This window comes from Trichosurus vulpecula, chromosome 8 (assembly GCF_011100635.1).
Source record: "Trichosurus vulpecula isolate mTriVul1 chromosome 8, mTriVul1.pri, whole genome shotgun sequence".
NCBI classification, from domain to species: Eukaryota; Metazoa; Chordata; class Mammalia; order Diprotodontia; family Phalangeridae; genus Trichosurus; species Trichosurus vulpecula.
In genome coordinates, this window is record NC_050580.1 from 48859639 (window position 1) to 49147996 (window position 288358).

The 288358-nt window shown below is 41.4% G+C and overlaps 3 protein-coding genes and 1 pseudogene across 6 annotated transcripts; 3 read left to right on the plus strand and 1 right to left on the minus strand.

Moving 5' to 3' along the window:
* Positions 1-13140: 13140 nt before the first annotated feature.
* REC114 (REC114 meiotic recombination protein) lies at positions 13141-110337 on the plus strand. Its single transcript, XM_036734946.1, has 6 exons — positions 13141-13284; positions 22793-22882; positions 91492-91575; positions 102300-102512; positions 105697-105777; positions 109568-110337. Exons 1-6 carry the CDS (start codon positions 13141-13143, stop codon positions 109730-109732), a joined length of 777 nt encoding a protein of 258 aa, XP_036590841.1. The 3' UTR covers positions 109733-110337.
* LOC118828351 lies at positions 26901-27270 on the plus strand (annotated as a pseudogene).
* Positions 110338-110343: 6 nt separating the features above from the next.
* Positions 110344-179176, minus strand: NPTN (neuroplastin). 4 transcript variants are annotated; one of them, XM_036734942.1, is made up of 9 exons: positions 179031-179176; positions 143833-144180; positions 138417-138588; positions 136003-136097; positions 123686-123819; positions 119057-119330; positions 112479-112488; positions 111462-111536; positions 110344-110912 (listed from the first exon to the last, which is right to left on the minus strand). In XM_036734942.1, the coding sequence occupies exons 1-8, from the start codon at positions 179119-179121 to the stop codon at positions 111476-111478; spliced, it is 1185 nt and encodes a 394-aa protein (XP_036590837.1). In that variant the 5' UTR covers positions 179122-179176; the 3' UTR covers positions 110344-110912; positions 111462-111475. The 4 variants fall into 4 exon arrangements, with proteins under 4 accessions (XP_036590837.1, XP_036590836.1, XP_036590839.1 ...); XM_036734941.1 differs by having other exon boundaries at positions 112479-112500; XM_036734944.1 differs by lacking the exon at positions 179031-179176 and adding an exon at positions 144534-144606 and having other exon boundaries at positions 110345-110912; positions 112479-112500.
* A 28976-nt stretch (positions 179177-208152) lies between these two features.
* Positions 208153-251143, plus strand: CD276 (CD276 molecule). Its single transcript, XM_036736966.1, has 8 exons — positions 208153-208538; positions 234102-234223; positions 236256-236606; positions 236974-237270; positions 240234-240368; positions 243527-243568; positions 246624-246659; positions 249135-251143. The coding sequence occupies exons 2-8, from the start codon at positions 234163-234165 to the stop codon at positions 249155-249157; spliced, it is 945 nt and encodes a 314-aa protein (XP_036592861.1). The 5' UTR covers positions 208153-208538; positions 234102-234162; the 3' UTR covers positions 249158-251143.
* Positions 251144-288358: the final 37215 nt, after the last annotated feature.

Below are 288358 nucleotides of genomic sequence, written 5' to 3' on the forward strand. Positions count from 1 at the left end.
TAAAGCATCCCCTTTTCTGTTTTCTGCATATTGAAATATTCATGTTTGTTATTTAAGTTCAGTCAGTTGACAAACATTTATTGAGTGCTTTCTATGTTCCAGATGCTGTGCTAAGTATTGGGGATGCAAAGTGGCAAAAGACTATCCCTGCCCTCAAGGAACCTACATTTTAATGAGGGAGATAAAAGCAAACAACTACATACAAACAAGACAGAGAAAAGATAGATCAGAGTTCATAAGAAAAACATGCTGTGGGATCTATGTCGAGTAGACCAGGCATAAAAGGACAGGTCATTTTCCTTCATTTCAAAGAGTGCATCACAGGTGATGTCTTGATTTGCTCACGAATTGGATTTAAGTGAGACAGTTGCACAAAGCCATCAGCCTCCCTGTCTCTTCCTGAGTCATTGAAGTCTTCCAAAGTCAAGCTAACTAGTGATTTTTCAGGATGCAGTGGATGACCATGGCATCTTCAGTATCTGACCAAGATCTAAGCTCTCCATGGTGCCCGCTTTAGTTGCCTTCATAGCCATTGGAACAAATTGTTCTCACCCATCCATTCCACCAGGGGAAGTCTTCACACTCCCTTAACTCACCAACAGATCTGAGGCTTGTTGGTTATCCTCAACCTGGTTTAGCCCATCTGCTGAGACAGTTTTACCAGGGTAGGTGGGGGTGCTGGTCGTGCTAGAGATTCTTAGAGCCAGCGGTGCGATTTGGGTGACAGATGGACAGCCAAGGTGGATGCGCAGTCCTCAAAAGATCTCAGGAATCCCTCTCACCAGAGGTGCTAGTTCTCCTGAACACCTCACAGACCCCAAAAGGACATAGAATGGTAAAAAGAGAGGGAGAAGATTCTAGGGGCCTTAGCATTGAGATTCTAAAGGATGGGTGGTTGTGGTTGTTGCCTTTCATTCTCGAAGAGGACTAAAATGATATCGCTATGCTAGAGTCAAGATTCAATGTGGCTGTGGTTGTGGCTGATCAGGCCAATAGGAGCTTGGAATGCTCTACCGCAGGTCGGGCACAAGTAGTCCATGTGAACATTTGGGATAAAGGATGGGTAAGGTGGAACTGAAGTCCAGGGTTGAGGAGCTCACTTTGGGACATAGAAAGAGAAGAATCTTTCTTACTGAGATTTTGCAAGGGGCAGAAGGTTTTTTTTAAGGCCCTTTTTTTGTCCTGGAGTCCTTGATGGTCAGTGGGTCTGTTATGTTGTATGGAAAATGTCTGGGAGTGGGGTGCTGCATCGATGCCTTCACACACACACACACACACACACACGCACACACACACACACACGCACACACACACACGCACACATACATTCAGTAAGTACTGGCCGAAGCCCTAGACCCCTACACCTATAACTGAGGCCTGAAGGAGCAGATTGGGGTGGGATTCGGCCAGAGCTGACTCACAACCTCTGCCCAGCCAGACAAGGTCATGGAGCCCAGGTGAGGGGCCATGGGGTTGGTTTCTGCCTCGGCCATTGACCAATTGCTTTGAGGTTCTGAATGTCTATTGTGTCAGCCACAAAATAAAAGTGTTGGATTAGATCACTTCTAAGGTCCCTTCCAACCCCAAATCTATGACCCTGTGGATCTTCTGATAAGCTAATTCCATTTGGGAGACTATGTGGGAGGTGAAGAAGGAGGCAGTCCACGAAGAGATGGCCTGGTCCCCATAGTTGGTGTGGAAGATTAGGGTTTGCAATCTGTTACCATGCCCTGCCTTCCATCTATTATAGGTCCATGGTGGGGAGGGGAAAGAAGGAAAGAGAATAAGCATTTATATAGTGCCTGCTGTGTACCAGGCACTATGCTAAGCAAGCACTTTACAAATATTGTCTCATTTGATCCTGACAACAACCCTGGGAGATAGGTGTTATTGTTATCTCCATCTTACAATTGAGGAAACTGAAGCAGATAGAGTTTAAGTGACCTGCCCAGGGACACACAGCTAGTAAGTGTCTGAGGGTAGATTTGAACTCAGATCTTCCTGATTCCAGGCCCAAGTGCTCCATCCGCTGCCCCAGGACCTTGCTGCTCAGTAGACTAACCCCTTTATCTAATAGATTAGAAAACTGAGACCCAGAGAGGTTAAGTGATTTGTCCAGTGTCACAGAGCTAGTAATCTGGGGTTTGAAGGTTTTGCCTCCCAATCCAAAATTCCTTCCACTATTCTGCTTTGTCTTGCCTGAAGTTTTTAGAAATAAATTTCCTTCTAAAACACCTAAGAGGCTGGTGTGCTGGTGAAGAGGGGAAGAGGAGAGGGAAAGAAGGAAACTCACCAACCAAGATGGTAGAGAAGCTAGGAGAAGCTGGGGTGGCAAAAACCCAGTAGATGATGCTAGCTGCATGGCTGGTGCAAATGTGACACACTGCCATAAGCTGAGGGGGCATTGGGGGAAAGTTGAATAGGAAACTGTGCATACACATGCATACGTGGGCACACGCACATACACGTGACACATGCAGTCCAACATACCTGTGCACGTGTATATCAAGAATGATGCAGTTACACACGTTCCTACAACATACACACATATGTCCAACATGCTTGTGCATGCGCACATGTGAGCAATGCAATTGTATAATTCACACATACACACATGTACACCCAACATGCCTGTGCATGTGAACAGCATGAGTGATGAAATGTACACATTCACACATGTACGGGTGCACATACCCACATACGTGCATACTCACATGTACACAAACGCATATGAACCCACGGGAGCCCTGACTTCAGGCCCAGATCTGAAGGAAGTTCAAAAAGCACAGAAAATGTCCTTCCTGAATAAAGCACTCATTCTACAGGGTGCTCCTAAAGTCTGGACACATAGGCAAAAATGCCTATTTTCAAGAAATGAAATGAATGAAATTTTCAACATTTTATTAAATTGGAATATTAACATAACATCTTCAATATGATTTCCATCGTTTGTGATGCAAAGGTTGATGCGCTTTGCAAGATTTACCTGAACTCGATGCAATAACACCACGTTTCCTATGTGTCCAGACTTTAGGAACACCCTGTATTGAGTGAGAATTGGCCTGGTGGGTTCATTTTCCACCAAGGAGAAAACAAATAATCAGGCGTGTTGGGAGACAGTGAAGATCTTGAGTGTTCCAGGCAAAGGGAGAATAATGAAGACCATGAGCGTCCTCCAGCTGCCTCCTGTGCCTGCTCGGAGTGATTACATTACACTGATTACATTAGAAATGACAAAATCCCTAGTACCCACCCCTTAACTGCTGTCCCACTGGGGTGTTCTGAAAACAGCCCTGTGGCCTCTGGGAGAAGAACCACCTTCAGTCTCAGTCACTGAAACCAACTGGAGAAATGCCTGCTGCAGGGTCTGAGAAGAAGGATGCGAAAAGATGAGAGCTGGTTTCCCCTAATTCCCAAAGACCTTCACTTCAGGATGAGGGCAGCAGAATCAGAAGGGACTGAGAACACATACCGAAAGCCCTGAAGGGCCTTCAAGATCAGCTGGTCCAATTCCCTCATTGTATACATGAGGACATTAAGGCCTAGAGAGGGGAAGTTGCTTCCCAAAGTCACACAGCAAGCTTATGACAATCCTGGGCCTAGATCTCCAGCTTCTCAGAATAGAACCTCCCAGAACCTAAAGCTTTCTCGTGTGTGTTTCTCATTGTTTAAAATCTATCATCTTTTCATGAGAATTTGGATCATCCGCATATTATTTCTGTGACTTTAAGATGGTGATTTCAGACTGTTTGTCTTGCAGACTTGACTTGAGCTTTGCAAATGCTGGTGGCACAGGATAATTTGCCTCAGAGGCATCTCTGACTGGGCAAGGAATTTGCAGGGGAAACACCTGCACTGAACCTCAGTGTCCTTGGGCAGATGACAGGTGCCGGACGCTGGGCTCCTTCTGCTCCTACAGTCTGCTCATGTGAAGTGTGTCTGACAGCAGCAGCCTGGGACCAAGAAGGCAAAAGCCACCGGGATTCAGGGCTGGCATCAGATGATGAGGAGGCAGCCATGCAAGGCATATGTTCCTTTCCTCCCTGCCACTGGCAGGGCCAAAAAAGGACATTTTAACCATGGAGGAAGCAGGACCAGACATGATCCTGCCTGCCACTCTAGACAACAGAGGTTTGGGGCTGAAAAAGACTTTAGTCTGACCCTCAAATTTAACAGATGAGGAAATAGAGGAAGTGAAAAGTAAAGCAATTTGCTGAAGTCCTCTGATTTTTTATCCTATTCTTTGTTGTTGTTCCGTCATTTCAGACTCTGTGACTCCATTTGGGGTTTTCTTGGCAGAGATACTGGAGTGGTTTAGCCATTTCCTTCTCCAGTTCATTTTACAGATCAGGAAACTGAAGCAAAGAGGGTTAAATGACTTGCCCAGGGTAACACAGCTAGGAAGTGCCTAAAGCCAGACTTTAACTCAGGCAGATGAGTCTTCCTGACTCCAGGCCCAGAGCCCTGTCCACTGTGTCACCTAGGTGCCTAGCACTCAACTCCAGATATGTGTGGCTGTCATCATTATTTCAGCAGTTTGAAAGAAAGCCTTGAGCTGAGCTGAGTGTGATGGGGTGATTCTAAAAAAACTGTACGGAGAGATAAAAAGGGAGTAAATATCTCATACAAATGAGGCATAAAAGGAAAAATTGATACAGAAGAAGCTAGCAGTGGGGAGGGCAGGTAGTGCTAGAACCTTCCTCTCATCAGGAATGGGTTAAAGAGGAGAGAGACAGAGAGAGAGAGAGAGAGAGAGAGAGACAGAGAGAGAGAGAGAGAGACAGAGAGACAGAGAGAGAGAGAGACAGAGACAGAGAGACAGAAAGAGACAGAGTCTTCTAAATTCTGAAATAACAGGGCAAGGGGATAGAGTAGGGAGAGAGGATAAGGGAGGGACTCTTGGTGGGGTAGGTAGGTTAAAGAATAGGAGGGCAAGGTAGCAGTTAGATGTAAAGCAGAGGAGTGAGGAGGGATAGGGTAAATAGAGTGGGAAGGATAGTGAGGAAAAATAGGAAGGAAGAAAATATACAGCAAGTAATTGTAGCTTAGAATATGAATGGGATTAATTTACCCACAAAATGGAAATGGATAGCAGATTAAAAATTTGAATTCAACAATATGTTGCTTTCAGGAAACATTACAAAAAAGAGAGATATACACAAATATAAAGTAGAGGATAGGAGTAGAATTTATTATATAAAAAAGCAGGGGTAGTAATCATGATCTCACATAAAGTTAAAATAGATTTAATCAAAAGAGAAAAATAGAGAAACTACACTATGTAGCAACAATATTATTCAATATTGTTTTAGATCATTTAAAATAACTAGACTATAAAATACCTGGGCATATACCTGCCAAAACAGACACAAGAACTACACGAACATAAACATAAACACTTTTTATACAAAAAACTCAGATCTAAATAATTGAAGTTTTATTGCTTATGGTAGGTAAAGCAACATAATTTTTAAATGACAATTTTACCTAACTAATCTATTTATTCTATGTCATTCCAATTAAACTACTAAAAATTATTTCACTGAGTTAGAAAGAATAATAACAAAGTTCATTTGGAAGAACAAAAGATCAGAAACCTCAAAGAAACCAGGCGAAAAAGATATAAAGAAAGTAGATTCAGCAGTATCAGATCTTGAAACTATATTATAAGGTGAGAGCCTTACTGAAGTATTAAAATGGATAATTTCGATTAGTTTAAATTAAAATTTTCTTGTATAAATAAAACCTACGTAGTCAAGAATAGAAGAGATGTGAAAAATTGGGGAAAAAAAACTTTCATAGAAAATCTCTCCGATAGGATGTGATTGGGTTGGAATATTGCTGTGGTGTAGGAAATGCTGAACTCTTTGATTTAGAAAAACTTGGAAAGACCAGGGTTTAAGAAAGAAGATGCTATCTACCTTCAGAGAGACAGAGGACAGGTGGAAATAAGCATAGTACAATCTTACATACACGTGCATGAGTGCATAGATGTATGTTTATAGATATCGATGTATATGTATATAGATTCAGGTTTAATTGTAGCCTTCTTTGGGGGGTAGAGGGAGGGAAAAAATAAAGTAAAAGTGCACAGTGGAGAACAAAAGAAAACCAACAACAAAGCAAAGAAAAGCTGGGCAGCTTTGAAAACAATAGGTGGTATTTACTATATAGGTTTTCTTGAAATGGAAGTTGATTGTTTTATATTGAATCCTCTCTTACGTTCCGCGGTGTGCATGGCAATTTTTTTTCTTTTTTCTTTGGTATGTACATTTAAAATGGATGAAAATTTACCCCCCAAAAAAGATGAGGCTCAAGGGCTCAAATGACTTACCTCTGATTTTACAGCTATAACATGTCAGAGGCAGGATTTGAACACAGATCTTCATGACTAAAAGTCTAATAATGCTTAAGGTCAAGAGACTGTGCTGCTTCTCAACACAGGACATTACACATAGTAATCTATTAGTGTTTGTTTAATGAATGAATAATCTTCATCTGTTTTTTCCTCTTGACACCATGCACTTTGTCTTTGCCTGTACATATTTCTCAAGTATTGTTATTGGTTTAATTAATATATTTGTTTGAAGTTGCTTCGGTCCTTTAATCTTGAGTCCTGAGTGCAGTGTTTGGAGCTCAGATTGTAAACACCTGAAGAACAGCAGCTGTTTCTAATTTCTCAAGACCTAGCATACAGCACCTTCTCTCTCTCTCTCTCTCTCTCTCTCTCTCTCTCTCTCTCTCTCTCTCTCTCTCTCTCTCTCTCTCTCTCTCTCTCCCTCTCCCTCTCTCCCTCTCCCTCCCTCCCTCTCCCTCTCTCCCTCTCCCTCTCCCTCTCTCTCTCTCTCCCTCCCTCCCTCCCTCCCTCTCCCTATCTCTCTCTCCCTCTCCCTCTCCCTCTCCCCCTCCCCCTCCCCCTCCCCTTCCCCCTCCCCCTCCCTCCCTCCCTCCTCTCTCTCTCTCTCTCTCTCTCTCTCTCTCTCTCTCTCTCTTCCTCCCTCCCTCTCTCCCTCTCTCTCTCTCCCCCTCCTTCCCTCTCTCTCTCTCCCTCCCTCTCCCCCTCCCTGTCTCTCCCTTCCCCCCTCTCTGTCTCTCCCTCCCTCCCCCTCCCTGTCTCTCCCTACCCCTCCCTCCCTCTCCCTCTACCTCCCTCTCCTTCTTCCTCTCCCTCTCCTCTCCCTATCTCTCTCTCCCTCTCCCTCTCTCTCACTCCCTCCCCCTCTCCCTCTCCTTCCTTTTCCCTCCCTCTCTCCCTCTCCCCCTCTCTTTCCTTCTCTCCCTTCCCTTCCCCTCTCTTTGCTACCTCCTTCTCCCTTTCCCTCTCCCTCTTCTCTCCCCTCTCTGTTTTTCTCTCTCCCCTTCCTCTCTCCTGCCTCTCTTCCCCTCCCTCTCCCCCTCCACCTCCTCCTCTCTCTCCTCTCTGTCTCTGTCTCTCACACTCACTTAACCTTTCCCAGCCTCAGTTTCCTCATCTGTAAAATGGAAGCAATAATACACCTATCTCCTGGTATTATTGTGAGGATCAAACAAGATAATGTTTGTAAAGCACTTACCAAATTTTAAAACACTATAGAAATGCCACCTATAATTATTGTTCTTATTATAATAAAAATAGCCTCTCCTTGACTCTTCCAACCAAAGTTACTGTCTCTCCTCTCTCTTCTCTTTCACTTAGTGAAAAAGTCTACTATAGCTGATACTTCTATTCCCTTGGGACTCTCTCCTCTACCTCTTGTAATCAGGCTCCTTATGTCCCCACCACTCTGCTGAAACCTTTATCAAAAGCCAACAATGATCTCATCACCAAATCAAAGCCTTTGCTCCCATCTCAGGTTCATTAACTTGGAGGCAGCTTTTGTCACCCTTGACCACTCTGTCTGGACACTCCTTTCTTCACCTTTGGCTTTAGTTAATCAGTAAGCATTTACTGGGCACCACTGTGTGCCAGGCACTGTCCTAAGTGGAGGAGACAAGATGTGAACAACTTCATACAAATAAGAAACATACTGGCTAAATTGGGGATAGCATCAGATAGAAGGCATCAAGGGGAGTCAGGAAAGGCTGAAGGTGCATACTCCTGGTTTTTCTACTTCTCTAAACATTCCTTCTCTGTCTTATTTAATGGACATAAAGGCATCTAGGTCTAATAGTGACTAAAGTGTTGAACTGGGAGCCAGGAATATCTAAGCTTCAGATTCTCATTTGTTGTTGCCTGAAGCATACCACTCAATTAACCTCTCTGTCTCTTCCTCTATAAGCTTTAACAAGAATCTAGAGGTTTATTTCTCTTTTTCATTCTAGACCTGTGATTGACTCAGTGTGAGAAATTCCTGGTGGGGGACCTCCCTCCACTGATACAGAATGACAACTACTATATTAATTTTTATTTTAGAATGTCACCTGAGGAGACGGAGACAAGTTGGCGGCTGGAAAGCAGGGACTAGTGTGAGCTCCTCGCCAAGTCCCTCCAAAAACCTATATAAAATGGCTCTGAACCAATTCTAGAACTGCAGAACCCACAAAATAGCAGAGGGAAGCAGGGCTCCAGCCCAGGACAGCCTGGATGGTCTCTGGGTGAGGTCTATCCCACACAGAGCCGGGAGCAGAGCGGAGCAGGGCAGAGCCCGCCATGGGCGGCATGGACCAACCAGACCAGGAGCTGGGCAGAGTGTGCCCTAGCACCCTGAATCAGTGAGCTGCAGCAGTTACCAGACTTCTCAACCCACAAACACCAAAGACAACAGAGAAGGTTAGTAGGAAAACCTGCGGGAGTGGAAGGAGTGCACTGTTCGGCTACCGGCCCGGGGGGCAGCGGAAGTGAGGCAGCTACAGAAGTACAGCTGCAGTTGCTTCCGGCCCCAGGCCCACCTGGTGGGAGGAATTAAGTGGCGGATCAGAGCAGGAGTGAAGAGCCTGCTGAAGATCTAAGTCCAGTCCGGGTTGGGGGTTCTTGGGGAAGGAGCAGTGCTGGTGTGGCAGAGCTGGTGCATCCCCCCAAGCTTGGAAAATAGAACTCTTCACTCTACAAGTGGTCATACCCTGCTGAAAAACTCAAGGGTCAAGTAAGTTGGCTGGGAACATGGCCAGGCAGTGAAAACGCACCCAGATTCAGTCTCAGACTCTGGAATCTTTCTTTAGTGACAAAGTTGACCAAAACATACAGCCAGAAGAAGTCAACAAAGTCAAAGAGCCTACAATAAAAGCCTCCAAGAAAAACATGAACTGGTCCCAGGACATGGAAGAGCTCAAAAAGGAGTTGGAAAAGCAAGTTAGAGAAGTAGAGGAAAAATTGGGAAGAGAAATGAGAAGGATGTGAGAAAACCATGAAAAACAAGTCAATGACTTGCTAAAGGAGACCCAAAAAAATACTGAAAAATATACCGAAGAAAACAATGCCTTAAAAAATAGACTAACTCAAATGGCAAAAGAGCTCCAAAAAGCCAATGAGGAGAAGAATGCCTTGAAAGCAGAATTAGCCAAATGGAAAAGGAGGTCCAAAAGACCACTGAAGAAAATACTACCTTAAAAATTAGATTGGAGCAAGTGGAAGCTAGTGACTTGATGAGAAATCAAGATATTATCAAACAGAACCAAAGGAATGAAAAAATGGAAGACAATGTGAAATATCTCATTGGAAAAACCACTGACCTAGAAAATAGATCCAGGAGAGATAATTTAAAAATTATGGGACTACCTGAAAGCCATGATCAAAAAAAGAGCCTAGATATCACCTTTCAAGAAATTATCAAGGAGAATTGTCCTGTTATTCTAGAGCCACAGGGCAAAATAGAAATTGAAAGAATCCACTGATCGCCTCCTCAAACAGATCCCAAAAAGAAATCTCCTAGGAATATTGTTGCCAAATTCCAGAGCTCCCAGATCAAGAAGAAAATACTGCAAGCAGCCAGAAAGAAACAATTTGAGTATTATGGAAACATAATCAGAATAATCCAAGATCTAGCAGCTTCTACACTAAGAGATCGAAGGGCTTGGAATACTATATTCCGGAGGTCAATGGAGCTAGGATTAAAACCAAGAATCACCTACCCAGCAAAACTGCGTATCATGCTCCATGGCAAAATATGGATTTTCAATAAAATAGAAGACTTTCAAGCTTTCTCAGTGAAAAGACCAGAGCTGAACAGAAAATTTGACTTTCAAACACAAGAATCAAGAGAAGCATGAAAAGGTAATCAAGAAAAAGAGCAAGAAAAAGAAATTGCAAGGGACTTACTAAAGCTGAACTGTTTTGTTTACATTCCTACATGGAAAGATGATGTGTGTGATTCATGAGACCTCAGTATTAGGGTAGCTGAAGGGAATATGCATATATGTGTGTGTGTGTGTGTGTGTGTGTGTGTGTGTGTCTGTGTCTGTGTGTCTGTGTTTATGTATATATGTGTATATGTGAGTGTGTATGTATGTATATATGTATGTGTATATATATAGACAGAGAGAGAGCGGGCGCAGGGTGAGTTGAAGATGAAGGGAAGATATCTAAAAGAAATAAAATCAAATTAAGGGATGAGAGAGGAATATATTGAGAGAGGGAGATAGGGAGAGATAGAATGGGGTAAATTATCTCGCATAAAAGTGGCAAGAAAAAGCAGTTCTGTAGGAAGAGAAGAGAAGGCAGGTGAGGGGGGAATGAGTGAATCTTGCTCTCATCAGATTTGACCTGAGGAGAGAATAACATATACACTCAATTGGGTATCTTATCCCACAGGAAAGAAGGAGGAAGAAGATAAAAAAAAGGGGGGGATGATAGAAGGGAGGGCAGATGGGGGTGGAGGTAATAAGAAACAAACACTTTCGAAAAGGGACAGGGTCAAGGGAGAAAATTCAATAAAGGGGGATAGGTTAGGAAGAAGCAAAATATAGTTAGTCTTTGACAACATGAGTATTGTGGAAGGGTTATACATAATGATACGCATGTAGCCTATGTTGAATTGCTTGACTTCTTAGGGAGGGTGGGAGGGAAGGGAAGAGGGGAGAGAATTTGGAACTCAAAGTTTTAAAAACAGATGTTCAAAAACAAAAAAAAAAGTTTTTGCATGCAACTAGAAAATAAAATACACAGGCAATGGAGCGGATGGCAGGGGAGTGGGGTGACAGAAGGGAAGGCTGACTGGGGAACAGGGCAACCAGAATATACGCCATGTTGCAGTGGGGGGGGAGGGTAGAAATGGGAAGAAAATTTGTAATTCAAACTCTTTTGAAAATCAATGCTAAAAACTAAATATATTAAATTTTTTAAAAAGAATGTTACCTGGAATACTAAGATGTAAATTGATTTTGCTCAGGATAGTACAGCCAGGATGTGGCAGAGGAACGACTTGAAGATAGATATTACAGAGGCCAAGATTTCCCTCTACCCACTGTTCTGTTTGCTTAGTACATTGAAATAAACTTTGTCTTTGTATGGAAATAGATACAGATGAAGGCTTCTTAAGGGAAGACCTTTTTTTTGGTTTTGCATACTATTAGTGTTCAATAAGTTTTTATCTTGAACAAAATACATGGAATTTTCGTTACTCTTTTTGCATCCCATTTTTTGATGGCTTTTCCATTTGTGTATAAAATGTATTTGTTGTTCTTTTAAATGAAAATTTCAGTGTGCAGGCCTGGATCCTTGCTTTTTGTCTGGTGCAGTTCATGTAAGTTTTTCCATCTTTCTGTGTTTCTCATTTTCACGATGTGATAATATTCCATTATATTGAGATATTTTATTTAACAATTCGCCAATACTTGGACATTTACCTTATTTCTAGTATTTTCTTAACTACAAATAAAGCTATTGATATTCTTGCATTCATACATCTCCCCCTCCCCATAAGTCCTTGGCAGGTTGATGAAGGAGATCACTGAGTCAAAGATTTGTAGCTTCATAGCTCTGACAACGAACAGTGCTAGACCTAGTCAGTTTGCCCAATTGCCTACTAAGCTGATGAGCTCTCTCTGAGCATACGACTCAATTAAAAGGAGGGGGTGATATTAAGATGAGCTTTCAAGGAAGCCTGATACTTTGACAAGAGAAAGGGGTAGAGGGAGGGTAAGGGACGCCCAGGATGTATCTGTGGTAGAAAGGGGGTAGTACAATTTGGGTGGAATTTGTGAAGCAGAGCAATGTGAGAATTGTATTATATTATTTATATTATATTTATTATATAATATTATATAGTTTATATTATATTTATTATATATTATATTAAATATTATGTATTTATATTATATTAATTATATTATATTAATACCCAATTAAGGAAATGGGCATAGCTACCCCGGTTATTTTTGTAGTTACTGGATTGTAAGGGCCACTGAGGGCAGTGTCTTATTTAATTCTCCATGTTCACACAGTTCACCCTTAGCAACTGTTGAAGCTTAAGCTCTTAGCCAAAAAATAAAAAATAAAAAATCTTCAAAGGCCCTTTCCAATTCTAAGGTTTGTTTCCCTGATTGACTAATGGATTGACTGATAGAATTGGGGAAGCCTCAAGCTAAGCCCTTCTTGGCAAGTTTCCCCCTAAACCAAGGTTTCTTATGTTTTGGGGGGTATGTGTTGAAGTAGCCTTAGAGCAGTCCAAGTCCCCCTCCTCCCTCAATAAACTTCGATGGCTCCCTATCACTTCCGGGATAAACTATAAACTCCTTTTTGAAATGCCAAGCCCTTCATCACCTAGTCCGCCCTCCCTTCCAGTCTGTTCACGCCTTCCTCCCCATGATATAACTTGGAGCTAGTAGAATACACGGCAAGTTATGGCCAAGGTCCATGCGTGGCGTGCTAATAGTTCCCGTTTATCCCGCCTACGGCTGGTTTGTACCCTTAGGCTGTCTCATCCATTACACGCTGTGCGCTGTGAGGGCAGGCACTGTCTTGCCCCTCCCGCCATCCCCCGCGCCCCGCTCTAAGCCTGCCACGTGGCGGGGACAGCCTGGAGGCCCTGGGCCACGTGCGGGCTTTCCCGGGGCCATCAGGCGGGTGCCCAGGATGCCGCCTTTCATTGGCCGCCGTCAGGCCGGGAGGTGGGGCCAGGAGGAGCTCGCTCCTGGATTGGCTAGCCGCAGATCCGCCCGGGGTCCGTCGCTGGGGTTCCGTGAAGACTAAGCGAGACTCTCGGCCAGCGACGACCACGCGCGGCTATGGCGCGGGCGGCCAAGGTTCCTCCCTGCGCCTCCGAGGAATGGCCCCTGAAGAGCTACGGCCGCTTCGTGCCCGCAAGCACCGACCGCTTCGGGGCCGCAGATGAGGCGCCGTCTAGCTCGGACCCCTCGGCATCTTGGAAGGTGAGGGGCTGGGGGAGGGGCGAGCCAAAGCGGCTCTATGAGGCAGGAAAAGGGTTCAGTGACCCTTGGCAATCACATAACTTCGGCCTCCTCCGATGCTAAGTAGCAGTGTTTACACCCGTTTCTCAGGGTTGTGAGGATAAAATGCGACCTTAAAATATAAATACAGAATAACGTATATACTAAATATATATTCACATAAATATATGTTTAGTCATTTAAGTCGTGTCTGAGTCTTCGTGTCTCCTTTTTGGGGGCTGTTTTCTTGGGAAGAGATGCTGGAGAAATGCTTTGCCATTTCCTTCTCCAGCTCATTTTACAGAAGAGGAAACTGAGGCAAACAGTGAAGTGACTTGCCCAGTGACAAGTGTCTGAGGCTGGATTTGAACTCAGAAAAATGAGTCTTCCTGACCCCACGGCCAGAATTTAACCCACTGCACCACCTAGCTCCCCAATGTTCATATAAATATACTTATAAAATATGGTAAAATATTTATCAAATGCATGTTAATATAAACCTACTTATTCAACATAAATGTGTTCACAACTATACATATGAATATGCTATTAAATATCCAACTGTTAAGACTGTAATAAAGATGACTGTATTTACATACATGATATTTAATACATTGATATAAATTTATAAGTATAAATGTACATAATAAACATATAAATGCTAGCTGTTATTATTAATTTCATTCTCTTTCATTCCCTCAGTGTATCCAGTCTGTAGCCAAGTCTTGTTGTTTCTACCTTCACATGACTTGTACCCTTTTGTCACACAGCCCCCATTTTGGTATAGACTCTTATCTCAAACCTGTACTACTTAAGTAGTCCTTTGTTGGGTCTCACTGCCTCAAGTCTCCCCCTCTCCTCTCCAACCTACCATCTGTTCAGATGCCAAAGCGACTTTCCTCAAACACAAGTCTGACCATATTGTGTTCCCCACTCAATAAACTCCAGTGACTTCCTTTTGCCTCTAACCTCAAATACAGAATTTCTATATTTGTTATTTAAAGCCCTTCACAACCTTGTCTTGACCTACCTTTTCAGTCTTCACTCCCTCCGTGTTACTGCTAATCCAGCTAGGCTTCTTGCGGTTCCTCCAACACAGTGCTCTATTGTGTCTTACCCTTTTCACTGGCTGTCCTGCCATGACTGGAATACTCTTCTTCTTCATCTCTGGCTTCTGGTTTCCCTTTCTTCTTTCAAGACTCAGCTGAAATCTCACCTTCAAAAGCCCTTTCCCAGCTACCACTAATCCTAGTTCCTTCCCCCTAAGATTGTCCTCCATCTACTCAGTATCTTATGTACAAAGTTGTTTGCATAGTTTCTGCTATTAGAATGTGAGCTCCTTCAAAGTAGTGACTGTTTTTTGCCTTTCTTTGTATTTCTAGCATTTAACACAGTGCCAGGTGGCTAGTAAGTGCTTAATAAGTACTTGTTGATTGACACTTTGGTGTGTATAAAAAGATATTTCTCTTTCTACATCTTTGAGTCTATTGTCTCTCTGTCAAGGGGTGGGTAATATAGTTCATCCTTGGTCATTGCTTTTATCAGAGTTCTTTCAGAATTGTTTTTCTTTATTATAATGTTATTGCAAAATTGTTCTTCAGGTTTTGCTCACTTCACTACATCCATTCATACTACTCTGGATTCTTTGAAATCATCTTATTCTTTATCTTAGTTATTTTTTCATTTAATTTTAAACTTCTTTTTGAAATTTTGAGTTGCAAATTCTCTCCATCCCTGCTCCTCCTCCCCCATGCATTGAGAAGGCAAGCAATATGGTACATGTAAGGTCATGCAAAAAATTTCTTTATTAGCTATGTTGCAAAAAAAAATAATAAAGTGAAAAACAATTTGCTTTGATCTTCACTCAGAGTTCATCAGTTTCTCTCTCAGGAGAGGGATAGTATTTTTCATTATGAGTCCATTGGAATCATCTTGTGTCATTGTCTTGATCAGAGTAGCTAAATCTTTCACAGTTGATTATCCTTACAATATTGCTGTTACTGTGTACCATGTTCTCCTGGTTCTGCTAACTTCACTTTGCATCACTTAATATAAGTCTTCCCAGGTTTTTCTGAAACCATCCCCTTTGTCATGTCCTATACCACAATTGTATTTCATCACAATCATATACCACAGCTTGTTCACCCATTCCCTTATTGATGGCCATCCCCTCAATTCCCAATTCTTTGCTACTACAAAAAGAGCTGCTATAAATAGTTTTGTACAAATAGGTTCTTTTCCCTTTTCTTTGATCTCTTTGGGATACAGACATTTAGTGCTATTACTCAGTGAAAGGGTATGCACAATTTTATAGCCCTTTGGGGATAGTTCCAAATTGTTCTCCAGAATCATTCTTGGACCTATTCACAACTCCACCAACAATGCATTAGTGTCCCAGTATTTCTACCTCTTCTCCAGCATTTGTCGTTGTCCTTTTCTGTCATGTTAGCCAATCTGGTAGGTGTGAGGTGGTAACCTCAGGGCTGTTCTAATTTGCAGGTTTCTAATCACAGTGATTTAGAATATTTTATATTATTATTAATAGTTTTGATTTCTTCTTCTGAAGACCCTTTGATCATTTATCAAATGGGGAATAATTTATTTTTATAAATTTGGCTATTTAAGATATTTGGATATTTAAGAAGCGAAGTCTTTATCAGAGAAACTTGCTGTAAAAATTCTTTACCGGTTTCCTTCTTTCTTTCTAATTTTGGCTGCATTGGTTTTTTATGTGCAAAATCTTTAATTTCATGTAGTAAAAATGATACACTTTATCTCCTCTGATCCTCTCTATCTCTTGTTTCATCATAAACTCTTCCCTTATCCTGAGATCTGATAGGTAAACCAGTCCATGCTCCCTTAATTTGTTTATGATATTGCCCTATATGTCTAAATCATGTACTTATTTTGATGCTGTATTGGTATATGGTGTGAGATACTCATCTCTGCCTAGTTTCTGCCGTACTGTTTTCTAGTAACTAGCTTTTGTCAAGTAGTGAGTTCTTGCCCCCAAAGCCTGGATTTTTGGTTTTCTCAAACACTAGATTAACATGGTCATTTATTAATGTTGTAATCTATTCCATTGATACACTACACTGTTTCTTAGCCAGTATCAGATTGTCTTGATGATTACCTCTTTGTTTGAATATAGTTTGACATCTGATACTGCTAGGCCACCTTCCTTCACATTTTAATTTTCACTAATTTTCATGATATTCTTGACCTTTTGTTCTTCCAGATGAATTTTTTCTAGCTCTATAAAATAATTTTTGGTAGTTTGATTAGTATGGCACTGAATAAATAAATTTATTAGGTAGAATTTCATTTTCATTACATTGGCTCAGCCTATCCCTGAGCATTTGACATTATTTGTTTAGATCTGTATTTTTGTGAAAAGTGTTCTGTAGTCGTGCTCATATAGTTTCTAGGTTTGTCTTGGCAGGTAGACCTCCAAGTATTTTATATTGTCTACAGTTATTTTAAGTGGAATTCCTTTTTCTGTTTCTTCTTGCTGGGTTTTGTTGGTAATAAAAGTGCTGATGATTTATGTGAGTTTATTTTATCTCCTGAAATTTTGCTAAAGTTGTTTATTGTTCCAACTAGTTTATTAGTTGATTCTCTAGGATTCTCTAAGTATATCATCTGCAAAGTTTGATAGTTTTGTTTCCTCATGGCTTATTCTTATTACTTCCATTTCTTTTTCTTGTCTTATTGCTATAACTAGCATTTCTAATACAATATTCAATAATAGTGGTGGTAATAGACATCCTTCCTGCACCCTGATGTTATTGTTACTGGGAAGTCTTCCAGTTTATCTCCATTGTAGATAATGTTTGCTCTTAGTTTTAGAGAGATACTACTCATCATCTTAAGAATAGCTCCATTTATTCCTATGCTTTCTAATGTTTTTAATAGGAAGGTTTTGAATTTTGTCAAAATCTTTTTCAGTATGGATATAATCATGATATTTTTGTTGCTTTTGTTATTGATATGATCAGTTATGCTTACAGTTTTCCTAATATTGAACCAGCCCTTTATTCTTGGAATAAATCCCACCTGGTCATAGTGTATGATCTTTGTGCTATATTGCTATAAACTCCTTACTAGTATTTTATTTAAGAGTTTTGCATCAATATCCATTAGGGAATTAGTGTATAGTGTTCTTTCTCAAACTACATTTGTGTCATAGAAGGAATTAGGGCTTTTTTTCAGTTTATGTAGTATCAGAATTAATTGTTCTTAAAATATTTTGTAGAATAGTCTTGTAAATTCTTCTGGTCCTAGGAATTTTTTTCTTAAGGAGCTCATTTATGGCTTGTCTAATTTCATTTTCTAAGGTAGGGTTATTTAAGTATTCCATTTCCTACTCTGTTAATCTAGGCAATTTATATTTTTGTAAATATTCATCCATTTCACTTAGATTGTCAGTTTTACTGGCATATAATTGGGCAAAGTAGCTCCTAATAATTTCATTAATTTCATCTTCAGTCATAGTACATTCACCCTTTTATTTTTGATACTGGTAATTTGGTTTTCCTTTATCTTTTTAAAAATTAAATTAACCAGTGGTTTATCTATTTTAGTTCCTCCCCCCCTCAAAAAAAAACAGCTCCTGATTTTATTTATTATTTCAGTGTCTTTTTACTTTCAGTCTTATTAATCCTTTGATAAGATTTCCATTTTGATGTTTGGTTATTTTAATTTGTTCTTTTTCTAATTGTTTTAGTTGCATGCCCAATTGATTGATCTGTTCTTTCTGTCTTTTATTGATGTGAGCATTTAGGGATACCTTTTCCCCTAAGTATTATTTTGGCTGCATCATACAAATTTTGATATGTTGTCTCATTGTTGTCATTATCTTTAATGAAATTACTGATTGTTACTATGATTTGGTTTTTGATCCACTCATTTTTTTAGGATTAGATTATTTAGTTTCCAATTAATTTTTAATCTATGCTTCCAAGACCCTTTATTAAATGTCAGTTTCATTGCATTATGGTCCCAAAAGGGTTCATTTACTATTCCTGCTTTTCTGCATTTGTTTATGCATTTTTAATGCCCTAATGTATGGTCAGTTTTGTGAAGGTGTCCTGTGCAGCTGAGAAAGTTACATTTTCTATTCTCATTCTGTTTTCTCCAGAGGTCTGTCATATCTTACTTTTGTAAAATTCTATTCATCTCCTTAACTTCCTTTAAGAATTTGGATGCTATGCCATTTGGTGCATCTATGTTTAGTACTGATATTACTTCATTGACCATGATATCTTTCATCAAAATGTGGTTTCCCCAATTTTCTCTTTTAATTAGTTTGCTAACTCTGCCTTTTTTTACTTTAGCTGGAGCATAATAGATTCTGCTACAACTCCTTATTTTAACTCTTCATGTATCCTTCTGTTTCAACTGTGTCTCTTGTAAACAACATATTGTTAGATTCTGAGTTCCAATCCATTCTGCTATCGGCTTCCTTTTTATGGTTGAGTTCATGCCATTCATATTTGTAGTTATAATTACTAACTGTGTATTTCCCTGTGTATATCCTTTTTTCTTTTGTTTATCCTTCTCTTTCTCTTTTTTCACCCTATCCCTTCTCAAAAGTCTGTTTTGCTTTTGTTCACTGGCTCCCTTAATTTACTCTCCCTCTTATCACTTCCCTCAACACACACTTTCTTTTAGCCCCTTCCATGAGGCAGCTAAGTGGTTCAGTGGATTGAGTACAGGGCCAGACAGTAAGACCCATCTTTTTGAGTTCAGGTCTGGCCTCAGACACTTTCTAGCTATGTGACTTTGGGCAAGTCACTTAACCTTGTATGCCTTAGTTTCCTCATCTATAAAATGAGCTGGAGAAGGAAATGGCAAACCACTCCAATATCTTTGCCGAGAAAATCCCAAATGGGAACATAAAGAGGCAGACATGACAGAAAAACAACTTAGCTCCTACTCTCCTATTGGTTAAAATAGATTTCTATCTCTGACTGAGTGTATATGCATTGTTCTTCCTTTGGACCAGCTCAGATGAGAGTGAGGTTCAAGTGCTCTCCCCCCACCCCATTTTTTCCTCCACTGTAAAAACTCTTCCTTGGGTGCCTCTTTTATGTGAAATGATTTCCCCCATTCTACCTCTCCCTTTCCCCCTTCTCCCAGTGCATCCCTCTTTCTCATCCTTCCATTTTTTTTAGATCATCCCAACAAATAATTGACTCAGATCCATGCCCTCTGTCTATGTAGACTCCTTCTTCTAACTACCCTAATAGTGATAAAGCTCTTAGGAGTTATATTTGTGTGTATGTATGTGCAGATAGATAGATAGATAGATAGATAGTTTCTTCCTGTATAGGAATGTAAACAGTTTAATCCTCTTGAGTCCCTTATGATTTCTTTTTCATGTTTACTTTTTCATACTTCTCATGAATTTTGTGTTTGAATGTTAGATTTTCTTTTTATCTCTTTTCTTTTTATCAGGAATGTTTGAAAGTCCTTTATTTCATTAAATATCCATTTTTCCTCTGAAGGATTATACTCAGTTTTGCTGGGTAGGTTGTAATCCTATCTCCTTTACCTCTTAGAATACCATATTCTAAGACCTCCATTCCTTTATTGTGGTTACTGCTAAATCTTGTGTGATCTTGCTCCACAGTATTTGAATGGTTTCTTTTTGGCTTGTTTCAGTATTTTCTCTTTAACCTGGAATCTCTAGAATTTCGCTATTATGTTCCTGGGAATTTTTGTTCTGGGATCTCTTTCAGGATTCTAGGTCTGTATCCCTAAGAGAGTAAAAAGACTCATGTATAAAAATATTTATAGCAGCTCTTTTTGTGGTAACAAAGAATTGGAAATTGAGGGGATGCCCATTAATTGGAGAATGGCTGGACATGTTATGGTGACAGAATACTTTTGTGCTATAAGAAATGAGGAAGGGATTATTTCAGAAAAACCTGGGAAGATTTATATGAACTGATGCAAAATGAAGTGAGCAAAACCAGAATAATATTCATACTGAAAAGACCACTTTGAAAGTCTCAGGAATTGATTGTCACAGTGACTAGACACAATTCCTAAGGACTAATGATGAAACATGCTACCTACATCCAGATAGGGAGGTGATGGTTTTGGAATCGAGATTAAGGGAGGAGTGTGTGTGTGTGTGTGTGTGTGTGTGTGTGCGTGTGTGTGTGTATGTATGTATTTGAACCTCATTAATGTGGGAACTTGTTTTGCTTGACTAAGCTCCAGGCATTTTTTCTGGCTGTCCACCATATCTGGAACACTCTCCCTCTCAGCTTTGATTGCTCATTTCCCTGTCTTCCTTTAAGTCCTAACTAAAATCTCACCTCCTATTGGAAGCCTTCCTTAATTCCTCTTAGTTTCAGTGCTTTCCCTTTTTTAATTATTTCCTATTTATCCATTATCTAACTTGCTTTGTATATGTTTGCATGTTGTCTCCCCCATTAGATTGTAAACTCCTTGAGGGCAGGGGCTGTCTTTTGCCTTTTTTGTCATCCCCAGTGCTTAGCATAGTACCTGGCACATAGTAAGAGCTTAATCAATGTTTATTCATTGATTTGTAATGGTTTTTGGTTTTCTTGCTTTTTCAAATGGGGTGGTGTGAGAGAAAGAATTTGTAGCTGAAAAAAATTGAATTAAAAAGAATGGTGGTTTGCTTAGAAAATCCTAGGGAACAAGTAAAGAAACAATTTAAGACAAAGCTTTCAGCAGAGTTGCAGGTTACATAGTAAACTCACAGAAATGAAGCATTTCTATGTAAAAATCCAAGAGGAAGCATTAAAAGAAAATGTCATTCAAAATAACTACAAAATGCACAAAATATTTGGGCTCAATTTACCACAGCATATGCTATACTTGAATAGATTCCATTATGAAATGCCTCTTAAAGAAATAAAGAATAACTTAAATAGCTGGAGGAATACTCAGTGTTCATGGCAGGCCTATGTCAATATAATAAAAATGATAATACTACCAAACTTAATTTACAGTTTTAATGCTATACTAATCAGACTATTAAAGGAGTATTTTGCAGGGCTTGATTAAATAATAAAATTCATTTGTAGGAACAAAAGATGTAGAATATCAAGGGAAAGAATGGAAAAAGTTAGGAATAAAAGGTAAATAGCACTTCCAGACCTTAAAGCTATATAATAAGCTAGCGATAGTAAAAATTATTTGGTATTTGTTTTTGAAAATAAAACATTTTTTAACAAAACAATAATAAAAGGAATAATTTTATAGTAAGAAAGTTAAAGATATTAATGGAACAGACTAAGATAGGAAGAAGTAGAAAATGGAACTTAACCTTGTATTTGATAAGCCTAAAACCATAAATTACTTGGGAAGGAAAGCGTTATTTGATAAGAACTACCAGGAAAATGGGAAAACAGCCTGGCAGAAATTAGACCATAAGTAACACTGTATTTTTAAAGATATTCAAACTGCATCATGACCTGCATATTAAAAATTTTACCATAAAAAAATTAGAAAACAAGCAGATCATACACTTCCCAGCTTTGGGGAGGAGGGATAAATTCTCAACTAGACAAGGCATAGAAGCACTCATAAATGATAAAATAGATAATTTTGATTATATGAAGTTGACAAATTTTTGCACAAACAAAATAACATCTAGGAAAAGAAAGCAAATAATAGATTGCAAAAAACATGATCTCATTTTTCTCATACACATTTGTTAATCAAAATACACAGAAAATGGAAACACAAACACACACGTATATATTTTTATGACCACAACCCATTTCTCAGTAGCTAAAAGTGATTAAAGGTTATGAGCAAACAATTCTCAAAAAGAATTGCAAAGTATTAACAACTAATTGCTCTCATAGCTTAACCTTCTCTACCATGCCCCAGAAATTCCATCATCCTATAAGCTCATGGCAGCTCTTGAATTCACAAATTAGAAGTACCCTTGACCCTTGTGGGCTCTTCTGCTTTAGTGTCTTCCACCAGAATCTCCATTTCAGGATGGTAGCCAGACCAAGTCAGGTCTCATTTCTTCTCTAAGCTGAACTCTGCACTTTCTCCACCATGCCTTTGCACTGTGTACCTTCAGTTTCCTTTTTATATGATGTCTTCCCCCATTAGAATGCAAGCAGCTTGAGGACAAGGCCTGTTTTTCTTGTTTTGCTCATTTTTTTCTCTTCCTCCTTTAAAAAAAGTTTTTATATGGATTATTCTCTTTAAGAGAGGGACAAAGAAAAATTTAGGGGGAAATCTAGGCAGTGTACAAACAAAAAGAAATCAATAAAAGTCTTTTTTAAAAAGAAAGTTTATTATTGAAAAAACTCTTAGACCTTTTTAGATGGTAAGAAAAGAATAAGGGCTCAGATATTTGAGAGTCTATGCTGTCTTGAAAAAAAGATAGCCATTCATGATCAGACACACACAAAGAAGGAAACAATGTGGACATTTTCCATTATACCAGCAATGGGCTATCCTTACATACCTTTTCTCTTTTTTGTAGGTATTTGATTCTAATGATCAATCTGGTTCTCTTGTTCTCACCATAGTTGTCTCAGGTCATTTCTTCATTTCCCAAGGACAGACCTTAATGGTAAGTTTGATATCAATGTCTTATAATAAATACATATACTTTTAAGCTCGCTTAGCTTTACATCAGTCTTGATTTTTATAATGTATGCAAAATGTTTCACAAAGTTGTAAAACACTCTCTAGATCAGTTCTGATAGTAATAGTTGTTATTATGGCACAGAAATATGGACCTGTCCTATGATTTTACTGATATGAAGAACTCCTTAGTATGGACACTGCATTTATTCATGCCAGGTTGGCATGTTCTCTACAACTCAGAGAATGGCACAGAACACTGAGAAGTGACTTACTCAGTATACTTAGCCAGTATGTGCTAGAGGCAAGACTTGAACCCAGAGTTTCTTGGTTCCAAATATGGCTCTTTGTCCATTATGCCTCAGTATTTCTCTATTATTATTGTTCTTAGTATTGTTGTAAAGTTCTTGTCATCTCATTTAATGGATTTCAGATAAGAGTCCTGGGACAAGTCATTACATTGCTCTTTTTTTTTCTTTTCTTTATTTAAAATTTATTTATTTAACATATTTAGTTTTCAGCATTGATTTTCACAAGAGTTTGAATTACAAATTTTCTCCCCATTTCTACCCTCCCTCCACTCCAAGATGGCATATATTCTCGTTGCCCTTTTCCGCAGTCAGCACTCCCTTCTGTCACCCCGCTCCCCTGCCATCCCCTTTTCCCTTCCTTTCTTGTAGGGCAAGATAAATTTCTACACCCCATTGCCTGTGTATCTTATTTTCTAGTTGCATAGAAAAACTTTTTTTTTGTTTTTGAACATCTGTTTTTAAAACTTTGAGTTCCAAATTCTCTCCCCTCTTCCGTTCCCACCCACCCTCCCTAAGAAGTCAAGCAGTTCAACATAGGCCACATGTGTATCATTATGTATAACCCTTCCACAATACTCATGTTGTGAAAGACTAACTATATTTTGCCCCTTCCCAACCCATCCCTCTTTATTGAATTTTCTCCCTTGACCCTGTCCCCTTTCCAAAGTGTTTGTTTTTTGATTACCTCCACCCCTATCTGTCCTCCCCTCCATCATCCCCCCTTTTTTTATCTTATTCCCTCTTCTTTCTGGTGGGGTAAGATGCCCAATTGAGTATGTATGGTAGTCCCTTCTCAGGCCAAATCTGATGAGAGCAAGGTTCACTCATTCCCCCCTCACCTGCCCTCTTCCCTCCTCCCACAGAACTGCTTCCTCTTGCCACCTTTATGCGAGATAATCCACCCCATTCTATCTCTCCCTATCTCCCTCTCTCAATATATTCCTCTCTCATCCCTTAATTTGATTTTATTTCTTTTAGATATCTTCCCTTCATCTTCAACTCACCTTGTGTCCTCTCTCTCTCTCTCCCTCTCTCTCTCTCTCTCTCTCTCTCTCTCTCTCTCTCTCTCTGTATATACACATACATATATACATACCTACACATTCACTTATACGTATATATATATATATATGTACATAAACATATATACATATATGCATATTCCCTTCAGCTACCCTAATACTGAGGTCTCATGAATCATACATGTCATCTTTCCATGTAGGAATGTAAACAAAACAGTTCATCTTTAGTAAGTCCCTTGCAATTTCTTTTTCTTGTTCTTTTTCTTGATTACCTTTTCATGCTTCTCTTGATTCTTGTGTTTGAAAGTCAAATTTTCTGTTCAGCTCTGGTCTTTTCAATGAGAAAGCTTCAAAGTCCTCTATTTTATTGAAATTCCATATTTTCCCTTAGAGCATGATACTCAGTTTTGCTGAGTAGGTGATTCTTGGTTTTAATCCTAGCTCCATTGACCTCCGGAATATCGTATTCCAAGCCCTTCGATCTCTTAATGTAGAAGCTGCCAGATCTTAGGTTATTCTGATTGTGTTTCCACAATACTCAAATTGTTTCTTTGTGGCTGCTTGCAGTATTTTCTCCTTGATCTGGGAGCTCTGGAATTTGGCAACAATATTCCTAGGAGATTTTTTTTGGGATCTGTTTGAGGAGGCGATCAATGGATTCTTTCAATTTCTATTTTGCCCTCTGGCTGTAGAATATCAGGGCAGTTCTCCTTGATAATTTCTTGAAAGATGATATCTAGGCTCTTTTTTCAATCATGGCTTTCAGGTAGTCCAATAATTTTTAAATTATCTCTCCTGTATCTGTTTTCTAGGTCAGTGGTTTTTCCAATGAGACATTTGACATTGTCTTCCATTTTTTCATTCCTTTGGTTCTGTTTTATAATATCTTGATTTCTCATCAAGTCACTAGCTTCCACTTGCTCCAATCTAATTTTTAAGGTAGTATTTTCTTCAGTGGTCTTTTGGACCTCCTTTTCCATTTGGCTAATTCTGCCTTTCAAGGCATTCTTCTCCTCTTTGGCTTTTTGGAGCTTTTTTACCATTTGAGTTAGTCTATTTTTTAAGATGTTGTTTTCTTCAGTATATTTTTCAGTATTTTTTTTGGGTCTCCTTAGCAACTCATTGACTTGTTTTTCATGGTTTTCTCGCATCCTTCTAATTTCTCTTCCCAATTTTTCCTCTACTTCTCTAACTTGCTTTTCCAAATCCTTTTTGAGCTCTTCCATGTCCTGAGACCAGTTCATGTTTTTCTTGGAGGCTTTTGTTGTAGGCTCTTTGACTTTGTTAACTTCTTCTGTCTGTATGTTTTGGTCTTCTTTGTCACAAAAAAAAAGAATCCACAGTCTGAGTCTGAATCTGAGTCTGTTTTCGCTTCCTGGCCATGTTCCCAGCCAAATAACTTGACCCTTGAGTTTTTCAGCGGTGTATTACTGCTTGTGAAGTTAAGAGAACTATGTTCTATGCTTGGGGGATGCGCCAGCTCTGCCACACCAGCACTGCTCCTTCCCCAAGAAGCCCCAACCAGGACTGGACTTAGATCTTCAGCAGGCTCTTCACTCCTGCTCTGATCTGCCACTTAATTCCTCCCACCAGGTGGGCCTGGGGCCGGAAGCAACTGCAGCTGTAGTTCTGTAGCTGCCCCACTTCCGCTGCCCCTGAGGTGGTAGCCGAACTGCAAACTCCTTCCACTCCCGCAGGATTTCCCACTAACCTTCTCTGTTGTCTTTGGTGTTTGTGGGTTGAGAAGTCTGGTAACTGCTGCAGCTCACTAATCCAGGGCGCTAGGGCACACTCCGCCCGACTCCTGGTCTAGTTGGTCCACACCGCTCGTGCTGGGCTCTGCTCTGCTCCGCTCTGCTCCCGGCTCTGTGTTGGATAGACCTCACCCAGAGACCATCCAGGCTGTCCTGGGCTGGAGCCCTGCTTCCCTCTGCTATTTTGTGGGTTCTGCAGTTCTAGAATTGGTTCAGAGCCATTTTTTATAGGTTTTTGGAGGGACTCGGCGGGGAGCTCATGCTAATCCCTGCTTTCCAGCCACCATCTTGGCTCCGCCCCCGAACATTGCTCATTTTTATATCTAATGTATGGGTAAAATAATTTTGCATTTGAATGAAAGGATTACTATTTAAGCACTTCTCCTCTAGGCTTCCCGAAATCATCTTTGCTAAAACTCCACTGGCAGACAGGATGATGGGGATATGCACCTCAGCTTGTTTCCATGCTCTCATTTCATTACAGGTTAGTTAGTTGGTGGAGTTCTGCAGGATATTTTTAGGCCTTAAATGTAGGGTGGGGATTTTTCCTTTGTCAATTCTTAGAAGGTAGTGAGCTTCTAAAATATAATTCTAGCCCCCAGATTATTTCTTGATGGGTATTTGGTAGTTACCACATTGTTGCAGTGTGCAGCGTTGTAATGCCTAGTTACCACTGCTTCCTTGTTTCATTTGCATGGACCATTATGTGTGGGTTTCTTAAGGATAACCCTTCTGTAATTTCTGGTAGCAGTAACCTGGTTCTACATTGCCATCATAAACTCCTTTTGCCATTGTCGGATGAAATGAGGTCTGCTTATTCCAGAAGTATTTGTGTAGATTTTCAACGTGTTTATCATGTTCTCTAAAGAATGCCTGTCGGCACTATGGAGATGTCCTCACCATTGCCACAGCCGGAGATGGAGCTGAACCAAGCAGAAGACCTTCATCTCAGACATGTAGAAAAAGATGTTTTGATTCCTAAGATTATGAGAGAGAAGGCCAGGGAGAGGTGCTCTGATCAAGTGCAAGGTCTCAGAAAAACTGAGAGGGAAAACAACCACCAGCCAATGGCTAGTCTTCACCAAATGCTGCAAAAACTCTGGCTTTCTTATGGTGGTAAAATGTCAGAAAGAAAATTCAGCATTAAAAGAATGCCTAATTACTAACTATGAAAAGCCAGATTTTTATGAAGAATGCAAAATGGAATATTAGAAGGAAACAGAAGAATTAAGAAAAACTAGAATTTGGTCTAAGAACAGGTTGCAGAATCTTCCTACCAACTTTTAGCAAAATAGTTAACTATGAATAATTTTTGCCATAATTCTGATGGCAAGAGCATGTGGCACAAAGAGCCTAATTATCTTTGGTTTTCCCTTTAATATCATGGAAATATTTTTGTTGTTCCAAATAAATATCTTTTATTAAATTTCTTAAAAAAAAAAGAACACCTGTCAATAGTCTTCCTCCTTTTCCGTGAAAAAGTGATAGTGGGGTGTGGCAGAGCCAAGAAACAATTTGAGTATTGTGGAAACACAGTTAGGATAACTGTTCTAGCAGCTTCTACATTAAGGGATCAAAGGGCTTGGAATATGATATTCTGGAGGTCAGTGGAGCTAGGATTAAAACCAAGAATCACCTACCCAGCAAAACTGAGTATCATGCTGCAAGGCAAAATATGGATTTTCAGTAAAATAGAGGACTTTCAAGCTTTCTCAGTGAAAAGACCAGAGCTGAATAGAAAATTTGACTTTCAAACACAAGAATCAAGAGAAGCATGAAAAGGTAAACGAGAAAGAGAAATCATAAGGGACTTACTAAAGTTGAACTGTTTTGTTTACATTCCTACATAGGAAGATGATGTGTATGATTCATGAGACCTCAGTATTTGGGTAGCTGACGGGAATATACATATACATACATACATACATATATATGTGTATATATATATATATATATATATATATATGGGGAGAGAGGGAGAGAGAGAGAGAGAGAGAGGGCACAGGGTGAGTTGAATATGAAGGGATGATATCAAAATAATAAAATCAAATTAAGGGATGAGAGAGAAATGTATTGAGTGAGGGAGAAAGGGAGAGAGAGAATGGGGTAAATTATCTCTCATAAAAGTGGCAAGAAAAGGCAGTTCTGTAGGAAGGGAAGAGGGGGCAGGTGAGCGGGAATGAGTGAATCTTGCTCTCATCGGATTTGACCTGAGGAGAGAATAACATACACATTCAATTGGGTGTCTTACCCCACAGGAGAGAAGGAGGAAGGAGATAAAAAAGGGGCAATGATAGAAAGGAGGGCAGATAGAGGGAGGAAGTAATCAAAAGCAAACACTTTTGAAAAGGGACAGGGTCATGGGACAAAATTGAATAAAGGGGGATAGGCTAGGAAAGAGCAAAATATAACTAGTCTTTCACAACATGAGTATTGTGGACGGGTTTTGCATAATGATACACATGTGTCCTATGTTGAATTGCTTGCCTTCTTAGGGAGGGTGGTTGGGGAGGGAAGAGGGGAGAGAATTTGGAACTCAAAGTTTTAAAAGTAGATGTTCAAAAAAAAGTTTTTGGATGCAACGAGGAAATAAGATATACAGGCAATGGGGCACAGAAATCTATCTTGCCCTACAAGAAAGTAAGGGAACAGGGGATGGGGGGGAGTGGGGTGACAGAAGGGAGTACTGAGTGCGGAATGGGGCGAAATGGGGAGAAAATTTGTAATTCAAACTCTTGTGAAAATCAGTGCTGAAAACTCAAAATATTAAATAAATAATTTTTTAAAAAGAAAAAAAAGAAAGGAAGTAGTCAAATGGGGAAAACATTTGTCAAAATTCTTGGATGAGGGTTTTGTATTCAAGATATATAAACAACCCTACAATTTTACATCATGCCCAGCAAACTGGCAAAGATGTCAAAAGAGGCATAGTAAAATGTTGGAGTTTTTGGAAGGTAGGCACACTGGTGCATTGTTGAGGGAGCTGTGAATCACTACAACCATTTTGCAAAGCACTCTGGAATTATGCAAATAAAATGACTGAAATGTCTATACCAGGAGTGGGGAACCTGGGGCCTCAAGGCTACATGTGGCCCTCTAGGCCCTCAAGTGCAGCCCCCTTGACTGAATCTAAACTTCACAGAACAAATCTCCTTAACAAAAGGATTTGTTCAGTAAAACTGGGATTCAGTCAAAAGCCCATGCCCAAGGACTGAGAAGGCCACATACGACCTCAAGGCTGCAGGTTCCCCACCCTTGGTCTATACTAGTTGACCCAGAGATACCATTACTAGGCATTCATGCTCCAAGGAGATAAATAATAAAAGTAGATGACCTTCAATTTTGGGCATGGCTTAACAAACTGTGGTATATTAATTTAATGGAATATTACTGTGCTCTAAGAAATGACAAATATAACGAATATGGACTATCAAGAACAGACGTAACAGGAAATGATGCAGAGTAATGTAAACACAGCCAAGAAAACAATATGCACCATATATTAAACTCAATTGAATACGACAATGTAAAGGACCACAACCAAAAAGATTCATAAGTGAATGCTGCAAAATTACAAAGGACAAGCATGATCTCAAAGGAAAAATATGAGAAGGTACCACTGCATAGGCAAGAGCTCCATGAATGTGGAACACTGCATAGATATTCAGATTTGTTTTCAATGTCTAATTGATTTTGCTGATTTTTCCCTTCCTCTTTTTCTTAAATATACATATATATATATACATATATATGCATATATATTCTCTGCTATATGTGATGTCTCTCTAGGAGCTTATAAAGGAATTATATTACGAGAAATTTTCTGCATTATAAAAACAAAATATATAAAAATTATTAGAAACAAAACAAAAATAATAATAATGAAAGGGACCTAGATGTAGCTGTATTCCTATGTTTTCTATAACAGTTGTTTTTTTTTAAAGATTCCTCATTGCTCTATCATAATTTAGCAATTTTAAGCATTTGGTAGACAACAACCAATCAGCAGTGACAACGGGGAAGGGGGTAGCATCACATATAAGAATAAAAGCCATTCCCCAATGGTCAAAGAATAAACAGTTTTGTTTTTCTTTTAAAAATTTTTTTATCCAATTCAGTTTTATTTAAAGTTTTGAATTCTCTCCCTCCTTCCTTTCTCCCTTTCCCCATTGAGAAGGCAAGAAAAACAAAACCCATCACAAATATGTTTAGTCATGTAAAAAAAAAGTTCCTGCATTAGCCGTGTCCAAAATAAAAATAAAAAAAAGAAAGTAAAAAAGTGCTTCAGTTTGCATTCTGAATATATCAACTCTCTGTCTGATGATGGATACCACGTTTCTTTGAGTCCTTTGGAAATACAGTTGGTCATTTTGATTAGAGTTCAGCACAACAGTATTCCATCACATTCACATGCCATAATTTGTTCAGCCATTACCCAACTGATAGGCAACCCCACAGTTTCCAACTCTTTGCTAACACAAAAAGAGTTGCTAAAAGTATTTGTGCACATATGGGTCCTCTTCCTCTTTCTTTGAACTGTTTGGGGAACAGACCTTGTAACAGCATTGCTGGCTCAAATGGTATACATAGTTTAATAGTCTTTGGTTCACAGTTCCGAATTAACAGGCAGTTTTCTAAGGAAAAAATCCAAGTTACTGAGAGTCATTTTAAAAATTCAAATCACTAGTAATTAGAGAAATGCAAATTAAAACTAATCAAGTTCTGCTTCATACCCTTTAGGATTGACAGCTGATAAAAATAGTAAAATCACCAATGTTGGAAGGGTTGTAGGAAACAGGTACATTCGTGTACTGCTAGTGAAGCTATGAATTGATCCAGCTATTCTGGAGAGTAATTTGGAACTACTGATGCTTCAACATTGATGTCTCAATGTATTTTTGAAACCATTTAGCTACAAAATAATTGGCACGAACCAGTATCATTTGGGAACTTCTGTGCCTTAACAAACATACGTAACATTAAGGAATAGTTCTTTCCAACCTTTTATGATATCACGGAAAACAGAAAATACCAACTGATTGATTCAGAATCCACTAACACAATATATTAACTAAGACATATAATTTATTCTGCACTGGTTAGACTAGATTAATTGAAATAAAAATGAATAAAGGATTGTAAAATATTCTTCTATTTAACAAAGAATAAGCTCATTTCTTCTTCCTTGAATATATTTCTACATCCTGCTCTCATCAATGACAACCATTTAAGTCAGAAAATCTCATTAGAACCTGCCACCTTACAATGTTCAAACTAATCTACCTAGTAGGTTAGTCTACTATTTTTTTGCCTGATTGTTGTGGCAGGAAGTAGTAAAAGCTCTTTCACTAAACATTCAAAATGAAAATTATAAATTTTATATTTGGTAGTTCCTTCAAAGACATAAGAAAAATAAAACTGATTTGCAAATAGTCTTAGACTGTGGATAAATTTGGATTGATTCTGGGAACAAAATAAGAAAACCAATTAAAGTCCTGGAGGACTACAGGATTTGTTACAATTACCTAGAAAGTATTTACATGGCAAATGGGGGCAGGAGAGGATATACTTCTACAAATACTTTGAGAATTTTTGCATGCTTTACCCACCTATAATAAAGTACATTAGAGATGATAAGAATTAAGTTTTTTTTTTAAATGCAATTTATTTATTTAACATATTTGGTTTTCAGCATTGATTTTCACAACAGTTTGAATTACAAATTTTCTCCCCATTTCTGCCCTCCCCCCCCACTCCAAGATGGCGTATATTCTGGTTGCCCTGTTCCCCAGTCAGCCCTCCCCTCTATCACCCCCCTCCCCCCCCCATGCCCTGTTTCCTTACTTTCTTGTAGGGCAAGATAGGTTTCTGTGCCCCATTGCCTATATATCTTATTTCCTCGTTGCATCCAAAAACTTTTTTTTGAATATCTGCTTTTAAACCTTTGAGTTCCAAATTCTCTCCCCTCTTCCCTCCCCAAACACCCTCCCTAAGAAGGCAAGCAATTCAACATAGGACACATGTGTATCATTATGCAAAACCCTTCCACAATACTCATGTTGTGAAAGACTAGTTATATTTTGCTCTTTCCTAGCCTATCCCCCTTTATTCAATTTTGTCCCATGACCCTGTCCCTTTTCAAAAGTGTTTGCTTTTGATTACTTCCTCCCTCTATCTGCCCTCCTTTCTATCATTGCCCCTTTTTTATCTCCTTCCTCCTTCTCTCCTGTGGGGTAAGACACCCAATTGAATGTGTATGTTATTCTCTCCTCAGGTCAAATCCGATGAGAGCAAGATTCACTCATTCCCGCTCACCTGCCCCCTCTTCCCTTCCTACAGAACTGCCTTTTCTTGCCACTTTTATGAGAGATAATTTACCCCATTCTCTCTCTCCCTTTCTCCCTCACTCAATACATTTCTCTCTCATCCCTTAATTTGATTTTATTATTTTGATATCATCCCTTCATATTCAACTCACCCTGTGCCCTCTCTCTCTCTCTCTCTCCCTCTCTCCCCATATATATATATATATATATATATATATATATATATATATATATATATATATATACACATATATATGTATGTATGTATGTATATGTATATTCCCGTCAGCTACCCAAATACTGAGGTCTCATGAATCATACACATCATCTTCCCATGTAGGAATGTAAACAAAACAGTTCAACTTTAGTAAGTCCCTTATGATTTCTCTTTCTCGTTTACCTTTTCATGCTTCTCTTGATTCTTGTGTTTGAAAGTCAAATTTTCTATTCAGCTCTGGTCTTTTCACTGAGAAAGCTTGAAAGTCCTCTATTTTACTGAAAATCCATATTTTGCCTTGCAGCATGATACTCAGTTTTGCTGGGTAGGTGATTCTTGGTTTTAATCCTAGCTCCACTGACCTCCAGAATATCATATTCCAAGCCCTTTGATCCCTTAATGTAGAAGCTGCTAGATCTTGTGTTATCCTGATTATGTTTCCACAATACTCAAATTGTTTCTTTCTGGCTGGTTGTAGTAGTTTCTCCTTCATCTGGGAGCTCTGGAATTTGGCAACAATATTCCTAGGAGTTTTCTTTTTGGGATCTTTTTCAGGAGGCAATTGGTAGTTTCTTTCAGTTTCTATTTTACCCTCTGGCTCTAGAATATCAGGGCAGTTCTCCTTGATAATTTCTTGAAAGATGATATCTAGGCTCTTTTTTTGATCATGGCTTTCAGGTAGTCCAGTAATTTTTAAACTGTCTTTCCTGGATCTATTTTCCAGGTCAGTGGTTTTTCCAATGAGATATTTCACATTGTCTTCCATTTTTTCATTCCTTTGGTTCTGTTTTATAATATCTTGATGTCTCATAAAGTCACTAGCTTCCACTTGCTCCAATCTAATGTTTAAGGTAGTATTTTCTTCTGTAGTCTTTTGGATCTCCTTTTCCATTTGGCTAATTCTGCCTTTCAAGGCATTCTTCTCCTCATTGGCTTTTTGAAGCTCTTTTGCCATTTGAGTTAGTCTTTTTTAAGGTGTTATTTCCTTCAGTATTTTTTTGGGTCTCCTTTAGCAAGTCATTGGCTTGTTTTTCATGGTTTTCTCACATCACTCTCATTTCTTTTCCCAATTTTTTCCTCTACTTCTCTAACTTGCTTTTCCAAATCTTTTTTGAGCTCTTCCATGGCCTGAGACCACTTCATGTTTTTCTTGGAGGCTTTTGTTGTAGGCTCTTTGATTTTGTTGACTTCTTCTGCCTGTATGTTTTGGTCTTCTTTGTCACCAAAGAAACATTCCAAAGTCTGAGTCTGAATCTGAGTCTGTTTTCGCTGCCTAGCCATGTTCCCAACCAACTACTTGAACCTTGAGTTTTTCACCAGGGTGTTACTGCTTGTAGAGTAGGCAGTACCTTGTCCCAAGTTTGAGGGGCTGTGCTGTTGTTTTCAGAGCTATTTCTACACAGCAAGCTCTGCCACACCAGTGCTCCTCTTCCCGCAAGAACCACCAAGCCAGACTGTGACTCAGTTCTCAGCAGGCCCTGTACTCCAGCTCTGATCCACCACTTAATTCCCCCCACCAGGTGGGCCTGGGGCCAGAAGCAACTGCAGTTGTAGTTCCTCAGAGCTGCACCACCTCTGCTGCTCCTGGGGCAGTGGCCAAACAGTGAACTCGTTTCACTCTGTCCCCACAGTTTTTCCCACTAACTTTCTCTGTTGTCTTTGGTGTTTGTGGGTTGAGAAGTCTGGTAACTGCCACAGCTCACTGATTCAGGGTGCTGGGGCCTGTTCCACCCAGCTCCCAGTCTGGGTGCAACTCATGCCGGGCTCTGCTCTGCTCCACTCCCAGATCCGTGGGATGGACCTTACCCAGCGACCATCCAGGCTGTCCTGGGCTGGAGCCCTGCTTCCCTCTGCTATTTTGTGGGTTCTGCAGTTCTAGAATTTGGTCAAAGCCATTTTTGTAGGTGTTTGGAGGGTCCTGGGGGAGAGCTTCAGGCACATCCCTCCTTTCCAGCAGCCGTCTTGGCTTCGCCCCCTGACTACTTCCTTTCTAAGCCTAGATGCATTAATTTTGTTTGTTCAAAATTTTTCAGTTTTGTGTGCTCAAAATCATCTGTTTTATCTTTTGTTTGGTTATATCTCCTGATTGCTATAATAGGTATCTCATGTGCTTCTTTCTCACTGTTTTATACTAAGATCTTCAAGATTAAGGTGATTTATCCATTTTAGATTTATTGTAGAATATTATTTGAGATGTTGGTCTCAACCTAATTTTTGGTCAGACTGTTTTCAGTTTTCCTAGCATTTTTATCAAATAGAGTCCATTCCTAAGTAGCTTACTTAGCTCTTTTTTTTTAAACAGAGTTATTGAGACCCATTGTTTCTGTTCTTGCTTATCCATTCCATTCAGTGATCTACTTTTTTTTAAACCAATATGAAATGGTTTTGATGGCTGCAGCTTCATGATATAGTTTGAGGTCTGGAAATGCTATTATTTACTCCCACTTGCCTTTATGCCTACAAGTTTTCATTATTTCCCTTGCTATTCTGGATCTTTTGTTTTTCTAAATGAATTTTGTTATTATTTCATCAAGTTTTGCAAAGTATCCCTTTGATAATATGATTGGTTATACTATTAAAACTATAAATTAACTTTGAAATTATTGTTATTTTTACTATATTAGGATGGCCTATCCTTGAGCCCTGACTATTCTTCCAGATGTTTAAGCTATTCTTTATTTCTTTAAGGAATACTTTACAACTGAATTTATACAATTGTTTTGTGGGTTTTAATTGATTGACCCCCAAATATTTTCTGTGTCTTAGAATATTTGGAATAGGATTTCACTTTCTATTATTGCCTCTTGGATGTTGTTGTTATAAGAAAAATTATATTGATTTTTGTAGGTTTCTTTTGTAGCTTACAATTTTTCTGAAACTATTGTTTCCATCAGTGTCTTTGTTGATTTCCTAGGATTTTCTAAGTAAATCTTTCTGTCTTCAGCAAATAGGGATAGTTTATGTTCTTGTAGCCTATCTTTACGCCATTATTTCTCTTGTCTTATATTTATTGCTAGTATTTCTAGAACTGTATTAAATAATAATGGGAAGATTGGTCATTTTTCTTTATTTATTAGGAAAACTTCTGGTGTATCTACATTGTATATGATGTTTGCTTTGGGATTCAGGTAGATCTTTTTATATTTAAACAAGACCTGCAATGCCTGTACTTTGTAGGGTTTATAGCATAAGTGACTGTGCTTTATCAAAGGCTTTTTCTGCATCTATTGATATAATCATATTGTTTTAGATGTTTTTGTTGTTGTGATTAATTATGTTCATTGTTTTTGCAATGTTGAATCATTCTTTTTTTTTTTGCAGGGGGAAGGCAGGGCAATTGTTGTTAAGTGACTTACCCAAGGTCACACAGCTAGTAAATGTGTCAAGTGTCTGAGGCCGCATTTGAACTCAAGTCCTCCTGACTCAGGGCCGGTGCTCTGTTCACTGTGCCACCTGGTTGCCCCATGTTGAATCATTCTTGCACTTGGTCATTATAATTTCTTGGATGACTTACTATAAGCTGACCATTTTATTTAAACTGTCTGAATCAGTATTCATTCATAAGGTTGGTTTATAGTTTTCTTTCTTTGCTTTTTCCTTATTTGGGTATTAGGACAATATTTGTCTCAAAAAATCTAGTACAATGCTTGCTTTATTAATTTTTTGAGAATAATTTGTGTAGTGTTGGTACTAATTCTTCCTTAACATTCATTGAGGTCAGGAGTTTTTCCTCCCCCTGCCTCCTTTGGTAATTCCTTTATACCTAATTTTATTTACTTTTCTGAGACTAGATTATTTAAAATTTCTGTTTGCTCTTCTGTTATATTGGACATTTTTCTCATTTTTGTTAACATGTAAATATGGCTAGTAAGTTCTGATAATTCTTTTTATACTGATTTTGTTGTTATTTCACTTAACTTATTTGTTATTTTGTTGATTTGATTTTCTGCTCTCATTTTTTAAAGTCAAGTTGGCTTTCAATTTTGTCAGTCTTGTTAATATTTTTTAATGTAGTCTGAGTGTTTTACCTTACCGAAATTAACATTCACATTAAAAAATATAACTTCAACACATTTATTGTTTATTATATAATCATTTATAGTCACTTTTTGGTTTTGCTTGTATATTTACATTCACTAATAAATGTTAAAAAAAATTTTAAACAAGAGAATTAGTGAGACAGAAAATAGAGGCCCAAATGTAAAGGGGATGAAGAAAGGCAAATGAAAATATAAGGTTTTTCAGATACTGAAATCAGTACACAATTTTTTACTACAGCATATATTTGTTCATTTATTTGTATTCCCCCTTTACTGGGGGAACAAGGAGTTTGATTTAACAGGAAAATTAATTACTTCCTTATATTTGGCTCCCACTGTCCAGTTGAGTAAGGTCTCAGTCTTGTGCATGTGCTTGCTCTTGCGCTCTCTTTCTCCCTCCCTCTCTCCCTCTCCCCTTCTCTCCCCTTTTCTCCTTCTCTCCTCCTTTCTCCTTCTCTCCCTCTCCCTTCCTTCTCTCCCCCACCGTCCCTCCCTTCCTTTCTCTCTCTCTCTCTTTTTCTCTCTCACTCTCTCCCTCTCCACCCTCCACTACAGGCATCCCTCTGGGCAATTACACAGTTGTAACACATATAATTACACACATTAATTACACAGAGAGTCTAAAGGACAGTCTTTTTTCTAAATTACTTGTGGAGTTTTGCTGCTACCTCAGATTTAAGTGAGCCAAAACTAACAATATGGTGCTTTCACCTAAAAGTGTTCTGTAACATTCCTCATCTGTAGCTCCTCCTTCCCACAGCCTCCCTTACTTGTGGTGCAATAGAATCTCATAGTTTTAAGAAACCTCAGAAGTCATCTAGTGGGACTGATTCCCAAAGAGAAATGTTCTCTACAACAGTGGTGGTCAAATAGAAAAGGGGCCACTAATTGTACATAAGGATCTCTGCCCACTACATATTGATTTAATTTTAAAATGTAATATTATCTGTATTTTATTGTATTTTTATGTTCATTCAGCTTCCAATTGAAAGATCTCAAGTGGTGAGATATCTAGTATCCCCTAAAGCATTGCCATTTTATATAGCTCTTATTGTAATTTGTTCCTTATTTCATGGATCAGGATTAAGAAAGAAATGAGGTTAAATACATTTAGAGTACACAAAAGCCTCACAGCCATATATTATGCAATTTCTTTTTTCGAAATCAATTATACATTTGAAATCATGTAAAACATATTTCCATATTAGCCACATTGCAAAAAAGGGAAAAAAGTAAAAAAAAAATTATACTTAAGTTGGCACTCAGAGTTAATTAGTTCCCTCTCTGAAGATGGATGATATTTTTCATCATAGGTCCTTTAGACTTTTCTTGGATCATTGTCTTGATAAGAGTAGCTAAGTTTTTCCCAGTTGGTCATCTTTACAATATTGCTCTTACTGTATGCAATGTTCTTCTGGTTCTGCTCACTTCACTTTGCATCAATTCACATAGATCTTCCCAGGTTTTTCTGAAACTATTCTGTTTGTCATTTTGAAAAGCACAATCATTTACCACAACTTGTTCAGCCATTCCCCAGTTGATGGGCACATCCCCTCAATTTCCAATTCTTTACCACCACAAAAAAAAAGCTGCTTTAAATATTTTTGTTCAAATAAGTCCTTTTTCCTTTTCTCTGATTTCTTTGGGGTAGACATATTATATTATTTCTGAGTCAAAGGGTATGCACAGTTTTATAGCTCTTTGGGCATAGTTAGTTCCCAATTGTTTGCCAGAATGATTGGACCAATTCACAATTCCACCAATAGTGCATTAGTGTCCCAATTTTTCCATCTCTCTTCCATACTTTGTTGTTTTCCTTTTCTGTCATGTTAGCCAATCTGATAGATGTGAGATGGTACCTCAGAGTTATTTTAATTTTCATTTCTCTGATAATTACTGATTTAGAGCATTTTTCCATATGACTATGGGTAGCTTTGATTTCTTTTTTGAATATCCTTTCACCACTGTTTCTCCAATAATTTGTTTAATTCTGTATTTTCCCTTTTGTTTATCTTTCTGTTAGATTTGTTCAAAAAGAGAGGGACATTAAGGTCTTCTACTATTACTGTCTTGCTGTCCATGTCTTTTTATATTTGAGCTGTTTTTTCCTTTATGAATTTAGATAAGACATTTAGAATGTAAAAGTTTAGAATTGACATTGGTTTATTGTCTATGGTTCCTTTCAGCATGTGTTTTCTTTGTTTATCTCTATCTTGTGAACTTTAGTTTTAGTTTTGTCTGATTAGCATGGTTTTAATTCTTGATTTTTTGGCTTCACCTCATGCATAGTAACTTTTATTCCAGATCCTCATTTATATCCGGTGCATGTATTTTGTTTCTAGGTGTGCCTCTTGTAAGCAACAAATTGTGGGTTTTGATTTCTTATCCAAACTGTCATTCTACTCCCTGCCCTTTTTTTGTCTCTGAGTGTTTTTTTTTTCTGAATTAGGATTTCTTTTGTTTCTCTATAAAGATAGTATTTTGTTTCTTAACTTATTTTTTCTTAATCTACTTTATGGCAGCCATATCCCCACAGGCTCTCTTCCCTTCAACTTCAAACTCATCCTCTTTCACTAGTTTTTGGGTTTCTAGAACTTAATTCTCTTTTCTTTCTTCCTTTTAATTAGCTAATATATTCATATTTTCTCTCTCTGTCTCTGTCTCTTCCTCCCTCTGTCTCTCTTTCCTCCCCCCCGCCTTTTTAATCTCAAGTAGTTATCTGAAATCTCTCTTGCTTTCCACTCCTTCACCATCTTTTGTTTGCCACTTTGTTTGCACCTTTTTCTTAAAGGAATTCCTTCCCCTCATTCTCTTCATTAATTTTCTTCCCTTTCTGTCTATTCTAAATTTTTATTTTTTTATTGTGGTCTTAATATTTATTTTTTCCCTCTTTAGTCTCTATATTCTTTGTGAAATTTAAGCTTCTAAAGTACCTATTTTGTATTCCCTCTTCTATACAGTTTTTATTATCTTGTAGATCTTGCTCCCTTCTCCCCTCACTTTTTTTCTGTTGCGCCTCATTCTCAGGTATAAATTCTTGCAGAAATTACAGAGGATAGATTTATTGTAGAAATTTCCCTGTGTCCCTGATCATGTGGTCCATTTCTAGCTCCTGTTCTCCAAATGATTATTTTCTTTCTCATTTACCATTAAATCTCCTTTATTGGGTCCATGCCCTATTGTCATTCTGGATGTCATTTCTCTCTTGGGATTCCCATCTCTTGAGGCAGGATGCTGTTTCTGGAGGCATCTGCTTTCTCAGAGGTAGTGGTGTTTCTGAGCACCATATTTCTTGCAAATTATACCCATTGGATGTCCCCATCTCTTCATCTGTCTCTTCCATGATGTAAAGGGATGGGACTCCTTCTAAATTGGGATTTTGCCCCCTTTTCATTCCCTCCCTTAGCCACCTCAACCTGATACTCTTCTTCCTGAGAAACCACAGGAATTATTTTGCCTTCATTATTTACTGGGGTAGAAAGCACATTCCTCTATATTTTCTTTCTCTCCTCTCCCTGTTTATGTGATCTCTCATTTTTAAGTGTAGTATCAGTAAAAACATTGATTTATCGGTAGGCACTCTCTTGTGAGGTTCCTTCAAGGATGTTTCAAGGATTTTTTCCATCACTTATTCTAAATAAAAGTTTCACTTTCATCTTTTTCTCCTTATTCACTTTTAAAGTGAAATCTTTTCATGGTCCCTCTGTTGTTATTTTGTATGGGTAGTGATGATGTTTTTTAACCCCATCAGTGTCTTTTTCTAATTATTTTTCTCCTCTTTTTTGGCAGTAATTTATTTCATTGCTTGCATTTCCTTTGGTAATTGTATTCATTTACCTTTCTTCTGTTTCTGTTGTTGGGGGTATTTGCAAGTTAAATAGGGTAGAGGGTGTTCAGAGAAAATTAGTACCTCTGGTGTTAGGGCTTGCTAAGACCTTTTCAGGGCTGCTCTTCCACCTTTGGTGTCCACCTGATTCACCTAATTTTTACTTGTGGCTTCAAGAAGCTGTAGCATTCTCAGTGACCACACTCTGGTAAACCGTTTTGGCAGACAGGCTAAACTAGGTTAAGGATAACTGACAGGCCTCAAGCCTATTGGCAAGTTAGGGAGCTGTCTATTCCAAGTATGTGAAGACTTACCCCAGCAAAATGGGAACAGTTTGTTTCAAAGGCCATGTTGTGGAGCACTTAGAACTTAGTCAGACATCAAAGATTCCAAGGTCATCTGTAGCATCCTGAGCCATTGCTAGCCGCCTTGACTTTTGTCTTGCCACTGGACTTCAGTGACCCTGGAGGAGAGAGTGAGACTGACAACTTCTCAAAACTCTGTCTCATTTAAATCCAATTTATATACAAATCAAAAGACATCACTTAAACCATTTTACTGCTTCTGTCTCAAAGTCCTGTGGTGACAGGCAAGTGACAAAGCAGCAGGTACGGATATACTGGGAGCTGTAGTCACAACCCTGCACACAGGGGGCCCAGGAGTTGTCATCTTCTTGGACTGAGGTGGGATTCAGCAGCCCCCGAGTAGTCACCAAACTGCTCACCACCTGGTGTGAAGAAAGGGCTAGAAAAGGTGCCTTAAAAATTGTCTGCTAAGATGGCGGCTGGAAAGTAGGGACTAGCATGAGCTCCCTGCCAAGTCCCTCCAAAAACCTATAAAAAATGGCTCTGAACCAATTCTAGAACTGCAGAACCCACAAAACAGCAGAGGGAAGCAGGGCTCCAGCCCAGGACAGCCTGGATGGTCTCTGGGTGAGGTCTGTCCCACACGGAGCTGGGAGCTGGGAGCAGAGTGGAGCGGAGCAGAGCCCAGCGACCTGGGAGCAGAGTGGAGCGGAGCAGAGCCCAGCGTGAGTAGCATGGACCAACCAGACCAGGAGCCAGGCGGAATGTGCCCTACCACCCTGAATCAGTGAGCTGCGGCAGTTACCAGACTTCTCAACCCACAAACACCAAAGACAGTGGAGAAGGTTAGTGGGAAAAGCTGCGGGAGTGGAAAGAGTTCGTTTGGCTTCCAGCCCCAGGGGCAGCGGAGGTGGGGCAGCTACAGCTGTTGTTGCTTCCGGCCCCAGGCCCACCTGGTGGGAGGAATTAAGTGGCGAATCAGAGGAGGAGTGCACAGCCTGCTGAAGATTTAAGTCCAGTCTGGGTTGGGGCTTCTTGGGGAAGGAGCAGTGCTGGTGTGGCAGAGCTGGTATATCCCCCCCAAATGTGGAACATAGAACTCTTTAGTCTACAAGCAGCCATACCCCACTGAAAAACTCAAGGGCCAAGTTAGTTGGTTGGGAATATGGCCAGGCAGCAAAAATGCACCCAGATTCAGTCTCAGACTTTGGATTCTTTCTTTGGTGACAAAGAAGACCAAAACATACAGACAGAAGAAGTTAACAAAGTCAAAGAGCCTACAACAGAAACCTCCAAGAAAAACATGAACTGGTCCCAGGCCATGGAAGAGCTCAAAAAGGATTTGGAAAAGCAAGTTAGAGAAGTAGAGGGAAAATTGGGAAGAGAAATGAGAAGGATGCGAGAAAACCATGAAAAACAAGTCAATGACTTGCTAAAGGAGACCCAAAAAAATACTGAAAAATACACTGAAGAAAACAACACCTTAAAAAATAGACTAACTCAAATGGCAAAAGAGATCCAAAAAGCCAATGAGGAGAAGAATGCCTTGAAAGGCAGAATTAGCCAAATGGAAAAGGAGGTCCAAAAGACCACTGAAGAAAATACTACCTTAAAAATTAGATTGGAGCAAGTGGAAGCTAGTGACTTGACGAGAAATCAAGATATTATCAAACAGAACCAAAGGAATGAAAAACTGGAAGACAATGTGAAATATCTCATTGGAAAAACCACTGACCTAGAAAATAGATCCAGGAGAGAGAATTTAAAAATTATGGGACTACCTGAAAGCCATGATCAAAAAAAGAGCCTAGATATCATCTTTCAAGAAATTATCAAGGAGAACTGCCCTGATATTCTAGAGCCACAGGGCAAAATAGAAATTGAAAGAATCCATTGATCGCCTCCTCAAATAGATCCCAAAAAGAAATCTCCTAGGAATATTGTCGCCAAACTCCAGAGCTCCCAGATCAAGGAGAAAATACTGCAAGCAGCCAGAAAGAAACAATTTGAGTATTGTGGAAACACAATCAGAATAACCCAAGATCTGGCAGCTTCTACATTGAGAGATCGAAGGGCTTGGAATACGATATTCTGGAGGTCAGTGGAGCTAGGATTAAAACCTAGAATCACCTACCCAGTAAAACTGAGTATCATGCTCCAAGGCAAAATATGGATTTTCAATAAAATAGAGGACTTTCAAGCTTTCTGAGTGAAAAGACCAGAGCTGAATAGAAAATTTGACTTTCAAACACAAGAATCAAGAGAAGCATGAAAAGGTAATCAAGAAAAAAGAACAAGAAAAAGAAATTGCAAGGGACTTACTAAAGTTGAACTGTTTTGTTTGCATTCCTACATGGAAAGATGACATGTATGATTCATGAGACCTCAGTATTAGGGTAGCTGAAGGGAATATGCATATATATATATATATATATATATATATATATATATATGTTTATGTGTATATATATAAGTGAATGTATATGTATGTATATATCTATGTGTGTGTGTATATATACATATACATACATATATATACGTATGGAGAGAGAGAGAGAGAGAGAGAGAGAGAGAGCGAGCGAGCACGAGAGGACACAGGACGAGTTGAAGATGAAGGGAAGATATCCAAAAGAAATAAAATCAAATTAAGGGATGAGAGAGGGAGATAGGGAAAGATAGAATGGGGTGGATTATCTCGCATAAAGGTGGCAAGAGGAAGCAGTTCTGTGGGAAGAGGGGAGAGGGCAGGTGGGGGGGAATGAGTGAACCTTGCTCTCATCAGATTTGGCCTGAGGAGGGAATACCATACATATCCAATTGGGGATCTTACCCCAAAGGAAAGAAGAGGGAAGAAGATAAAAAAAATAAAGGCGGGATGATGGAGGGGAGGGCAGATGGGGGTGGAGGTAATCAAAAACAAACACTTTGGAAAGGGGACAGGGTCAAGGGAGAAAATTCAATAAAGGTGGATGGGTTAGGAAGGAGCAAAATATAGTTAGTGTTTCACAACATGAGTATTGTGGAAGGGCTATACACATGTGGCCTATGTTGAATTGCTTGACTTCTTAGGGAGGGTGGGTGGGAAGGGAAGAGGGGAGAGAATTTAGAACTCAAAGTTTTAAAAACAGATGTTCAAAAACAAACAATAAAAACGTTTTTGCATGCAACTAGAAAATAAGATACACAGGCAATGGGGTGTAGAAATTTATCTTGCCCTACAAGAAAGGAAGGGAAAAGGGGATGGGAGGGGAGTGGAGTGACAGAGGGGAGGGCTGATGGGGGAACAGGGCAACCAGAATATACAACATCTTGGAGTGGGGGGGAGGGTAGAAATGGGGAGAAAATTTGTAATTCAAACTCTTGTGAAAATCAATGCTGAAAACTAAATATGTTAAATAAATTTAAATTAAAAAGAAAAAAAATTGTCTGCTTCACCTAACCCTGGCCTGCTTGCTACATGTGGCAGGGATCTCATCTTGAGGTTGAAACACACAAAAAAGTACAAAAACTTTTGCCAAGATGATTCCACTTACCATCAGTACATGGAATGTACACATTTTTATGGACAACACGAAATCCAGAATATCTGAAAGATCAACAGCTCTTATTTTGGGAGAACTCAGCAGGTATTACATCCAAATAGTAGCCCTGAGTGAAACAATTTTGGCAAATGAAGGCCATCTTACTGAAATTGTGGCTGGATGCACACAGTGCCCACAGTGGCCACAGTGAAAAAGAACGCCATGAAGTTGGCATAAGTTTTGCAATCAAAACTAATCTAGTCAACAAGCTTGTATACCTCCCAAAAGGAGTGAATAATGGACTCATGCAATTGCCACTTATAGGAAAGCTCCACACCACCATCATCAGTGTGTATGCTCCCACCATGACAAACCCTGATGAGGTCAAAGAAAAATTTAATGAATACTTGGAGACTGTCATCATCAGAGTGCTGAAAGAGAACAAGCTTATGAATAATTCTGGGTGACTTCAATGCCAGAGTAGACACAGACTATCAGATGTGGTGGGAAGTCCTTCGGAGGAATGGAGTAGGAACCCGACAGCAATGGTCACTTATCACTGAAGACTTGTGATTCTTATGACCTTCTCATCACCAACACTGTCTTCCATTTACCTAAAAATGATAAAACTTCATGGATGTATCCTCACAGCAAACATTGGCACTTTAATAGACTCCGTCGTTGTAAGGAGAAAAGCTAGATGGGATGTGAAAGTGACAAAGGTGATGTGTGGAGCAGAGTGCTGGCCTGTTCATAGACTTATCCTTTCCAAGCTAATATTCATATTCAGCAAGAACAGTGGCCTCAAGGCAAAAAGACGTAAGACTTAATGCCAACAGATTAGCATACTTCTCTGAGCTGGAACAGCTTGTCACTAACTTGGAGGAAAGCTGAGACAACACACAATTGGCAGCAGTGGAGCAGAAAAAGGAGTGTACAGCTTTAAGAGATTTGGTATACAGTATTGCATTTATTCATCTTGGCTGGAACACTCACAAACATCAAGGTTGGTTTGATGAAAATGATGGGGAAATTCAGAAACTGCTAAATTAAAAATGAGACCTCCACAGGTTTACCAGCAGGATAATTTGTCCATCTCCAAGAAGGAAACATTTAACTCCATTGAAAGTAAGTGCAGGCAAAGCTTAGAGAGATTCACGTTTCTTGGCTTAGTAAGAAGGCAGATGAAATTTAGTTTTACACTGAGAATAACAATCCAAAGTGCTTTTATGATGCCCTGAAGGTAATTTATTGGCCAAAGATGTAGGGTACATCTCAGCTGCTAAGTAATGATAGAGCCACTTTGATTGGTGAAAAAGACATGATCCTGGAGAGATGAGCTGAAGAGTTCCATAGTGTTCTCAATGGACTGTCATCAATCAAGACTGAAGACACATACTATATACTTCAGGTTGAAGTCAATCCTTCTCTAACCCAACTTCTAACTGAAGAAGAGGTTTTGAATTCCATTAGACTTCTCTCATGTGGCAGAGTACCTGTTGCTGATTCGCTTCTGGCTGAGATTTACAAGGCAGGGGGTCCACTTCTTATATGAAAGCTGATGGAAATTTTCCAGGGTATATGGCAGGAGGAGGTTATCCTCCATGAGTTCAAAGATGCTTCCATTTTCCCTCTCTATAAAGGAAAGGAAAATAGGTCATCCTGTGACAATCACAGGTGGTGGGGAGGGGAGGGGAGGGTCCTTTCTCTTAGTCATTGCTAGTAAGATTCTTGCCAAGTCCTCCTTAATAGGCTGATCCTTCATCTGGAAGATGGTTATCTGCCCAAGAGCCATTGTGGCTTCAGAAAGGGGCGAGGAAGGGTTGATCTGTTGTTTGCTGCTCAACAACTCCAGGAGAAATGCCATGAGTAGAACAGAGAGACCTCTATAGACATATACAACATTAGTCGATCTAAGCAAGGCCTTTGACCCTATTGGTTATGAGGGCTTGTGGAAAATTATGGCAAAATCTGGTTGCCTGGAGAAGTTAATAAATATCATATGCCATTTTCATGATGGCATGCTTACTTGGGTTCTGGATAATGGACAATGTCCTCGAGCTTTCCTAGTCACTAATGGAGTGAAGCAGGGTTGTGTGCTTACTCCTGTGCATTTTAGCATAATGTTTTCATGGATGTTGTCAGATACCTTTAATAGGGAGCAAAATGGCATCAAGATCAGCTACCACACTAATGGTAAATTATCTAACTTGAAAAGCCTATAGGCTGAGACTGAAGTGGAGGGAGAGTCGGTGTGGGACTTTGTTTGCAGATGATTGCATAGTCAGTGTAGACTCTGAAGCTGAGATGCAACAAAGTATGGATCAATTCTCTCCTGCTTATGCTAATTTTGACCTTACAATTAACACCAAGAAAACACAGGTTCTCCACCAGTCAGAACCACACCATCTATATGTGGAACCATAGCAAATGGTGAAATTTTGAATGCTATGTGGATAAGTTCACTTACCTTTGTAGTATACCTTCTAGTGACATACACATAAATGATGGGGTTGATGCACATATTGCCAGCGTTAGCTCTTTGTTTAGGAGACTCTGAAGGAAAGTATGGGAGAAAAGAGGCATTAGGCTGCCTACCTATGTTGGTAAGCAAAATGGGCTCTTAGCACTTAGTACAAGTGCCCTTGAAAAGTTTGGTTTGTTTCCCTTGAGTCATTCAGTGTATTTCATTGAGCCTTACTAGGTGGTAAGCCCCAGGCCCAAACCCCTATTAGATGTAAAACCTATGTGGGTGTGGACTGGCAACTAAGGTGGGGCCCAAGGTGGGGCTAACTCCAGGGAGGGCCTAGTTTACATGTCTGGGACAGCAGAGGCTTTTAGACCACGTGGGTTTAAGTCGCCTCTTTGTGACGATTCTCAGTCACGTGAGTGAGTCGCATGCATGACTCACCCCTGACCCTGAAAAAGATATAAAACCAGGGGTTGGCCTCTTCTTCTTTGGAGCTCTTACCCACAGCCGTGGTGGCATGTGTGACTCTGGGCCAGCCCTTGTTCTGAGTTCCCGGGCTGAACCTAGATGTTGGTAACTATGAATTGTATTGGGTCTGTCTGTTTGTAATTGGTTAAGGGCTCTCACTCGTGATGGTGCTGATGCAGAGACTCTGGGCAGCTGTAGCTGAGGAGCCCTCCAGCTTGTAACCTGGATGCTGAGACTTTGTTAAACTCTGGTACTATGTATTGGGATTTGAATCAGACAAGGTTTGTCTGTTCATGTTTGTACTTTGTATTTTGCTCTGAAGTGCAGTATGCTGGCTTTTTCCCCTGAACTAAGTGAATGATATTTGTGTGCTGAATTAAAGTAAGCTTGCCAACCCCTTAACCTTGCTTTCCTTAGTTAAGCAGGTCCAAAGAACCTGTGCTTTTGCATTGTGCTGGTAGCGTTCTTGTTGTTGGGCTTTCACCCCCACAACAGCTGCTAGTCGGATCGTTGAAACACTACCAAGGGTCTACAGAGGCATTATGCTCACCTCATTGTTCTAAGCCTATGAAACCTGAAAAGTATACCAGTGTGTTGCCAGGAAATTGAGTCATTTCCTTTAAATTGTTTTAGGAAGATTCTGAAAATCAGGTACTGGACACTGAGGTCCTTTCTTCAGCTAAATTGCCAAGTATTCAAACTTTCTTGCAGAGAGTTAAATTCTGAAGGGCTGGCCACAGTGGTCAAATGCCAAATGTACATTTGCCTCTAAAAGATTATTTTATGGAAAACTTACACAAGACAAGTGCTCACATGGAAGTCAGAAGAAGCAACACTTGGACACTCTGAAGGTCTCTCTGAAGCACTTTGGAATTGATTGTGAGACATGGGAGACCCTGGTACAGGACCTTCCAATATGATGTTCCCACATCAAGGAAGGTGTTGTACTCTTACAAGCAAAGCAAAATTGCAGTAGCTCAAAAGAAAGGTGAGCTATACAAATTTAGAGATATCTCCTCTCAATGTTCATATGGACTGCTTGTGCCCAACTTGTAGTAAATCCTTCTGAACTCATTTTGGTCTGATCAGCCACAGTTGGCCATGCTGTGCCTTGACTCCAACATAGCAATGTCATTTTGGTCCTCTTCAAGAATGAGGCACAACAACAAATCTGCTCACACCTTTTATTTTTTTGGTAGGAACATTTCAAATGCCTCTTTTCAAAATGTCTATCAATTCTCACTGTGGATTATGCTCAGGTTTGCAGGATATATCATTCTGAGTTGCATCTTGAGCTTCTTTGCTCTTTGGGACCCATTCTATTCCTTTATGTTTTATGGTACATAATATGGTACATAAGTCTTATGTAATTCAAATTTCTTTTTTCATTATATTTGAAGTTCTTTTTCTTGGTTGCTAGGCAAATGTGTTGTTTGTCACTGTAATTGTTAAATTTAACTACTGTGTGTCTTGGAATTTGCCACATGGGTTATTTTTTTTTTTTATTGTTGTTGTTGTGGGTGGGTGAGCTGTGGATTCTTTTGACTAGCACACTTTTTGCATTGAGAATTTCTGATTAGTTTTCTTGCATTGTGGTTTTCAGGTTTTTTGACCTGCTCTGTTCTTCTGGAAGAGTTATGTATGGTCTTTGTCTTTTCACATCCTGTCTGTGAGCTGAGTATGTTTTGCTTTTATAGAAATCAGGTGTTCTTTTAACATTATTGCTTTTTCCTTCTCCTCTGTGTATTTGTATTTTCTTTCGCTTTTACATATTTTTATTCCCAGTAAGCTATTGTCTTTTTTGTTCTTTGTAGAGACTTAGGACCATGGATTCAAATGTTTCTATTCTGCTACCTATTTCTGCTGTGCTGGTCATGAATATTCTCATTCTCTCTCTCTCTCTCTCTCTCTCTCTCTCTCTCTCTCTCTCCCCCCCCCCTCCCTCTCGCCCTCCCTCCCTCTCCCTCTCGCCCTCCCTCCCTCTCCCTCTCTCCTCTCTCCTCACTTTCCTTCCTCCCCTTTCTTCCCTTCCCTTTGGGAATACACAGGGTCTTCTGCCTCCTCAGGTGGTGGTTCACTTTCCTTGGGTCTTGCAATATTTATTGAGAGATGTTTGGATTCATTTAGATGTCTTGGAGGTCATCTTCCTTTCTGTCATTAATATCTTCCCTGTTGACTTATATGGCTCAAGATTTTTGACTGAGTTTTCTTCATCCTGAGGGCTTTGGTAATTTCAGATTTCTTCCCCTTTTATCCTCTTATTGCTCACTTTCTGACTCTTTCTTCTTTGATGAAAAATCCCTTGAGGGCTAGATTTCAAAACTTCTCATTCTCTTCCAACTTTGAAATGTTTAACCACCTCAGTCTCTGCACCAAGTGATTTTTCAAGAGAAAAAAATCTGAATGCTAGTCCCCTTTCCTTCAGGAGAAACAAAACAAGACAAAAAACTGTTTTTGTTGTCCTTAACTTTTGTAGCTTGTATCAGCTCATTCTGAACTATTTAAGCATTTCTGACATTATTTAACAAAACTATGCCATACACTCCCACTCCATGTCCTGACTGAGCCAATTTTCACTGGCTGCTATAACCTTCTCCTTTCTCATCTCTGTCTCCTGGCTTCCCTGTTTTCCTTCAAGTCTTAGTTAAAGTGTCACCTTCTACAGGAAATTTTTCTCAATCCCCCTTAATTTTAGTGACTACCCCCAATTCATCATGTAGATATAGTATTTATACTTAGTTGGTTACGTTTTGTTTCTCCCATTAGGCTATGAACACCTTGAGATCAGAAAGTGGTGCTTTGGTTTTGTTTGGTTGTGTTTCTTTGTTTTCCTGTTTCTTTTTGCCTTTCTTTGTATTCCCAGCACAATGCCTGGCACATAAGTGCTTAATAAGTGCTGGTTGACTGACTGTGGGTCCTCTGTTGCCTTGCTTACGTCCTCTGCACATCTTAAAAATCTGAGTTAGTTGGTGAGTTCCCTGTCCATCTGTATCTTTAGACAAATCTCATTTTTCATCTTCATTGGAATTATTTCCCTCTGTGACTTTAGAAGGTCATTGCTGAGCTTTTCCTATTCTTCCTTGGCTGATTTCCCCTGAAGCATTTTTTCTCTGTGGGGTCTTACTCATCTAAAACCACTGAAATATGGTTTTCCAAAATCAAGGATGCATGTCAGTATATTCATGTCAACATATTTTCTCCTTTTTCAAAAATTCTAGGAGAGAAAAGTCACTTCCTCCACGGTTCCTATCATTTCTACCCCAGCAACCAGTTCCTCTTTGATAGTGAGAATAAAAACTCAAATAGAATTTTTCCTTGTTGGTTCCTCCATTTTTTGAAAGATTCATCATTAAGGCAAGTCAAGAAGCTATTAGCTGCTCTGTTTTGGGCAGTGAGAAAGCTCAAGCAGCTATCTGAACAATTAAAGTCCCTCATTACTACAGTATCATGTCTCTTTGCCAAGTTTGTGATTTGTTTCCCAAGCTCCTCATCTGTTTCTTTTTTCTGTCCAAGTTTTTTACAGTCTTCTCCAGTTACAGACTCAATTCTATTCTTTCCTCTTTTGAACATCATTCAAATATTCCCCATAATTCTTCCTCACCTCCCCCCATTTCCTGTATTTCCTCATGCTATTATTGTTTTTCAATCTCGTTTCAGTCGTGTCTGACTCTTTGTGACTCCATTTAGGGTTTTCTTGTCAAAGATACTGGAAGCGGTGTGCTGTTTCCTTCTCCATCTCATTTTACAGATGAGGAAATTGAGGCAAACAGGGTTAAGTGACTTGCCCAGGGTCACACAGCTAGTAAGTGTCTCAGGCCAGATTTGAACTCAGGAAAATGAGTCTTCCTGACTCAGGCCTGACACTCTTATTTTACTATGCCACCCAGCTGTCCCTCACATGAGATTACCTCTTAATATACAATGTCAACCCCACTTTTCCCTGTGCTGTTTCTTTTGAATAAGGTATAAACCTCTAGGTCCAGAGTCTAAAGGTGAGTATCATCCCACTAAGCCTCGGTGGTACCTATGGAGTCTGATTGTACTTCTCCAGTCAGTACCTATAGTTCTTCTTGACTGCCATTTAAACTTTGGACATTTGTGTGTAGACATTTGAAGCCATGAGTTTTACTGTTGACTCTAATTGGATATTGTATCCTCTGAACTTCTGCTTATCTCAGTTACTGCTGTTTATAATATCCATTTTAGGAGAAAGTATAGATAGTCTTTTCCTTTCCCCATCCTTGTTATTTTGAAGCTGTTTTATTAGAATTACAAGACCAGGCTTTTTTGTGTGTCCTCCATATCCAACTAGGAGTCTCTCATCTCTTATTTGTAAGACATGGTCCAGAAATCTGACTCTCCTTCTCAGACACCTCCTTCTTATCTGTCTGATCATTCCTAAATTAATTTTATCTTCTGCATTATTTTCCTTCAGCAAACAACACTGAGGAAATTTGCCCCTGTGGTTTTTCAGTTTCTTGTCCAAAACTTCACAATTATTGACAATTATTTTTCTTTCCTTCTGGCAGTGTCATTTGTGCTCATGTGAATTACCAGAAATCAGTAATTGTCATCCATTTTGATGAGTTTTGTGAGGTTTTTTTCATGCCTTTGGATACAAGTCTCAGGAAGACAACAGACTTCTCCATTGTTGTCTCAGTGCCCTTGAGTAAATAATTACTAACTACTATTGTTCTCTTTTCCTCAGACTGTTCTTGGATAATCTTGTGCCTGAGGGTTTCTGTGCCTCTGCTGTGTCAATTCCTTGGAGAACAAGCAGTTTCTTGGTCCTCAGAGCATCTAGTTCTCTCCTTCATTCTTTTGGCTCCTCTACTGATTCTCCTGGAACCTTTCTTTTAAGAAATTGACCAAGGCCAGCAATGTATATGCCTTCATTCCTTTCCAAGCTCTGCTTCTGACTCCTCTATAGCTTCCTCACTCCTCTATAGCTTCCTTTTTATGTTACAAATAGAATGTAGACTGCTTGAGGGCATAGACTGTCTTCTTTCCTCTTTAGAAAGAGTCATAAATCTGTTTTTAAGCTGTAATTATATCGCTGTCCTCCCCCAGTCACCTTGAGAAGGGTTGAATATCCACCTCTACTACCTCATATCTTTTTTTTCTTTATTTTTTGCTCTCCTTGAAGCCTCAGTTCTGTTTCTTTAAGGAGTTTTTTAATTTTTTATCTTCATTTTTCTTGTCCCTTCACTGTTTCCTTCAGTAAGTAGATCAAACTATATTTGGAACACAAATAATAATCATTCACCTAGAGTTGAAATATAAATATTGCACATTTAATACTAGTCACTGCACAATTTCTCCTGCTTCTCATCATTACTTGGTATTTATACCTAACTCCTATGCATATGGCTAAAACTTTTGTGGCAATGATCACCTCTTAATGAGCTGAGAACTTCATTCACATTCTTGTCCTTTGTTTCACATCTCTACAGCCATAGCCATCTTCCCTTCAGCTTTGCACTAGCCTCCTATCCCCTTCACCATTTGGACCCATCCACTAGTGTAATCCATTTGCTTAACCCCGTGATTGTTTTACTTAATTTTTTCTCATTTCCTTTGTCTTGCCATCCATTTCCTTATCCTTCTTTTTTTCCCCTCTCCTTACCCTTCTTAAGTCTACTTCTTTAGGTTCTACTCCCTAATTCTCCTTGATCTTCCTTATCCTTGTTATATCTGTGGTTAATTTTGATTCTGCTTCTTTTTCAATCCAGAAGTAGATTCTGGACAAGTATTTGTTCCTGGAGATTGTTCTTCAAATTTTCCTCCATTTCTCCGAAATAAGAAATTTTCTTCTACCTAAATTCAAACTCTTTTCTATTTCATTAGTCCAAATCCCTCAACGTTACCTACATGATGTCCTACTGACTTTGCTTAAGTCTTCTTCTAATCTCCCACTCCTCTCAACATATTGTCCCAAAGAAGCAGAGAGTAGGAAATGTTACTTACATAGAGATGTTAATGGAACCCATGGAAGCTGATGAGGTCACCAAGTAAGAGAATGTATCAAAAAAAAAAAAGAAGAAAAAGAAGGGAGTGAAGGACAGAGCCTAGGATATACCTAGGCTAGTGAGAGTGACCCAACAAAGGATACTAAGGAGAGTCATACAGGAAAGGGGGTTAGGGAGGTGGAGGGGAGGGGAGGACAGGACAGTTATGTCATGTCATAAAAACCCTTTCAGGAGAGAGTCCTTACCAGTATCACTTCCTACTGAAAGGTGATTAGAATTGGCAGTTAAGACATCATTGGTGTCATTGGAGAATCAAGCCTCTCCTGGAGTGCTGTGTTTTTAGTCTTGGATACTGCACTTTAGGGAGAACATTGATAAACTGGAGAAAATCCAGAAAATGGCAAGAAGAATGGTGAAATGCCTCAAAATCATGCCATATGAAGATGAATTGAAGGATTTTGGAACATATAGTGTATAGAAGAGAAGATTTGGACAGAGTGGCATAATAGCTCTGTTCAGGTATCAGGTAGAGGAATTAGACTTTTTCTTTGTGGCTTCAGAAGATAAAACTAGAAGCCATGGGTAGAAATTACAGACAGGCAAAGTTAGATGTAAGAAAAGCCGTACAAAAAATTGAAACCATCAAAAAATGGAATAGGTTGTTTTGGTTGGTAGCAAGTTCCCCCTCAACAGGAGGTCTTCAAGCAAAGGCCAGATGACGATTTATCAGAAATGTTGTAGAAGGGTTTCTTTTTGAAGTATTGGTTGAACCAAATAGTTTCGGTAAGTTCCTTTACAACTTTGAGATTCTTCTATGACTCTCCCTTCCACCAATATTAAGCAATGTTTTTTTACATGTTGTGTGCAGTTATTTTTTTAAATGTATTTTATATTTTATTTTTCCTCAATTACATGTAAAAACAATTATAAGCATTCTTTTTTTTTTAAAACTTTGAGTTCTAAATTCTCTCCCTTCTTCCCTTTCCACATCCCTCATTGAGAAGGCAAGTAATTCTATTTTGGTTATACATGTGTAGTCATGTAAAATGTATTTCCGTATTAGTCCTATTGTGAAAGAAAACACAGATAAAAAATCAAGAAAATAGAGTAAAAAAAGAACGTTGCAATATGTATTCAGACACCATATGTTCTTACTCTAGAGATGGACAGCATTTTTCATCAGAAGTCCTTCAGAGTTGTCTTGAATCATTGTATTGCTGAGAATAGCTAAGTCACTCATAGCTGATCATCTTACAGTATTTCTGTTACTTTGTACACAGTACATTTAACTTTGCATCAGCCGATGCAAGTCTTTCTGGGTTTTTCTGAGAGCATCCTGCTCATCGTTTCTTATAACACAGCAGTATTCCATCACAATCACATAACACAACTTGTTCAGCCATTCCCCAGTTGATGGCCATCCTCCCAGTTTCCAACATCCTGTCACCAGAAGAGAGCTGCTATAAATATTCCTGTACATATAGGCCCTTTTCCCTTTTGTTTTTTCTCTTTTGTTTTTTATGTCTTTTTGGATACAGACCTAGTAGTAGCACTGCTAGGTCAAAAGGTATGCACAGTTTTATAGCCCTTTGGGCATAATATCAAATTGCTTAATAGAAGGGTTGAATCAGTTCAAAATTCCCACCAACAGTGCACTAATGTCTTATTTTTTTTCTTACATCCCCTCCAACATTTGTCATTTTCCTTTTCTGTCCTATTAGCCAATCTAATAGCTATGCAGTAGTTCTTCAGAATTATTTCAATTTACATTCCTCCAATCAATAGCGATTTAGAGCACCTTCTCATATGACTATAGATAGCTTTGATTACTTCATCTGAAAATTGTTCGTATTTCTTGATCATTTATCAATTGGGGAATGGCTCCTATTCTTATAACCTTGATTCAATTCTCTATATATTTGAAAAATGAGGCATTTATCAGAAAAACTTGCTTTAAATTTTTTTCCCAAACATTTATGACTGCTAAATGTATTTCCCTCTATCCTATTCCCCCTACTCTGTTTATTCTATTCTCTTTCTCCTTTTACCCTGTCCTTCCTCAAAAGTGTTTTGCTTTTGATTACTGCCTCCCCCACTCTGCCTTCTGTTCTATCACACATGCACACATACCTTCTCTTTTCTCCTTCTACTTTCCTGTAGGGTGAGATAGATTTCTATACCCAATTGAGTGTGTACATTATTCCCTCTGAGCCAATTCTGATAAGAGTAAGGTTCATTCACTCCCCTCCTCACTTCCCCCATCTTCCCCTCCACTGTAAAAGATAATTTACCCCATGCTACCCCTCCCTTCCCCTTTCTCCCAATGCATTCCTCTTTCTCACCCTTTAATTTTATTTTTTAGATATCCTTTCATATTCATCTCATATCTGTGCCCTCTGTCTATATATACTCCTAACTGCCCTAATAATGAGAAAGTTTTTATAAGTTACAAGTATCATCTTCCCATGTAGGAATGTAAGCAGTTTAACCTTATTAAGTCCCTTATGATATCCATTTCCTGTTTACCTTTTTATGCATCTCTTGAGTCTTGTATTTGAAAGTCAAATTTTTATTCAGTGCTGGTCTTTTCATCAAGAATGTTTAAAAGTCCTCTATATCAGGGCTGTCCAGCCTTAGGTTTTTATTGAAACAATAGACAATATATTTTGATTTGCCATTTTTAGTGAGAGCTCTGCAGTAGCTTGGCTTTGTTTACTAAAGCATTTATGTAAATTTCTATGCTTGTAGGTGGGCCATATAAATTGCACTGCAGGCCACATATGGCCCACGGGCTGCATTTTGGACAGCCCTGCTCTATAGAAGGATTATACTCATTTTTTTCTGGGTAAGTGTTTCTTGGTTGTAATCCTAACCCCTTTGCCCTCCTGAATATCATTTCCAAGTCCTCACATCCTTTAATGAGAAGCTGCTAAATGTTGTGTTATCCTGACTGTGGCTCCACAATACTTGAATTGTTTCTTTCTGGCTGCTTGTAATATTCTCTCCTTGATCTGGGAACTCTGGAATTTGGCTATAATATTCTTAGGAATTTTCATTTTGGGATCTCTTTCAGGAGGTGATCAGTGGATTCTTTCAATTTCTGTTTTACCCTCTGGGTTCTAGAATATCGTGGCAATTTTCCTTGATAATTTCTTGAAAGATATTGTTTAGGCTCTTTTTTTATCATGGCTTTCAGGTAGTCCAGTAATTTTTAAATTACCTCTCCTGGATCTATTTTCCAGGTCAGTTTTTTTCCCCCAGTGAGATATTTCATGTTGTCTTCTATTTTTTCATTCTTTTGATTTAGTTTTATTATGACTTGATTTCTCATAAAGTCATTAGCTTCCATTTCCTCAGTTCTTATTTTTAAGGAATTATTTTCTGCAGTGAGCTTTTATATCTCCTTTTTCATTTGGTCAACTCTACTTTTTAAGGAGTTTTTTTATTCAGTGAATTTTTGTGCCTTTTTGCTCCTTTGGCCAATTCTGCTTTTCAAGACATTCTTCTCATTGGCTTTCTGTACCTCTTTTACCATTTGGCCTATTCTGTTTTGTAAGGTGTTATTTTCTTCAGTTTTTTTGTGTGTGACTCCTTTATCATGCTATTGACTCTTTTTTCATGGTTTTCTTGCATCTCTCTCATTCTCTTTCCAATTTTTCCTCTCTCTCTGTTATTTGATTTTTAAAATCCTTTTTGATGTCTTCCATGGCCTGAGACCAATTCATATTTTTCTTGGAGGCTTTCGATGTAGGAGCTTTGACTTTGTTGTCTTCTTCTGAGTGTATGTTTTGATCTTCCTTGTTACCATAGTAACTTTGTATGGTCAGAAATTTTTTCTGTTGTTTGCTCATTTTTCTAGTCTATTTCTTGACTTTTATCAATGTTAAAGTAGGGCTCTGCTTCCAGAGTGGAGGGCACACTGTCCCAAGCTTCAGGGGTTTTGTGCAGTCGTTTTCAGAGATACTTCTAGGGACCTGTAAGTGTTCAGTTCTTTCAAGGTGGTATGGTTGAAGGGAAAATGCATTTACTGCTCTCCTGGCTTGTGCTGTGGTCTGTGAGTGACCACAAGTACCCTTTTTTGCTCTGGAACTGTGATACAGTGAAGGGGTAATGTTGTACCAGAAGCGAGACACACCACAGAGTATAAGTTTTAAATGAAGAATTTATTAGCCGGCGACCATTTAGGGGTTCCACCCAAATCAAAATGGCCCCCAGTTGGGGTGGAGGTGTGGCTTATGTAGAAAATACGGGGTACTGAGGTTAATTATCTCTTGGAATTTACAGGCCAGGTCACAGGGTGGGGGGAACAGGAACAAAGGTCCTGACTGATCAAAAGATTCTGACAGGTCAAGTGGGATAATCTTATTGACATTCCTTGGTGGAGTCACGGAGCCCCAGGGATATCTGCTAAACCAAAAGGGTCTGACAGGTTATCGTTCAGTGGGATGGTCCTATCTATTGACATTCCTTGGAGGAGTCACAGGGCCCAAGGGATATTTGCTAAATGCCAAAGAGATCTGAGTCCATTCTTTCTGGGGGTGTTTGTCAGTCTAGGGGTTTTGTAACTGATTTTTCTAGTACCACAGTAAGATTTAACCCCTCTTAGGTACAAACTGAGGCCTTGACTCAATTGCAAATTTGGCACAAGTCTTATCTCCTAAAGTAGAAAGCCCTGGGAACACAAGAACAGGGTTCCTCCCTGGGTCCTGGCCAAGATCCTGAGACGAATCTGCCAGGTTCCTGGAACTAGCTACTCCAAGGACGCGTGTTGCTCTTAGAGACTTTGAAGGGATTGGCCTCCTTTCAGGGCCTTGCATGTTTGCTGAAAAGACCTGGCATGATGCCTTCTTTGTTTCCAGCATTATTTATGCCATGAAATTCGGATCCCAAATTGGAATCTCACCCATGGCAGAGACGTCTGGCCTGGGACTTCCATGAGCGGGACCCTGACGGCTGTACCCCCGGGATTCCCCAGCTTGTGTGGTCAGGTGTTGGAGCTCCCCCGCATCGCTGATGACTGTAAATATGTTGATTTTAGTAGTAATTGCCTTGTTATTATTCTTAAGCCTCCCTCCCTGCTACTTTCCATTTCTGTCTTTCTTGCCTGTATTTTAATAATAAAAGAAAAAACCCCTTTCGGGCTTCTTGGAGTGCGGAGTGTTTTGTCTGGGCGAATCCGAACCTTTCCTGTACATTTGGATCCCTGCACCACTGTGGCTACAAGCTCTGGTGTTACTAGTGCTCCTCCTCACCCTAGGACTGCCCAGATCTGAGTATGGGCAAAACAACAGAGTCCTGCCCCTAGTGCCAAGACCCCTGTAATCTCTTTCTGATCAGTTATTTGACCTCCTTATCATCTGTGGGCTGAGAGCTCTAGAAACAGCTTCTGCCACTGCTGATTCAGTGGCTCCCAAGGTCTGCTTCTGGTTTGCTGGGGCTTGGTCTGTGCTGGCACGGCATGCACTGGTCTGTGTTTCTACTCTGTGACATATCTTTCCTGCCGACCTTCTAAGTCATCTTGGATTGGAAAAATATTTCACCTCATCCTTTTGTGGTTTCTGCTGTTGCAGAAGTTGTTTTATGGAATTATTTAAAGGTGTTTGGAGGGGTTTTGTGGAGAGCTCAGGAGAGTCATTGCCTTTTCTCTGCCATCTTGTCTCCTCTCCCAATGTGTTGTTTTAAAATTATATTTCCTAGTAATCAATCATGAAAAGGTTATTTATATCTCCTCCCCATAAATAGTTCTCCATATCTCAAGTCTTGCATAATACTCAAAAAAGAAGGCAAAATATTATTGTACAAGAGGTAGGATTTACCAAAATACGTTGTGAACTTCTAATGATAGTGATTTTTAAAAAAAATTGCTTAAAATTAAATAATTTTAAAACAGTCTAAAACATTTTATGATTAATTATAAAAATTGGTTCCAGATAAGAAGATAAAAAGAAAGGAAGATAAAATCTATACTAAGGAACTATTAAGGGATGAAGATAATATAAAGAATGGACTGGAACTCCAAAACATTGCAGCTTAAGGCCTCTGAACCTTCAGAATGTCTCAGGGCTCAAACTTGCTTGGGAAACTCACAATCTTCAACTTTACTAATATTACATATTATTTTCTTCCCACAAAGGCTGAGTAATAATTTATCAAGCATGTTGTAGAAGAGTTTCTTTTTGGGGTATAGGTTGGCATTTTAATATTTCCAGAGAGAATATCAAGTATCTAACTGTTTATATTCTGAACAAACTAATAATATTAACTCTTTATAAAGTGACTCATTTCTAAACAGACAGATTATAAATGCCCATGGCACACAAGAAAACTTATATATTCTGGATAGCATATGATCTCAATAAAAGCACATTCCCTAAGAAAATGAACTATATTCATGAACCGAATAAAGTATTCACTGCTTCAGTAATTGTGCTGCATCTTTACACCTGCTTTCCTGATTACCTGATGAACCATTTATACTACAGAATAGTATGTGCATCAATTAATCATTTTTGCTTTTGCTAAGTCAACAAGCTTTTGATTCTTCAAAACTTGAAGAGGATGAGAAAAGTAAGACTGAATCATAAAACACTCAGCTTCTGTTTGTGCCTTCTAAATGAAAATTTAGTGAACACTTTTACATGCCTACTGTGTGTAAAATGTATTGGGCACAAAGTGTTCGATTATACTAACTTGGGGGCTGTTTTGCCATGTGACTGACACATATTGAACTTATAGTCCAGCAGAACTCTCAGGTAGTTGTTGCACAGAGGCAGCCTGTAGAGACACAGCTGATTTTTCTCAACCCAGTTCTTTACATTTATTATAGTTAGACTTTACCCAGTTAGAATTGATCCATTTTTCTAGCCTGTCAGGATCCCTTTGGATTCTGTTTCTGTCCTTTCACGTGTTAGCTATTATGCTTCCCCACATCATGACATCCACAGATTGGCTAAAGTGCCATCTACAGCTGTCCAAGACAGCAGTAAAAATGCTGAACAGAGGCGGGCCAGTAGGGGCCTCCCTTGAGGTTGACATTGATCCACATAAGCAGTGCTCTTGAGGCTGTTCACTTGACTAGAAAAGCCATCTAAACCCATTAAATTGTACTATCATACATCCGTTATCTCTCCATCTTAAGCACAATGATATTTTGGAAGATTTTGTCAGACACCTTGCTAAAGGCCAGATAAGCTGTTCTCAGGGCATTCCAGTGCTTGACTAATCCAGTAACCTTGTCAAAAAAGGAAATGAAGTTAGTATGCATGATTTGTTCTTAATAAATTCTTGCTGACTCATAATGAGAGGGCCCTGTTTACTTTGTAAATTTTCATAAGTAGTCCCTTTAATAATCCATTCTAGAATTTTACTAAGAATAGACATTAGTCTCTGTGAGTTATAAGTTGAACAGTCAACCCATTATTATTTTCCTTTCCATTCAAAATAGTCATCCTGTTCTAGCTAAGACAGCAACATGATGGAATATAAAGGAACTCAGATCCCCCATAAACTCCAGTAAAACTTTAAAGACAGAATAATGATAAAACCAGTGACAATAATTAAAATGCCTCCATCCAGTCTAGTACAAGAAGACTTCCAGAACTCTGTGAATAAAAGCCTGGGTAGGTAGAAGATGGAGTCTCCATGCAGCCTAGAAACACAGCAGGAGACAGGGTGGGACCGGTACCCAGCACAACACCCAAGCAGTCTACATTGGAGCCCAGTAGGAGGACAGATCATTACTTAGAGCAGGGCCTAGGCAGTTCACTCTTGGGCTATGCTAAGATACAGGGTTAGAACACCAGACAAGCAGTGCAGTGCCTAGGCAGCCTGCACCTGAAACACAGCAAAGAGGCTGTAGTGCCCAGATATCACTAAAGCTACAACAATAGACATGGCCAGAGTACTGCCCAGGCAGTGTAGTGCCCAGGCAACAAGAGACTAGATCAGTGCCTCTAGGGCCCCAACCTAGCAAACAGGGAAACTGCACCTGAGCCATTGCAGGAGACAGTACTTGGTCAGCTCAGCCATGAGGCAGCTTATACCTGTACCACATCCAGGGCAGTTATCTGGGAAGGAAAGCACCAGGGGTCATGCGGGAGGTCTTCTATCAGTGTGGTTGAGACAAAGAAGGGGCCTATGACCTGAATTCAAACCACCAGGAAACCAAGCCAAAACCCATGGGTTCCTGCAGATGGTAGGCCTGGGTGTTAGCTACTGTATCCAAGACAAAGAATGGCCTGCTCACTCCAAGAGAATGGGAGGGAGTAGAATCAGTTCCCCCCCATCATACTCTCATTATCCCAGTGCTTCAGAAACCGCATCTTTCATCATTCAAAACCCATTCCCCATCTCCTACTTGTTGCTATTCTTTTTAACTCTCCCTCCCCTCATGTCTCACCCAAAATTACCCACTCCTTCCTCTGTATCCTCTGGAATGACTATTCCTTAGGCAACAAACTTGACTTCATTTTAAATAATTTCATTTCATCTTCTGGTGCTCATGGACACCTGGCTCACTCCTGATGACACAGCATTCCTGGAAGACCTTTCCGGCACTCGATGCACTTTCACTTACTCCTCACTACTCACTAGTTGAGATAAGGAGAATTGGAGTATTCCTGGCTCCTAATTTCCTCTTCCGATGTTCTCCCTCAGACACCATTACTCAGTAACTTCTCCTTTGAGGTTCTCTCAATTCATATTTGTCAGTGAAAATTCTAGTAACTGCTGTCTTCCAACCTCTAGGACCCTCTCCTTTTCTCAGTGGGTTAAGTGCCTGGCTTACAATCTTTATGTCCTCCTCAATTCTTGCTTTAATGTTAGAGGACCTACCTTAATATATGTATTGATGCTCCCTCAAACATACTAACCTCACAGTTTCTCACCTTACTCATTTCATGTGACATAGACACTTAATAAATGTTTATTGTGTTATTGATTGACTTAGGCAGCTAAATGGATCAGTGGATAGTGCTATGGTCCTAGAGTCAGGAAGACCTGAGTTCAAATGGGGCCTCAGGCACTTATTAGCAGTATGACCTTGGGCAAGTCACTTAACTTCTGTTTGTTTTATCCACTGGAGAAGGAAATGGCAAACCACTCCAGTATGTTTGCCAAGAAAACCCTGTGGATAGTACTGGTGTGATATGGTCCATGGGGTCATGAAGAGTCAGACACAACTGAATGACTGAACAAAAACAAAAAATTTAAAACCCCCAATCTAGAAGCTAAAGCAGGAGATAAGAGAAAGGCCAAACTACAAGAAATACTATGGCTTGAAAAAAAACCCAAGAGGCAAACCAAGAAGAAAGTAACTTCACAATAAGTCCAAGTAGAGCCTCAGAGAAAAAAATGAATTTGAAGATTGTATAAGTAACGGAGGAAATGAAGTAAGAGATGCAAAGTGTAATTTGTAAGTGAAATGGAAGCAATGGAGGAGAGGAGGTTACATTCCTATACCATAATTTCACTATGGGAAGAGCTGCTATGAATATGTTAATAATTTTAATAATAATAATTTTCTTTAATCTCTTTAGGACTGGTAGTAATAGTACCTGGTTATTGGGTAAGCACACTTTAGGGACTTTGGGGGCATCATTCCAAATCGCTTTTCAGCATGGCTGGCACAATTCATAGTTTCACCAACAGTGCATTAATATATGAAAAACCATGGTATATAAATATACTTGAATGTTAATTTGCTATAATAAATTACGAAAGGAACAGTTTCACAGAAACCTGGAAAAACCTGTAAGAACTGATGAAGAATGAAATGAGCAGAACCGGAAGAACAATTTATATAGTAACAAGAACATTGTAGAGACAAACAACTTTGGAATATTTAAGAATTCAACTTCATGAAATGACTAACTCTAATTCCAAAGGACCAGTGACGAAATATGCTATCCACTTCTCGACATAGAGGTAATAAATTTAAGATGCAGTATGAGACATACATTTTTGGTCATGGCTGCTATGGGAATTTGTTTTGCTTGGTTTTTGTTATAATGATTTTTTTCTTCCTCTTCCTCCCCCAGTTTTTATAAGCATTTATTAAGCACCCCCAGTTATGTCAGGCACTGCACTAAGTGCTTTACAAATATTATTTCATTTGATTCTCACAACAATCATAAGTGGTAGGTACTATTATCATCCCCATTTTACAGATGACACTAAGAGGTCAAATGACTTGCCCAGGGTCACACAGCAGTGAGTGTCTGAGGCTGGATTTGAACTCAGGTTTTACTGACTAGAGACTCAGTACTTTCTATTCACTGTACTACCTAGCAGCCTCTGATTTATAGAATGAGAGAAATGCTCACTAATTTAAAAAATAAAAGGTTAAGAACAAAAAATAAAAATGAGATGAATTGATAGATTAAAAGAGAATGTGGTTACCCAAGAAATTGACACTTTAAAAATTATAACTGACTAAGTAAGTAGAAAGCCGTGATTCCACAAGACAAAAAGAAATATTGCAACACAATAGAAATATTTTTAAAAAAATAGAAAAGAACAGTATGTAGGTACTTTCAAAAACAACTGATCTGGAAAACAGGTTTGGGAGAGATCACCTGAGAATTAGACTACCTGAAAACCATGTGACCCTGCCCAAAAGTTGGTATATTTCAAGAAATTACAGGTGAAAATTGCCTAGATCTATTAGAACTACAGGGCAGAGTGAAAATGAAAAGAAAGCCAACATGAAAACTCTTAAGATTTTCATAGCCAAAATATAGAACTTCCAGGTCAAAGAAACATACTGCAAGCAGTCTGAAAGAGTTCAGGTTACCAAGGAGCCATAGTCAGGATGCCACAAGACTTGACAGGTAAAGGGGCAGACAAAGCCCTTGGACTATGAGATATAAAAAGACAAAAAATAAAAACTTACAGTCAAGAATGACTTAGTATAATTTTAAAGGGGAAAGAGACTTTTATTAAAATAGGAGACTTTCAAGTATTCCAGAGCTATATAGAAGCTTTCAAATGTAAACACAGAATTCAAGAGAAAACTAGAAAGGAAAAAAATCATTTTGAGCATTCAGAACGGGCTATAGGATAATGAATTGTTTACACTTTTTTCTTATTTTAAAAATAAGTTTAGTTTTAACATAGATTTGTATCATTCCCACTGCCTCCCTCTCCCTTCAGCAACAACAGAAAAAAATGGAAAAAGAAACTTACCATAAACATGCATAATCCAAAAAAACAAATTCTACATTGGCCATACCTGAAAAATACATCTGTCCATTTTAAGTTTACCATTTCATTGGCAAGAGGTAAGTGGTGTGCTCAGTTTCAGTCTTTTTGTACTCATGTTTTATCCTTGCATTTTTAATGTAATTATACAAATTAAATTGTATAAATTGTTCTTCTAGTTCTCACTTTGCTCTGCATCATTTCATAGAAGTCTCAGTTTATTCTGAAACTCGTTTCATCATTTCTTATGGCATAATATATTTTTCATATACTATTATTTGTCTAGTCATTTTCCAATAGGATACTCCCTTATTTTCCAATTTTTGGCCACTATGAAAAGAGCTACTAAAATTTTTTTATAAATATAGATCCTTTTCCTCTTTCTTTGATCTCTTTGGGAAGATAGGCCTAGTAGTGGTTAATATTATTCATTGGTTTGTTCTTTTGTTATTGAAAGCATTTAGACATAGAACATTTCCCCCAAGGACTGCTTTAGTTGTATGCCAAAGGTTTTGGTCATTTTGTTGGATGAAATTTTCTATTGTTTCTATAATTTGTTCTTTGACTGACCAGTTAAGTTACGATATTTGGTCTCCAATTTTTATTTTTTAATGGCCTTTTAAAAATATAACATTTGTCACATTATGATCAGTAAAAACGTATCAGTTTGGTATTTTTGTTTTTCTACATCTTGGAGAGCTCTTTTTGCGTAATATATAGTCAGTTTATATAAAGGTGCCTAAGAGTATGTAAATACCTTTCAGGAATTTTTTTCTTGTTTATCTTTTGCTATCCTTTTCTTTCTTATCGTTCTTGTTTATCTTTTAGATTAGTCTGGTTCTGAAAAGGGTACATTAAGGTCTCTATTAAATTTTACTATAACTTCTTCCAATTTGATCAGTTTTTTCTTCAAGTATTTAGATGTTATTCTTATATATTAAGTATTGATATTGATTTATTATCTATGATACCTTTAAGGATAGTGTAATTTATTTGCTTATCTATTTTTGTCATGCCCATATTTATTGTAGTTTTATGTGAAATCATGCTGCTTTTTTTATTTCAGCTGAAGCTTCTGCGAATCTTTGTATTTCAAGTATGTTTCAGTAAACAACATATTATCAGATTCTGTTTTCTTTTTTTTAAAATTAGATTTTTTATTTTTAGTTTAAAACACTTAGTTTTACATGTTCTTGAGTTTCAAATTTTCTTCCCTTCCCTCCTTTCTGCCCTAACCCTCAAGACGGCATGTAGTCCGATATGGATTCTACATAAACCTATGCATTAAACTTATTTACATAATAGTCAGGTTGCAAAGAAGAATTATGACCAATGGAATGAATCATGAGAAAGAAGAAATAAAACCAAAAATAACAAAAACAAAAGAGAAAAAAAAAAGGAGAGCAAATACTTTGCCTCAATTTGCATTCAGACTCCATAGTTTTTTCTCTGGGTATAGATAGCTCTCTCCATCATGAGTCCTTTGGAGTTGTCTTTGAACCTTGTATTGCTGAAGAGTGAAGTCTATCAAGGTTAGTCATCACAGAATCCATATATTGGTGGTTGTGTATAAGGTTCTTCTAGTTCTGCTCTGCTCACTCAGCATTGTATTCTGTAGGTTTTTCCAGGTTATCATGAAATCTGTATCTTCCCCATTTCTTACAGCACAATAGTATTCCATTACATTCATATACCACAACTTGTTCAGCCATTCCCCAAATGATGGGCATCCCCTTGATTTCCAGTTCTTTGCTACTACAAAAAGAGCTGCTATAAATATTTTTGTACATACGGGTCCTTTTCCCACTTGTGTGATCTCTTTGGGATACAGCCCTGGAAGTGGTATTGCTGGGTCAAAGGGTATGAACATTTTTATAGCCCTTTGGGCATAGTTCCAAATTGCTCTCCAGAATGGCTGGATCAGTCCGCAACTCCACCAGCAATGTAACAGTGTTCCAATTTTCCCACATCCTCTCCAGCATTTATCATTTTCCTATTTTGTCATTTTAGCCAATCTGACAGGAGAGATGTGGTACCTAAGAGTTGTTTTGATGTACATTTTTCTAATGAATAGTGATTTAGAGCATTTTTTCATATACCTGCAGATATCTTTAATTTCTTCCTCTGAAAACTTCCTGTTCATATCCTTGGACCATTTTTCAATTGGGGAATGACTTGTATTCCTATAAATTTGGCTCAGTTCCCTGTATATTGTAGATATGAGGCCTTTATCAGAGACATTGGTTATAAAGATTTTCTCCCAATTTTCTGCTTCCCTCCTAATCTTTGTTGCATTGGCTTTGTTTATACAAAAACTTTTCAGTTTAGTATAGTCAAAATTATCCATTTTGCATCTTATAATGCTCTCTATCTCTTGTTGGGTCATGAATTCTTCCCTTTCCGATAAATCTGACAGGTAAACTATTCTTTGCTTTCCCAAATTGCTTATAGTATCAGCCTTTATTCCTAAATCATGCACCCATTTTGACTTTATTTTGGTATATGGTGTGAGATATGGGTCTATGCCCAGTTTCTGCCATGCTATTTTCCAATTATCCCAGAAGTTTTTATGAAATAATGAATTCTTAACCCAGAAGCTGGATTCTTTGGGTTTATCAAAGAGTAGATTACTATAGTCAGTGACTTTTGTGTCTTGTGTACCTAACCTATTCCACTGATCTACCACTCTGTTTCTTAGCCAGTACCAAGTAGTTGTGAGGACTGCTGCTATATAGTACAGTTTGATATCTGGTATGGCCAGGCCACCTTCCCTAGCATTTCTTTTCATTAATTCCCTTGATATTCTGGACTTTTTGTTCTTCTATATGAATTTTATTATTATTTTATCCAGCTCTGTAAAATAAGTTTTTGGTAGTTTGATTGGTATGGCAGTGAATAAGTAAATGAATTTAGGTAAAATTGTCATTTTTATTATATTAGCTCGACCTAACTGTGACAATTGATGTTATTCCATTTAATTAGATCTGACTTTATTTGTGTGAGAAGTGTTTCATAATTGTGTTCATATAGGCCCTGGGTTTGGCTTGGCAGGTAGACTTCCAAATATTTTTTTCTAATCCATTCTGCTTTTCATTTCTGTTCTGAGGATGTTCATCCTATTTACTTATGGGTTATGAATTACTAAATGTGTTCTTTCTGTGTGAGTTTTCCTTACTTTGCTCTTAATACCTCTTTAAAAGAGAGGGAGTTTGCCTGACAATTGTGATCTGTAAATGAAATGGCTTGTTTCAGCTCTTCTCTTTCCTTGCCCTGGTGCATAACCCCAGTTTTTACATTTTTTATTTCATTTTAATCCCCTCTTCATGTGCCTTTCTCCAAAATTCAAATGTTTTTCTTTTGATTGTTTATTAAATCTCTCCTGCCCTCTCTCTTAGACCCCTTTAAACCCCAGCCTCTTCTGTTTCCCTTTTGAGTTTAATGTATTTCTATACCGAAACTCTGTGTGTGTGTGTGTGTGTGTGTGTGTGTGTGTGTGTTGGGGGGCTAATTGTGTTCAGTATTCCTTTATCATTTTAGCTGAAAGTGAGCTTCATAGGATGTTTGGTGTCCCCACGCCCTTTCTCCATGATTATATACACTTCATCTTATGTATCTCTGTGATGTGAGGTATGAGAAGAACCAAGAGAAAATGTCACAAAAGCCCATAGAGGAAAGAGTGATCAGGAAGAAAGGTTAATCAGTAGTGTCTGATGGTATAAAGATGTCAAGAATGATGAATATTGAGAAAAGCCAATCAGATTTGGCAATTAGGACATCTTTGGTAACTTTGGAGAGAACAGCTTTAGTTGAGTGATGATATCAGAGGCCAGATTGCCAAGAGTTTAGAAAGGTGTGAGGTGAGGAAGTGAAATCACTAAATGACAGTCAACTAACTTAGGTTAAGTATCTATTATATGCCGAGTGTTGTGCTAAAGCCTGGGGATACCAAGAAAGACAAAAAGAAAAAAAAATTTTGTTCCTGCTTTCAAAGAGATAACATGCAACTACTAATGAATATACAGGATAGATTGTTGATAGTTTCAGAGGAACAGTACTGAGATCAAGGAGGACTGGGAGAGACTTCTTGTACAAGGTGGGACTTTACCTGAGACTTGAAAAAAGCCAGGGAAACTAAGAGGCAGAGATAAGTAGGTTTCATGTTCTAGGAATGGGGGAAAGCAGATGAACATGACCAGAGCTGGGAGGTGGTTTGTCTTGTGTGATGAATAGCAAGATGACCAGTGTCACTGGATTGCAGAGTATGGAAGGAGGAAGATGTGAAAAGTGTAAAAAGACTGGAAAGTAGGAAGGAGCCAGGTAAGGGTGTAGACATTTTGTCTGAGGAGTTGAGATCAGGTAACACAAATTGGTAACGAGCTCCATCAGTATGATATTATTACTTCTTCCAACACTGTTAAATAGCATACGAGTAGAAAGAGAAGTCAGATGAGAAAAGCAATTCATGTCCCTTTGAACTTTAAATCTTTTGGTCCTATGAACTCATTTCTATATCAGTCCACAAGCATTTATTATGTGTGTCTGCTATGTGCCAGGTACCGTGCTAGGTTCTGGGACTCACAAAGAATGAAAAAAATCTCTGATGTCAAGGTGTGTTAGAACACCACCACCACCAACAACAAAAGCCTACAGTGCTGTGTAACTGTAATAGCTAGGCAGAAATGAGAAAATATGCCTTTGTCTTTTCTTTGCAGAGGTCAGAGGACTAATGGTTTGGAAAATTATGTATTCTTCCAAGATTATATTGATATATAGGTAGTTTTACTGAACTGGTTTTTTCTTCTTTCTTTTTTCTTCTCGTTACAAGGAACGGTTCTCTGGTAGAAGGGCAGAGAGGGAAATATTCAGAAATATATTCAGAAATATTGTTATATAAAAACAGAAGATACAAATGGGATTTTTGTATATGTTAATACATTTTTATTTTTGTTAAATATTTCCCAGTTACATTAAAAAATTTTAACATTCGTTGAAAAAATGTTTAGCTTCGAATCTTCTCCCTCCTTTTCACTTCTCCTCACAATCCATTGAGAAAGCATGCAATATGATATTGATTATACATGTAAAACATATTTCTATGTTAGCCATGTTGCAAAATACACACACACACACACACACACACACACGCACGCACGCACGCACGCACGCAAGAAAAAATGAAAAAAGTATGCTTCAATCTATACTCAGTTTATTATTTCCTTCTTTGGAGGTGGATAGCATTTTTCATCATAGGTCTTTTGGAATTGTCTTAAATCATTGTCTTGATCAGAGTAGCTAAGTCTTTCACAGTTGATCATCCTTACAGTATTGCTATTACTATGTACGATGTTCTCTTGGCTCTGCTTATTTCACTTTGCATCAGTTCATGTAAGTCTTTCCAGGTTTTTCTGAGAGCATCCTGCTTATCATTTCTTATAGCACAATAATATTCCATCACAATGATCCAAACTTCGTTTAAAAATCTCCAATGAGTGAGATCCCATTACTTAGCGAAGCAACCCACTGCACTTCTAGATAGCTCTGAATAGTAGGAATTTTTTCTAACACCAAACCTAAATTTGCCTCTGTCTCTAATTTTTACCTCTGGCCAACTAAAAAGTAGTTTTTGCAACTGATCTTTTATAATATTTGTTTTCTGATAATAATCAATGGCAAAAACAAAAGAATAGGGTTCTCGGTAAATCATTTTTTTTTCCAGTTTTGCCTTGTCTTTTGGTTCTGCTTTTATTTCCCCTTCATATTGTCTGAACCTGTGGGCCAAACATAACAAATCTAATCTCTCTTCCACATCAGCCCTTCAGATACATGAAGATAACTAACACATCCTCTCCAAGTCTTCTCTTCCTCGGGCTAAACATCTCTAGTTCTTTCATCCAGTCTTCATATGACATGAATGTGAAACATTTCATCTTTTTTTTCTTGCTCTCCTCTGGACATTCTCCAGCTTATCCATGTCCTTCCTTCCTAGAATGTTACACACAAAACTAAACGCAGATGTGATCCAACTCAGGTAGAGTACAATGGGATTTTTACTTCCACCGCCCCCCCCCTTCTGTTTTGTGAAATCAGTTTTTTAACATATTGGGAAAACTTTACATTTGAAATTTCATCTTATTAAATTTGGCCCACTGTTCTATCATGTCAGGATCTTTTTGGATTCTTACTGTTATCCAGTACTTTAGCTACTCCTCTCAACTTCCATATTGTCTTCAAATTTGATAAGTGTCCCAATGCCTTTATCCAAGGCATTTGTTGATATAAACCAATTCTGAGCTAGGCTTCTGTTTATGTTAATTTTCCCATCATTGTCAATATTTTTTCTTAATATTTAGTAAATAACAGAAACTAAAGGCAAATCCATAACATTTCTGATTTGGCTAAAAGTTATATTCTTTAATTCTGACATTTTAAAAATCTTCAGTTTTTGATAATAAAAGATGATGAAAACTGAAAAACAGGATTCTCTGAATAAGGCTATTTTCTGCTTTGCCTTGTCTTTTGGTTGTTCTTTTAATGCCTCTTAGTATCATCTGAGCTATACTGAAATAGCAAAAGGTGGCATTATACACAGCTCAGCTGGTTCACTGCACCATGTTATAATTACGACTACTTGTGATATCTGAAAGTTAAAGTCTAAAAAAATGCCCATAGTGCTGTTAGAACATGGTTGGCAGTGCCACTAGAAGTGAATGCATAAGGCAGTACTATAATAATTTAGGAAGTAGACCAGAAATTGATCTTAAGTGTGAATAATGTTGATGTTGAAGTTTGTGTTGGGATCAGTTTAATTCAACTATGTGTATTTCTGTACTTTAAAAACATGAAATAAAATCCTGTGTAAGAATAAAGTACAATTACATTAGTGAATCTTCCATGTAAATTAATATGGACAAACAGGTTTTGTGAAACATATTCTTCATGCCAGAAAGCTATTGACTACAATCACATCAACTTTCTAGGCAAGAAAAGAATCAGCTAGGGAGTATGGTATCCCAGAGAGAAGAATATGCATGCTTATGGAATATTAGCAGGAAAAAAATATATACACATATATTAATATATGTACATAAATAGCCACTGATTATAATACCACACTTATCAGGGTGATAGCAGTCATTATCATTGATTTGTTCACATTTTGATGTTCTTAACAGTAGAAGTATTTTGTAGCTCAAATTTTGGTGTTCATACTTACTTTGAGCCATTATATAGGAATATAGTAGTAATTTTACATTCTGCATACCACTTTGGAATTCTCACAAGAGTATACACACAGACATGTGTGTATCAGTTTCAGTGGCTTGAGAGCATCCAATGAAAAATTGGGACTATGTTGAACATATTCCTGTATTTACCAACTTTTAAAAAACAAATATGAAGATAAAGTCATTCTGTACTCCTACAGGGGAATCTTGTAACTTTTATTCTTTTGAAATTTTTCTTAAAGTTATATCTTGTGAAATTCATTAAATTTTGAGTGAAATGTGGAAGCAATTGAGAGTGGGCCGTAGTGCTTCCTTGTTTGTTAATTTAAAAAATAAAAGTAAAACTCTGAGTTTAAGAAGCTAAGATTGCCAGTGGGAGTTTCACTATGTTGAAGTATATTTTATGAAGTATATATATGTGGAATATATTTTGTTGGTTTTGTTTTGTTTTTAATGAATTTTCATTGATGTCTTTTGTTTTTACGTCTTCTGGATTTTCCCAGTGTATCCCCTCTGCCTGACCCCAGAGAGACAAAGAATAAAAAAGAAGGGAAAAAATAGTTGAACAAAACTAATCAATACAACAAAAAGTTTCTTGTTATGTGCAGTTTTGGAAGTATATTTTTAAAAGTTATTTCCATTAGTGTTTTCTTCCTTGAAACAGATGAGAAAATATTAGTATAATAGAACCAAATTATTGAAAGAGGAAATGTACAGTTTTTGTACAAGAAATAAAGATATTTGTATAGTAGGTAATTAAGAAATTGGGATATATTACAGGAAATACATTAAGCGTTGTATTACTTAATTAACTTATAAAAGGAGGATGTTTTGTCTTAATTCTAGACTATACATGATAGATCTGTTGACCAGAAGGATAAATTTGCATCTGAATGTGATAGTAAAATCAACAGGAAGAACTGGCAATATGATTCTTTTAGTGTTTGAAGACATAGAGTAGGCCTAGGTGCTGCTGCTGCTTTTTCTGCCACTGATGGGTGGTGGGAGATTGGGCTCACCTAATTTTCAGACAAGTTCTGATGAAATGGTGCTAGATTGGGAATCTGAGGACCTGAGTTCTCATTGGTTCTTCTTACCAGCTATGTGATTTTGGAGAAGTTAGTGATTTTCTCTGAGCCCCAGTTTTCTCATATGTAAAGTGAAGGTATTGAATGAGATGATCTTTAAGGAGTGTTGAAATAAGGAGGAAGGGGAGATCCCTGGTAGATATTTTCTACTCTTTCTCTGTTGTGTTCTTTTACTCACAAATTCTTTAGGATTTAATGATGTAATCTTCAATTAAATTGTTTCTTCAAAAGCCCCTTGTTGAATATAATTTTATTTCAGCATTGTCAATTAAAGATGTTTTTAGTATTTCTGCTTTTCCGCTTGTTTCTGAGGTTTTTATGAAAATACATGATCAGTTTCTGTAGAGATGCCATGTCCAGCTGAGATGTAAATAAATTTCTTTCTAATCTCATTCATTAATTGCCAGAGATTTTAATTTTCTAATAATTCTAAATAATTTTTCTAAAATTCAGTTTAGGACCTTAATTCTTTTTTTGTTTACCTTTTTGTTAGATTTGTCTAGTTCTGAATGGGGGTACACTGAAGTCCCCCACTATAGTTTTACTATTTCAATTTACTATTACTATTTATTATTTCACCATATAATTCAATGAACTTTTTACTTCACTATTTAGATGCTATGCTGTTTTAGGACATCTATCTATATTTCTATTGATCTATGGTTCCTTTAGGCATAATGTTGTTTTCTCTTTTTATTGTGTCTATTTTTGCTGTTGTCTAAAAATCTTGACTGTTACCTTCTGTACCTGCATCACTTCAAACTGTTCACATCCATGTTTATGATCGTTAATTGTATATTTCTCTCCATCTCTCCTCTTTAACTTTTTTGTATCTTTTCCCTAAACTCCCTGCCATTTACAAAGAAAAAATGTTGAAAGCAAACGAGTTTGCTCAACAGTAGTGGTCTTTAATTGGCTCAATCTTTCTGCTCCATTGTGTCTTCTCCTTGTTTTTCCCCTTGTTCCACCCCTTGAAAACATTTTTTTAGTCTTTCCTTCATATTTGACCCTCTGCCATTGTAGTATATTTTGTTTATAACTATTCCCTCACCTAGCTTGCCCTAACTCCCCTAACTCTGTTCTTATATATTTCACCATTGAGTTTAATGTATTTCTACACTGTGGTTTTTGGGTATGAGTGTTGCTCTTCCTTTGTCCAGTTCAGATAAAAGTAAGGTTGATGGGATGCCTGTTCCCCGTCCCCCTTATTTTCTCCTTATAATTCTTCACATCATGCACCCCTGTTATGTGACATAACTTTATTTCTCCCTTTATTTCTCTGTTCTCAGTTTATTCCTCTTTCCCTCTCATTTCCTTCTCCTAAGACCATCAAATTAAACAGATAATCTCAGGACCCTCTGTCACATTCATCTTTATGAATCTTAAGATTCTGAAAGGATGCTTGTTTAGAATGTGAACAATTCCTCACCTCATCACCATGTACTCCTTTCTTATCGATTACATGTAATTTAACTTTCTGTCATTCTCTTGGATCCCAGATTGGTATCTCAGAGTTTCTACTCACTTCTGTCCTTTTCATCTGGAATTCTTGAAAGTACTATATTTCATTAAAGGGCCTTCCATTTTTCATTTGTAGTATTACATTTAATTTTGTGAAAAATCCATGGGGACTATTGAGTCACACTTTAGTTTTATGAATGATAATATAAGCCTCCGAAGCAGAACCCTAAAACCCAAACCCAGAGTTCATTTATATTTCCCTTGGAAGAATGAGCCATTGGAGAATGGTGCCACACTGAGTGTGTGAGCACAGGTTGAAGACACTAAATTTTGCCTCTGTTAAGTGAAGGGAAGATAAAATGAGTAAACACAATCACACGCCACAGTAATGCCCAGCTTTACATCTAAAATGCATGTTCTTTTCATCTTCACCTCTTAGAATCCTTGTCTTCCTTCCAGGCTGAGCCCCAGTGCCATATACTCCATAAAATCTTTCCCCAAACTTCCCAACACATTATATAATAGATTTAGAGCTAGAAGGAATTATCTAATCCTGCCCCCTCGTTTTACAAATGAAGAAACTGAAGTTCAAAGAGATTGGGGATTTTTTGTTTTGTTTTGTTTTTGCCCAAGACTAAACCCTTATTAATAAATGGTGGAGCCCAGATTAAAATAAACATCCTTGAAAGTAGTGGGCATGACATAGATAAACATCTCTGTGTTGGTAATCAAAATGGGCTCCTTAGCACTTAGTTCAACAAGTGCCCTTGAAGAGTTTGGCCTTTGTTTCCTTTGATTAATTCAGTGTCTTTGATTGAGTCTTACTAGGTGCTAAGCCCCAGGCCCAAACCCCTATTAGGTGTAAAACCTTAGTGGGTGTGGATTGGCAACTAAGGTGGGGCTAACTCCAGGGAGGGCCTAGTTTACATGTCTGGGAGAGCAGAGGCTTTTAGATTGGGTGGGTTTAAGTCCGCCTCTTTGTGACAATTCTAGGTCACGTGGGTGAGTTGCATGTGTGACTCACCCCTGACCCTGAAAAAGATATAAAAACCAGGAGTTGGCTGTCTGTTCTTTGGAGCTCTACCTGCAGCAGTGATGGCGCATGTGACTCTGGGCCAGCCCTTGTTCCGAGCTCCTGGGCTGAACCTAGATGTTGGTAACTATGAATTGTATTGGGTCTGTCTGTTGATATTTGTAATTTGTTTGTATTTTGTTCTGAAGTTGAGGGTGCTGGTTTTTTCCCCTGAACTAAGTGAATGCTGTCTGTATGCTGAATTAAAGTAAGCTTGTCAACCCCTGCAACCTTGCTTTCCTTATTAAAGCAGATCAAAAGAACCTGTGCTGTTGGCAGCTTTCTGGGTGCTGGCTGTGGGTGGATCTTACACCCCCACAGAAGCTGCTAGCCAGATTGTGGGAACAATCTCTCAAAGGATCCTGAAAAAATCAGGTAGCAGGAGAGCTAGGAGGGAGCAACGTTATTGAAAGTTTGTTGAGAAAAGAGTGGTCGGTATATTTCATTTAACCTTTGTGAGCATACTGGTCACAAGGTAGAAGTTATTTCATTACAGCAGTGCAAAAAGAGAACAACCCACATTGGGGTTATTGTGACTCTCAAGTACATTAAATCCTTAAATGATCACTTCTAAGTGTTTCAGTTTCAGCATCTTCATAGTGCCGTATACAGTGGATCAATTTGAAGGACTGTATTATGAAACTCCTAGAACGGTAGACATAGTCAAATAAGTTTCTAAAAATTCATTTCAAAAATCTTTTTTTTCTGTAGCTGCTTTCCTTCATTGGCATGAATACTTATTAATTGACAGTACTTATTGAAAGTTAAATAATATGGTAGAAATAGTGTGGTATAGTAGATAGACCTAGATTCTGTTCTCAGCTCTAACAGTAATTAGCTCTGAGAACTTGAACAAGTGACTTCATTTTACTAGGCATTAGCTTCCTCATTTGTAAGGTGAGGGGATTATACTAGGTAACCTCCAATGGTTCTTTCAATTCTAATTTGCTATAAATTTAGGGATTTTGTGATCTTTTTCTTTCCTTTTTCTCATAATTTCGTTATGATTTCCTGGAGCATTTCCTGGTTTCATATAGTCTTCCTCTACCCCACCTCCATCACTGTAATTTAAAGCTCACTAAAAGAAAATAAATCTGTGCTGTAGAACAGAGCCTCTTAACCATTTTTAGTGTAATAGACCCCTTTTCAGAATAATGTTTTTAAATGCTTAAAATAAAATATATAGGATTACAAAGGAAACAAATTTTGAAATAGTTATCAAAAAATTTTAAATAACAAATTCACGGAACCTAGAGAACTCTAGAGAACATGAGTCTAAAGTCCTTAAAACTGAGCCAGGATTAAGTTTTAGACTATGTCACCTGGTGCCCTTTTCCTTATCAATTGCAGTAAATAGAAAGTTCTTTTGGCACTTGGGGTTTAGGGATTGTATGGATTTGTCAAGTAGTTAGTCATCAAGTTATTTTTGCTACTTTCTTCTATGCTATTTTCCTCTGACTCAGGGTGTTTGTAGCAGGTGTGTGCATTTTTATTGTTGTCTTTGTAAAAGTAAAGTGCTATGTTTTCTTTAAAGCATCTGTTATGACATAAAAAGTATGTGACTAAAGCTAACTTACCTATCACCTTTCTAGTCAAGGGTATGGTGTAGCAATTCACAGGAAATGTTGTCCAGGGAATGGGACATGAATAATAATGCCCCTGGCCTCAGATGTAAGGAAGAAACTCAAGTATCATAGGTTTCACTGTGACTTGGTAGAATGTGATACATGCTTGGAATGTGACAGATATACCTTATTCTAAAGAAATTAGATAAAAGGAATAGTGGAGTAGCTTTTTCTATCAAGAATGTATATACCCATGTAGAAATCCAAGCACTTGGTCTTTAGGGTTCAGGGAAGACCAAGTGGAGTATTTTAGAATCAGTGGAGGAGTGACAGGAGCAATATTGTTGTGGGAATCAGTCTATTCAAGAGGAGGAAATGGCTGATGAGTTCTGGAATGATATACTAAAGCTGGCATATGAGGTGGGATCTAGCAGTCGTAGTACTGATTAGAAGCAGAGAACTGAGAAATTCTTCAACTTCCTTTCTGGTAATTTTATGGTGGGAGTGATGAGGGGAGCTGCTACTTATATTTGATTCTGAGTAATAAGGACAAATAGGCTGCCCAGATAAAACTGACAGGAACTGAAGGAATAAGTAACGATCACGTTAGAGTTCATGACAGATAATGAAGAAAGTCTAATAGGTATCTTCATTTTATGGAGAGCAGATTTCAGAGAATTTGGGGAAGGATAGGTGGAACCTCACAGCCTAAAATTTTATAAGTGAAGTAGCTTGAAGGTTGGATGGCTTGCTCCCCAGAACAAAATTGTGATAAAATAATTACACTGAAGAAAAACAAAGGAAGTTGTTTAAAGATATGAATGTGACTATGAAGAGAGGTTCTCAATTAACTCCAGTCTTAAAAAGACACGTAGAGGAGATGGAAGTCAAGAGTAAGGATGAATATAAAAGAATATCATGGCTAGATGAATGCTAAAGACAGCAAATAAGGGTTGGTTTGTTTTTTAAGCTATGTTGGTGACAAAAGGATGATCAAAAATGGGTAAGAGTGTAGCCTGAGATAGATGGGGTAACACTAATGGATGACAGAAAGAAAGTAGAGCTGTTCAATTCCTATTTTGCTTCTTTTTTTGTGAAGGTGAATGATCATCACACTAGGAGGTACAGAACCAAAATTGTTAGAAGGGAATTGAAACCTAAGCAACAGCCAGCAATAGCTTTTTTCAGTGAATTCAAGTCTCTGTACCTAGGTGACCTACATCTCAGCTTACTGGAAGGGAACTTTCAGGTGTGACTACTGAACTGCTATCCGAAATTGCTGAAAAAATCATGGGAAAGGGGGGAAATGATACAGGACTGGAGATAGGCAGATGTACTGATTATGTAACAGAGAAGGAAGGTAAGCTGTTGAGCTTAACTGAGTTCTGGCACAATTGTAGAATAGATTATTAAAGCAATGGTTTATCAGTGGAAAGTCAGCATTACTTAGAGCCAACTTGAATTTGTTAGACCAGATTGACCTAAGTTCCTTTTTTAATGGTCATAATAATTAACTCTCATATACAGAGCTTTAAGGTTTGTGAAGTGTTTTACTTATTTTATCTCGTTCAATCTTCTATGAGTTAGGTGCAATGATTATCTTCACTTTACAGATGCAGAAAGTGAGACTGAGAGAGTTTGTGGCTTGTCCAGTGCCTAAAGATAGCAAGTGTCTAAGTCAGGATTCAAATTAAGTTCTTCCTCACTCCAATTTGTGTATGTTGCCTAGCTTCCTTTTTACAGACTGATAGATTAGGTCAATTCCAGTATTTGAGTATTGGTCTTGGACTTAAAAGTCCTGGGTTCAGATGTCGGCTCTGTCACTCACTAGGTGTTATCATTGGCGAATCACTTAATTTTTTTGAGCCTCACTTTCCTCATCTGCAAAATGGTGATCGTGTTGGCAATCAAAATGGGCTCTTAGCACTCAGTTCAACCAAGTGCCCTTGAAGAGTTTGGCCTTTGTTTCCTTGATTAGATTGGGAGTCCTTGGTGACCTCCTTGCCTCAGGGGAGGGCCTAGTTTACATGGGTTTGAGTGGCATGTTTGGGACATCAGAGGCTTTTAGACCACATGGGTTTAAGTTGCCTTTTTGTGACGATTTTAGGTCACGTGGGTGAGTCGCATGTGTGACTCACCCTTGACCCTGAAAAAGATATAAAACCAGGGGTTGCCTTTCTCTTTCTTGGAGCTCTGAGCCACAGGAGGAGTGGTGCGTGACTCTGAGCCAGCTGTTGTCGAGCTCCCTGGCTCATGAACTCAGATGTTGATGCTTTTTGGTAACTGTGAATTGTGATTTGGTCTGTTCCTAATGTATCTTTGTATTTGTATTTGCTCTGAAGTTCAGGGTGCTGGCTTTTTCCCCTGAACTAAGTGAGTGATATTTGTATGCTGGATTAAATAAAATTGTTAACCCCTTAACATTGCTTTCCTTAGTAAGGCAGATCAAAAGAACCTATGTTGGCAGTGTTCTTGTTGTTGGGCTTGTATCAGTTTTTCACCTCCACAGCAGCTGCTAGCTGGATTGTTGAAAGAGTGATACATGTACTATTTATCTCATTGGGTAGTAGGTTGTAGTGAGGCTCAAATGAAATCATGTATGTTGTTCAGTCATTTCAGTCATGTCCAACTCTTCTTGATCCCATATAAGGTTTACTTGGCAAAGATCCTGCAGTGGTTTGTCATTTCCTTCTCCAACTCATTTTACAGTTGAGGAAACTGAGGCAAACAGGGTTAAGTGACTTGCCCAGAGTCACACAGCCAGTAAGTGTCTGGGGACAGATTTGAACTGGGGTCTTCCTGACTCCAGGCCTGACCCTCTATCCATTGAGCCACCTAGCTGTTCAATAATGCATGTGCAATGCCTTAAAAGCCTTAAAGTGCTAATTCTCTGTTTAGATAAGTCCTAGGGAGTTGTATGAGGCACTTACAGGTTAAGTGATTTGCTCCGGGTGACAGAGGCAAAATCTTCTTGACCTCAAGTCCACGACCCTGTTATCTTTGTCATGTATTAAATTACTAATAGCAATAGTAACAATATCAGATATCAGCAAATCTTTTGAAATATCTCACACAATTATAGATCTAGAGCTGGGAAGGTCCTTAGAGGCCAAGTCCCTTCCATTTGCAAACTGAAAACCAGAAGATTAAGTGGGCAGTGTAAAACTGTAAAAGATGGAAAGATGCGAGCTGTCAATCAGCTAGCATTTATTAAGCACCTGCTGAATAAATCTCCTACCAGGGATTCTGTTAAGTACTGAGGATACAAGAAAGGCAAAATACACTTCCTGTTCTCAAGCTATACAACATGCAAACTGTTTTCAAACTGGTTATGTACAGGCTAGATAATCAACAGAGGAAAGGCTAACTAACATTAAGAGGGCTCCAGAAAGACTTCTTGCAGAGGTAAGGCTTTAGTTGATACTTAAAGAATCCAGGGAAACCAGAAAGTAGAGGTGAGAGACTTCCAGACCTGGGGGACAGCCAATGAAAATAACTGGAGTCAGAAGATGGAGTATTTCGTGTGAAGAACAAAAGGGATATAAGTGTCATCAGATCTCAGAATACACTGTGGGGGTGGGGTGGGGTGGCATGTAAGCTGTGAGAAGACTGGAAAAGCAGGAAGGGGCCAGTCATGAAAGGCTTTGAACATCAAGCAAGATTTTATATTTGACCCTAGAGACAATAGGGAGCCACCAGAGTGAATTGAATAGGGATTGACACGGTCAAACTTGAGCTTTGGGAAGACCAGTTTGACAGTGGAGGATGGGCTCAGGCAGCCAGAGCACCAGGAGGCTTTTGCAGTAGTCTAGACTTGAAGCGATGAGACCCTGCACCAGAGGAGAAAAGGGGAATGGAGATGTTGTGAAGGGAGAGCCAACAGGACTTCCCAGCTGACTGGATGAGGTGGATATGGAGCGAGTGAGGAGTCCAGGGTGAATGGGAGGATGTTAATACTCTCCATAGTCATAGGTAAATTAGGAAGAAAAGAAGGTTTTGGAGGGAAGATGAGTTCTGTTTTGGATGTGTTGCATGTAGAATGTCTATAAGACATCCAGATTAGTGGTACAGAGAGAAGCTAGGACTGTACAAATCAATCTGAGTATCATCTGCATAGGGATTGGAGCTGAATCCATAGAAGCAGATGAGACCACCAAGTGAGGTAGTAAGATAAATATAGGGAGAAAAGAAGAGGACAAACCCTGAGGTGCAACTCAGTTAATGGCATGACCCAAATGAAGATCCGCAAGAAAGTCAGAATTTAAGCTTCTGGCAAATAAAAGTTGTTTTCTTCAGTGGCTCCTATGTGGCAGGTGCTTAACAAATTCTTGCTGATTGGTTGATTTGAAAGTGATCAAATGACTATACTCCATGAGTGCTATTAATGTCACCATAGAAAAGTATCTCTAGTGCAGTTTCACAGGGCTCTGTCTATGTATGGCCTGTTGTGTTCAACGTTTTTGTCAGGGATTTGGAAGAAGCTCTTGATACTATGCTTAACAAATTCACAGGTAACATGAACCTGATAATAGCTAATATGTGGAATAAAGGATCTAAAAAACGTCAAAAGTCTGGAATGTTGGGCTGATGAAATTTAGTAATGACATGTAAAATTTGACAAGTTAAAAAAAATGCAGAAGTGCAGGATTGTATACGTAATTAAGGAGGGCTTTTAGCACTTATTCAATGAAATGCCCTTGAAGAGTTTGGCCTTTATCTCCTTGATTAAATTCAGTAACTAAGGTGGGGCCCATGAAGGGAGGTCTGATTATATCCTCGCTCCCAAGTAGGCCCAAAACCCCTAGCTATTAGGTGCTAAATTGATGTGGGCGTGAAGCCCTCAGGGTCCTGGGGGGAGGTGCTGACTCCAGAGCCAATGGTAGGAGCTTAGGTTCTGGTCGCTCAGATGACGTTTGATGAGGGCTAGAAGAGTGCATAAAAGGGGAAGATGGAGCTATTTGTTTGGGGCTCTCACTCTTGGTGGTGTGCTGATGTGGAGACTCTGGTCAGCTGTAGTTAAGAGCTCTCCAGCTGAACTCATATGTTGATGCTTTTTGGTAACTATGAATTTTATTTGGTCTGTTTGTAATTTCTTTGTATTTGCTCTGATGTTCAGGGTGCTGGCTTTTTCCCCTGAACTAAGTGAGTAATATTTGTATGCTGGATTAAAGTAAGATTGTTAACCCCTTAACGTTGCTTTCCTTAGTAAAGCAGATCAAAAGAGCCTGGGCTTACAGCGTTCTGTGAGCTGGTTGTTGTTGGTTTTACACCACCACAGCAGCTGTTAGCCAGATTGTTGAAACAAGGATGGGAAGCAGTTGTGGCTGGAAAACAGTCTGTATCAAAAATACTTTTAGTGTATTGCAACAGTGTGACAGTGTTTAAAAAAATGCATTCTTAGACTGTATCAATGGAAGCATAGGTAACAGAAAGAGGGAGTTTATAATCCTGATGCACTTTTCCCTGTTAAGATCACATTAGGAATAGTGTGTTCATTTGAAGAAAATCATTGACAAACTAGAGATGTCCAAAGAATAATGACCAGTATGCTGAGGGAACTCTAAACCATATTATGTAACGATTTGGTTGAAGGAAGTAGGGATGTTTATCCTGGAGAAGAGAAGACTTAGGGAAGCCATGATAGCTGTCTTTAACTATTTGAAGATTTATTTTTTCAGGATTAGCTTTGTTTTGCTTGGTCCCAATGAGCCCATATGTGGAAACTGTCAGTTCATCAACTTCAGTCCATTTAAGGAAAGATGTTCTAACAGAGCTGTTAAAAAATGGAATGGACTGTAGTATGAGAATTTTCCATCATTTGAGTTCCTCAGTTCCTCAAACAGAAGCTGCTAACCCTCTGCCTAGGGATGTTACAGATGAGATTCCTGTTTAGGTATAGGTTGAAGGAGATGATCTTTCAGGCCCCTTTCAGCTCTGAGCTCTTTTGCATCTAGAGTTTTTTGTTTTTGTTTTGTTTTTGTTCAAAATGGCAGGTGAAATCAAAACTGTGAGCTAACTGGGATTGTGGGGGGGGGGGAGTAGATCAGTGGTATAATTAGAAAGTAGAGGAAGTTACAGCCGAGTTGGAAATATTTTATGTTGAGTTCCTTAAATAGAAACGTTGGGTCATTTACTGCCACCTTTCTGAGATTTCATCATTTTCCAGAATCAATAGCTGCTGTTATTTTACGTCTGTCTGTCTTATCTAAGTGACCATGTTGTTTCTTTCATTGCCTTTAGACATTTCTTCTTGGTTTTTCACTTTGGCCTTGTTTCAGATATTTATGAAAATAGGGGACAGTTAGATAATTAAGAATAGGGATATGAGATGAGTGTGGAATAATGGTTATAGGGCTGCCCTTGGAGACAGGAAGGCCTGGATTCAAGTCATCCTTCTAACACAAACTAGCTTTGTGCCTCTAGGCAAGTCAATTACTTAGTACTCTAGGCTTCTCTCTAAGAGTTTGTAATAGACAAGTTATTGATCACCTTCAGTGGGGGGAGTTTCCACATTTGCAGTTCTGGACATGGAGAAAGAAAATCACAGTTCTGAACCTCCAAGATCTCAATTCCCCTCTCCCCCCAAATCAAGGTAAGGGATATGGAAGACTGCAACTGAAATCCACAGACAACTCTCATAATCCACAGATAACTCTCATAATAGGAAGAAATTGAAATTAGAATAACATTTATCTTCCCCTTTACTGCTTACTTCTTGAAAAAAAAAACTCAATGTTCCTAATTCCCTTACACCTAATCTTTTTTTAGCCTCTTGGAATTAGGCTTACACCTTTACCACTCTATTGAAACTTCTTTTTCAAAGGTCACCAGTTACCTCCTAATGACTAAATCTAGTGTCTTGTTTTTTTAACACTGCAATTTTTAACACTTTTGGTCTGTCCCTACTCCTGATATTGTCCTTTGGCTTCAGGGATACCACTGTCTCCTAGTTATTCTTCTGCTTACTTGTTTAAGTCTGTCTTTCACTGGCTTCTCATTCACATCCTGGAATTCCCATTCCATAGAAAACAAACTCTTCTTACCCATTTCCTCTTTGTCTCACATTCTTTCCATTTCTTAGCCCTGGTCACAGCCTGGTTCCTCTCTGATGATGTTGCATCCCCATCTATCTTCTCTAGCACTGGCTATAATTTCTCTCACATGCCCCTATCCTTATCACACTAGTAGAGAGAGTTGGAATATTCCTTTCTCCACATTGGAACTTTCTGAATCTCTCTTTGTCTCCATTATTCCTGTTTTTGAAATCCATACAATGAAAATTTATCACTTAATCAAAATCACAGTAGCTATAGCATAACTATTCTCTCTTCTTCTGGAGGGAGTTCAGCATTTGGATCATCATCTTCCTCTCCTCCCATGGCTCCCCTGGAGCGCAGCAATTTGGGGCTGGCTATATTGATGCCAAACTTATGTAGATACCTGTTGATAGAACTCCAGAGCTCAGTAGGTCCGCTGGCCTCAGCCGCCACAGTAACTGGGATCATAAGCCTCATCACATGCCTGATGACAGTAAGTTTTCCCTCACTGGAGTCTTCAAGTAGAAACTGGATGACCATTTGTCAGAGATGTTGCAGATGGGATTTCTGCTTCCATAGGTTCAACAAGATGATCTCTAAGGTCCCTTTCAGCTCTGAGATTCTCTACATCTAGTTTTGTTTTTTGTTTGCATCCAAACCGGCAGGTGGTCAAACTTGTGAGATATCTGGGATTGCAGAGGGGATAGCCCAGTGGTATAGCTGGAAAGTTCCTAATCCTTTGTGACCTATCTGCTGCATAGCTGCCTCCTCCTCTTAGACAGTCTTTCCTCTTTGGGTTTTTGTGACTTTACTATGCTGTAGTTTGCTTTCTGTCTGTCCTCCCACACCTTCACAGTGTCCTTTGTTGTCTCTTCATCCACATCACATGCCTTAATTGTAGGTATTCCCCGAAACTCTCTCTTGAGTCCTCTTCTTCTCTTCCTGTGTACTCCAGCACTTCCCATGGGTTTAACCATCATTTCTGTGCATATTACTGCCCTAGACATTCTCCTAAGCTTTAGTCATATATCACTTATTGCCAATTATATATTTCAAACTGGATGTCATGGAGAAATCTTAAACTTAAAATCAAAAAATGAACTCATTATCCTAAACCCATAATATCTTAAAACCTTAAAACCTAAATTCTCCCGGGACTTCTGGGTCATGTGAGCAACAAACTGGAGGATATACTTTCTTGCCAACACCCACAACCTCTCAAACCTCTCCAAAACAGAAATTATGCATCAAAGATAAAGCAGCTTCAGCTTTCTCTGAGGTCTGGAACAGCCAAAATCCAGAAGGATGTTAAAAAAACAAACAACTTGAACTGATGCTCACTGATCCTGAGCACATTTAGCACTCTTCCACCTTCCATGCTAACAGCAGTGAGTCTGCAGAGGCTTACAATAAAACCTTGGTCACCCCTCCCTCTTTCCAGTGCCTGTGGAGACTCCAATTCCAAGCCAGTACAGCTAGTATGGCCAGACAACCCTGTAACACCAGTGCAGCAGCTTCCTAAATTGCTGGTGCTGGGCCAGACAACTGAGAAACCGAGGGAACATGATAGGTCACCAAGACAGGACACCATGTGTGTGCACGGGGAAGGGGGCAGGGCACAGGAGAGGGACTGATGAGAGGAAGAGCTCAGCATCCAGCTGGGGCCAGTTCTGTCCACCCAAAAGTCACTTGGAGCAGAGACCTAGACTGGTGAACTGTGAATTGCCTGGTCTGAGAGGAGGCTGAAATGCTTTGAGATCCAACCCCTAAGGAAACCACCATTATTAGAGGGGAAGGAGTCAGTCAGAAAAAGAATGAAATTACCAAAGATCACAGGAAGAAGAAAACCCAAATATCTTGAACATAAAGCAGAATAAGTCAAAAGGGAAAATATTAACAACAGAAGGAAATGATGCCCCTTTTAAATGTAGTAAATAAATAAGTAAAGGCATCTGTGAATTACTGCAAAACAAAACAACCCAACACTTAAAGAGTCAGGACCCTGTGGAACTTGAGGAGACCATAGAACACACTGTATCTGAGTGGTTTATAGAGAAATGAGAAGTATAGAGTGGAATTCATGGTTGCACAGCAAAAATATTGGGCAGAATAGAAAAACTAGAATATACAATGGCAAGTCTCTCCAAAAAAAATAAATAAAGCAATGTGCTTACCCCAGAAATACTGAAGTGGAGAGAAGGAAAAATCAATAACATTAAAAAATTATGCTCACTATATAAGTAAAACATACTCATCTTGAAGACAGGATGCATAGAGACAACCTAAGGATGATAGGTCACCCAAAAGAACGTGATAGAACAAAAACCCTCAACACCAAAATGCAGGAAATAATGGAAGAGAACTGTCCAGAACTTCTGAACATGAAAAATGAAATACCAATTGAAAGATTTCATAGATCATCTTGCCAGAAACAAACAAAACCCCAAGGCTGCAAACTCCAAGACACATAGTGGTTATATTCAGCATTCTATTTAGGAACATCAAGTTCTGCAAGTTATCAGGAGAAAGACCTTCAAATTAAAAAAAAAAAGGAAATTTGAATAATTCAATACTCTTCTGTACCAACCAGAAAATGTAGAAGGGAATGGAGTAATGTATAGATAGTTGTCACTTTACATAAGTTCTAATTACACAAATTCAACTTTACATAAAGGCTTCTGAAAGAAATGTGCATTCCAAAAAAACACCTATATTAACTTTACTGTACAGCACTGTGCTCACTCTCCACTCCTACCCCTCAGCTTGGTGCTCCATGGCCCAGGGTGATCTCTCATGCTTAACCATATGAAAAAAGATGGACATTCAGTAACAAAGAGGCATTGGAAAATTTTTAGAAAGAAAACTAGAAGTAGAGAGATTATTTGCGCCAAAATCAGAAATACAGGAGGAGTAAGTAAATGCAGCCTACGAGGACAGCAGCAGCAAAAGAGTGACAGCAGCAAGACTAGTAAGAGACTCCTTTCTATGTGTACAAGGAGAACATGTGAAAGCAGAAATCTGGTGGAAGTAACAGTGAAGTGGCAGGCCTGAGGAAAAGAACCTTTCAATATTCTGCCTCCAGGTGTATCAGTGAGTTTTTTTTCAGTTTGTTTTTGTGAGACTACATTACAACATGTTGTTTGTTCTTTGTTCTCAAAGAGGACCATGACATCAGGGAGGTGATGCCATGACATGCAGGTGAATTGGATATAAGTGAGGGCGGGCTGTGCAAAAGTGACCAGCCTCACTTTCACCTCTGGAGCCATCTGGGTCCAATGGAAAGATAATAGATCAGGATGACTGGAGATGGCCTTGGATGCTGTGCTGTCTTTAACAGATCTCAGTTTGACTGAGGCAGAGCCCATTCATTCAGTGTTTAAAGCTAGGTAAGAAATGAGGCAGAGAATGGCCTCTTTTACCTAGTCAAAAAAAATCAATCTAGGAAGGGAAGACCCCTCAGGGTTTCTGGATAAAACAGAAAAAAAAATGCTATTTACATTCAGTCTGAGCTAATTGGGGGCCCAAACAATGACCAAATAGGGCCTGGGACTTATTTTTGGTCAATCAATGAGAGCCAGAGTGAGTTGGGTTTAAGGAATGGTGCTTAAGAAAAAAAATCTAGCCCTACTTAAATCTCAAGATATCTTGTGAGGTTTCAAGTGATCAAAATTTGTATTCCTTAGGGTTAGGGCACCTGCAGGTAAGGGTATGTTACCCTATGTGGGTGAAGGGGAGGAGAAGGGAGGGCAAAGAAAAAAAGAAGGAAGGAGTTGTCACATTACAAAATGAGAGGGTGTATGAATGGGGAGAGAGAAGCAGGGGAACAGAGAGGAATGGTGATTTGATGAGGTCAGATGAAGGGCTACCAGTGAGAGGAAGGTGACCTCTGTGGTCCCAGAAAGAGAACAGTCTGCAGGGAGTGGGTGAAAAGAGGGGGAAGGAAAGAAGCTTTGCTTCAGTGATGGGAGGGAGTTCCACCAATGAAAACTCTTATGGGTGAAGACAGATGGTCTGTGAAGGGTGATGGGGACTTTTTGTTAAGTGTGATCTGGGGGATTTGATGCTTGAAAAGTCCACTCCTACCTTGGAGAGGGAGTTGGATTTCCTAGGGGCAACTGGAATCTGGGGGAATGGGAGGGCATGGATTCAGGGAAGAGATCATGAGGCAAATGTGGAACAAAAGATAACCAGGAGAGAGTATAGATCAGTGGTGGGCTGCATAATTAGGGACATTGGAAGGGGTGAGACCATAAGGCAGTGTCTTCTTGGACATCTGCAGTAATTGACATTGTTTTGAGAGTGAGGCACAGTGGGAAAAGGGAATCCATGGAACAAACTCTGCAAGGTAGTGGCAGAAATGGCCTAGTGGGGAAAACCTAGAATGGATGCTTTGGAAACTGTGATTGCTGGAGGAATACACTGAATAAAGGGAGATCAGATAATTATAGAGGTCATGAATCAGAGAATACAAGTCTAGAGTAGACAGAGGGTTGATAATGAAGAGAGCAGAGAATCCTTTTTGGAAAGGCGAAAGGGTGGAGAGGCGGGGGAATCTAAATATAACCAGATAAAAGTGAGAGAAATAAGCAAAACCCCAAGAGGAAAAGGATAACAAACAAGAAAAGGGAATAAGGGGTGAGAGGGAAGATAGCTAGTGGGAATAGGGTCACTTTAAAAAAGATTAAGGTAAAGTAACTGAAGAAACAGTACTGTGTTTACAGCAGAAGAGGAGGAAAATCATAATTTTAAAAAACCTAATATTACAGGCAGATGGAAAAAATATAAATCTGACTCTCATAACTTTAAATGTAAATGGATCCAATCCAGTAAAACAAAAACAAGTGATGGATTGGTAAGGGGAAAATATCCTACAATTTGTTGCTTATAAGAAACACATTTAAGAAACGAAGACATACACAAAATAAAACCAAGGGATAGGAAAAAAAATTTACTATGCTTCAAGTGAGTAAAAAAAACCCCAGGAGTTGCAATCATGCTGAGAAAACAAAAACATTCAAAAAATAAAAGGGATAAACAAGCTAACTACATTATGCTGAAAGGCACCATAGACAACAAACCAGTGTAGTGATAAACTTATATGATCCAAATGCCTTAGCATCCAAATTCACAAAAGAAACATTAGACGTAGACAAGAAACAGAAGACATCTTGCCATTTCTGTCTTCCTAACATCTCTTGAATCTGACCCTTCCCTCTACTCACACAGCTGCCACCTTTGTTCAGGCCCCATCACCTCACACCTTGATTATTGAACTAGCCTCCTCCTTGGTCTCCTTCTCTGACATTTCTCACAACTCCAATCAGTCCTACTTACTGTCGCCAAAGTCATTTCCTTGACTCCCCTCTCCAACCCGCTCCAGTGACTTACCCGTTATCTCTAGAATAAAATGTAAACTCCTAAGTTGAGCTTTTAAAGCCCTGTATGTTCTGACCTCAGCCCACCTTTCTAACTTCATTAGATCATCTCTTTCCTATCTTCTGTGCTCCAGCCACACTGGCCTTTTCTCTAAGCTTCTCCTATCTGTGCCTTTGTACCATCCATACCACACACCCAGAATATACTCCTTTCTTGCCTCTGTGCCCCTCTCCACTTTTCAGGACGCAGCTCACCTACCGCCTTCTAGACCAGGGCTTGGGGAACCTGCGGCTTTGAGGCCACATGTGGCCCTCTGGGTCCTCAAGTACGGCCCTTTCACTGAATCCAAACTTCACAGAACAAATCCCCTAAAAGAAAGCTTTCATGATCCTACCCCAGCCCCCAACTGCTTCCCTCCTGAATAGCCTTATATACAACTACATTATGAGTATAAATACATGCATATGTATGTATATATGCATGTATTTGTTATCTTTATATTTATGCTGTATGTACTTTTATATATAACTATCTCGTCCTTTTGAATGTAAGCTTATTTTATATAAGGATTGCTTCCTTCTTTGTGCTTGAATCCCCAGTGTTTGGCACATAGTAGGGGCTTAATACTTTGTTGATTGATTGACAAAAGAATCTTGGGCTAGATAGATCACAATTCTAACCCGTTACAGGAACTCCTCTATTTCAGTAGATTTGATCTGACTGAACACATAGCCAAAGGGACCAGTTTAAGTGATATCTATTTCTGCCTCCTACTGTGATAAAGGAGACCTTACTAAGAAAAAAATTTACCAAAAATTAGGAAGAGAAGCAAAACTTACCTATGAATTTGTAAACCACTTGCCAGCTAATTAGCTTCAAATTAACTTCATATTTTCAGATGATTTTTATCAGTTTCCATTAACTTACTAGATAGCGGTGAGGTATTTTCCCTCCAGACACATGGTCTAACACTGCCCCTATGGAATTTTCATGGAATTTTGCAGGTATTTTCTTGCCCCAATGAATTTTCTCCTGTGAATGTGCAAGATATGTCACAGTTGTTTTGAACTACAAATAACCTAATCTAGGTGCTTCCTTTTGTTTTACTACACTGATGAGGAGATTTTGAAAATAACCTGTAGTAAGTGCTCACAAAGGTTTTTGCCCCTTTTAAATTTTTAGCCACGATGTTGATTGATAAAATGCATGTTTTTTAAAATTGGCATTTTGTAGTTAAAACAACATTATACTCCTGGGTTGTTAGGTTAAAGGAAGAATTCTTTCAAGTGAAAGAAGATAAATTTTCTCCGGTTTTTCCCCCTTTCTTTTGGTATGACATTCATTTTCTTTTCTAACAGTAGTTAGGGGGAATCTCTTAATTCCCCCAGGAGGGTACTGTGGCCATGGTGGAATATCATGATGAGGTGGAAAGCCAATTTACATGCAGTATTTGTACACTGTCAGCTTATCAGATCCCTGGATTAGTTCTACCATATGCTAAATGGGTTTTGCCTTAATGTACTGCTTATCTAAAGAGATCCAATGACAACATAATTGGAACCTAAGAGCAAGCATAATCATTACATACACTGTTCTGTTTACTTTATTAATAAGCTGAAGAAAAAGTTTATTGCAACCTTTTGATGATTCAACTATCTCTCTCAAGGTTTGTATGCCCTCTGCTGCCCCCTTGGTTTATTTCATTTGTTTTTTTCCCAAAAATGCCAGGATGGGTGCTGAAGAATTCTGTGTGTCAAAAAGAAAATTACTTCCACTTTATTCTGCATAGAATCCTAGCATGCTCCTGGAAAGAGGGCTCACTGTATATTCATTGTTTTGGAAAGTAGCTGCACCCTGGTACTACATAAGTAAAGTATTTAAACTACTTTTATTTTTTATAGGTATAAAGTGGGATTCTGACAAACAAGAGATTTAGTGGAGTCCATGTTTTACATTAGGTTGTTCATTGATGACTGTAAAGTAAAAATGACAATTAACTTTGCTATTTTAAAATGGAATGTTATTGATTCTTTGGAAATGTGAAATAAATTAAGAAATGAATCAAAGAAGTATTTTGATCCTATAGGAAGAATTCTAGGACATTAAGGTTCATACAAACATATGTATATGTACATACACATACATGTGTATGCATTCATATTATGTATATACATGTACATGTGTGTGTGTCTTTAATAACATTGAGTAATTTTTACTATTGCATCATGAACAAATAAATAAATCCTACCCAGGAGGGCAGTGCCTGAGAAACAGCTCCCTTCATAAGACCTTCCTAGTTTTTTAGTTAATTTTGTCTAATTCTGTTTTGCTTTGTTTTGTTCCAGGAAGGATTTTCACTCATTGACAGCAAGAAGTGGCTGAAGATTGTAAGGCGGGTGGATTGTTTACTGTTTGGATCGACAATAAAGGCAAGTGTCTTGCAGGTAGTGCCAACAAGTGTGGCATGCCATTCTTTTCTGAATGGGTAGATTTTTTCCTTGTCATTTGTGAAATGTTGCCTCATAAATCTCTACATTTAATTTAGTTATTAGGATGTTTTAATCTTCATTCCATGGTTCACAAAACATCATGAAATAAGGAAATAAATGAAGGCATGCGTCCAGTTAGCATTGGGGACACTGCTTCCCTTTTAAAGTTAAGGCCTATAAAGGGCCTAAGTGTCTTTCTATTGACTTTCTTCAGGTCTTCCCTTGTCCTCTCATGCAAAAATACCAATGAGAGGAGTTGTTTCATTTTTGCTATTTGCTTAGTTTTTTCTTGCTATTGTATGCTAAAATGTATGCATAAAATGTATGTAGATGTATTTCATTTAGTTTTCTCTTATATATTTTTTTATTTTCTCTTTCACATTTTAAAAAAATTCCCTAGAGCACCGGCCCTGGAGTCAGGAGGACCTGAGTTTAAATTTGGCCTCAGACACTTGCTACATGTACTAGCTATGTGACCTTGGGCAAGTCACTTAACCCCAATTGCCCTGCCCCCCCCCAAAAAAATTCCCTTACCTGCTTCCCAGCTGTGCTAAATGTTACATATGGTTCTCAGCAAAGAATCATGCTGGTTAATCACTAGGATTGTGTACTTGAGGAAAGATCTGTAGAAAACAGTCTGTTAACTAACATTCAGTGAATAATATTTCAGCTGAAGTGAAAAGACACTAATTTTTAATAGAATCTTAAAATTGGAAGGGATCTGATTGAAAGTCACCTAACCAAGTAAAGCAGAGAACTGCGGGAAAATTATTTACAGCATATCTTCCAGATTTTTCTGAAAAACCATTCCCTTCCTCATTTCTTATAGCACAACAGTGTGCCCTCACAACCACATACTATAACCTGTCTAGTCTTTCCCCAGTTGATGGCCATCCCGTCAGTTTCTAGTTCTTTGCTGCCACAAAAAAAAGAGTTTCTGTAAATATGTTTGTATGTATGGGTCCTTTTCCTCTTCTTTGATCTCTTTGGGATGTGGACTTAGTTGTGGTATTACTAGATCAAAAGGTATGCACAATTTTATAGCCCTTTGGGCATAGTTCCAAATGGTTCTACAGAATGGTTGAATCAGTTCACAGCTCCACCAGCAGTGCATTGGTGTTCCAGTTTTCCTACATCCTCTCCAAGCATTTGTCATTTTCTTTTTCTGTCATCTTAGCCTGTTCAGTTGGTACCTCAGAGTTCTTAAATTTGCATTTCTCTTATCAGTAGAGATTTATAGCATTTTTCATATGACTATAGATAGCTTTGATTACTTCATTTGAAAACTGCCTGTTCATATCTTTTGACCATTTATCAGTTGGGGAAATGACTCTTATTTTTATAAATTTGGGTCACTTCCTTATATTTTCGAGAAATGAGTGTTCATTAGAGAATTTTGCTGTAAAAATTTTTCTTCCAGTTTTCTACTTTCTTGGGTAAGATGACTTTCAATTAGATCTCTTCCAGTTTTAAGATTCTATTAAAAATTAGTGTCTTTCATTTGAGCTGAAATATATCTACTGAATGAAATGTTAACAGACTTTTCCGCACATCTTTCCTAAAGTACACAGTCCTAATGATAGTCTTTACCCTTGAGGAGCTTACAATCTAATAAAGGAATATAACACACAAAAAGAAAGTGAAAGGGGGGAGGGCACCCCTGAGGGTACCCAGCACGTGGCATGATATTTGGTGGAATTACAAACAAGCAGAGCAGCAGATAGAAAAGTTAGCTGGAAAGTTCTGAGCCGTCTATAAAGGAAGGCCTTGGAGGAGGGGATGGTTCTGCCTTCTAGCCCTCCTGTCAGGGGGCAGAGAGGCCACTGAGGGTGCCCAGGTGTTGAGTGTCAAAGATGATATCACTTCCACAATGATGAGATTACTCGAAACGTTAGGTAGGGAGAGTCATCAGGCAGTTAAAAGTGCAGGTCTGGAGCTTGGGAGACACACATTGGGAAGGGAGATACAGCTTGAGGGTATCATCTACATGGAAGTCATGGTTAACGCTATGGCAGTGGACGGGGGAAGAGCACACAGAACAGAAATGAAGGGGGAGGGATCCGAACTTGTAGGGATAGGAGGAAGAAGAGCTGTTGAAGAGGAAGGACTGAGAGGTAAGTGGACAACTGAGGAAAGTGCAGTGTGCTGAAGGCCAAAGGAGTGGAGAGTCATGACAAGGGGGTGGTCAGTGAAGACCTTTGGGCACTTTCTGTAATATTTAAAGGAATATGTTTTTTTTTTCTAGATCTCTAGCACAGAGGCTTCACAAGGATTCTGGGTACTTGCTCCTCCTTACTCTGTAACCTAGCCATGTGGTTGTGTACCAAGGTTGTTACTAGGGAAGTCACTAGGCTCTCCATTTGTTATATTAGTTGGCTTGTCACACCTACCCCAGCTACTTCAGGTATAAGTCTCTTCTTGACTGTTGTCTAGGGTTTCCTCCAAAAAGGAGGGAAATTAATAAGAAAGGTACCTAATGTACAGACAAGAATTGAGTATGCAACAGATTCTTTATTTCCACACAGAAAATGGAATGCTTAGAACAAAAGAAGAATAGAACACATTTGCAAAATAATTAGAAGAGAATCTACTAATGTGTCACTACTAATACAGTCAGTTTGGATACTAATATTCAGGTCTTGTTGGGACATGAAACAATCTTTGCAAGGCTACAGACTAGCCATTTCATAATTTATCAACCTTTATCTTCTCTCTGGTGATCTTTATTTTTCCCTCAAAGCCTTTTCCCTGTTACTGTGGAAGGGCACCATCATCCTTCCAGTCACCTGTGCTCCCACCTAGGTGTCCTTCTTGACTCCTTATTCTTTTTCACCCCCCCCCCCATATCCAATCAGTTGCCAAGACCTAGCTTTGCACCATCTTTTACGTACACCCTCTTCTGTCCTCTGACAAGGCCACCACCTTGGTGTAGGCTCTTATCACGTTACACATGAGTATTGCTCTAACCTTCTGGTTATTCTCTCTGCCTCAAGACTCTTCACTCCAGTCTGTCCTCCATTAAGCTGTCACATTGATTTTCTTAAAGCACAGGTCTGACCATCTCACACATAATCCATTACACTTCATTCCCCATTCAATCAAGTCCAGTGGCTACCTATTACCTCCAGGATCAAATATAAAATCCTGTTTGGCATTTAAAGCCCTTAATAACCTGGCCTCCTCCTATCTTTCCAATCCTCTTATATGATACTATTCTCCTAATGACATTGGCCTCCCTGCTGTTCCTTCATGTCTCAACTCCCAGCATTTTCCCTGGATATCACCCGTAAATGGAATTCTCTTCATCATCTCTGCCTCCTGGCTTCCTTCACGTCTCCACTGACACATGGCTGGTGCTTGTTGACTCGGTGCCAACCCTGCCCATTGTACTGGCCCACTCCTGAAGCTGCTTAGATACTTACTTTTAGCCCCCTGTTCTAGGAGATTCTACAGATGCTCCTTTGCTGGTGGGAGATACAGCTGCTGTAAGCACAGACTTTCATGTTTTCACAAGGCCTCCTATCAAAGGAAGGCAGACACCAAAGAGAAGCGGCCCCATCCCAGATCCTAGCTTGTATAGGTAGGGCATGTGCTCACAGCTTCAGACCAGCTGTGAAGGGAATGGGGGAGGGGGATGACATTCCCTCCGCCATTCTCATATTTCAAAACCGGAAGGAAGATGGTGAGTTGGGGGTGGAGAGGAGTCATACATGGCTAGAAGCCCCCACCTCCTGCTTCTGCATGGTCACTAGGAATAGCATCTGAGCATGCTCCAGAAGGGAAGGGGGAGAAGGCTGCCAAAGGGTGACTGCTTCACTCCTTTCTTCATATGAATGCTTTTAATTTTCAGAAGCTCTGTTGCTGTTCATTTTCTGGGTAAGAAGCTCCCTGACTGCATTACTTCTGTTGCCTGTCTCTTACTTTAACAGACTCTTAAGTTCTTATCTTCTTATCTTATCTTAGTGCTGTCCTTTGACATCCTGTGATAGAAGTATTGTACGAATAGTAAATAATTCTGTTTTTTCTTAATGGACACGATTCATTTATTCAGTTGGTAACTTAAAGTTACTAAAACCTTGTATTGATATAATTAAAGCTATATTTGTTTCTGTGCTGAGACAGATCTGGTCATGTGTATGGAGTCCTGCTCAATTTTCAACTGTTCTTACTGCCTCTTCTTGCCTTTTTACTTCTAAAGACAAGGGAAATTTTGAAATCACTTCAGTTAAATCATTTTTTTAGCTTTGTCACTGGTGATTTCCATATTTGTGACATTTTCTGATTAGCAGAATTTGCTTCTTTTGTTAGTGGTCTTAACAGATTATAGAAGAAGCCTTTAAGGGTTTAGGTGATGAAATGTCAATCAGGTTTTTCTTTAGAACCTGTATTAATGTTTGTCCCCTCACTTCCATCACTGCTTTTGCATGGAGGCCAAATCTCACAGTATATGATACCCATACAATGTGACCAGATTTAATGAAGATGATGAATGTATAATAGTGAAAAAACTACCACTCATTGACACTCAGTGTCAATGCCAGCTCCAGTTCTTCCATCTATAAAATGAAGGGGTAGAACTAGATGGGCCCTTCTAGCTCTAAATTTATGATCCTATGAAAAAGAAATAAAATCCCAGGCAAAACCATAAATCCAAACTATTTACATTTTAGTAAAAGCAAAAAACCCATAACTTTAATGAAAACTTATTTGCTGTTTTCTGATCTTTTTCATCTGTTTACAAATTTTTGTTGCTATTTATCTTATATAGTTGGCAGTGTTTGTTTTTCTCTTTCTGCTTTCCTCACTACGCCTAATTTTTTTACAAGTCTTTCCATATTTCTTTGTTTTCTACACCTTTACCTTTTTATGGAGCAATAATATTCCATTACAGAGGAAAATACCTGAATAAATTATGGTACCAGTGAACTACACATAACAGTGTTTTATTTACTTGTTGTTTGTTGTTCAGTTGTTTTCAGTCATGTCTGACTCTTTGTGACCCCATTTGGGATTTTCGTGGCAAAATACTGGAGTGGTTTGCCATTTCCTTCTCAAGCTCATTTTACAGATGAGAAAACTGAGGCAAATAGGGTCAAGTGACTTGTCCAGGGTCACAAACTAGTAAGTGTCTTGAGGCCTGATTTGAACTCAGGAAGATGAGTCTTCCTGACTTCAGGCCTGGCACTCTATTCATTGAGCCATCTAATTACTTTCTGGCTTTCTGCTATTACAAATAAAGCTATGGTCAGGTTTGTACAGACATACTTTTTGATTTTCATCCCAAAGACATAGTTCTATAAGTAAAATCACTAGGTCAGAGCATATGGTTAGTTTTGATTGTAGGGAAGGGAATAAGCATTTTTAACGAACCTACAATGTACCAGGTACTGCGCTAAGCACCTTACAAATATGTTATTTGGTTCTCACAACAATCTTGTGAAGTAAGAGCTGTTGTTATCTCCATTTTACAGTTGTGGAAACTGAGGCAGACAGAGGTTAAGTGACTTGCTTAGGGTCACACAACTGGTAAGTGTCCGAGGCTGCATTTTACTCCAGGCCCAGCACTTCTATCTATCCACTGCCCCACATCTAGCTGCCTCATGAATGTACTGCCATCCCTTTTATTCCACTACTAATGGCTGTACTTAGGAATTTCATGTGGGGACAGGGTAGATGTCACTTTTCTCTTTTTTCACATTAGTCATGTTGTAAAGAAGACTTAGAACCAATGAGAGGAACCATGAAAAAGAAGAAACAAAATAGAGAGAGCAGATAGCATGATTTGATCCGCATTCAGATTCCATAGTTCTTTCTCTGGATGTGAACAGCATTTTCCACCATGAGTCTTTTGGAGGGAGTTATCTTAGATCCTTGCATTGCTGAGAAGAGGTAAGGGTATTAAAGTTAGTCATCACACAGTGTTGCTGTTACTATGTACAGTGTTCTCCTGGTTCTGCTCACTTCAGTCAGCATCAGTTCATGTAAGTCTTTCTATGTTTTTCTGAAGTCTGCTTGCTCATCATTTCTTACAGCACAACAGTATTCCAATACATTCATATACCACAACTTGTTCAGCCATTCCCCAGTTGGTGGACATCCCCTCAATTTCCAATTCTTGGCCACCACAAAAAGAGCTGCTATATTTTTGTACATGTGGGTACTTTTCCCACTTTTATGATACAGACTGAGAAATAGTATTTGTGGGTCAAAGGGTAAGTTTTATAGCCCTTTGGGCATAGTTCCAAATGGCTCTCCAGGATGGATGAATCAGTTCATAACTCCACCAACAATGCATTAGAGTGTTCCAATTTTCCCACATCTTCTCCAGCATTTATCATTTTCCTGTTTTGTCATGTTAGCCAATCTGACAGGAGAGATGTGGTACCCAAGAGTTGTTTTAATTTATATTTCTCTAATCAATACTGTTAAATTACTTTTTAAAATGGCAATGTGCTCTTCTGTCTAAGCAAATCACAGAAAATAAAAATCATGGATTGGGTGTGCATTTTTAAGCTTTTCATTTCCTGTAGAAAACAAGGAGGTTCTTTTGACTTTACATTTATGGTATTAAATTAAATCTTGTTAAGGTTTTCAACTTAACAATTCTTTCAGTTAACATTCTGGTAAATTTCCATTGTAATTCATGCCATCACAGAAGTGGTACACATCAATGATATCAGTGATAGAGATGTAACTCATTTTCAAGTTATTCCTTGTATATCTTGTTTTATCTTGGGTCTACACATCTTGAAATAGTGTTTCTGGCTTGAGATGATAGAAATTGGAGAGCCACATCACAAATCACTTTTTAAAAAATTTCACATACATAGTAGAGAGACTTGGGAAATATGACATCCTACACTGTCATTTTTAGTCACCTCTCTCTATACAATTCCAAGCTGTCAAAACTGATTAAAAAGTACATTTAGATTGATAAGTACTGTTCTACAGTGGCTTGCTATTGGCCTAGGATTTCACCTTCATTGTAAAAATAATTATGGCCCCTTCATTTTCAAATTTCCTATGAACTAAAATGAAATTTTTAAAAATATGGTTGTGTCTCAAAGAATGTATGAAATGTTGCAGAATCATAATAGGCATGGCTAACATGAAGGGATTTCATGTTTAGAATGAGTGGATTTTAAAATGGCCAAAAGATATGAACAGGCAGTTTTCAGACAAAGAAATTAAAGCTATCTATAGTCATATGAAAAAAAATGTTGTAAATTAGTATTGATTAGAGAAACGCAGATCAAAACAATTCTGAGGTATCATATCACACCTATCAGATTGGCTAACGTGACAAAATAGGAAAATTATGTTAGAGAAGATACGGGAAAATTGGAACACTCTAATGCATTCTTGGTGGAACTGTGAACTGATCCAACCATTCTGGAAAGAAATTTGGATGCTTGAAGGGCTATAAAACTGTGCATAGCCTTTGACCCAGCAATACCACTTCTAGGGCTGTATCCCAAAGAGATCATAAAAATGGGAAAAGGACCCACATGTACAAAAATATTTATAGTAGCTCTTTTTGTGGTGGCCAAGAATTGGAAATTGAGGGGATGCCCGTCGCCTGGGGAATGAGTGAACACGTTGTGGTATATGAATGTAATGGAATACTATTGTGCTATAAGAAATGGTGAGCAGGCAGATTTCAGAAAAACCTGGAAAGGCTTATATGAACTGATGCTGAGTGAAGTGAGCAGAACCAGGAGAACACTGTACACACTTAACAGCCACATTGTGTGATGACTAACTCTGATAGACTGAGCTCTTCTCAGCAACGCAAAGTTCTAAGACAACTCCAAAAGACTCATGATGGAAAATGCCATCCACGTCCAGAAAAATAACTATGGAGTCTGAATGTAGAGTGAATTATACTAACTGCTCTCTTTCTTTTCTTCTTTCTTATGGTTTCTCCCATTGGTTCTAATTCTTCTTTACAACATGACTAATGTGAAAATATGCTTAATATGAATGTATAACTTATATCAGATTGCACGCCATCTTAGAAAAGGGGGAAGGGAGGGAGGGGAGAAAATTTATAACTCAAAATCTTGTGGAAGTGAATGTTTAAAACTAAAAATTAAAAAAAATGAATGGATTTTAGATTTTTCTGACCCAAACTGGGAAAAGATGAATTCTTCACAAATAGGAAACTAGTCCTAAACTCTAACAAGGCAAAATCAGAGCTATAGGAAGTACCAAAATAAATATTGTATGAGTATGAATTGAATATTAAGCATTTTTAAAATAAAAGTTATTTTCCTTAGTGGCTTCTCAATTTTAGATTAGCCTTCTCCCAAATCTGGAGTTCTCCATAGTACAAATGTATTCCTCTAAGCTAAATGCTTTCCCTCAGCTTGACCTGACCTTTCCAGTTGGGCTTGTATGTAAAATTAAAAACAGCTTAAACACAGGAAACAGGGAGTATAGAGATGGGGAGAAATTTGTTTGTGGGAACTGATTCAGATTTTGTCAAATATGAGCCCAACATTTTCAATATGGTCAACTGTAAGCAACTGAAATATTGGTGTTTTGAACACACTGTAGAAGGGAGGCAACATAACATACTGGATAGAAGACTAGCCTTGGAGTCAAGAAGACAGGTGACACACACTGGGTTGGCCACCATGGCCAAGTCACTTCATCATTCAGTTGTCCAAGGCAACTCTCAGAAACTTTGCATTTCTACACTGGGAGTTCACTATACTTATGAAATCATAGGTGCAAACAAAAGGAAAAAATAGTGACATACTACACTAACTTTAACATCAGAACTCCTGGGCGTTGCATGTATACTTATGGTCACTCTTCTTAGAGATAACTTCTATGTAAACTATCTTTTGACTCCTTTCCTTTTTGAGTAATAGAATGTTACTTTTTTGTCACTGTTCAAGTCCCTTTTTCACTTTGTGATTAAATAAATGTCCCGCAGTTGCCATTTTTCTATGATCTTTAACATCTGTGCGTGCTCTTGCTGATTTTCTGAGTGCTATAATTGTCTCTGGGTTTGCTCCATCACAGGGTAGGTTAAGACTCCCCCTCACACGTGATTTGGTAGCTTGCCTTATTTAGAAGATAGACACTGTAGATTATTAGCACAGACTTCACTAGCATCACGGCCCCTTTTTATCACTTCTGCAAGGTAAAAGTAAAATGTTTAAAGTTGAGTGCACCATTGGGTGAGTTAATTGTCCTTTCTATCTGCCAGGTTTCATCCAGATGTCATAATGGCCTAAAGTTCTGCCTTTCTGAACACTGACATAGTGTGGTGTGCAAGCCTCTCAAACTCAGCACGTCTAAAACAACTCATTATCTATACCTCCAAATCTCCTCTCTCCCACACTTCTTGATTTCTGTAGAGGAAACCACCATCTCAGTTCCTCAGATTCACAACTTCATAATCCTTTAGCACCTCACTCTCCTTCAGTCTCCAAATCGAACCAGTTGGCAAATTTGGTCTGTTCTAACTCTACTGCATTTCTCACATCTGTCCCTTTGTCTTCACTTATATGGTCATCACCTCAATACTTTTCATCTGGACTGTTGCAAGCCTCTTCCTTGGTTTCCATTCCTCAAGGCTCTGCCCCCTCCAAACCATCCTCCACGAGGCTGCCAGAGTGACTTTCCTAGAGCACAGGTCTGATCACGTCCCTTCTCTATCAGTTCTCTCTTACGCTGTTGCAGAAATTTGGGTTCGAAGGGCCCTCTGGAGCCATAAATCCACACCCAAGAGGAATCTCCACTACTAGAGGTACTGAGTGACCTTCTTGCTTCCACATTGGCTTGGCGTTGAGAGCCCTCCACAGCCAGGCCTCAGTCAGCTTGTCCAGCTGTATTACACATTTCTCTCCTCTGTGGCTGCTACAGTCTAGACAAACCAGCCTTTGTGTGGTTCTTCACATCTAGGACTCCACTTCCCATCTTTTCACTGGGAGTCTCCCTTATCTTTGCAACCAATAAAACTCTGTAGGTAGAATCCCTTCAGATGAGGCCTTTGCTGCCCTTCCCAGCAGCACAGCTGGTGCCTCTTCTTTGACCCGCTAGTTTGTACTCATGTACTTTATACATAACTTTTTTGCCCAGTGTTCCCAAAGCTGCCCTTTAAGCTGGCATATTTGCACAAAGACTTCTGGGACACCTCGTAGTTTACATGCTGTGCCCCCCGCCACCCAAAAGAATATAAGTTTCTTGAGGGTAGATGACTTTTCATTTTGGTCTTTGTATCCTGAACATCATGTACTGGCACATAGTAGGCACTTAATAAGTATTTTTGATTCACTGATATGCAGAATGCATTATTCGTATTGACTTTTCCTCTTTTCTGGAATCAGAGGCCTTGGAAGCCAGTTTCCAAAGCAAATAAAAATACTTTCCTCTTTAAAGAAAAATTGTGGACCTGATTGAGCAGCACATGAATTGTTTGTAACATTTCAACTTCACCTGATGTCAGTGTGTAACATTGCCCAGCACAAAGTTACTTGATGATGGTGGCAGTAGCTATGGTCATAGAGTAGAAGATAGTTATGATTCTCCTGAAGCCTGCCACAGGTCTAAGAGTCCCTGATCTTTTCACAGGAGTATGATTCTCCTGCAGGTATAATTCTCTTTGACAGGCTGTCAATACTTTACCTTTTTTTTCCTCCTATATACAGGATAAGAGTCGCATTTTCCATGTACAGTTTGGAGGTGATTCTGAAGAGCAGGCCCTGGAAAACTGCTGCCGTTGTGTACAAAAGCTTGAACAGTACATAACAATCCAGGTTCCTGATGAGCTGAGCCAGGAGCTGCAGCCAGGCCCTCGCCAGCTAACAGCCACGGAAAGTCAAGTGAAGGACAGTGAGCAGAGTGGAATGCTGCATCATGGAGTAAGTGGGCTGCTGTTATGCTAAACACAGAGGAAGCACTGAGATAGAAAGCTTCCTAACATAAAGTCAAGTTAAATAGGCTCATGGGATCACAGACCTTTAGCTGGAACGGGGCTCTAAGACCATCCCATCCGACCCCCTCATTTTTAAGTTGAGGAAAATGAGGCCCAGGGAAGTAAGTGACATGTGTAGGACCACATAGATAGTAACTGGCAATGCTTCAGGGCCAATGCATGTTCCATGAGACGTCTACCTGATGTAATGGGCACAACGAAGAAAGGAATCAGAATCTCGGGCAGGGCCTATCTGATAAATAACTGAACACTCCCTCCCCAGAGGGCTGGCTGCTGTGACTTTCAGGATCCTAAGGGTAATAACCCTGTGGGTGGCTATCCTCCTGAAAACTAGCTCACAAGCTCCCACCAGTGTGCCATCCCTTAACAAGTCAGCCTGTAGATGCAGTTCTTTAGGGAATTAATTTGTTCAGACAGCAGAGCAATAGAGGTAGTGTGGTTCCGCTCAATATCAGAGAAACCCAGAGTCCTGTTGATGGAAGAATGGACACAAATGTAATGTCCAACAGTAGTGAGGCACACGTGGGAAACACAAGTGACTAAAGCACTGACAGCTTCTGAAATGCAGGGCTTCCGTCTCTCATCTCCTTTTGGAGGTCCTCACTACCTTTGTTGTAGGGCATGGTGTCTCTGATGGATGCATTGCTCTGCTCATTAGCCAACATCATACTCAGTGGTCTGTGTGATCTGACTGAGCCATGTGGTGGCTGTGCTGGCTTCTCCCTAGGTACCATGGCTCTTGGACAGGGCCAGCTGTTTACTGGTGCTAGCCAGTGCCAGGCATACTATACTGGTCCTAGACAGTGGCTAAGGGAGAAGGTGGCTTTTAAGCAGCTACAGCCTTCTGTTATGGTACTTTGGAGTGCCTTCTGCCGGGGAAGGCAATGACCCTTAGCTTAGGATCAACAGGTTCCCTCAGAGCTCTGCAGGCAGAAGAAGGGAGAAAACTTGCCTTCTCTAGTCAACAAATTCCTCCAGGCAAGCCTCAGAAAGCCATTCCATGTTGCTTTAGGGGGATCAGTTTAATTCAGTTTTACCTGCCATCCTCCTTTGCGAATGTTATGTAGCCAGTGGCTGGGGACATGGGCAGAGGATAGTCTGTACCCTGAAGGTGGGTAATTTACTCAAGCCTCTTGCCCTTTCTGGGCTGGGAAGTCAGTCTGCCTCTGTAGGCATTTGTCTTTTACCTCCTCCATACCCTCGGTGTTAGCTCTTGCAACACCTCCTCTTACAAAAGGTTTTTGAGCAGAAGTTGAGCACCAACAGATGTGTGCTTAAGAAGTACTGTTCTGACAGCAGCGTGAAGAATGGGTTGGAGGAGGGGGGAACCCTGTTCGAAGGTGCTAGGCTGGTTTGGGAAGGTGGCGACAGGGGCCAATGTTACAAAGGTGGCTGTGGAGATAGGAGCAGTGAGGGAGGAGGCAGAGACAGAATCTCAGGGTCCTGGAGAGGAGGGAAAATAAGGTCACTGAGGTGGAGACCTGAGGGTCTTCCCTTTACGCTGAGCGTGTCACAGACATATAGCTATTTGCATGTTGCCTCACCGTCAGAATGTGAGATCCTCCAGAACAGACTTGGCTTTTACCTTCCTTTGTAGCTCTTTCTCTTAGCACAGGGCCTCCTTGCTTTAGGAATGCTTCTTGAATCAAGTACCGTAGATTTCCGTGGTGAAGTCAGGAGGAATAGGTGTAGAGAAAAGGTCAGGAGTTTTGTTTTGGCCATGTTGACTTTGAGTAATGGGGACATCCTCCTAGAGGTGTTGTGCAGGCAGTTGGAGAAGCAGGCTTGGCTACAAGTGAGAGAAAGAGAGATTTGGGTTCCATCTGCATTGAGGTAGTAGCTGAAACCCTGGGAGTGAATGAAATTTCCAATAGAGAAAAAGAAGGCCAAAGTCAGAATGTTGTGGAAATCCACATTAATGAGGATAACACAGAAAAGAAGCAGTTAGAGAGATAGTAAGACCAAGTATGACATTTCTGAAACTGGTGGAGAGGGTATCAGATTGTAGAACTGGCTACGGGAAAAATCCATTGCATTTGGTGATGCCATGTTCCCTGGTGATAAGTGTCAGTAGAGTGGTGTGGGTGGCAACTCAAGTACAAGGGACTGAAGAGAAAATGGGGAGCAAGGAAGTTGAGACATCAGGCCTATTTTTTTTCCCCAAGAAATTTAGCAGTGAAGTGGGAAAGAGATGTGAGAAGCCAGAATGCAAAGGGTTTAGGGGCATAAAAAAAAGAAATGGAGAGAACTGGTATAGATGGCTTCTTCAGGGAGTCTGACCACAATGAGAGAGCTATAGGACAACAGCTGAAGTGCAGGTCTGCATGGGGGCAAGGAGTTTCTAGGACAAAGAGTTCCCTATATCATTGAAGCCACAGGTCTGCCTGCAACAACTACTCATTTTAAGATGGTAGAAAAGTAAAATAATGGTATCACAAATTCCTACTCCTCTTTCTTTTGTCTCTTTGGGATATAGGCTAAGATACTGTTGGGTCAGCAATTAAAGCAATATTGTAAATTGGTTTGTGAAAAACATGCTTATGAAGTGCACTATCTCTTAAAATTACAAGGGTCCTTGAGCAAAAAAAAGTAACCCCAAGCAAAATGTTACTTGTTTTTCATAGATTGAAGTCAAGTCATGCTGCTTCTGTCATCAGGGAACATTCCCTCGGGCCATGTCAGGCATAAACATCATACCATCCCTTTGTTTCCAGTAATTCTACTCCCTGCTCTTTTGATGAGTGTCTGACTCAGAGGTTGCATACAGATGTTCCTGGATGTTTGGTGGGCAGGGGAGTGAGTTTCAGTCTGTCAGGTATTAAGGCATATTAAATGGAGGTTGTGATCACCTGATACGAACTTCTGGTATTTAAAGGGTTTCTAAGAAGTAACATCTAGCTCAGTTAAACAGAGATCCACACTATCTGATTTTAAAGTTTCACTTTTGTAAATGGGTCTTAATATAATTAACACTATAATAGATTTTGCCTATATTTTGATATATTATCTTTCAGCATTTTGGACAATTGAAGATGTTCAAATAGCATTTTAAAGAACATTCCATCCTTATTCTAATTTCATTTTTTAATGTATATTCTGTTTTATTCTAGTTACATCTGAATTTAAAACCGCATTATGCATCTTCCTACACCTTTCCAGAAGGAAGGATAACAATGGTGCAACTAGCACAGGTAGAGCCAACTTTTGTGATCAATATTTGACAAGACTTAGTATTTTTTTTTTGCAAAAGCTGTGGTGCTTAATTTATATTTCACTTCTGAGCTTCCTGTATAGTGACACAGAAAAGTAAACTTGAAATGAGGAAGGAAGCTTAGAAATCAAAGGTTGAAGAGAATTGAGGGACCATTTTCTTTTATCCATGGTATAAGATTAGACAAGCTAGTACCTGGTATAGCAAAATTGTTTTCACAAGTAAATGAAAATAGGAAGAATGATTTGGTAGCAAGGGTCAGAAGCCTTTTAATATGTGAGATAAAGAATCAGCCACCACTTCCCCAGGTGGCTGAGGGGAATAGCCTCAATTTAATTTTGATAATGACTTTTGGAGCTATTTCAGAGAAAACACTGAAAACCAATTTGGGGGCAGAGGCAGATCAGCTAATGTTTTCAGATTAAAGGGCAAATCTTCATTGCTAAGTGGCCTTCATTCTCACCAGCTCAGTATGGAAAAAGAGGCGGGAAATGTGAGAGAATTCAGTCTTGGTGCAACAGACCTGCTTTCTCAACAGAGGCCTACCTGAAATGCTGCTTTGGTATGCTTTTTTTTCTCCTTGTAGTTTTGTTTTTCACTTGAGAAAATTTCTAGATTGTGGGTTCATTAATTCAGACATGAGCTTTTTGAACATTTAAAATAATAACAGCTTTCATTTTCAAAGCACTCAAATATCTATCCAAAATTTGGGGATTGAAATAATCCCATTTTTAATAAACTGGACTCCCGATAAGCAGAGATTAGATGACCTCTGAGTATAACTCCAGTGATAGAAAATTCACATCATCAAAGGAATTTCATTCATTCCATATGCTATATTCTTCACTTATTTCTACACTCAACAAATATTTTAAATAATGCCTTGGGCAGTTCCAGGGGAGGTGAATAGGGAAAGGAGGATTAGTTAAAAGGGGCCTTAAAAGTCACCTAGCCTAGCCTATTTTAGCGGCTTCTTAGAAGGACTAATTCAGCCTCTGCTTAAACATTGCTGGTAACAGGAATGTACTTTCCCATTGGAATGTAGTAGTTTCTGTTGGAGAGAGTGTGTGTGTATGTGTGGAGCTAGAGTGCCACAGGAAGAATGGATCTTCCTTAATTTGTACATTCTAGTCTTGACTCTACTATGCTAAGCAAGCACTTAGGGGTTCCATAAATAGTGCATGGATATTACTACCCTTGGACTACACACACAGGATGGAGAAAAAAAGAAATAGACAATAAAGGTATAAAAAGGAAAATTCCTCAGAAAATGTTGAGGTTTGCTGAAGTCTTGACCTAACATGGGTTTCTTGAACCAGCTTGAAAGCGCTTGACTTTGGCTATCAAGTTGATCCATCCTAACCCAGAGTATCTTTTTGTGTGTGTGCTCATGGATTATCTGGGGATATTCTAACCAAAATAAAACAGTCCTTTTGGTCAAGGAAGCAGGAGGATTCCCCCTCTTCTGGCCCTAAGTATGTCCTGGCCTCTGCCAGACTGGTTACCTTTGTTTATGAATGAATTCCTTCCGTGGAATTTGGGCATTAAAATTTAAGCAGAACTATGAACTTCCCCATCTTTACCAATGTCTTTTTATCATTTATTTCTGACTGAAATTCCAGAATGTTTTCCTTTTTCAACCTTCTCTACTACTATAATGAAAACATTCTTCTTCATCCAGTTCAAGTCTGCACCTCCCCAGCCCAAAGTGACCTCTTCTCAAGTCTGATGAATTCATGATTCATTTAGGCCAATACTCCTGTGGATGCAACTTTCCCACACCTTATCCAATCTCATTCATCCGTATTTTCCCAGAAATTCTCTGTAGAACAGCTCTCCACTTCATGTTCTTTTAGCCACCACTGGATTCCATTGGACTTCTCATTCATACTACTTGATGATTACCCCCTAAGTTATCAAAACAGTAACTTTGTGACAGGAGCATCAAGTGATAACACATCAAAATAAGAGGTGATATTTAAAGTTTGTAAAAGGTTCTAACAGTCTCATGTGGAGGTAGTAGGGGTAGGTACTACAGGATTTATTATCCTAATTTTCTGGATGAGAATGTTGAGGTTGAGAGGTTTGGGGACTTGGTGTCCAAGATAGGAAAACTTGTATCTCCAAGCCCAGTGGTCCATCCACTTTACCAAACAAACTGCATAAGCCGATGACAGAATCTGCTTATACAGTACTCTTTAGTAAATATTCTTTAAACATTTTATTGTCTGCATAAGCAAATGATGATTCCCAATTAGGTTACTGTGTACTTTCATATACATCACCAGTGGGTGCTATAAAAGGTTTAACCCTAGAGGTTCTTAACCTAGGGTCTAGAAACTTGAAAAAAAAATCTGGTAACCATATTTCAGTATAAAAGGTTTCTTTTATGATGACACGTATCTTATTTTATGACTTTAAAAAACATCATCCTGAGAAAGGGACCCCATTGGCTTTACCACACTGCCAATTATAAAAACAAAAAAAGGTTAAGGGCTCCCCCCACCAGTTTACTCTTTAATCCAGTGCTACTTTAGGTTTTCTTAACATACAAGGAAATTGTGTTGTGATGATAATTAACTATTATTTTAAATGAATATTTATTTGAAGTACAGTCAGTTCTGCTATAATGTGACATACGTGTTCCTAAAAGTCCCCTGCAAAATCATTCAGTAAAAACTGGGGTTAGTTAGCACGACACTCAAAAACATTGTCAGTGACACTTAAAAAAGAGAGGAACAGAATAAAAACAGTAGCACAGTTTTATACATGTAAAATGGTTAAGAAATACACAAATATTACAATGAATAGTGGCAGTGTCCATGGCCTCAGGCTGCTGTTCAATGCCCCAGCTCCCACAGGGCCTGGATTAGCAAAGTCAAGTCACTGCTGGAGAGAGGGTGGCCTTGGTGAGTAGAGATTCCTGGGGCCATGCTGGAAGATGGGATAAGGGGGTAGGGTTGGACCAGCCCTCCTCAACCCACAGCTCCTTCTGCACCAGAAGATACACAATCAGTATGGCACTTGACCTTGAAAAAAACCTGAAGTTTGTTTGTGGAAGTGGTGCAGTTTTCTGTGTTCTCTTGCTGTTTCTCATGGATGAAATAACTTAACAAGCAAACACAAAATTCACATTATGCTGAAATCGTTCCCTGTATACCAGTCATGTTAGAACAAATTAAAGAGTTTTCAGAACAAGCGTCAGAGCAGAACTGACTGTATACTTTTATAAATGGATATACTTTTTATGGCATTTAAACTCAGAATGTTACATAGTCTGTGGCTCAAAAAGTTCAAAGAACTACAACACTGGACTAGGTGGTTTCTAAGGTCCTTCCACTTTTAAGCTTTTTTTTCCTTACAGGTGAGGAAACTGAGGGCAGGGAAGTGAAGAACTTTACCCAAGGTCACGCTAGTAAATAGCAAAGTGAGGATTCAACCCAAATCTCCTGACACCATAGTCATATGTTATCCTTCAGCCTCTGAATGTGGCACAGGCACTTTAAGGTCATTCACTGTAGCCTCTTCTTGGCAAAACATTTGGCTCATTAATATGGAATACTTTTTAAAGGACAGATTATAGAATGTATTCCATAAAATGGATATGTGAAGCTTCAAATGGGAAGGCTCCCTTTTTCTGTTGCTAGTAGTCACCTCTGTTTAGTTCAGAGAACCCTCCATGCAGGTTACTCAAGAAAGGCGTGGGTTATGTAATGATTCACACCATTCACTTCATTGCCCAGTAAGCTTGCCGTGTCCTGTCTTTGCAGTCTATCCTGACCTCAGCAGAACTACCGCTCGCCTATGAGCAAACTGCATGGAATGCAGAAGAGTTAGGTCCCTTCCTGAAGTTGTGCCTTATGGATCAGAATTTCCCAGCCTTTGTTGAAGATGTAGAGAAAGTACTGAAGAAGCTGACAGGGTTGGAGAATTGATACTGTCTACATAAATAAATAGTTATCTTATTGATAAAATACTTTCTCCCAAAGTTAGTAGAATAAAGATTGTTGTTTCAGCATCTTTCTTTTATCAGTGTTTTATTTTTAAAAACATGTGAATCCACTTTTTTTTTAATACACCATTGCACTTCAACAAATACACAGAACACAAGTTCATGCATCGACAGCTCTGCACCGAATGAGAACCTCCTCAGGTTGTAATTCTACAATCAACTGTTAAATCAAGACAGGAAATTACAGTGTCCAACTGAAAAGTATAATTAGTTGCATAGAATATTACCATGCTATAACACTTTTAAGATCATTGAAAACAAAAAAGTAAATTATAAAAGTCTGCCTGAATTAAATGTACAAAGAATATGGTTCAACACATCAGTGCAAAAGGAATTTAAGAATTTACATGATTTAACAACAAAATCACTTAAAAAGCAATTACACACACATATATATATGCATATATATGTAGTATTTACTGCAATTCATCATAACTGCTCTTTAGACTGTCCCAGTATCTCATTAAAGTCTTAGGTTAAGCCCTTAAGATTATAAATTTCAGTTTATATTACTCCTCTTTAAGTACCCGAACAGTATAATTCTCTCATCTGACAACATACAATAAGGAATGAATATCAGCAGCTTAAAAAGGAATCAAGCGTTTACTGTATTTTGGTTTTCCCCACCCCCAAAAATATAAATATATATAATATATATATATATATATACTGTATATATTTTTAGGTTTGCTGTACTTTACAAAAATGTATCACTAGATGGCAGCAGTGCAATTTAGAGCTTTGCCAATGTAATAGCTGCATTAAGTAAAAGATGGCGCATGCATGAGCTGATCCTCACAGGACCTTTCTTACTTCTATTTAAATATTTTCACAAAGGAAAAAATGCAACATTCACAGCACATCAAGCCCCAAATAGTTTACACCTTCTATAGTGAAGCATTGTTTAAAATGTATCTGGCTAGGTCATCCTTATAGGAGAGGCTAAATAAGGCATGCTTTAGACAGTCGTATTGTTGCTCACTTGGAAAATCAGGAGAGAAAAAGAAAAAAAAAATCAAATACAGCTGGAGTTATGGAACCAAAGAGGTCCAGGCATAAAATTGAGCAGGTCATGTTGCCACCAGTCTCAGGAAACTAAAGCTCTGTGAAGAAACAAAGGATTTGACATTTTAAAAGGAGACTGCTCTAGTCATTGGGACCTTAGGAGGGAGGGCAGGGGGATACTGAACAAAACTCAGGGACAAACAACGTGCTCAGGGATGTGATGTGAAATTCTGATCTCCATGTGCTGAAGGAGAGAGAATTCTGGCACATCTGCTGTGAGATGCTGTGTGATCAGGGAGGACTTAGTGAACAAAGTCTGAGTTGGTGGCCTCCAGAAATAATCCAGCCCGAGAATGTCATTGATTTTATCCATTTTCAGTTCCTTGATAAGTGAGTAGTGCTGCAAAATGTTGGCTTTAAAACCTCAAATGTTAATTGGAATGATGCAAGCAAATATGGGACTCGACTCAGTTGTAAAATGTTCCTTCTCAATCACTAAGACAGAAAGGACAATCTGCAGTCCTAAAACTCTTTCAACTACATATCCCCACCATCTACCAAAGCAGCAGAACTTTTAGAACAAAGGTCAACAGATGTCAGTTCATTTGAATGTAACTTTGTAAATGTCTGAAGAAGGCCATACTTACATTGTAAGCAGTACTTAATTTGTGTTTCTCTGGCGCAAGTTTTTATCTTTGTGATTGTTGGTGGAGTTGGTTTTCCTTTGGAGGAAAAATTGCATCATGAGAGTTAAATTCAAAGTCAGTACAAATTTTTGAAAATTTTAAACACATGGAAATACAGGGAACCTTTCACTTACTGCCATCCCTGGTGTAGCAAGTTTTACTGCACAGAACGAATATATAAATGTTTTCTAAGGAATGCTTTTTGTAAGCTACTCTATTTCATTTAGCTGACCTTTTGACTCCCAAGTCAGCATACAGTCATCTTTCACTTTGATGTATTGTCAATTGTAAACTAATTCAAAGAGAATCTTTCTAATTGCGAAATTTTACAAGTGTTCTTAACATCCCCTTATAGAGAGTTAAAAACATTTTGGGGGTGGGGGGCAGGGAGAGGAGGATCTCCTGTCTAGTCTACCTTTTTCCCTTCCCCTACCTCCCAGGAACTTAATTCTCTGGCCATAAAACATCCCTTGAGTTCACAATTCCAGCAGCCTTTCTCCCTGAGGTCTACATTGGCAAGTCAGTTGAGCCGTATTATCACAATTCACTAATCAGCAGTCACATTATTTATTTCAGTCTAAAAATTAGAATCATAGACTTTTAAAGCTGGGGGTGGGGGGCGGGGAACCTTAGAGATCCAATGCCTTCCCTTCCTTTTAAAGATGAGACGGACTCAGAGTCACGAAATGATTTCCTTTCTTACCAATTTGAAATTTTGTAGTACATCAATTTTACCTAAAATGAATGGTGAGTACACTAAAATAGTTAAGCTTATCTTTTAAAAAAAATTAACCATATTGCATAGCCTGAGAATCAAAAGATCTGCCATCTGGCCAGTGTTTAATACACTACAGCATTCACTTCCCTCTTATTACCCCTGCTATTCCAATTCACCCCACTTTATTTCACTGCAAATCCAAAAGAATTCAATTCCATTCTATCAGATAATTACTAAGGCAATCAGGAGAAGGTACTTACATTGGCCCAGCTGGTTCATCATCTGCAGTAGGTATTTCGGTTCAAATTTCATTGGAAGATAAGGGAAGAAGAGAGACAATGGAGTTAGAGTTTGTAGAGAACTTTTACCTGGACCGAAAATTGCAAGTGGCAAACTCGTCTATCCATAGCATTTATTAAAAGGCCATTCCACTTGGTAGTGCAAAAGACTCATGGAGTTATTTTTCTGATTTCAAGTTTTTAATGGCTGGTATGTTGTTTCAATGATTTTAGTTAACACTTTGAATGCTTGTCATGAAAAACTGCAACTGTAGTGGACAGATAGCTGCAATATCATCATACTCATCTTGTCCCCAAGTTCCAGTGGTTCACTCTTAAATAGATGAGAAGACAAACCAACATTTCAGTTGTAAAATCCTGCTGTTTGTTTTCTTGAAATGACTGCAGTTTGGAGCCAGTCTTCCAATGTGGATGGACTTGTGTGTTTTACAAACAAATCTTTGCCTCCCCCAAGGGACAGTTCTTTTTCTCCATGTTTGCAATTATACAGGGCATCCTTAAAGTGGAGAATAAATAAGGTGGTAGACTAGGAAGCCAGAGCAGTGAAGTGTGACACTGGATAATAAATGCTGCCCTTGGCCAGCAGTGGGTAATGTGCACCTTCAAGAATGAGAGTCAAATGGGTGTCCTCCCTCTACTGAAAGGGCATGCTACAAAGAGAACCTGTGCTCTGCCTGCAGCCTGGCCAAAACCAGAGGTTTTTCAAAAAGAATTCAGTCATCTGAGTTTAGATGCCTTCTCACAAATTTACAAGATCCAATTAGCATTTGATAGAGTAACTTAGGTTGTTTTTGTTTTCTTGCTCCCACTAAGGGTGACCAAGGTGCTTCTAAGCAGGCAGGGATGTAAAGAAATCCACAAAGGGGAGGGAACATTTATACAAGCTTTTCTATTTGGATATTCCATTTACACATAGGTAAAATTAGATGGATTAAATCAAACAGAAACATTTGGCTTCACTCAAGTCAAACTCTCAGCAGGATTCCACAAGGGGGCTCAGTGCACATGAAGCAGGTATGGAAATTACAGTCTCAGTGTAGGCATCTGCATGAGCACACACCAGGAGGAATGTCTGTCGGAAGGAGACATTGCTCCACCTGTACCTTCGAGGCAACGGAGAGGCAAAGCTACCGCCAGCACACACAGTGACCGGAGCAAAAAAAGATTTCAAAAAATAAAGAACTGACCACAGACCAACAACTCAGCAGCCAAACAACAGGCTAGCGACACCCCCAGTGTCCACAGGAGTCCATCACTAGCAACATTACACTCACTGTCCAAAAACGGGAACAGAGAAAAAACTAGGACAACCAAGACATCCATGTGCTGTATATGCAGTGGGGATATACAGAGACACACTAAGTACTGAGACAGAAAGCACAGACTAAATCTTCCCCTCACGAACATCTCTCAATTCCCACCATCACGTCCAAGCCAAAAATGCTACATGCTAGAAACGAGGCACTGCTGAAACTTGTGAATGGAGAACAAGACACCAGTGAGTTAATTAATATCTCTTGTGAATGCTCTAGCAGGGCCGTCTAAAAACCCCAAATTCTGGCACAAGATCTTAGATTTAAGAACATCAGAACCCTGGCTACCAAACTTTAAAGAAAACAAGAAAGACAAAACAAAAACAAGATCATCTGGCTAATGTTTCAAAGCCCTAAGAGCTTCCCCTCGATATGACAAAGTGTGATTCTTGGTATAAGTTTAATGATGCCATTCTGTAGCTGAACAGGCTTCTAACGTGCAAAGGACTGCATGTAGGTAGGTGTTTTAGCAATGATGAAGCAGTGTGGGTGCCATGCCTGTGAGTGGGAGCAGTTGTTATTCATTCTAACTTCTAAACCTGATGAACTCCTCCCCTGCCTCCCCCAAAGTTCACTTGCACATTCTTTTCTAGAGGTTCAAAAGAACAAAGGAAAAAAGCATTGCATTTCTACCCTGCTGGTCTGAACCACTAACTGCAGCCAACATACCCACAGTACAGTACGGACAAAAAAGGGATTTAACCCCTAACGAGATATTCAGGGTAGAGGGGAAGAAAACAGAAATACAGTAGGGGTGGGGGGGAGGTACAGAAATTAAAAAAAAAAAAAAAGATTAAACAGCAAACTGAAATCCAAATTAGTTGTGAACGTGAATGAGGTAAACTTGAAGAAAAGTGTTAACATCATGAACTGTGCATCGTATAGACTGAAGCGGAGAGTAAACAAACTCCAAAGCATGCAGATCGCTCACTTACCACCATTTTTAAGGGTATGATGCAATTGAGGGGGGAAAAAAAAGAAGTCATAGTAACCGACAAATATCAACATCACCCCAAACCCTTGGGCTTATTTCTGACTGTTTTCTCACATTCACTATTACTTACAGCCACGGTCAGATGCAAGTACTGGGGAGGATGGAAACAATGTGTGTATTCTATTCTGCTTTGAGATGTCAAAGTGAAATCCTGGCTAGGACTGCCGAAAACTATGATTCATCCTGGATGTGCAGTCTTTCCAAATGAATGCACTAAGCCCTCACTTCTCCTGGATTTGCCTTGTAGTCTGAAGAAGGATCTGTAGGTGCCCGGTGAATCACATTTTACATTTTATATAACACAAGACTATCTTCAGGCAAACTGATTTTAAAGAAAAGTACTTAAGAGATCATTCTCCAGTCAGTATTTCTCAAACGTTACTATTAGATTTTAAAATGAGAGTTGTAGAAGCCCTTAGTACCTTTCCTCATTTAACTTGGATTTCTCTTCATGTTAGAGGAGGGATATTCCACCAAAGAATAACACGTTAATATATGTCTACATGATAAAACAGGGCAGTGGCTGCTTTAATTTCATCTGATCTCAGCTGGTTTCGACTTTTACCTTCAGTTATTTTCTTGTCTTTTGCTATGAGCTATTTTGTTACTGACCCACTTATTTTCTAGATAAATAAAACTGAATATACATTTTAGAGATCACTTAAAGAAAGCTTTTTGCTTTCAGGCCTTCTACAGAAATTCAGATGGCATATGATCTTTATGTTTAGAATGATAAATAGGCTTGGGAGTTAAAAGCATTTCTCAATATCAAAATGGTTCTAGAATCCTAAATATATCTGAACCAAATTAAAATTTGGAATAATCTGTTATAATCCCAAAGGGCCCTTTTTGTTGGCTTATAATTTTTTCCTTAACTCCTCCATCCTCCCAAGCCCAAGTCTCCCTTTGCTTCAACATCTTAGAAATCACTGAAATGGATGGAAGAACCCCATAACAGTTTCCAAGATGTACCCTTCCCATGGTGAGGGACTGAAAGCATCGTCCACTCTCAAAACTGTGATGTAATCCAGCAAGAACAGTTTAGAATCATATGTTCATGGCACAATGTGTGTCTGTATGGCCCCCAAATGAAATTATACCTCCTCCTGCTTCCCTAAGTATTTAACATCTAACCTTTTCTAGTTGTTCAAAACCAGATTCAGACAAGATGCTGTGAGACACATTCTTCATGCCCCACTGAGCCCTTATAAAATTTTCTCAGGGGCTAGAGAAGGGCAAAATTTCTAAATGGTGTGCTAACATACTAAGGTAATCCATTCCAAAGGAAACACATCACAGGGTCTAGGGATAACTTAATCTTTTCTGTATTAGAGGAGCCACTGAGAAAATGACCTCAGTATTTACTGACCCCCAGGGCATCACTTATGTGAGATTTTAAAGCAATTCTATTAAAAGTGGAACATTAGAAGAAAGATAATTATTCCACTCTGCTTTGGATAGTGCTATATACCAGCATTTGTTTTTCAAGCTAGAGGACAGGGATATCAAGAACTGGTGGGCTGAACAAGATGTGAATAATCAGTAAAGAGTTCACATGCCCAAAAAAAGCAGTGAGTCTGAAATGGAATGTAGGCATATCTTGGTAATAAAGCACCCATCTGGCAGAGAACAATCACGTCAGGTCTATAAAAAGATTTCTGTTCCCATAATGGTATCTAAGAAGCCAATACAGAACGAGAAGAAGGATGCCCCAAAGGTGCATGCTGATTGGCCTGGAAACTCAATCTTAAAGCAGGCATAATTAACTCCTTCCATCCATTCTGAAGATTAACCATTGGGGGATGGATGTGGGAGAGGAAATAATATCTGATGAATTTAGGAAGCTTATGAGGGGTTGAGGAGAGTGTATGAGGAGGGGAAAGGCACTGGAAAATGAAAAGAGAACCAGGGAAATGGCGTGAAGAGGACAAGAAATGTGCTTCTTTGAAGGGGTTGTCATAAAAGTTCATGAGGATTAGGAAGAGACTATGGGAGACGGTGAGAAGGAAATGATGGGGCAGGAATGTAAGAAGGGATGGCAAAACCTGTACCATGCTCCCTGGCAGAAGGGAGAAGGAAGGAAGGCCAGCATGTTGCCTTTGAGGAAACAGTGAGCAGCTTCCCTTCAGGTGCTCACACTTACCCCGCAGGCAGGTAGGGAGACAGACAGACTGCCCCTTTTAAGAAGGGCTTATTCATTTTAAACTAAATTACTCTTGACACGCCAGGGTTCTTCTGGGTAGCTGAGTGGGCTTCCTGGCCAGAGATGTCTCTCAGCAACAAGCTGGTCTCCAAAACTCTCGTCATTTGAGTTTGACAAATGAGTAGATCTTTAAAAAGGCGGTTGGCCTCCCTGGGAGTTGTCTACATTTTTCTAATGGCATCAAAACTCAACATTCCTCCAGTCTACTCGATTCTTTTCACAGGTCTGGCTATCAGTGCAAACAAGTCCTAGAATTAGGAAGAATCCTGTCATTGAGCTTGCTGCAAGGCAAGCGAGACTACAAAGCCTCATGGAGTGAGGTGCTTTGCCAAGGACACTTCAGTCCCTGCTGTTGTGACAAAAATATAGTCTCAAAACTTCGTTTTCGGCCTTTCAGCCTTCCTGGGAAAACTAGATGAGAGCTAGATTTAGCAGACTGACCACGCCCTTTTATTCAAGAGGAGGAATTACTCCCTGTCCTAACTGTCCCCAAACAGCCAATGGTAAAAGTGAGAGCAAATCCCAAGCTACTCTCCTTGTATCCTCGAGACTACACTGTGGCAGAAGAAAAATCTGAAGTCCGAGAGCGTTAGGGCTTCAGAGAAATGTACATCCAAACCTCTTCACCTCAGAAAGCAGCTGTGCCACTGGCCGAGCAGGAGAGAGGCTGAGATCCCAGAGGATTAGGTAGAGCAGGAGCTGTCACAAGTCACTAAGAGGCCTGAGCCGACGATGGCGACGGTGCCTTCCCTGCAAGTCTGTGCTCAGCTTATTATGAATGGACACCAGAGGGGAGGCTGCTGAGGCTCCAGCATACAGTGCTTACACTAAGAACCTGTTCAGCCTCTGACTTTCATTCTACTTAAGTAAAAATTTGGTGTGAGAAAGAAAAATTCATTCAGAATAATTTGCATCCAGACTTCACTATCTGATGTCCCATGAACAAAAGACCCTACAAGCATTTCTGGGTAATGCTCCTTCTGCAGAGGTATCAGAATGGTGTCTACAAACAGTCAAAGGCTCCAGCCTGGAGCAGTTCATTTAGTATTTTCAGCTATACTGAGAACCCCATAGCTGATGGGCTTAACACACACACATTTCAAACGACCTTCAAAATGGCTCACCTCAATGACCTAGTTTTCAGATACTTCAGAGCTGCACAGACCTTTGACTCTGGGTAGACCCTGAACCTTGGGAGTCATGCCCTATCCCCCAGTAGGCAAGAGGCCTTAGACAGCCACTGCAAGGGAAGGCACCACTGCCAGCTGAATTCTAAAGCTTTGCTGCCATCCCACTTGACATAAGGGAGAAGTCTGATGATCTGGGGAATGGCATAGGTAGGGAGAGGAAGGAGGTAAGAGGCCTTCATTATATAAATCTGAAGAGACAATTTTGCCTGAGGTTCACTCGTCCAAGTCATCTTCAAAACCTGGCTAGCTCAGTGGCAATACTGTGGGCCTTTGAAATTAGTGTGTCAGGTCTTCAGCAATCTCCATGCACTCTACTGCTGTTATCTAGGGGGTTGAAGATGGAAAATTCAAATAGCAAGTGATCACAAAGGAGGGGAGCCTTGAAAACACTTCAGAGTTTTCTGCCAAAGGCAATACAAAAATCACTTGGTTCTAATACTTCCTCAGTGAATAGTCAAACAGAGAAGAGAAGATGAATCCTGGCTCTGACAAGGTCTGGGTGGCCAAAGACTTTGGGGGTAGGTTCTAGACAAAGCTTAGGGTTTTCTCAGGTTCTCATCTGTCATACCAGTATTTATGAATGATGAGATAGAACAGAAAACCTAAAATAGGTGTCATTCTGCACAATGGGTGAGAAGTTCAGAATTTGTACGAGCTCAGAAACAAAGCTAGAGCTGGTATAATAACTAAGCAGTCAACATGGAAAAAGATACAGGATTACTTTTTCACTTGAGGGAAAACATTAGATCACAGCTTTCTTCCAGCGTAGATCCTGGGGTCCAATAAACCCTCCCAACTATTATAACCCAAGAACAGCTGGGTTCTGGAAATGCTCTTACCGTCTGGAACCTCATCCGGCCTCTTCCTCTTTTCATATATCACAATGATCACCACAAGAATGATAATTTCAGCCAAGATCCCCAGGAAGGGCCAGAGTGGGGCCAGGTGGCTCCGCACTCTCAGGACAGTGATGAAGGAGTCTGAGCCAATGGCATTGGTCGCATTACACTCATACTCTCCAGGATCTTCAGTAATTTGGAGGTTAATGATGTTCAGCTCAGTGTAGTTTTCCTTGTTGATGATGAAGAATCGGCCAGAGGCATTGAGTAAATCCTGTTCAGGGGCAGAAGAAGTGAGGGTAAACAAGGGTAAAGGTGGGTAAGCCAGTGCCCTGTTGCATTTGAAACATTTCAGTTTGCTCAGAAGGAGAGAACCTCAGGACCCAGGGCCCAAACTCTCTTCACATGATAAAAATGTGGCCAGGACGTGTCTCAAATGAGACTATGGAAAAGCTTAGTCCCAAACTGTAAAATGCTCCATGTCTAAGAGGAAACCATCAAGTTGAGCCTGATTAACAGCCTGAATGGGGGAGCCCTATCTGACCAGCAATCAGTGCCCAATGGCCAGTGGATCCAGGAACAACTTTATTCCTAGCTTCATCCACTTAATCCTTGATGTGTTCTGGTGAATCTTTGCAACCCAGATCTCTCTCAAGCAAATGCTAAGAGATCTAAGTCACAAGGTCCCTCCAACCAAATTCCCTCTTTCCTTTGCTCCAGTCTCTGAGAATGAGGTTACCCTTGATCTTTTCTCCACTGATTGTCTTCCCTCTCTCTAGAGCTACTGCCCCCCCCCCCTTCTGCCTATAAACCTACTTAGGTCTTCCGTATCTTTAAAAAAATAAAAAAGACTTCCATGACCTTGCTACTTCTCCCTCAGGTCAATGTCCTCTCTCTGCTTCATCCCCAAACTCCCAGGAACATGAATAGTCCCCATGGCTGCCTCCATGTTGGCACTGATCCTGAACTGCTTGTAGTCTGTCAACTATGCTCCCTGTGCAACTGAAAGCTCTCTCCAAGGCTACCAATAACCTGTGGACACCAAAGTCAATGACTCCCTTGAGACTCACCCTTCTCAACTCTTGTGAAATATCTGACACTCCTGCCCATTACACTTCCTCCTTGGTAAAGTCACAGATGGGATCACAAAGTAAGAGCTAGGTGGGACCTCAGGTCATCCAGTCAAAACCCCTTGCTTTTCAGATGAGGAAGCTCTAAGTGACTTTGTCAAGGTCACATGCGTAGGCAAGTGGCAGAGGTAGGATTCAAACCCAGGTCCTCTGACTCCAAATACCATGCTCCACCCACTGGATCCCTCCCTTTCATCAACTAACAAGAACAAGGAAATGCTAGACGCTGAGGAGACAAAGAGAAAAAATAGAACAATCCCTACTTGCAAAGAAGTTACACCCATCCCAAAGAGACAAACAAGTTCATTTGTAAGGAGATATCAAATAAACAGAAAGAGAGCAAATACAAATTAAAAAATACAAGATAGTTTGAGGGAGAAGATACTGGCAGTCGCGGGCATCAGTAAAGGCTTCATGTAAAAGGTGGTGACTGAGCTCAACCTTGGCATCCAGGAGGTGGTGGTGGTCAGGAGGGAAGGCATTCCAGACATCAGGGGATGATCAGGATAAAGGTACTTAGCTTTCATCCTGCAGTTGTTTCCTAGGTTTCTGACCCTTCTGCTCCCTCTTCTACTTCCTCCTACAGCTCCAAAGTATGGGCAACTTTTGTCTCTTTCTACTTCATTCACTCTCATTTCTTTAGTTCAGGTCGCTCCCACAATCAGTTTCTCATCTTCCTTCAGTTCTGCACTCCTAAATCCCAACTGTGCATCACAACCCGAACACCCCACCGCAGCTTCAAATTCGGCATTCCAGTCCCCTAACCTAAACCTTTTAGACTCTTATTTCCCTCAACCCCAACATTCAATCAGTTGCTAACTGCCGTCAAGCTTTCCTTCCCAATCTCTCCTTTCCACTCCCACCACACTAATTCAGGACCTCATTACCTATCACCTGAACTATAATGAGAAACCCTAACTGATCCCCCGTGCACCTGTCTTTCTCTCTCCAATCACCGCTGCCACAATAGTTACAGTTACTTGACTATCAATGCTCTGGAACCTCAGAGAAAACTGGAGGCAGAAGATATCACTCTTACTTTTCATAAAAAATGCAAAAGCGCCAACTGGCCTAAAAAATCTCTTCTCTTCTCCTTTCCCCTACTTGAGAATTTTTTGTCTGACTGATTCACACTTTCCATGGCAGCAGGGGAAGTAATTAAATGGTTTAAATGGGGGGTTCATTTTTAGCTATGTTGGGAACAAGGGGAGGATCAAAGAAAGGCTAGGACTTGCTTAACTTGGCTGATAATAACAGATGACAGGGAGAAAGCAGAACACTCAACTCTCAATTTTGCTTCTTGGTTCTTTTCCAAGAAACATGATCTTTGGACATGGAACGGTAGAACAAAAATGGCTGCAAAGAAGGAGCAAAGAAAGACAAGTGAGGAGATGGACAACATTTAGCTGTCTTCAGGAGGTCCAGTCATCAGATTCTGACGAGCCATACCCTGTGTATGCACTTTAAAAATGAGTGGATGTGATTTCTGAGCCAGTAAAGCTTGAAGAAGGGGAAACGCACTGCATGAAAGGTCAACAGTGACCCAGTTTCCAAAAACCAGTGAGCTTAACTCCATTTTCCGAGAAAATTGTAGAATATATTGAAGGTAATGGTTTGTAAGGGGAAGCAGCAATAACTAAAAACTAGCAATGACTTCGTTGAGAACCAAGGCAGGCCAGGCTGACCCCATTTCCTATTTGGACAAGAGAAACTGATGTGGCAGATTGGGAAAATGTAGATACATTAATATGACTTCAGCAAAGTTTTTGACAGTCTTGTGCCATCTTCATGGGCAAGATTTATATAGTGAAGAGGACCTGAAATTGATTGAAAGACTGGATCTACCAAGTCTAACCTTTACAAATGGACAAATCAAATTAGTAGGAGGTCTCTAAGGGATTAATTCAGGCTATTAAATATTCTTATCAATTACTCAGAAGCAAAAACTGTATGCCTGTCAAATCTGCAGCATGTTTTATGACAACTAGAACCCAATAAAGCCACAACAGGCTAGAATGATGGGGCCCAAATCAAACGAAATGTAATATGGATAAATATAAAGTCCTACACTTAGATTTAAAAAAACAACTTAACATACAGGATGAGGGAGTTTATATACGTCAACATGGCAGCCTGAAAGCCAAGGCTTAATTAACAGACACCTAATGAACTAGAATGAATAAATGGCTGGGTTTGCTCTGGTGTGGCCACATTTGGATTCCTGGATTCAGCTCTGTGCCCACATTGCATCTTAGAAAGACAGGTAGCTGTGTGTCCAGAAGAAGGAAACGAGGATGGCAAGACAGAAAACATGCTATAAAAGGATCTGCTGTATTTTTAGCTCCTCTATCTGGCATTCAAAGCTCTTCAAACCTGGCTCCAACCTACCTGTCCAACCTTGATATACATAAGAGCAGAGGTTCATGTATAGATTTCAGGGGACCCAAAAATGTAATGAGAAAAAAATTATATCTTTACTTTCACTAACCTCTAACTGAAATTCAACATTTCCTTCAATTAAAGTTTTTTTTAAAAATTATTTTGAGAAGTGATCCATGGATTCCACCAAACTGCCAAAGGGGTCCATGATACAAAAAAACATTTAGAAACACCTGCTATAAAGCATGGTCAGACTGGCCTTCTTGCTTCTCCTCACTCCTGACATTCCACTTGCCCTTTTGAAAGTCATCCCTCACACGTAAGGTGCCCTCCCTCCCTAACCACCACCTCTAAAAATCCTTAGCTTCCTTCGCAGCTCAGCTCAAATGCCACCTCCTCCAGGGCAATCTTCCCAATCTCCTGAAGCTGCGAGGGCCTCTGTGCCAGGCCCCAGGTCCTTACTTTGCATGTACTTGCAGACTGTCTCCCCCAACAGAAGGCAAACTACTTGAGGGCAGCGACTGCTTCATGTTTATCCCCAGCATTTATCCCCATAAACATTTAATAAATACCTGGTGACCGATTGACTTAACTTGGAGGAGAGACATCACAGCTGTTATGAAGTGTTTCAGAAGGGTTATCTTGGGATGGAAGGATTACACTGGTCCTGCCAGGCCACACAGGGTTGTTGCAAACAGGCAGACTTAGATTTGATGTCTGGAAAATTCTCCTAATGCTTAAGAGCTTTAGACTGGGCCTGCCCTAAGGTAATATGGAATCCTCCTCATTGAGATCTCCAAGAAGAGGCTGAATGACTACTTACTAGACTGTGAACTCCCTGAGGGCAGAGGCTGTCTTTTGCCTTTCTTTGTATTCCCCATGCTTAGCACAGTGTCTAGCACACAGTAGGCACTTAATAAATATTTACTGACTGACTACAGGTACACTGTAGAAGGGATTCTTAATCATGTTAGAATAGATAGACTTCTCTTAGATTCTGTGAATTGGGGGATAAGGAAATCAGCTACAGTTCGCACACAACTGTGTGTGTCTCCATACTGATAGATGACTGTACTAACATCCCAAGGCCAAGTATTGAGAACTTAACTCTACCACTCACCACAAACACGCCATTTTCCTTCTTTCGCCACACCCAGTCTGGGTAAGGGTATCCAACTGACTTGCAGTACATGAGGGCTTCTTGCCCTTCGTTCTTGTTCTCACTTCTTTTGTGGCCAGTGATCTCAGGCACAGCTGTAAGACAAAGATGTATTTAAGGGACATTGCTATGGGAGCCCCAGTTACGCACTAAGGCCTAACCTAATGGCTTGGAAGACTGCTTTCGATGTACTGAAGCCACCAGTTCACCGATGAAGAAGCTTGGAGAAGAGCATTCTAAGCATCCCACCAGAATTCAATGACCAGCCTCTTCCCCCAAGTCCCATCCCCAGGTAAGCCAGACAGATGCCACAATATGACATAAAATTTCCAGTCGTAGTACCCCAACCTGTTGGAAAAATATAAGGTAATACACAAAGTACATTTAACTTTCTAAAGTTTAGCTTTTTTGGAAAATAGGAAAATCATATTTTCCCAACATTCTCCCTCAAAAAATCTTTAAAAAAAAAACACACTTGCCAACTATATAAAAGATTGCTACAAATCACTAATAAGAAAAATGTAAATCAAAACTTAGTTTTCACCTCACACCAGCAAAATAGCAAAGATGACGATATATAGGAATGCTGAATGTGTGTGGTGGGGGAAGACAGGCATACTACACCAGTCAGTGGAACTGTGACTAGTTTAATCTTTCTGGAAAGTAATTTGGAATAATGTAGGGGGAAAAAGTGACTAAACTATGAATATCCTCAGACTCAAAGATTACACTGCTAGAGAGATCTTTGACCTCAAAGAGGTCAAAGCTAGAAAGGTCCACCATTTTCATACCACTTTCCCACCCCCAAAGGCCCCAAATTCCACCCCCCCCAAATATTTATAGTAGCATTTTCTGAAGTAGCAAAGTAGATGTCAATCAACTGGGAATAGCTAAAAAAAATTGTGGTTCATGAATAAGAGAAAAGAGGGAGCAGAAGGAGGGGAAGGAGACAGAGGTAGGAGGGAGGGGAGGGGAGGACAGAGCAAGTAAAAGGGAAGAGACAGGTGGAGGAAGGCTAAAGTGAAGACAAAGAAGCCCAGGACACTGAGGTGCAGAAGGGGTGGGGGATGGGGAGAAGAAAAAAGACCATTGACATTTTCCAAACACAAGTTGTAGCTCCCTAAATCACAGTCGAAATTTTTCAGCACTGAGGAGAGGAGGATAGATGGACTCTAGCTCATCCCACCAACTAGATTTTTTTGGGTCAGTACCTGGTTAGTCCTCAGATCTCCAACTGACTTTGGCCAGCTTGTCCTTTTAGGCCTTCTCTGTGCCTTGACTCCTTAAACAAATCCTTGGCTCACCCTCAGAACAAACATACCCAACACCAATCACAACCATGGAAACCTCATGATCCCAGATCCCCTGAGGCAGGAGTGGGGGTGGGGGCTGCAGAGGTGACCAGCTGCTCAACATTCTCAGTTCCAGCTTCTACCCATACTTACCAGTTCCTGGTCTTAGTCCTTCCCTCTTCACTTTCCACTGGAGCCTTTCTCCATTAAGAAAGCCAAGGCTAGCCCAGGAAAATGCCACATCAAAAACATTCTGACCACACCCAGCCCTGCCTACTCAGTGCCCCCCAGGTGTCAGACTTCCTTAGGGAGCTGTCTGTCACCCAAATTTATTAGTGCAGCCACCTAAACAGAGATTTAACTTAGATTTTGTTGACCATTGTAAAGGCTGACACTCAATGGCTTTCAGGGTAACTAAATGCCTTAACATTAAACCCACTGTGCTCTCTGACTGACCAGCACTGTGCCCCCTTATCCTACTTCTGGAGTCTTCCTTTGCTTCTCCATCTACTATGTGATATGAAAAAGGAGCTGCCACCTTTCAACTGTGTGCACACGTTTTTCAAAAGCTAGGTGAACTTACAGTTCCACCTTGACAAAGAAGTCTTTGCTACACAAGAAATACAGGTAAATGGCCAAGGCTTATTAGCCATATGCAGCGGATTCTCAGACCAAAAGGAAAAATTCCCAAGGACTCATGCCAATGCTACTAGTTACCACCCTAGAGAAAGGTGGCTATCCCTTAACCATGGCAGATCACCATGCGTGACCCAGGAACTCTGGCACCTAGAAGAATAAGTGCCCTGCCTCCTGGGGCAGGACACTCAAAAATTGGAGCTTTGGTGAAGACCTGGAGACTTTCATCATCAATGTGTCCAAAGAGTCATTTTGGGTGACTTTAACGCTAGTGTAGGCACAGACTACCAGATATGGCAGGGAGTCCTTGGGAGGAATGGAAGCAGAAATAGCAGCAGTCACTTTTGAAGACTTGTGATTCTCCTGATCTTATCACCAACACTGTCTTCCATTTTACCTAAATGCAATAAAACTTCGTGGATGAGCGCTCAAAGCAAACAGTGGCATTTAGTACACTATGTCATTGTAAAGAGAAGAGACAGACACGTTGTGAGAATGATAAAGACAATGTGTGGCACAGAGTGGTGGATTGATCACAGACTTTGGTAAAGCACACATTTTTGAACATTGTGCTAAAAGGAAGATATGCCAACACAGTCCTTATACTTAGAATGAGTCCTCAAGTGGTAGGGGACAATCAGAGTAGCAATAGGACTGCAAGGACAAAGACTAAGGCCAGAGAGGTCCAGAATCAAGAACAAATGATAGATACAAATGAATGAAAAAGTACTGATTATTTGCCAGTCCTGAATTATGGATGACACAAATTCAACAGCAAAGACGGTCCCTATCTTTTATCGTTATTATTTTAATATTCTTTTCTTCTTAAATTTTGAGTTCCCAATTCTCTCCCTCCCTCACTCTCTTCCCTCACCCATTCAGAAGGCAAACAATGTCAATTACACATGTGAAATCATGCAAAACATACTTCCATATTAGCCATATCATAAAGCAAAAAATGATAAAGCAGGGAAACTGTGCTTCAATTCATACTCGAGAGTTCATCTGTTCTCTCTCTTGAAGTGGAGAGCATATTTTCATTACGAGTCCTTTGAAACTGTCTTGGATTGTCTTGATCAGAGTAGCCAAGCCATCCACAGTGGATCATCATTACAACACAGCTCTTACTGTGTACAATGATCTCCCAATTCTTCTGACTTCACTTCGCATCAGTTCACATAAAGTCTTCCCAGGTTTTTTCTGAAATCATCCCCTTTGTCATTTCCCACAGCACAATAGTAGTCCATTACAATCATTATGCCACAACTTGTTCAGCCATTCCCCAATTGATGGGCCTCCCTTCAATTTCCAATTCTTGGCCACCACAAAAAGACTGTCCCCAAGGAGCTTTACATTCTAATGGAGGCAACAATACACTCTGGGGAAAGGGACTCTGGACTGGCAAGTTACAGGCATAGAGACTGGGGCCAAAGGAAAAGACAGTGACACACCCCAGGCAGGAACAATGGGAGGGGAGGAAAAAGTACATGTGTGGCTGTTCCAAGGCTGGTGGAGGAAGCAGCCAGAGAGAAGGGAGTGAAGGGAAGCCTGGCTGGAGCTTTCTTGATCCGGGTTCCTGTACAACCCAGTAATCAAATACATGCCATATGAAGAATCTGACCTTAATAAGGACCGCTGAAGTTTTATCTCCTTGTGTTGGGGCACATTGGTGGAGAAAGGATGGATGGAAGGAAAGTGAGAAGCAGAGGAAGGGAGTGGAGAGAGGCAAGTGGAAGAGGAGGGAGAAAGGAAAAGGAGAGAGAACAGAGAGAGGCAAGGAGAAAAACATGCTAACTTGTCTATAGTGAATGTTTTTGGATATGTTGCTTAGGTAGGTGTCTGTGATGCCAAGGTATAGTACCAGCAAGCACAGAGCACAAAAAGACAGAATCAACAGAGACAAAGTAAAGCAAGCCAGTTTTATGAAGAGGAAATACTATAATAAAGGTCAGAGACCAGATGGAAACTGGTCCATTGGGAATCCATGGAAGAAATGGGTCCACAACAGGTAAAATCCAGTGGGTTTTTGCAGGATTCTTATCTACATCAAGCAGAAGCAGGCATTGAGGAAAGGAAGTAGGGCTGAGTCCTTGGGGGGTGGGGAGTGGGAGAGAGGAGGGCAGGGAGAGCTTGGGAATTGGCTGCTAGTTGATATTCAAACTCCCTGCAGGGGGGAAAAGGAGCTTTTATTGAAGGCTTTACTTTGATAGGCCAACATCAGGAGATTTGAGCCACCCCAGGTAAAGTCTTTACACAGGGATTTTTAAGCTTTTTTTGTTTTGTGGATTCTCTTTGGCTATCTGGTAAAACTTAAAGACTCCTTCTCAGAATAATGTTTTTAAATGCATAAAATATATAGGATTACAATGAAACCAATGTTCAGTCATGTCTGACTCTTCATGAGCCTGTGGACCATAATGTCCATGGCGTTTTCTTGGCAAAGATACCAGAGTGGTTTGCCTTTTCCTTCTCCAATTTTATGCAGGCAGACATTAAATGACTTGTAAGTGTCTGAGGCCACATTTGAACTCAGGTCTTCCTGACCCCAGGCCCAAAGATCTATCTACTGAGCCATCTTGCTGCTTCATAATGAAATAAAGATGTAATTTTTTTCCTGAGTTCATAAATACCCTGAAATCTATCCATAGTCTCCTTCTCTGTGGATACCAGGCAGAGAACTCCTATGTTGTCCTTTTTTTTGGCTAGGGCAGAATTTTTAATTTATTTATTTATTTTGGTTTTGGTCCAGACCTATGCTTAAGAGGCTACACGCTGGAGGGAAAAACATTTTATCATCTCAACTCCATTTCTAGGCTTTTCTCTCCTCTGTATGGCTTCCTTCATTCTCCTCCTATGATCTCTACAGCACATAAAAGTCCTGGTAACTGACCCCCAAATTTCCACTGCTCCATTTTAGCCTCCCCCAAGAAAGCAAGCCCTAGGCATAAAAAACATACCATGTGAAGCCATATGAAGGTGCCGGAAATGCCACGTCAGGACAAAGGCAGGCTTTTCAGAGTTGTCAGAATGGAGCTGGGCACACAACCCGCACAGCCATAAATTTAGCTGTAAGTGCATTCAGTACTCCAAAGGCCCAGGGCATACATGGCATACAGGAGGCTCTCGAGTGTAACAGAGTTTAAGAGGCGGATGATATTCTCCATACTGGCTGAAGCCAGCTACCCAGTCTTCAATTTGAACCAGGGATTCTCAAGTATGGTTCCCTTTCTTTTATTCATGAAAGGCTCTCCATAGAGAACCAGTCTCCTCCTTTCACTCATTGCCAGGATGTTACTGGCAATTTTACAACAAAGAAATTCAATTTTACAACAAAGAACTTCAAAGGCAGTTAGGCAGTTAGTAGCAGCAACACCTGGCTTAGGAGTTAACAATCTGCCTCAATCCTAAACTTACAGTTTATGTGCCTGTGTGTTTCATGCACAGAAGTGTACACAAGTTGAAATATTGAGTCTCTATCAAATTTGACTATCCTGTAATTTAAGGGTGTTCACCTTCCATGCAGAGTTCTGAGGGTAAGGAAAAGATCCTTGACTTCTTCAAGAATTCTTCTGGAAGACCAGTTTGAACAAAGTATGATAGCATGTCTTTAGGACTGTCCAGAATGGTGTCTCATTTCTATCCCCAGATGAATGCAAGTTAAATACATTCCCAATAACTGGGCACTGGGCTTCTTTCTCTTGACCCAGAAGCCAAGAGAATACAATGCTTCAAGATTTAGGAAGTTTGCTGGTGGCTTCCTATTCTCTGGTCTTCCTGATCTAATATGCTGATATCTCGGGGAGCCAGGAAAGGCAAGGGGTTCAGAGGGCATACAACTCCACCTTTATAGGCTGCTGAGGGAACAGAAAGAAGTCTTCCTTCTTACTCTGAAGGCATCCATCCCTTAGCAATCATTAACTCCAAATCTGTAATGACTACTATTAGGCAATATGTGCAGTTGTGTGTAATTATCCATTAGGCAGAGAGATGGCAATTAATTGGATACTCCCTGTATCCCACCTACCCTATCTCCTCTAACAATTTGATTCTGTGCCAGAATTTCAACCTAGAAAGGCAGATTTGCCCTGAGTCCTATTTGGCCAAATCAATAGTCCAGCTACCCAGATCATTTCAGCTACCAGCTGGTGGATACATACTGGGAGCTTAAAACAAACAAATATGTCTGCCATTTTCCTCAATCCTTTGACTATCAGCCTATGGATGGATAAAAGGCCAGCTACCCTACAAATATGTAGGTGAATCCAAGCCTCTGGTTTTTCTCCAAGACCATAGAATAGTACTGTTTAAAATAAAATCCAAGTTTCCTTGTCTGAAGATGACTTCCTGTGTAGTACATGGACCAATGCTAGCATATTGTGACATCTGCCTTATTGGTCTGGCTCCAAGGCCTATCCAGCTCAGTATTCTGCGCTTGACAGAAGCACCAAAGGGCATATTGTGGAACGACATAGGGGTATGCCAACTTTGGAGCTTAGGGATACTGCAAAACACCTAATCTCCCTTAATAATTAAGTATGGATCAGCCATCCATTAATTTAAATAATTTTAAATCTGTATTTTCAACCTGTGCCATATTTCATGGGGTATAAAAAGCTCTATACATTTACTTCCTGTTCTATAAAAGGGATTTCATCTGACTAACCCTCAATACATCATTCAAGCTCCAAGGGATGTCCCAGCACTTCTAGAACATTAAGTGAACTAAGACGGTGATGATGGTGGTGGCTGGGGCTGGGGGGGGGGGGGGAGGGGACGGGGACGGGTTCCTCAGGAGAGGGGTTACAAAGATACAAACGAATGAAGGAGTTCCAAGAGGCAGCCTCATCTAACGAGAAGAGCGGAGCTGAGCGTAACCCAGCCCAGCCCAGCCTAGCCCAGCCTAGCCTAGCCTAGCCTAGCCTAGCCTAGCCTAGTCCAGCCCAGCCCAGCCCAGCCAGCTCAGTGAGCCAGTCATTTCAGATGGCAGCCAATAAAGCAAATGCTGTCTTCTTTTTGGACCAGACAAGTGATCTCTTTATAAGCAAACTTCCTTCACCAGCAGCACCACTAGAGCTTAGTGAGCTGCCGGGGGCACTAAGGGATGAAATGACCTGCCCATGGTTACACAACAAGCAGCAGCAGAGGAAGACCTCTCATTCAAGGAGCCCAGCTTCCCAAGCCATCTCTCTATTCACTATGACATATGCCTCTCCAGGTAAATCTTAGATTTCAAGAAGAAAGACAGTGTCCAAATGGAGGAAATTATTACAGTGATTACTGCTGTCTTCTGTTCTGGTCAGATTCCATCATGAGAAGTTTAGAAGGGACTTTGACATGCTGGACCTTGACAGGGAAGGTGGAAAATGATACTTAGGGGACTGGAGACCAAACCATAAAAGGATCAAATGAAAGCATTTGGAATGTCTAAGTCCAGAGAAGAAAAGAAAAGGGGGCTATGATAGCTGTCTTTAAATATTTGAAGGTTAATGTCATGGAAGAAGGATTCTTAGACTTCTTGGTCTGGCTCCAAAACACAAAACTAGGAGTAATAGGTACAAATCACAGATGAGTGCTATAGATGTGGAATGGGGAAGACATTGGCAGATTTGCTTATGTGTCAATCTGTATGCCTAACTTTATTTTAATTTTTTTACATGGGTGGGTAAGAGTATACTAGGAACTGGTCAATGTAAAAAAAAAAAAAAGTTCAATTTTTTCAAAGGTAAAAAAAACCCCACAAAGTACAGAGGCATATTTAAGCTCATATAAGGAAAAGCCTCCTAAAAACTGGAGCTGGCCAAAAGCAGAACAGGCTTCCTTAGAAGGGGTTTGCATTTTCCTTCACTGGAAGTATCCAAGCAGAGGCTTGATGACTACTTGTGAGGGACTTTAAAGGTTACTCACATGCTGCTGAAAGGAGCCAGAGAAAAATCACAATTATTGAGTCCACCACAAGTTTGTGGTACATAATTTCAAATGGGTCCTCACTGCAGCAAAGCAATCCTTTTACTCTCCCATTTCACCCACATGACTCTTCCAGACCTTCCAATCCTTCCTTAGTCCTCTCACAGTACTTCCTCCCCCTTACATTCTCAGGGGAGGACTTCACCTAATACTTTACTGATAAAACTGAAACCTTCTGCCAAGAGCTTCCCACTTCTCCCTTCCTCCTCATCTCACATCACTAATGTCTTCCTCTGCCAACCCCTCCTTTATTCACCTCACATGAAGTGAATCTCCCTTTTGCCAAAGCATACTCCTCTACAGTCACCCCTCAATCCCATCCCAACCCATCTTCTCTAGCAGATTGCCCCACTATCATCTCCACCCTTTCATTAATCTTCAATCTCTGTCTATGGGATGTTTCCCTATATCTACAAACAGACTCCATGTCACTCCTAATCAGAAAGCAAAATCAAAAACCATTCTACCATCCCTGCTAACTATACTATCTCTCTTTTCCCTTACTCAGTTAAAATCCTTGAGAAGGCAATCTACACTAGGTACCTCTAACTTCCTAGCCTCTCACTCATTTCTTAACCCTCTAGAATCTGGCTTCTGACTTCATACATCAACTGAAACTGTTGTCTCCAAAGTCCTCAGTCATCTCGTAATTGTCAGATCTGATGGCCTTCTCTCAATCGTCTTCCACTGCGCATTTGCTGCTGCCTCCACAGAACGAGATGCCCCAGTGCTGGCTGTCTCCTGGTAGCCCATTCTTCTCCTTTTCCCTAGGGCTGTCCTGCTTCCTTTTGTGTGTCTCCCCATTTAGACTGTGAGCTTCTTGAGGGCAGGGACTGTCTTTTTATCCATTGTATCCTCAGTGCTTAGCACAGTGCCCGGCACATAGTAGGCACTTAATAAATGTTTAATGGGCTGGACTGGATTGACATCTGTAGCTTTGGACAATGCCAATTATCTCTCTTCCTGGATACTTGCTTTATCTTAGTCTTCATGATACTGGTCTCTCCTGGTTCTCTTCCTGTCTGTCTCTGACCACTCCTTTGAGTGGTCCATATTTATCCATATTACACCCATGAGCCACAGATGACCCCCAAGGCTTTGTCCTGCACCCTCTTCTCTCACTCTTTCATTTGCTCTCATCCACAACCATGGGTTCAATTATCACCTCAGAGCAGATTTATTCCTATATCTATTTCTCTCTTGAGCTTTAACCCGGTCTACCCAACTGCCTTTTTGGACACCTTGAATAAATTTTCCATAGGCATCTCCAATTGAACAGGCCCAAAACAGAGCTTGGGAGCTTCCCCCTCAAACACTTCCCGCCTTACCTACTGAAGGGTCCCAACCTCGGCGCCACATTTAATCGCTCGTTCTCACCTGCCCCACACAGCCAGTCTGCTTCTTCCTTTACAAAAGCTCTCGCACATGCACCACTTCACTCACACTGCCCAACGCCACTCCAGCAGCTCTCGCCAAGACCACTGTATTAGTTTTCTAGCTTGTCTCTTCCCAAAGCAATCCATGTTCCACTCCACTGCCAAAATGATCTTTCTAAAGTGCAGGTCTGACTATGTCAAGCTCTATTCAGTAAGCTACAACAGCTCCTTATTATTTCAAGAATCAAATATAAAAAATCCTCTGCATGGTATTTTAAAGCCCTTCATAACCTATCCTACCTTTCCAGTCCTCATGGTCTAGGTAGAATGGCCTATTTGCTATTCCTTAGATGTGACCCTCTGTGCCTTTGTGTAGGCTGACTACCATAACTAATATTCTTCCTTCTCATCCCCATCTCTCAAGCTTCCCTGGCTTCTTTGAAGATTCAAATGTAACCATCTGAAGTAGGGCTCTCCCCCTTTCCTAGTTATGTGCAGACTGCCTCCTCTACTAGAATGGGAGCTCCTTGAGTGATTGGCATATAGTACACACTTAATAAATGTTTCTTGACTGGCTTAGATTCCTCTTCATGTATAGGTTGGAATAAGTGGATTCTGAGGTTCCTCCTAAAAGATTCTGTTGAGGAAATGTTGCAACATGAAATAAGCAGAACCAAAAAAAAAAAAAAAACCAGACACAAGAACTGCCACAATATAAATGGAAACAGCCACAAGACAGTCAAAAATGAATGGTGCAAAACTGGCCACAAAGAAGGGCTATGAGGAGACATCTCCCCTTCCTCACTCCTTGGCAGAAGTCAGGGGTCCATATTACCAAGTTTTTAAAAATTTATTTATTGGTTTTGTTGATGTTTTCTCTTCTCCCTTTTTTTGGGGTAAAAAAAAATGACTGGTTTATGGATGTGAGAAATGTGAAAAGACACTTCCCCCTGCTTCTTTGTAGAGGTCAGGAGTCCATAATGTCAGGGTTTTTTTGGTTTTGTTTTTTAAATAATGATTGGCTTTGCTGGTTTTTCTTTCTCCTTTTTCTCAAAAAAAAGGAAATTGCTATGTGCTGGCTCTCTGTGTACAGGGAAAAATTTGGGCAATGCTAAAAGATAACAAAAATTTATCTTAAAAAAATATCCTTGAAGAAAAATAGAGAAGTGCTAAAGGATATGGTGAACAAGTCTATGTTCCTCACATTAGCCATGCAGCCATGCCACTTTTCAGCATTTCTCTTCTTAATTTAATCCAAGAATTTATTAAATACCTACTAAGCGCAAGGCACGTGAGGTACAAAAACAAAATGAAAAACATTTCCTCTCCTCAAGTACTTTACCTTCTACTCTAGGCTTTGTTTTTCTTTTCCTAAAATAGGAGTTGGAAGGGACTCCAAAGGGTATCTAATCTAATCCTTACTGATGAAGAATTCCTTCAACATTGCTATTTATTAATTCAACAAATACTTGAGTTCCTATTATATATATATACTAGGTATATATATATTCCTATATATATACCTAGTACATATATATATAATATATATACACGTATATATTATATATATATGTACTAGGTGCTATTGATGATAGAAAGATGAATTACTGAAGGAAGCTTATCTTAAAGAGGAAGCACAATGTGTTTGTGGGTTTTGGGGAGGTGGGAAAGGGGTTATTTTTCCCCTTTAAAAAATGTTTTTTTCAATCAGCAAAAAGCCACCTCCTCTCACTCTTCCTCAACAAAAAAGTAAAAGAAAAAGAAAAAGAAAACCTTTGTAACCAATATGCACAGTGAATTAAAACCAATGACCAAATCAGCCATAGCTAAAAACATACACTCCCTCCCTCTCTGTCAGCAATGGGGCCTCTGCACTGCTCAGAGGTCCATCTTGAGTCTTTTACCACGTTGTTGTCACCGTCCTAAACTATCCTCCTGGTTCTCCTGACTTCCTCTGCATCAACTGAGACAAGTCCTCCCTGGATTCTCTGAAATTGTGCTTGTCTTCATTTCTTATAGCACAACAGGATGCTGCAACATTGCGCAGTAGATGGATACTCCCTTAGTTTCCAATTTTGGCTACTACAAAAGGAATTGGCAGGATGTGCATTAAAATTCAGCAGGGCAGAAGAGTGCTGATTGGTGGTAGACACACCTAGGCTGAAATCTTGGCTCTGATACTTTCTAATGAATTGGATGATTTTGTCTGACAGCTTCTTGAGCAACAACTCCTCATCAGTAAAATGGCAATTAATACTCATGCCACCTACTTTATAGGGTGAGGAATTACTACTGTAGAGGTTAGAATGCATGGCGTAGAGTGAATCAGATCTCAATTCAGGAAGACCAACTCCGACACTTATTAGTCATGTGAGCATGGACCAGTCAGCTACACTCCATGTCCCTCAAAACACTCCCCAGAATTTCTATACCAAGTCTCAGATGGGCAGCAGTTGGCATCCATGGAGGTGGTACCCACACTCGCTTTCCACATGTCCTTCTTTTAATACTTTTAATAGTAACCAAGTGTGATCTCCAGCATTGTATCCAATGGAAAGAACACCAAAATGTGTCACAAAGTCTGAGTTCTTCTGACTTTGCTACTGATTTCTGTGACCTGGAGCAAGTCACATCACTCTGAGCCTCAGTTTCCTCATCTATAAAATGAAGAGATTAGATGATTTTTTAAATCCCTTCCAGCTCTTAATTCTATTTCTAACTTCTTTTCCAAATCTCCTACCTATCAGAAATGTCTTTCTTAAGCAGTAACAATCACATACAGCTTTTCAGCCCATGGCTAAAAATTTACACCTGATTCTGGACAGAAAGGTACAATTTTCCCACCTGCGCATGAATCACAGATAAAATGATCACCTACTTGAACACAATATGCAACAAAATCCCTTGTAAAACTAGGAGGAAAAAAGAGAGGTGAATTCCAAGTAAACAGAAAACCAAACCTGGACAGTAGTACCTAAGCGCTTATGTCCCAAACCCTGCCTTGTCATACCTTTAACTTCAATGGTGGCATTTGCCTTCGGGGCACTGAAAAACTGAAACACACAGTGGTATTCGCCTGAATCCTCTGATCGGGGTTTGTTGACCCTGCAGATAAAAACAGAAATCGGGTGAGGAGACAAAGTGGCATTGTACAATAGGAGAGGAGTGGAGAGGCACAAGTCTTCCAGAGCAGCTCACATCTTCATGCTTCTTCCTTCTTAAAGAGAAAGCCCAGCTGTGTTCTAGAGACAGGTGTGTGATTCATGACATAAAGGGGAAAAGAAGAGGCTAAAAGCATTTTCTCTTGGAACACAGTCATCCCCAAATCCTCAGGCTGTTGTGTCTCCATGCATCAGTATGATTGAACTCTGATCCAAGTCTCTGGCTCCCTCAATCCCCTCTACTTGAGCCTCTCACCCTGTCACTTGGTGGGAACTGGCCATTATGCCACTGAGCAGAAAACACCTTCCCTTCTCACCAAACCTCACTATGAAACCCCATTCCCAGACATCAGTTAGAGCCAGTCTGCCATCTCTATTCTGCTCATCAGGCTAAGAGTATTCATTAATAAGCAAAAAAACAGTACCTGGTGCTTTCATGTTAACAAGGTACCAGGATCTCACTAAAGGAAGCCAGGAACTACATTTAGGTACTTATGCATGGATTCAGAGGGAAAAGAAAGCAGGTCCACAGAAAAAGCCTCCCACAGAGGGACTCAACCAAGTCTGTTCAACCATGGGGCCAAATATGGACCTACACGTGGCACTAGACCCCCTATCCTGGTCAGATACTTCTTGGCAAGCAAGAGGAACTTTGGAGGAGGCATAAAGACAGGAAACTTTCCAGAGAAGAAGACAACTTTTGGAAAGGTCTAGACCATTAACCTAGAATCTGTGAGCTTTTGAAAGTGTTTTAAATAACCAACTGGTTTCCTTTGTAATCCTAGTTTACTTTGAGCATTGAAAAGCATTCTGGGAAGGAATCCACAGGCTTCAGTCATGGCATGCAGGGCCATGAAACAAAAAAGGTTAAGAAGCCTTGGCTCTAGAAAAGTGTTAATGGGGCTAAGGTCACAGGATTAGCTCCCTAAATGAACTAGGCTTAGTTCATACAGAGTAAACTCCTTAACCTCAACCACAGACTGACCTCCTATTCCCAAGAACTGTTTCACATGTTAATGTTAGTCACAAGGGAGAAAAGATGAGAATGTACATTGGCTAAATGTAGCACATTCTCATCACTAAAGAAAACTCGGAACACATGTTCTTTTCGGTATGCAATAGAAGCACAATATCCACATACAAAAAGACAACAAAACTTTTCTCAGAGGAAAATCCAAGAGATAATGCTCCCCACATGGAAGGCTTCCTTATTTTGTCACTAGCAAACTTTTCATTAACTAGCTAATCTGAAAATGACTTAGCCTCACAAAGAGGGCATAGCATAAATATAATTCTTATTGGTCTCAAATACTCCTGATTTGGGGAAGAGCTATGGTCATATTTCCTCTGAGAAGATGCTCTAGTGTGATTCCCCTTTGGGACAACCCAAAGTGTGCGTTATTCTCTGAGGAAGAAAAATCACTCCTCTATTTGAAACCCAAAGCTCATGCTGGCTATTAGAATAGAAGTGGGGTAGCCTGAAGCTTTGTAGGATCTACATATTAGTGCTGCCTCTAGTGCAGGTCAAAGTGACCCTGACGAGTCACTGAGCTTCCCGAGGCCTCACTTCTCAACTACACAGACTGGCTTAACTGCCAGATTCACAGACATGAGGTTATTTTCAATAGACCTCAGAGAAGGGGCTTTTGTGGGTAACCAAGTAAAACAGACCCACCACCCTGAGAGGGCCAGGCAGCATGAAAACACCACCAAGTACAAAAATGTATGTTGACTGATCCTTTCCCATCTCTATGAAAGGTGAATTAGTGTTAGACTTACCATTTTATAGAAAACTGAGGCCCAAAGAGGTTAAGAAACCTGCTCAAGGTCATACAGCAAGTCAGTAGTAAGGAAAAGTGTGAGCCCTACAATGGAAGAAGTCAGAAGATCTGGTTTCTTGGCTCATCCACATACTATGAAACATTGGGCAATTAATTTATTGGGCTTCTCAGGGTCATAATTTCCTCAGATAGATAATGGGGATAATAATGTACATTCTTAACTCTGATAAACACGCTCGCTCCCTGAAAAGGCTTTTCCCAGTTCATCTCTGGCTTCCCTATCAGACACTTAGTTGTCCAGTCCATTTTAAACACTTCCTCCAAGAACGAAAGCAAGTCAGCAAATAAAACCTAAAGGAAAACTTGCCCTAACAAACCCAAAATAACTCCAACTTCATCTCCCACTTTCTCCATAAGTCACCTTAGCCCCTGATCCTGGAACCTACACCCCTTCCCCTCCCCCAAACTCTGGCCCCTCTCACTTGTATTCCATGTTGCTGACGTTCTTGCGGGTGGCCGTCAATTCCACCCCATTCTTGGTCCAGTAGCTGTACTGGAGGCTGTGGGAGCTGGAGGTGAGGTTACACTGCAGCGTGAAGGGAGGGGCAGGGCTGTCTCGAATGATGACTTCTTCACTGGTGACTATCCTGGGCTCTGTAATGAGAGGGCACAGTGACAGGAGGCCATCAACCTTCCCTTCTGGCAGGCTGGCCTGGGAGTCAGAAGGGGCAGGAGAGAGGGGCAAGGAGAAGAGGGTGGGGAGCAGACAGGACCACATGAGGAAATTCACTTCACCACTTTGGAGAAAGTCAAGAAAGAAAAAATAATGTATGTAAGCAGATGACCACTAGTGCAGACAACAGCCTAAGGACCAGTCAGCCTACACGTGAAAGAACAGGACCCAGCACTTGCATGGATACCTGCCACATCCTACTTATTCTTGGAATGCAATGTCCTTGTGACACGGTGCCCACCAAATGCCTGAGGCTTCAGCAGTTATTCACAAAGACCAGGCAGACTCCGCCTGGTAGCATTGGTCAATTGTGGCAGAATGTTTTACATTTGCAGCAATCCCTTCTTCGGGGTGACTGAGGCCTGCAGCAGTTTTAAGATCAACAAAGGCAACATAGGTATGGACTTTCCCGTTCAAATAAAAACATAGCTTCCAAAGGAGTCTAGTTATAACCATTTCTGACAAAGTAAAAACAAAGCCTGAATATTACTTAGGTCCAAACACACACTTCCTAACGGAAGTCTGCCTTTTTCCTTCATTTTCCTATAGCAAAGTTCTCAAGGAACTATTCTCATCTTTCTTTCCCAAACATAGAATCTTTCAGAAATGAAACTTGAAATTCCATCTGAGACAACTGAGGCCAACTGCAGAGCATGAAATGTTCTAGTAGCATCACAGGACGTCATGAGCTAAAAGGAACCTTAGAGATCCTGGAGTTCAGAGCCCTCACGTTAAAGTGGGGAAGTGACTGGTCCACGGTCAGAGAGTTAGCAGCAGAGTAGAAGGCTCTTTGATTTGGACATGTGAATTCCTCCTCCTCAGCGCCACCACACTACAAACCCCATGGAACTAGGCACGGCCTGCTTTTGTGTTTTATTCCAGGCACCATGGGTTCAAATATGAAGCCCCCCTTTTCTAGTTGATCTAAAACATGTGTGACTAAACATGTAAAAGAGATTTTTAAATCATATCCAATCATTCTTGGAAGTCTCAACTAGAAAGTATGTTGAAAGCAAATAAGCAATCATAATTTTTTCTTTTAATTTTTACCCAAACTTTAGCACCCCCTCACTGTTGGTAAACAACTATTAGATGGAAAAATCTGATCTTTCATTACCTGTCAATCCCTTCCCCCAACACACCCCTCACACTCAGAGATGTGACCTTTGTGCAAAGAAAAGATTCCTCTGCATCACCCTGTTTTGTCTAGCCACTTCTAATCAGCAATTCCAATATATCTTTTTATGCATTATTATGCCTCATTTCAGGGACAAGAAACCTTCTTCTCTATCCAGAGCAAAATTTTTGTTTGTTTGTTTGCTTTTCTGGGGAAAAGGGAGAAAAATACTTCAAAAATCTATTGTTCAAGTACTTTTTTTCTATTGTAAAATTTTCAACTTCAATTCAATTCAAAGTCAAAGATAATTTGAAAGAAAACATTAAACACTTAAAATTACTGCACAAATGAATTGACCTATGGGTTTCCCAGTCCAGAAAAAGGAAAGTTATCTTCATTTTATCATCAGGTGAGCACTGGTCATTCCCCCAGTTAACATCAAACAGGCAGGGTCTTTATGTACAAATAATGGAGGCATAGCAGCCACTATGACAGAGAAGCAGATGCATGTTAACACAATCATTAGTACAGTGATGTCTCATGGTCTTCAATGTTGACTGGACCGAAGCCAAATCCCTGCAGCTCAGGAAGATGAGCAGAATCTGTTGTGAACCCTGCAATGGAAGGCACACACATTGGCAGCAGAAAGCATTAGAAAGGGATCACACTTCCAAGAGAAAATCAAGACCAAACAGAGAGAAAAAAATAAAAAGATTAAACTGTTACTTCACAAAAGAAAAACCAAAAGTAGAAATAAAGTTAACATTAAAAAATTCAAACACTCCTTTGAAGTTTTTATTTTATTTTATTGTCCAATTTCATTGCTCTGCACAGCTCCGAACCCTCCCCCAATGACATGAGGAAGGGGGCTACAAGGACAAGGCCAGCAAGAGTTTTCTTATTTTTAAGTCTAAGGAGGCCAGATGGCAAATAATCATTTTTAGTAATGGCTATGCAACTGACTACTGCTTCTTAGGACTATTAGGAAGAAATGTGAAAGCTATCATCTTCTGCCCATACTTCTTGGACAATACTGGCACAACAAAGAAAAACACATTTTTTTTTTCCTTTAAGTAAATGCTAAAGATCCAGGACAAACTCAGTTGGAAGTGAATGGAGTTGTAATTTGAGTTGGTTTGCGTGAGGTGTGATTCTGTACTGTACATGTAAAACTCAGCAGAGGTCACAGCCATCACCTACTATGACAAGAAAACATAGAAACCAGCCCTGGACAGATCACCTACTACCACACCGGCAATGTGTATCTATATCAGTATCATTATCAACAGATATGTATTGCATTTCTAGAGGCCGATTATTGCTTATACCTGGCCCAAATCAAGTCTAATAGAAATCTACATTTTATTTTTTTCTCTTTTCAGAGGGTTAAGGATTTCCTTTATGTTTCACAGTCTTAGACTCAGCAGCTATGACTGAACCAGAATACCAGACTACAGCTTGGTCCATGCCATTGCCATGATCCAGGAAACCTAGAAATCCCAGAAGCCATTGTACGCTTTTATTTGACACTGATGCCAATTAAAGTAGCAGGCAGCAAATTCCTGACCTGAAACTCCTTCCTTGAGGAGTATGGGTTGTTAGTTGATATCTGCTTTCGTCAATTTGGGGCTTTGGTGGGTGAAGATTAACCCCATCCAAATTGGACATCTTTCTACTGTTATCCATAATTCTAGGACTTTGGAAGGTACTGCTGGTGGACCCCTAATGGGTCAAGATGAGGCTCAACCTTTCTCTATGGCCAGCAGATAAAACTTCCTGGAGAACACTGAAGAGTCAGAAATATAAAGCAATCCAACAGAGCTAATCAGAGCTTTGAGGAGCCAAAGTATGCTGGGTATAGGACACTAAAGGTAGGCACAGCCTGACCATCAATAACGAGTGAAGTTGGCAAGGAGGGATAAGACTACATCTAGCTGGGCAGGATTGAGGTCACTGGTCTCTAGAGACTGAGGAATTAAACTGATTTCCAAGGAATCTGGAGCCTAACCAGTTGTGTGAGGCCCCCTCTCCCCCAGCCAATCCTCACTAACTGACTTGAGATACTTCCTAAGAAGTCACATACTCCCTACACCCTCAGTCAGCATCCAAGGCTCTGGTTTTTAAGTCTCTGAGTCCAAGTACGCTGAAAAAGCAGCAAAGGCAAGGCACTCTGGTTCTGGTAAACACCAGATACAGACTACCGGCCTAGAGGCACCATAAGCCTTACATTGGTCTTAGTCAGACAGATATTCTTTAAGCACCTATGAAAACTGCTTCTTAGGAGAAGACAAAGGAACAGGGGTGGGGAGAGGGATAGGAAAAAGGGGGTACATGCAGAGGAAAAAATGCTTTTTTAAAAATCCATGGCATTTGGTTAATTTTCCCCATATAAAGATCTACACAGTTTTCCATTTTCCAGAGGCAAATTCTCTGCCTTAATAGGACCAACAGCAGTGGCTCTTATCTCCCTCTTCCAAGTACTTTCTTTACATTTTTGGCCAAGATTTTATACACAACAACTTCTAATCCCCACTTTCCAGAATGACTGTGATTTAAAAGCATCATAAGGAAACAGAGATCGAGACCTATGTTCCATTCCCTCATTTGTTAATACCAAAGTCCCAGGAAGTGTTTTAGTTTTTACTATCCGATGTGCAAATTGTAGATGCACACCAAGTAATTTCAAAATCGAGATCAGTCCGTTAAAGCTAGAGATGAACCAGGAGAAAAATTCCCAGAATACCACTCAATTAGAGAAAACATGGGTCTCAATTGCAAAGCTACTGAAATGAGACTATTTCTAGCAGAGCCTGTTGGCCTTCCAGTTGTTTCTCACCCTCTACTTTCTCACCCCACCCCCAACTGTACCAATTGGCAAGTCACTTTCTAAATAGTAAAACAGAAACAAAAACTCTTCTGTCCAGTGCTCTCCCTCTACCTGCTACTACGGCCACTGGGGAAAGTCCTGAGCCACCTTCCTTGCTCAGCTCCACTGGCCAGAAAAGAAGAGGGTAGTTGGGAAGTTCCTCTTATGTAGAACTCCAGAACAGCCTGGGGTTGCTACCTTCCAGTAATGAGTCCTGGAAAGGCATCAAAGTTGAGCTGTTACAGGGAGACAAAATCCAAAGGACTACCTTGTCACCTAATGTCACCAGGCTTCTGGTAACAGGACAGATGGTACAAATCCCTGACTGTTCCTTCACTGGCAAGAACAGAAGATCCAATGAACAGAGCAAGTGAGAAGTTTGCTGCTGTGGTAGAAAGCTATCAGAGACACACATGCCACTGTTTTTGAAAAAGAAAAGGAGCTGGGACTATGGGAGAATTCACACTTGCAGGTGACTCGGGACAACCAAAATACACCATCACACTACACTACACCAATGGCGGCCACTGCCAACGCCCTGTCACACAATATACAATTATAGCAAACCACAAAAAGGGAGGGGCAGACACACAGGAACTCAAAAGCCACACAGGTGAAGGCAGCCACTCTGAGAGCTCCAGACAGATGATCAGAAAAAATCAAAAGTGGTTAGATTAGGGGAGAAAACTGAAAATAGGAAAAGGCACTAGAGAAGAAGGCAGCAAAAGGATGGCAGGAAACCTACTATAAAATTAAAGGGAGGGGAAGAAATAATTCCAACACTGGGCTGGTCTGAGAGTGTGGTTTTGTGGAGTTTAAACTTTGTTTTAAACCTCCCCATGTCCCTCATCCCTCCTCCCTCCATCCACCCGACAAGACAGAAGATGCGAGACATTTCCATAGATTTTTCCCAAGTCCTTTGTTCCTAGAGAGGAAAGAGACACACAGAGGGAATGAATTGAGGAAAATGGGGGGGGAAAGAGTACAAAAGGGGGAAAAGGAAGGGCAAAAAGAAAGAAAAACTGCCACAAATACTTTAATATGCTACAACTGAGGGGGTTGTGGGTTTGAAAGAACAAAGACAGGGTGGGTGGTCATACTAGGAAGGAGGTGGAAGGGAAGAAGGGTCACTGGGCCACCTCTAAGGACTACAGTGCTACTACTGTAGGGTGCTGGACTCACTCTGAAGGACGCTTATGGTAGCCTGGGCTCGGATCCATGTTAGGGAGGGATTTTGCCTCAAGTCATTCCTCCTTGGGTCGTTGCTGGCCCTGCACTCGTAAGTCCCAGAGTCCTCCAAGGTGAGGCCGGTTATTCTCAGCACACTCACGCCGTTTGACCCGTAGGCGGTGTTTACGGTGACACGGCGCTTCCGAGCACCGTCCCACAGCTGTCTGAAAGACTCTGGCTGGTTGACTTCTGCGTACCACCACTGGATCTCTGGAGTGGGGCTCCCAACCACGTCACAGTACAGCTCAAAGGCGTCCCCCGTGAGTTTAGTTTCTGACATGGGCGACTTGACAAACCCAGCTAGAGGGAGGGGCAGCAGGAATGCAGTGACAGGCCAGTCAGAAAAAAAAAATCAACAGGTGTTAATAGTAATTTTTTAAAAGAAAAGAAAAAAAAAGCAAATGAGTTGCAAAGAACAGAAAAGGATTTATTTAAAAAATAGAGACAGTAACAGCAATTCATACAAGCTTTTAGAAGAACCACCCTGGCCAGCTTAGGAAGCAAAGGCAGGCTGATTAGAAGCTGGGATAGCCCTGGACAACAACTGCCAGGCAGAAGCAAGCCCACTAAGCAGCCTCAATAGCAATGGGCCCAGTGGGCAGGAATGGGAGAGCCTGAAGGCTGGGAAGCATCCTCACAGCACAAACCATTACCTTTCCCAAACTGGGGAAGTGATGAAAGAGCAACTGGAAATCAGCATCAGGGTTAAATGCCAAGCCAGAATCTCTCTTTGGGAGAGGTGATTGCCCTGGGTATGTTGCAGCGCCTTTATGAAACTGCAGCTGTGCGTGTTAAATGGCCCAGAGAAAGTTTCCTTTTGGCCCATTCTACAACTCTCCTGGAAGTCCGGAGATGGTATCTAAGGAAGCCATTGACAAATGTCAGATGTCCATCAGACGCAAGTCTTTGTCCTGAACTCAAGTTGGACTCTCTTCCTTTGAACACGTGGCCCAAAACCTAATTATCAGCACAGTGCCTCCAGAGCTTTAGTACACTGCTCAGCATGTAGCAGGTGCTTAATAAATGTTTATTTACTAACTGACTGACTTAAAAAAAAACCACCGAGGAAACAGAGCCTAGTACTTGACCAGTTCCAATAAGAACAATCCCCCAAAACAAACTAGAACTTGTAGGTGAAAGCTAGGGTTCAATTGTGCTGGCTACTGTAGAAGATTCAAGGCCTTCCTTATTCCCACACCCCCAGCAGCTGGACATTTTCCCTTCTCCTCCTCCCACCAGGGATTTGCTTAGGGCTTCAGATCAAAGTGATACTGTGTTAGGAAGCAGAAATGTAACAGATGAAAACTCAAAGCTTTTTTGAAAAGTTTATGGAGCTAGGTCCTTGGAAAGGTAGGACCTGGTACAGTCTCTCTTACTGACTTATTACACCTACAGACTGTCTTATCTATCTGCTGATTCAAATATCATACAGGAAGATGACAGAGACCACTCAAGACTGGCTGCACATTTTCCCTAGGGACACTGGAGCTGCACCTCCACAAGTGAATGGAGATGGGCAAACTAGGCATGTTCCACAGGAGATGTGCACATTAAATGGAACATTTCCTCTGTACCTCAGAAGCAAAGAGAATGGGGCTAACAACTCAAAAGTCCAGGCTACAGGAAGAAATTCTCATGCTTCTAAGGGTAACAGTACTTGCTTTTAGTAAAAAAAAAAAAAACTCTGCCTCATGTAACATGCTTTTAGAAGAGGGGGAGAAAATCCCTCTATGTGCCACATAGAAGTCTCAGTACGTTTTTTTTGTTTTTTTGTTTTTTTTTTACAGAAAAGGCCAGACCCCAAATCTAAGCCACAAGGTATCCTGGCACAGTAAAAAGAGTATCGTTCCTGGGAGCCGGGCATCTCCTAGTTTTGCTATTGATTAGCCATGTGACCTTGGACAAGTACTTCAGCTCTCTGAGCCTCAGGTTCTTCTGTGAAATGAGGGTGATGGGCTGAATTACTTCTAAGATCCCTTCCAGCTCTGTCATTCTCTGACCTGGAGAACATTTTAAATATTTGTTGGGGGTTGAGGGAACAACGACCTCAAGACTCTTAACCTCTGTGGCTCTGAGGTACAGGCAAAGGCACTGAATGTCAAGTACGACGAGCACAAAACTTATTTATATTGTTCCAAATCATCTCTACTGGTCAGCCCTAGCAGGGTCTTCAGAAATGCCCTCTGCAGGGACCCTCAGGATCCACACAGGTATCATTGGAAGATGCAGAAGAAGCTCAGAACTTGACACCTCCTCTCAGCTGTCTTGCCAATGGATGACAGTGTGGCATCCGGGCATTGGTGTAATTAAGCATCACCATATAAAGACAGGTGCTGGCTAAGAAGCATGAATCTCACCATAAACCAATACTGTATTCCTTTCCTGGAACTATTTTTTTTTTCTTTTCAGGTATGCAAACAACTCTAAGTAAAGCAGATTTATTTCCAAGAAAGGTATGGAGGATGAATGTAATAGAAGGAAGGAGAAAGTTTTCATTCTGATATTCTTGTCAGGGGCTATGGTAAAATAAACCTCCGTCACCTGTACAAAAGCTATACTATTGTAACAAGTGCCTTTGCATACATTTTCACTGAACCTACACCTGCCCTGTTAGACAGGTAGGCAGGGAGTATACCCATTTTACAAATAAAGAAACTAAGACCTAGAAGTTAAGGATCCACTATACAGTATAAGCATTGTAAGAGAACAAAAGGCCATCCAGTTGGTTAATTCCCTCTATAACCTTCTAGAGAAGTGATAACTGGCCCAAGCTCACCACTTGTATCACAAGATCAGTGGTAGAAACAGGGAAGATCCAAGTCTTCCCACTCTCAGGCCTGTATTCTTTCACAATACCCCAAAACCTCTCCATCAATCAAGACATTAAAACATTGTACAACCTAACCTCTTTCTCCTCCTAGCAGTAGGGAGTTGGTGAAGTGAACTTTTTTATAAAGCACTCATACAATTAGCATAGGAAGACAAGGTTAGCAATAAACTACACCTCATTACCTATCCAAAATTAGCTTCAATGCGGCAGATGAGAAGAACCAGCTCTCAGAAGTAGGAGGTAAACAACCTAGGTCTAAAGAATCCCTTTCGCTTCCAGACACATCAGTGCCTTCAGAATGAAAAGTTACAGCTTAAGGTCAGATGCTTGCAAAGGCATGTGCTTCTACAAAAGCTAAAGTCTGGGGAGGTAAGGAACCCCAGCCATGGTTTTAAAAGTTCCCCCAAATTTAGAAAAGTTGATTTTGTTTTGCAAAACAATCTCCACCCCCCTTTCCCCCCCACCCCTCATCCCCAACATAAGTAGCTACAACAAGATGTCAAGTAAGTCTGAAGGCTACAAATTGGCTCTATCATCGCTGCATTTAATGATCATGAAACTGCAGAATCCCATTTGGTTGTTCAGAGAGGAAGGCAAAAGGAAAAACTTGATAAAAGGATGTGACAGTTAGGAAAATAAGAATATCCAATTGTGTGACTGAGAGTGGAAAAAAGAAAAGACAGCTAAGAATAGTGCCTAGAGAAAGGATGAGCTCTTTGGCCAGGAAAAGCTGGGGGTCTGGATTATGAGAGTATTTGAGTCAAGAGGGGCACACAAAGCAAACTGAATTCAATTCCAAAGGAAAACAGTTTTCACATACATTTGTAGTTGACTTTTGAAACAGGAATACAGCACCTCCAATTCCCTATTCAACTCCAGGACAGGCCCAGATAGATTTGCAAAGGTAGACCGCCTCTCTGTCACAGTTAACCTAGGCCAGGAGGCCTTTAAAATAAGCTCCACTCTCTTCTTACATAGCCCCAGGCCATCTCTATTCCTGCTGGCAGATCTGATTCATTCAGTCTGTGCTTTCCTGCCTCTCTACTCTAAGAAAGGAAATGAGACACAATTGACCAAAGGGCACAGGCTCCAATCTCTCAGTCAAAGGTTGAACAAGATGACACTGCTGACACCTAAGCCGAGGTTCTGGTCTGAATATTTCACATCTTTCAATCAGCCCCACCCACCCTGGGCACACACATGCTGTATCACCATTACACCACCACCACCACCATCATCATCACATTTATATGGCACTTTAAGTTTTTCAAATTGCTTTGCAGGAATTATTTGATCCTTACAACAATCCTGCGAGGTAGGCACTATTATGATTCTCATTTTGCAGACGAGGAAACTGAGGCTGAAAAAAACATTAAGTGAGTCACCCAGGATCAGATAGCTAAGCTAAATGTCTATGGCAGGATTTGAACTCAGGTCTTTCTGGCTCAAAGGCCACTGTGCCATCTGCCACATGTGCATACACACACACCACAAAAACATCCTTTATAGTCTAACCACGTTAACTGTTGGTAAATGAACAGTTCCACAGAGGCAGGTTGTAGCTCTATAATGAAATATTCCATTTGTTGATATAGAAGCTGAACCCTAGGAAAGGATAGAAAAAGAAGTTTCACTACAGGGCAGCTAAAGGGGTAGAGAACCCTTGGCAGGATGTGCAGCAGTTAGGATTTCCCAAATTTTAAATCCTTCCTCTCTGGGTATGCAGGCATCTGCTCCAACCCAACTTCCCTGTTTCTCCTAACTACAACATCTTGGCTAAGAAGATCACTAACCTCAGCCGCCTTGGACATAACCCCTCCCACATCGAATCAATCGGTTGTCAAATCCTTTACCATAAGATCCTACCCTGTCTTAGTGATAAAATAAATCTGCTTGTTTTGAAGAATTTGTGTGTGTGTGTGTGTGTGTGTGTGTGTGTGTGTATTATGACTCTTGCAAGTGCATCAGTAGGACACTGGTATTTAAAAGTTGGGTCTTTGTTTTGAGGAACTGTAAATCTTTATCATTTTGGAATTCTGCAGTATGATTACCTGGGAAATACTGATGTAGACTGTACTGCTGTTTGGAAGGTAGGAACCAAAACACCCCTTTGTCCCATAGAAATGGGCACTCTTTTAACTGATATTTCTGTAGCTGAGCAGAATGAAAGCATTGAAAATGTGCTCCTTTCTTCTTTATAAACATGTAGGACTATCGATGTGCGATGTTACAGATGTCACTTTTTTAATACATTGGTTAGTTTTGAACTGTTTAAGTAAAGTCTACCCAGAAAGGTTTTATTCAATCACTGCAAGCCCTATACTTCCTATACATTAATTAGCTCCCTGATCCCAGAGGCTCAGTTAAAAAATCGATGTTAACCAATTACAGGTCACCCAAAAAGGTCAGTTCAAAACTACAGACCAGTAAAGATCCCTCTAAGCACTAGTTTAGTTAAATCCAGCAAAGTTCTTCACCAGGTCTGCCCAGCAGATGATGAAGTCTCTTTTTTTTAGACACAGCAATACATTAAAAAGTGTAGTGAGTTCAAAAAATCATAAAAAGAATATCCACATTCTTGAAGTGATGGCTTCTTGAAAACAAATTTATTCTGGCCAGATGGACATGGAGTATTAGATCATTTTAGCTCTAATTCCTATGATCAATGAATTACAGAGTATTAAAACTAGAAATTATCTACTCCAACTCTTCACTGAAGCCTAGAGAACTGACATGCTTCTTCTAAGGACACACTGCCAGGTAAACGACAAGGTTTGGATAAGAACTCAGATCTCCTGTTGCCTAGTTTGGTCATCTCTCCACACTTGTTTATCAGAGCAAGGTAAGAAGGATGTTGGCCCAACACCGCACACCTGAATGCAGAGCTGGCTCTAGGCAGAGCAGACAGCCCCTTGGGCTCTTCAGATGCTGGGGTGGGGAGGAGGAAAATAAGGAAGATGTTTGTATTGTTTTTTAATGCCATCGAATTCCACTGTATGTACACTACACTGCACGTACAACTGTTTCATGATTTTGCCTACATGTATACATGTACACACTTTCTTCCATCGTAGAATATAACATCTCGAGGGCAGAGACAATTTCATTTTTGTCTTGGTGTCCCCACGGTGCCTGGCGCATAGTAGGTGCTCAATAATGCTTGCTAACTGACCGCTTAAGTTACAGGTATTACAGTGAATAATTCAAAGCCTCCTCTAGACAGGAATCCATATAGAATACAAGTTTTAGGTAGAAGAGGTAAGCACTAGGTTTTTATTCCTCATTTAAGATACACAAATGCCTTGTTGACATTCTGTCTGAATGCAAGAGACCAAAAGAAAAGAAAGGGAAAGGAATAAACATTCAATAGCACCTACTATGTGCCAAGCACTTTTCACAAACAGGATCTCATCTGATCCTCACAATAACCCTGCTAAGCAGATGCTACTGTTATCTCCATTTTATAATTGAGGAAACTAAGGCAAACAAAGGTTGAATGACTTGCCCAGGATCACACAGCTAAGTACATGTCTTAGACTGGACTTGTATTAGGATCTTCTTAACTCCAAGAAGGTAGGGTATTTAGGAACTGGGGATCAAGTGTGACTATTCTTTGTCAGCAAGATGGGCTTCGCCACATGGACACCTTAACGTATTTTCTGGAACAAAACAGGTGCAGCTTTCTGGAAGGCCACAAACTCTCGGTGCTCTGTCCACTGTGTCATCAGCTTGCCTCTAAAATACTGTCACAGAACTAAATATTTCTAGTTAAGAAGACTATTCTTCTGAAATCCTGGATAAGTACTTTTTATCTTAAGACTTTCTTAGCTAATTGTGCTTCTGAGAAATATCTTTTTCCTTTTACAGATATGCAAAAAGAAAATATTCTGCAAAATGTTCTTAGTTGCATCATATATTTTTACTAGGCTAATAACCATCCTAATGAGAATTTTCAAACTGTCCTTCTTCTGTCTGAACAGCTCTTTCTAGAATGTCATAAATACTACTCTGCTTCCTGGGATATAAGGAATTACAGTAATGGGAATGAAAACATGTTAGTCATCTATTTAAGAGATACAGAATCTAACCCAGAGTTTCTAAACACTTTCAAAAGATTTGCCCTCTCTTGCATCTCAGAGGACCCAGGTCCTCTGACTCCTAGATCAGATGTAAACAGACCAAATGATTCTGGGGGGAAAAGTGAACTGACCTAGTAAAGCTGGTGTCTAAATTTCAGGAAACATTACTGTAAATTGTATGTTTTTCCTTGCATCCTCCTCCTTCCCCTCCCCTTCTCTAGCCTTTTCTCTTCTCCTCAGAAACACCAATGTGACTGATAACCAGTTTTGATAGTATAATTTGCTAGCAAACTATGAATTAAGTAATTCTTTACCCATATTGGTATGGCACAGAAACTATGCACTCTTCTCTGATCTACAATTTAAACATTTAAAAGCATGTTTTTAATAAGATTAAGAAGACTTTGAATAATTTGTTCAACTTAGTCAAAGGCCATTAAACTATCAAGAATGATTTCTAAATAACTGAAAAACAATTTTGATTAATATAAAACTGATTTATGATTACTTAGCTATATTATGATGCCACCACCACCATTTTAACTTGTGAAAACTTTCTCTAAGAAAGCCAATATGATTTCTTTTTGAAGGTAAATTCTGACATATAGCAAACAGGAGCTGCTGCTCTGAACAAGGAATCTCCTTTATCACACACTGCACACTGGCATTTGTTTACCAAAAAGTCCTTGTCGACAACTTTGATAATTACAGCTCATTTTCTAAAAACTTATCTGCCTTCTCAAAACAGATGGGGATAAGTTAGAAGGGAACAAACAGTAACAACGAGAAAAAAGCTTTGGAGGAAAGGGGCAAGGGGAAAATGTCCATGGGATGCAAACACATTTTGCCCTGATGTATTTACAGTAATAAGGGGTCCCATCTCTTTAGACGAGAACTTGCCATATTGTAAACAATGGGTTCACCAGAGTAGGAAGAATTCTTCTGGACACCAGTCTTAAAAAATAAGGTTCTAAAGAACATCAGGCCCAAATGCCTGAAAGAACAATTAAGCAATCTTTACTATATGAGTGAGCCTATACTATGATTTATTGGAGGGCAGAACCTCTAGGTCCGTCTCTAGCACAGATAGTAAAAAAACAAAAACTCTCAAAGGAATTCTAATAATTTAGCTTCAAAGGCACTTGCTTGGCTAATAAGGACATTCTAATAAAACTGACAAACAAGTAACCAGTGTCAGAGCCAGCAGCAGCCTTTACTAGACCACATTACATAGCAGATGCCTCTGCAAGAAGCATTCTTCTTCCGAATTTGCGATGACTCAGCTTTTCACTATCCTATCATATTCCCTACTCTTTCCATTCTAAACAGAAACTCCCCTGTTCAGAGGAAGGGAATAAGCATTCATTTAGCCCCTACTATGGGCCAGGCACTGCACTAAGCACTTTGACAAGTGTTACCTCATATACACACATTTTTTTTTCACCACTCAAAACTTGCCTCTTTCTTCTAATCCTCATTTTACATGTTCGGAACTTGAGGACCAGAAAGGCTGCGTTGATCAGTCATCCAACTAGTTCTCAGCTATGCTGGGCATGATTAGAACACAGGTCTCTAGACACCTCATTCAGCATGCTTTCCACAGTGACATATTAATGGTTGCTATTGGCAGGGGCTATGTTAAGTCCACATTATGTTCTCAAGTCAAAGGATTCCCAGTCAGATATAATCCTGGTATTATTCTCTAAACTAAGGATAGCTAACCTTTTTCCAAACAGTGCCTTGAGCACCTAGATTTTTGGTGATCTCTTCCACCTCTTCACACATAAGCCCTTTTCTTTTCAGGCCTTCCTTTCTGGGATGTTGCCATTCCTTCACAGTTCTCCCTGTTGTCTCTCTCTCTCAACCACATCGACATAGGTGCTTCCAGGAAGGCCATCCTCCTTACCCCTCAGAACACTATTAATCCAAAAGTCTCTCTCGATTTGTATAAATCCTCGATGAGCCACAAGAATTTATCAGGCTACACTCTGAGGAACATTATTCAAGGTCTGCCTCAAAGATAATGCTTCCTAGTTCACCTGACAAACATTTATCTTTACCCACTTGGTAAGTTAAACACTGACTTACACGTGTAACTAACACTTAGTCAAATTAAAGGCTATCCAAAGAGTCTAAGATCAATACAAACCAGAACTAAATATGTCTAAGCAATGTGCAACTAAACAAACCTGATCAGACATGCACTAAATTAAGTTCAATTTGCCAGAATGGCACAGTACAATTGAACTAGATGGCAGGGTCATGGATTGAGAGTCGGATCTAGTCCAACCTTTTCTTTACAGATGAGTAAAGTGAGGCCAAGGGCAGTTAAGGGACTTAACCGAGGTTGCACAAAGTAATAAGGACCAAATTTGGGATTAGAACTCAGGCTTTATGACTGACTTCAAATCTAGTGTTCTTTCTACTGTTCTAGCTAACTTAAAGCACTTTTGTTTCAATCTTTGTTGCAAATATTTTTGAAAATGTATGAGCCTGTCTTCTTGTCTTAGTGAATATAACTAAAACAATCTCTTATTACTGAAGCTTTTGTAGGGAATCAGATTACCTCAAAACATTTATTCTAGTCTTGTAGGACTATGGATGGTCTGAATCTACGCTGATCCCAAATGTGCCCTGGAACTGGATTTTTTTTCAGAGGTCAGTTAATTTTTCTTGTCATTTGCTTCTTACTTCTAAAGGAGAAACAGAAAATTTTAAAGTCCTGCTTATAAATCCTGACAGTTTCACAATTATGTAGAACTCAGTTTTGTGTCTTCCTTTTATTTGAACTTTTCCCAGCTAAACCCCACCTTCTACAGGAAGCTTTTCCCAAGCCCTCTTAATTTTAGTGCCTGTTGATTACCCAGTTTATCCTGAATATAGCTTGTTTGCATGTTGCCTCCCCCATTAAGACTGTGGGCTCCCTGAGAGCAGAGACAATCTTTACCTTTCTTTTTATCCACAGTACTTAGCCTAGTATCTGGCACATGGGAGGTGTTTAATAAACATTTGTTGACTCACTGACCTTTCAAATTAAGGTCACCCACTACCCATCTCCAATTTAGGAACATCCCTCCACAGCAGTGCCTATACTTACTTGTCTTCAATATCCTAAAGTTCATAATAACATAAGAACCAAATAAGCCTAGAATCCTGCCTTGAACAAAATGACTTAGGAGCAATGATAGAAGGAAAAGGACTTTTGGAGAGTTCTACATAAAAAGAAAAGGTTATGAAAAAAAATCACTAAATATATAATGAATGCCCCTTAGTAGGGCTAATATGCAGAAAAACACCACAGTTAGTTATTCATGGGACTGAAAAGTCTTATCAATCCAAAATAAATATAAATTGGTTTAGTATGTCCATGTTGGATCCTACTTATTTGCACATCTGATCTGTGGAAGGCAGTCATCTAACATCCTAGGAGGACTGAAGGATCGATCTGGAGCTAGACGGGACCCTAAAGCTTAGAGTCCAACCCCTTCATTAGTCAGATGAGGAAACTGAGGAACAAAGATGTTAAGAGATTTGTCAGGGGTAATACAGAAAATCTTTGGCAGGATTTGAACATGGGTCTTCCTGAACACTCCACTCCTCTGAGTTTAGGAGAACAATGAGGTCAATAGATAGTTATACTCTTTCCCTTCTTTTTCTTTTGCTTTCTTCTTGGCAGGAATTTGACAGGACTTTATACATTTAAAAACCATTTGCCTTAATACAAACTTACTGCCTTTTTAAAAAGTTCTCAATCAAGCAGATCTCAAATCTTATTTACTGGTACATTTCAAGTTAGTTCCTGCCATCACTTTGCCCTTTCTCCGTGGTTTATTGGGATTCCTAAGAGGAAAAGAAGTGAATGTGGAGACAGCACCTTCCCTCATTCCATTCAAAATTTTATTCGGGAACTCCCTCCAACCACCACTACCTTTAGTGACCTCTCCAGGGAAATGGAAGAGCAATTCTTCACCAAAACAGCAACAACAACAAACACTCTAATTCAATCTGACAAGCATGTATTAAGCACCTAATAGACAACCAACACTGTGCTGGGGGAGGAAGCACTATATGCTACAGGAGATCAGAAAAAGGTCTCTTGTAGGAGGTGGCACCAAGGCAAGGAAGACAGCGTAACTTGAATGGAGTATATATAAGAGGAGGATGTAAAATCTGTCTAGAAGGAGAATGGACCTTATCAAGGACTTCAAGAAAAGTTTAAATTTTGAGTTCTCTTTAGGACATGACATACCTATGAAACAGCAAGACAGGTGTGTTCAGCAGGCAGTTGGAGGTGGTGCACAAAGAATTCCAGAGGGAGATGGGGCTGGATGTAAAGATATAGTATTCTTCTACACAGAGATCACAGCTGAATCCACGGGAGCTAATGAGAGCCCCAAAAGAAAGTATCTAAACAGAACACGACACAGGACAAAGCCTTGGGGTTGATACAGACATAGCTGACACCTGGATAATGATGCTGCAAAGGAAACCGAGAAGGACCTGTCAGACAAGTCAGCAGTTTAAAGAACTAGGAAGGAGCAGAGCAGTGTCATGAAAACTCAGGAAAGACAGAATATCCAATGGGATGGTTAAGTGAAGAATGCTACACAACGGCCACGAATGAAGACTAAGCAAAGGCCATTGGAAAAAAATGGAGATGACAGGAGAGGAAGAGCTGGGGACTCCTATCTCAAAGCTTCTGTTACTTGGTTCACTGAGAATAGCAATATCCTGGCACCATTTGATAGATACCTAGGGGTCATCTTTTCTTTTGGTCACGTTCCTTTTGTGGATACACTGCATGTAGTTTGTTCTCTCTCTTGCATGAAATATGTGTGGATATTGCCTCTGAGACAAAGTTACTAGGGCAAAGGCACAGAATTACCCCGAAGGAGTCATTAAATCTTGACCTGTGATTTCATGTGTGAAACTCCTACCAAAGGAGGTGAGCAACTTCTATGTCACAAGTTATAATCTTAGAATAGTGTTTCAAGAACCATGAGGTTAAACCACAAAGCCACCATGACTCAGTCTGAAGGAGATACCTAGAAAACAGAGAGGCTGTGATTGTGTCAATTCACAAAGCCACAACATGTCAGAGGAGGGACTTGAACTCAGGTCTTCCCATGTTCAAGGCCAGCTCCGTGTCCCCTAAGCCATGTTGTCTCTCCACCTGTCACTATCACAGGAGCATTGAAGCTACATACATTCCAGCACATCACACTGAGCCTGGAAGAGACCCATTTCAATCCATCATTTTACAGATGGGAAAACTGAGGCCAAGATAGGCTAGACTGCCTTTTTAAAAAAATACCTTTATGGATCAATTTTTTATGGGCAGTCATTTTCTACTCCATCCCTCCAGACTGAAGCCTCTCTTAGGACAAAGAAAAGCAATAAAGCAAAAATGCTTCATACCAGAAACATGTCTGATAATACTTACAGTATCTTTTCTAGTATCCTTCCTCCTCTCTGCTTCAAGGAACAAGGTGTCTTAAATGACTCTCAAGGTCATACAAGTCTTTCCTGGCAAAGTCAAGACTAGAGTCCATGTTTCCAGTGCTGGACCAGCATTCCTTCCACTAAAATACATTCACATTTCTCAGTTAAACAAACCGAAGTCCCAAATCATCTTTGACCTTTTCACTTTTATACATGAAAAGTCCCTAAATCAGGTCAAATCCTCTTTCATAATCTCTTACATCTCTCCCTTTCTAAAACCCACTAAATCCCTGCTGCTGCCAGCACCCTGGTTCTAGCCCTGGTGACCTCATGCCTGAGCTACTGTCGTAAGTGGTCCTCCTGTGGTGGCTAGACAGGCTATGTGGGGTCTTGGGGAAGCTACAAACTTGCTAAGTGTTTCACAAACTGCCAGGATACTGCCCCTTTTCAACATCTGGAGGAAAGGAGGAGGAAGAAAGCTTTCAGAATAGCTTAACATTAAGAGAAGTGGCTCCAATACTCATGTTGAATCTCAGAACACTAACCCATGGCTGCTGAGAAAAAATAAGAGTGATTTAGGATGTCCAGCCACAAAATATGGTTAATTGTAAACCAATGTTCACATATCTATCTTATTCCATTTAAGAGAGATCTTCTCTGTGTTTGCTACGAGGAAAGGCAATCCTAATATTAGGAATCCAGTCATCTACAACCAATTTCTTTGTAGTGACAATCAAGATTTTGGCTCTGAATGAAAGGTCTATAAAAATAAACAAGAATGCACATATTTTCCCCCACACCTTTTCATGTGCTTCTTCAATACTGCAAAAGATCCATGATTTCATCAGTATATGTATTCCCCTCCACTAACCAAAACTCCACACTTTAATAGAGAGTCTGTTCTTGAGTTCCTGATACCAAAACCATTATTCACGGACACAAAGTACATCACTAGACCTATTCTCAAAACCTTTACAGCTTGGTAAGACCTGACAAAACTTATGCTCTGCCTGATAAAACCTTTTAAGAACCCAGAATTACATCCACACTATGAGGAGACATTGCAAAACTTTAAAGGGAACTCCTTCATTTGCTATATTTTAGTATGAATTACTAACCACTATAATAAAGACAGTAAAATCTCCAGAAAAGGCAAAAAATAAACATGTCATAATAATTAACACCAAACAAGATTCATAAAGGGGTGTTTAAACTTATTCCCTTAATTTAGTTATGCATTTTTGGGGAAAATTAATCCTGGTGAGAACTGCATCCAATTCTAGATAGAGGACAACACATGGGCACACATATCAGTTTACCCCATGCTCACCTGTTACTGTTGGGTTTGTCACATTTTCCCAAAGGTATATTTCAGGAGCTTAGACTTGATGCAATTCTCAAACTCTTTCTGTAACAGATAGTGTTGCAGAATGGTAAAGTGACCCTGAGTCATCACCAAAAACAAAGCGTACACCAAACCCTTCGCATTCTGGTGCCAAAGAGCTGCTGAAATATACATACCTACTTCTAAAATATAAATGCCAGCCAGCTCACAGTCTGGTGATTCTTTGGTGACGTATTTTGCAGCCTAATGTTCTTGTTGGAACAAAAAAGACTGCTCTCTATAAGCTACAGATTCTTCTTTCTTAAGAAATATCACAATTTGTGCCATAAGAAATGGGGATGATACGGACTTCGTAACAACCTGGAAAAACCTACACGACATAATGCTGAGTGAGTGGAGCAGAGCCAGGAGAACTCTGTACACAACCACAGATATATGGATTCTGTGAGGACCAACCCTGACATACTTCGCTCTTCTCAGCAACGTAAGGTGCAAGGACAACTCCAGGGGACTCACAATGGAGAATGTTATCTTCATCCAGAGAAAGAACTGTGAAGTTTGAATGCAGATGGAGGCACACTACACGCATGCCTTTTTTCTTCTCTTTTGTTTTTGTTTTTGGTTTGTTTTTTTTTGGTTCTGTCTCTTGGTCATAATTCTTCTCCACAACTTGACTAGTCTATAAATTAATTCAATGCGAAGTTATACATGGTAGTTATATGAGATTCCATGCCGTCTTGGGGAGGGGGGGGAGGGGAGAAAATCTGGAACTCAAAATTATGTAGAACCGTGTGTGGTAAACTAAAAATAAATGTAAATAAATAAATGAATGAATAAATAAATGAATAAAAAAAAGGACACTAACTTTTTATAATGATAATGAATATGTTCATATCTATTAATAAACTTTGTGTATTACAAAAAAAAAAAAAAAAACAAAAAGAAAGAAATAGTCAATCTGTTACTCCTGCAGAGACTTATTCCTTTCTGCCTATTATTTGAAGGTTAAAAACTGATGTGTATATTGTGACCCTGTAGAGATTAAGAGCCTGGACTCAAAGATCACTACAGAGACTGCAGCCATGACATCAAAAGATGTTTGCTCCTTGGAAGGGAAGCTATGGAAAATCTAGACAGCATACTAAAAAGCAGAGACTTCATCTTGCTGACAAAGGTCCGTATAGTCAAAGCTATGGTTTTCCCAGTGGCAATGTGTGGCAGTGAGAGTTGGACTATAAAGAAAGCTGAGTGCCACAGACTCAATGCTTTCAAAGTGTGGTGCTGGAGTTGAGAGTCCCTTGGACAACAAGGAGACCAAACCAGTCAATGCTTAAAGAAATTAACTCAGATTATTCACTGGAAGATTAAATTCTTAAGCTGAAGCTTAAATACTTTGGCCACATAATGAGAAGACAGGATTCATTGTTAAAGACTCTGATGTTTAAAAAAAAAAAGACTGATGTTGGGAAAGACTGGAAGCAAAAGGAAAAGAAAATGGCAGAGGATGAGATGGATAGATAGCATCATAGGAGCAACAAACATGAGCTTGGATAGACTTTGGGAGGACAGAAGGACATGGCATGCTATGGTCCAAAGTGTCACAAAGAGTCAGATATGAATAAACAACAAGAGGCTAATAGATTAAAAAACAAGTTGGGGATGCTTACTACCAGATATTTAAAAAGTTAGGTAGCTGGGAGGAAATATAGAACTACTTAGACGATAATAAATACAAACACTTCAGCTCAACAATTTTTGATGAGACTTTATGCCCTGCAAGCACACTGTAACTTTTCTACCTTGTCAATAGGGGGGTTTAAAAATCCCAAATGTTTATAGAGAAATGAAAAAGATTCAAAGAGAAATTGGGTTAAAGATTCTAAGATGAGAGCCAAAAAGCGAAGTAAAACAGAAAGGAATAAGAATATATTTTGAAGCAAAATACAAATACAAAGTATCTAAGTTCAGCATGTTTAAAACAGCAAATCAATTTGTTCCCTAGGTTAATGTTTTATAGCAATTGAGGAAATGGCAGGAACTTCAAAAATACTCAATGATGGGGGGAGAGGGGGCTCAACAGTGTCCACACCTGTGGTTGCATTGGTGCAAGGAACTCCCTTTAAGGAGTTACAGACTAAGACAATTGTCTAGGCCACTATGTTAAGTGATTTGCCCAGATTCATAGAATCAGTATGTGTTAGAATCAGGAACTGACAATCTCGTTTTAAATTAACAAATGTCTAGCAAGTTTATTCTAAAAACTGCTCCTAGATCATGCTTTCATAAACAGAGATTATTGCACCTTAGATTAAGATATAACCTAAAAAACTGATCTCCTAGACCTGTTTGGAATAATAAACTTGTTATGTGAAGTGTAATATCTTCACACAGATGCTTTAAATGTTGACCAAGAATTTTGACTTTTTTATTATTTTATGCTTATGTAACAAGGTGGGGCAAAAGTGCCTTTAGTGTGTCAATTCCTACCAAAAATCACTTATTAAGCCCTTATAAAAATGCCAGGCCCTAGACACTAAGCACTGGAGAAACAAAGAAAGGCAAAATCATTCTGTGTCTTCAAGGAACTGACATTCAAGGAGAGGAGACAATGTGTAAATAATTGGATAAATACACTGTAAAGAGAAGGCTATCTTAGAGAGGAGAGCTCTAGCAGCTGGGAGGACCAGGAAAGGCCTCCTGCCTGGAGGTGGCAATCTGAGTTGTTGCTTTGTCCTGTGAAGTTCCCCAGAAGCCAGGCTTACAGTAGGATGGCCTAGGGAATCTAAGAACCCAGGAGTCAGATCAGGATATTGGAATGGGTGGGGGTGGCAATGGGTAGAAGAGGTGGTCATATACAGTCCTCCTACTTCAGGAGGTGCTTTAGTGGCCCGAAGGCGGAAGGAAGCTTAGGGACAGGAAGTGGCATCATGGCAGCTTCCTCCCTCAGAACAAGCCTGGAGTTCATAAATATTTCACTGAGTGGTGAATGGATTTGAACCATCAAATAAAACAAGAAAACTAGATAACTGGATAAGTCAAAGAAATACATAACAGGAAGCCAACCCAAACTTGTTCCACTTCTCCACCCCTAGAAGAGATATATATTTGTACCCCAAAGGGTCAAATCCAACACATATCTGCTATGCCATACCACAGTAACCTGGGAAAAGTCAGGAACAAATAGGGAATTCTGATCAATCAATCGAGCGTCTACTACTTGACAGAAGCTTATGTCCTCACGGGGCAAAGAACATGCACAAATATAGGCATATCCAGATCCATCCAAAGTAGATGCAGTGTAACCTTGAAAGCGCTAGTAGTTGGAAGAACCAACAAAGGGTTCATGCACAAGTGGCATTTGAGCCGAGTTCTGAGGGAAACCAGGGATTTCCAGAGACAAAAGTGAAAGAGGAGAATGCTTTCCAGGAATGGGGAAGCCAGTAAAAAGGCACAGAGATGAGAGATGAAGGGTAATAGGTGACAAACAGCAAGAAAGCCAGTTATAGAGGGCAGTAGTATATTATAAGGATAGAAAAGGAGAATGGGTGTGACCAGGATGTGAAATGCGTTAAATGCCAATTTATACTTAAACCTAGAGCTAGCAGGAAGTCACTGTAGTTTATAGAGTAGGTAATGACCTTTAAATCATAGACCAAAAAAAAAAAAAGGTGGCTCCCCTGATCTCTCATTCTCTATAACTAAAATGAGACTAGACTCAGAAATGGGGAGGAAAGATACAGGGATGTCAATAATGAAATTTTCATTCAGTAGGAAGGATTCCAAACCAAAAGCTAGTCTGTTGACAACCCTTAAAAATATAATTTCCTAAAGTAGATTCCCTTTGTCACAAAGACTAAACCATGAAATTGTTGACTCAATGGTACCTATTAACTCCTATATTCTACTAACCTATTTTTTTTTTCCCAATGAGTTTGAGAGGTAGCTAATGTAATGCAGAGAACAATGGACTAGGAAATAGAAAACATGGGTTCTAGTCTGTCATTTACTAAATGTGCAACCTCAGACAATTCATGTAGCTTTAAATTCCTCATATGTAAAATAAGTTTGATAACTAATTCTCACAGAACTGTTCATCCTCAGATCAAATGACAATGCATATAAAAGGGCTATATTACTTCATTTGTGGCCAAGGTGTTGAGGCTTCACTTTAAACACTCCAGTCTTCTTGTTTCATAAAAACTCTCCAGAGGTGTATTTAATTTGGCTTTCACCCTAAACTCACTATCTTAAAAATAACTTTTATCCTGTATACAACTTGTTTGTACATATTTATTTGTTTTCTACCCCATTAGATTGTGGGCTCCTTGAGGACACAGATTGTCCTTTGCATCTTTTTTGCATTTCCAGTGCTTAGCCCAGTACCTGGCACATAGCAGATACTTAATAAATGTTTTGTTGTTGTTAAGTCATGTTTCAGTTGTGTCCAAACCCCATTTGAGGTTTTCTTGGCAAAGATACTGGAGTGGTTTGCCACTTCCCTCTCAACTCATCTTACAAATGGGGAAACTGAGGCAAACAGGGTTAAGTGACTTGCCCTTGGTCACAAAGCTAGTGTTTGAGGTTGTATTTGAGGAACAAAGGAAGAGCAGTCTTCCTAACTCCAGGCCCAGAGCCCTATCCACTGTGCCATCTACTGACCTTTGTCCAGTTAATGTGACATCAGATCTAATTTCATGTCATTTAATAATACCACCTAAACTGGGGTTTCAATATTATGCTCTGCAATTTCTAGGTTTCTGATTATCAATAAGTTCCACCCTGGAAGAGAACAGAATTTACCTGCAAACATTCACTTCAATTATCCCCCATACCAGGAATGCCCTCTTCCTTCTCTGCCTTCAAAATCCTTATCTTCTTCAAGAGACTGATGAGGTGGTACCTTCTCAATAAAATCTCTGGATTCTTACACAATATACCCCCTTCACCAAGTTGTTAGTGTTCTCCTGCTTTTCAAACTTTGCTACATTTGGTGTAAATCCACCCTTGCCTCATTCATTTCCTAATTTGTAGTATACTTCTCATCGTATGTGTTGTATTATGCCAGTAGAATGTAAATTCCTTGAAGGCAGGACTTGTCTTTGTATTCTTAATGCCTTCTAATTGCCCTGCAGGCACTGAAATGCTTATTGAATCGAATATATTATACCAAGTTCATGCTATAAAAGATCATGTTACAGTGATACTCATCATGTTACAATTTCCTTGTAGCAGAATGTCTATAAATTACTATTTCAGTCTGCAAAGCTGATAGCCATATTATCTCCATAGCTATACTCTTTCTGTTTCTAAGCTTTAAGCCTGGTGACAAGACTGCTGGGTTTGTTATGAAGTTGTTTTGCAAACTTGAAAGCATTACAAAAACATGAATTGTTATGAATGTGAATCTAGTGGCATTTACCTACATTCCAGGTCATGGAATGACAGAATGAAAGTTGTGTAAGATACCTTAAGAGATGATCTATTTCAACTCATATTGGCAGAAAGAGACTGAAGCCCAGAAAGTCACTTCCCTATGTTCACTTGAGGAATTAGCAGCAAAGCTGGGAGGAGAATCCTGACCCCTAAAAAAGTGGTGTCACCTCTGTTCCATATAAGGTACCTCCAGAAACATATCACTACTAATTTCTATAGCACTAATTGGTGTCCAAGCTAAATTCTATTAAAGGAGGATCTTCCATACAATTCTAGACATAACCTCTATCACAGCTCTATGACAGGAATACTTTGGAGGGTCTCCAAGCATTTACTTACAGCAAAAGGCAGCCTAGTAAATCAGATAGAGTACTAGACTTGGAGTTAAGAAAACCTAGGTTTAAATGTTGCTTAAGACCTCACCCTTCCTGGTTAGTTCTTTGACCATGGACAAATCAACTAAGGTTTCTAACTCAGAGTCTTCATTTATATACTGGTACTGATACCACTTGTAGTACCAACTTACAAGGCTATTTTAGTCAAATTATAATGTATATAAACTACTTGCAAACCTTAATGCACTATATAAATGTCAATAATTATTTCTATCTCTACCTAAGATAAATACCTTGAGCCTTGGAAACATCTGAGAGGAATTTAGGTGTAAATGAACCAACTCACTGATCTAACTAAAGTGCAGGTCTGATCAAATCACCCTCCCATTCATAAACAACAGTGGTTTCCTATCACTTTCAGGATCCAATAAGAAATCTTGTTTGGCTTTTTTTTTTTTTAAGTTTTATTGGTTTGTTTAGTTTTTTTTTTTTTTTGCAGGGGGGGAAGGCAGGGCAATTAGAGTTAAGTGACTTGCCCAAGGTGACACAGCCAATAAGTGTGTCAAAGTACCTGAGGCTGCATTTGAACTCAGGACTCAGGTCCTCCTGATTCCAGGGCCATTGCTCTACTCACTGTGCCACCTAGCTGCCCCCTTGTTTGGCTTTTAAAGCCCTTCATAACCTTCCCCCTTGCTATCTTTCTAGTCTTTTTATAACTTACTCCTCACCTCATAGTTTGTAATTCAGTAGCACAGCCTCCTTGTGGCTATTTCCCCAATACTCCATTTCCTAACTGGATGCTCACTGCATGTCCCCTACTCCCCAAATCTCCCTCTTCATCTTTGGCTCCTGGCTTCATTCAAGTCTCAGCCTTTTGAAAGATGTTTTTCCTGTCCTCTTCAACATTAATGCCATCTCTCTGGCAATTATCCCCCGTTTATCCTTTATGCATCTTGTCTGTACGTGGTTTGCACGTTATCTACTTCATTAGACTGTGAGCTCCTGGTGAGCGGGGGCTGTTTTTTGCCTTTCTTTGTATCCAGCACTTAGCATAGTGCCTAGCTATAGTTACACAATAGGCACTTAATAAATGCTAGTTAACTGACTAAATGCTGAATAAAAACTATTGATAAGTTGTAATATATTTCACTTCTCCTTTCCACCTCCATAGTTCTCATTTTCACATTGAATTAGCAACTGAGAAAGCTCTGCCAACATCATACCTTTGAAATGGAAAGCTTTTGCTATATTAGAAAATTCAGTGTAATCAGAATAACAAAGTGCACCACTCTGAGCTGTCCTTCCCTATACTTTTGCCATAATAGGGCTTTTGCCCATGACAAAATATATGCCTTTGAAATGATTTAAAGACTTAAAAAACACCAAACAAACTCACAGGGATTAAAGTTAAAGGTATGAAACTGAGTATGCATGCAACTGGATGACCATCTGTCTATAATACTAGATAAAAGATTTTGGGGTTGGATTTCATGACTGAGACCTCTTCTAGTTCAGATTATGAAATACATGGTGATAGCACAAGTTTTCAAACTGACAACATTCAGCATACATAAAAGGAAACCCCATTAAGTAAAGTTACACTCAATAACCAAATAAAGTAACCAAAGGCCTCCAAACACACAAACTATAGAGATTGGTGGAGCTTAACTACTTTAGAATTTTAATTTCTGATCAGAAACATTGCCAGAGATGAAGGGCATGGTATAAATCTTGGCTAAACTGCTTTTCTTCTATGGGTCTCAGTTTCTTCATCTATAAAAATGGTTGGACTACTATGACCTCTACAATCCCTTCCAGGTCTCAATCTATAATTCTATGAGATTATAATTACAAAAGTTAGACTCCTACTTAGAGAGGCCGACAATGTCCAAGTATGCAGAGCTGTTCTTTTTTTAGTGCCAGTTTCATTAAGAACTTCCTGACACTCAAGCAGTTCCTCCACTTCAGCCACTCTCCTTGCTAAAGTTCTTCCATCTTAGGAGACTGACTAATTCCCTTACTTCATTTATATTGTTACCTTGAGTGTATTAATAGATTATGTCCCCAGCAATACCTTTCCATAAAATTAACTCTCTCAGCTTTATCTCATAGCTTACGCTCCCATAGATATATAATTTCTTATCATCTGCATTCTACATATTTCCAAACAGTATAAAAAAGTTACTTCACAGCAGAGATTCAGTTCTGGCAGAGAGAAATAGTAACAGTACCATAATTCTGATCTGTAATTACGATATATTTTCTTTCATAAGGCAGTGTATCCTAACAATATTGAAATACTTTGGAGTTTGAAACATATTGACAGATTCCATCAATGTCAGCAAGGATGAGCAAATCAGAGAGTACAGAATGGCCCCCCTTTATCTGGGGGAAGGAAAAAATAGGTTAAGTTTGAAGCAAAATGGAAGCACTTGATCTCATTTTCACATGCCAAAAAAAATCACTATGTATATTTTGACATACACATAACTTTGTCTTTAATATTTTAGAAAGAAAAATACTTAGCCCTGAAATCCTCTCAGAAACTTTTGTTACATTTCCCAGAACACCAGAGTTATGCAGAACACTAGGAAACAACAGTTAAAGGCCACTCTATATCTCATTACAAGCTTTCTGACAACCACCCCCACCTTTCTGGACTTAATACCTTTCAAGTGATAATTTGCTTTGCTTGTATTAGTACTACCTACTTCATCAGCCCTGGTATAGGCTTTGAAATGTGGCGTTTTTAACGAACAGTCTGGTTGAAGGCTGTCACTGACTTTTTCCAATGATTTCACAATACCTCTGACTTCCTATATTTTCTCAGCCCAACTGCCTTGGACCATGGCTAATTCCAAGGCATATCAACACACTCCTTTTGATGGCCACTTCCCAATTCATGAAGGGAAAAGCATCCCCAAAGCACCTATATGAAACAATACCAAGCATGATTAACAGAACCAGAAATTCTTACACAATCAAATTATATACAGGCTCTCAGTTAAAAGGGATTTCAGAAGCTTATCTAGTTCCACTTTGTACCTGAACAAGAATCCTTTCCACAATACACTCTACAAGTAGTCATCTAAGTAAGATTTTGCCTGAAGACCTCTAGCAAGGGAGAAGTCCACCATCTCTAAAAGCAACCATTCCACTTTTGGATAATTCTAATTATTAAGAAGTCTTTCCCTATATTAAGACTTAACTTGCCTCCTTGTAACTTCTACTCAATGTTCCAATCATGCCCTCTAGAACCAAGGACGAGAAATACTAGCCCTCTTCCACATAACAGACATTTTGCACACAAATAACTATATGAAAAAGTTAAAAACAAAAGATTATAGTATTTCAGAGCAACTTAGAAAGGAACATAGAGTAAATATTTGTTAATGCTTGATTCTACCTTATTAATTCTTGAGGGTTTCACGTAAGATGTAATTCCTGATCATATCTGTGTGTGTGTTTATTTCATTTTTTTTGTCTCTGATTACATAAAATAAAGAAAAAAAACTGCACCCAAAAAACCTAGATTCAAATCAAGCCTCTGCTACCTACTCAGCTACGTGACCTCAGGTATATAAATACCTCTCTGGTTTCAATTTTCTCATTTGTAAAATGAGAGGGATCAATAAACATATTTTTAAATGCTCAAAACCATTAATAAGAGAAATACAATTAAAACAACTGTTTCACTTCACATCCTAAAGTGTGAAAGACTATTGAAAAAATTAAATAGTTTTACAGGGCTTTGGAAAATCACGTACATTTACACTGTTAGTGGAGCTGTAAAGTGATCCAAGCATTCTGGGGGAAAAATTTAGAATTACATGAGAAAAGACAAACTGTTCATGCCCATGAATACCACTACTGGGTATATGCCTAAGGAGAACAAAGAGAGAATGAAAGGTCCTGTATATATACCTTCTGAGCAGTACTTTTGTGGTAGCAAACACAAAACAAAAACCTGCAAACAAATTGAGTACCAGCAGATTGGAGAAATGGTTGAACAAAATGTAACACATGAATATAACTGAGTATTATTGTGCCATAAAAAACAAGTAAGGAATTCAGAGAAACATGGGAAAACTTCTATGACTTGATATAGCACCAGAAATAAATATATGAGTGTAATAATGAAAATCAAAAGGACAAAGTCAGCAGAAATCAGATGAATTGCTAAGTGGCTTGGTGGAGAAAGCACAAGGCCTGGAATCAGGAAGACCTGATTTCAAATCTGGCCTCAGACACTTCATAGTTGTGTGACCATGGGCAAGTCACTTGACACCAATTTGCCTCAGTTTCCTCAACTGTAAAATGGGGTTAATAAAAACATCTCCCTCCGGGGCTGCTATGAGGATCAATGAGATATTTGTCAAGTGCTTTGCACAGTTCCTGGCACAAATGCAGGTGCTTAATAAATGCTATCATCATTACTATTACATGCGATGACTAATACTTGTCTCCACAGGCCTGATAATGAAATATGCTTCCCTTCCCTCAATAGAGAGGTGGGGGACAATTGGTTGTCCAGCTGCTGCACAGGAGAATTCCATGGAGATGATGGAAGGAAATTTATTGGAAAGTGACTGGTATAAAAAGAAAAGAAAGCATCCTTAAAGCACCAATAATAAATAAATTTATAAATAAATAAATGAGGTTAGACTAGATAAATAATAAATAAATAAATGAGGCTGGACTAGATCTCTAAGGTCACTTCCAACACTTGATCTACATTCTCTCCCATTCATTTTTTTCCCTTTCCTCTAAAAAGCAGATTTAAAACACATAATAGCTTCTATGGCTTCAGGCTCTTAATTCTAAAAGACAACTGAATCCTCAGGAATCGTTCTGCTTCCTCTTTTCTTTTTCTAACATCCTGGTAAAAGATGCCACAAGTATTTTTCAGACTAGTATTTGGAATTCTGTACTCATTAGGTGACAGCATGCCCAATCCTACATTCAACCAGGAAGTCAAAAGGACAAAGCATAAAGTAGGAAAATACATTTTAAAACCAAACTTCAAATACAACTATGAAAACAATTAACTTAAAGTCATTCTTCAGAGACTGTTGCTACTTAATTGTTACCACCAATGTAGTTTCTATTCTTCAATCTTTTTTTGGTCCAGATTGGTGATTTTATTGGTATAGGAAATGTCCCTGTACCGATACAAGTCATCAGTTGTTCTGCAACTGAAACTCTTAAAGAAGTTCATAGACCTTGGGGCATTGACAGGTTGTAACAAGCCCCAGTGTCACAGAGAAAATGTGTCAGAGTCACTCTGAGGCCACTCTATCCACCAAAACCTGACAGTGCTTCTTTAATATCCTAAAGGAATAAAACCCCCAAAATGACATTTAAATAAAAGCTAAAATATAGAAGAGAAAAAATATTATTCTTCAATTTTCTTATGTACACTGATAATAATACCCCCAAAAGACTGATACTGCCATGTGCTTTGGAAAACACTGACAGATATCATATTATATAATCCCTATCTTCAAGAGTTTATTCAATTACGTCTTTCTAGACTCCAGCCCAGCATTAATAAGAACCTATTTGGTACTCAAACACAAAAGCAAATTTAAGCTCTAAATTTTATAAAAACATCCATTTATGTAGTTACAATTAGCCAAGAGTATCTTTCACCTTTAAAACTAAAGTCTTTATACTTGTTTGATCTCACTAGCTGCATTTTAACTTCTAGAAGATTTGCAGTTTGATAATTCCATTGTCTTTTTAAAAATAGTAAGAATTAGGGTCCACCTTGAAGTTATGCCATAGAATAAAAGAACAGGGAGCAATTGACAATGTTTAGATCTCAGTTGCAGCACCTGTAAAGGGCTGGACTGATTTCTAAACATTATACAATTCTACAGTGATGATGCTGGGGGCATCAATGTTCTACTTCAAGAGTATATTGATGAAGGAAGCAATGTGAGCTTATTCAAAGACAGTATAAAGAGGCTTACAGAAGAAGTCTTCTATTCTTCAGACAATTGAGAATGAGAGATTTAAAAATAAAGTACACATATGGTAGGGAGGGAAGGGTGAGAGGAAATAACACAACCCAACTTAAAAGTTTAACAGCAAAAACTACATTATGAAGCTGGTGCCAGTATAGCCTTAATAGTGATTTTTCATTTAATTTATACAGATCACAAAAAAAAAAAATCTACCGATCATTTTCATTTTCTAATAATGAATCTCATACATTAAGGTACAACTTTGATGCTCCGTGATGGCCTGGAAGTGACCCTGGGTTCTTGAAGGTTGTATGGGAGCAGAATGAAAACCCTGGCTGGTCCAAACAAGACGAAAGCTTTGAATACAGACCTGGGGTCAGAGAAGCAGTCTGGCTAAGTTCAAAGAAGTTCATTACCATATTGGTAGTCCAACAATTTTCAAAGACCATCTATTCAGCTATAAAGTAGATGTGATCTTCATCAGTGCAAGGAGTACCCACAATGGTGAAATGATAGAATTTTGAAAATTTTTGAAGTCATTTTTTTAATTCAATGCTGGCAGTTTTTCTAGAAAGTTTAATTCAAGAGACCTACATATCAAATGTACTGTGCTCTCTTGAAACAAGAATTCTGGTGGTTTTCTTAAGAGAATTTAGAAATCATGATGGACTATACTTCAAAATCTATTTCTAATACTTTCAAAGGCAGGGTTTGTCCCCCCCACTAATATTCACAATAGATGTTCTTAACCTCTCCTAGACCCTTCTCTAGGGAACTATACCAGCAAAGAATTGATTACAGCAATGATCTTAAGAATCTATAGTCTTCCCATTTCAGAGATATTGAAACTGAAGCACAGAAAGGTTGAGAGGCACCCAATGTTACATAGCTAATTAATATCTAAGTTGAAATTAAAGCTTTAGTCTCATGATTCCCAATCTCTAGGCTTTTTGTACAATACTGTCTTACAGGACTTTTTTTGGGGGGGGCGGGGGAGGGGAAGCAAGAAAGAAGGTGTGGAGTTTGTGGCTTGTTATACACAAACACACAATCTTAACAAGCTTCTTAACGTATCTCATTTGCACAAGAGACATTTGGCTTTAAAAATGTTTCCACTCATCAGATTGTTTTCAGAGGAGTCCTCTTAAGATAGATGGTACATAATGAAGTATAAAGTATGACATCACTAAGCTAAAGCCCCACCACAGAAGGCACAGAGCTTTAGCACTAAATGCATTACTTTCCAGTTTAAAAATCTTAAGTGGTTCCCCATTGCCTACCTACTGAATTCTAGGCTTCTGCTGTGGAAATGTCCCTGACAGCACAGCTCCAATCTACTGTCACAACACTTTCACATGCTACACTCCTGCCAACCTACTTTCTTTACCATTCCTCAAATGTGACCTGTCATCTCTTGTCCCTAGGCATTGCACATGTCCTTCCTGGTGCCTGAAACAGACTAGACTCGTTAACCTCTGACCATTCTCCTTCCTTCAAGGCTCAGAACAAGGTAGCACTTTTTATATGAAGCTTTTGTCTGACTTCTCCAGGTAAAAGGTATCTCTCATGTCACTGCTGACCCTACCTATGCAAGTAATAATATCTTAATCTGTATTACAGTTAACTGCACATGTGTCCAACCCTCCTGACCAGAGGTGACAGAACTCTTGAAAGCTTTGTATCCCCTGTACCTAGTTCACTGCCTTCCTTCAGTGACCAAGTCAGTAATTAATATATCTGTTGAACCAAATGTAGCTTAAACCCATTTTACAGTTTTATGACCAACTAAACTGATATCCTTTCAATTACTTCTATATGGAACAAACAAGTGTTAGAGAAGAAAAATCTATGTGGACTTAACTGAGGCCCAGACTCTGTGAACTGTCCAATGTCATGTAGCTAGTGTCTGAATTGAAATTAGAACCCAAGCTTCCTGAATGGCAATCATTAAAGTGATTCTGTAAAATATCTAATCAATTTGAGGAAATAATTGGATTTAACACTGATGAGGAAAAAAGAGCAAAACAGGAAAATGCAACATATTCACATCGGTATACATCTGGAAAAATACATGTAAAAAAGAAAATAATAATTCTTATTAATTAGAGACCAATTTCTGAAAACTACAGCAATATAATGGTATGTAATATGCTGGTATCCCTTTAAACAAATACTTTCCTTTGAGAGATTAAACATATCCTCTATGTCAGGGGTTCTTAACCTTTTTTGAGTCACGGACATGGCCCCTCATATGGCCCCTCCAGGAGGGTCCCTGTCCCTGACCCTACTGAAGCTTATGGATAGAACCCTTTCTGAATCATGTTTGTAAAATGCATAAAAATACACAGGATTACAAAAGAAACCAATTATATTGAAATGGTTATCACAGACCTCAGGTTAAGAACCCCTATTTTACATCTTACTTGCACTATCAATTTCCTCATAGAGTAAGCAAGAGTAAACTGCCCAAGCAGGTCAAATTATCACACATTAGTAGAATCCAAATTAAGGTTTTAAATATGGGACTAAGAATTGTACTTATACACCACAGGCCACTACTGACTAAGGCTAAACCAGATTAAAACGTGATTAGGAAATGTTTTAATGAAATAAATAAAAATGCAATAAATAAAAATGCAATACAACATAGGTAATGTTAGTTCCTGGTTTTCTAAGTCAATCTGCAGTCTGTTTCTATTTAAGTTTAATACCACTGGTACAGCACTGAAAGAGAAGTGATTTACCGATGGCACAGTCACTGTGAGTAGCTTTTAACCCTAACTTGGATCTCAGGCCCCAGGTTTTCTAGCCACTCAGTTAAGCATGTGTAACATGCCAGACACTGTGCTGAGAACTACAAAGAACTACATCATATTGACTTTTAAGTACATCAAAAACACTTTACTCGTGGTTGCATTATTTACTTATATTTTAATTAAGTACATAATTTAAGTACATATGTACATATATGTGTATCTATGTCTCTATAAATGTGTGTGTATGTATGTATATGTATTCTAAAACATACTTAATAGCTATTTTCATTCAACTAATACTGGTAACATTATTATTAATAATGTACAATCTGAAGCTATTACAAGGATCTATGATTTCACTAGTGCTCCCTCTAACAACAGGGATAGCAATACACCTCCACACCTCAAAGTCCAATTCTTAGACAATGTTCATGGGTTACTGTGAGTGGAAAAAAAAATAAAACACCTGCTGACCAAGCATGCAGTAATAAGTCTCTCCATATTAATTGGGCCAATCCTTGAATGACAAACTGTATGTAAGTCCCCATAAGATCTATCAGAATTTACATTCCATTAGCATATCCTTAGAGAACCCAAAGTTACCTCAAAGCAACAACGAGGCACATAAGACAGCATTTGATAGACAAAATATACAAATAAATTAAAATTTGTGTCAAATTTAATTTCAGTAACACTCTCAAGTTTGTCCCTAAGCAATTCTCACAAACTGGTATTGCAAAAATTCTTATAATGCAGCAGACATTTCACCTGTTTATTAGATAGCTCCTTTTAATGCAAAAATTCATAGCTTTGAAATAGTAAAAGTATTACATTTGAGGATATATGAAGCATAAATATCAGTCAGTAGTCACCTAACTTTGGAAGGTTTGTTTCTTGCCTTCTGAAAACAAGTCCTTAATAGTTATGAGAAATTCAGAATTTGTTTGCTTGAATCAGATGAAATGCTCTTCAAATAAAAGAATAATAAATTATGGAAATCTAACCCTTGTCTAGGAATGTCAATCTAGACTAAGGTCTAGATAGATAAAGAATCCAATTAAGAAACATACAAAAATATCCATACTTGTCATGTATCAAATTCTTAAAAGTATTTTCAGCTAAACAACTCCATATGATAAACATTGTTAATATTTCATGAAAAGTGATAAATACATGAGAATAAAATTTCTTTAAAAACTTCAACCAGCAAGTCATTTACAATAGGTGTTTTTCCATCATTATTTTAATTTAGAGGTTTTAATTTACTTTAAGGTGGTTCCTGGTCTATTTTATTCTTCCTGACAGATTCTAGTCTTCCAGATGTTCCTTAAACGAAGATTCACTCCTCATTCTTGAATCCTGCTTTTCTCCTTGAATTATTGCATGTTTTCTTCTGTCTCACCCTTTCTCTTAAAAATTGCATTCTCTACTTCTGATCCTGTCCAGACTGTGCTCTCACTGTAAACAATAAATTGAATAGAGTTCATCAGAAAAGCAAACAATTTTTTCCTAGGATTCGTTTGCATAAAGACTTAAAAACAGTTTTGTCTCCTTACCTAGATACTTAAAACATGTATAATACATATACTCTAGACATGTATCAATCTGCCTCTCCTCCCTTAAGTTTTTTTAAGTTTTTTCAGTTTTTAAAAAAAATCTCAATATAGGTCTAAAACACAATTTTAAAAATATAAACTTATATTTCTTTAAAAGCCATTCACCAATGGATCATTGGTCAAAGGATATGAAGATAACAACTGCAAACTATTTTACGACCACATAGAAGACTGAATCAAATCAATAATAATCAAAAGAAATTCAAATAAAAACATTTTTAAGTTTTCACCTCATACCTGCAAAATGGGCAAAGATGGAAAAAGAACCAGTCAATGTTGGAGGAGTTGTGGAAAGACAGGCACATTAATATGCTAGTGGCAGAGCTGTCAACTAATTTTACCAATCCAAAAAGTAATTTGGAAATTTGCTAAGATACTGACTAAAATAACCTTAATAACCTTTTGACCCAGAGATCTTACTACATATACTACATATACATATATAGACATATACTACAAGATCAATAATAAAAAGAAAGGTTCCATATGCACCCAAATATTTATAGCAGCAGTTTTTGTTGAAGCAAAGAATTAGAAACAAAGCACATGTTCATCAGCTGGGGAATGGCTTAATAAATTGAGATACATGAATACTGTAACAAAGTATATGGAGAATACAAAGAAGCAAGGTACAGACTAATAATACAAAATGAAGCAGAATCTAGAAAACAATATATACTCCTAAAAACAATGTAAATGTAAAAAACTACAAAACTGAAACTCAATGCTGTGAAATTATAATGATCACAATTATCTACAAAGAAATATAAGAATGCACCTCCTTCCTTTTCTTTGCAAGGAGGTGTGGTCTATGGATTCGGAACAATTCATGATGTCTGATTTGGCTGACATGTTGGTTAGTTTTACTGAACTTTCCCTGCTTCTTTTCTTATTCTTTGTTATAAGGGAGAGATCTTTGGGAAAAGAAGGGGTAGGTGATATAAAAAGCAAAAGCTATCAATAAAAATTGAAGTTAAAAATTTTAAAGATTATTTCACAAAATGTTCAATTCCTGAACCTACACACATACACACACACACACACACATCGATCACAAAAAAATGACTGGGTCACATTTCTATTTGAGTTGATCACACCTGGGTAGTACCACTGACAGAATGAAAATTTTATCTATTTACATCACAGAAATAATTCCTTTACAACTAGACTCCCTACTCTCATGGTGCTTGTGATAATATAGCTAATGGAAAACTGCACAAATTTTAATCACCTTAATTTGTGAAAAGTGTGAAGCACTTATTTTTCCATGGCTTTCTCTTGTGAATATTAGGTCAAATTCTGATCTACAAGTCAAACTATTCATTTTCTAACCTCTTGGAAGATAAGAACCTATTGACATGGTCTCTTTAATTTGGATCCAGTGAGCCTGCTGTAAAGCACAGTGAATGAGTCAGAGACCCAGAATACATGTCTAGATCTGGTAACATAGCTTTTTTTTTTAATGCCAGACTGGGTCATTATATCAAGTAGAGACAGTTTATGGTCAACAGACTGTAGGGCTGAAGGCAGACCTCTGTGCAGGGAGAACTACTGTGCTGAAGAAATGTATTCCGCTCAAAGGTAAAACATTTTGCTATGTATTTTCATCCTATTTAGAATACTACATAAAGAGCCACAGTTTGTCATTTGGCATTATTTGTCATGTTAAAAATGCTGCTTTAAGGTTTATAAAACTTTTCTCCTACTGTAATCTTGTCAAGTGGGTAGTAAATCATTATTATCCCTACTTTATGGAATGGACAACTATAGCCTCAAGAAAGGTTAAGTGACTTGTAATTGTTCAGTATCAGAGCCAAGATCCAAGGTAGGCCTCTGACTACAAATCTGATGTTCTCTCCTTTATGCAATATAGCCTCTAATGACATTTATGTCATTAAAATTAAGATGGCTTCTTAAATATGTATAAGAATTTTCTTGCTTTGCTTAGGTAAGTCCACCCAAACAAAAGAAGCAAGATCAGCAGTAAAATATCAAGACAATACCCCTAGGGAAAGAGCTGTCAAAACATGTAAGTCAAACTGCTTTAGAGAAAAGGAAAAACTCTTCTTCTAGAGCCCTGTGGAAGTTATATATATTAACTACCTAGTTCCACCCAAGCAAAATACCCAAATTTAAGAATTTTGTTATAAAGTTCAGTCAAATCCCATGTATTTACTTTTGTTGAACACTATTTTCATTTACTGTTAAATCACATAATCAATTTCAAAAATTTCCCAGTATATTCAACATCCCCTTCCCTCTAAGACATTGTGTGAGTCCTTAAAAGTAAGACAATTAAGAAGGTGATACATAATCTATAGAAGATACTTGGTTCCCTGAAAAATTGCAATGGTTATCTATTAAACAGAAAAAAGGAAAACCACTTCCTGAAGACAATTTCCAATTTAAGTGACAATGCGGGTATTCTAAATGCTTCCCTTATAAAATTACATAAGGATAAGCACAGATCTCTGCATGCAGGGTTACCAAATGACCTCATTACCTTTATTCTGAGAAGCCAATGAAGAATTTAACAAATCAAAGATGCTGAACTTGGTAAATGAAGGAAAAGAACCCAGATTAATAAAGCCACTTTTTAAGGTCAGAAGCATCATCAGTATTCATCATCATCTTTGTCCATATATTTCTCTGTCTCAAAAATAAAGGTATATTTAGGGACAGTGTCTTCATTTATAATTGACCATACTTTTTTAAACAAGAATTTTAGACGAAGTGTGATCCTAGAGTTCACACAATTTGGAGGGAAAAATACACAATTCTACAGAGGCCTTGAATTTATGTCTTACGGGCTGTTAGAATATATAATGTACATTCAAGAAAAGCACACATTCAATCAAGATGTGAATACATTTTTAAAAGATCAATGAAATATCTAACACTTCAACTCAATGTACTGGTTCCATGACAGTTTTTCAGAAATATCAAACTTTCTAATTTATGACATTCCAGGGTTGGTGGGTTTTATGGAGCCACAAAAGACAATCTTATCTATGTGAATGCATGATTAGAAACCCAAGTATAGCCGTCCCTTAACTTTATGTGGATTTGGGTCAACCATCCAGTTCTGCTTCACTTTACTAGCCATGTCATGTGACTGGATGCAAACTCATTTCAAGAAAAAGGTTGTCTGTTACACTGTATTTAGAACACATATCACTAAGAACAACCAGATGAGTCCTTTTAGTCCTATCAAAGAATCTTGCTTTAGTTGCTAAGAAACTACAATTTTACTGTTACAGAGCATTGAAGGAAACAGCCAGAGATTAACTAAACCCATCTAAATCAAGGGCATCTCTCATCTATTGTGTAATATTAAACAATAATAATATCACAAATCTTATCAATAGTTAAAATCAAAATTATACTTTTTAAAAATCAAGCTATTAACATAAGTACTAGGACCCAATATCCTCCTGCATTCCTCAATGGTCTAATGCTTCTGAAGAAATCAGAAAAAGATAATATGTTTAACATAGGCAATGCTGTAGACTGGAGAATGTTTTCTTCCTGACCCCTATGGTGAACAGCTGATGCCATGAAATACAAGTACTATTTAGTACTATAATCATTTTAAATTAATATTTCTCAGGAATTTGCTGCTATATTTCATTTTTTTCAGAAATTTAAATCTATTTTTTTCTTTACAGTACCCAAGTCTGAAAGAAAAATGTAAATGTCAGTCTGAGCTCTAGGACATAAAAACCAGTGTTAATAAAAATCATGAAAATTAAATTTAAAGTCCTATATCCACCAGTTCCAAGAAATCTTCCTAATGAAAAACTGTCAGATTAGAAAAAAATAGAAATTGTTTCTTCAATAGAGAATATATGGCATATCAATCATAAGAAAATATTTTTCAAACTTAACATTTTTCTTATTAGTATCCTTCAAAGACTATTCATCAAATAAATTTTTACTAAAACTAGTTAACATCTTCCAGTCAGTTTTATCCATCTCTTCTCAGTGTTATACCATCTCACTCTTAATCTACTTAACATTTTCCTCCACAGAAAGGCCAAGTCCTAAACCAAATCTCCCCTTTCTATGCCCCTCTTTCTTTTCTGCCCATGGACTCTAGAAACACTAATTCTGTTGTCAAGCTCCTTATATACCTCCCCCTAAACTCCAACCCTGCCCTTCTCTTAATATGCCCCTGCTTTCCCAAGGATTAACCAATATCCTAGACCACCCTGACTTAAATCCCTAGTCCTTACTCTTTCCTAGAGTCTTTTCACCTACCAAACCAATATTAAGGGATTCACTCCACCCCCCCACCCCTCTCCCAACCTCTCGTTTCCTTGTCCCTTTTCTAACATCCAGGCACTCCAGCTTCTCTATTAACTTCCCAAAAAGCAGAGTGCCAACCCTTCCTCTTCCACCTCTCCTCTTGCCCTAGTTTTCCTCCACCTTCTCCTTTTATTTAGGGAACTCGATTTTTCTCTCCCAACCACTCCCCTCAAGTCTTCTGCATCCCCACCCCACCCCCCCCTTTATTAATCTCTTCCCCCTCAACAATCTCATTTCAGGGCCGTGTTCCTCTCCTCTATTCCCCAAGCCACATTCCAAGGATCACTAACCTCTCCCAATTTCCTCTCCTCTCAAATACCCAGATCCTCCTGATCTTTTCCTGCCCCCCCCCCATCTCTCCCATTCTCCAGTCATCTCCCCACCTTGTCTCCTCCGGGATTTGGGGTGGACAACCCTTCCCCTAGCTTTCCAAACCCCTTCCAGGCCCACAACTCTCCCTCTCCCTCCCCAGGCTCTGCACCCCCAACATTGGCTTCCCATTCCCTGCACCTCTCCTTCTCTGCCACCCCCCCACCCCGGTCTTCCAAATCGGCCTGGCCTCCGCAAGATTCCTAAACTCCTGTACCCTAAACGCCCGGGGGCGACCAGCCTGGAGGAGGGTCTTCTTTCCCCTCCCCTCCGGGTAGCTTTAGGGTCCTCGAGCCTCTCCACTGTCGGGGGCGGGGGGTGGGGGGGGAGACGCAGCCGCCGCACACGCCCCTCCCCCACCCCTCAGGAGGGGCCCTCTGCCTCGGACCCCGGCTCGCCAGGCCCGCAGCCCCCCACCCCGCAGCCACCTCGGGCTCGGACCCCGGGTCGTCAGACCCGCAGCCCCCGCCCCATCAGGCCGGCGCCCCTCATCCTCCTCGGGCTCGGACCCCGGCTCGTCAGGCCCGCAGCTCCCCGCCCCCTCAACCTCGGACCCTGGCTCGTCAGGCCCGCCGCCCCCAGGCTCCCACCCTTTCCCGGGCCCTCCGCCCAGGCCGGCCGCCCGTCTTCCTCGGACCTCCTCTACCCCCTCGGGGTCCCGTCCTTACCGTTCTGTGCGGCGCCGGGCCCCGGGAGCAGGGAGCCGGTGACCAGCAGCAGGGACAGGGCCAGGGAGCTGGGGAGCGGCGAGCCCGACATCCTCTCTGGCCGGAGACACAGCGGCGAATGGGACGAGAGGGGAGGGGGAGGGGGGTAGAAGGGAGGGAGGGAAGGAGGGAGGGAAGGAGGGAGGGCGCGAAGGAGGGAGGGTGCGCGCGCAGGAGCTCGAGCGCGAGGAGGCGGCGGCAGCTACCCCGGTCCTTCCCCGTCCTCCTCTGACAGCCGCAGCACTCAAACCCCGCGAGAGCACCGCTCTGGGTGACCGGAAAGCCCTCGCGAGAGGAGAAGGGGGCGGGGACGACGGAGGAGGAAGACTCGGATGGAGCGCCTGCCGTCCTCCTCCTACCGTGATTGGCTGAGACTGCGATCACGTGAGGAGGATGCCCTTTTCCCCACCCCCCTTCCCCTCATCCCGTAAAGGGAGCTGCTGCCACGGAAGGGGCGGGACTTGGAGCTGGCGGAAGAGAGGAAGCGCCTTGGCGTGCAGCGAGCGTGTGAGGAATTATAGACCATGGTGCGGCCGGATTGTAGATCTGAGGCTGGGAGGAGCTGGTGTGGCTCGGCGCGTGATGCGCTCGGACTGTCGGGACACCAGGACGACTGCGTGCCCCGGCGCGGAGTCTCAGTTTTCTCTTCTGTGAAATGGGGGCTCCTGGACGTGGGGTTGTGAGGAAAGTGTGTGTAAATCGCCTTAAAAGCGTGAGTTATCACAGAGGACCCTTCCAGCTCCATTGTTCCCTTAAACTTCCTCAAAGTCAGAAAGTGGAAGTCAGTCCCGGCCCTCCGACTCCAAGCGTTCGGCCCCCTAGAGATGAACGGCCCGAAAGCGCCGGCGGCATCTCTCCGAGCAGGTAACGAGTCCGGGCTGTCGGCTGCCACCGATCCGCCGGCGTGCTCATTACTTATGACCGAGCCCTACTGTGTGCTGGGCACCACCGGACCCCGGCGAGTCACAAAACCGGAGGCGCCCGGCCCTGGGGAGGCCACGTGCGGACGATCACACCGACTAGGGCCATCTGTGCGGGGTAAAGCTGAGGCGCCCACGGAGGGACGGCCCCGCGCTTAAGGAGGGCTGGAGAAGGCTGGAAGGATGCCCCGATGGACAAGAGGAGAGTGGATGGGGGGAGGGGAGTGAGGTGTAAGATGACTGGAGAGGTGGGAAGGGCCGGGTGGCTGCTATTATGATCCCTATTTGCATTTGGAGAAACTGAGGCAAACAGGGTGAAGTGACTTGACCAGGGTCATACAGCTGGTAAGTATCTGAGCCTGATTTGAATTCAGGAAGATGAGTCTCCCCGACTCCAGGCCCAACACTATCCTTAAGTCCCAGTCCTACCTTCTACTGGAAACCTTTCCCAAGCTGCCTTAATTGTAGTACCTTCCCTCTGTTGATTATTTCCTGTTTAGCCTATTCGTAGTTTGTTTGCTTGTATTGGTTTGCTCAAACTATGCATATCCATTTACCCAGCACTATGCTATTAGGCTTATATCCAAAGACTTAAAAGAAAGAGGAAAAGGACCCCGTGTACAAAAATATTTATAACAGCTCTTTGTTTTAATGATAAAGAACTGGAAATTAAGGGGGTGGCCATTAATTGAAAAATGACTAAACAAATTGTGGTATATGAATGCAGTGGCACATATCGTTGTGTTAGAGAAGTGCTGAAGGGGATGGTTTCTGAGAAACCTGTTAAGGCTTGCATAAACTGATGCAGAATGAAATAAGCAGAACCTGAAGAACAATTTATACAGTAAGGACAAAAAATATCTGTGAAAAACTTACGAACTCCGATTAAAGCAATAACTTAGTATGACTCCAAAAGACAGACGATAAACATTCTAGAGACCTGCTGAAAGAGAGGCAGTCAACTCAAGGTGCCGAATGAAAATGACATTTCTAGACATGGACAATGTAGGCATTTGTTTTGCTTGACTAGGCATATGTTATACAAAGGTTTTATTTTTCTTTCAGTCTAGAGGAGAAAGGTTAAGAGGGAAAGAGGAGAGCTAGAGAATTAGTTACTAAAATAAATGAAAAATACAGAAGGAGGGTCATTAAAGAATTTTTAAAATGGCATGGCATTTTAAAATATCATGGCATTTTAAAATGGCATTTGAATCTCACAAGAAAACCAAAGGATTTTTTTAAATGGAAAAGAAACAGGAAAAGTTACAAACCATCAAACTAAATGAAAACAACCTGGATCCTAATTGGCAGCTGGTCATTTTCTGGGTATTGCTGAACAACTGGTCAAACTTTCAAGAGGAATCTTTCGTTCCCCATGTTCGCAGAATTGTTCAGAACTCGGGCAAAGTTTCCTCCTTCCTTAAAGAATGGGACTCAAAAGCAAAAAACAATCCAAGGGTTTTCTACGATAGCATACTTGTAATCTCAAAATGTTAGAGCTCATTTTACAGATGAGGAAATGGTCTCAGAGAGATAATAGCGATTTGCCAAAGGTCACCTAGCTAGCTGGTAATAGAGGTGGAACTCAAGGGTCTCTAACTCCAGTACTCAACACCCATGGTAGCAAAGGAGCCACTGAACCATGTGGTAGGAACCCATGGGTCACATAGTGACTTAGAAAACCACAGGTTAACAATACCTATGTTCTATTTTACTTTTGTTTGTTTTGTTAAATATTTCACAATTTGACTTTAATCTGGTTCGGGCCACCCTGGGGAGTATTGCTGGCCTTCTCACAACCCAGATGGCAGGCCTTCCTATGATACCGCACTAATAGGTTTGGATTTCCGAGTGCTCAGGGCGCCCCGTGTGACAGGAGACATTCTCCCTTAGCATGGTGACTGAGTTTCTAAATTTTTGAAATTATAACTATAAATGCCTAAATGCTTTTTGCATTTCGATATAGTATTCCTAGTCTCCCTGCCACCAGTTCTGGGCCCTCCAGAGCTTTATTACCTAATCAGCTTGTGAGCCACCTAGCTCATTTCCGTGCCCTAGGCTCTTCCCTCCTTCAGTCTAGCCTTAATGCCATTTTCATACGAATCTTAAAACAGTATTTACCAAAAAACAAATAACCCTCTGTAGTTCCATGGCCACATTCACATCCAGTGAAGTGCCTAGCATGTGGTGGGTGCTTAATAAATGCTTAACGACTATTGACATCGGGGAAACTCAAAGTATCCCTAAGAATTAAACAGGGCACATGTTATTATCCTCATTTTAAAGATCAACGTCCTAGGACATCTGATGTCCGAAGATGTTAAAAAGTACCTTGCATAAGGTCACAGGGATAGTAAGGAGCACAGCCATGATTCAAACCTTGATCTTCTAAATCTAAATTCGTTGCTCTGTTCATTACACCAAAAAACTTCCCTGGCTTCCTAGGAAAAAACTGCAAATGCTGTAGCCTGGCACTCAAGGCTTCATCTTCCTCTGGTACAAAATGAAATTCCAGAATGAGTCATAAAAGGGCTAGTTAGTACATATCTAAAAAAGGAAGCAGCGCATCCCAGAGAGTCAGCAGGGCTTCATCAGAACAGGTTGTGCCAAACTCACTTTATTTCCTCATTTGACAGTGACTGCTGGCAGATAGATCAGGGAAATATTTACAGATAAAGTTACTTCAATTTTAGCGAAGCATTTGATAAAGGATTTCATGCTTCTCTTATTGGAAAAAAAAATAGAAATTTGTGGGTTGTGTGACTATAATTAAATGGATTCAGAACTGGTTGTATTAGTTGGACTCAAAAAATAATGACTCAAAGAATAGTTATAAGTGGTTCAATATCAACATGGAAGGAAGTCTCCAGTGAGGGGCCCTAGGGATCTGAGCTTATCCCTGGGCTATTGAGCGTTTTTATCAAAGACTCGGTTCAAGGCATAGACAGAATACTTGTCATATTTGGAGGTAGCATAAAACTGGGAAGGATAGCTAACACAATCCATGATGAGAGTCAGAGTCCAGAAAGCTCTTGACTGGCTGGAACATTGGGCTGAAGTTAATAATAATAAATTCTATAAGGATAAATGTAAAATCTTATACTTCGCTGTGTGTAAGATTGAATTGAATTTGTCAGTACAAGATGGGGGGAGACATAATTAGTCAGCAGTTTGTTCGAAAAAGGGCTGAGATTGTTGGTACACTACAGACTCAGTTTGATATAGCAACATGCTATGGCTGCCATTAAAGCTAATGTGATTTGGGGCTAGTGTAAGTTGTTGCTGGGCCCACCTAAGAAGGCATCATTTAAGGAGAACATTGATAAACTGGGGAGAACCTACAGGAAAGCAACCAGTGCAGTGAAGAGCCTTTAGTCTTCCATAAGAGGATCAGCTGAGGAAGTTGGCATGTTTCACCTAAGAAAGGCGATTTAGGAGGGACATGAGAGGTTGCTTCAAGTATATGATGGGCTGTCATGTGCAAGAAGGACTCAGTTTATTCTGCAGGGGGCAGAATAAGGAGCAATGCTTAGACATTCCAAAAAGGCAAATTTATGCTGCATGTCAGGGGAAAAAAGTCTACCACTTAGAGCTGTCCAAGAAGTATAAAGGGCTGCCTCAGCAGGTGGTGAGTGACTCCTCATTAGAGGTCTTCCTTCATTGGGCGATGACTTAGTGCATGTGTTGTAGTGGGGAGTCCTTTTGTAACATTGGTTGGCCAAATGGATGCTGAGATCTCCAGAAAACTTTAGAGTTCTGTAAAGGGCTTGTTCTAGATGATCTCTGGGGTACCCTCCAACTTTAACATTCTAAGGCCCTCTACGATTCCATCTCAGCCCACCTTTCAAACTCATCTCTTACTAGTCACCTGTATGAATCCTGTAGTCCACCAGGTCCACCAAGTCACATCTAAGTGGTCCATTACACATCTTGTCCTATCCTTTGTCCATGACTTTACTTGGTGGCACAGTGAATAGAACTCTGGACCTGGAGTCAGACCTGAGTTCAAATCCAGCCTCAGACATTGACTAGCTGTCTGTCCCTGGGCAAGTCACTTAACCTCTGCCTCAATTTCCTCATCTGTAAAATGGGAAGAATAATAGCCAGAATTGTGAGGATAAAAGGAGATGTTTGCAAAGTGCAAACATCTATGTAAATACCAGTAACTGGTTATACTGTTTCCTGTTTTATCCTTAACAACTTATACTGCTCAGTGTATTGGTTTATTTGGGGTTTGATAATTCATATACATCAAAAAAAAAAGTTAATACTAATGACATATTCTGAGATTTAAGCTCAAGCCTGCCAGAAACATTTTTATTGAAGAAATGTCCAAACTGACATCATCTCTTATGTCCTCTAACTCTGCTCCGAGATGATTTGAGGTAATATTTATAAGAATCTTGAATAAAGAAAAGACGATGTGTTAAAAATACAGTTTGAGGCTAATATTGCAGAATATTCCAGAATTCATTTCCTTCCTGGAACAGTTCCCACAAAGATTGAAAAGTTTTTCCTTGTGATCATTACCTTAACTTTTAATTTCCAAAGAGGACACTCCCCTTAGGAGGACTAAGATTCAGACTTCAATCTCTTGTAGGAGATGGGGAAGTAATAATCTTATCTAGAGAAGAATTAAGTTTCTACCCTTGATCCATCTCAAAGGATATCCTTAGCTTTTGTTCACTTGGGGAAAGGACAAGTCTGGAAAGGGTTTTAGGCTCAGGATATGTTATTTCTTATGTCTAGAGAAACTAAAAGTAGGCAAAAAAAAATGCTTCCATACATACAATCTAATTTTCTCAATCCTTCATAAAGATTACAAGACTTAGTAATAAGGGACCATAGAATTGAGAGTTTGGTAGGGCCTTAGAAACTGTCTAGTCTAACCCCCTCATTTTGTGGATGAGAAAAATGAGGCCCAAAGAGGTTAATTAACTTACTCTATGTCAGTCCTAGCAGGGGAGCAGTTTGAGACCATTCTAGGAATAGCAAGGGGTTGTGGAGATAAAAAACGTCTCTGGTTCACTCTATACTTTACATTCCACTCCAAACCAGTGGAAACACTGCAGACCCAGCACTGAGTTTCCTGCTTGTGTGATCCTTCCATTCCTTAAGTGCCAAGGAGTCCTTAAAGTCAAATCTCTCAAGAGCCACCAAAGATGATCATAGTTCAGGCCAAATTTTGAATTGCTAAGCTACAGAGACTCTCTGGGGCTTCTGCGAGTACTGCCCTCTGTCCTCTTACGAAGCTCCTGTGCCAGAAACATGAATTGGTCACAATATTCAGGTTCCAAGTCTGTGCTTGTTTGCTGAGTGGTACAAAGATGAAGCAGGAATTTGTCCAGGTCAAAGCAGAAACTCCAGCAGGGCTACAAGGGGACCATGCCCATCAAGCTGGTTGTGTCCTCCTCTTTGCAGTCATTCCTAGACCAACTACGTCGATTCTAAATGTGTGGTGATATACTCTGACTTCCTGCGTTTCAGCTGAACTGGCCTGTTTCACGTCTCAGCTGTGAGCTTTGACCTAGCCTGTCCCCTGTGCCTGGAAGGCGCTCTGTCTTCGTCTCTGACTCTTAGAATTCTTGTCATTCTTCAAGGCCCACCTAAGGTGCCACTTTCTCTTATGAAACCTCACCTCATTTCCCCAATTTGAAATGTTCTCCTTCCATAATTATATTGCATTGACCTAAGTATAGAGGTTGTATCCCTCTCCCCACCATCTCCCACCCCTTCTTCCCCCATAGAATACAAACTCCTTGAGGGCAGGAAGTTTTTCATTTTTGTTTCTGAATTCCAGTATCTTTTACATTATAGACATTACATTAAATAATGTTTATTGGATTGAAAATATTCTTTCAATTAAAGGCTCTAGTTATCTGTAAGGTATAGGCCTCCAATTTTGCTCATAGGATGACTCCTTGTCAAGCACAACAGAACATTCTTTATCCTCAATCTTTGCCCAGGATCCTATGAGGCGAGAGTCTGGCGAGAGTCAATGACCAGAATAGGTTCTGCCTCTAATTCCTTTGTCCATCAACAATTTCTGGTACCTCTTCTTCAAACTGTGGCATGCCAGGGGTTGATTTTCTTCTTGGGTGCATGTGGTCCAGATGTATCCATACTATTTTCATTGAAACACCTGACTTGCAAACCTTGGGACAGTTCCAGTGGCTGATCTCCTTGGCCCAAGAGTTTGAACCTCCCCAGTTACAACAGAATTGGAAAATTGAACATCCTAGAGCATAATCTTCAAAGCCTACGCTTGCTCAATTAGCGCCTTCCTCAAAGTGACTGTTATTGCCTGAGTTGGGAGCAAAAGGGTCTATGCAGCTAAAATTAATTTAATGAAAATACAATTCTCTTTAATGTCTTGCTTTTCTTCTTCCCTGATCAGTTTTTTCAGTTGGGAATAACTGGAAGATTTGTTCTTCATTTTAAATATTTGTGATTGTTACGGTAACAGTTCATCATCTGTATTCAGAGCCTCTGCTACCAATTTTTGTGCCTGGGGCAAGGAGCACAAAAATGTGGTCAGGGTAAACCTTCAAACAGTGCTTGGGCATATCATGAAGGAGAAAAGCCAGTGGAGGAACTCACCTGGAGTGAAGCAGATGGGGAAAGAAGCCTTCACCATCTGGCAGCTTTCGATTTTAAATAATAATTGTTGCTAACAATGTGTTAAGCTCAGTTGTTGCTGAAGGATTGCGGTTGCTATCAACACCCTATAAATTTTGGCACCCCAAACCAAGCCCCATTCACTCCACCATATTTAAGGTTTGTCTCTTCTGAGTAAACCTTAGTGTGGTTTGTTGGTCTTAACCACCACTCTGCAGCACTGTTTGTTTGTGGAGGGATGTGGTATAGAAGGGAAGATAGGGTTTGGGAGACAAAGTAGAAAACTTTTACAGAGACTCTTGGAAAATAGAATATTTCCTGGATTAACAATTCCTAGCAATTTTACATTTGCAGTGTTCTTCTTACCTATCCCCTCTACTCTTTTCCTACTTCCAACTTTAATCTTTATTCACCTGAATGTTGCCATTGCCTCTTAAAAGCCCTCCTGCCTGCACTGGCTGTCTTTGATCATCTTTCATACTGTGCAGCCCCTTTTCTAATTCTTGTGAACAACTAAAACATAGATTGTACGTGGGGACTTAATATGGTGGTCATCCTCACTCTCCATACCCCCAAGTGCTTAACCAGTGACCTCAAACATTCCTGTATGGCTTCTGATTTTTAAAATATACAGCATATCAAATGCTGGTCCTCCAAGGCTCTCAGTGGTCATCTTCACTCTTGTATCTAATGCCTATCATCCTTGTGGCATCTCAGGAGCAGATGCTAACCAGGACTCATATCTCTTCTCCTTCTAACACAACAGGCCGAGGCATAACTAGAGCATTTGTCTGTGCTCATGCTGCAGTCACACTGTGAGGGAATGCCTGGTGGTTGTGGGAAGTCCTTCCGTTAATACATTAAATCACTTAGTAAATAAGTCCTAGGAGGTTGTCTTCAGCACTCTGAGCTTAAGTGATATGCCCAGAATCACGCAGCTACTAAATGTTGGACCTGGAACCTAGATGCTCCTGACTCCGAGACCAGCACTCAATCTACTATCATTGCTAACTCTCAACAACAGCACCTCCTGAAAATAATGGCAGTCCACTCAGGGAAGTGATAATTATCTCAGAACTTGCCTCAGGGATGTGGACGTGTTCTTGCAGCTGGCAAAGCAGTCTACTGCTTTCACAACTTCACTGTATCTGATATAGTTCTTTTCTTCCTTAAAAATGTAATCAATCTCTTCAAGAATTTAGTGTTTGAGAAAAGAGGGGTTGGAAATGTTTACTTTCCATGTGTCTTCTCCAGATATTCCTCTAGGAAATTTGGGCAGGTCTATTGATTCTGAAAACACAGTAAAGCATTTATACTGTCCTCCCGTCAGAGCATTCAATATCCTACATCCCTATACCTGCCTAGAAGCTCCAAAACAGTCCTATTCATGTGTTATCATCAGTGGTGTTTACAAAACCAACAGGGCTCCCCATGGGTCTGTATTCATCCCAGAGCACCAATACTTTAGCCAATAGGAATCAGCTCATTTTAAACTGTAATATACCACAATAAGTGTTTACTAGGTACACAGCCTGCTGTAGTATTTGTAAGGAGTTCTAGCTAAGCTTTTCTATTCCAAAGGCCGATGGTATGTACTTCAATAGATAATCATGGATGAGCTCCCAAAATGTAACCTTTCTATCAAAGACTGAGGACCCAAAGGTCTGTAGGATTTTGTGGGATTTGTAGGATTGTAGCTTTGCAGGATTTTCTCACTCTTGGTTCCTAGCACTGTTGAGGTCTTTTGCTGGGATTTGCAAAAGGATCATGCTGTCCATTCAATATTGGAAGTAATAAATCCTTTCGTTGTTTTGATGGGAAGTCCACATAGCTTTAATTCCAGATACCCAAGTGAGCAGAGTACAAGGGATAGGTACAACAGGGAATGGTATATTAGGGCAACTTTCCTGGAATGGACACCTCCAAAGTAGGTTAGCGCGTGGACTCCACATCCTGGGGCCAAGATTGATGCCCTCAAACCAAGGCAATGAGACACTGACTCCCCGTAGCGAGACTGACAACCCCAAAATGGAAGTGAATGGACAGAAAAGATACAAGCAAGGATGTCACCAGAATGCCTTGAGCAAAATAACTTAATTTTTGAAAAATGATGAATTTAAAAATATTAACAAACTTTAGCATTTCCATATACAAAGAAAAAGGATTGCATATGAAACAAATCTCAATTTCATGAAATTTGGTGTTTTTAAAGTATGTATTAAACTTTGCGCTACAATACCAACACTATCCTGTTTAAATGTGTCTCTTGAACTTCATTCTCCATATTTTTTCATGACTAAGACTGAAACACCAGAGGGTCTTCTGGGCTGTAACAAGTTCTCACCAATGAATCTGGGAAGATGTTTGTATGGTACCCTGCCCTCCATATGCTGTTACCAAAGGAAGTCAACAAAACTGATAACCTTATATGAGCAACAATTAGTCTCAAACATTTATAAATCCTCACAAGAGATTTAGACCTAGGTAGGATCTTTGGTGCTACTTAGACTAATCTTCTGATTTCATGATATGAAGAAATTAGGGCTCAAATCATTTAAGTGACTTGCCTAGGCTCATACAAGTAAGTGTGCCAGGCACACTTTGAACCCAGATCTTCCTGGCTCCAAGGTCAGCACTCTAAGCACTGTGCCATATTGCTGCTTCTTATCTAGCAGATCTCTAGTGCAAGCTTCTCTCCACCACCCCAACCTCCGCCAAATCCTGTCCTGCCTTGGCTTACCATTTACTCCCTGCTAATAATAGCTGACATTTCTATGGCGCTTTATTTAAGGGGCAAAAAAGGAGCAGACCAGATTTGAGGCAGCATAGTTGAGCTCAAAGGCAAGCACTTGAGGTGAGTTACTAAATGAGTAACCCAGTTCAAAGACTCCCTTTTGGGCAGGTGAGCATCTGATGAGAAGGTAAACAGCTTAGAAATAGGAATCAAGAATTATCCAAAAGCAGAAACTGAATTTTGGGCAGAGATCCATTGAAGGAGATGCAAGAGCAGGATGGTTCCAGAGAACAGTAGCTCTCTAAGGTAACTGGCTAATTCCTTATTCTGAGGGGGTAGCTGATGTCTTTGCCCTGAGGCTGCATGGTTGGGGACTATAAGCAGTGCTGACAGAAGGTAAGTCAAAGCTTGAAGCTGGGTAACTAGATGTGTACTAGTCCCATGGACAGAAATAGGGAATTCAGAAGGCGTTGGTAGTTTGGGGGTGGGGAAGTGTAAAAATAGCCACTTCAATTTTGAACATGTTTGTTAGCACAGCAGGGCAAGCAAGGCAGCAGAAATGTGGATGTGGGAAGGGAGCAGGTATGGCCATTTCCCTTGGAGGAGTGCTCCGCTAGTCATGCCCACACAGGCTGCTAGAAGGCAATGTATCTGAAGCTTCTGCTTTACAATTCTAACAAAAAACGACTCGGGATGAGGAGAGAAACTGAGATAGTATTCTCAGTGCAATAAGGCAATGTGGTTGGGGCCATTTGGGGTCCCAGTGGTCTTCCCATCTCTGAGTCTCATTGCTCTGCTGGCGTTCCCATCCTGGGAGAATGGCAATCAAGACAATGAGTGGTGTTTGTTTTCCTCCTCTGGGCATCCTGTCTGTCTGTGGTCAGGTTGGTACACTTCCCCAAAGGATGCATACCAGGTGGTGCCATGTGGGTGGACTCTGACAACTCAGGATTAGTTAGACTCAAATGCCTACCTGTTAAGCCATGTCTGAGATGACTCCAGGGTTATTGGGTGTCTGGTGGAGGTAAAGAGGCTGATAGTTTTTAGCCAGCAGAATGGGAGCAGCATGCTTTGCAGTCTTAGAGGGGCTGATTTAGGTGGCACATGAATGAGTGAGCAGCTGCAGGAACCACAGGGGGCGAATGGTTCTCCTATGGTGGCCAAGCTGCCACCTGAGCCTGCTGTCATCTCCTGGCCCACGTTCCAGGAACAGGGAAACTATGCTTGCCTTCCTGGGCCAGAGAGAACTGACATTAAAAACCCAGCCACCAGCCAACAGAGGCAGCATTGTGCAGTAGGCAGTGTACTGGATTGAGGCGGGGGACCTGGGTTTGAATCTCAGTGATGACATTTACTAGCTGTGTGATCCTTTGCAAGTCACTTAGCCTCCTTGTTCCTCAGGTCTTAGACCAGCTGACCCCAAAGGCCCCATCCAGCTTGAAAGCTCTGGTTTTCTCCCAACAGGCAAAGCTCATCCTTTTTATTGGAAAATTGAAATTGGCTACCCTGGAATGGGAAAAAGGAGCCCCCTGCTGGAGAGCTGTCAGAAGTTTAAGGCCAAACCTTAAGTTCCATAATGCATTGGGGTGGGAGCAAGCATCATTCAGGATGGACCTGGGTTCAACCCCTGTCTCTGATACCTGTTGTCTGTGTGTCCCTGGGCACTTAATTTACTTAATCTCTCAGAGCCCCACTGAAGCTCTCTGAGACTAGAAATTGCAAAAAAAAAAAAATGCTAATTGCATTGCTAGAGGAAGACCCTCCACCAGTGAAAACAAAGGACAAAAAAATGCCACCCCTTTTTCCACCACAGGCAGAATATGGTGATTGGCATTTTAGATGCAGGTCAGTGGGACCACTTTTTAGTAAAATATACCAAGTCATTCTAGCAAATGAGGGCCATCTTAGTATTGTGACTGCTAAATGAGGAAATTCCAAACCAGTTGGCATACTCCTGTCTAAATGACTCAGTGGCCCTGTTGAGCATGCTGGCACAGATGATCTGAGAAAAGGAGGAGGGACCAGACTTACAGATGAGAGAGTGAGAAGAAACTACTGGAGAAAACCCCTTGTCAGTGAATGTAGGGAGGGCTTAGCTAGAGAATGCTTCAGGTTTTTAGGATATGACAATAGTAAACTCATAGCACCCTAGATAATACAGCCCACAAGTATGAATGGATACAGGCCAGTGATGAATGAATGGAGGTTTGTTTAGTTTTTACTGTTCTAAATGCTGGGCTAGGTGGTAGAAATACAAATACAAAAAATCCTCTCTTCCTAAGAAACTTGCGTTCTAATGGGGGGAGAGAATGAATGTCAGCGAGTTAGATGGCACCATAGTGCACAGACTCTGGGCCTGGAGTCAGAAACACTCATCTTCCTAAGTTCAAATTTGGTCCCAGACACTTACTAGCTGTGTGTCCCTGGGCAAGTCACTTAACTCTGCTTCAGTTTCCTCATCTGGAAAATGAGCTGGAGAAGGGGATGGCAAACCACTCCAATGTCTCTGCCAAGAAAACCCCAAATGGGGTGACAGAGAGACGCAACTGAAAAATGACTGACCAGCAACAATGAATGTAGGGGAGTGGTAACAAGGAAGAGTAAAGTCACAGGGATGGTGAGTAGAACCATAGGGCTATTGAATTATGTATCCTCTCTAAGAGCACTGATAAGAATGATATGATTACTGCTCACGGAATAAGAAATTCTCATGGAGGTTCCCTTGGTTGAGTGGCTGAGGTAGATCAGATGTAGTAAGTTCTCATTAGTCAGCAGAGGCCTATGGCAGGCTCTAGGGATCTGTTAGGGAGGGTACCCAGGAGAAGGCAGGGGCAGGAGCATCATGGCAAGAAGATAGCATGGTCAAGTGACTGAGGCTAGATGGACGCAATAAAATTGTTACTTGTCCTTCGTTCTCGAAGAGGACTATGACATCAGGAAGGTGATGCCATGATGTGGAAGACCTTAGTCTCTCAGGGAGTATTGATTCTGGACATACCATGGCCTGCAGTTGCTTGGTCCAGTTGTGTGGGAGGCAACTGCCTGGTAATCAGAGGTCCTAATGAAGGTAATATTTTCCTGGAACTGAGGTCAAATGATAAGAGGGGAATGTCACTGCAATGTAAAATAATCTCAGAGTGGGTAGTTGTGTGCAAAATAAATAGAAGTAAATACAAGATCATTAGGGAGAGGAGGCAGTTGGGGGATCAGCAAAAGCTTGAGTTGTATCTCGGAGGAAGAGATCGATGCTGTGGAATGGGGTTGTGGAGGGGATGCATTTCCAGAATGGTGCAAAGGCCCAGGGGTAGGAGATCTTGTGTGAGGAACAGAGGTATCAAAGCCCTCTGAGCCTTTGAAAGCAGATAATGGACTGAGACGTTTCTTTTTTTCCCCACATGAAAAATAAGGAGAGGGAGGTATAAATGTGAGAGAGAGAAGGGAAGGCAAAGAAGGAAGAATGAAGTAGGAGGAAGGGAATGAGAGGCAGAACAGAAGTAGAAAAGGGAGAGGGTGGGTGGAACATGGATCTGCCCAGAATTCCTGGGCAGACTCCTCTTGTGAACTTGATGAGTTTCTCATTGAAGTCAGCCTGAAGTCTTAGAAAGAGCATGAAACTCAGAGTGGGAAGGCCCTGTTCTGAGTGCTGGCTCTGCCACCGAAGAGCTGTGTGACCTTAGCCAAGTCAGTTTCCCATTTGGGTCCCAGTTACCTCTTCTGTAAAGTGGCAAGATTGGACTAGTTCTCTCAGGTTCCGTTCAGCTCTAAAAGTGGAGGATTTGATCTCCTGCTCTAATGACTAAAAAGAAATATGTTGGAACTCCAGGGATCCCTCCAGTCAGTTTTGACAGCAAAAACAAAGCCACTCCCCTGAAAACCTCAGAGGTACAGAGAATGACAACCCCAGGCCTTCCTGCCCCAATCTGCCCAAACCCCATTTACTCCCCCCTCTCCCAGCACAACCAAGAGAATTGTAGGGCTCCAAACCCATAATCTGTAGACAGGGGAAGACCAAATATTTGTCAGTGGAGGCAGTAGTTCATACTTAAGTGAAATCATCTGTCATTCAAAGAGTCAAAGTATTTTACCTTTCTAGGATCCCTGATTTCATTGGTGTACATACTTGATCCTTTAGCACAGATTAAAATCCTTCTGTGTTTTAGGAGAAAGGTTCTTAACCAGGGGTCTATGAACTTGGGTTTCTTTTTTTTTTTTTTAACATTTTGGTAATTGTATTTCAATGTAGTTGGTTTTCTTTGCAATCCCATGTATTTTATTTTATGTATTTAAAAACATGAGTCTGAGAAGAGGCCCATAGGCTTCACTAGACTGCCAGAGGGTGGGTCCGGGGTAAGTCCTGCCTGTCTTAGGAGACTGTCTTCGTGAGTAGCTCTGGTGCCCTCAAAATCCATTACCTGGTGACCAACCTTGGCAATGAATCTCTCTGAACTTAGCTAGGCTACTCTTTGGCCCATTTCTGAAACCTTCCCAGTTTGATTGAAACTACCGTAGTTTTGTTGTGGCTGTGAGGTCTTCCAGAATCACAGGTCACTGCTATACCACAATATGTGTGAGGTTTTAGTTGAAGGACTATGGATATGAAAACTGTTCCCAGAGCACATGACCCAGGTAGGATTTGCCTTCTAAGTACTCCATGCCTAATCCAAAGCAAACAATTACAAGCCTCACTGTCACATATGGCAGTGTAACCCCAGTACTTAATACTTAATGATATGGTTTCATTCTATACGTGGTACCAAACACATGGCTCTTTAAAAAGTTTCTATGTGTATATGTATATAAATGTATGTATAAAAAACTGTTATTTCCCAGTGACTAACCCCCTTTCCTATAGAACTCTCCTTTTAACAAATAAGTACAGTCAAGCAAACTAAATAGCCACATTGGCCATGCCTGAAAATGTCTGCCTCCTTCTGGACCTATAGTCCATCACCTGTACTGAGAGGAAAGAGGCAAGGTTCCCCATCAATCTGGTGAAGTCAGGAATGACCACTGCATTGGTCAGAGTTCTGAAGACTGTCAAAGATATTTCCCTTTATTTTATTGTGGTCGCTGTTTAAATTATTCTCCTTTTCCTATGTCCGTTCATACAAGTCTTCCCAAATTTCTCTGAATTCTTCGTATTCATTTTCCAGAATTCAGTAACATCCTGTTATATTCATATATTAATATTGGTCCAGATTGTTCCCAATCAATGGCCTCTCTCTTTCCTGTTCTTGCTCTTACAGAAATTGCTATTATAGCTTTTTTGTGCACATGGGACCGTTTCTTCTGCCTCTGACATCCTTAGAGTGTATATGCCTAACAGTAATCTCTAGACCAAAAAGAGCACACGGTTTTTCATGCACCAGTCACTTGTCTGTCCTTGTTGATCCCTTTCGTTGCCTGAATATGCTGAATAAGCTTTATTATCTTTCTAACTCTTGGTTTTACAATAAACATTTATCATTTAAAATTTGACTTCACATTCCCAGAATCTAGGATTGAGTGGAGAGAGAAATTCCACAGGTCAAGTTAATTACTGGAGGTGGTTTTTCCTCTTATCATTTCTAGCTTTTTTTCCTTCAGGCGTAATTGTCACAGATCAGTGTGACTCATCTGATTAAATGAACTTGAAATTGTGGGTTGCTGCTGGGACCTGGAGCTCTGCCTGTACAGAATTCAACTCAGCATTTGCAGAAGAACTAAATGAGGGAGGGAATGGGAGGCGTCCCCTGAGCCTTGTTTAAATCATCTCTCAGGAAGGCCCCAGGCAGCTGCACGGTAGAATCACAGGTCTAGAGCTGGAGGGGCCTCAGAGGTTATCTAATCCTATCCCCATGTTTTTCAGATGATTAAACTGAGGTTCAGAGATGTTAGGGGACTTGCCATTGACCACAAAGGTTGTAAGTGGCAGAAGTGGTATCTGAACCTGGGTTCTGTGATGCAAGGGCTAACGCTCATTCCACAGTACTGGGCTGCCTTCTCTCAAGTCCCAGCTAAAATCCATCCTTTGACAAAAAGCCTCTCCTCTTAATCCCTCTTAATTCTAGTGCCTTCCCTCTTTTGGTGATTTCCAGTTTACCTTGTACATAGCTTGTCTGTATGTAGTTATTTACATGTTGGTCTCCCCCGTTAAACTTTGGGCTCCTTGAGAGCTGGGATTGTCTTTTACCTTTCTTTCCATCCTGAGCACTTAGCATGATGCTTGGCACATAGTAGGTGCTTAAATGTTTACTGACTGACAGACTTCTTGGTGGTGTGGTGAGGGCTGGAGTCCTCATACTGACCTGAAAGAAACATCTCTGCAGTGACTTTCTGAAGCTACAAATATAGAAAGGGGTGGGATGGCTCTGGATAGGCTCCAGTGAGGGCCATGCTCCGGAGAGGTTATTTCTGATCTGGGCCAGGCAGCAATAGCCCAGAATTACTGCTGTATACCAATGGATACAGAGCCTAGGTCCTGTGTGTTTGGCAGAAAGCCAGACAGGCCTCCATTGGTGACTCACATACCCATCCTCAGGCCTAATGCTGTCACACCAGACTCTCAGCTCAGTAGGGGAGAGGACTGAATAGAGAGAAGAAAACTGGGCTCTCACTGCAGTGGATTGGGATAGAAAAGAGGGCTGCAGCCACTAACATCCCTTCCCAGCTTAAAAACCATCAAATGTCAGGAAGTGACAGATCAGGCAAGTGGATTCCCTGTTCAAATGTCAGCTCCTGGAGATCAGAGATTGTTGTGTTCTTTGTATTAGTCTGCCTGGCATATAGCAGGCACTTAGCAAAATGTGAATTGATTGATTCAGTTTTAGTGAATTCAATTAGGTTATCTATGGTTCTGGAATGTAAGCTGCTTTATGGTTGTGTATGGGTCAGAGACCACTACTCACATTAAAAATAGAGATTGTTCTTGAGAGAAGGCAAAAAGGAATTTTATTGCTTTCTCATGAGAAAGGATGTAACCCAAGCGGGGTGGGGGGGGGGCAGTGTCTGAATAAATGGGCACATCCCCTGAACAGGGTACAGGAGGGTAAAAAGGACTCAGATGGATGCCAGTCCTTTTATTGGCTTTCCCTTTGACTCTCCCACCAGGCTCTTCATTGGCCAGATACAACCCCCTGACTGCCTACATCATGCCATCCTCCAGTGGCTCCTTTAAGCATGCATACAAGCCTCTGACCTTTCACCCAACCGACCTGAGACCTGGTTTCTGCTAGATCAGAGCCCTCGGTCATCTGACTTACATTCTGCTAAAGCTGGGGTGGGGGAGAGGGAGAGGGACACCTTCAACTCTGTGGAAACAAAACTCTTCCCCCCATCTCTTACAGTTGAGACTATTTCTTTTTTTGGTTTTGTACCTTCACTGTCTAGCACATCCCCTTATATACAGCTGGTGCTTAATAACTATTTGTTGATTGTGTTGGATTCAAAAATTTGGAAATCATGGGACCTGAGTTTGAATCCTAGCTCTGACACCACTTGTGTAGTAACCTTCAGCAAGTTACTTAACTTGCCTTGACCTCAGCTTATCTATAAAATAACAGGGCTAGACTACATGGCCTCTGAGCTCTCCGGCCATATATCTATGGTTCTATGAAGACATGTGAAGACTTAAATATTTGGGGATCATTTATCTTATATGAGGCAGAATACTGGAGGACCTGGTTAGGTCTGAGGACATATTTTGTTCATTTTCAATGTAGATCACAGGTAGATCTTTCCAGATGATCACTTCCCCTGCCTAGAGTTCATTCTCAAGCATTCTGGCCTCCCTTCAGTGAGTAAAAGAGTTGAATTCTTGGCCCAGTTTCATGCCCTTCCAAAGGTCTGTCCAAGAGAGAAATTCTGATCAACTTTGGGGTTGCCTATCCATATCTTTGTCTTATTTATCTGCACATAGTAAATGCTTAATAAATTCTTTTTTATTTTATTCATTATTTATATCATTTGTTTAAAAAAAAACTCAAAAGTTCCTGCTCTGGAGGCAGTTTTCAGAAGATATCAAAGCTATCCATAGTCACATGAAAAAATGCTCAAAATCACTGTTGATTAAAGATGCAAATTTAAACAACTCTGAGGTACCACCTCATTCCTATCAAATTAACTGACAGAAAAGGAAAATGACAAATGCTCGAGGGGATGTGGGAAAACAGGGACACTAATCCACTGTTGGTAGAGTTGTGAACTGATCCAACTATTCTGGAGAACAATTTGAAACTGTGTCCAAAAGGCCATAAAACTGTGCATACCCTTTGACGCAGCAATACCACTACCAGGTCTGTATCCCAAAGAGATCAAAGAAAAGGGAAAAGGACCTAGTTATACAAAAATATATATAGCAAGTCTTTTCGAAGTGGCAAAGAATTAGAAATTGAGGTGGTGCCCATCAATTGGGGAATGGTTGAACAAATTGTGGTATACGATTGTGAAGGAATACTACTGTGCTGTAAGAAATCATGAGCCGGCAGACTTTCGGAAAACCTGGGGAGACATATATGAACTGATGCAAAGTAAAGTGAACAGAACCAGGAGGAGAACATTGTACACAGTAGCAGCAATATTATAACAATAATCAGCCTTGAAAGACTTCATACTCTGATCAAGACAAAGATCCGAGACAATTTCAAAGGGCCCATAATGAAAGACACTGTCCGTCTCCAGAAAGAACTTGAACTCTGAGTGCAGATTGAAGCACACTTTTTTAAACTTTATTTTTATGGTTTTATTTTGTTTGTGTTTTCTTTTGCAATATGGCTAATACGAGAATGTTTTACGTGACTTCACATGTATAATCAAAATCAAATTGCTTGCCTTCTCAAGGAGGGAGTAGAGGGGGAGGGGAGGGAAGGAAAGAATTTAGAACTCAAATTTATAAAAAGTTGTTCAAATTTTTTATATATAATTGGCAAAATATAATGAAATAAATAATTTATTTAAAGATGTAACTCTGGATTAAATATTGTCTTGTGTTGTCCTTTAATTTTCTGTGTGTGCCTTGTCTCCCCAGACCATACTGTGAGCTCCCCATGTGTGATAGTAGGCCAGCTGCTCCATTTTTCTGGCCCTGGTTTCCTCATTTGCACAATGGGACAGCTAGATTTGGTGATCTCTAAGTTATCCTGTCAAAAGTGGGAATTGAGTAAGTCTGGTATGGCCTGTTCTGGGTGACATTATAGTGATTTTTAGTGATCCCCTTTTTAAATGCCCACCAACCACCCCTTTAATATTGTGTTCACATGTTTTGGCAGGAATAGAATTTAGTCTCACTTAGAGTTTGCAGGCTCTGCTCTCTTTTTTTGGTACATTTGTCCTTGAAGTCTGAGGCAGCTCTTCCATTCTCTGCAATCTTCAGTGGTCACAGTAGCTTAGCTGTTAAAACTGCCAAGATTGCCACACCCCAGCATGTTGTTTATCCAGGCCTTCATTCATTCCACAAGCATTTATTAATCTCTTTCTGAATGCAAAGCAGAATGATCTGAACTCATTGACAGCTATTAAGCACTTTCTTGCCATCTCTTTACTTAATGGGTTTCAAATTCCTGTTAAACATATTTGTTCAGTCTTCTCCAGTCTCATTCTTATTAGAAGACATAAGCATAACCTAAAACAAGTCCCAAAGACTCACGATGGAAAATGCCATCCACATCCAGAAAAAGAAACATGGAGTCTGAATGCAGTTGATCAAAGCGGACTATTTTCTTTTGTTCTGTGTTTTTTCTTTCTCATGGTTACTCCCATTCGTTCTAATTCTTCTATAGAACATGACTAATGTGAAAATATGTTTAATAGGAATGTATATGTAAAGTCAATATCAGATTGCATGCTGTCTTGGGGAGGGGGAGGGGAAGAAAATTTAAAACTTATGGAAGTGAATGTTGAAATTTAATGTTGAAAATTAAAAATAAATAAACTTATTTAAAAAAATAAGCAAAATAAGAATGAGGTAGTTCAACTTTCAGACTGCAAGGTGGCACAGTGGATAGATCATTGGAGTCAGGAAGACTCATCTTTATGAGTTCAGATCCAGCCTCAGACACTTACTAGCTGTGTGACTCTGAGCAAATCACTTAATCCTGTTTGCCTCAGTTTCCTCATCTGTAAAATGAGCTGGAGAAGGAAATGGCAAGCCATTCCAGTGTCTCTGCCAAGAAAACCCCAGATGTGGTCATGAAGGACTGAAACAACTGAACGAGGAGAAGTTCAATCTTCCTATCATCTGTTGTCATCATTCCATCCACCAATAGCAATGGTTTTACACCTTCTTTGATTATCTTCTTGCCTCCAACATAACTTAAAGAACAAGCAAACCAACCTGCTCCCCCACCCTCATGTTGTCCTTTGCCTTCATTGCCAGCCTCAGCTCAGTCTGGCATCGAGAGCTTCCTCTTAAAGCACTGGGTGCTGTTCTATTTGCTTGTATTTATCTGATGCTGACTCTATCTTCTCTGTGTGTCTTTTAAAAGGCTGAATTGGGCGACGAATTCCTTTCGTAGCCACATCAGTCTGGTTTGTAGCCAGCTCTGCTTTTTTATCTTCATTGCAACATTTCCATTTGTGTGTCTGGGATTTCACTTTTGAGCATTAAACCTGGGTCTTACCCAGGATCATTTCTCTAAGTTCTTTAAAAACTGATCTCTCCAATCCAGGCTACATCTTGAATCATGCCTACCTCTCCCTTACTTCTCTATTAGGATTAAGTGGTCACTTGTGCCCAAGATTCCACTTATTTTGAGTTAGCAATTGGCTCATCCCTGTTGATCAGAATCAGGTCAGAGTCAAAATAGAATTGCTCCATATCTGTCTCCACCTTCTGAAATATGACATTATCATTAAGGCACATCTACAGACCTATGTTCTGTGTACATACACATACTCAGATGCCACACACACTGACCTACACATTGACTTATACACATACACACATCTGTGCATACATAGTAAATAAATAGTCACATATGTATGCAAATATACACACTTTCACACAGACAGCTGAGGCAGTGAGGTGACACAGTGGTTCGCATGCTGGACCTGAAGTCAGGAAGTCTGGAGTTCAAATCCTTTCTCAGACACTTAGTAGCTATGTGACCCTAAGCAAATCACTTAATCTCTGGCTGCCTCACTTTCTTCATCTGTAAACTAGGGATAATAATAGCACCTACCCCACAGGGTTGTGGTGAGGATCAAATGAGAAAATATTCGTAAAACACTTTGTAAATGTCAAAGTGCTAAATGCCATCAGGGCAGCTAGGTGGCACCATAGTGTGTAGAGCTCTGGGCCTAGAGTCAGGAAGATTCATCTTTGTGGGTTCAAATTTGGCAACAGACACTGACTAACTGTATGACCCTGGGCAAGTCACTTCACCCTGTTTGCCTCAGTTTCCTTATCTGTAAAATGAGCTGGAGAAATGGCAAACCCCACCAGGATCTTTGCCAAGAAAACCCTAAATTGGGTCACAGAGAGTTGGACATGATGGAAATGACTTAACAACAATAAATACTATCTATCCATCTGTTTACTATCATCACCATCATTGTGTTAGATACATACAGTGTTTAACACAGGCTTACATCCATGCAGAAAGATAGGTAAACGATGAAAAAACACACACAGAAACCCACACAAACATACAGAGCCAACCAGCCCTTGAAAAAATTACAGCCATGTAACCATGCACAGCATATTTATCTATTTGAATTGCATTAAATTGAATTAAGTAGATTTGTTTCATCGTTCTTGAGCTCACCATTCTGTTCTTTCTTCTCATTCCTGATGGGTTCCTCTTCTCCAACCAAGGCTTTCTTTCCCCTTTCCCCACAATCAAAACATTTCCAGGAACATATCTGTCACTAGAAGCCCAGAGGAGTTCACCGGGAGCTCTGGTCTCAGGTAGGGGTTTAATCATGGGGTCCTAGACCATGGGTCTAGGTTTCTCGCTGCGGCTTAGCTACCACCCTAGAATAAATCTCTGGAGAAATGTCTAAAAACAAAGATAGGGCCTCCCTAGAGGTAGGTAGCAGGATTCTCCACCACAAGGTACCATTAAGATATGAGACAGCTTTTATTTCTTCCATCACAGAAACTGCATGATATCTATAAGACTCTAAGGTGCATATGAACAAACACAGAAGACAAGTACTCAGATAGTTTATTACACTCATTGTGCTCTTCCCTTTGGTCAACTGATGCTGGAATTCTGGACTCAGGAATTTTCAACCCATGAAGTGATTGGCAAAGCTGGAAACATCCATTCCTCAGGATTTTAAGTCACTGACCTATACTTATAAAAGGAAGCAAGAAGAGAGGAAGGAAGGAAGGACGGAAGGACCAGTCAGTGTAGCCTCGAAAAGTGCCCTACTTGTTTCTATATTTACATTTGGGCTATTTGCATTTTGCGCTTTGCAAGCCATCATTGTCTCTGGGAGGAAGGGGAAGAAATCCCCTCCTCCACTTGCTAAAATTTTAAAGGAGAGAAAGCACTGGAAAAGAGTCCTGAGGCCAAATGATCCAGAGTGGATCCTCACTCTAAGAGGCTGCGGAGCAGGGGAAGTTTGTCCCACAAGGGTCCCTCCCCCAGTGGTCTGTTACTAATCATCTTCTATGTAGACCCTGGTCACTGGTAACCAGTTGGGAACTCTGGTGTCATCCCATGCTCAGGTCAGCGTCTCAGCAAGGACTCGTGCTTGTGTCCCACTCCACAGATGGTGCCTCAGTCTGGCAAATCCGGAGCTCTCCAGATCCCCACTGCCAGCTAGCTAAGAGATTCTTTCAGAACTATTCAGGCTTAACATATTCTTTGAGGGCTTGTCTGTATTTTCAAGGGAGAAGCTATCCTAACCCAAAGATTTTACAGCTCTAACAGTGACCATTTTGCTCACAGCTAGCCAATATAGAGACAGACAGCTCTTCCCCATGGCCTAGAAACTGCATTATGTAGGTGGCAGCACCATCTGCTAATGCATACAGCCTGCCCTGCATGCACACTCACTTGTATGTGCCCTGTGACGGTCACATATAGATGTGCACATCATTGAGCAAATTAATAAAAATCACTCAGAGTGACACAACCCTTTACCAAACACAAGACTTTTTCATAGGAGTCCTGAGACTGAGGGAATATTTGTTGCTCCCATTTTTCCTATGAGAAAAGAAAAAATGAGAGCAGTTGCGTCAGACACATACTAGCTGTATGACCTTGGGACAGTCACCCTCTGACTGTCTTAGTTTCCTGAACTGTAAAATGTGTATAACAACAATAATATGTCCCATGGTGGTTGTGAGGATCAAACGGGCTGATATTTAGAAAGCACTTAGCCCAGCGCCTAGCATATTGTAGAAGCTATTAAACTCAGTAACTTGCCCATGGCCTCGTGACTTGTAAGTGGCACAGCCAGGAGCATGATGGAGCGGAAAGATCTTTGGCCTTGGAATCAGGCACCTGAAGCAGCGTCCTTCTGGTGCCTTTTGCTAGCTATGTGACATGAGCTAAATCACAAAACCAGCTTTTCTGGGCCTTACTTTCCTCACTGGTAGAAGGAGGTGCTTGGAGTCGACGCCCTCTCAGGTTCAGTCCAGCTCCAAGTCTGCTTTTCTGACTCAGACGCTGAGACGGGGCTTTCCCTGCTACATCTGTCTGACATTCTCCCCAGTTTTGTCCTGTGCTGGGAATGCTTAGCCTTTGGCTTGAAGCAAGTCAGATGAAGTGGGAGAGAATGACCGCTGTGGTTCCCACAAGGTTTACTCAGGAGGGGGAGGGCCTGGGGGATTTCTCAGGCGCCCAGAATGGGGCAGGGAAGGAGCCTTCCCTGCCCCTCAGCCTCCTGGAAAGAGGCCAGGCCTGACCACCAGTCTTGGGACACCTCAGTCCCGAGGTTCTCAGAGGAAGAATTTGGTCATTGAAGAAGAGCTTCCCATGACCTAATCCATTCTCATTATCCTTAAGGAGAGGAAATGGGGATGAGGTACGGAAGAAAGGTGGGATGGCACAGGATCATATCCCTAGAACTGCAAGGGACAACACGTCTAACACCACCTTTAATGATGGGAAAACTGAGGCATGGAGAGGAAATGACTTGCCTGAAGTCACACAGTAAGTGGAAGAACTCAAATTTGAACCCACATTCTCTGACTCCAAACCCAGCATTTTCCCCCACACTGCACCACCCAGACTCTAGTGACTAGTGACTCTCCCAAGTTCATGAGCCCATGATCGAGCTAGAGGTCACAAATTCATGTCCCATCCCCAAATCCAGTGCTTTTTTATGTACTGGGTAGAGAGCTTTGGAATGAGGAAGACCCGTGTTCAAATCCAGCCTGAGACACTTAACTAGCTGTGTGACCCTGGGCAAGTTATTGACCTCAGTTCCCTTATCTGTAAAACAAAAATATCTTCCTCCCAGCACTTAGCCAAGTGCTAGGCACGTACTAAGTGCTTAATAAAGGCTTATTCCATTATCTCTCCCTTGCTGTGAGGATAAAATGAGGTATTTCTAGAGTGTCTTTCATACTTTAAAACACTGTTATTATTTCACCCCCTGAGTATTGGAGCTGGGATTCCAGCTCAGGTGCCCTGTGTGTGTCGTCCTTATCTGGGGGTGATGTGTCCAGAAAGCCAAAGGAATGCTGACATCTGACATAATGATGCCACGGTGGTGCTGGGTATGAGGGAGTAGGGGGGTGGGAGGAAACCAGAAGGAAGCACCAGCTCAGTGGAAAATGTTCTGTGGTCAGCTCTCCTGCCCATCAGCCCTGTGTATTTATAGACAGCTCCACCCCATACCCAACCTCTCCGTGTCTCATGAACCCTCATTATGGCAGGGTTGTGTGGTGGAGAGGCCACCGGTGTGAGAGTCAGAAGACCTTAGGTCTGGCTCCAGATCTCCTGCAGTCTAATTGTGTGACCCTGGGGCAGTTCCCTTCCTCCTGTCCTGTGCCTCAGCTTCTCCACTTGTTAAAAAAAAAGGCTCTTCGTTGGCCAGATGCAACCCCCTGATTGCCTATGTCATGCCCTCCTCAAATGGCTCATTTAAGCATGCCTAAAAGCCTTTCACTGGACCAGAGGCCTGGTCTTTGCTAGATCAGAGCTCTGATTAGAACTAGTTCTAATCAGTCACCTGATTTACATTCTGATAAAGGGGGTGGGGATGGGGAAATACTTCCAACTCTGTGGAAACAAAACTGCTCCCCCGTTTCTTACAATGTGGAGATACTGCATGGAGTTCACATGAATCTTGCAAAGCACACCGACCTTTGCATCACAAATGATGGAAATCATATTGAAGATGTTATTTGTTAATATTCTAATTAAATAAAATGTTGTTGAAAATTTAATTCCATTTCTTGAAAATATGCATTTTTGCCTGTGTGTCCAGACTTTAGGAATACCTTCTTCACCTGTCACCAGTTATTGCAATCAATAGCCTCCCAATCCTCCCTGCTTCAGAGCTCTCCCCATTCCAATCCATCTTCCCCACAGCTGCCAAAATGATTTTCCTAACAACCATGTCACCCATCTCCCACCCTGCTCAACATACCCCAGTGACTCTGGGGCACACCATAAATCCCTTTATTTGGCATTTAGCGCTCTCCACAACCTGGCCTTCCCTATCTTTTCAGTCTCCTTGCACATTACTACCCCCATGCAGTCTACAGCCCAGCCATACTGGCCTAACTTGGTGTTTTTCAAATGCAGTTCTTCATCTCCCATCTCTAGGAGTTTGCACTGGCTTTCTCCCAGGCCTGGAATGCTCTCCCTCCTTACCTCTGTCTCTTAGAATCCCTGGCCCTCTTCAAATGTAACTTTCTCCGGAAGGTCCTTTCCTCCTCCTTTAAGGCATGTTTTATCTACTCTGTATGTATCATGTTTGTATTGATTTATGCTCCTGATGCTTCTCCCATTAGAATGTAATGTCTTCTAACACGGGGGTTGCTTTTTTTCTGTCCTCAGTATTTAGTGCAGTATATGGCTCATAGTAAGCATTTAATAAATGCTTGGTTGATTGAACGCACCCGTGGACTAGAAACATGGCTCTAGTCAGATTTTCACTCTCACTCACATTAATTGGTATACTGCAAAGAACATCAGACTAGGAGTCAAGTCCCAGGAACACTCTTTGAAGTTCATTTATTGCCCTTGTAACTTTGATCAAATCCCTCCACCTCTCTTGAGCCTCGTTGTCCTTATCTGTAAAATGCAAGTAATCATATCCAAGCAACCTACTGAACAGGGTGGTTGTGAGGAAAGCCAAGCTTTCAGTGTATACATATCAGCAATACTACCATGTATGTAATGTGATCCTAACAGGAGTTAAGTTGAATAGGATCAAGTGGTTTGGAGATGGTCATCTAATGTAAGCTCTCATTTTATAGATGAGTTCTTGGCTCTTTTCTCTTTCTATGACAGAAGTCCCTAATTTGGGGTCAGTTAAGTTCATTTTTTTAAAAAAATATTTTGGTAAATGTGTTTCGATATAATTAGTTTCTTTTGCAATCCTAAGTTTTATTTACTGCATTTAAAACCACTATTTTGAGAAGGGGTCAGTAGACACCAATACGACACAAACAATATTAAGAATTGCCCTATACCAACTTTCTTGTTGTTCTCATCAGCTCTCATTGGTTCAATTATCATCTGTATGTGGAGGAATCTGAGACCTATTTTCCTGTCTCCAGAGTCTCTCCTGAGAGTCCTGTATCACCAACTGATTAATGGGCATCCACTACAACTGGATGTCCCTATGGTATATCAAGCTATGTGTCCCAAACAGAGCTCATTATCTTTTCCCCCTCCCTTCGCCATTCTTCCTAGCTTTCTGATTCTATAAGGACACCATTATTGTCCTCACCCAGGTTTTCTACTTTAGATTCATTCCCAGCTCTTCCTTCTCCTTCATGTTCAGTTGCTAAATCTTGTTGATCCTACTTCCATAATATCTCCCAATACCCATCACTTCTCCATGCACAGAGCCACTACCTTGGTTGAGTCCCTTATCCCCTCTCATCTGGACAGCAGCCTCTTAATTAGTCTCCTTGAGTCAAGTCCCTCCCCTTTCCAAACTGTCCTCTATAGCTGCTAATTAATATACCTAAAGCATAGATGGTACTCCCCAGCTCAAAAAGCTCAGATAACTCCCTCTTTCCTCTAGGATAAAATCCAAATCTCTCTGAGTTTAAAAGCCTTCCACTACCTAGCTTCAGCTTCCCTGTCTAGACTCACAAGCCATTATTCTCACTCATTACCCATTATTCTCTCTCTAGTATCCAGTCTGATTTCTGGTCGAAATGACCTGCTTCCCCATGCAGACATTGTACCCTATCTCTGTACTTTTTGGGAGTGGGGAAAGGCAGAACAATTGGAATTAAGTGACTTGCCCAAGGTCACACAGCTAATGTGTGAAGTGTCTGAAGCTGGATTTGAACTGGGGTCCTCCTGACTCCAGGGCTGGTGCTCTACTCACTGCACCACCTAGCTGCCCCAATCTCTGTGCTTTCAAACAGGCTCCCCTATTCCTTCCTTTATTCCCCCCTCCACTCCCCCTAACTCTCCATCTCCTGGAACCCCGGGCTTCCTTCAAGGCTCAGTTCAGGTGCCATCTTCTATAGGAAGCCAAACCTGATCTCTCCCAGAAATTATTTTGTATCTACATTTGTTTCTATCTATCTGTCCATCTAATAGTGTGTGTTTTTCCCGAATATAATTCAGGCTCCTTGAGGACAGTCTGTTTTCCTCTTTTGTCTTCTTAGATTGGTGTCTGGCACAATGCCTGGCAGTAGGCGCTTAATAAACAGTAATTGAAGGAGTGAGGGAACTGAGGAGCAGGGTCTGGAAGTGACTGAGCCAAAGTCACACAGGCAGTACCTGATAGAGCTGGATTTCAAACCCAGGTTCTCTGACTTAATGGTGCCACTTCTAAATCACCTGGTACAAACTTTCATTCCACAGATGAGAAAATCGAGAACCAGAGAGAGCATGAGAAAATCGAGAACCAGAGAGAGCAGAATTAGTCCGAATAGAGGCTGTCTCCTTTCCCCTATCTCCCACGAGATACTGAAGGGGAGAAAAACCCCAGATTTTCACTAAAAAATAACCTTGATTCTAGGCGGGCCGATTAGGTTTTATACAAACCAGATGCGGGAGGTGGGGTGGGGGCGGTGTAGTTAGCTCTATTCCTGCTCCTAGGGCGGAACACGAGGAGTAGAGAGATCTCTTCCATGGGCAGGGAAAAGAAGATCAGCTGAGGTCAAGTGTGCTGGTGGTTGAGATTAGCCCCAGCCCTTCAGGTTGGCATTGTCTAGGCTGGTGCCAGCCTCCCCACTCCCATCCCAAGCACGGCAGAGGTGCCGCTTTCAGGAGTTTACTAGACCCTGAGGTTGGGGGTGCTGGCCAGGTTTTCAGCCTTTTCCCAGGGGACATCATGCTTAGCCCGGTTCCTCTTCTAGCCAGGGAGTGTCACAGGCTTGGGGGCTCCAGCCAAGAGAGAGAATCCAGCCTCCAAGCCACTCCATTTCTGGGCCTGCGGGGGCTGACGATGACATCATTCCCAGCTGGCTTTCCGAGTCCAGGATACTGTATTGATCTGATTATAGGCCCCTTCTAAAAATGAGATTTCATTGAAAGAAAAAAACCCATAATTTTACAATGAAAAACATGCCGATTATAGGAAGTTTTCCACTTTTATACGAGGCAGCTTTAGGGATGAGGGGTGGGTGGTGGGTGGGGATGAGAGTGGGGAAGGGAAAAGTGCGCCCCATACTCTGACTAATATGGTACTTCCCCCCAGCCGTGGCAGCCCAATCCCCCCCCCCCCCACCCCTTTCAGTCCCCCTGTTCTCCACGCCCTCGCTGGGAGAGCCTGCCCAAGACCGCCAGCAGCCCAGCTTCCTGGGTCAGCACTAACCTGGCCCAGCCCAGCCCTGCTCAGCCCAGCCCTCTCCTACTCGATCCCTCCATTCATGTCTTGACCGCAGCTGGCTCGGGATCGGCCCCCCACTTCCAGGACTCGGCCTGGCAGCTGAACATGCCGGCGGCTTCCTCAGCTCCCTCTCCCTCTCCAGGCTCCCGGTAGAGAAGGGGGTCGGACCCTGCGGGGAGCTTAGCTCAGCTGGACTGGACCGTGTCTGGGCCTCCGGGGACCCTTCGGGAAGCGGCTCGGGGCTGCTGCTACTGCTTAGGAGGAGGGAGGAGGAGGTGGAGAAGAGGGAGGGTAAGTGCTCTCATGGCTTTTGTTGGTTCTGGCCGGGACTGGCGGGGAGGAGGCGGGAGCCCTGAGCTGGTGAGGTTCTGGGGGAAGGGAATGGCCCGGGCGGGAGCAAGTTGGGGGGGGGGGCTTTTGTTCCCGAACGTGGCCTGGCTTGGGAGCCCGACCGCCAGCTCTTCTGGCAAGGCACCGGAGCTGACCCCAGACGAGAAGTTGGCAGTTGTAGCTTTTGTTCTAGCCCGGGAGAAGGGAGGAGAATTGGCTCAGGGTTCCCATCTCACTCTCTGCATTCCTACTTCCTCCCCCTACCCACATCCACTCAGACTGGTGGGGACAGAGGAACACAGATGGCCAGAGGGACACTGGCGAGCGCACACACACACACACACACACACCCCAGATCTTAAAACTGTGCGCGCCAGTCACATTGGCGCACACCCTGTAAACACAGGTACTCTCGATTGTAGGATTGCTGATTATATGGTAGGCAGATTATAAGGGGATTGTCTGAGTCATCTTTACGTTGTAACTTACCCCCAGTGTGTCTTGGCAATGAAGTACAGGGTCTGCTTAGCACCCCTGCTTCTGATTCTTCTTCCCACTTTCTACCCCAAACCCAAAGGGTCCTTCTCACCTCTAAGCCTAATTCTTTCCTTTTCTCCTGGACTCCTAAGTTCGTGAATTCACTTTCATGTGTGGGGTGTATAATTTATATGGTTCAGACCATATGGTTCAGACCTGGTGCCCTAGGAGTTGAGAGAGAAGAGGATGATCTGGGGAGGATCAGAAGGGCTTCTTGAGGGTGGTGGGACTGGAGCTGGGTTCTCCCTTTTGGGCTGGGGAGGATTTGGACAAGGGGCTCCTTTTGGAGTTATTCTGGGCAGCTGGAGGTGTGGGCTTCTCAAACAACTTGAGCTGAGGATAAAAGCAGAAATTGACATGGTATGTGAGGGGATAGTGAGGAGAATGGTCTAGGAGGATGTGTATGAGGAGAAGCAGATAATTGTGGATGGAGAGAAAACAAAGACTAATCAGAGGTTGCATAAGGAGGTAGGGGAGAAAAAGATGGGCACAAAAAAAGTGGCAGCCATGGGTTTGAAAGTTATGATGAGCTTGAGGTAAGATGGGGAAGCTATGAGTTGGCTGGTGTTGGGGACAGAAGGAGACACTAAGTGTACATGACCAGTTTCTTGAATCCCTCCGGCTGGAACTTTTAAACCAGTAAATTTTTGATTCACTTTTGTTAATAACTATTTACCCACAGCGAAGTTTCAGTAGCTATTGATAGGGTGATTACTGAATGAGATTTTGTCCATAACTAGCCACATTAACTGATGTTCTTCTAATTAGAATAGGATAAAATGCAGAGGTGAAAGACACCATCTATCCAGGGTGCCTTAACCTATTCTTTGTCACCAGACTCGTTGGCAAAGTATGGTGACACACATGGACCCCTTCTCAGAATCATGTTTTTAAATGCATACAGTAAAATACATGGATTTAAAAGGAAGCCAATGACATTGAAATAAAGATGTCACACCCCGATAAGTTCATGGACCCTCTGAAATCCATCTGTGGACCTCTCCAGGTTCAAAACTCCTGACATACATAGTCTGGATCCTTCAGAAGTGGAAACCGAGGTGTAAAAAGAGGAGGAATTTTGATTTGTTTCATTAAATATTTCCCAATTACATGTAAAAGAATTTTTAACATTCATTTTTGAAAATTTTGAGATACAGATTCTTTCCCTCCCTCCTGTGCCTCCCCCTACTCCTGGAGAAGGCAATCAATATGATATCAGTTATACACGTGAAGTCATGCAAAACATATTAGTATTGTTGCAAAAGAAAACATACACAAAAAACCAAGAAAAATAAAGTTTTTAAAAAGTATGCTTCATTCTCCACTCAGAGGAGGAATTTGTAATAATACAGCTATGGAGACAAGTTTTCCTTTATTCCATCTGTAGAGAGGATTTAGTAAGCAAATTTTTTTTTTTTTTGGTCCCAACCTGTTATTTCACTGACTCCTAGCATGGAACTCCCTTGACCACTGCAGATCAAGATCTCTTCTGCATTTAGTCTTTGAAAGTTTCCTAAAGGCACTAAGAGGTTCAGTGGCTTTCCCAGAGTTACTTATCAAGTATATGTGTAAGGCTGGATTTCAAATCCAGGTGTTCCTGACATTGAAACCTGAAGCTGTCTATCCACTGTGCTAGGCTGGTTCTCTAAGCAAATCAATACGTAAGCAATACTAAGAGCTCATGTGGTTATGAAACACTCATCGATCCTCACAATAACCCCTTGAGATAGGCGGGGCAGGCATTTGGATCTTTGTGTTACAGATCATAGGCTTGGAATTTAGAGCTGGAAGAGGCCTTAAGGTCATTTAGACCAACCGCCTTATGTTACAGATGTGGAAACTGAAGTCGAGAAAGACTTTAAGCCCAAGGTTATTGTTGTTGGTTCACTCATTTTTCAGTCATAATTCTCTATGACCCCATTTGGGGTTTTCTTGGGAAAGATACCGGAGTAGTTTGCCATTTCCTTCTCTAGTTTATTTTACAGATGAGGAAACTGAGGCAAACAGAGTTAGATGACTTGCCCAGGGTCACACAGCTAGTAAGTATCTGAGTCTGGATTTGAATTCAGGTCTTCCTGAATTCAAGTTTTACAGAACAAATCCTTTTATTAAGGGGATTTGTTCTGTGAAGTTTGGATTCAGTCAAAGGGCTGAACTTTAGGACCTAGAGGGCCATATGTGGCTTCAAGGCCTCAGGTTCTTTACCCCTGGTCTAAACAATTTTAGCTAGGATTTGAGCCCTGTCTTCTGACCTTTAGGAATGAGGCTTTTTCTTCATACTACGTGGCCTCTCCAGGCAAGATTGCTGATGTAATCCGTATCATTTATCTGAGTACCTGAAATACATGATTTAATCAATGGGAGTCCTCCCTCCAGTACAGTTGGCAAACTTTCCACAATATAAAAGATAAAAAAGATAAAAGACTTAAGTTTCTGAGGATGGAAAAAAAAGTCACCTCCCTGAGACCAGACCCATTCTGAGATTCCCTGCATTTAGCTAGACCGGTCCTTGGACAGGGGAGATGTCACTGTCCTCATAGGATGCATCATAGCTGGCATCTTCCTGGCACAGGCAAACAGAATCCACATTCCAGAGAGGTGTCTGACATGAGGGTGGGGATCAGAAGAGGACATGAATGAGGACTGAAGAACAAATCTACTTTTTTTAAGACTGGCTTATTAATGGGTTGAGTTCGAGGGATACTGTTGAGTGCTGCAGAGTCTTCTCTGTTCATTAAATCAGGGCATTGGGATCTCTTCTTGGAACCCTCCTTTAGAAGTTAACTACTTCAAAGTCATTTCTGCAAAGCAATGCTTTACTTACATAGTTAAGTCTTCCTCATGCTATGGCCAGGCTTACTCTGCTACCTGTGCCCCAGGGTACATGTGAAAAGATGGGTATTTGGGTGTATGGCATCTAAACCTTCCCCCTAGGCTGGACTAGGCTAAGCTCAGCTGATCTCTGAGTGAAGCCTGAGGATTATCTCTTACAGTAAAATGCATATTTATTGTTACATTTAAATATATATTTATAAATATGCACGTATTTATAAAAATATATATATTTAACTACCCCATTCTCCCCCACACATATTTGTATCCAACTGTTGAAGTCCCTCCCTTTCATCAAGGTCTAACTGATGTCAGGAAGCTTTTCCTGACTTTCCTATATGATTCTCCACCTTCCTCTCCTCCCCCAGGTAAAAATGATCTCTTCTTCCTCAAATTTCTCCTAACGCTTTGACTGGACCTGACTTTTCCTTATGCCACATTTATCTTATATTTTACTGATGTGTGTAAATGTCCCATCTCCCAATTAGATTGTAAACTCCCTGAGAGCAGGATTTACATAATAGAGTCATAGATTTAGAGCTGGAAGTGACTCCGAACCGTCTGGTCCAACTCCTTCATTTTATAGTTGAGAACACTGAAGTACAGGGAGGTTAAGTTATATGGTTAGGGTCATAGAACTAATAAGTGTCTGGAGTGGGATTTGAACTCAAGTCTTTCTTACCCAAGTCCAACACTCTATCTGCTATGCCATGTTCCCCCGGCACTACTCCAGTGTCTCATTATGGCAAGCAGGTAACCCTGGTTTCTTGAAAACAATAGCTTTCTGCCAAATGGCAGAAAGATTTTGAGTCTGGGCCCAGTGTCTGAGGACCAGCCTAGCTAAATTCAAATAGGGTCAACACCAGCAGGATGGATACCAGGTGATGATTTTTTTTTTTGGCCACAGAAACTCTTAAGGGCCATCTACAAAATTATAGAGCCCTGTCAGTGGAGGGAAAAATCTAAACCAATCACTGCCCTTATAGGACGTCTCATAGCTGGCATCCTCCTGGCTCCATACCCCACCAGAATGTGCATGACATGGGGAGTGATCAGAGGAGGACATAAGTCAGGGGCTGGAAAAACAGCTATTTTTTTTGAGACTTTGGCTTATCAACTGGTTGAATTCAGAGGGAATGAAATCATATATGTTTAAAGTATGGAAGTGCTCGGAGTCTTGTAAGGGAGTACAGATGAATAGGACCAGAACTTATAATAGAGTGGAAAGAATTAGAAGTGTACGCAGATAACTTTGTAGTAAGTCACATTTCTCAGCCTCACAGAATTTTAGAATCGGAGGGGACCTAAGAAACCAGGTAGTACAATCTTTGTATCACTTCAAGTTGGCATTTGTATCATGCCAAGTGACCCCATTTGGGGTTTCCTTGGCAAAGAGCTGGAGTGTCTTTCCATTTCCTTCTCCAGCTCATCTTACAGATGAGGAAACTGAGGCAAACAGAGTTAAGAGACTTGCCCAGAGTCACACAGCTAGGAAGTGTCTGAGGCCAGATTTGAACTCAGGAAGATGAGTCTTCCTGACTCCAGGCCTGGAACTCTATCCATTGCGCCACCTAGCTGCCCTAACAACAACAAATAACCATTTGTATCATGCCAAATTTCTTCTCAAAATAAAGGCCCACTTTTTGAACACTAGTTTTCTTCCTGTGATGTTAAATGATCTGAGTCATAGAAGACACAGTCTCTGAAAGATTGAAGTTGAGAGTCCCCTAAAGGGCAGTGCATGGTGGGGTGCATGGTGGCCTTGAGTGGTCTGTTACACTTTGTACATGAGAAGTTACTTGGGAGAAGTGGCATAAAGGATGTCATCAGAGAAATGGATGACTAGAAAAAAGATGGGCCAGTCACTTTGGCTAGAATGTGGGATATTTCATAGAGAGCCTGTATAGTCCATTGGTATCCACCAATGTCAAGAGAGCTAGAGGAAAGCTTTTGTCTTGGGTTTCCTCCTAGGATAAATAGGATGTTGAAGATGGAAGGGTCCTCAGAAGTCATCTAGTACAATCACCTCATCTCATGCAGGAAGGACCTGAGGTCAAGAGATTGGTCACATGTGTGTCCTAGCTGGGATTTGAAACCAAGTTTTCTGACTTTCGACTCTGCTCCTTCCATGACTCCACAACCGCCTCTTGGGGTAAAAGTTTCTGCAGCTCTTCAGACTTCCCCTTCCCACTCCATACAACCCCCTCCCACTTCCATTTTCATCAATTGGTCTATTCTCTCTCCATCTGTCCCCAGACCCCTGTGGTTAAGACTGTTGGCTAGTTCCCGGGTTGGTGCACAGAGGCCCTATTCATCCCTCTTCCTTCTTTCAGGTGCTAAAAGTTTTTGCCTTTGGGGTCCTAGCAAAGGGAAGCTGGATGGAGAGAGAAAGACACTCATTTTTCTTTTGGAAGAGGCAATATGGCGGAGTATTGGGTCAGAGAATCTAGATTCAGATGCTCTACTATGTATTAGTTGTATAACTTTGGACAGATTCTTTCCTCTCTCTGGGCATCACTTTCCACATCTGTAAAATCAGACAGTTGGATCAGGTGGTCTCTAAGGTCCTGTCCAGCCCCAAGTTCAATAGTCCTGTAACATCAAGCTGTGGAGGGCAAGGGCAAGGGAGCTATTACCTTACCAGTAAACTAGTATCTAGGATTGATCAGAAGCTATTTAAGGAGTTTATTATTTCTTGTGTTTGTCTAAGTTTGGGGATAGGGATGGTATTCCCACTAGGGCCTTTGATGGGGAAATGAGCAGAAGGTCCCTCAGTTCTTGGACTTGGTCTAAACTCCTAGGCACAGCTGAACTGAGGATGTATCTGATTGCACTTGGATGCTGCCTCCAGGGTGGGGCGGGAAGGGAGGGATATCCAGAGAATTCTGGCCTGTGTCTAGTGAAGATTAGTCAGATCATATGATGGGTATGAAGTTTTCTCCAGTCAGACCATGTGATAGGACTGTGTCTTCCCCCAAGTTCTGGGTCATGTCCAGATAGAGCTCTAACACCAACTTGGGGCTCACACTAGCCTATTGCTTCAATTCTGCTTCCTCACCCAAATTTCCTTCTCTAGGGAGGAGAGGAGCTGGGAGCCCCTCTGGGGCTTTGGAGAGGACCCTTTGTATACATAGGACACATCAGTGTAGGATTTCCCTCATCCCCTAACAACAGGAGCCCATCATGATAATGTTAGGTACCTTCAGCTCCTTCCCCTGGGAAAAGGTCTCATGGAGGTAGAATTCCCTTGATAACTATAACCAGAGTTCCTTTTGGGGGCATTGTACCCTCTTCTAAAAGGTGGCATGGCATAGTATAAAATGCATTGGATTTGGAGTCAGAGATCCTGGGTTCAAATCTTGCCTGTTTTACTTGCTTTCTGTGTATCCTTAGGTACCACTTTGGCTAATGGTTTCCTTATCTGGAAAATGAGAAAGTTGGATTGGATGGCCCCTCCAGTCCCTTCCAAATCTGAATGTATGTTCCTATGATCCTCCTTCCTCTACTTTCCAATACAACCTACCCCCGCCATCCCATCAGCCGGGTGAAGCCTGGTTCCGAGTTTTCATCCAGGTCTTGTCATTCTTTGACCTTGGGAAAGCTTCTTTCCCTCAATGTCCTCCTTTGTAAAAGTTGGATGAGGGCAACTAGGTGGAGCAGTGGATAGCATACTGGATTTGGAGTCAGGAAGACCTGAATTCAAATTTGGCCTCAGACACTTACCAGCTGTGTGATCTTGGGCAAGTCACTTAACCCTGTTTGTCTCAGTTTCCTCATCTGCTAAATGAGAGAATTGGATTAGATGCTCTCTAAGTTTCTTTCAAACTCTAAACCTGAGATCCTGTGATTTCAGAGGCAACAAATAAGTATCTGCTGCACAGCTATAAAGGGAAGCCTGGTTAGAAGGTGTGTGTGTATGCATGCTTGTGTGTTGGGTATGTGTGTATGTGCATGTGTGTATCTGTGTTAGGTATGTGCTTGTGTATACTTGTGTTTTATGTGTTGGGTGTGTGTGTATGTGCATGTGTGTATCTGTGTTAGGTATGTGCTTGTGTATACTTGTGTTTTATGTGTTGGGTGTGTGCTCATAGAAATCTGCCTTTCTATAACTTCTCCTACTGCTCCTAGATCCACCTCTTGGGGCCAAACGGAAGAAATCTATTCTCTCTTAAATATGACAGTCCATGACATACTTGCAGACAGCTGTCACCTCCTCCCTAAGTCTCTTTCAGGCCAATGATCTCATTCTTTCAACTGATCCTCATGTATTATGAACTCCATTCCCTTCACCATCCTGGTTGCCCTCCTCTGGACATTCTCCTGCTTATTAATGTCTTTTTTTAAATGTAGCATTCAGGACAGGACACAATTCTCCAGACCAGGTCAGAGTACAGTGGGACCATCCCCTCCTTGAGCCGAGTAGATGTCTGCTCAGAAGTCTCAGACACTTACGAGCTATGTGACCCTGGGCAACTCACTTAACTCCTGTCTACCTCAGTTTCCTTGTCTGTAAAATAGGAGTGATCATAGCGCACACTTCCCAGAGTTGTTGTGAGGATCAACACATGACATAATAATTGTAAAGCACTTTACACAGTGCCGTGCACGTGGTAAGTACTATATAAATGTTAGCTGTTATTGTTATTGTCATTAATCCCTTTCCATGTGATTGCTCTTCACATATCTGAAGACACCCACTGTGTCCCAGTAAGTCTTCCCTTCTCCCAGTTAAACACCCTCAGGTCCTTCAGCTTATTCCTTTATTGCGTCAGTTTCAGTTCTCTATCCATCCTGGTCTCCTTCATCTAGAACATTTCCTGTTCATCAGTATCCTTCCTAAAGCACGGCAACCAGCATGGACCACAGTCGTCAGGGGTGTCCTGATTTGGGCTGAGTACATACAACAGGATGACAACTCTGCCTGCTCTGGACTCTGCTCTTCTCTGTAAGCAGCCAAGGGTCTCATTTGCTCCTGGGTCACTGTTGATATGCATTGAGCTTGGAGCTCACACCCTCCTCTTCTGCCCTATCTGTCCCATTCTGTCCTTGTGCAGGTGGTTTTAGAAATCCAGGTATAGGACTTTGCATTTATCCCTATTAAATTTCACCCAACTGGTTTGGCCCTTTGTTCCAGCCCATTGATTCTAGTGGATTCCGTCATCCGCTGTGTTCTCAGACCTCCACAGTATTACTTAAGATTCTATAAATTTAATAACTATACAATCTAAGCCTTCTTGCAAGTCATTAATAAAAATTTTGAACAGAAAAGGGCCATGGATGGAGCCTTGTTTGACTTTGCCAGAGACATCCCTGCAGGTTGCTATCCAACCCATTAATCACTACTGTTTGGACATTGTTATTCAACAAATTCTAAATTCACCAAACTGCACTATTATTCAGCCCATAATTCTCCATTTCATCCATAAAGATCCAGTGAAAGTCTTGTCAGACGAATTGTAGAAATCAGGCATTCAGTGTCGATGGTATTACCCTGATCAATTTAATAACCCTGTCAAGAAAGGAAATGAGATTAGTCTGGCATGGCTTGTTCTCGATGGACCCATGCTGAATTCTATTGATCCCTGGCTCTCTTTCTAACTACTTACAAACCAGAGCTTGAAGAATGTGGCCTAGAACTCCGCCAAGAATTAACAGTAAGTCAACTGGCCTGTAGTTTGGGGAATTAACCTTTCAATTTTTGAAAATCAGACAAAAGCTTGCCTTTTTACAGTCGTACAGTACCTTTCCTGTTCTCCCTAATTCTTCAAGAATCAGTGACAGCAGCTCAGCAATCACATTCACCAGTTGCTGGTTCTCCCCTCCCCCCAATATCAGCTTCAATTCAATTTGATTCACTTCAATGGAATTGGCCTCGAGGAGCTTACATTTTATTGGGAGCAGATGTTCAGATGAGAAATAACACGTATAGTGGAAAAAGCTCTGGACGTAGAGTCAGGACACTCCTACCTCTGACACTTACTCTCTCTCTATGTGATGACAATTTCATCTTTCTCAGCATCAGTTTCCTCACCTATAAAATGCGAGTAATGATAGGATCCTCTCAGGTTACCTTCATACAATCACAGGTAAGTATCAGTTGGGATTGTAACTTGTAGCCCAGCACCCTCATGCTCTGGGGTTCCATTCTTGGAGGCTGATCCGAAATTATTATCTGTTGACTTGTTATGCTCTGTCCCATGGTTTATTTTATGATAGTTCAGCGTTGTAGCTTGTATTTAAGTTTCCGCAGATGTAGGAACCAATGTCCCCAGCTCTTGAAAAGCAGCAAGATTTCATCCTATAGATGACACAGAAAGTGCTTGCAAAGGATTTGCAAAAGCCCATAAACAAATGCAAGCCATATATCAAAGGACTGGGGGTAGCCCATAAACAGTGACAGAATTCATCTTCTTCTCTGGTTAGTCTTCCCAAGCTGCCCTAGACTTGGAGCCACCTCTAGTCTTGGACTACCTAGAAAGGGAGACACACTTGGGCCTGCCCCAAAGCTCCAGCATTTAAGGGAGTTCTTTTATCCCCCCACACATTTATTTATTTATTTTCAGTTTTCAACATTGACTTCCATGAGTTTTAAATTTTCTCTGTCTCCTTCCCCGCCCCCTCCCCAAGACAGGGTGTAACCCAATATAGGCTCTACATAGATATTCTTATTAAACATATTTTCACATTAGCCATGTTGTATCGAAGAATTAGAATGAATGGGAGGAACCATGAGAAAGAAAAAAACTAAACCAAACAAAAAAGAGCGAATAGTATGCTTCGATCTGCATTCAGACTCCGTATTTCTTTCTGTGGATGTGGATGGCATTTTCCTTATGAGTCTTTTGGAGTTGTTTTAGGTCCTTGCATTGCTGAGAAGAACTAAGTTTATCAAAGTCAGTCATTGCATGCACAATGTGGCTGTTACTGTATACAGTGTTCTCCTAGTTCTGCTTCTTTCTCTCAGCATCAGTTCATATAAGTCTTTCCAAGTTTTTCTGAAGCCCACCTGCTCATCATGTCTTATAGCAAAATAGTATTCCCTCACATTCATATACCACAACTTGTTTAGTTATTCTCCAATCGATGGGCATCCCCTCATTTTCCAATTCTTTGCCACCACAAAAAGAGCTGCTATAAATATTTTCATACATGTGGGTCCTTTTCCCATTTTTATGATCTCTTTGGGATACAGCCCTATGAGTGGTATTGCTGGGTCAAAGGGTATGCACAATTTTGTAGCTCTTTGGGCATAGTTCCAAATTGCTCTCCAGAATGGCTGGATAAGTTCACAACTCCTTCAACAATGCATTAGTGTTTCAATTTTCCCACATCTTCTCTAGCATTTATCATTTTCCTGTTTTGTCATGTTAGCCAATCTGATAGGTGTGATATGGTACCTTAGAGTTGTTTTAATTTGCATTTCTCTAATCAACAGTGATTTAGAGCATTTTTTCCATATGACTATAGATAGTTTTAATTTCTTCCTCTGTAAACTGCCTGTCCATATGCTTTGACCATTTATCAATTGGAGAATGTCTTGTATTCTTATAAATTTGACTCAGTGCTCTATTTTAGAAATGAGGCCTTTATCAGAGACACTGATTGTAAAAATTCTTCCCCAGTTTTCTGCTTCCCTCCTAATCTTGGTTGCATTGGCTTTGTTTGCACAAAAACTTTTCAATTTAATGTAATCAAAATTATCTATTTTGCATTTCATAGTGTTCTCTATCTCTTATTTAGTCATAAATTCCTCTGTTCTCCATAAATCTGACAGTTAAAGTATTCCTTGCTCTCCTAATTTGCTTATAGTATCAGCCTTTCTATAGTGTATCCATTTGAACTTTATTTTGGTATATGGTGTAAGATGGTCTATGTCCAGTTTCTGCCAGCTTTCCCAGTAGTTTTTGTCAACTAGTGAGTTCTTATCCCAGAAGCTGGGGTCTTTGGGCTTATCAGTAGATTACTTATCAGTAGATTACTATAGTCATTGACTACTATGTCTTATGTACCTAACCTACTCCACTGATCTACCACTATTTCTTAGTCAGTACCAAGTAGTTTTGATGATTGCTACTTTATAATACAATTTAAGATTTGGTATAGCTAGGCCACCTTCCCTAGCATTTCTTTTCATTAATTCTCTTGATATTCTGGACCTTTTGTTCTTCCAGATGAATTTTTTATTTTTTGTAGCTTTATAAAATAATTTTTTGGTAATTTGATTGGTATAGCACTGAACAAGTAAATTAACACAGGTGGAATTGTCATTTTATTATATTAGCTCAGCTTACCCACGAACAACTGTTGTTTTTCCAATTATTTAGATCCGGCTTTATTTGTGTGAAAAGTGTTTTACAGTTATGTTCACATAGGCCCTGTGTTTGTCTTGGCAGATAGAATCCCAAATATTTTGTAGTGTCTACTGTAACTTTAAATGAAACTTCTCTTTCTATCTCTTGCTATTGGGCTTTGTTAGTAATGTATAGAAATGCTGATGATTTACGTGGTTTTATTTTATATCCTGTAGCTATGCTAAAGTTGTTTATTATTGTGAGTCCTTCTTTTATCTTATATGGGTGGTTCCCCCAGGTGATCCCAGTGGCCCCACCTCCAGAGTCCTTCAGAGGCAGATATTCAGCTTTTCGATACTACTGAAGGCTTAGCTTCTCCCTTACCATTGGACCCACACCTAACAATTCATTATAATAGAGTACAAAATCCAGGCTCCTTGTTCCTCCATATGAATGATGTGTATGAACGTATTTGCCCTTACCACATGGCTCTACTGAAAGGATCTTAGGGGTGGAGAAATCTGTCCTTCTCTCCCTCCCACTGGCTGTACTCAGGATCTCTTCGGATAAAAGGGGATAAAGAGGAAAAAAATACTGGTTCCTCTCACAGGAACTCAAGCCTACCAGTGCACCTTGAAAGCAGCCCCCATCAGTGAAATCTCCACCCCCCCCCCCCCACCGTGGAGATGCCAAAGGAGGCCACCATATTCTCAACAGGAATATACAATAAAAAAAAACACACACAGGGCTCAGCGGGTTAGCCCATAAAATTGATGGGGGGAACTCCCTGGATCAACCCCCTGCACATGATACATGTAAAACCTGCCTCATATACATCTGCATCCAGTAAGTCAAATCTCCATTATCTGAGTATGAATTAGGCCCCTTGTAGAACTCTCCCTCCTGTGCAGCATGGCAGTCGCTATGTATTAAAAGAAATGCAAACTCATTTCTCAGTCTTTCATCAAAACATGATTGGGGAGGTAGATCAGCTTCTGCAGCAAAAGTGATCTAATCCATCCCAGAGCCAGCTAGCTCTGGCCTTGACATTTCCCACTTTTGTGTTTCCTCTGTAATGCTGGTCTGCATCATTCGGGTGTGGGTAATTGAGGACTGCTTATAGATGTGTGTTAGAAGGAAGTGGGTGGACTGAGCTACCATCTCTCCCTCCTCTCTACCCAGCTTGGCTATTCCAAGGATTAAGGAGGGTTCTGAGAAAGGAAGCCTGCTGAAGATGCTGGGAAAATCCTGGCTCCACCCTGGTCTTTTTATTGCCTTTGGGGAAGATAATGCTTCTAGCCTGACTCACCCAGAAAGCATTTGGGGAAGAGAGAATGGATTTATTTTATTAGGTGGGATCCCAGAGCTTGAAAGCAGCCCTGGAAACCCAAGGGCCGGAGCTGATTCATCTCTGGAGAAGACAGGCAACAATTGTGGTTTCCCCGGGAGATCCCAGTGGGACTAACACCAGAACCCTCAGAATGGAATTCCCCTAAGAAATGGAAACAGTCCTTGATCCTGACCTGGCAATTAAGAGGCTATTTTGTTTTATTATTATTATTGTTATTTGCATAGGTTTTCAAGGCAAGTTATTATTGTCAGCTCATTTGATCCTTACAACCAGTCTGTGAGATAGATGCTGTCATTATTCCATTATGCAGATGAGGAAACCGAGGCAAAGAGGGGTTAAGTAACTAGCCCATGGTTAAACAACTAGTAAGTGTCTGAGGAAGGATTTGAACTCAGCCCCTCCTGACTCCAGCTCCAGAACTTTATATGCAGCATAAAAACTTTATATGCTGCATAACCTACCGGCCTCAGCTGTTTTGTGTATAACATCACACAGTCCTAAAATTTAACTTTCTTGATCATTAATGTCACCTCTTCCATAATCCCAGACCTCCTATGTATTAGTTGTCTGACTGTAGGGAAGTTAATTAACCTCTCTGGCCTCGGTTTCCTTTTCTGTAATATAAGGGCATTGGCTTTGATGATCTCTGAGGTTTCTTCCAGCTCTGACATGCTATGTTTTAACATTCCATGTGTCTCTTCCAGGGCAAGGTTTTTATGTCTTTGTTCAAACATTCTATGCTCTATGGTCTCTTCCAGTTCCATGCCCTCAAGGAGATGCATCTCCACACTGGGGGACCTTATGGGCAGGGGGTTGGAGTAAGGAGGAGGAAGAAGGGAGAATAGACGATTTATGCTCTTCAGAGGTTTTTGTCTGATGGGACACTGCACAAAGATCTGTAAAGGCCCTTCCTGTTCAAAAACCTGTTTTCTTGGGAAGTTTGTCTCTTCCTTGCTGCACAAAACTCTTGATCCCCAAGACCCTGGAGTCGGAAGTGATCGTCAATCACTGAAATAGTATAATAGTATAATAAGCCTCACCAACCTTCTCAAGGAATCACAAAGCCTCCTGGTTGAAAAGATCTCAGAGGCCATCTCGTTCAGTGGGTAGCCAAACAATAGTGCTCTCTTCACCCTACTTAGTAACTTATTGTGAAGACCTCCAGAGAGGCAGAACCCACTGTTTCCCATTCCATTTTAGGAAATCTGTCCCCAGGGGTGTGTTGGTAAAATGTTTAATAACTAGTTTTCTGGGGGAGGGGGGCAGGCAGGGAGATGTACTCATGATAGCCTTTTAAGTTTAATCTGTATTGCTAACATTTTCTCCATCTCTCTATTAAATCTAGACCTGGGGTAGGGAACTTGTGGCCTCGAGGCCACATGTGGCCTCCTAGGTCCTCAAGTGCAGCCCTTTGACTGAATCCAAACTTCGAAGGACAAATCCCCTTAATAAAATGATTTGTTCTGTAAAACTTGGACTCAGCCAGAAGGCCAAATCCAAGGACCTAGAAGGCCACACGTAGCCCCAAGGCTGAAGTTTCCCCACCACTGATAGACATGGAAAAAAAAAACCAATTAGGCCCTGATTTGTAGCATTTGCTGATACCTGAGGTTTAAGTACTTAATGCTGAAAATTTAGCAATTGGCTCTGAGCTGGTGTGAGCTGGCTCCAGCACACCCCTATCTATAATTGTCTGGAAGTTTTCCTTTATATCTTCTTCTCCGCAAGTCCCCTAGCACCCAAGTGAACAACCCTAATCCCTGCCTTCGTGACAGCCCTACCGCAACCTGAGAGTTCCCTTTTGTTGTTCAGTGGTATCGAACTCTTTGTGACCCCATTTGGAGTTTTCTTGGCAAAGATTGGAGTGGTTTTGCCATTTTCTTCTCCTGCTCATTTTACAGATGAGAAAACTGAGGCAAACAGAGTTAAGTGACTTGCCCAGAGTCACACAGCTAATAAGTGTCTGAGGCCAGATCTGAACCCAGGTCTTCGTGACTTCAGGCCCAGTGCTCTATACACAGTGCCACCCTAGCTGTCCTATGAGAGTTCTCTGGGACCGACCTACAAGTCACATTATTGATACCAGCCTATGGTGGCCAGATGAGAGGCTGGGAAGTGGAGGGGGACACTGGTGGGTGAGAATGGAAGGAAAATGCTTAGAGGAGAGAAAGTTCCTACAGTTCCCGGATTTCAGCAGCTGTGGGAAGCCTGGCTCTGTGGGAGTCACACATGGCTCTTTTTTCAGAAGCTCTAATTTGTCAGAGGAAGCAGAACCCTGGCTCTCAGATACCACTTAAATGGAGGAGAAAGGCCATGCATTTGGCCATGGAGAGCATACCCAATAAGAAGCATAATTTGTATTCTGTTTGCCCAAGCTTGGGACACCCCAGGATATATACTGCACCTCTAAAATGAGACTCCTTTGAAAGAAAAAAATACATATAAGCACACATTGAAAAATCACACCAAATATAGGCTGCACTTGGGTTTTATATAAGCCGTATTTGGGGGAAAAAAAAGCATGGCCTATTTTCAGACCAATAGAGTACTAATTTCAGTTCTGTGGAACTAGCTGTATTCTAGTAGGGAGGGGTCAGGAGGGGAAGTGCTGGAAGGAACAGGGTGACTGGGGCGATGTGGGATTAAGTTGGGGAGCCTTCCTGTCCTGAGGAGGAGGGCCAGGGGCTTAGAGGATTCCATTCTCATTATCTCTGACTTGATGTTTCTAATCACCGGGCAGTTCTGGCTCCACATGGGCTTTGAACCCCTGGAAGACCTGAACTAACCGAAAGGGCATTGCTGGCCAACACAGCTGAGGTCAAGTCAGTGGGGGTTTCCAATAGACTGTCATAGAATGGTCGGCCCACTCTCCGTCAAATGAGGCAACATTTATAAAGCACTGGCACGTGGCAAGGGCTTATTAATAAGGGCTTGCTCCCTTTCCTCCCTTCCCTCCCTTGCTCCCATCCCTGTCCTCTGCCCTAGTAATTCTTGACACTTCCCCCTCTCATTTCCCCTTCTGTGGGGGGAGGGAGGGAGGTTGGATCTAGCTTTCAAAGGCGTGGGCGATTGCAAGTTCATAGAACCCATAGACTTCTAGCCTGTAGCTAGAAAGCCCTATAGGCTAGACTAGCCCTTACAGATAACCTTGTCCAACCTCTTGGTATTACAGATACGGTCATCGAGGCCCAGAGAAAAGGCATTTCTTCCTTAGGGCCATATAGCAAATTAGTGGGATTACATTTAGTGTGAGGACTTCTCTAGCTAAAATGGGGCATGAACCTGGACTTTCTATCAGTTGATCAATCCATCCACCAACCAGTTTTTAGATAATGCTGTGGCAGAGACAGAGGATGGGAAGATCTGGGCCTATCCCTTGGGTAGAAATATTAGTCATTTTCCATTTTTTTGTTGGACATAGAACATCCCCCTAAGGTGGCAGGCACAGCTTTTCCAAGCAAGCCCTTTCTCACTGCCTATTTCCCTTCGCTCTTCTCTCCCCCACCTCCCATACCTCTTCTTCATCTCACAGTAATCTGGCTAGAATGACCACTCTGGATGAACCGTAAGGCATAGTAGCTAAGCTAGGTAGGTCTGTCAAGAGACTGGGTGCCCCACGTTGCCCTGTTACTTCTTGGTAGCTTAGTTATCACTTTGGGCCATTCTGGCTGTTCCTTTATGATCCCTCTCTTCTACTACATATCCAGATCTTTCTCTAGTGTCCCATGACCTCCATCATCTCTTTTACGTATGGTTTACATGTCATTGTCAGCAGCATGCTATGAACTACTTATACCAACCAGGCTTCTTTCCAGGGACCTTTAGGTTAGCCGTATTATTGATTCTTCTAAGATTCTGTTATACCATGATTTATAGCTATGTAATATCACCAGGTGAATATTGGTGTTTTATATTTTTAGTTTTTGGTTTTTTTAAAGATACGGTTTTGTATTAAGAAGCACCTTGGAATTTCTGAAAATTCTGCCTAGTTTTCTAAATGCAGTCCTTTTCTCCTCTTCCTGTTCAATTCTGGGCCTAGATCACTTTCTCTGTGCTATGTCCATCCAAGATACATATCCCGATGGCCCAGTTCAATGGGTTTCCTGTCTAACTGTAAGTCGTATTTCTAAACAACATGCATTCTTCATTCACTTGTTTTTTTCCAGTGTGAAATGGCAGGCCAGATCTCTTCTGAGTAACCAAGGATGTCAGGGATGAGGCCCTGTAGTGCCCTGGGGCTTGATGCAGAAAGCAAAATGTCATCCATAAAAAGGGGCACTTGGAAAACAGAACTGTATGTTACTAGGAAGATTAATCTGACAGCATGTGTAGGATGACTCAGAGTGAAGGAGAACCTGGGGGTGTGGAGAACAGTGAGGAGTAAAACAGGCTGAGATGATGAGGGCTTCTGCTGGGGTGGTGATTGTGGGGATGGATGGATAGATGGATGGATAGATAGATAGTTGGATGGATAAATGGATGGATAGGTAGAGAGATGAGTGGATGGACGGGTGGATAGGTGGGTGGATGGATGGATGATGATAATACAGAGGCAGCATGGTATAAGTGGATAGACAAGCAGTTTTAGAGTCAAGAAGATCTGGGTTCAAGACCTGCCTCTGCTACATGCTGGCTATATTGGTAAATCACTTAACTTTTCAGTTAACCCTGAGCAGCCCTAAGGTCACAGGTGGCAGAGAAGGTGCTCATCTGTATTGAGGAAGGGAGTTTTTTCATCCGAGGGTTACCTATACTAATGAAACCCCAGGTCTAGGGCCTATTGCTTAATAATAACAATAATAATACCTGACATTTATGAAGCACTTTAAGGTTTGAAATTTGATTTTCTGCATTATCTATATCAGGGGTTCTTAACCTTTTTTGTGTCAAAGACCCCCCTTTGGTCATTTGGTGAAACTATGGATCCCTTTTCAGAATGCTCCTTTAAAATGCATAAATTCTCACCATTCCCCCCCCCCCCTTTTTTTTTCTTTTTTGTTTTTGGGGTTTTTTTTGGTTCTGTTTCCTCTTTCTGATGATTCATTCCATTGGTCATAATTCTTCTTTGCAACTTGACTAGTGTGTTATACGTAGAAGATATATCGGATTCCATGCTGTCTTGGGGAGGGAGGGAGGGAAGAGGGGGAAGAAAACCTGGAACTCAAAATTGTGTAGAACTGAGTGTTGTAAACTAAAAATAAAAAATCTCAAAAAAATAAAATGCATAAATTACATAGGATTATAAAGGAAACCAATTTTGTTGAAATAAAATTAATCAAAATATTGAAAAATTCACAGACCCCCCAGGTTAAGAACCCCTGATCTTAATGCACAATGCCTGGCACCTAGTAAGTACTTAATAAATTATCCCTGTCTCTGTCTATCTGTCTGTCTATCATCTTTTGATCTTTACAACAATCCTTAGACATAAGAGACAGTAGATGTTGTTTCTATCTTATATCTGAGGAAAGTGTGGCTGAGAGAGGCTGTCACTAATCACAGAACTAGTAAGTTGTAGGGACAAGATTTCCCCCATGTCCCTTGTTATCCCAAGTCTGCCTTTCTTTCCCCTACACCACACTGCTCCTCTGGATCTAAGTGGTGGGTGTGAAAGGCATTATAGAGCAAGAGGGGGCTTGGATTGGTGATTGGATTGAGGGTGAGAGAAGCTTGAAGAAAGGGGGAAGAACCAAAAGGTATTGTTTGAGACTCAGCCTGTTAATACATAATCGAGATTGTTCCTTGATTAACCCCGGAGTGGGACTAGGGATGCCTGGGAGGGAATCCTAGAGGAAACAGCAGCTTTTCCTCCACCCTGTGGTGGTCCCTTGTCAGGCAGGATGTGGTGTCAGACAAGGAAACAGTCATGAATGGAGGAGAGTCCCCTGGCTTGAATGGTTCTGCAGCATCCGGCTTTTGAACAGGAGGTGTCCCGGGAGGAAGTGGACTAGAGATTAGGCCTTTCCGGCCTTGGACACCTGGACAGCGAGCTGGCCCCTCAGACTCCTAAGTTGATTCCAGTTGACTCAGCCACTCAGGCTCCCATGCCTGCATGATTAGTATTGATGGGTGCTTATCAGTATTGATCTCTGTTGATTGGCACCAGTCCCTAGGGATTTGTTTTCATTAGAAAAGGTATATTCCCACTTAGAACAAGAGCAGTTCCTGCCTGTTGTCATTTCATCCCTGCTCTGGGGGACTGAGACTAGCACTCAAATCCATGGCATCAGCAGCTAGGTGGGTGCAGTGGTTTGAGAGCTGGTCGTGGAGTTAGGATAGACCTGAATTCAAATCCAGCCTCTGACGCTTACTAGCTGTATGACCCTAGGCAAGTCACTTAATCTCTGTCTACCTCAGTTTCTTCATCTGTAAAATGTGGACAGCACCTACCTCCTAGGATTTATCACCCAAACACAGCATACAGCTCAGGGCTTGGGGCTAGGAAGCTGTATTCTCTTCCCAACTTTATCCTTAATTTGCTGTGTCACCTTGAGAAAAGATTTCCCCTCCCTATCTCTGAGCCCCTTGGGGGGGATGTGGTGGTGTTGGTGGGGGAGGGGAGGGGATGGTTTCTGTCCTCAGCCCTTAGCCTGGAGGTTCAGGTCAAACCAGATGGAACCTAGAACCCTCTGGAGGCAAGGTTCTGGGATCAGCTAATGACAGCGCTCAGATTCACTGAAACTAATCTAGTCTCAGAATGGCTGGTCTGTGATCCCATTTATCTGTCACAACCAATTCTTGACCAGGTTTCAGGGAAGTGGCTTTTAATATTCTTTTATTATTTCCCTTCTGGAGGAGAGCCGGATGTCATTAAAGCAGGGGAAATAGGTAGCTTCCTTTCCATCCAGCTCCGTTGGATAGCTTTGGAGGGGAACTGGAGGCTTTTCCTTCCTTCTCCTTCCTCCACCCCTAAGCCTCTCCCAGAAGCTGCTGCTGGTGTGTGTGTGTGTCCATTGTGGGGTTTCGTTACCTGGTTGTGTCGTGGAAAGAACACTCTACTTAAAGTTAGGAGACCTGGATTCTGTTGCCAGCCTTGTCACTTGTCACCACCTAACTGTGTGGCCTTGGGCAAATCCCTTTACCACTCAGAGCCTCAGTGTCTTCAAATATAAAATCAGGGAGTTGGATTGGATCACCTCTAAAGTCTCTTCCAGCCTTGACATTCTGTGATGGTGGATTGTTACTCTTGAAGGTCCTGATCGGTTACCACCACTCTCTGAAGCCTTCAATGATAGTCCCACCTAGAAAGGATCCCTCCTCCCACCCCTCACCTTTTTAAAATTGGCTTCATGATTCCCTTATTTTGGAATTGAGGAAACAGGCCCTGAGGAAGTTAAGTGATTCATTCGCCCAAGGTCACATAGGTGACTAAATAATAAAGGCTGGATTTGAACCTAGGCCCTCTGAACCTAGCCTCTCACTTCAGGATGAGCTTTCCTTTGGACTTAATGCCAATTTAACTCACATTTTAGTTATTTGTGCATATGACTTCTGGCAAGTCAGCTTACCCTCCCTCCCCTCAGGCTACTCATCTCTAAAACGAAGATAATAACCTCCCATTTTCCAGGCTTCTTGTCAGGCTCCAAGGAGATCATCTGTGTCATCTAAAGTTCTGTGGAACTGTCAACTATCATCATTAGAGTTCTTCTAGAATGAAAGCTTCCCGAGGGGAGACACAATGTTCTTTGTGTAGCACCAACACAGTGGATTCTTTAAAAAATTGTTTTAAAATCTTTTTTATAATGAACTTAACAAACACAAAACATTTTACTATAACAAAGCATGGAGACTCAACAGATGTTTGTTTTATTGTTGTAATTGTATTGGTCTGTGGTCTGTGTGAGAGGGTAGGATTATAAAATAATGAGTCTGTTTTGATAACAAATATAACAAAACTCATATGTTCAAATGAGTTGTCTCCACACATAGTCCCCCTGTCTGTCAGAAAACTAGTCTTGTTATTAAATTTTTATGCCTTGTAAGAATCTACTTGTGTTCTGGATGCCTAGTGTCTAGGGGTGTGTGTGTGTGTGTGTGTGTGTGTGAGTGAGTGATATCTGTCTTTGTTTATGACCTGACTGGGAGGTAATCTTTTCTAGTCTTTTCTTTGTTGAATCATTCACAGTTCACCTGAACATTTTAAATCTCAGGCCTATAAAGGAGATTACTATAAAGCTCCCTCTTTTAGGTCTCTCCCAAGTCTGCTACCCCACCTGGAAAATGCTAGCCCTGGAGCCTTTGGGACTCTCTTCTCCTATCCTCTGGCCCAAGCCCTTTAGAGTCTGCTGGGGAAGAAACTATATGCAATTCAGCAAAGTTATTAAGAATTAACTATAAGCAATAGCATGGCATAGTGTATAGAGAGGTGGCCTTGGAGCTAGGAAGACTTGGGTTTGAGTTCCACCTCTGACAGATTGGCTGTGTGACCCTAGATAAGTCATTTAACTTCTCAGTGCACTAGGCGTCTCTCTAAGAAGAGATGGAGGCCTGTAAGAGACTTCACAGACCATGAGCCCAACTTTTTGGTTGAGGAAACCCAGGCCTGGGGAAGTTAAGAGGCGTATCCAAGGTCACATGTCTAGTAGGGGTCAGAGGCAAAAGCAGTTGCTGATCTGCACCAAAAGAAGGTGTTTTCTCACTGGGAGTTACCATAAAATCCCAGGTCTCCCTTCCCTGCAAATGTACAAATTGCTATATTGGCACTGGAGATGCTAAGATGAAAAGGACATGGGTGCTGTCCTTGATGAGCTTACCATCTACTCTCTAATGGGTGAGGTTGGGAGTGGAAGCTTAATCTGCTGCAAGAGTAGGACATGAGGTGGACAGAGGAGAGATGGACGCATTTTTCTCTAGCTCGGGCTGGGGAACCAGTGCCCTTGAGGCCACATGTGGCCACATGCTCAAGGAAGATTTGAGGAGGAAAATCAGTGGACCATCGCAGTAGCCTTGTGATTCATCTCCTTACCTGCAGTGCTTCCCCAACTCCAATCTGTATTCTCAGCTGCCAGAGATCTTTGTAAAGCACAGGTCAGACCATGCCACCCACTACTCAATAAACTTCAGTGGCTCCCTATTACCTCCAGGTCAAATACAGAGTCCTCTGGGAAGGCTCCATCTTTAGGAGACTGTTCATTTCCGGCCACCACATTTCAGGGCAGACTTTGAAAGCATGGAGGAAACAGCTGAGCTTGGCCAAGATAATGTTCAGGTGTGCCACATGAGAATCATTTCAAGTAACCGGAGAAGGGAAGATACAAGGGAGACAAGAAAGCCATATTCAAGAAACTGATGGGCTGTCTGTCCTGAGGAAGAGGGTCCGACTGTATTGTGTGAAGTTTCTGAGATGTCGATTTTAGGCTTTGGGTACAGCTTCGTAATGATCTAATGCTGCACAAGAAAGGAACAGGCTGCTCCCAGAGGGGTGAGAGGGGTGGGGTCCTCTTTCACTGGGGGCTCTTTGAGCAGAGGCTGGATGGCCAGTTCTTATGGCCAGTAGGTTGGGGGTAGGGATTCCCGATGACCTCATTTAGAATTGGAAGTGGCTTTAGAAATCATCTAGTCCAATCCCCTTGTATAAAAAATAATTTAGAAATTTTTAAATTGAAAAAAACATTTTCAGTTCACAAGTATTTATTTTCTCTCTCATATGGAGTCAGTCATCTCTCTGTCAGGAGGTACAACCTATTCATTTTACCGATGTGGAAACTTTAGCCCAGAGTCGGGTAGTGACTTGCCCAAAGTCACACATCTGTGGGGTGAGTGGCAGATATGGAGGTGCTCTGACCCTGAATCCATGGCTTCTCTCTCCTCCTCTCTTCCCAAATTTGAAGTATAATCCATATAGTAAGCTCATTATAAACTCTGCCTTTGTCTCTCTTTCTCCCTCTCTTTTCCTTTCTGTCTTTCTGCTTCTGTTTCTTTCCCTCCACCCCCTCTCTCTGTCTGCCCCATTTCTGTTTCTTTTTGTCTCTTTCTCCCTCTTCTCTCCCTCCCTCTTTCTATTTCCCTCCTTTCCTCCTTCCTCCTCTCCTTCCCTCCCTTCTCTTCTTTTTCTAGTTCTTCTTTTCTCTCACTCTTTCCTTCCACCCCCTCTCTCTGTCTCTGTCTTTTGGTCTCCATCTCTCCTTCCCTCCTTGTTCTCTCCTCTGTCTTCCTCCCTTTCTCCTTCCTCTTATTCCTCCCTCTCTCCCTCTCCTTTCTCTCCCTTCTTTCTCTTCTCTCTCTCTGTCTCTGTCTCTCTTGCTCTCTCGCTGTCTTGCTCTCTCGCCCTCTTGCTCTGCCTACCCTCTGCCCTTTTTTCTCTGATATTCTAGAAGGAAATGTTTCTGGACTGGGGATGTTGGAGGGTTGGCTGGAGAGACAAACAGGTTGGGGAGGTGGATGGGGGGCAGACCCTTGCTCTGTTTGCCCCTATCCCCCATCCCAGCCCTGCACTTGCTCTCAGCCCCACTTCCTGTGTTCGCTCATGTGGAGTGCATTCTGTAGGGAAAGCCCTCTTCACTGCAGTGCCTCTGCCCCCTCCCTTACCCTGTCGTTGAGCTGGCGCATTGAAAGTGGGTCTCCATCCAAGCCAGGCTGCATCAAATGAGGCCTGCTTTACCTGGGCCCTCCTGTGTCACTAGAGACGGCAACAGGAGGAGGCGGAGAGTGATGGCTCCTGGGGAGCGTGCCAGCAACATCCAGGCTGCCTGCCTCCCCAGCAGAAGGTGCCAAGGCTCGGCCTCCTCCTCCCTCCTACCCCTCTCTCCCTGGAGGAGAGATGCCTGCACTGTCAGAATCCTGCATCTGCTCTGGCTCCTGACAGGCCCCACTTGGCTTTTCTCCTGTATGCCTTTGCCAGGCTCAGGGCCTGGGGATCCAGGGACTCATGCTGCAGAGTTCCCAGGGGTGGGGTGGCTTAAGGTGAGGAGCTACCTGCCTAAAAACTGGAGTGCTTTCCCCCAGAGTTCAGTCTGGGATCACTGACATTTAACTTTCCTTTTTGGACCTATGATTCCATGGGTGTATGAAGTACACTTCCAGTGAGGAAGTCCGTACACCAGCGTACCGTGTTTGACCTTAAGATAATAACAATTTCTGGGGGAGCTGGAAGGGACATGAGAGCCAGCCCTTTCATTTTACAGATGAGAAAGGTGAGGCACAGAGTGATTGACAGTTGCTTGGGGAACTTTAAGATTAATGCTAATAAGAGCCTACGTTTATGCTTTGTATATTTAGTCACAAAACTGTGAGGTAGGTGCTATTATCATCCTTGTTCTGTGGTTGAGCAAACTGATGCCGAGGGGCTTGTCCAGGTGAGCGGGTACCTGAGTCAGCATTTGAACTCGGGGTCTTCCTGATGCCAGTCAGATGACTTTCCCAGGGTCACACAGCCAGCATATGGCAGAGGCAGTACTCGAACCCGGGTCTTCTTGATTGTGAGACCAGCCCTCTATTGCATGTAGGCACAAGGACTTTGATCTCCTGGACAGCCCAGGCAGAGCCTCAGCCCGTTGGCTCCAACCTGCCTTGCAGGCCAGCTCCTCTGGGAGCCGGCCCTTTCCCAGCCTGATTTGGACCTCTGCTGCTTAGTCAGACCAGCCTCACCAAGCCAAGCTCCCTGGGCCCTTCTCTGCCTAGAGCCAGGAAGCTCTGCCTTGGAGGAGGAGGCCCCTGGGGGGCTGAGGGTTGGGATGCAACGTATGGGGAGAACAGCGGTCAGGGAAGTCCCAGGGATGGTGTGTGGAGCCCCGGGGGAGGGGGTGCTGATCGGCAGCCAGGTGACCCGGGGGGTAGAGTGCCAGGCCTGGAGTCAGGACGGCATGAGCCCTAGTCCTCCCCTGGACACTCACTACCTGTGTGACCCTGAACACGTCTCTTAATTCTTCTCTGCCTCAGTTTCCTTATCTATCAAATGGGGCCAGTAATATCCCCTGGCAGGTTGTTGTGAGGAGCATGTGAGATAACCTACGTAAACCTCTTTGCAAACCTTAAAGCACCCTACAACATGCTATAAAAGCTATTGTTGTCGTCATCATCCTCATCGTCACCATCATCATCATCGTCATTGTCATCACCATCATCGTCATCATCATCATCCCCGTTTCCACTGGGATGTCCCTGAGGAAAATCCTGTCCATTTCATTCAATGCATATTTATTAAATGCTTACTAGGGCCCTTCTAGATCTTGTGTACAAGGCAGCAGAGATAAAGAACAAGATGGTCCCTGCCCTCAAGGAGCTCATATCTTCTGGCTTATGGGGGTTTCTGGGGCCTGGAGCCATCAGTGCATTTCCTAGGCTGGGTGTTGGCAGTGGGGGAACGGGGGCTTGGGAGTGAAAGGTTGGGATTCCTGGCTTTGGAGAAGGTTGCAGTTTATAGGTTGTTGGAACATGTGTCGGGTGGTGATGGGTGTGTGTGTGTGTGTGGGTGTGTGTGTGTGTGTGTGTGTGTTTGTGTTTGTGTTGGGGAGGGGAAATTTGATGGGGATATTCAGTCTCCTGAGGCTGCTAGTTTCCCTTCTTCTTTCTCAGTCCAGGGTAGCTGGTAGAGGTGTGGATCCTGGCCTAGCCCAAACCTTGCCTGGCCCAGAAGATGCTGTGGCCATCTGTGCTGGGCCCGGGAATTGGAGTCTTGCTGCTACTTGGCCTGACAGGTAAGGCTGGCCAATGGGGGCAGGGGGGAGGGGGAAAAGAGAATCCTGGACCTTGGGGAGGATGGGGTGAGAATGAGAGATTGTGAGCTCCTGTGGGCCGGGGGGCTATGGCCTACAATACCGAATAGGAAGCCTTATACAAGCAGGTGCTTGTAAAGTGTTAGCCCAGCACAATGGTCACTTTGGACACGGAGTCCCGAAGATCTGGGTTCAGATCCTCCTGTACTTATTAGGTGCGTGACCCTGGGCAAATCACTTCCTTTCTCTCACCTGTTGGTAAGATGGGGATAATTATACCCTAGTAACCACCTACTGGGATTTTCCTAAGGATTAAACAAGGTAATATATGTAAAGAGTTTTGCAAATTTCAAAGTGTTCTCTATGTAAATGTCATGGTTGTGCTATATGAATGTCTTATTATGCTCATTAAAAGGCAGTTAGAAAAACGGGTAGCCAAGCCAGGGAAACTTGGGTTTGAGGCCTGCTTCTGACCCAAGCTGGCTCCTGGGGGGTGTGGGGGTGGGGGCAAGCCACTGCTTTCTCGGGGCTCTGGGCGTCCTCCACGTACAAGGTGCAGAGGGGTGTCGGCCTGTGTTGGGAGAAGGTGTTTCCTCCTGGAAGGTCCTGTGCCGATAACCTCATAGTCCTTGTACTAGCATTAGTGGCGTAGGATGGATTGCCTTGAATTGTGGGAGAAAAGACTCAGATGTGTAGCACTGTGAAGCCCATCCAGCCCCTTAACGAGCTCTGAGTGATTCACTGCAGACCTGTGGTTTTCCCTAAGCTTTTAGCGTCCCCTGGTGGTGCAAGAGGAAATGAGATAGTCCTGCAGCTTTCCCAGGGCCGCCTCCTCCTCCTTCCTACCCCTCCCTCCCTGGAGGAGAGATGCCTGTGCCGGCAGAATCTGCATCTGCTCTGCCTCCTGGTCTTGGCCGATGGGCTCCTGACAGGCCCCACTTGGCTTTTCTCCTATATGCTTCTGCCAGGCTCAGGGCCTGGGGATCCGGGGACCCAAGGGTCTGATTCCACATGGGACCCCTGAAGAATGTTTGTTAAATGTTTCTCCACGTTGGGGATGGGGAGAGTCCTTTCCCCTCTGAAGGGAGTGTCTGAAGAGCAGGAAATGGGGCTGGGGAATACTGGGAAAACCTTGAGGCTGCCCATACTTCTTTCCCTATTTCCTGCTTCTCTACCCTCTCCCCTAATTCTCAACCCCCAACCCCCTCCAGCCCCAGGCAGTGGGACTCATTCTCCATTTGTGGCATGATGGAAAGACCATTGGAGTCACAGAACACCACTTTTTTTGCTTACGATTCATTGACTTTGGGCAAGCCATTTCCCCACCCTGGGCCTAAGTTTCCACATCTATAAAGTGAAGTCGGATTTGAGGCCACTGAGGTCCCCTCCGGCTCTGAAGAAGAAATCTGGAAGAGCCCATTTGTGGGGGGAGGGAGTAGTAGGGGCTTGAACCTCTGGACCCTGTTGTCTCTGGCCTTCTTCCTAGAGAGGTCCTAAATCACAGCCCGAGTGGGCCAGTTCTGGGCTCTGGGTCATAGGGAAGGACCTTGGGCTGATGTGTTTCAGTCTCAGATACGGGTAAGATCCCAAGTGTTGGAGATAAGATCATAGGTTTAAAGCTGGGAAGGGCTTTAGAGGTCATGTGGTCCAACCCCTTCATTTTACAGTTACAGAAACTGAGGCACAAAGAGGTGATGCAATTTACCCAACACACCAGTAATAATTATGAGGCAGACTTTGAACCTGTCTTCATATCCATTGCTTTTTCTGTCACACTCTAATGCCTGTTAGGGAGATGGATAGGAGTTCGTCTGTTTTTAGAACAGAATGACAAGGGCAGAGGGATGCAGGAAGTGGGAACAGGGTGAGGGAGCAGGAGGAAAGGGCCTGCCTGGCGCAGAGACCATGCACTGATTCTTGTTCAGGCTCTGATGCCAGAGGGGTATTGGGGAGGGTCTCCAGGAAGAGCTCCAGGCTTGGTAGCCAGCCTTCTCATTTCCCCCCCTTCCTCTAGGTGCCGTGGAGATTGTGGTCCCTGATGACCCTGTGGTGGCCCTGGTGGGTTTGGATGCCACCTTGCCTTGCTCTTTCCTTCCTGGCCCCAACTTCACCCTGGCCCAGCTCAGCCTCATCTGGCAGCTGACAGATACCAAGCGGCTGGTGCATAGCTTCACTCAGGGCCAGGACCAGCTGGCCGACCAGGGCAGTGCCTATGCCAACCGGACCTCCCTCTTCTATGACCAGCTCGCCCAAGGCAACGTCTCCCTCCTGCTGCGCCGGGTACACATTGCTGATGAGGGCAGCTTCACCTGCTTCGTGCAGATTCAGCACTACAGCAGCGCTGCTGTCAGCCTGCAGGTGGCTGGTGAGACCAGGGGAAACATGGGAGGGAGGTGGGCTCCATCCTCACTGTCTCTAAAGCAGGGGTTCTTAATTCAGAGTCTGGGAAATTAAAAAAAATTCTTTAAAATATTTTGGTAACTATTTCAATATGATTGGGTTCTTCTGTAAGCCTCTGTATTTTTTTGTATGCTTTTAAGAAACATTCTGAGGAGTCTGGGGGCTTTAGTAGATTGCAAAAGGGCTGCAGGGCCAAACATGTTAAGAATTCTTATTTTAAAGTTTCTTCTCCCAATCTGCGCTGTCCTTACCCTCGGCTATCCCAACCTCCTGGTTGTGAATATGTAGGACCCCTCCCTGACCCCTAATCTGTGCCCTCTGTCCTCCCCCAGCATCCTACTCCAAGCCCAGCATGACCCTGGAGCCCAGTAAGGATCTGAAGCCAGGAGACACAGTGACCATCACCTGTTCCAGCTACGGCGGCTACCCAGAGGCTGAGGTGATCTGGCGGGACGGTCAGGGGGGCACCCTGGCTGGCAATGTGACGACCTCCCATCTGGCTAACTCAGAGGGGCTTTTTGATGTGCTCAGCGTGCTGAGGGTCACACTGGGGGCCAATGGCACCTACAGCTGCCTGGTGAGGAACACGGTATTGCAGGAAGAGGCCTCCGGCTTTGTCATTATCACAGGTCAGTGGACAGGCCTAGGGCTGGGGCAGGTCCCCTCGCCTCCTGGCACTTTTGACCAGATATCTCTAATTCTGACTCTCTGGGATGGGGTAGGGGTGGGGGCAGCTATTTTGAAACCTCAAACCTTCAGTCTAGTAGAGTGGACAGAGTGCCAGCCTCGGAATCAGGAAGCATGGTGTTTGAATCCTGCCTTGGGCACTCAGCCATGTGACCCTGGCTAACAACTCTCAGCCTGAGTCTCCTTATTTATAAAAGGAGAAGGTTGGGCATGGTTGCTTCTAAGATCCCTTTCAGTTCAAAATCTATGACACTTAAACATTTTTTTAATTTAATTAAAAAATTATACATTTTAAAAAATAAATAAAACTTTATTATTTGTTTATACCCAGTAATTGAACCAAGGAAGTGAGATAATGGCAACCCAGGCTGACCAGGCTTTAATGAGTAGATAAGATTATCTGTAATGATAGGGATGGGCCCTGTGATTTCATTGGTAGAGGGAATTCTCAGGTGAGGAAACTCTCTTTACCAATGTAGGCCACCCTCCTCTCTGAACTTACAGTCTTCTTAGAACCTAGGCAGCGGTCCGAAGTCACACAGCTAGAATATGTCAGAGGCGGCTCTTGAGTTCAGACCTTCCTGGCTTCAAGATCAGCCCTCTAGCCAGTAAACTCTAAATGAATCCTAGTGACTTCTAGGGCTCCTCCTCTGATACCTCAGCATAGTGTGGAGGTGAACCTCTCTAAGATCATGCCAGTGGAGCCCAGGACCCCCTCGGGCCTAACCAGGTGGAAGGTCTTTGAATTAGGCCCAGTGATGGAAGGTGTGTCTGCCAGGTTGGGAGATGATGAAGGGTGATGGGAAATTCCAGCTATAAGTGCTCTCCAGGATCATCTGCTAAGTCTGCTGAGAGGCTGTGACGTGTGCTGGTGGAGGAAGCCCCTGCCCTAGTGAAAGCCTTGGCCCTTCAAGCTCTGACCAAGACTCTGAATTCCCAGCTTTTATTTGAATCAGGCTCTTTCCTTCATCTCATTTATAAATAGAACATGAAGTGCCTACAGAAATGGGCTCTTCAAAAGTACTTGAGTAAATTTGACCTCTAGAGTAGGTCAAACACTTCCCTGCCCCAGCCCCACCCCCAAACAAATCTCTTTTTCATGGTTTATTGGCTCAGCAAACCCCTTCTTCACTGAGACAACAAAGGTGAATTTTAGCCTACTTTCCCCTTAGAATTATCACAAATTCCAAGCCATGCTGATGTCTAACCCTGCATTTGTCTCCTGTTCCCCCCCACTCCATGATGAAATGTCACTTTTATGCTGCCCTTTTCCATCGTCAATTAAATACTTTTGTAAGATTTTTAAAATTGACATCTTTGTTTTTACACTGCGCTCATTTCCAAATATATTCCTTCTCCACATACCCAGTGAGCCATCTCTTGTTAAAACGAGAGGGGGGTGGAGAGGGAGGGGGAGAGAGAGAGAGAGAGAAAGGGAGAGAGACAGGGAGGGAAATAGAGAGACAGAGACAGAGAGGAGAGAGAAAGTGACAGATAGACAAGGGGGGGAGGGAGAGAGAGAGAGAGAGAGAGAGAGAGAGAGAGAGAGGGAGGGAGAGAAGAGAGAGAGAGACAGAGAGAGAGAGGGAGAAAGAGGGAGAGAGAATGAAAAGAGAAAGAAAAAAAGGCAGTTGGGCAAAACCAACATGAACACATAAACTGAGTCTGACTGCATTGCCATATTCCATACCCGTAGTCCCACACCTCTGCAAAGAAGGGAAGGGGATTTTTGCTGATTGTCACTTCTTTGGTCAACACCCTCCTTGAGGGTTTAAGGCTCTTTCTTGGGGCTACAACCATGGGCTAGGTGCCCTTTTCCTCCATCCCCCCTCAAATGCAGCAATAAAAGCTCTACCCACTAAGGCTGGGCATCAGGAAGGTACCAGCTGCTTAGGCCTCCCTAGCCAGGCTCTCTCTCCAGGACACTGACCCAGAACCAGAGAAAGACCAAGTCCAGCCACGCCCAGCTGAGGAGACACATGTCTCTCTTAGATCCTTAAACCTGGGCACCTGTGTGTGACCCCCATCTTGTTCATGTCCCGTTCTCCTCTGGTTCCAAGCAGTCTAGATTTTCATTTGGGTTTTCTCCCCTCCCTCCCTATCCAAGGCCAAAGCTTCCCTGGCCCCTGGGGGAAGGGAGGTCTGTCTGTCTAGTGCTTGGGACTGAGCTTGGCTTAGCCTGCCTCAGACTCTAAGCTAGGTCTCTATTGATCTCTGCTGTCTCTACTTCTGCAGAAGTCTTATAAAGCTCCAATTCATTCTTGTCCTCTCCTTTTCTTTGCTGCTTTCTTCTTTCCCCCATCTGTAGTGCCTGGATCCTCCTTGGCCCTTTGTCTATTCTTCAGCTTGGACTAAGTGTCTTTTCTGCTCACGTGTCCTGTGGTTCTTTCATATGTCCACTTTCCTCTCTGGGGATGTTCCAGGTTCACTGCTCAGATGGAATATTGTTTACTTTTTGGAGGGGGATAGGTGCTGGGAAGGGAGGGGTGGTTTGTGACTCTTATCTTCCAGTCATTCCTTCCACTTGCTACTGGCCTGCCTCCTAATGCCAGCCTCAGCGAGTGCCCTGGGCCACTTCATTTGAGAGCAAATAGAGAGCCATTGAAGGTTGTTTGGTTCATTTTAGTTCATCGGATCTCCCATCTGGGGTGCCCTCCATACTAGCTGTACTCTCTGCAGGGCCATGCTTGGGTCTGAGGGGGTGGAAAGAGGCTATTGTGGTGGGAAGTGGACCTGGCTGCTGTGAACTCCCTGAAGTGGCTTCTGCTGGGTTCTGGTCAGCTCCCCTTGCTCCCCTCAGAGCGGTGAGTGCTATCTGCTCTTAAAGAATGTGGGTGGGTGGCTGGGGGAGTGTGGTGCCTGACAGGCTCTCCCTTCTCTGCCTCATCTGCCCTTCTTCCCACAGGCCAGGTGATGACATTCCCACCGGAGGCCCTTTGGGTGACTGTGGGGCTTTCCATCTGCCTCTTGGGGCTGCTGCTGGCCCTTGCCTATGTGTGCCGGAAGAAAATAAAGCAGAGCTGTGAGGAAGAGAATGCTGGTGAGAGTTTGGGGTGTGAGGGAAAGAGGGTGTGCGACTGAAGGAGGATGGGAATGAGTATGAGTGCAAGTGTGTGAGCATGCCTGAGTGTATGTGTGTGAGTGAAGGTACAAGTACACAAGGGTGTGAACATGCCTAAGTGGGTGTGAATGAGTACGTGTCTGAGTGTGCAAGTGTGTGAGCATGCCTGAGTGTATGTGTGTGAGCAAAGGTATAAGTACACAAGTGTGTGAGCATGCCTAAGTGGGTGTGAATGAGTGGGTGTATGTGTCTAAGTGTGCAAGTGTGTGAGCATGCCTGAGTGTGTGTGAGAGAATGTATTAGTGTACAAGTGTGTGAGCATGCCTGAGTGTGTGTGAGTGAATGTATTAGTGTACAAGTGTGTGAGCATGCCTGAGTGTGTGTGAGTGAATGTATTAGTGTACAAGTGTGTGAGCATGCCTGAGTGTTAGTGTGAATGAGTGGATGTATGTGTCTGAGTTAGGAAGTAGGTCCTGGGGGGTTCAGGATAATTAGCAGGTTGGGAGAGAGGCTGGACATTGGACATCAGAATGATCAAGGGCTGGCCTTAGAAGCAGTGAGAACCAGCCTTGAGGCCTGCAGCTGGATGGATCATGGGCGAGCTTCTCCACTCTTTCCTGGTCTTTACAATGAGGCCAGTCTAGGGCTGGATGAGACAGCTCCCAGACTCCCTTCTGCTTCTCAATGCTGTCTAAAATGCTTGGATCCAAATTCCACAAGCATTTATCCAGCTCCTATTACATATAAGTTGAGAAGTATTAGCGAGGGCCAGCCCTAGAGTAAAAACCTGGGTTCAACTTCTCCTTCTGAGCCATTGGCTCTGGGATCTTCGGCAGGTGATCACTTTTCCATGGCCCACATGTTCCTTTAAGACTTTAAGTAACAGATGAGTTGCTGTCTTCATTAGTGGGTGGAGTTTCCATACCAGAAATTCCTCACATGTAGGCTGTCACAGGTCTAGATCAAGCATGCTAGGGCAGGTGCAGGGAAGCAGAGAGAAGCTTGGCGCTCTTGGGAGCACAATGACTTCCTGCCTCAGAGAGTGGTGGTGGGGGCGAGCCAAAGCAGGGGCAGAGGTCAGGCCAGAAGAATGGCTTTGCATGAGTCCCCATAGGATACCTAGGAGCAGTGCTGCCCTTCATCTTTAACACCTCTTACATTTGATTTAATTAGCAAAAATTGGCTGCACATGCAGCTTGGGGGAGTTGGAGGAGGGTGTCTAACGCCAAGGTCAGGGACACTGCAGCACACCCTAACCCGGCTGCATCTTTTCATGTAAGCCCCCACACACCCTCAGAAATATGTGCCAGTCAACGAACAGGTCTTTGCGGAGGCTTCCGCTTTCAGTGTGCCCAGCTCTGAGCTTGCCACCAAAGAAAGGAAAACAGGGGAAGGTAAAACATCCCTTTTGTCCTCAGGAAGCCAGAATCTGCCTGGTGAAATGAGACTCAGGGAGGCACAAGGCAGAGCCAGACAGTTTGAGGACAAGTCCCTTAAGGAGTAGTAGAGGCCATGAGAGACCCAGGCCAAGGGGGGTGAGATCAAGTCTGGAGAGGGCAAAGCCCAGCCTTGATGGAAGCGGTGCCAGTGAGTCTCGAAGGGTGTGGTATGTGGCTCAGAACCAATCCCAATTTGTGTCCCACTCACTCTTATCCCCTCACATTTGTCTGCTTAGGATCATGGTTATCATGAGCGTGTCTGATGGAAGAACCTTGAGGTGCAAGAGCCCCAGAAGGAAAGCCTTTGGGCAGATGCTGGGGTGGGGAGAGGGGCAGCGGAAGCAGGGTGAGACCAACACCTTCACCTCAGTTGCCAGTGGGTGACTGGGAAGTAATTTATGGGTTCCTTGCAGCCTCATCAGCCAGCTGATGGGATGGACCATCATTTACTAATCCGCCAATCACTGGGCAAGCATTTCTTAAACACATACTTACATGTGTCAGACACTATGTTAAATTCTGGGATACAAAGAAAGCCAAAACAGCCCCTGTCCTCAAGGAGTTTACATTCTAATGGAAGAGACAACACATACATAAATAGGTATGCAGAATATCCGTGTGGGGCTGATGAAAAATAGCCTCAGGAGGGAAGGCTCTGGTAGCTGGGGGCAGGGGAGACACTGGGAAATGCTTGACTGTTTGAGCTGAGTCTGGAAGAGGCAGAGAGGTGTGGTAGGTGGGAGGACATTGGGTATGGGGGACAGCCAGTGCTGCCTTTCAGAGTCACTGTCCAGGGCCAGCTTCGGAGATTCTCAAAGTCCTAGGATGGCACTCCTCTGACTTCGGTATGGCTTAAGGTCACTGTCGATCTCTGGCCCTGTCCAGTGCTTTCTGCTGCCTGGTTATGGTCTGGTCTACAACTCACCCATCGGACCAGGGCCCCTTGGGGACAAGCAATAGGCTTTCTGCAGTAGAGTATGGGAGAAAGGATATCTCTATCTCTACCTATACCCACACTTATATATACATACACATATATATGTATATGCACATGTATGTATATGCATGCATACACATACATGTGTATATATTTTTGTCACTCAAGAAATTTTTTTCCCTTAATAACTCCATCATGTATTTTTAACATTCAGTTTTTTAAAATTTGAGTTCTGAATTCTCTTCCTCCTTCTAGTCCCTCCCCAGCCCATTGAGAAGGCAAGCAATGTGATATCAATTATACACGTGAAATCATGCAAAACATTTCTCTATTACAGGCTAAATATGTAATGAAGGAATGAATCGTGGATGAATGAATGAAGGCTGGCTGGCTGGCTGGATGAATGGATAAGTGAATTAATGGATATAAAGGAGAGAGAAAAGGAAAAGAGTGGGTAGGCAGGCTAAGTAGATGGACAATTGAATAAGCGTTTCGTGGCTGGGCGAATGAATGAATGAATGAATAAAGCTTGAATGAATGGATGAATTAATGAAAGGGTGGGCAGATGGATGACCGTGCCCATCCACAGGACTCTGGACACTGGTCACAAGGAATAGAATCCTTCAAAGCTCCAGTCTGCCTTCAGAGCTGACTTTTAGACAAGAAATTGACCCCCTTGACCCTTCTTCCCACGTGGGGAAGTTCGGTGGTCCCAGAGGGGCTGAGGATGAGAAGAACCTCTGAGCACTGTTGTTTTTCAGGGGCTGAGGACCAGGATGGGGATGGAGAAGGATCCAAGACAGGTAGGTCTAATCCTGTTCTTCCTGAGAGATTGAGAGGGGAGAAACAACGTAAGGGACAAATATTGAAGCAAAGTTTCCAATGTTGGCTTGAGGTAAAACTGCAATGTTTAGAGGAGTCTAACTGATCGGAACACTCGCTTGTGCCCCTCTACCCCGCCCATGTCTCTCCCAGTCTGATATAAGCAGTAACGCTCAGAGGTTGTCATGTCTGCTAGACTATGAGATATACCTGTGCTTTGGGGTGGCAAATTTGAGTTAATATAATTAAACTGAAAATCAACCAAAGCAATCGATACTAATTGATTTCCTTTTCATCTCTAATCTGTGAGCCACCAATTTGGATCTAACTGGTGGGACAGTTGAGGGGCTCTGAGCCCCCCCCCCCCCCGCCCCCTCCAAGTCAGGAAGACCTGAGTTCAAATCCAGCCTCCAACACTTATTAGCCGTAGGACACTGTCAGCTTTAATTCCCTCAACTGTAAAATAACAAGTTCAGATAGGATGAGCCTCTTAGCTCTAAAAGTCTGTGAACGCACAGTGTGGCATCCTAGCCTAGGGATCAGGAAACCTGGCTTTTTGTCCTGTCTCTTCTGTGAATTTCCTGAATGACCTTGGGCGGGTCACTTAACATCCATGCCCCAGTTTTCCCATTGTTTAAAATGGGAATAATAAAACACCTCTTGCGCCTGTCTCCTAGGACTACCTTGAGGATAAAGTGAGACCTCATTAAAAGGGACAAAACACGTAGAATGAAATAAAAGATAGTAATGATGAGGATAATCCATTCTTTGACATTCACGTGAAATTTTCAGCTTTGTAAAGCATGTTACTTACATTCCTTCATTTGGCCCTCACAGCGTCCCTGGGGAGGGCAGTCCACACTCTGGGGATTATTCTCATCCCTTTTTGCAGGGAGGTTAACTAGGGAGTGACTGAGATGGGCTGGGACTTGTGCCCTCCCGAATCCAAGAACCGCTTCCCTTAGGTTTCATATAAGCCGGGTTTAGAAGGATTCATGTGGCACTAATTTCCATTTTGCTTGGACTAGACAGTCTGTCAGTTGCCCCACGTCTGCGATCCTTCCCATTGTTGGTGGTCTTTCTCCAGTTTGCCTTAGTTCATGTTACATTTGCACAGTAGGATTGCTCCTTGAGGACAAGGCCTGTCTCATTTTTGTCTCCATCCCTAATAATAATAGCTAATACTCATATAGCACCTACTATGCGCCAGGCACCACACTAAGCACTTGGCAGTTATCATCTCATTGGATCCTCTCAACAACCCCAGTTAAGGAGCATCTGAGGCCAGATTTGAACTCAGCTCTTCCTGTTCCAGGCCCAGTGCTCTATCCACTGTACTATCTCATATACAGAGCAGGCCTGGGACCTAGGGTCAGGGACTGGACCTGTGATTTTGGTATAGGGAGCTCCCAGGTAAGGAAACTCCCCCTACTAAAGCAAGCTGGCCCCTTCTCTGCAACTCAGAGCCTTCAAGAGTTGCCTAGCTCACTGAGAGTTTCCATTATATGCCAGCGTGTGAAAAAGGCAATACTTGAATCCAGCCCTTCCTGTCTCCAAGGCCAGCTCTTAATTCACTCTGCCATGCCTTGGGACATAGTAGGTGCCTTTTTATTGAATTGAATGGATGCAAAAATCCTTTGTCAAAAACAGAGGCAGAGATGGGTTGCCCCTGCTCATCAGCTGATTTCCTGATGGCTTGTCATGAACACCTTAGCTTCCCAGGTGTCTCCTGGGAGGAGCCAGGCAGTGGTCTTGCCCCTGTCTCCTTCACGGGGACCAAAAGGCTGGGGCTCTCAGGCTCATATGTCTTCACTTATTTGAGATCAGGGAACAGCCTCAGCCCCTGGACGGCTAATGTTCTCTCCTGCACCATTGCAAAGACAGGATGGGAGAAGATTGATTTTGCAGGACTGCTGCAAATGAGACCCATTAATTTTCTCAGGCCCTTAGCACCAGGGTGTGGCAGCTGCAGAGACAGCCCCATTCATGGGGGAGTAGGCCTCATTTTTCATGTTGCTCAGGCAGATGTCGTAGGAGGCTCAGAAGGGCGGGAGAGAGAAGGAATGCTAAAAGCATGGATGCTTTTAGCAAAGGATGTTTGCCCAGAGAGAAGGGATTGAGGCAAACACGGCTCATCTTACGGAGCTAGCCAGTTCTCAGTCATCCGTGGGCCTGAGGTTCAGACGGAGAGATTAGATTGTTGAAATCCATCCGTGACTCCATACTCATTCATTTCACTCATGCTGTATACACACAGCACTGTGTGCCTTCCATGCCCCAGAAGGTACATCTTTGTGAGACAGGGAGGACAGGGGTTATTATCCTGATCCTACAGACGATGAGACAGCCCCCAAGCAGCTAAGTGCTACATCCAAAAAAAGATACGCTGGCTGCTAGGGGCAGAAGTGAGACGGAGCTGGTCTCCTGGCTGTCTTGGGAAGACCTGGGTTCAAATCTCAAGTCTGCCACTAACTGACCTTTACCTCTCTGGGCCTCAGTTTGGACTAGATGATCTCTAGGTCTTTGATTCTTAACCAGGAGGTTTGCCCACTGTCCCAGGGCGCCTGTACCTTCTCCCACCCCCCGCTCTTTCCCCTTGCCCCATCTCCACCCACAAAAGTCCCCTTTCATCTCTTCCTGCCTTTCTATTCAAACCTTCTCCTCTATGTCCTCCTGAACCTCATTTTTCTTCTCTGTAAACAGTGTGATATTGGAGAGGCAGAATGTTCCTGTGGCTAGAACATTGGGCCTGGAGTCAGAAGGCCTAGTTTTGAATCAAGATTCTTAAAATCATTAGCTATATGACTATTGCTAAGGGCAAATCAGTTAGTCTTTGCGCCTCAGTTTTCTCATCTGTAAAACAGGGATAAAAACACTCATGCTATAAACCTTACAAGGTGAGTGTGAGGAAAGGCCCCTGGGAACCCTAAAATGTTATAGAAATGTGATTTGTTATTAATAAAATGAGGAAATTGGGCTAGATAATCTCTGGAGTCCTTTCCTGCTCTGACTCTGTTTTATGGTTCTCTTTTGCAGCTCTGCAGCCTCTGAAACATGTGGACAATCCGGAAGGTAACGTCATCAGGAATTTGGGACTGGGGCAGGGCTGCTCGCTGGCTTGTGTCCTTTCTAGTGTCCAGGATGCCCCTGAAGCAGGCTGATCATCAGACTTGGGAGCTTTGGGAAACACATTGATTCTGGGCATGTTTGGGGTTGGGGCAGGGCTTGGGGAGGTATGAACAGGAAGCGTTGAACGTGGATTATTCTTTCTAGGAGTTTGACAGGAGGAAAAAATAGGGAGATAGCTTGAAGGGGGTGACAGGGTTAAGTATGGTACACTGGAAAGGAGGTCCTGAGTTTGAATCCTGGCCTGGCCACTTACTGCTTGTGTGACATCAGGCACGACCTAATTGGTCGTGTGCCTGGCTTTGGTTTCCTCATCTATAAAATAGCGGCTTGAAAATAGATGATTGCTAAGGTCCCTAAATCTATGATCTCAAGATACTCCGGACCCGGTGTCTTGCCTCATTCCCTCTACTGCTGCCTCATTCTCTAGTCCTGCTTCTACCTCCTATCCATGGGCCTGAGGTAAAACTGTAGAGTTGGAAAAATCCTTGTGTGAGACCCCCATTCCCACTTTGTCTCCCATGCATCTGGTGCTGTTCCGACTAGTGATTCCCAGTCAGCTAGTTCAGGCTAGAGCAAGAAACATGGGAGCTCTCATGATATATGATGGTAATAAGACCAAGCTCTATTGGGGAGTGGGAGAATTGGGAGTCCAACTCTGAGCCCTTGGTGGAGGGTCCCTTCTACAATCTGGTCCACTTCAGTACCTTTACTCTGTCCCCACCTTGCCCAGAGTGAACCCGGGATGGATAGGATTGCCGTTGGCCATGCAATTGTTACAATGGGGAAGTATGAAGGTCTCCCCATGGCGAGCTGGGAGCCCAGCAGTTTGGGGTATCTGGCCTGTGTCCAGGCCCATTCCGCTGGTCTGTCACCGTGCTGGCTCACTGGGCACACATTTTGTCTAGTCCATCTCCCCCGCCCCAGCCCCCCACCTCTCTGATCTTTCCTGACATGCCGCTTTGCCTTGACTCTCAGACACTTATCCCTCTCTTCCGTTCCAGACCTGCCGCCTTGAGGTTCTCAAGAGGAGGGGGTCTGAGGAGAAGAGAGTAGTTTCACTTACAAGGAAATAGTCAAGTTTATAGTGTGTCCACAAGGAATATGAAAGAGCATGAAAAATTACCCGATGGCTGACTTTTATGGAGTATTTTATTTGACCCTGATAGGAATTCTGTATTATCATCCCCATTTTACAGGTGACCAAACTGAGGCCCTCAGAGGGTCAGTGACTTGTCCAAGGTCACAGCCAGGAAGTAGCAGAGTTGGGATTAGAAGCCAACATCAGCGGCTCTAAGATGATTTCAAGACTATCTCATTCTGATGAATGCTGTATCTGGTGAAGTTGCTGAAGGGCTGTGGGGGAGGGTGGCAATGTAGATCCTTGTGTTGGCTGATATGTAATTGGGGATCACTCTGGCTCTCATTGATTGGCCAACAACAGGTCTCAGGCTGAGCCCCACTTGGTCACTGTTTGGGCCCTGATTCGCAATTGTTTCTGTTTTGGCCAGAAACCCTGAGGCTCTTCCCCTCTCAGATTGTTTTTTTTTTTTTTTTTTGACTAGGTAAAGGGGCCTTTCTCTGCCTCATTTCTCACCTAGTCTTAATCACTGAGTGGGCATTGGCCTCAGTCAAAATGAAGCCTGTTAAAGACCTTACCTTAAAAAGGGCCAAAGTCTCCCACTACTTCCAGGGCCATCTCCAGTCATCCTGATCTATATCTTGCCATGGGACCCAGGTGGCTCCGGTGGAGAAAGTTAGACTGGTCACTTTGCACAGCCCTGCCTCACTCAAATCCAATCCACTTGCATCACCTTCCTGATGTGGTCCTCTGAGAATGTAGGACAAACAACAACAACCAGAAAGGAAGCCTTTCCCAGCATGTCTGCCTCTGGGTTTCATCATGCCTATCTTCGAGTTCATTTCATAGGTTTATTAGTTTTTATCAGTTCATAGGTTTATTAGCCATTGGTTGGCTTATAATCCACGTCAGCCAATCAGGAGAAATGGCTCATGTCTCTTAACATTTTACGGTGTTGAGACAGGTAGTTCAGGGGTTATTTTCCTCATTTTTCAGAGAGGAAACTGAGGCCGACAGTCATTGCTAGTGACAGAACAATTATTCCACCTCATGGTCACTGACATTCAGACCAGTAACCTTTCCACTATCTCAACTCTCCTCTGTCTTGGTCTCTGTCTGTTTCTATCTCCCCTGGTCCCCTGCCCCCTGCCCATAACTGGCTGGTCCCTAAAACTCTTCCTACAGTGTACCATGTGACCTTTAAGCCACCTCAGATATGCGCAGGACACAGACCCGGTAGGGGTCACACTCTTTTCAACCCTGAAAGTTCACAACGAAACTCTCATTTATTTACAGCTCTCTCCCCACCCCACCTTTTTGTTTCTCTCTCCCCTGAGCAGATGAAGGGCAAGAAATAGCCTGACCTTGGAGGATGGACGGTGCATGTGGGGGAGGCACATCGTCGAATCGGATGCTGAGCTCCTCTAGCAATGGATGCCGGCTCCGCCTCTCACACCGCAGAAAGCTGGAGGTGGGACCTGGGACCGTCCTCTCGCTGTGATCCTTTGGGCTCACACATCTCGAACCTGCCACCCTGCTGCCTCGTTTATCCAATGGGTACAATACACAGTCAACCCTGCTGCCTTATTTCTGTGGTGGACATGATAAACAGACCATCTCATGACCTTATTTCTCCAGTAGAAATGATACCTAGACCGCCCTGCTGTCTTATTTCTCTGGTGGATGTGATAATAATAGTTCCTATTCCTATAAGTGCTTTAAAGTTTACAAAGTACTTTCCTCCCAACCAGCCTGGGAGGTTGTGCAAATATCATCCCCACTTTAGAGATGAGGAAACTGAGTCTCCGAGCTGTCCTCCTGTGTGCTCGGGTCACCGCTCGACTGCGTTGTTTCTCCAAGGGACCCGATACACTGACTACCTTCTGCCTTGACTGTCTCACTTCAAGCCTTGGTTTTTACCTCCCCCGCCCTCCACCAGGACAGTCGTCTGGTAGCTTCTCCCTATCAGTGGAGAAGTCTTCACTGTTTCCCTAAGACGTGTATGCACACGCCACATGTATGCACACAGCACCATTGATCATGTGTGTGCATGTACATGCAACATGCAGACACGACATAATAAACAATGTGCATTTGATATATGCACACAGATGTAGCACAACACAGCCCGCCTTACACATTTGTGTGTGAGTGGGAAGCATGCATATGTAGAGTATATGGGTAGGAAGGAAATGAGTGCACGCCACATACACACACACACACACACACACACACACACACACACACAGCATGTGCTTATCCGTATAGAAGCCGTCCCCACAGCCTGCCGTGAGAGCTTGCCTCTGGATCCCTTCTGTCTGTCCTCAGAGTCCTCCCCCATCTAGGGAGCTGCATGCTGGTCATGCTGTTTCTCTAGGAATGCTGGGGCAGAACAGGAACCCTCAGAGTGGGTACAGCCTGAATGCTGGGGTGAGAGGTGCCCGTGACGAATCAGTACCTCTACCCTGACAGCTTGGAATAAATATTTCCCTTCCCAGGAGGACAGCCTTGGGACTTCCCTACTCCTACCTTGACTAATACTGTACATGCCACAACTTTTGGATCCAATGCCCTGACATTTTCCTAGACTCCATGCTCCCTCCAGGGTAGGCACTCCCCACACTTTGGGGGCCACATTTAGGGGTGGTGGTATGGATGGGGTGTGGCACCAACCCATTCTCTCCCCAATGCCTTGGGGAACAAACTGGTTAGGATCCAAGCCTTCTTCCCAAGATGGCAATGCCAGTCTTGGGCAGCAGGTGTCAGCCATAGACCCTGCATAGACCTTGAGCAAGAGCTAGAAGCCACACCTCTGGTACAGATCTTAGGCAGTGACATCAGCTGTGGCTGATTCCATCTTTCCTGGGAGCTGAAGGTCAGTGCCTTATACCCTCGCCAATGCGAGGAGCCCAGGAAAGTAAATCTCAGAGAGCCAAACCCTTGCAGCTCAGGCATCTAGAGAGACTGTGCCTGGTCTGACTCTTTTCATTGTTTGCCTTAAGTACAATGGGGGAAGGATGGGGGTGGGCATTGCCTCCAGTGGTGCTGGCGTGGGGGGCATGGGACATGGGGGTGGTTGCTTCCTGGAGAAACAGCCATGAGTAGGAGGCATCACTCTCCGGCTTCAGCCTCCCAGTCCTCTTTTCTCCAAGGTTTTCCCTTCTCCTGTCCATGAGTGTCTGGAGGCAATGGTCTGATCTTTTCTCCAGCTGGGCAGGATGAACCTTTGCTCAGGCCTACCCCAGACTAGGGGAGCAGGGGTTTTTCTAATTTAAATGCTGGAATCCAGGACATTTTGTACCTTGGTTGTGTGTTTTAGGAAAAATAAATGCTTCGTGTTTTGTTGAAAGACTGTCTAATGTGTGGTTGGGGCAGGGTTTGGCAGGGAGAGCCCGGTTTGGCATGAAGGTTTCCTTATGCCAGAAGTTCTTAACCTTTTGTATGCTATGTGCCCCTGTGGTGGTCTGGAGAAACCTATGAACACCTCTGAATCATGTTTTTAAATAATTGAAGGAAATCCTAGATTTCAGCTAGAGTAAAAAGAGATGAACATTTTTTTCCTAACCAAATTCACGGACCCCCTGAATCCCTCCATGGTCTACAGGTCCCAGGTTAAGAATACTGAAACTTTGCTCTGGGAATCAGGCTGTGTGAATCCTATTCCTAACCCCAGGCTCTTTGTGGAAGCAGTGGTAGTTGTGTAGAGAGAACTCCCTCCAGAGCTTTGAACTTCAAAGATATCCTTAATTTATGAACCATTTGCAGGCAACCTTGATCCAATCCAGTTATTAAGAGCATACTCTGCACAAGGCACTGGGGATGCAAAGACAAAATAAAAACCAATTCCTTCCCTCAAGGGCCTTCCATTTGATTGGGGGCTGCAATATAGACACATCATTTAAATGGGGAGGAAGCAATGATAGTGAGAGGGATCAGGGAAGGCTTCATGGAGGAGGTAGTGGGGCCGACCTTTGAAGGAAACAGGATTCTAAGAGGTTGAGAGTGAGAAGTTAGAGTATTTTGGGCATGAGAATTGTGAAGATGCCAAAGTGAGATGGAATGCTGATTTTAGGGATCCACAAGGAGGCCAGTTTGGCTGGAACATCAAGTACAAGGAGGGAAATTGTGGGGGAGGGGAAAGGTAGACTGGAAGCCAGAAGCCAGACTGACGATGGCTTTAAATGCCTAGTACAAGCCTTGGTATTTTTGCCTGGAGAGAACGGGACACCATTGAAGATTCTTGAGTGCAGGAGTGATGTGATAAGATTTAAGCTTTGGGAAGGTAATTTCGGCAGTTATTTGGAGGGTAGAATGGGGAGGGGAAGAGACTGAAAGCCAGGAGGTCAACAAATAGATTTGCGATTATCCAATATATAGTGATGCTGCATCTTCTGGCTCCTTATGTTTTCATTGTCTGCCCCTCTCCCCACAACCCCACCCCCAAACCCAAATTCTCTCTCTTCCCATCTCTCCCACTTGGCTTCCTCAACTTCCTTCCAGTCTCAGCTAAAATCTGACTTTCTGTAAGGAGCTTTTCCCAATCCCCCATGTTGCTAGTTCCTTCCCTCTATTAATCATTTCCAGTTTATCTTGTATATATCTTGTTTGAATAATTGTTTGCATGTTCTCTGTCTCTCCCTCATTAAACAGTGGGCTCCTTGAGATGAAGGACTGTCTTTTGCCTTCCTTTGTAACCCCAGTGCTTAGCACAATGCCTGGCATGTAGTGGGCGCCTAATAAATGCTTGTTGACTTGGGCCAGGTGAGAAGAGATGAAGGTCTGAAGTAGAGTAGTGGCCAGTACAGTGAAGGGGACAGATTCAAGAGAAGAAAAAGCAGGCAGCTGGTTAGATATGAGGGCGGAAGAAGAAGGAAGACTCCAGGATAACTTCAACACTGTGAATCTGAGTGACTGGAAGGATAATAGAATGGACAAAGAGTGGGGTGGAAGAGAGATGATGAGTTCCAACCTTCCATCCGTGTCACTCTTTCTTGTGAGGCTTCTTCCCAGGGGAATGCAAGCAAGGCTGGGAATCAGGGGGACAGGGTTCAAGGGCCATTTCAACAATGTGACCTTGGACAAGTCAACTCTCTGGCTTCAGTTTTCAATTTTGTATTTATTTGTATGTATGCATGTTGCTTCCTCCAATAGATTGTTAGGTCCTTTGAAGGCAAGGACTGTTTCATTTTTGTCTTTATCCCTAGTGCCCAGCATAGTGCCTGGCAAACAATAGTTCCTTAATAAACACTTGCTAAATGAATCAAAAGAAACAGATGTAGACATGGTATCGTAGTGAGAAGTATATTACTTAATGCTCCATCAGAAGGAAGAAATGGGCAGTGTGTTCTGGAAGTGGGTGATAAGAGTTGGGACAAAGCCAGAGGAGGGTAGTGGTTGAAGACTTCAACCATCCAGATAGCTGCTGGGGCTCTTTCCCTGCTATAAATATGGCCGCTGAGAAATTCTTGACTTGCTTTCCAGAGAATTCCATTCTTCAGAAGTTAGAAGGGATATGGGGATCTGATGTTCTTGACTTGATTCTAACCAGAAGGAAAAGAATTGGTTGACCAGGTAGATCTGATGGGAACCTTGGGGCAGAGCTTAAATTCTGCCATAGATAAGGGCATGATGCTGGGCATAGTTTGATGTGTATCCTAGGCTTGGGGAGAAGAGATTTCAGAATTTGGAGAAAGGAAAGGTAGGATCCCAGGACCTAAGGTTCTACAGAGAAGCCAGCTCAAGAGAGACAGAGAGGAAGCTCTCAAGTAAAATTCTGATGGCGCAAGCACAAATCATTCTGACAAGAAAGAAAATGGGGAAATGATTGAGAGACCGATGTAACTGCACCCTGTGAGGCAGGTAATGCAACTATCATTATCAGTCTTTTATGGAGGAAGAAACTCAAATGATTAATAAAGAATCCTAGCCCAACCCAAGTGACAAGAAGGAAAGAATATACCAGGCTGTCTTTAATGGGTTCAAGTCATCAAACTCAGCTTGGTTAAGCAACTGGCCCATGTTTGCACATCGAATTGTTGGAGCTAGGGTTCAAACTCCAGAGCCAGTATGATTTCCACCATCCCATGCCACCTTGACAAGAGACAGCCACGATGTCAGGGAACTAAGGATCGTGACAGCACAGTGGCACGGCACCAGGAGAGCCTCAGTTTGTGACAAATGGTGAGAACAACAAAAAGGCTTTTTAAGAACTAGGTTGGGGGCAAGAGGAAGATCAAAGAAGGAATGGGACCACTGATCAGGTGCACAGAAGATGGAGCTACTTCCTTCTTCATTTGTTTATTTTTTGTTGCCAAGGAGTAACGATCTCCAATTTGAGACCAAAGGCAGTTAGAGCAGGTGAGCGGTTGGTAAGATACACCTTGCTGCCCTCAATGAGTTCAAATTGGCAAAGGTGGATAGACAATATTCAAGGGGATTCAGAGAACTTACATATGTGGTTGCTGACTCTGACTGGCAAGACTAGAAACGGTTTCCAGAGAGGCGGAGGAGGTAGGACGTCCAACAGTTGTGTATGTTGTGCGAGGTGCCCAGCAGAACTGTGTGGGTTGGGGTACCCAGCAGTCATGTGTCTGTGATGGGCATATAAGAATAGCTGACATGGCTTTAGTGCTTGAAGGTGAAGGATATGTAGCAGTTGGACATGTTTCATGGGGTACTCAGCCGACCCATAGCAGGTGGGAATGTATCCTTGGTGAGGGTACAAAGAAATTGTAAATGTGTTAGAGGTAACAGAACTTCTGTGTTTAAGTGGAGGTACACAGCAGTGTATATGTGGGTGGCACACATCATTTGTGTAAGTATATGGGAGTACATAAAAATTGGGTGTGTATGGGGGGTACACAGTAGGTTCATATATGTGTGGGGGTACAAAGAAATTGTATATGGAAGTTTACACAGCAGTCATGTACATGAGTATATGCATAGGGATAAATACAGTCATATATACACATCTGTGTATATGTACATAACTCTGTGTGTGTGTGTGCGTGTATGTATACAAAGCAGTTAAGGGGCACTTGGGGCAGCTAGGTGATGCAGTGGATAGAGGAGTCAAGACAGCCTGAGTTCAAATATGACCTCAGGCACTTCCTAGCTGTGTGATCCTGGGCAAGTCACTTAACCTTGTTTGCCTCAGTTTCCTCGTCTGTAAAATGAGCTGCAGAAGGAAAGAAAATCCCAAGAGTCAAACCCAACGGGCAAATGACTAACCAACAACAACATAGCAGTTATGTATTGTATAGAAGGTCCATAGCAGCTGTGTGTTTATTGGGGAGTATGCCGTAGAAGGTTTTATGATATACAGCAGGTGAGTGTGTGTGTGTGTGTGACATGATTGAGTGTATTGGGGAACACAACAGCTACATATATTTGCATTTAGAATATGCAGTAATTGTATGTATGTATTTGGAGTATTCATTAGGTATATTGTGTGGGAAGTACCTAGCAGTTATATGTGTCTATCTGTGTATGCTGGAGTAATATATGTTGGGGTACCCAATAATGATACATATATGTGTTGGGAATATGTAAGCAGTTGTGTGTGTGTGTGTGTGATAGGCAATAATTGTTTATAGGTGTTGGGAGGTATAGGGCAGTTGTATGTATACATGGTAGCAGTTGTATATGTGTGTGTGTGCGTAAGCTGGTGTGTGTTGGGGCTTGCACTATCTTTGAGAAGCTGGCCCCCAAGATGGAGCAGCCATCGGTAGCAGGATCACCAGGAAATCATTATGTTTAGGTACCCTTCCTGGGCAAGATTCCAGCTCGTGCATTTTAATAGACAAATATTTCTCAGAGTGAGATAAGCTAAAGCCTGCAGGTATCAAATCCATATTAAAGAGAGGACACAGGGTTATTTCATTTGCAGGACTTGATCTATGATAGGCATTAGGCTTCGGTGCCATTTGCAAAAATGGCCATGCAACCTCATTAATGTAATTTACCACTCAGGTGTCTGGCCCAGGGGAAGAGGCAAGATAGAGGAACCCTTCTTACAAGCCATCCTGGAGTCTAGAGTTGGGGCGGGGGAAGGGGAAAGGGGGATTTACTGAGGAATGGGGGATGAGTTCAGATGTTTTATATCATCTTTTGTCCCCCCACCCCCACCCCAGCACCTCTCTGACATTCCTGGCTCCAGGGATCTGAAGAGGATGTCCCTGGTTGCTTACAGAAACATATACTTGCTGGACCCAATTAAGACATGACTCCCTTAAATTTCCTCCACATTAAATTAGAGCTTGATTTAAATAGATCAGCCCCATCTCTCTAGCTCTGTAATCAAACAAAGCCTGATGCAAAGTGCTTGCCTGTGAGAGACACTGTAAATCCTCCTTTCCTATGCTGACCTTTATGTGTTTCATTTTGTTTTTTTAAAGAGAGAGTAGAACATCACCATTATCTGTTAGCCTAATCAGGGAGGCAGGGCGGATGAGCCGTGGGAGCAGGAAGGCAGCAGCCACTGACAATAATCCAGAGTGGGTGACAGCCTCTCCCACTTCTAGGCTGCCTGGATATACATAAAGCAGAGGGACCTTGGACCTCTGCACTAGTGTCCACAAGGTGGCCCTTATACTGTGGCTGCACAGTTCCTCTTAGATGCTCCACCATTTAAGGAAGGCGCCCAGGGAAACCACCTCATCGTTCCCCGCCTGGCTGCTCTCCTGGGCTTCAGGAACTCCAGAAACTCATCATCCCACAGGAAGAAATCAACCCTGTAACTTACACATCCTAAGATCATTTCCTCCCCTGGCTGCGGGACCAGTGCCTGGTACAGAGTAGCCATTTAGTAACTGTTTATTGAATTCTAATAGGAAGGAGAGCAACAGAACCAGATGAGTCTTCTTGGAGGCGGAGTAGCGTGGCTCTGGGGGAGCTGGATTACCTTGACGACTCTCGTTTTATCTGTATTTATGTCCTCCAATATTCTATGTATCTCCGGGAAAGTAATATGTATCGGGCTGAGCTGAAAGCTATCAGAAGTATTGAGCACAGAAAACCTAAAGGGTTTAGGAGCTGATCCTTCTTCACCCTTACTCCCCGGCATGTATGTGTAAGAGGTCTTAGTGTCTTGGCATGGCCACCACTGCCATCATCAATGCTTTTACCACCACTGCTACCACCATGACTAACATTACCTCTTCCCCTGCTGCCATTCATTGGGAGACAGGTGTGTTACCAGTGAAGCAGTAGCGTGTCTTGCATGAGTGGGCACATGGCAGCATACAGTTTTTAACTTTCTTGTTGGACTGTGAATTAAAGAACTGACCTCTCTGGAGACATTTCTTTCCAGCTGCTGACTCAGGGACTTCGTCAGTATTTTTGTTGTTCAGTTGTTTTAGTTGTATTCAATTCTTTGCAACCCCATTTAGGGTTTTCTTGGCAGAGGTACTAGAGTGGTTTCCCGTTGCCTTCTCTGGCTCCTTTTACAGATGAGGAAACTGAGGCAAACAGGGTTAAGTGACTTGCCCAGGGTCACATAGCTAGTAAGTGTCTGACACTTCATTTGAATTCAGATCTTCCTGATTTGAGGTCCAGTGCTCCATCCACTGTATCCAGCTGCCCCTTTGTCAGTATAATTACCTCCTTTTCCCATTAGTCTTCACTTTCCAGCCTTGCTACTCCACAGGGAGGAGAGTACTCTGAGGACCCTGAGTGCCCCAGCACAGGGGAAGAGTGGTACTCTGAAAAAAGGCCTCCAGACAGGAAGGCTATCATTCACAGCCAGCTTTGTCTGGAGAGATGCTCTAGGAGGCAGAGCCGGGATGCTGCCTCTCTGTGCCCTGGGCAGGATCTGCGCCATGGTTGTTCACTGGAGACTTTGAACTCTCCCTGCAACAAATCCACCTCGCCAATGAAATACCCATAGGCCACAGGGAACAGACTCTCCTACCATGAAAAATATGTACATATATAAACACATCATATGAGAGAGGGTCCTTTGTTGTACACTCCTGTATCCTTAGCCTAAGGCAACTGCCTCCTTGGCCTGCTCTGGTGTGGGGGGGAGGAGGGATGGTGGAAGGCAAACTTCATGGATTTGGGAGACTCTGAGTCAAGGGCACAGACAGGATGGATGGAACACTGCAGTGCTGGTCTTTGCCCACCAGATGGAGTCCACTCTCTGGAAGAGGAGGCTTGGATGCTCGTGCCTCCACATCATTAACATCTTCCTTCTTAGTATCCTAGAAACCCAGAATTGGTTCATGGAGTCATCAGAGCTTGAAGGGTACTTAAGAGGTCATCTGGTACAACCCCTGATTTTACAGATGTGGAAACTGAGACTCAGAGAGAGTGATTTAGGATCATGGGATTATAGATTTAGACTGGGAAGGGATTTTACAGATCACCTGATTCAACTTCTTCATTTTATAGATGAAGAAACTGAGGCCCCGAGAATTTAAGTGACTTGTCCAAGGTCACACAGATAGAAAGTGGCAGTGCCTACATTTAAACCCAATCCAGAGTTTAGAGCCCTTTCCAAATCTTAGAGTCAGAAGATATCTTTAGATATCACCTAAATATCATCTAATGTCTCCTCTTCCCTTCTCACTATAAAGATAAGGACATTGAGTCTAAGAGAGTAAAAGTGCTTTACCCAAGTGTCAGTCAGTCAGCAGCAGGTTCAGGATTCTAACACAAATTATCCAGCATTCTGTCCAGCATGCTGACATGTTGGTTTGTAATACTTACCTTTTCCCTCTCCCTATATGTTTGTTAGATAAGTGAACTGTGGCGGAGGCGAAGGTCTGGGGTAGGCGGTTGTTGAGACGGTCATGTGGTAAGTAAAAGGTGCCCCAGGCTTTGGAATATGGACCTAAGAGTTTCTATCCCAGCTCTGAAGCTTTCTACCTGGATGTCCTATGGGGACTATGGGACTAATGCTTCTACCACTAACCTCACAGGGTTGTTATAAAGACAGTTCTCTGTCACCCCCTTAAAATGCGATAGATAGGTGAGCTGCTGCCCTTACTACCAGTGTTATTGTCTCTATTTTTCAACTAATTAGGCAGAAGTACCTTAGTAGAGCATACCCAGTCTGAGGTCCTGAAATTGAACCTCATCTCTGCCAATTATCACCCATCTTATGATTTTACCTGTGTGATGTTGGGAAATTCATGGATCCTCTCTGGGCCTCAGTTTCCTCATCTGTAAAATGAAAGCATTGGCTTAGATGGACTTTAGGGATCCTTCTAAGTCAAAATCCATGACTTTTTGATGATGTAATCAAAAAGCCCTGAATTTGGAATTGGAGGACCAGGGTTCAAATCTAGTTTCTACCACTTACTCCTTGGCCAAACTGTCTTTCTTCTCTGAGCCCACCATGTTCTCCAGTATAATGGCCTTAACCTCAATTTGTTATCTGTGAAATGGGAACCCCAGCCCTCCCTCCTCTAGGAAGCTGGTGAAGAGGCATGAGGGAAAGGGGATTTGGAAAGCACTTTGAACATTTAGGAAGAAGAAGGAGGGGGTGGTGGAGGAGACAGTATGGCTGCCTGATTAGAACAGGGCTCCAGGAACTTTTTGGAAAGTGGGTAGAGAACTGGCTTGAAAGGAGGACCTGAATTCAAGTTCAGTCTCTGACACATGGTGGCCATGTGGCTCTGGATGTTACTTAACCTTTTAGTGTCTTAGGCGATTGTCTAAAACAGAGGTATTAAACACTGTCCACCTCAGCACTGTAGTCTGCAATACTTCCCAGCACTGCCTGAACCAGATTAAAATGTAATTGGGAAATATTTAACAAATAATATTACAATAGATCATAATGTTAACATGTGGTTTTCTTTTTTTCTTTTTTAAATTTCTTTTTTATTTTTAGTTTATAATACTCAGTTCCACAAGTTTTTGAGTTTCAAATTTTCTCCCCCTCCCTTTTCTCTACCCTCCCCACCAAGATGCATGTAATCTGACATAGGTTCTACATATACCTTCACATTAAATTTATTTACATAATAGTCAAGTTGTAAAGAAGAATCATAACCAATGGAATCAATCATGACAAAGAAGAAATGAAACCAAAAAAGAAGGGGGAAAGAGAGAGCAAATAGTTTGCCTCAATCTGTATTCAGACTCTGTAATTCTTTCTCTGGATGTTCATAGTTTTTTTCCTTCATGAGGCTTCTGGAGCTGTCTTTGAACCTTGCATTTATGAGAGGAACCAAGTCTATCAAAGTTATCATCACAGATGCCATGTGTCTGTAATCAAGTATAATGTTCTCCTGGTTCTGCTCTCCTCACTCCACATCAGTTCATATCAGTCTTTCCAAGTTATAATGAAGTCCGTCTGCTCCTCATTTCTTATAGCACAGTTAATATGTGGTTTTCTAAGTCAATATATGGCAGGCAATGATCCTTGTATCTGGTATAGTATGACTTTTGTCTATTGAGTTTGACACCCCTGCTCTAAGACAAGTTTTGTAGGTTGTAGAGAAGGTACTGTCTTGCCTTGGCAGAGGCAATACCCTCATCCAAGAGAGAATGAAACCACAGGTTCTGTCCTCAATCCCTTGATCCTCATAACAACGCTTTGGGGTCTATGCTCTTATTATCCTCATTTTACAAATGAAAGAATTGAGGCTCAGAAAGGTTAAGTGCCTTGCCCAGGTTAACACAGCTAGTCAGGGTTTGAAGCACGATTTGAACCCAGGCCTTCCCAGATAAAAAGAACTGCAAAGATTTTTATAGCAAACTTTTCCCCACTCTCAAGGACAATGCAACTCTCAGACTTGGACTGTATCATCGCAGACCTGTGTGTATTTATAGGAGAGGCAGAAATTATACTAAAGAGAACAAAGACTGGAAAAAAATCAAGTATACATGGATAAGATCCATGCTGGATGCAACACTATTGTTAGGGAGCAATTCAGAAGGTGTCTGAAGGAGAGAGAGATAACAAAGGCAAAGCAAAAACCAACCAACCAACCAACCAAACTTTGGACCTTATTAATGCTGAAAAAGAGGCAATCGAGAGAACATCAAGAAGTTGCTGTATATTTGCTGTCACTTTTATATAAAATTTTTGTGAGAATAATCTACCCCCAGATTTAGGGCATTTTGATAAGGGTGTCAGTAGAGAACAGAGAAGCTCACACAAACTATATTCCACAGTAGACCACATCATTACCATCACAGAACTGACTGAAAGATGTAGAGAATAGAAAACCCCACTGTACTTGTATGATTATTAAAAAACAATTGGATTTGATGGAGCAAATGCTATCTTAAAGACTCTTTTAACAGGGCGTATCTCATTAATACATTAAAGTTATTTAATTCCTTAAAAGGCATAACAGTAGAGATGACCTCATTTCATGATCCTCTAACCAATGATATCAGGAGAGGCATACAAATGGAGACTTGACAAAGGTGCTCTCCACTGGGATAGAGCAGATATAGTACAAAGTTCAAAGTTGCAAAGGTATTTCCTATGGATAGAAAGGTCTTCCAGGTGTTCCTGTTTATGGATCACACTGTATTGCTTGCGACCAAGCAGAAACACTTCAGTCTCCTTGAAGAGATACACAAACATTCAAGAGTTTGGTCTAACCATCCATATGGGAAAAACCAAGTGGATGAAGAATGGCTCTTTCTCCCACCAACCTCATTATGTAATACAATTAGATAGACAATGGAGACCATTCATTAGTCCATATATCTTGAACAGACACTGCAAAGAGATAATGAAGTAGTCCCAGAGCTAAATGTGAGAAGAGTGGGTTAGCTTAACTTTGGGAAATACCCCAGATTCTTTAATGACCCCTAAATTATCCCAGAAAAGAAGATGTATCTTTTTAAAAAGAGATTTTTATCTTTTGTTTTATATCCTCTGCACTCCCCCACCACCTGTATCCTTCTTCTACCACCTCTCACAGAGCCATTTTTTATAATAAAGAATTTTTAAAAGGGGGAATAAGCAAAAAATTGGTAGAAGTAATGAACATGTTGAAAACACTTTGATATTAGTTGAACTATCTTAGATGCCAATATTCTATTGTGTTCTTATATCGCTACCAATGATGGAATATGACTGCTTCTCAGGAATGAAAAATGAGTATGACTCAGAGGGCAATGGAGAGGGATATTGAAGTCTTCAACACATCATAAATAAGAATCAGACAAAAGGATGTCAGCAGAGAAATGCATGGTCAAAAAGATGATAGACTGGTCACATGGAAAGAATTAGAGGGAACTAGTGGATGGCTCATGTACTCTACTGATATCCTTCTAAAGTGAAGAGAAAGTGAGGGTGGTGGTGACCTAGCGGGAGGATGTTGACAAGAGTTTTACACAGTGGAATGGATGGGGATGATTTACCTACTTGATGAGCTCATAGATGCATTTAGAATTTGATTAAGAGCCTCTTTTTATGTTTTTTAAAAAATATTTTTACTGATGCTTTCTGTTTCTTACATCATCATAGTTATCCTAAGTATCCCTCCCCTATTCTTCCAACTCATTCCATATAACAAATAGTATTTTTTAGAAAAGAAAACAAACTACATAACTGATTGATGCACCAAAAAAGTCCCCAAGTCTTCCTCCCACCTCTGTAGGTTAGTGGTGTCTTCTCATTTCTCGAGTCCTGCTTGAGCTTTATAATCTTTTACATTCACTTTTGATTTTTTAGTGCATGGTTGTTCTTTCCATGTACGTTGTTGTCGTCATTGTGTTTACTGTTTTCTTGGCTTTGCTTGCTTTACTTTGTATCAGTTCATGTAGATCTTTCCAGACTTCTCTGTATTCATTGCATACATCATTTTCCAATCTACCACCCCACATCAAACTGTCCCTTGTTAACAAGGAAAAACAATTCAATGTAACTGACCCACAAAGCCAGTAAGACTGACAGCATACCCTCCATTTTGTACTCCTAATCCCCTACCTATGAGAAGAGGGTTTTAGTTACATCTTCTGTTCTCTGGAACTAAGATTGTCATAAATCATCTGAGTTCAGGGGTCTTTTAGGGCTATTTTCTTTTACATTATTATAGTCATTACACAGATCATTCTCTTGGTTCTACTTTCTTCATTCTGCACCATTTCATGCAAGTCTTCCTATGCTTTTCCTAATTCTTCAGATTATGTCCTAGAGTACCACAATAATCTGATGAGACAAGAAGTTATTGCAGAGAAGTAAGGGAAGGAACTGACTCTCTGGTCTCCTACTCGGATTAGTCTTTAGCTGCACCATGCCAGGAAACTGAGTCACTTCCATTTGAATTGTATTAGGATAAGGTACCAGACACTGAAGTCCTTACTCAAACTAAACTGCCAAGCATTCGAACTCTGCTTCAGAAAGCATAACTCCAACGGGCTGGCCGTATTGTTCGAACAGAAAATATATGCTTACCAAAAAGGCTATTTTATGGAGAACTCACACAGGGCAAGCATTCACGTGGTTGTCAGAAGAAGGGATAGAAGGACACTCTCAAGGTCTCTCTCAAGAACTTCAGAACTGTGTGACATGGCAGACACTGGCACAGGGTGGCCCAGCAGGGGTGCCCACATCAGAGAAGGTGCTGTGTTCCATGAGCAAAGCAGAATTGAAACAGTTCGAAGGAAACACTGGATGCACAAATTTAGAGTATCCACCCCAAATGTTCACATGGACTATATGTGCCTGATTCATGGCAGAGCATTCCAAGCTTGTACTGGTCTTAGCAGCCACAGTTGGACGCGTTGAAACTTGACTCAAGCACAGTGATGTCATTTTGGTCCTCTTCAAGAACAAAGGACAACAGCCACCTCCATAATAATACATCGTATTTATTTAGTCTTTTCCCAATTGATGAGCACTGTCATTTTGTCTTAGGTTTTTTTGTTTGTTTTTGTTTGTCTTTTTTTTTGCTACCAAGAAAGTGCTGCTAGGATTATTTTGGTATAGACTTGTTCAGTCATTTCAGTAATGTCTGATTCTTCATGACCTCATTTCGGGTTTTCTTGGCAAAGATACTAGAATGGTTTGCCATTTCCTTCTTCAGCTCATTTTTAGTTATGTCCGACTTTTCATGACCCCATTTGGGGTTTTCTTGGCAAAGATTCCGTAGTAATTTGCGTTTCTTTCTTCAGCTCATTTTACAGATGAGGAAACTGAGGCAAACAGGGTGAAGTGACTTGCCCAGGATCACCTGGGCTATGTGGTCAGATTTGAACTCAGGTGTTCCTGACTCCAAGTCTGGCACTCTATCTATTGTGCCCCCTAGCTGCCCCTTTTGGTATAGATGGAGCCTTCCCATTTTCAGTACCCTGGGGTTCTGTGCTGAGTCAGGGGATCACTGAATTAAAGAGTATGAGCTGCCTGATGATTCTTTTCTCATACTTTCTCATCCCTTTCAAGAACCCAGTATCCCACCAGTGTATTTGTGCACTTGCCTTCTCGCATTCCCTCAATGAGCGATCACATAATTCCCCCAACACCAACCTCACTTTTCTTTGTTTTTGTGCAGTTCTTTTCTCTCAGTGGAACGTAGGTTCCTTGGGAACAGGAATGATTCTGTTGGGTTTTTTCCTCCTTTGTATTCTCAATACCAAGCACAGTACGGTTTCCTAGTTAATGAATTGAATTGAATTGATTTGAAATGTAAGTAAAAGATGGACATGGACCGGTGACATACACCTGTGCTTCCTTATTTCTCTAGGGGATGCATTGTATAGGATCTTCTGCTTCCTCTTCAGTGTTGTGTTCAGTGAATGCAATACACCGACATAACTTCTTCCTTATTTCTCTATTGAAAACATCACATAGATCGCTTCAGTAGAATGTAACCTCCTCAAGGGCAGGAAAATTACATTTTTTTCATCTTTGTATCCTTAGTGCCTAGCACACTGCCTAGTGCCTAGTAAGCATTTAATAAATATTTATGGTCATTTCTTTCAGCTCCAGCCCTACTTTTAAAAGAGCACTGGCTTGGGAGTCAGAGGATCTAGGTTCAAATCTTGCTTCTGATACTTACCCTATGTGACCTTGGGAAAATCATGCCACCTCCTTTTTGAAGTGAGGAGCTCAGTGTCCACACCAAATAGGGGAGGGGTGGACCAGATGACCTCTGAGTTCCCTCGCAGCTCCAGACATATGGTCTTATGATACTGGTCTGCCTCTGTTTCCTTTTTGCTCTCTGCACACATACTCTTGTCATGTTCTCCCCTAGAAAAAGAACTGCAGAGTTCAAATGATGCTTCTGTGTGGATGCCAGAGGGCAAAGATTTCTGAAAACCTGGCAAGTGAATTGAAGTCTGGCCTTAGTTGCCAAGATAATTGAGTGTAATTTGCTGCTAATGAATCAATGCACCACTTCTTGTTCATTATAGGTTTCTTAAACGGATTGAATTTTAAATTCTTACTAACTTCATTGCTAGGAAATATTAATGAAATGAAGCTGGTCTGAACAGGGGCCTCCCTCTTACTGGAGAAATAAAATAATAATGTATGAGAGGACCTCCATGACCTGAGAAATATACCGAATGACTCTTACTAGGTAGCCAAATGCACTGCTCTATTCAGAGGTCATCTATGGACTGCAGTTAGAAGGATGAGGGTAAATGCAAAGACAAATTCATGGAGAGACAGGGATTTCAGACACCTTGGGAACTTCTAAAACTGCTTCTTTTTGGAAGGCTTAGGGGAAAAAATCTGTTCTGTATGACCCAGTATACAAAGTATATACATATTCTGTATGACCTAGTGTAAAAATGAAAGGAAGATATTGGAAATATGAAAGAGGCAATGAGGGTAGTGGGGATAGAGACAGGGGGCTAAGTGGGGAGACAGAGACAGACAGATGGACACAGACCCAGAGACACCAAGGCAGATGGGTGAATGACAATATCATAGGATCATAGATTGAGAGAGAATTTAGTCCAAATCCTTCATTTTCCAGATGAGAAGTTGAGGCCCAGAGAGGTTAAGGCATTTGTGTAGGTCATTCAGTAGCTGATAGGTGGATGAGACCAGCTCAGGCCTTAGACCTTGCTTCTCTCAGTTTCTAGAGGCCAGAGTCCTTTCTCAGAACTAGTTCCAGAGTTCTTTGCCTTTGGCCTTGGGGCTTTCATCTTTCACCCATTTGTTAACCATCACTGATCTCTAAATCTCCATCGTGAATGCTCAACTTTTCCTCTTTCTTTTTGATAACCTCTTGCCGTATATCCCAGAGCATCAATGGGCTTTTAAGGACTTTCTGTATAAGGCAACACATGTAAAGGGCCGGGGTCGGGGGGAGTCAGACAATTGAAATTGTGAAACCTCAGTTAAAGAATAGATATGATTAAGTTTTAAAAAATACATAAACAAGATTTTGTACACTCTGTGATTTCTTTATCAAGTTTGAACTCTGAGTCAAGAAGGAAAGAGCTAGGCAAATTGGCTAGGCAAAAAAAACTAACCACACCCCATGGGGGCTTTAAAAAGTGGAAGAAATTATTTAGAGGATTCCAGCTGGGCTCTTTGAATAATTCTGTATGTGTGTGTGTGTGTGTGTGTGTGTGTGCGCGCGATTAGGCATGGTTTGGTTTAGACACGACATGGTTTTCTTCTCTCCTCCCCGCCCCCCACCTCCTCCATTGACCATGTCATTGGAGACTATGCAGTAGCAGACAATGAACCCAGGAGACACGGTGAAGATAGGGACACTGATAGCTAGATATAGATATAGATATAGATATAGATATAAAGATATATTCGCTGAACCAGAGAAGCAGGCCAGCTATAAATTCAAGAAAGGCTTTCCTGTAACCATGAGTTAAATTAACCCTTTGGTCACATAGATTCTTTACACCCATGTTTCAACAGGATGCTACTCTAAATTTAAGCTCTTTATTCCCCAGGACCCAGTGTTTACAAAGGGAGAGTGTGCCCTTGGTTTGGGGGGAATGATTGTACCAACAGTCCTTCCCATCTTACCCTGGTTAATACTATTTTCTAAAAGGTAATTGAAATTTTGACAACTGGTAGTAATGGGAAACACACTGGTGGGGGCTTGTGAGTGAAGTACTAAAATCCAGACCTTAAAGGTTAACCCTGTAATGCAGAAAGTAAGTGGCTGGCATACCCTCTGGGGACCTCAAACTGTAAGTACAAGTACAAGTTGGGGGAGTAAGCCAGGAGAGGAGCTTTACTGTATAAGCTTCATCCAGGATAATTTTTGGGCCTTTTCATTTGCAAGAGAGATACTCCACTAGAGAGATTCGTCATTCAGGACTTTTATTTTGCCAGGTGGTGCAGCAGATAGAGCACTGAACTTGGAGTCAGGAAGATCTGAGTCCAAATCCAGCCCCAGACACTTACTAGCTGTGTGACCTTGGATAAGTCATTTAACCTATATCTGCCTCTGTTATCTCAAATGTAAATTGAAGATAATAATAACACCTACTTCTCAGAATTATGAGAATAAAATGGGGTAATATCTGTGAATTTCTTTGCAAACCTTAATGAGCTATATAAATGTTAGCTATTATTATTATCTACTATAGAAAAATTAGCATTTTTCTCTTTGGACAGTTTATCTGTTCTGTTTTCTCACAGTCAGATAATGATAATGAGCTTGATGCATGAATTGCCAGAGCTAGCTCAGTGTTTAGGAGGCTCTGAAGGAAAATATGGGAGAGAAGACTTATTAGACTGATTATCAAACTGGAGATCTACAGAGCTGTGGTGCTGACTTCATTGTTGTATGCCTGTGAAACCTGGACAGTCTACCAGTGTCATGCCAGGACACTGAATCGCTTCCATTGCAATTGTCTTAGAAAGATTCTGAAGATCACCTGGCAGGATAAGGTACCAGACACTGAGGTCCTTACTCAAACTAAACTGCCAAGCATTCAAACTCTGCTTCAGAGAGCACAACTCCGATGGGCTGGCCACATTGTTCAAATGCAAAATATATGCTTGCCAAAAAGACTATTTTATAGAGATCCCACGCAGGGCAAGCAGTCACATGGTGCTCAGAAGAAGCAATACAAGGACACTCTCAAGGTCTCTCTTAGGAACTTTGGAACTGTGTGACATGGGAGATACTGCCACAGGGTGGCTCAGCATGGGGTGCCCACATCAGAGAAAGTGCTGTGCTCTATCAGCAAAGCAGAATTGAAACAGCTCAAAGGAAATGCAGGATGTGCAAATTTAGAGAATTGACCCCAAATGTTCACACAAAGTATTTGTGCCCGACCTGTGGTAGAGCATTCTGATGTTGTATTGGTCTGATCAGCCACAGTCAGACACATTGAAACTTGACTCTCGCACAGTGATGTCATTTTGGTCCTCTTCAAGGATGAAGGATAACAACAAACCAAACAGCCAAACAACCAACCAACCAACCAGCCAACCAACCAATCTGTTGTGTGTTCTCACAGTCAGACCAGTTCCTTTGGAGGGAACTTATGCTTGTTTGAATACTTGGATACTTCTACCTGATGCACTACTGTACCCAATTGTTCTAGCTTGTCCAGCTATTCAGTCACACATGGTTCATAAATATTAATTTTTTTCTTTCAGACAGACCTAGATTGTTGTCTTTATTATGCTATGAGTCCCTACAGCTTGTTTGAGATCCTTATAGACTGTAGATTCATAAGATAAGGTGTCTTGGTCTAGAAATCCAGAGTTATCAGCCCCAAGTGCTTAAACCCTTTTGGGAGCTCTACACCTCTTTGGGTCTTTCTAAGTATGTTTTATTTTTAAATTAGTCTCCTTGCTCTAGGGAAGGATGAGCTTGGACCTACAGTTAGCTTATGTGTTTCAGAGATCCCTGGAGAATATTTGATTGCTTTGTGTTTCAAGGACCCAGAGGAATTTTCTATGATTAGATCTAGCCTGTGTGTTTAGGTCTAGAGCAGAGGAGGGCCCTTTAGAAAGAAAAGGAAAAGGCAAATGCCCTAGGCTCCCTTGGTTTCAATGCTGGTTTTGTTGTAGCCCTTTGTGTCCGACTGAGCCTGGGGTTATCCTTCCTTTACATACATATTCAGAAAGAATACATGATATCAAGATAATTAGGAAGGCAAACAAAAGTAAAGTATCCAAGTAGCTCTTGCACTTCTCAAGTTCTATTTAACTCCAGTTCCTCAGTTCTGCTTTGGCCCATGAGCTTTTCTAGGTTGGAAGACTCATGCTTGATCTCTAGCTCCCTTACATCCCCTGAAAAGAATGGCCTTTCTTGCATAAGAAGATTTGCTGATCTAATAGAGAATAAGAGATAAGTGATGGACAGCTCATATGGTTGGCATCCTCCCAACGTCATAAGAATTTGAGGAAGACCCCCACCATGTTTAATAGACCCCCACTAGCATGAACTTATGGGAATATATGGAAGAGAGTTGATCAAGATTGGCAGGCATGAAGAGATTGTAAGCAGCATCATTGCTGGTATTGAGGTGGGAATGCCCCCTTCAATGATATTACAGATTCATTGGACTCCAAGGTTACTTCCTACCATGTTGGAATTGGCCCATTTGAGACTCTTGCTTCAACTTATAGTACAAATACAAAACAGCAATGATTCCCAATGACTTCTACAGCAAATTCCTCCTCTTTCTGACATTTACAGCCCTTCCTACTCCATCTTCAACCTACCTTTTCATGCCTATTACATAGCATTCTTCCCACACAGAATGATACAGACCATAGCAAGAACAAATTCTGTTGCCTTAATAAGATAGTTTGTCAATTCAGCATAACTGACAATATAGTGAGAATAGGTTTTATTACCCTAATAAGATAGTTTGTCCACATAGCATAACTGATTCCATTTTGTTTTAAATCTTTATTTTGTGATTGTGCTGCCTTGAATAAGCTGCTTTTTAGGATTTTTTTGGAGGGGGGAAGGCAGGGCAATTGGGGTTAAGTGACTTGCCCAAGGTCACACAGCCAGTAAGTGTGTCAAGCATCTGAGGTCGGATTTGAACTCAGGTCCTCCTGACTCCAGGGCTGGTGCTCCACTCACTGCACCATCTAGCTGCCCCATGAGTTGCTTTTTTATAAGTTTGTTTTCAACAATAAGATAAGAACCTGTGTGGTATAATGTCATATACATTTGTGGATCCTTAGAAATAACTGAGAAACACACGTAGACCCTCTGATAAGATAGACCACCAATGAGAAAATCTAAAAAACAACTCTATCAGTAATTTTTAACATAAATTACCTATCAAATGATGTGACAAACAACTTCAGCTAAGAGTATAAAAATTCACCTGAGATGCCAGCCATCAACCTGTTTCTGAGGAGGGCTAGCTCTTACATTTCCCATTTTTTCCCCCAGATTTGAGACCAGAGTAAGGCTGTGTAGCTCCAGAGCAGTGCTCACTGGTTGACTGAGATTTGTAGGTCTGCTGGAAGACCACCCCTGAGGGAGACATGTGGCTGGCTGGGTAGAGAGGGGACCTAGTGTCGTCTGGTAAGAAAGAAGTCTATGGGAACCTCTAAAATGCCAGGATGATAGGGGACTGTTTTTTACAGGGTATTGTTTGCTCTTTTTGATTAATAAAGTTTGATTGAATCAATTAAAAAGCATCAGTCTAATGAATGTTTAAAACATCAGGGTAATGGGGAGGGAATCTCCTTTTATAGAGTATTGTTTGCTTTTTTTGATTAATAAAGTTTGATTGAATGAATTGAGAAAGTATAAGTCTAATGAATATTTAAAACATCAGGGTGATGGGGGGTATCTCTTCTTAGAGAGTATTGTTTGTTCTTTTTGATTAATAAAGTTTGATTGCATGAATTGAGAAGTATAAGTCTAATGAGTGTTTCTATCCTGTAGTTAGCATAAGTAAAGGTAATCTGAGAGACGGGTACACTTACACGGTACATGCCACAGATAAACTGGCCTATTTGCTGATCCTCACACACACTGTTCATCTCTTATCTCTGTATTTTTACATTGGCTGTTTCCCCATGTCTGAAATGTCCTTTTTCCTTACTGCCAGCTCTTAGAATTTTTTTCAAAGTTCAGCTTAAATGCTTCTTCCTGCATGAGGTTTTTACTGATTCCTGCTAATGCCTCCCTTCATCCTGAAATTGCTTCATATTTGCTTCTTTGTATTTTGGCCTAACAATTAACACCAAGAAAACACAGGTGCTCCATCAGCCACCACCACACCATCCATACGTGGAATCATCAGTTACAGCAAATGGAGAAGTGTTGAATGCTGTGGATAAGTTCACTTACCTTGGCAGGTACTTTCCAGAGATGTACACAATGATAAGGAGGTTGACACACACATTGCCAGAGTTAGCTCAGTGTTTGGGAGGCTCCGAAGGAAAGTATAGGAGAGAAGAGGTATTAGACTGACTACCAACTGAAGGTCTACAGAGCCGGGGTGCTGACCTCATTGTTGTATGCCAGTGAAACCTGGCCAGTCTGCCAGCACCATGCCAGGACACTGAATCACTTCCATTTCAATTGTCTTAGGAAGATTCTGAAGATCACTTGGCAGGATAACATACCAGACACTGAAGTCCTTACTTGAACTAAACTGCCAAGTATTCAAACTCTGCTTCAGAGAGCACAACTCTGATGGGCTGGCCACGTTGTTTGAATGCAAAATGTACGCTTGCCAAAGAGACTATTTTATAGAGAATTCACACAGGGCAAGCGTTCACATGGTGGTCAGAAGAAGTGATACAAGGACACTCTCAAGGTCTCTCTCAAGAACTTTGGAATTGATTATGTGACATGGGAGACATTGGCACAGGACCACCCAGCATGGCATACCCACATCAGAGAAGGTGCTGTGCTCTATGAGCAAAGCAGAATTGAAACAGCTCAAAGAAAACACGTAGGATACACAAGTTTGGAATATCCACCCCAAATGTTCACATGGATTATTTGTGCCCGACCTGTGGTAGAATATTCTGAGCTCATATCGGCCTGATCAGCCACAGTTGGACACATTGAATCTTGACTCAAGCATAGTGATGTCATTTTGGTCCTCTTTATACATATGTATAAAGGTGCACATGTACATGCCTGGCACAGATGAGGTGCTTAATGAAGGCTTGTTGATGGATTCCACATCCTCAGCCTTCTTTTCAGATAATTAGGAAGCTGCCTGATTAAGCTTTTGATACTACACAGCTCCCAGCACAGTGCTGGCTACTTAAGAAATGCTTATTGATTGAGTGATACCTACATTATTACCAGGTAATCGTTCTTTCTGCCCAAAGGTTTTTTTTTTTTTGGCAAAGAATGTATACGAAAAACCTTGACACACAATGCTCTCAAGAATAGAATCTAACTCTTGAAAATACCAAAAAGTGAGCTCTCCTATGCCACTCTGTCCAGTTCTGTACATCCATCCAAACCCTCTCTTCTCTTCCAGCCAGAAGCTTTCCCTGATCTCTTGGACCCACACTAACCTCCCCTTCCCTGACTTCTAGGATGCCATCCATACTCCACACTAGGCATTTAATCCTTCCATTCAATTCAATTAGATTAAACAAACATTTATTCAGCACTTTCTAGGTAGTAGGCCATGGGATAGGCCCTGGGAACACAAGGACAAGAACTAAACTGTCCCTGCCTTCAAAGAGCTAATATTTTACTGGTTACTGAGGCGAGGGGAGAAGGAGAGAGAGGCAAAGGCTGATGAGGATATAGGTGATAATCTAAAGACACTTGAACCCTTCCCAGTTTGGTAGGACCTGTTGGAGTTTAGGAAAGTTGGAATAACTTCCAGGAACCCAGGACCACCTCCAAGTGGTGGGGTGATGTCAGAACTCAGTGAAATAAATGCTTCTTCTCTCCTCCATCTGTCAGAATGAGGGAAGGTTGATTGTAGATAAGAAATAGGATTCAGACCTGCAAAGGACCTTTGACAGGATCTAATCCAACTCCTTCATTTTACAGATGAGAAAACTGAGGCTGAAGAATTTTAGGTGATTTGCTCAGGTGACATAATGAATAAATGATGGATCAGCTGACAGATCTAGAAGACACTTGGCTGAGTGGGTATGCCCTTAGATGGAGAAATACCGTCCAGACAAGATTAATGATTATTTGGGGGAAGTGGAGAAGGTATTGTGGAGGGCACCGCTGTGCTTGGTGCCAGTCCCTTGGATTTATGTAACTACTCTTCCAGGAAGCCCTCAACTGGCAGATCAATTCCATTTTCCAAAAGAGTTTAATAGTGTTGTTGGATTTTTATTGGCAAACAAAAAAAAAAAAGGAAAAGAAAAAAACTGACTTGCAAGCATAGGAGCCAGACCAAAAAAAAAAAAGCCAAATATCTCATCTCTGTTTCTTCCAGCTCCAGAGCAGAGGGGGAACTCAACCCAAGCTTTTTGGAGGCCTAACACTGACTATATGTGAGAGAAGAGACTTTTTCACTGAGCAATGTTAGCATTTCAAAAGGAGAGGCTAAGGAACTGCTATCCCTGTCAGCCTTGGGTTTCTACTGCCTAGTTTTCCTCATAAATAACCTATAAAAATTATTAAAAAATACTTCAGTGGAGGCAACAGAGCCTTGATTTGTATCATTTTTAGTCTCAAAAAAGAATGTTTGTTCTTTCATATTGTTACAAGAATAAAGGTAAGGGCAATGCTATGCTGGGAGGTATTCTGCAGATTACAGAAGGTGCGGTGGGAAGGGTAGGGGGACATCCTTTGAATGTTCCCTTTAATCCTTTCAATCAGGCTGATTCCCTGGCAAGATTTAAAGGAAAGGCAAGCATTTGACTGCCATTGATGGGAAGAAAAGGAAGTAAGGGAGGAACAAAATTATGAATGAAAAGACTGTCTGGTGGCAAGAAGGGTCAGCTGACCCCCAGATGGGGCCCACTTTATCCCCAGGTGGAAGAGGTGGAGGGTGGGAAGGAGGGCAGAGGGCTGAGTAACTAGCAATTTTTGTACCCTGATCGAATATCAAAAAGCTAGTCCGGGGTAAGTGAGGAGAATGGTTCCCATCCAACGAGGTGGGGTAGGGGCAGGGACCACTGAGTAGCTTTCTATTTTAATTAGTCATTCCTTCTAACCAGGAACTAAACCCGGTTGTCTCTGTGCTCCTGGAAAGACTAAAAATGTTTCAATTGCTCTCTAAATCCCTGAGGAAAAGCCCCAGTGGTCCTGCTTGAACAAGGAGGGTGGTCTGTGAAGGTGGAAATGGTGCAGATGGCTGAGCATGTGCATGGACGTTGCTGACACAAATAAACTCTGGTAAATTAGTCGTCTTAGCCAAGATCTAGCCCTGACAGGAGCTTTCCTTGTTTTGATACTACCACCAACAAAATGGGGCTATCATGTGCCATTGGAGACCATGCTCTGGGGTAGTTAATCTACTCACTTTTGGAACTCCTGCTCTAGAACTGAGCTATCCTGACTGGTGGGTGAATGAGTATAAGTTGATCTAGCTTAGGGGTGAGGAACCTGAGGCCTCGAGGCCACACATGGTCTAGCTCATTACACTCCATTGCCTCAGACCAGCTCGAGCTTCACATCCAACCACTCACCCCCATCACATCCCTGCCGTCTGCCCTGCCCCGTGTAACACAGTCACCCCGCTTTGGGAAAGAATAATTAAATCAAAGCCGCCACTGCTTCTGCAAAGGGCACATTCAATTGCTTTGTGACTCCAGACTCCATCTCTGACTTTCCCAAGCCAAACCTTATTCCCCTCTATGTGTTCTCTCTCTTATCAGAATGTAATTCAGCACAGTTCTTGGTACATATAGTAAGCACTTAATAGATGCTTTTCACTCATTCACTGGAAGGCTTGAGATAAAAGTTGCTATAGGAAAGCAGAGTTGTTGACTTTAGTCCAGTTGAACGCTGGTCTAATTTTGAGTCTAAGTGATCCTCATTCTTCTCCCCTGTGGAGAATTCTTTCCCTGGGGAAATGTCAGTATGTGTATAAAATTACTAAAATTACTAAAATCATGTGTGGATTTGCATCTTATTTTCATATCCCTACCTTGGACATACTTCCAGCTCAAATGTCAGTGAAGCTGTTCACCCTGTCTCAACATTGAGACTATGGAGCACAACCTGTCTCTCACTCCCTTCCCTTGGCATTATCAATATTTCAGAGAATGTTCCCTTCAAGGCCTTGGCCTTGAGCCTCCTGCTTAGTTAGCACCTCACTTTGTCTAAGGATCTCCCGATTCTAAATCATCCCTGTCACTGGGTCCACATATTCTCACCAGCTGTTCCTCACCAGGCTTCAGGAAAAGCCTGCTTCCAAGGCTCATGATGCCCAGTACCTTCACCTTCAGCAGCCAGGTCACCAGGTCAGTAGCCTAGTAGAGTGGACCTAATAATAACTGACATCTTAATGTCTGCAAAGTGCTTTACATATGGGATCTCACTGGAGCTTCACAAAAGCCGTGCATAGTGGCTACCGTGGAAATTGTCTTCATTCTTCAAGCCCAAGTCTCTATCCACATTATGAGATGGCATACTAATGTCCCGTGCCCCCATGTGGCGTGAGAAAGCCTGTGTACAAATTCTCCCTCTGCTATGGTTAGCCTTATAACCTTGGTTGAAGTCCTCTTCCTCTCTGGGCTTCAGTTCCCTATCTTCAAAATGAGGAGGTTGGAGTAGATGATGATTAAGGTTACCCTGCTCCCTCCACCCTGCCCTCAAGCCAAACTTAAGAGTCTGATAGTCTAGAAGGATTGCTAGCAGTTTTATTTATCACTCCACTGTACCTGATATTAAAGGTACAAGTGTACAATACCTTGAATTATACATTTATTTATTATAATAAATAAGTATTCTATATACACACATAGTATAATGTGTATAACGAATTATACATTCATTTACTCTTCCATTCCCGAGACTGTTTAAGGACCAGCCAAAATATGTCCAATATAGGCCCACATAAATCTGTACTTTTGTGTCCTGCCTTCTTTGGGGTAACCAGGAGATTCTGCTGCCACTCTATCAATTACCTGCAGAAAGGGAACCATATTTGGTGGCCCCAGGGGCTGCTCTGAGCCAGGTTAGATGACAGCTGTTCCACTCTGGTGTTTACAATGCCTTTCCTTAGACTCTTCCAGTCTCTGGAAGCTGCACTAGTTATGGATTCTTCACTCTTCTCAGGGACAGCTAGGTGGTACAGTGGCTAGAGCACCAGCCCTGGAATTGGGAGTACCTGAGTTCAAATCTGGCCTCAGACCTGAGGTAAGTTGCTTAACCCTCTTTGCCTCAGTTTCCTCATCTGTAAAATGAGCTGGAGAAGAAAATGGCAAATCCCTCCAGTATCTCTGCCAAGAAAACCCCAAATGGGGTCATGAAGAGTCAGACAGGACTAAACAAAAACTCTTGGTGGAGTTTCCTCCCAACCTTTTAGACCCTTTCTCCAGAAAGACTCATTATAAGATCACAGATCTAGAAGAGATCTTAGTGATCATCTCTTCCAGAGGTTATATGACATACCCAGGATCGCATGACTAATTAATGGCACTGTCAGAATTTGAACCCAGGTCCTCTAACTCTATATCTGGAAGTCTGGATTCCACTGGTGATCATTCCCTCTCTCCTTTGATCTCATATCACACAGTACTTAGCTAGAGCATGGAATGGTAAAGCTAAAAGGGACTTCAGAGGTGACCAGTCAAACCTAATTTTATGCTGGGGGAAACTGAGGCCCAGAAAACAGAAATAACTCACCCGGAGTCATAGCACAAGTGTGCAGCGAAGTTAGGCCTAGAGCCCTGGTCCCCTGACTTACAGTCCAGAGTACTTTCCACTCAATGATTACATCTGTGTCTTTTCCATCCCTCCTCATAGGATTGAAATATAAATAGCTCTGGAAAGGGGAACACTTGAAACTGTTATCCATCATTAAAGCTCAATGAAAATGAGCCCACTGGGATTTTTCAGTGGCACAGCAGTTTATTTGAAAAAGATCTGGGGGTTTTAGTTGACTGCAGGCTCTGTATGAGTCAACAGTGGGATGTAGCAGCCAAGAAGCGAATGCAGTCTTGGGCTGAATGAAGAGAGGCACGGGACCTGGGACTTGGGAAGACATCATTTCTGTATGCTCATTGCCGCTATGCTCCACCTACAGCTGAGGAGCTGTGTTCAGTTGTGGTCGCTACATTCTGAGAAGGACTTTGACAAGCTGGAGAGGGTCCATAGAAAGGCAGACAGGATGGGGATGGGCCTTAAGTCCTTTCCCTGGGAGAATGAGCCGAAGGGACTGGGGATATTTAATCCGGAGAAGAAGACTCGGCATGTCATGATAGCAGCATTCAAGTGTTTGAAGGGCTTCTCCAAGTTTAGAGTCGTCTTCCCGCCAGGACCAGGGATGATGGGTAGAAATTACAAAGAGGCAGATTTAGGCTCCATGTTGGGAAAGGTTTCCTAGCAACTGAAGCCATCCTAGAACGGAATGGGCAGCCTCCAGAAGTGGTGGGTTCCTCTAAATGGAGATCTCCAAGCAGAGGATGTATGACCACCTGTCACAGATGTTGTGGAGGGAAGGCTGAACTATGTGGACCCAGAGATTCCTCCCAACTTTCTGATTCCTGAAGAATAAGGCCAATGATAGTTGGGGAGGAGGGAGGGAAACACAGCCCAAGATATGGCACATAAGAGGGCTGGGTGATAGGACTGCCTCTCCAAGACTCGAAGGCCTCCCAAGTTAACTTTGCAGTTTTGCAGGGTGCTACAGAGGCACCCCGGTATGTAATGTAATCCACAGCATTTTAATTTTTTCAAAGTGCTTTCCACTTTGTAAAGTGGAAGCTCATTGTAGCTTCCTAAGAACCCTATGAAATTAATACTGCAGGCATAATTATGCTCATCTTAAATACTTTGAGGCAGTCAGGTGGTACAGTGGATAGAGCACCAGGCCTGAAATTAAAAAGACCCAAGTTTATATCTTGCCTCAAATACTTCCTAGCTGTGCGACCCTGGGTAAATCACTTAACCTTTTCTTGCCTCAGTTTCTCCATCTGTAAAATGGGGATAATAATAGCACCTACCTCTCAGGGTGGTTGTGAGGATCAATGAGATTATTTTTTATTTCTATTTTATTTATCTGCAAAGCTTTAAGCACAGGACCTAGCACTTAGAAAGCTCTATATAATTTCTAGCTATGATTATTACTATGTCCCCAAGATCTATAAACTCCAACAACGGGCTCTGTTGTTCCTTCAGACCAGCATTTCCCGCATAAATAGATCATCCTGTCATCTGAAGGACAGAAAAATATAAAGAATGAGATTTTTCAATAATGTCTCAGCCGTGTACAGCGTTTTTTTCAATGTCTCAGCCGTGTACAGGGCACCCTATTCGTGAAATCACAGAAGCTCCGAGCTGGAAGGGAACTCAAAGGTCAGATTTTCTAACCTGGAAGACCTCAGCAGAGCATGCCCAATACACAGTTCCAGTTCCCACTTCATGACCTCCCTCCAGCGATGTGGCTCTACCAGCCCCTTTGGCACCTACTCACCTGGATGAAATCACCAAGCTGTTGACATATAGAAAGAAGTCGATCTATTATGCGGCATTTGACACTGTTGATCCCTGTCTCCCGGATACTATCGTCACTCACTCTGGGTTTTTGTGACACTCCTCTCGTAGGTGTGTACCCCATGACTTTGCCTGGGCCCTCTTCTCTCTTTTATCTACCATCTCTGGGCTACCTCACAAACTCCCACGGGTTCAATTATCATCTCCATGCAGATGATTTCCAGATATATTTATCCAGCCCTAGTCTCCTGAGCTCCAGTCTTACATCATTAGCTGCCTTTTGGACACTTCAGACTGGATGCCCTAAAGGCATCTCAAATTCAGTGCATCCAAACAGACCTCATTATCTTCCCCGGAACCATCCCTCTTCCAAACTTCCTTATTACTATGAAGGGAACCCCCATCTTCCCATTGCTGAGGTTTGCAAGCCAAGAGTCCTCCTCAATCCCTCACTCTTTCCCATCACACGTATCTGGGGAATGGCCAGATTTTGCTGATTCATCCTCCACAATGTCTCTCCCATCCTTCCTCCTCACCCCAGCTGCCTATGTGACTTTCCTAAAGCACAGGTGTGATCACGTCATTCCTCTCCTCAGTAAACTCCTGCGGCTCCCTATTATTCTCAGATCAAAAAGAAGCTCTTCTCTTTGGTATTTAAAGCAGTCACAAATGGATCTTCCCAGCCTTATTATACATAACTTTCCTTCACAAACTCTACACTCTAGCAAAACTGGCCTGTTTGCTATTCCTCACACATGACACCACATCTCTTGCCTTGCTACTTTGTAAAGCTTTCCCATTGCCTGGAATGCATTCTGTCCTCACTTCTTCATCTGAAAATCCTTAGTTTTCTTGAGAATGGGCCTGTCTTTTTGCCTTTCTTTGTATCTCCAGTAATTAGCACGGTGTCTGGTATATAGTAGGCCTTAATACATTCTATGGGACTGACTGGAAGGCTTGATCCTGCATGGAACCTGATTTCTGTCCCCCGACTTCTAGCACCTCTCCTCTGAAATTTTTGTTGTTCAGTTAGGTCTGTCTCTTTGTGACTCCATTTGGGGTTTTCTTGGCAAAGATACTGGAAAGGTTTGCCATTTCCTTCCCCAGCTCATTTTGCAGATGAGGAAACTGAGGCAAACAGGGTTCAGTGACTTGCCCAGGGTCACACAGCTAGTAAGTGTCTAAGGCCAGATTTGAATGCGTAAAGATGAATGTCCTTGACTCCAAACCCAGCACTCTATCCACTGCACCACCTAGCTGCCCTTCCTCCAAAATTACCTTATATTTCTTTGGTTCATATTTTGCATACAAAATAGATGTAGGTATTATCGCCTTCAATAGAATGCAAACTCCTTGAGGACAGAAACAATTATTTTTGGTCCTTATGTCCCCAGGGTCTCCCACAGTGGTTCCATAGCAGGCATTTAATATTCTTGTTGGTTGATTGACACATAAATACATATACAATGTGATATAAATGAGCTATTATACATGACAGTGGAAAGAAAGTTGAATTAGGAAATAAAGGGCTTGAGTTTGAATTCTGTTTTCTTCATAACAACTTTGGGAGGCAATTGCTTTTATCATCCTCATGTTTTTGTGAAGGAAACAGGCATGGAGAACTTACACAACAGTAAGTGAATGAGGCTAGATCTGAACTAGGTCTTCCTGATTCCAGGTCCAGTACTCCGTTGGATGTGCTACCTAGCTGGGTAATCTGGGGTCAGAGATACTCCAGGAGGAATTGGGAAAGACTCATACAGGACTGGCAGGGCTTGAGCTGAACTTTGAAAGAAGCTAGGCATTATATTTAAACTTTTTCAAAATTGTATTTAGTATTTTGTTTTTCCCAATTACATATAAAAACAATTTTAACATTCATTTTTTTTTTAAATTTGAGTTTTGAAGTCTCTCTCTCTCTTCCCCTCATTGGGAGGGCAAGCAAGGTTGTATATGTGCAGTCTCGCAAAACTTATTTTCATATTAGTCATATTGTGAAAGAAAACAGACAAAAACCCCAAGAAAAATAAAGAAGTAAAAAAAAAATTGCGCTTCAATCTGCATTCAGACTCCATCAGTTCTTTCTCTGGGAACGGATAGTACTTTTCATCCTAAGTCCTTCAGAATTGTCTTGGATCATTGTATTGCTCAGAACAGCTAAGTCATTCACGGTTGGTCATCATACAATATCGCTGTTACTGTGTACAATGTTCTCCTGGTTCTGTTCATTTCACTCTGCATCAGTTCATGTAAATCTTTCCAGGTTTTTCTGAGGTGTGCCTGCTCATCATTTCTTACAGCACAATAGTATTCCATCACAATCATGTGCCATAACTTCTTTAACTATTTCCCAACTGATGGAAGTCCCCTGAACTGCCAAAAAAAATTGCCATAAATATTTTGTACACATAAGTCCTTTTCCTTTTTGTTTTTTTAATGTCTTTGGAATACAGACCTAGTAGTGGTATTGCTGGGTCAAAGGGTATGCATGGTTTTATGGTCCTTCAGGCATGGTTCCAAATAGAAGCCAGGTATTATAAGAGGTAGAGATGGTTCCAGACAGAGGCATTTCTGTATCTTACTGTCGAGCCATTTGGGAACATCTAGACCTTTTTCAGCAGGGGAGTGACATGGACTTTTAAAAGCCCAGACCTGGGCTTTAGGAAAATCAATTCAGCCTTTGAGTGGAAGATGGAATGGGGTGGGGAGAGCCTTGAGGCAAGCAGACAAATTTGGAGGTTATGGTAGTGTCCCAGGTTAGAGGTTCTGAGGGCCTGGACTAATACGGTGGCTGTGTAAGAGTGAGGGAAGGGTTCCAGAGATATTGTGTATCTCTTCTCAGGGCCTTAGTTTCCTTCTCTATGAGTTGCTTCAATGATCTCCGAGGGCCCCTTCACATCTAAATCCTTTGATCCTAGAAAGAACAGGGGCTAGGTGGAGATGCCCATCCTTTGTCTAGAAAGGGTTAAATCTTTACTTCGCCTTCCCATCCCCATCTCTTTCATCCCCTGACCCCAGCCCTAGAAGGACACTCTCCCTGGCCATCCATCCTTCTTTGGAGCCAATTTGGTATCTGGAGGATTTGCAGGGTGCCTCTCCATGGTATTGGCTGGTCCGATATCTCTCTCCTCCCTCCTGCCCCTCCACAACATGAGCAGCCAGCCAACCCAGTCCTTCACCATGGAAACCCACTGCTCCTCAGGCTCCCACCTCCTCCGGACAGAGTTCCTCTTCTCTCTCCCAGACTCTGAGCAAGGAAGCTGCAAAAGAAGGAGGGCCCTCCCCCACCCCTCTCTCACCCCTCTTCCCACTTTGAGCAGCCATCCTGCCCAGTATGAGGGCCCGATATTTTGGGAGGCTCCCCCTGACCAATTATAAACAAGAGGGGAGAAATCTCCATCCAGCAGCAGGTCTAGAGCTGGGCTAATTAACTGCCAGGGCTGAGTCTAAAAAGAAATGTTTTAATTATTTATTTGAAGTGTGATTAATGTTGGTTCAGAAGTCTGTTGGCTACAGGAGCTCCATTACTGTCTTGTATATCAGATCTTATTAAAGACTGCCATGAAGCATGTAATTCTTAGCACTGGGGACCCAGGCGCCTCCACCAAAGGGCTCACCCCTCCTACCTTCCACTTCGCTGGAGCCGTTGTTTTCTTCCTGCCTGCCCCTCCCCCACCTTTTTTTCTTGGTGCTCCTTCTCAATTCTTTAATTTGATTAATTCTTTATGCCTTTCAGTCTTTTCTCATCCTTTGTTTCACTGGATCCTTGAAATATCCCTGTGAGTTAGACCTGAGAGGGATAAAGACCAGATCTGTGATTTTATTGGCATTGGGAATTACTATCCCCATTTGATATCTAGGAAGACCAAGGTCTAGAGAAGTGACTCATTTAAGGCCTGTGTATGTTATTTGGTAAAAAAGGAAATGAATGTCAATGGAGCATCTGTTATGTGTCAGGCACTGTGCTAAGGCCTTTGCAAATATTATCTCATTTAATCTATACTATTCCTACTTTTCTTATTTTACAGATTAGGAAATAGAGACAAACAGGGCTAAGTGACTCACCCAGGGTCACACAGCTGGTAAGTGTTGGAGGCTGGGTTTAAACTCAGGTTTTCCTGACTCCAGGCCCAGTGTTCTATCCACTGCACTAGCAGCTGCTCCTGAGTAGGGCTATAATGGAAAGAAGCCTGGATTTGGACTCAGAGGTCCTGGGTTTGAATACCAGCTTTGTCCATCTATTTCTATGTGATCATCTTTGCTGAATCTTTTCATGTCTCTGGGCCTCATTTTTCTCCCTTATAAAATGAGAGTTTTGGACTAAATGGCCCCTGAGGTCATCTGTGATCCAGCGATCTTCTCTTCCTCTGTGGCTAGTGGGATCAGCCAGGGTTAGGAGTGGGTTGGCTTCTGGCCAGAGTATGAAGACAGTGAATCCTTCCCACCTCTCTTGTGTGCATCTTCCCATTACAACTCCCTCTTCCTTGGCCTTGTTCCCAGGGAGATGTCAGGAAGAAAGAACCTGATAAGCTAATTCATGCTCAAGTGGGAATCCCATTCACATGAGTTATTGGTAACAGCTCAATATGTTACCCATTCTAGGTATTTGCATTTGACAGAAGGACTTTGAGCTTCTAAAGTAATAACCCTCTCTTATGGGGGGAAGCTCAAGCCCTGGGGACAGAAGATAAGGAAAATATTTTTGGGAGATAACCTTCCAAGCGCCTCTCAAATCATGACATGTGGCTAGAGGCCTGGAGAGGCCTGAACTAGGGTAGGAGCAGTGTGAGTGGGGAAGAGGGGGTAGACACACACACACTATAAATATATATATATATATATTATATACACACACATATATATACATGCTCATGCAAGACACATATATACACATACATATATATTACATATATATATGTATATATGAAGAGAGAGAAAGAGAAGATTGAGAGAGAGAGAGAGAGAGAAAGAACTCAGTTGAGAGACCAACCACATTCAGAATACAAGGGCTAGATCTAGGATTGAAGGGTTTGGTGTCTATCATTGCTTATGGGCAATCGTGTCTCAGTTGTGTGCAACTCTTTGTGACCCCATTTGGGGTTATCTTGGCAAAGATACTGGAGTCTTTTGCTATTTCCTTCTCCAGCTCATTTTACAGATACGAAACCAAAGCAAATAAGGTTAAGTGACTTGCCCAGGGTCACACAACTAGTAGGTGTCTGAAGCTAGATTTGAACTCATGCAGATAAGTCTTTTGAATGCCACCTGTTTATTTCTCCCTACTTCTTTCCATTTGATTTCATTTATTTTAATTCATTTCAGCTGAAATCAGTTTCAGCTCCTACTGTTTGCAAGGGAATGAGCTAAGTGCCAGAGATCTTTGATGACATGAGATTTTGTCTAGTCTAAGAGCTTATAATTCAATGGAAGGAGATGCCATGTATACAGATATGACATAAGGTGGCACAGGTGAAGGAATGATCCAGACAAATTTCTATGAAAGATCTGAGGAGAGAATGGATGCATTCGCCTGGGATGAAGAGGGAAGGTTTCACAAAGGAGGTGGGAATTGAGTTGGGTCATGAAGGAAGGAAAGGATAACATAGAGCTAGAAGAGTTCTTAGAAATCACCTGGCCCAAACTCATCATTTTACAGATGAGGAAACTGAGGCCCAGAGAGGTGAAGAGACAGGTCATTTGCCCAAGATCAGGAACCAAAGTAGAACCCAGGTCTTCTAGCTCCAAAGCCAGTGCACCATAGAGTTCCTTTCAAAGATGGCGGATGTACAAATTAGTGAAAAGGCAGGATGGTTAGGGTACTATTCAATTTGGCAGGATTTTAGAAAGACAATATAGTGTGGTGGCAGGAGCACAGGATTTGCAGGCAGAGGAACTGAGTTTGAACCCCTGCTCTGTCCTTTGCCAGCTGTATGACTAGTTATGTGACTGTAGACAAGTCACTGGGATTTTCTGGGCTTCCGTTTCCTTAACTGTTCCATATAGATACTGCCTACCTTTCCAGGTCATTGTGAGAATTATGCTTTGTGAATATTAAAGTCATCCATAAATAGAAGTTACTTTATTGGAGTACAGGAGAGAGAATATTACAAGATAGGACAGGGAAAGAAGCTGACTCCTGGTTAGTGGAAAGCCTTAAATTGGCAGCTAAGGAGAATATATTTTATGTTAGAGGTAATAGGGATCCACCAAAGACTTTCGAGCTAGAGAATGATGTGGTCAGACTTGTGCCTTAGGAAGATTATCTTGGTAGCGGTATGAAGAATGGATAAGGGAGGAGCAGAGGTGAGAAGATAAGCCATTTCGGAGGTTTTAATAATTGTCTAGGTAATGGAAGATGGCCCTGAACTAGGGTAGGGGCAGTGTGAGTGGGGAAGAGGGGGTAGACACACACACACACCCACCATATATATATATATATATATATATATATATATATATATATATATATATATATATATATATATATATACACACACACACATATATATACAATTATATATTATACACACATATGTATACATGCTCATGAAATACACATATATACACATACATATACAGCATATGCATGTATATATATACACATATAAATGTGAAGAGAGAGAGAGAGAGAGAGAGAGAGAGAGAGAGAGGGAGAGAGAGAGAGAGGGAGGGAGGGAGGGAGGGGGAGAAAAGGAGGGAGAACTCAGTAACTTACTGGATATTGAAGGTTTGGGAGAGAGATGAGGCAAAGATGACCCTAAAATTTCAAGCTTGGGTAATGAAGAGGATGGCGGTAGTATTGATTGAAGTGGGGAAGCTGGGAGAAGCAGTGGATTCAGGGGGAAAGATGATGAGTTCACTTTTGGACCTGTTGAGTGTAAGGTTCCAGGATATCATCTAGGTGGAGACACCCAGTAGTCAGAAAAGCAGGATTCAGGGCAGGCCATTTAGTATTTTAACCTCCCTGAATTAACGGGGACACTAATATAACAACAGGCAGCTAGGTGGCTCAGTGGATAGTGTCAGGCCTGAAGTCAGGAAGACTCATATTCTTTTTTTTTTAGTAATAAATTTATTTTTTGTTTTTAGTTTACAACACTCAGTTCCATAATTCCAAATTTTCTCTCCCTCCCTCTCCTTCCCCTCCCCACCAAGATGGCATGTAATCCGATGTAGGTTCTACATATACCTTCACATTGAAATTATTTACATAATGGTCCAGTTGTAAAGACAAATTGTAACCAATGGAATGAATTGTGAGAAAGGAGAAACAAAAACCAAAAAGAAGGATAAAAAGAGAGCAAAAAGTTTGCCTCAATCTGCATTCAGACTCCATAACTTTTTTTCTGGATGTGTATAGCCTTTTCCATCATGGAGACTCATATTCTCAATGCCTCAGATACTTAGCAGCTGTGTGACCCTGAGCAAGTCACTTAACCCTGTTTGCCTCAGTTTCCTCATCTGTAAAATGCTCTGGAGAAAGAAATGACAAACTACTCAAGTATCTCTGCCAAGGAAACCCCAGATGGGGTTACGAAGAGTCAGATATCACTGAAACCACTGAACAACAACAATATAACAAGAAAAATATAGCTAGCATTTATATAAGTGCTTTAAGGTTTATAAAGTGTTTCATAATTAAGATCTCATTTGATCCTTACAACAACTCTGTAAGGTAGGTGCTATTATTATCCCTTTTTCGGATGAGGAAACTGAGGCTGAGACAAGTTAAGTGACTTGCCCAGGGTCACACAGTCAGTAAGTGTCTGAGGCAAGATTCAAACCCAGGTCTAGGTCTAACAAACTCTCCACTGTGCCTCCTGGCTTATGACCTGCCTGGCTTATTTGGGGAATGTTTTCCTTGCTCTCTCTTGAGGAGGATTTAATTTTGTTTTACCCTTGGCTTTCTGGGTTTCAACCTTGTAGGCTCTGACTATGCCTTAGCACATTCTGGCTTTGTAACTTGTCCTAGTTGGTTTGGAGCCATAAGTCCCAGTACTGGGGCAATCTTATTTGGGCTGCTTAATGCTCCAGGTTTTCCCTGGTGCTGCCCTGCTTTTGGTTCTTAAAATATCATTTGCTTTGCTTTTTTTTAAAGTTTTCTGAAGGGTGGGGTATTAACAAGGTAGAGATTGTCACCCAAATGACCCTGCCTATTGTGCGCCTTCCTAGTTCCATCTGACATAGCATCCCTGACTCAGCTGTCCACATCTCACTCACCCACACCAGCCCCCATCCCTAATCCCATGGCATCTCTAGAGTACCACTTCCATCTTCCCCTGATGGTCCAACCTGAGAAGTCAATCTTAGGTTTGTGGGGCTTTCTAGTAATCAGACAGACAGACCTCACTAGAGGGCAGACCTGCGGATAGAGATCCCTCAAGGACATGTTCAAGAAAAGGCCTCTTGCCCTTGACCTCAGCATGGTCTAGTGGGAAGGACCTTGACCTTGAAGTGGCAGAACTGTCTGACAGTTTCCTAGCCCTGGGACTGTAGGCAATGGGATTGTATAAAAAGAGAAGACCTCTCAGAGTCAAAAGACCAGGGTTTGATATTTTATTTGCTGTGTATTTTATTTGCATCGTAAGTGAATCACTCAACCCTCAGGAGCCTTGATTTCCTCATTTGTGAAATGGGAAGAGAACCATGCTCATGAGCTCCCCAGGTCATTGGGAGGAAGATGCTGTGTAAGCTAAACACCCTCCCCAACTCTGTGTTATCTGAAAACTTGATAAGCATGCCATCAAATGCCTTGAATGTAAGTAATTACTAGTCTATGACGGTGAACTATTGCAAATTAATCCCAAGGTCTCATTATCTTTTGGGAGTAGCCGTTGCATGCAAAAACCTCAGATCTTTCTCAGCTGAACTGTTCTCTAGATGCTACTCCCTCTCTTATGCAGGTGAAGTTGACTTTTCTTTATTCAAATTTAAAATATCACTTTCATTTCCATTGAATTTAATAGGATTTCAGCCCAGTGTTCTAGCCTGTCAAGACAGTTTTGAGGCTCGACTTTGTCATCTAACATGTTTGTTATACTTCCAACTATGTGTCATCAGCAAATTGGATAGGCATGCTTGCCTTCTATGCCTTTCTCCAAGTCACTGATAAAAATAGTGAACAAAATTGGGCCAAGCTCAGATCCCTGGCACTTTCTACTGGAAAGCCCCTTCTGAATGAACAGTGCCCCATCAATGACTAACTTTTTGGTACTATTATTAAACCACTTCTATCTAACTCTTCCATCATTTAGTGCCACATATTTCCATTTTGTCCACAAGGATGATATAAAATATTGCTACTGGGTAGCAGAAGAACAAAGAAAGAGAAAATGGATTTATATATATGAAAATATTTATAGCAGCCCTTTCTGTAGTAGCCCCAAACTGGAAAATAAAAGGCTACCCATCAATTCAGGAATGGCTCCACAAATGATGGTACATAAATGGAATGCAATATTATTGGTTCATAAGAAATGACAAAATAGACAGTTTTAGAGGAAAGTGTGAAGAACTCTATGAGGTGATTCTGAGTGAACTGAGCAGAACCAGAACAATTTATGCAATGATAACAACATTCTAGAGAAAAATAGTCTGGAAAGAGTTTAGCATTCTGATCAATGCAGTGATGAAGCACAAGTCTAAAAGACTGAAGATTGAGATATGCCACCTATCTCCTGTCAGAGAGGTGGTGAACTTAAAATTTGGAATATCTATCTACCTATCTGCATATCTGTCTGTCTGTCCGTCTATCTGTCTGTCTGTCTGTCTATCTATTGATTGATCAGCATGTCTGTTTATCTATCCATCCATCCATCTGCCTATCTTTCTGTCTGTCTCTCTGTCCATCCATCAGTCCATCTGCCTATCTATCTATCTGTCTATCTATTGATCGATCAGTGTGTCTGTCTGTCTATCTATCCATCCATCCATCTGCCTATCTTTCTGTCTGTCTCTCTGTCCATCCATCAGTCCATCTGCCTATCTATCTATCTGTCTATCTATTGATCGATCAGTGTGTCTGTCTGTCTATCTATCCATCCATCCATCTGCCTTATCTGTCTGTCTGTCTGTCTCTCTGTCCATCCATCAGTCCATCTGTCTATCTATCTATCTATCTATCTATCTATCTATCT

Coding starts and splice junctions, on each gene's coding strand:
- REC114 (XM_036734946.1), top strand. CDS start 13,141: ATGGCGCGGGCGGCCAAGGTTCCTCCCTGCGCCTCCGAGGAATGGCCC. Junction 22,883..91,491: donor CCCAAGGACAGACCTTAATG/GTAAGTTTGATA, acceptor GTTTTGTTCCAG/GAAGGATTTTCACTCATTGA. Junction 91,576..102,299: donor TGTTTGGATCGACAATAAAG/GCAAGTGTCTTG, acceptor TCCTATATACAG/GATAAGAGTCGCATTTTCCA.
- NPTN (XM_036734941.1), bottom strand. CDS start 179,121: ATGTCGGGCTCGCCGCTCCCCAGCTCCCTGGCCCTGTCCCTGCTGCTG. Junction 119,331..123,685: donor AGGAAAATGGCGTGTTTGTG/GTGAGTGGTAGA, acceptor GCCCCTGAACAG/GATTTACTCAATGCCTCTGG. Junction 112,501..119,056: donor GCCGGATGAGGTTCCAGACG/GTAAGAGCATTT, acceptor TACCTACTGCAG/ATGATGAACCAGCTGGGCCA.
- CD276 (XM_036736966.1), top strand. CDS start 234,163: ATGCTGTGGCCATCTGTGCTGGGCCCGGGAATTGGAGTCTTGCTGCTA. Junction 234,224..236,255: donor GCTGCTACTTGGCCTGACAG/GTAAGGCTGGCC, acceptor CCCTTCCTCTAG/GTGCCGTGGAGATTGTGGTC. Junction 246,660..249,134: donor ACATGTGGACAATCCGGAAG/GTAACGTCATCA, acceptor TCCCCTGAGCAG/ATGAAGGGCAAGAAATAGCC.